Source organism: Aethina tumida, chromosome 1 (assembly GCF_024364675.1).
Source record: "Aethina tumida isolate Nest 87 chromosome 1, icAetTumi1.1, whole genome shotgun sequence".
Taxonomy (NCBI): domain Eukaryota; kingdom Metazoa; phylum Arthropoda; class Insecta; order Coleoptera; family Nitidulidae; genus Aethina; species Aethina tumida.
In genome coordinates, this window is record NC_065435.1 from 79715619 (window position 1) to 79998700 (window position 283082).

Below are 283082 nucleotides of genomic sequence, written 5' to 3' on the forward strand. Positions count from 1 at the left end.
TTTGAGCGACAAGTTTGCGTTATCTTATAAAATTACGTTTGGTCATAGTTTTTTCTGGATTTGATCAGAAATATCATCACATTTCAATAACCAGTAGTAGCCAACCATCATATTCATTCCATTGTCCGCAGTTGTTTCCATAGTTTTGATGTTTTGAAAATTCAAATGTGAACCTAGAAATGAAATGGAGTTTTATACTCTGTATTCCATCCCAATTTTTTCATCTGAAGCTAGTGAAGCTTCTAAATCAGAAGTACTCCTTGTTGTTTCAAATTCTTCTTCGTTCATTCATCAGAATCTTAGATCTGATTTCTAAAAACTCCATATTTATTACGTTAACAAACTGTTTTATGAAACCAATGTAATATGAAGCGAATGTAACAAAATTTTGTTACAATCAATTCAATTTTTACGTAAAATATTTTTAGTTCCAGGTTTAAGCTTATCTCTAAGATTCCAATGGAAAATCATGTTTGCCGGTGTTGCTAGTCTGGTATTGAATTGAAAAATATTTCTTAAAAAAGAAGGATTTTACACCAGTTTTCCAACAGACACAAATAAAAAAAGTCAAATATTAAAAACAATAAATCAATACATAATCATACATAATATAAAAAAAATCCACATTGTATTAACAAAACTCGTTACACTCAAATTGAGGAACAAGAACAATTATAAAATGAAACGTACTACTTTTCTAGACGTGTTGAGTGGAATCTTCAAACATTATTTGTTTGATGTAATGATAATTCGTAATTCATTAAGATTATTCTGTTCAGCGTAAATGAATTTCAAAGGTACCGAGTAGTCATCGATTTAAATTCAAAACCGAATCACTGCAACGCGAATAGAAAGAAATCTACATTGTCCAAAGTAGATATTGAAAGCGCGTTGCGAAGCGCGAATCCCCGAAATTATTGTATCAGTTACAGATTTATCGATTGCACAATTAAATCAAATAAAACACGACCAATACACATGAATAAAGGTGTAAACCGCGTGTTGTAACTGAATTACTAATTCAAATAATAAAACGCACAATGGATGCACAAAACAGTGGAAAAAAAGATCGAAAGTACGAACGAAACGAAACGAAACGAAACGAAACGAAACGAAACGAAACGAAACGAAAATCTCGTCTGTTTTTCCATTGTGTCCCATAATATCATTAGCACGCAACCTCGGTCGCGCGCTTCTGGTCACTTTTTCATTCCGGACGGTTTAAAGATGGTGAAAAAAAATCCGATAACCTTTACCTACTTTTCTAAATTTCTATTATTCCGATCGTAATTCAATCTTTGTGCGGGCACAATGGCACAATTAATAATTTTATTCTAAAATAATACAATGCGAAACGTAAAACACGCTCGCAACAATTTAACGTTGAACTATTAAATTTAATGATGTGTGCATTCCATCGATAATCGATGCAAGGCGGGGAATTTAATCGTTAATCGCCACTGTTATTATTGTTCTTTGCACAATTCACGCTAAATTGGGATTTGATTATCGACGATTTAACAGGATGTTGAACTAGATTTTCATATCATATCATTAGTTTTTTAATTAATATTATTGTACAATGTTTACATTAAACTAATCAATTTCCATCTGGTGAGTTTATGGGTTTAGTTTAATTTATCTTTAATAATACAATTTTGTTATAATGTTATGTGTTTAATTTGTTTGATTTATTTAATCTAATTCATGTTGAATTTCTGTTATCTCTTCAAAATAAATTAACTAATTATTTATATATTTGTAGTAGATAAATTAGCAAGTTTTGTTAGCAGTGTTTTGAACTTATGTTAATTGTATGTTAGAAAACCTTAAACTGGAACACCGTATCGCAAAACCTTATAAAATCGTCGTCTTGAGAGAACAATATATTATGACTGAATATAGAAAATAAGCGTATTAGGAAATGTGACTGTTTAAAGACCTGTAAAGATTCTCGCAAAAGGAAATGTCAACCAGCATATTGATGTATTTATATCTATATTCAATAATACATAAGCATATCGTGAGAATTTATAACAATGTCACTGTTGACGTGCGCTTAAATATATTTTAAGGAATAACTTATTTAATCGCATTTAACCAGGTAAACAATATTCTAATAATCTTCAAAACAAACTAAGATATCTAATGGTTACAGTATAAAGGTCAAGAAACTAGTTGAAACAATTTCAGTTTTGAATCAATCGCCACACAACATGCCCAAAATCACGGAATTTACAAAATATGGAAGCCTCCAATCTCCAATGAAAGCAGTTACATCGCAAGAAAAAAAAGTGAACCGAAGTACTTTAGTGAACATTAGTTATGGAATGAACGGACACGATATAAAGAACAATGATATTCCAACGTTTGTGTTAGTATTGCTGTTTGTTTTGGCGTGTCTTTTGTGTGCTGTGGTTATTCTGATTTATATCAACGAAACTGCACAATTTGTTAATCCAATAACCGTAAATTTGAATAAAACTCTCATGTAATATTGTGTTTTATTTTTATAATAATATAAAATATTATATAATAGTTTTACATTTTTTTTATTTTGGGGGGGGGGCAAAGAGGGGAAACCTCTCCGGGCACCGATCCGAAGATCATGGCCATAGTGTTTAGCATGTGGAACGTATATTTGCGTATATACGGGGTATACTGAACCAGAAGACGTGAGACTGACAAAGATGCCAGCCCCCTGTCAACTGGGTTCGGAAGAACAAGACCAATCTGAGGAAAATCCGAGATCTTCCTGGGGATGGATTGGACTTGCAGGTGTTGGATCCGTTAGCTCCCCACTACCACTGGCTTGTGGAGCGGTACTGAGCCCCAGGACCACGACAAGGTGGAACCATCCTGGGGAAGAGTTTTACAAAAAATGGCGAATGCGCGGGCTAAAACATCGCTTTGTTTTTTATAAAATAGTTTTTTTTTCGTCTTTAGTATTATTTTCCAACCACAACTATATATAAAATATAACTAATAGATCGATCATATTGTGAAACAACAAAATCCAAATTACTTTCCAGTATGTTCATGTACTGGTAAAAATAAATGACGACGGCAATCGACCGTAACAAATCAACGAAAAAAGCTGCCCGGCCGAAAACAGCATGCGACTTATTAATTCCCCACCAACTAATTAATTTCAGATCAATTTTCACTTCATGAAACTCCTCGCTTATAATTTATGCAGCGCCGCTGAACTGCTAAACTGGGGCAAGATATCGACGTTAGTTTTTAATCGATGACGTAATCGATTATCACAATTTATAATAATTCGATGAATTTCTTCTAGGAAGTGCATTTCCAGCAGCTTTTTTGCCTCTCCGATACATATTTTAATTGGGCAGCTGATGTCAAGGAAAAAAATCGATTTATTTATTTGTTCGACTAATTTGGAATAATTGGATTTTTTATTGTTTTTATCCGGGACAAACATGACTTAATTGTTATGCAAGAGAATAAAAAGTCTCGTGTAGTTGCATAATGAAAAAGTCGTCAAAGTTCGTCAATTTGATTGGCATGATTCATTTAAATATTTAATAGCTAATTAGGGATTGTACATATTTTGTCATGAATTAAGACCAAATTCAAAGTGAATAAAGATTGGTCGACGCCGTTTTTCAAAAATGAGGCCGCAATAGCGGCAGCAACAGCAGCAGTAACAGCAGCGGCAACAGCAACAGCAGCAGCGGCAACAGCAACAGCAGCAGCGGCAGTAGCAGCAGCAGCAGCAGCACACCTCTTAATTATCGACGCTCTCCGCGATGAGGCAACACGAAAAAGACAAACATACCACCGATACACAAGACTCGAGGGCAGGGACAATATAATACAACTCCGTCGCGGCCTTTCACACCTACAATGATTTTTTTGCGATAAATTGGTTCGTTAGGTTGCAAAACCCTCATTGTGTCGCTTAATTGACAATCGGGTTTTTTGTAACGGCTCCAGTAACGGCCAACCGATCTATTGTGCAATTGCCAATCAATTAAATTCAGAAAACCAACGGAAAACGGTTTTTCGTATTCGAACAGGAGATCTATATCATAATTATACGCGTTGATAATCATAAATTATAATGGTTCTTGGTTGAGTATCATTCGTGTGATCTAATTACTTAACCACCTTTTGGATGAACTGGTTTTTTATTAGTTTTAGTTGGCCAATCGATAATGCGTTGTCCAAACCCGAGGACAATCATTAATTAGTATCTTTTCTATAATACAATACAATGCTTTTCTAATAACATAACATACATATACATACGTATTTATCGAATTTGATAAACGATTTTTTTCAATTTTGATTGCATGATTTAATTGTCATTCGGTGCGAACGAACTAAACGACAATAATAACTGCATGTGACCTATATTATTAAATTTACATAAATTATCTATTAACACATCGAAAATTGGTCTCGATTATTTAGCCACATTGACTGGTCCAATTTGGTTCGATTTTATGGTAGACCATTAACACAATTGATCGAGTTTGACTTTCGGCGTTTTTTTTACAAAGTGAAAAATAATTCGTAATTATAGAGTGTTGGCATCAGCATCCTTAGCCCGTAACTGATTTAATTCAATTATACCGAAATTTCATAAGCAGTAATTTCGTGTTTGTTTTAGCAATGGAAATATTAACACACAATGCGCTCAGAAATATTTAATAACAGTCCCTCGACGTTCCAATTCTCCAAACTTATCAACTACTTAAGTGCAATTTATTCGCTACCAAAACACCAGTTTTTACGCTTGCAACCGTTGCAAAAACGTAACAAGCATATAAAGGGCCATATATGTGGATACGCATAATAAAAATTTGTGTACAATGGTCACGTGTCGCAATATATTGCATCGGGTTTGCAGGAGTCGCAGGAGCAATAACCGGATCGCTGCGAACCACCCACACGACAACAACACTGACCAAACCCAACATAATCGTTGTGCACTGAAAAGTAAATAAAGGAACGAACAGTTTTCAAATAGAATTTAATTTTTAATAATTTTCTTAAAAAGTAAAATACAAATGCAATCAAGGTTGCAATTGGTTGTGCCAATTCAAGTCCAACATTAAATTTAAAATATCGCAAGAGCAACGCTGGCAAAAAATCAGTCTTCCGCCAGCAGAAGGTTGAACAGTCACACCATCCACCTTCACCTTCGTTGCTATTACCAATATACAAACGAAAATAAACAAAACAAATAGATGATCGTATCAATACTGAAAAACTGACACTTTCAATTTAGCCAAGGTAAAAGTTATTTTACATATATCATATGAAAACACCCATTGTTCCGGGAAAAGTTTTAAAACGTTTAAACAAACGGAGAGAAGACGTGAATTTAATAACTTGTTATCACTTATTAATTTGAAAAGTGCATGTGTTGCAGGGAATACATAAATCAAAAGTTCCAACGTCATGGTTAATAAATAGGAGCAAATTTCAAAATTCCGCACAACTGAATAATTACCGGATCGGATCGTGACTGGAACTGATAGAAGGACCAGTCTTATCGACATTGTGCACAAACCAGTCGTAATAAAGCGTGTTTGTACTGTACAGCGCGCCGATGTGACTTTGATGGTTTTAGGGCTGGGCACACAAACACGTGATGCAACGACACTCTCAAATCCCAATTCTATTTCGATATTTATTGCGACAGTTAATAACATATGCAAATTTGCAAACAATTCCGAACAAGCTGTAACAGTTTGTTGAAGATAAAGGAAAAGGGGGAGAAGAACGTTTGGAAAAGAGCGAGATTTGAGGCAAACAGTAAAGAATGGGAGGCGTGATGCACGAGCAACCGCAGTGAAGGGTCAAAATGTGGGTCAAACGGCTTGGCACGCGAACCACACGAGTCGCGGCCACGCGATATTCCTTACCTTTATTCCGATTGCCGATTGCCGATTGCCGATTACCTTTTACTGTTTCGGCACCAAAAATTTATGTATATCTGTATATGTTTTTAGTAAAATCCTTCGAATTATTCTTGTTCTTAATTTCGATTGGACCAATTAGACAGTGAAGAACAATAAATAAAAACGGATCCGTGCACCAAAAGAGATATCTTATTATTCGTCGGTTCGGTTCGTCGATTATAATTAACTTTCAACGGAATTCTAAACCGACAAGATTGATTATCACATTCCGGAGTGTGTTATTAGATTTTTTGGAGGTCTGTGCTTTTTATTAAGATGTCAATACAAAATGCAACAGTTGTAATTCGCAATTACACACATATAAAATAACATGTTGCACGACAGAATCAAATTATAGGATCAACGTTAATTTGGCTGATTTATGTATTAGTGCTAATTTAAAGACTTTGTGAAAACTGGACTGAAATGATTTGTTGCGAAATTGCTTCTTAAAATTAGTACCACTAAACTAAAATGATCTAATCCTTTGCAATAAATAATAATGAATCTGGACGTGTCACATTCATTTTGTCGAAAACATTGATTGCTTTCTTCAGAAATATAATTAAGAATCTGCAACCGATATCGCAATAAAGACTTGCTTTCGGGCTACTCCTAATTAGATTATGCCATTTCAGTAATAATCATCTCTAGGACATACACGAACTTTTTTTATTTGTCCCAACTAGCCGCTAATTCAATGCCGATTGAAGATCCGAAAAAAGAATTGGGGTCACCTGCAAAAGAGACGGTGAATTTTTTTTTGTTCGGTATTATAATATATGTAACAAATAAAAAAGGTACGCAGATTGATTGGCACACTCGAAATAATAACAAATCACAATGCTAATGAATATGAAATGAATGTTGATAAATCATAAATCAGCACGCTTTGTTGATTTTATTTTTGCGTTTTGCTTTTTTTTATTGCCAAAATTTAGCAATTAAGAAAAATAAATAAGCAAATTATCAATATTATTTACATATGTTGGAATAATTATACAACCGCGTTTAGTTTTATGTTGTCATAAAATTTTTTAAATCGAACCACTTTCGAATAAACCACCATAATAAAAAACAATAAATAAATGAACGAGATAAATTTGATTGAAGATCTGTGTTTCGATAAACGTTAAAAATTCAACACATTTTACAAGCTACGGGTCTTATAATATAAACTTGATGGTAATCGTTCTCGAATTAGAATTGAATTAGCTGGTCAAATTGAAAATGGTTTAATCTGATTTACATATGAACTAATAGTTTAATAAATAATCTTCAGGAATGTTGCAATTATGAAAAACGAATTTTTGTAATCCATCAACATTTGCAAGCGATTCAGTAAGTTATCATTATCGAACCGCAATCCAATCTACGAAAAACACCGATTGCACCATTCACAGTTTCTTCATCTATCGTCACGAAACCGATTCTCCGCAAACCGCTCTGGATTTCAGAAAAAATGGCCCCACTGAATTTTAGAAAAAGCACAAACACAACCAACCATAAACAATTTCACAATGGACGCAGAGATATTATGAGGTCGTGTTTGATTTAAGGTCGATTTTCGGGTCGAAATTTTACTACTTTTTATTGCTAGGCGATCTATCACATTTTTCGTCCGGGTCTGATTTTATCTGTTACTATTGTGTTTAATTTGCGGCCTTGGACGATTTTTTCCATTGCTTCCGAATGTCAAAAATATAGTTCTATCCTTTTAACCGGATAAGCGAGCGTTTATTATTAAACATATTTTGCAATACGGGACGATTTCATTCAACAACTCTTCTGATTTCTTTTGTGTTGGGCAATGCTATTAATTTTATTGTTCGAATTAATTGAGTTGTTTTTAATTGTTATTTTATTTACAATTCCGTAAAACAGATAGATAACAGATGTGGTATATTTATTTAATTATTTATTGTATCTGCTTCACGGTAAAACTTAACAATTATCTAAACAATACTGAATCCTACTTTGGGGAAGGAATACATTTGTATTGTAAGTAAGAGTAAGAGTGGGAAACATTTTTTCTTTAAAACAAACACCAACCAGACTCTTTTTCACAAAGATCCTTTTAAACAAACAATCAATATTATTATTATTATTATTATTATTATTATTATTATCAATTTCCAAAATATATTTTATTTAATAGAAACATTTGATTTTTTCTAATAATTAGAATTTCTATCAAAATGAATAAAAAATCGATAGGTGGGGTGGGTAAAACAAAGTGCACATCAAAGGTTAAAAAAATACATTTAGATTTAGGATTTTTGAACAGCATCACTGTTCTTAATGAAAAGATTTATGAAAAAAATCGAGCACAATTGGGCGTGTTAAGGCACTTGTCCTTGGTGACGCAAGTAGAACTCGAGCACAGCTACCGAGTGAAAGTGACTACACCCACCCCGCCCGCGTGCGTATCTCAAAGCGGTCCCAAAGCGGAGAACAAGACGTTCTCCGCAACACGGTTGACCACTATTTCAATATATCTTTAAGCGAGAGTCGCTTTTTAACGTTGCCCTATCTGTGGACGATCTGGGTGGTGAGTTAACTACGCCAGATTGGGCAACGTTGGAAACTGCATAACTATAGGTACTAACCATACATCATTAAACCAGCGCTACCGATACACTTTTATCATTCGCAAATATGTGACGGGTTACGTAACCGTTTGAAAAATATCACGGTGTTACCTGTTTAAAAAATTCTACAAAGGATGTACAAATTGACAGATAATTAAACGGTGAATTGAATTTGCAAAAAATCATGATTCGGTTTGGCAAATCGTATAATAAGTCAATCAATATGTCTCTTATTGTTACTAGTACATGAAAGACAGATGAAAGACAAGAGTCAATCGGACATTTGAAAGTACACTCAAAGATGTTAGGTATAAATAAACAAAATAAATCTCACAACTACTGTAATAAATTTTATTAATTTGTTTTTACGGTCAGTGTTGTTAATTCTAAATTTATTATGATTCATAGAGTGTAAACTCGAAATGTTAATGAATAAACTATCCTCTAGTACGTTCAACACTACAAACTTAAGACAGACTTTATACAAAATAAAATTTGACAAAATCAAAACTGAAACATAAAAAATTTTGTATAAAAAACATAATTTCTAAAATAAACTTTGGCTGGATCCGAGTTGGAAATAAATCATCCGATTTACGAATTAAAACTCATGCTTGTACCAATTCAACAAATTATTCATCTAATATATACAAATCCTTCCTAAAAATGACCACACGCTTTTTTTTCAAATTTTTAAATATATACATAGACAATTGCGCTTAAGTACATTTGAAAAACTAGTAGCTAAGTTTAAAAACATTGTGCAATATGTAGAGTAAACGTGCGTTGAAATGGATTGGAAAAATTGACAAAACTTGTGTAGGAACTTTACAAAACTTGTAGATAAAACAAGAGAGTATCTATATACAATAAATAGCTATGCCTAATCCTAATTGATATTGAAGAGTAACACAGTGACAACTTCGACCGAAAAATTGCATTTATGAATATCACTAAGTAGTAATTTCTATTGTCTGGTCGTTATTATTTAGAATCTCTTCACGATCCACCTTCAGCTTTTTGGGCGAGAAATCTTCCGGACTCTTCGAAAATCTTTCCTCGTCTTCGTCATCCTTCCCTACAACGTCGATGTCGTGATGTGTCGGAGTGTATAAAGAAGTCTGATTATAAATCTCCTGTCCGCCGTAAGTTACTTTCCCCATAAAACTCCTGATTTCGTCGAAACAGGCATCCTCCCTCTCATTTTCGTTGCTACTCCCCGGCGAGTCCGCAACCGCCACAACTCCGTTGCCATCGTCAGCCTCGTGCTTCTTGAGATGTCTGTCCAAATTGGTTTGCTGTCCGAAACATCGTTCACACAAGGGACACTTGAACGGCTTCTCCTTGTTGTGAATGTTTCGTACGTGCCTCTGCAGATTACTGGAGATGCTGAAGGACCGTTCACAGTACCGACATTTATAAGGTTGCTCTCCGGTGTGAGTCCTTAAATGGCGCGTTAGATTAGCCGACCTGGGAAAAACTTTACCGCAAAACTTACAGGCGTACCTGTCCTTCATTTTGCCCTGGGTCTGCGACGGCAACACGTCCGGAAAACCGCGCACACCCCCCAAATTCTGAAGGCCGGGCCTCAACAAATCGAAATTCCTTTGTGGCGTTATCGGGTTCATGTATTGAAAACGATGGTTGAACGGCGAGAACAACCGATCGTTATTTTGGGTGGGATAGTTTGGAAAGTTTGGTCTGTACATTTCCAACATCATGGGGTGAATTGGTCTCGGGTATGCCATCGGTGGATTCATCGAGATTGTATCGGTAGGAGATTTTTTTTCCTCCTCCACTTCCACCACCTCAATCTTTTCCTCTTTGGGTGTGTTCGGAGGTGTTCTGGACCTCGGTTCTTCGAACTTTGTTGGGGTTTTGTCCTGTACGGGACTTTTTGCCTTTTTCCAACCGCAACTCAAGTCCAAAGGCTGTTCACCTTCTTCACTACTGGACGATTGCGGTCTGTCTTTGGTCAAATCTTTGGGATGCTCTTCTTCATCGGAAGTTTGCAAGTTGATCTCTCTGGGATGTGGTAGAGCGACAGGCCTGGCAGGAGACGGTGTCAAATTCGCCTCCTCAGCTGTCGGGGGACTAATTTTCGTCTGCACGTTCCCCATTCTCGGAGGAGTCAGTCTGTCCTTTACAGGACTGAACCTCTCCGGACTAACAGTTCTAATCTTATTCTGTTGTTCCTGTTGTCCATCCGCTTTGAGCTTCGACAACGTATTAAAATACAACGGATTCAAGAAGGCAGCCGCTGCAGCATTCGAATGCGAGAACATCTGCGGCGGATATTGGAACGCTGAGGGGAAAAAGGGCAGAGGACACGGTGGTCGGTACATCGAGAACGGATTGTTGCTGACCATTTGTTGACAAGGCAACTGCGGCGAGGTCGTCAGCGTTTGAGCTGTGGCCGTCGAATCACAAAAACGTTTGTGTTTCGACAATGACGTGACCGTCGAGAAGGAGTTGGAGCACTTTACACACTTTATCTGCATACGGCAATCGGCGTGCATTCGCTTATGTCTGCATAAATTGGAGAATTGAGTGTAAGCCTGAAATAATAAATATTAATTAATTAATTAATTTATCAATTAATCGGTGGGAAAAAAAGTTACTTACTTTAAAACATACTTCGCATTGAAAGGGCTTCACAGATGAGTGTATGTGAGTGTGCTGCTTCAATCCCGACGAGGTGGCAAAGGTTTTGCCGCACTCAGGACAGGCGTGAGATCTAGCGCCAACGTGGTGCGACCTGATGTGCCTCTGGAGGTTGCTTGGATCGGTGAAGACCTTCGGGCAATTCTCGCAGTGATACTTTCTGGTTTCGCCGTGCTGCACGGCTCTGTGTTTGAGCAAATAGGGTCGAAACGAGTAGGCCTTTGGACACAAATCGCAGCGATATTCGTCCCGTCTATAGTTGTGTTTCGAAATCAAATGTTCGTCGCACCTAAAAGAAATTTACTGTTTAGGAGTGTATGTTTTGGGGTGAGCGAGCGTAGCAATCAGTTGTCGGGTACTTCTATAATCCATCATACTAAATTATGAAGGGCCATGTGAAACGGGTCACCTGACATTAATACATGTATATCGTGTGAAAAATACATAATTTATTAATTGCTTCGCCGACCAAGTGATGATTAATCGAACAACAACGCCTGAAACACTAGAAAATTGTTTTTCCAGTCATCAAATATTCATGGCATCATCGATAGTGGAATACACTAGTATTTTTTCAAATGATACGCCACTGTAACGGCGCGGCGTCGCGGCGCTCGGCTATTTAATTAGTAATAATATACTCTTATCTGATCACTTGATCGGCAAATAAAAAAATATGAAAACGGCGTTTCGAACGAAGGGCTGACGTGATGCTTCCACCGCGTACGGATTTAATATTTATAAAGCTCTGAACGGTAAACATTTCATTTGACCCGCGATGTTTGCTCGACGGAAATTTGTTGTCCGACTCGAAAATTAGTATTTTTTATAATAACGACTTAATGCATATTTGATAGTGGGCGGTTACGTAGCCACTGTGTAGCGTAGCAATTAATAATTAGACATATTTGTTTAGAAAATGAACAACATCAAAATCGATCGATATTAACAATTTTCTACCGTCAAAACAATTATTCAACAAATCAAAATTTCAAAATCAAAAGTAAGAACTCACTTGTCAACATCGGTAAAGGGTTGTTCGCAAACGTTGCACCTTATCTCGTGGTCATCCTCTTCATCCTCCTCTCTTTCATCTACTGTTCCACTATGCTGAGAAGCTGCAACAAGCCAATCATTAATATATCATCCTCCATTTTCAATCGCAAATCAAAAAATTCATCCACCCACAGTTCACAATTTGGATGTTACTCCACAGGTTGGTGGTATAAAACTAAACAATACCGGACTAGTGGATTGCACGTAAACCTCACGACCAAGTGCACCCCCGTGTCGCACACTGGTCTTCCTCCTTCAATTCAGAGGGTGGAAAAGAGAGGGCCAAAGGGCAAACGTCACCCAAACGCGATATGATTTTATTAACCCCATGTGAATTGTGTCCTATTGTGGTGGGGATGACTTCCGCGGAAACGGACACTGTACAACTGATTGATAACTGATTCATGTTTTTTATGTTTTAACGGTTTTCACTGCCACTTTTTAATAGGTTTGTGTGTATTCTCCTCTCATTTACACACAAAAAAAAAGAATATAAATATAACCATTTAGAAAGATTGGTTGGGATGAAAATTCAGGTTTTTCAAAAATATGCGATAAAATTAAATATTAACTGTTTTTTAAAAATATAATATATAACTATTTAGAAAAATTGGTAGAAATGAAAATTCAGGTTTCTCAAAATTATGCGACAAAATTAAATATCAAGTCACACTTAATCAACTTTACCAGAGTTAAGTTGTAAATCATTACAAATAATAATAATAACGAATGCCATAATCTTTACCAACAACTATAATAATAATATTAATAAAAATTCACTAAAATGGATTTTCAAGTCATAACAATAAGATAATTTAAATAATAAAAAATAAACAAACTTTCCATAATTGAATCATCATAAAAAGTACACAGTTTTCACACCCATCAAACCGTGGCTTCTCCATATTAATAACTACCTTTATGGACAATAAAAAAACGGGTTATAATTTCCCACGATGTTTTGGGGCAGTTACAATTGTTCCGGGTAGTTTCAGGTACCTTATGGTGCTCTGATGGTGCTTTACTTGCAAGTAAAACACCTGTGATACGAGCTGAAGCAGAACTGAAGTCGGTCCGCGACTTATGAACAACTGTCGTCGGTTCGAGTCGGCTGAAGTTGCTGTTTGGTTGTGTGAAAATTGTCATATGGTCGAAAACTTTTAATTTTCGCTAATATTCATTTTCGTTCACATCAATGTTTGGCAAAACTTTGGGCAATGTATTGTATCATAATTTTGATTTAGATAGATAATTATACAATTAACAGCACTTCCAGCAAATTCAGAAGAAAACGAGACACTAAAACTGTCTTCCGCTGTGTAAATATTGACATGAAAGATATATATTTCATTTGGAATAGGACGAATATCATTTTTTTAATTTATCAAACTAAAAGACTCTCTCGTGACTTTGTATCTACTCACTAAATTTTAACCATCATATAGTGTTGAATGGAGAATAAAAATATCATTCAAGTGAGATAAATAAAACTACATAGTGTCTCTATGGTACTCGGAAATTTGGTACCATACGTCAACAAAATTTTTTCACATTTTTACAGAATAGGTGGGGTATTTGTGTTTTCTTGTTCATGATTTTATTTAAACTAAAGTCCAATCCAGATAAAAAATATTTCTTTAAATTATGCCACTAGTTTCGAGTTACAGCTAATGAGAGAACGATTTGATAATTTTCGTTTCTATTATTTTTTTTTCTACAACAAACATACATAACATTCGCATTTTAATCTATAGTTTATTCAATTAGAAAGTGTAAAAATATCTGCTTCTAAATCTCATTCACTCTCTTTGGAAATTTAAGTAACGCCATGGAAAATTGAGTATTGTTTTCGTATTTAGTTTACCCAAATTACCCTAAATCCTTCGATTCGTTAATACATTGTTTTGCCTTTTCAACAAAGTCAATTCAATAGTTCGATGTGATTCATTGAGTTAATTGGTCAGTTGACCTGTTCGTCGGTTGCGCACGTTATTTTGATTTCGATGTGTGGACCTACCCTCGTGATCGGTATCCTGTCTATTAAATAAAATCAACCCCCCGAATCGCGTCAATTAACGTGTCAAGTGAAGTTAAAAAGTACAACATCACCAGATGCCGGATACGGTTGTCCGCCACTTCCGGTATTTACGCGGGCAAATCACCAAAAAATCACATACGTGTGCTTGTCCCTCTTCTTCTTCTTCTTCTTTTTCTTCTGTTTATTAATTATTTATCGAGTTGCTGGATTTATTTGTGTGCATTTCATCCAGTTTTATTAGATGGTTTCATTATCAAAAAGTGGCTTGTAATTCCCCTCGATAGGAGTTAAAAGGGTTATGCAGTCATCAATCAGGGTGTTACCGCCCAAACAAAATAATTTAGTCCTGTTTATCTCGTAATGTGACGCAAAAATCCATGACTCCCGCGTGCATCTGTCCCTTCGCCACTACGACAATGGACCATAAATAACCCATGACATCTCCATCGGAGGAAAAAAGGGTTCCAGCAACGAGCGTGTTAATCCCGACACGGATCCGGCCACGTGACCTCCCTATTGTCGCGCGCACCCAATTGTTTATCCACGCGCCCTCCAAATTACTTTTACAAGACAATCGAAACAATCTAGCGTCTTGACGACCCGACGGGAAACCGCCACTTTGCGGTCACTTGAAATTAGTTACGGTGTAGCGTAGGAAAAACCAAATTAGACCGATTTTTTTTCTACTAAATTTACGGGTTGTTAATTTCAAACGTCTCACCGGTTCAACGTAACACTATTTTTTCTTCATTCTAGCCAACTAGAATATTGATTTTTTACACAAATAAATAAAACTACCAAAATGAATATATTACGTGGATTAGTGATTGAGATATCAGATCAACCCTCGCAGAAATCAATTTGTGTTGTTATCGCAGTAGCAGTCCCACCGCACATTAAAAATCGGGGCAATAAAAATCCGCACGCCCAACAGCCCCATTAGGGACGGCGGTGCAAATATGATTTTTTTATTGTCATCGGGTAGGTGACGAATCGAGGTTCCGAACAAATCGGATTTGCGTCCAGCTGCGCGTTCAAGCAAACAAATTTCAGATATCATCTACCCCATTTTACAGTTGTAATACATCTCGTTTTTCGATTCCCAGGACTTGACTTTCGAGATTAATTCGGATGGTTTCGATAACGGAACTGCTGCGGCAGTTAACTCGCTAATACGCCACCGAATTAAATTATTGTGATTTTCATCTGCTTCCGTCTCTTGTGTAGAGATGTTAGCGATATCACGTGCCATATGGCTTTGTTTTTGACTGTCCGATGAATAATTTTATAATTACGGAGGGGTGGATTTGAAGCAGATGGTCTGCAGACACACCTGACCCAGTCGCAACGGATAAAAAATAAACATTATTTGATTTTATTACCTGTTTCTCGGTCAGATCGCTCGTCTGCTGAGTTACAATCGACGAGCATCTCAGGCAAGTTCAGTGGATCTCTGCGCCCCAGTACCAGTTCGGATCCTTGAGGGATGTCCACACACGACTCGTACCATAGCTAAAACGTTGCAAATCAATGAATTCAATGAAATCTTATCACTTTTTATTTTATTTATCGTTGCGCAAACAAACTGACAACTTCTGGGAAGAGTCATTTATTATCTATTGGATTCCGTGTTTATCTTTAACTATTTTTAAAATTTAAATCATTCAATAAATTTAATATTATATTTTAAGAAAGAAAAACAAATTATTTTTTATCAGATTAATTATACATATATATATATATATATATATATATATATATATATATATATATATATATATAGACAAGATTAAACAAAAAATTATTGTCATTTAGTTACATGCTTTATTTACAATCAATAAAAATTGATCGATGAATTGACAGGCAAGTTATCAAAACGTCGAATTGCATTATTTACCAGAGGACGTTAAATTAATGACTTCAAAAAAATACATTATACCAGATTATTGATGATCTGGTCAAACATATAGACCTAATAAAGAATCTAATACATTTCACAGTTGGCTTGCGTGTTCAAACACAAACACTTGATTATTAATTTATGATCGTTGACGATGACGACAAAAGACAGTTTGAATTTTGGTGTACTTTAACTGTGAATTAAATTTAATATTAAAATACTATTTGTTGTATTTACCTTTCCCCCTTCTAAGTAGTATCTCATATTGGGCTTAAATTGACTGGTTTTAATTAGTTTTAGCCAATTTTGGTGGTCCAACGACGCATCAAACCATCCTTTGCATTCCGTACCAGCTATCACCTAAAAAAATCATTTGATTTTGAATTAAGAGAGGCAATCTAATTTTTATTCAATTTTAAATTATGGTTTAATATTGAAAAAATTAAAAACATTTGAGGGGTCACAAGTGTTAATAGATCATTCTCTGCGTCGCAAATTGAGAGGGGCTTCCGACCGCACACCCTTGTTTCCCACCCTCGTAACACGACCCGAATCCTTAATTGATACTTGTATAATTAGACGATTAAACACCCATAAAATATAGGAAAAATTAATTAGAAGGCGCGAAACGTGTCGCGACATCTGTGTAAAAGTAGCTGAAATAGCGGAGACCACCTGCGAACGTCCTATTCTTTGTGTTACTGTTCTACCTTTTTAAAGCAGGTGGCGCTACAACATTGTTGTGCAAATGTTGCGTTACAAATTAAAATACATAAATATATTAATAAAATATATATAAAAAACACGAAAATATTTAAGATAAAATTGAATAATCGGAAGAGTAGTTTTGATGTGTTAATCTGTCCGACAGGGGATTTGTGTCGGATGGCTTTTTCAAAGGACCCTCGTGGGACGAGTGAACATGTCTAAAACCCCCGTTTCGAGGCTTTAGAAGCTTTAACGTGTCCGTGTCACTTTAGATCGCAGCGGGCGGCTCCTCACAGAGGTGTCAACCGCTCCATGATCACTTATTCTCATCCGTCGCACTTTAGACTGTGAAGACGTAAACTGAACTACGTCCCCGATGAACACATTCTAAGGATCGGGTAGGTAAAACGGTAGCATCACAGTGGCCTTTTTAATATTGCCGAAATTTGGTTGTAAAATGTTTTGAATGTCCCAAGGGTATTGTAACTATCGGATGAATGAGCGAGTGAATGAATTATGGGCGGATGACAGGGATGATGTATCTATTCGACTTTCACTGAAACGCTTTAGTGGCGGATTAACACAGAACAAAATCAGAAAAAGTTCTCCTCAGCTTTTCGCATTACTATTCTAAACAAAAAAATAAATAAAATAAATTAAGAAAAACTATGGAATAACGTGAGATTTCATAAAATTGACAAAGGTGGTGTCCAGATGTAGTAATATTCATTCATTGATGTAATTGAAAGTGCCAATCCAATTGTCGAAGATTCCACGAATTGACACCTTCAGAACCGTTTCAATTGATAAGTAGGCCTCTACGCGTTCGAGTGCAAGTAAACCGATTTCGGTTGCGTCTCTATCAAGTTTTTTCGCCACCGCATCGTATTAATTCGGGTTGAGTAAACACTTTTCGAAAGGACCATTGATGATTTAAGAAGGATGTTGAGTGTTTTGGCAACGGGAATTTTTTAAAAAGGTTTATATTGATTTAAAGGGTTGTTCACATATTTGAGACGGTTATTGAATAAATTAGGTGGCAACACACGGGAGCCAAAGGGTGTAAACATCACGCGAAATTACCTCAAGTGTCCAACAATGTAACTTATCACTTTCAGTAATTCGTAAAATGGGATTAAATTTTATTTGAATGATAAATAAGGGAATTTATAATTCGAAAACTGTCAGAATCCGCACACTGATAATAAATACATACATGTGTTGCATCACAAAACATTAACGACAGGGTTCAACATGACGCTGCAGCAATTTTTTATGTTCGCATCGCATCCCTTTTCGACCCTGCAGGGTTAATTGCCCGGACATTTGTCTCCGGGAAGTTTGCTCTGTAATTACTTACGCCGCATGGAAGTTTTTTTAAAGATTGATCCCGCGGGTTCAGTTCCGTATTTGTATTCGGTTTTTCTCAGGAGCGTAACGGCATACAAAATGACTAACTTATTAATTATTTCGAAGTGGAAGTTTTCCCCGGTTCGAGCCAGCGAGACGGGGGAAATTGCGCGGCAAATTTGCCACAGACTTTTCGATTCTCTTCTCGAACATTGATAAGTTATCGCTTTTTATGGGGCCGAATTATCTCGACGAAATCTATCTAATCTATTTATTATTAGGACTGACTAGATACGGTTTACAAATAGGTTATTATGGTTTCTTGGATAAAAGCCAACAAAATCATTCATAAAAAATATTCAGTAACAACATAGGTAAATATTTACTAGAAATAAGCGATACAGATTCTGAGAACCTGTAACCGCTCCATTGATAACGTTATTATCTCGGGACGTTCGAAATTAATGACAATGACACTCGTAGATGTCGAATGTTGGAAAATAAATCGTTTTTGCAGCGGCGGTCAGTCCACAATTGTGGAAACGGTCCCAAACAGGGAGATAATATCTCTCTCAAGGTGTGAAATGTCATGAGTCGATTTGAATACAAGAATCCGACTCAACAACGGAACAATATACAAACTTTTGCCTGTTATTATCTTCTGTTAACGATACTGGAGTTTTTTGTTATCAACTGTCACCGAATTATGCTTTTTCCGAGACACTATTGTTCAAGGTTTATGTGTGCGAAATGGTCAGTCTGTCGAAAAAAATTTGTATGTTTTCTAATTGGGATGATACATGTGAAATCCTTAAGAGAAAGATAACTTTGGCAACAGATTGACATGGTGTTAATTATCGTCGAACTGGGACGAAATTGTAATTGAAGGGGGCGTTGTAGGGGTTAAGATCGTTATTATCAATGTGTCGCTGCAGTTATTACAGTTATTAGCTCGTATATCAGAGAGACAGCTGCCATTGATGGCAGTTTGACCTTTCGTCGTCTCTCCTTCCCGTCCGTCCGCCGTTCCGGAGGGATAAGATCGTTCTCGGAGTCTTATATGATCAATTATCTACCTCTTGTTTTGACATCTAGGAAATAACTTTAAGATAACTTGAGATTGAACGGCTTCCGACCCCCAACATCTCAAACCGGTGAGGTTTTCCTCATGCACAATTTACCCGGATGGAAATTTCGACGGGGGAAAATCGCGTTTATTAATTTTCTACTCCGGAACACGAATCGACTGTGTTAAACGACAATTCAAGCGGAAATGTTCTTTGTGGGAGTATTTTTTTTATGATCATGGTTTCGGATCCCTTTTTATATCGTGTTTTTTTTTTACCGAAATGGTAATTATAAATATATTTTGTGTGTGTGATCAAAAAATTGTCAAATTATCATATCTTATCATATCTCGTTTTATCGCAAATTTACAACTAAGCTCAGGCTAGTGTCGTGAGATTTCAATAATTCTTTAACGTATTGTGAACGATGTCTTTGAAAGATTGAAACATGTAGGGATGCTAAATTTTGATTGACACTTAAGAAAAAAATCTGGCTTCGTAACAAAACAAGATATTTCCCCCGATTGTTACGGTCCGTGACCCGAAATTTGCGAGTGGACACGGCGAGGTCATTACGACAATGGGACAGTTCATATTCGTCCATTCTAGTATAATTGGGACGTACAAAACCTGTCACAAACACGTCACAAGTCAGAATCTGTGCATGAGAATGTACGTAACGATTTTCCCCGACAAAAGTCCGGACAATAAGTGGCCGGTCACGTCCCAGAACTACATTTATTTAATCCCGATATTATCGGCGATCGAATAAATCAGAATGAAACAATATGTTTCTGACCTTTATGGTGGTGCGAACAAATGTTATTGCGCCCCCGAAAACTGCACCATCTGTCCCGATATTTACGTTGGAATTAAGTAAATCTCCTAACAAATAAAACAAATAAAACGAATACACCACCACAAAACCACAAAATTTCTTTTTGAAATGTTCGAAAACTAAGAGTGAAAACTGAGCACAAAGCTCTTAGTAAACCTTATCTAAAAATTTATATAACCACTTAACAATAATACATATTTATACTTTTTATTGATGTCGCCTGTACATCATTCATTAAAAATTTTTATCAATAAACTGCTCGAATTGAAGCTCCTGATAAGACAAGGCTTACAATCTTTATTTGGTAACGTAATAATTTTAGATCAAGATAAATAAAAAGAATTTTGCATCAAACATCCATTAATAATCCCCCCGTCTCTTTGTGCCCGAAAATTTAATGCATTGGGGTTGTTATTGACACCATCAATTCCAGGTGTTGAAATGATTGACACGAAAGCACGAAAACCCCTTTTCTGTGCTTTCACTGCGAATCACTAATCTCGGTTTCGATTCACACAATGCCCGAATCTTCCGTATATTCGGAAATGAAAATGCGGAGGGTTGTCTTATGTATTGTGGCGTTTAATTGAATTTCTGTTTCCCCCGTGCGTGAGAATTCGAATAGATAATCCGCACCGGATGAAAGTGCACGCATCCACTACAAAATAAAACTCACCTCGAACGCGAATCGGCTGTCCTGCGGTACTTCCGCCCATTTCCCCTGGAACGGACCGTACCTCGTGCCTCTGGAGATGTTGAACTTGGCGAAAACTCCCGAATCACGCAGATCAATCTCGGCCGGAACCGCAGCAGTACCTGCCACGATCTCCCGCGCCTTCATATAAATCTTAAGACTGTTAACTTGTTCGGCCATGTTCAGAATTTGCTTCTCGTGAAAATACTTGAAGTTCTCCTCGACCGTTTTCTCCAGCAACTCCCGTTCGGGTTTGAGGCTCAGCTTCGTCGAATTGGGCACGATCGTCTCGTCCCGCTGCGGCAGATTGTTGTTGTACTGTTCCATGGAGGCGTCGAACTGTGGCGGCACCATTTTACCATCCATGGAATCGCCCAAATTCTCTCGGGACACGTCTATTTCATCCTCGCTACCTTCTACAACAAGAAAACAAACACGGATTATTAATCTGGTGTCCAATCTCCGACACAACGCTGTCGCGTTCTAATCCTAGACAAACGCAACTTTCCTCCGATTCTCTTTTCGGTGCCGGCCATCGAACTGTTTTTATCTATCGCATTATCCGTGTCGGTTCGCAAATTGGACGCAGCACAAACACCTGTTCGTCAACAATCTTTTGGGTTTTGGGGCAATTCGCGGATGTGTGAGAAAACGACTTCAAACAGATCGAATGGGATAAAGTCGTTTGTGATGTTTGAGCGACTGTTTATCTGTTTTTGTTTTGTCAATAGGCTCATTTTATTGAGGGGGACGATCGGTGGTCAATAAATACAATTTTGTGTCGGATATTATTTGAAAGACCTTGTGAAAAATTGTAACAAATACGCCAGACATGTTATTATATTAATATCATCACAAAACATCATAGATCTATTATCTATCAATATAAATGATTCCATAAATAATAATTGATAAAATTAAGTTAAAATATTAACAAGATATAAATTTCCAGTAGTAAGTAACATTATATTCTCAATCGTTATCATTGCGAATTATATTTATGTTTATATTTATATATTTTACGAGTCCGATTGTTTTAAACGTATGATTGTCTAATTGTTTGATTGTCTGATTGCCTGATTGTCTGATGGTCCGACTGTCTCGTTTCCTGTCTGTTGGTGGCGCAAAACCGTGTCTAAAACTCCTCTAAATAAATACGACACGAATAATTGTCCGAGAAATTTCCTTGAAGTAAACACAAAAGCGGAGTATCGTCTTTTCGTCAGTGCGGAGACAATGTGTGTGAATCTCGCGACGAATTTACGTATGCGTGTTGAATTTTTCGCCGTGTACGATAGGCACGTATCCTTTTTTCTTTTCCTGGACAAGACAAGAACAAGTCGCGTTCTCGGAACAATTTTCCATCTACCATTAATTGGTATTGGAAGCGTTTAAAAATTACGGAACGCAATAGACATATTCGTATTAGAAATACTAGAAATTGTATACATGTCAGATTAGATAAGAATGGAAAATTGGAAATGTAATTAAATAAAAAAGAATATCGTGCGGTCAGTGCGGTTGGTGGTTGACTGGTTGACTCAAGGTTCAGATAAATAAATTCCTTCCTATTCCGATTGCTAGGATTTCCTGCATCCAATTACGCAAACGAATAAAATCCTCATTTAATCAATCAAATCAATGTTCAAAATTACGTTTCAGAATTATTTCAGAAATGATTATTTATAGATTGAGTAAAGAAGATACGTATAATAATGTACAATAATTACTAAATATAATTTTGGAAATCGTTAATCAATTCAATCAAATAACGAATAAATTCAACAAGTTCAAGAATAATATTATGCTTCAATAATCGAGATTACTATTTTAAATGTGACCAGAGAGATAGAGACAACGATTATTGTTGATCTATTCACAACCGATCGATACAAATACAGATACAAATATTCAATAAATCCCATACCTGTCATTGTTCGTCTGACCATAAAACAATAAAATTCGTCTGTTATTCGAGCCACCACAAGTCCACGAAAAAATATCCAACCGCAATCGTACACAAATTAGCGCTTATCACAAGGCGGAAGTATCACCAAATGAAAAAAGTGTTAATGATCGGGATCCGGTGCGTGCGTGATGGAGCGACGTGCATACACCAAGATCTTCAATTCGAAACTGATCCCAGGATGATCCTGGATGCGGGACTTCCTTCGACGAGAGGCGTGGCATCGGAGGCGGAGCCTTCTAACCCGTCGGCGTTTCCCACAGGAATCCAACAACCCCCACCATACGAACACGGAATCCGAGGAATCTGACTAGATTCGGGGTGTCTGATCTCGGTTTCTCCCTCTCACTCTTTCCCTCTTTTACACCATATCTAAAGGTTTTCAGGTTTTATTTTTTTTTCTACCAAGCTATAATATTAATTAAGGAATAAAGTCCACTTTATTGATTAGTACAGTATTAGTATTAGTCTCTCTTTCAGTTCAGTAAAATTAAAATATTAATTAAGCAAAGATCTCTTTGTTTTAGTGGAGTTTTTTATGTTTTTTTTATATGTATAAAATTTATATAATATTAACCGTGTAATTTTAAAACAGTTTTTATGCGCACATTAATTAGGAAAGGTACGTTATTTAAAAGTTCAATAAAGAAACCATCTCAACGGATGTTTGTAATGTGAGGAGGAATGGGCGTAAAATCAAAGGTTACTTCCAAATCTCGTAGGTAATCTCGACATCTCGACTTCTATCATGACAAACGGAGTACAATTGCACGGTAAGAAAAAGTTCGTTAAACATCAGGACATAATGAGTGGTTGCGCACCCCCCGAGGTCTCGAATTGTAAAATCCTTACAAGCCATCAACATTGTTCGCCGTCGTCCCGGCTCGATCGGATCTGGGTTCCCGTTCCGTTCTCCTTCGGCGGCGAATTGAAAGGACTTCCGCGCACCTTTCGCACAAACGCAGTCCGTGGCTTGGAGGGAGGGCCGCACGGACTCGCTAATAACGCGCCCGATTCCCCGATTCCCCGATCCCTCAAGTGCCCTCACGCTGAGCCACTGCGTTTTCGCTTTTTTTCTCTTCTCCTCTTCCGCTTGCGTCTTGGCTTTTTGTTTGCGGTATTGATGTCTCGTGGAGGAACGCAAGGGCCCATTAGTCAACCGACTTTTCGCATTTTTATCACCATCGAACTCCTTTGTTCGATTCGACCCCATTGACCCCGTTTCAATAATGCACTCGCTTCGTCCATGACGGATCTTCAGAAATGTATGTTGAAATGTTTGAAGGAGAACGTTCGATTTCCAAGTGACATACGTTGGTGTGTCGGTATCAGTTCATTTTTCTTTTCCTCTTTGAATCGCATTTCTCGTTCTCTCGTTCTGTCCGCGGACAATGGGAGAACGCGAAATGGATGGCCATGTCTTATCTAAATGCGCTTTAAAATCGAGGGTCCATTGCATTTAAATTCGGTCATTTTCGAACTGAGAAAACGGTTTTCCAGATCGCAATCGCACGTTTCGACCACTTTCGACGGACGTAAATTATCCGGTGGGGTCGGTTTTAGGATGCATCGTTCTCGTGGTGCATTCAAAAAGCTTTTCGTAATGATCATTTTTTATTCCTTTCCAGAACGACTGTGAATGGATTGACATCATCGGATTTAACGATTTTCTAATCTTTTTTACAGGTTTTATTTAAAAGAAACTGATTTATCTTTATCTTATCGAAACCAATCACTCCAACTTAAATTATCATCAGAATCAAAATATTGCTAAAGAGAAAATTCTACATTTTTTGTACCACAAAATCTTATTTAAATTAAATAATTTAATTTTTAAATTATTTAAAATATCTTAAATATATATATATATATATATATATATATATATATATATATATATATATATATATATATATATATATATAAAATTCATGATGTTTAATAATAACAAATAATAGTTTTATAATAATTTCAACCCCAATAATTCTATATTTTTCTTTTCACATTTTTTACTCCTTTCCAGAACTAGTGAATGGATTGACATCATCGGGTTTAACGATTTTCTAATCTTTTGTACAGGTTTTATTTAAAAGAGACTGATTTATCTTTATCTTGTCGAAATCAATCACTCCAACATGAATTATCATCAGAATCGAAATATTGCTAAAGGGAAAATTCCACATTTTTTTTGTTCCACAAAATCTTATTTAAATTAAATAATTTAATTTTTAAATTATTCAAAATATCTTAAATGTATCAAAAAATTTATGATGTTTAATAATAACTAATAATAATTTTATAATAATTTCAACCCCAATAATTCTATATTTTTCTATATTCTTTTTTGTACAGAACCTAATAATTTTATAATATCAATTTAAAATTTTATTCCTAAACTACCAAAAATGTAAATAAATAAATTTAACAAAAGTGTACCTCGTTAAAATATTCATTTTTTCTACTGCTAACTAATGATTAATTAAATTTTAATTCATATTATTCAATATTTAAATTATCTTTTTTTATTTCTAAGATATTAAATATATTAAATTGTGCAAAGTACAATTATAATACAGTTTAGATTAAGAACAAGTTGTTTTCTCACAACTTCATAGTTCAACCCCAAAAATTCCGAGAGAATTTACATGTAAACGGACATCTTGAAAATATTACCTGATTTCCTTATATGTAGTTGTTACTAAAAAATCTAGTTTTTATTGAAAACTATTATACAATACAATCTTAATTTAACCGTTTCGAGATGACAATTGGTCGGTTTTTGTCGCGAAGGGGTAAAAACGGTAACAAATTTACCTGTAAAATTTCAGTAACTACCTGCTTCCGTAACATCTTCGCAAAGGGTTCCTACTCACCCCTATCCATCCCATTATTGAATTATTCAATTATTTAAAAGCGGTTTCACGGTGGTTGTTTCCGTATTTGTACAATCTTAACGAGGAAAAAAGAGTGAAATGGCAAATTTCAACCCCTTTCGACCTTTGACCGTGTGAAATTCAGATTTAACTAAAAAATGTAAGCGTACGGTACGAGGTACGATTTTAAAAGGATTACCATCTGGAAGGGGTCGAAGAGGCGTGAAGCCGCGATGACTGACAATTATAGGTAGATGAATTTTGAAATGTTGGAAAGAAAAGAAGGTCGATTGGGGTCAATTTCGAACGCATTTATCAATCCGCAACGACGGGACAATTCAGTTGTCGGTTGCGTGAAGAGATTGAAAAACGGAGCGAGCGGTGTCTGTCGTAATTACGAGGGAATAATGCGGGGGCGCGAAAAATCGAGAGACACACAAACACCGGCAAGTGACAGTCAAAGTGGCGCGCTTTTGTATTAGAGCAGGGAAAATTGGAAAGTCGAGTGCGAATATCTCGCAGCCGCCTTCAAAGCTCCCATTTTAATATTAAATTGGATTTATGGCGGGCCATTTTCTCACGTGCCTTCTCCCGTGGCGTCCCGCCGATTTTATAATTATGAAATCTCTGCGGCGACGGCTTCTGCTACTGACGACTGCCCGTCATCTTTTTCCGGGGGCGGAGGTACATCAGAGCTTTTCATTCACGTTTTTTTTCATGAAAATTTCACTATGAACCGAGCGGATGATTTGTTAATGAAACATCTGCACTATTCGTTCGTTTGGCCGATCTGAAACAAAAACGTATGAAACAAATCGGAACTAATTCATCCGACGATTGTTGTAATTCAATGAAACATAAATAGAGATTCGGATTTGAGAACGATACACGCGCAGATGTTTGGAATGTTTTCAGCCTCTGTTTTTTCGTCGTAGTTTCGAGTATCGTACCGAGGGCGATAATGGGCGATAATGGGCGATAATGGCACTTCACGATTCATATCGCTGATTCGAACGATTCTTTGATTGCATTAGGACTTTTCGAGTGATCCTCGCGGACAACGGAAATATTAGTCTGAATTGACGAGTGCACAAGGGACACGCACAACCACGGTTCCCAAACTCGAAAAAAATTATTTTAATTTAAAAACTATCATGTTTCCGTGGATTCCGATTGAAAAAGAGTCAAGGATGCACGTCGAGTTTTTGAAATGTAAATTTTGGATGTAATGAAAACACCTCCTGCACCTCTTGCACCTCTTAAAAAACGATATATAACAATAATGTCGACCTTATTGTACCTGACCCTAAACGTAGTCAGTCCTTGTCCAAACCCTGATTTATCCCCGGGATTTAGGAAACAAAGAAACATCGCCGCAAACACAACGAACGAGACAGGGATAGCGTGAAATTTCTCCCCCTAACCGGGAAAAAAGTAAATGGGGTTATCACTATGTTTTTGCATGTGTTTATTAGAGTCATATGAACGTTTGCATTATTTATGGCCGCATTTAGAATGTGTCATTCTAACATTTTACACATCGGTCCAAAGTGAGATTTATCGCGTCAATTTAAGGCGACGAAATTCAAAATTGTTTTTGTCATTTAATATCATCACACAAAATTTAAAGGGGTTATTTATCCCGCGAATAATTTAAATAAATATTTCCCGTCCCGTCACTTTCGACTTGTAGCGCGGGGGTAAAAGTACCTAATTGAATTGTAAACAAGGTTCGCAACATCCTCAGAGGTGGACGGCATAATAACAGTCCGACAGACATTCCGAACCCCCGAAACGTCAAACGGAGAGACAAATGATACAAATCCATTAGCGCTATCATAATAAGCGATCGCAGTTTTCGCGCGCCCTCCTCCACACTGACAGACACTCGCAAAAAGATAACGAACGGCCCTCCGGGGCCAAATGCGAAAAAGAACACCGACATATGTTTAATAAAATCGCTAAGAGATTTACTTCTTCATGCATTGTTTGCCTTCGACTTTTTCCAAGGGGGGATCAACCAATCAATCTTTAACTGTTTAACTGAAACTCACTCTTAAATCACTCTTCTCCGTGAACTCATATTTAAACGAAACGAATTCGCTGAACGAAAAGTTTTCTAGTGCAGGAAGAAACAGTTATTGTTGCGAAACTGACACAATAACAAAAGTGAGGGGGCGAAAAGGATGGCCGCTTGCATTGTCCTAAAACCGCTTGTGTAGCCCGCGGCCTGTTGACCCGCAACCCCGAACTCAAACAGACAACCGGCCCGAATTTAATTAACGTCGAAATCTGCGTTCCGCACAATATTGAATCGGGAGGCCGCGATACACAAAATCTAATTTGGATCGCATCATTTATTCACGCTGTGCAAACGCGGACCATATTGCCAACGTATCATACTGTGATCTGGCGCCCGAAGGCGCTGCACACACTCCACACACACACAGCCATCACTCTGGCTGTTGCGATAGACTCGCTGCCCTCAAATTTTTCGCACATTTAACTATTATTAATTAGTGTTAGTGATGGAGAAAAAATAACTATTCATTCTATACATTCACATTCACATTCACATTCACATTCACATTCACATTCACATTCACATTCACAGATTGTACATTTAAAATTTATTTATGTTATTGTTTGTTATGCAGTTTGTAATAAAAAATAAAACCAATACAGCAATATAATTGTTTATATAGTGAATTTAATTAGGTATTTATTAATATTTGAAAAAGGGTGAAAAGTAGAGCAACTTTAAAATATAACAACCTTACGTACGTAAGGTACATTTAGTAACTTTTAAACACCTTTTCTTCGTTGAACTTAATAGCTTTTCAATATAATCGTTCGAAATTTCTTTCGAGTGATTTTGAACTTCTTCGTAGATTTCATTCAAATTTTGACAGTCTTTTTGTATGGATTTTTTGATCAATTGTTTCTCAAAGGTTTCCACTGGATTGAGATCAGGGTTTTGTTCTGGCCAAGGCATGGCACGTACTCCTTGAGAAGCGAACCATTCTTTTACTAACTTAGACGTGTGTTTCAGATCGTTGTCGTGCTGGAAAGTTCACCGTAAACTCATGTCACCTTCGGCAAATGGAAGCATAGGATTCTACAGAATGTCACGATAAACAAAACAATCCATTTCACAGTGGGTCACTATGGGTGTACTTGGGAATATACCTTTCATTAATTGGTCCTCTGAGACCAGCTCCTTTTACGCTTCGTTTTCATATCCAAAGCTCTCAAGTCTTTCGTTTTCTACCACGTTTCGGAACTCCTTCAAGTATATTCCTCCCTTTAAATCTACTATCATTTTCCTCTGCTTTTCACCATTACGGAACTTTTCTACAATGTGTTGTTTAATTTGTATCTATAAATGGACACAACACACACACATTTTTAGCTTTAAGGAACGATGTCGGACACAAAAATAAATTATACAATCAATTGTATTGAATGTAATGAATGTTTGGTTGCTTTACTTATGAACCCTGCTCGAAATCAAATGTTGTATAAAAACTATGGAAATAAAGATATCCGCATATAAATTGAGGTACAAAATATTTATGCACTTATTAATTATAAAATTAATTTAAATTAAAAAGAATTGTTCTATTATTAAAATGATTTTTAATTTGTTGACACTTATAAATACAGTTCAGAATAATAATCGTGTTTTTACAGTGTAATGTAACATATTACAGATATAAATCAAGAAAATTTTACAAATGTTAGACAAAGTTCTTCTTTTTAATCCATAAATAAAACGTTTATTAAAGCATATTTTTATAATAAATTACATATACCATTAGAAAAACCATTTCCATTATAATGATGTCACACACACACACATGATGTGATTAGAAAATGTGATTCGATCATAAATTATACGGCGTGAAATTCAAAAACTGTTTCGATGACACCGTGTAAATATGTATATATAAATATAGAATAAAAAAGAATTGTGAATTTAGTTGCGGCCTTGATGGTGTAATTTTTAGCGGTGGGCGTTTGAAAATGAAAAACATATTCTGGTCCATTATCGCCTGTTAAAATTTGGGGTTATCCTATTATTTAACCATTTCCTGTTCTCGGATCAGTTTTAACGGATACACAGATTACATTCATGTCTTGCGGTTTTCTGAACGTTGAAACACAAATTTAATTAAATGTCACAGATAAATCGGTGGTCGTATCAAAAGGAAGAAATGTGTGTGTTGACGGTTTGGCGGGAAACGCTAATTGGCTTCTCCACAAATCCCGGCATTTCCTGATAACTCCTGACTATTTAGTCAGGAACTGAGTTAGGGAGATAACGTGGCCCGGATTATGTTAAAACTAAGAACGGGGATCGGACCTCTTTACGAGTGTTGAGTGTAGGTTTTAGTCGCAAAAACAGAAATACAAACAGTAAAAGCAAGCTCGTTAGAACAACGCAGTGCAAACGTCGCTCTGTCCGAGAATATCGTGAAAGTCACGTTCCACAAATCGAACTGATCAATAGTTATGACCGGACGCGAGATTTACGATCCATTTGCTACCAGAATCGACGCAAAACATTTTGCGAACACTGTCTGGGAGAGAATATTGTCATTATTGTTATTATATTATTATTTCCACATTCGCACAAACTGACCCATCGAAATCAATCAATTAATAATAAATAAATAAATGGCATTATATCCGTTATAGGAACAATTACAAGGAACCGGATTGCACGTACGCCCCCAATTATTAACAATCCACTAGAGTTTAGCAACGAGACGGTTTAGACGCTGAGTGAGTGCCACTCATCAAGTGTCCTTCTGCAAAACGGCGGACAAATGAACGTCGTTTTTGTGCCGGGAAAAACGGGACACGCGGTCCCGGTTTATGTGCAGATGGTCGCACGAGTGGTTTTCGTTTTCGGCTCCCTGCAATATGGGGGTGCAAAACGGTAATTGCGACTTAATTGGTTTCATTCGCGGTTTTCATTCGGGGATTAAGCTCGTACCCTAAATTAATGAATGAGAATGAATTTATTTTACTTACTATCTATCACTCGTACGTCCGTCTTTTTCGCGGCGATTCCTAGACTGTTCACTCCACTATTCGGTGTTCGCGTGACCGAAAACCAAATTAAACTGTCAAACACTGACACGGCGAATCTCGAAGACGCGACATGTGACAAGTGCACCACTCGGTAAATGCGATAAAAGCGCGGCGAACGTTCTTTTTCCCACACTCCGTTATCTAAAAAGCTACACTGCCTTTTGTTTTAATAGCCTTCTTATCATTACTCTTGTGACGATGCTCGTTTGTTCCTATCCCTCGGGAATCACTACTTTTATTATTACTTGACTCGCTTGGCTTGGCTCCGCTTTTAATTATTGTTTATAATCTCGGTTTGTTTATTAATTAGTCATGTTTTATTTAGCCTTATAACTTACGTATGTGGATTACATAACGGGATCGATTCGCACGGTGTTTAGAACCCCGGTATAAATTATACATACATTCACGCCCTTGATTTGGGTCGAACGGTTATCGAAACATTTCTCTATCTGAATTATCGATATTAATATTAATTTATTCATCGATCGTTTTGTTGCGACGTCGTCAAGTCTCATCGCAACGACTTTTTCTCGATGGGGTCGCAATAATATCGGTTTTATTAATTATATATTGGCCGGTTATTCCCAGGGACTGTACCATGGTTCTTTCGACGTTAAGAATGAAAAATTCGTTACTTCGTACTGTTAATGTATTATTAAGTGCGCCGCACGGTTCCTTTTGTGGGGCGAGCGAGGGAACAACTTTGTATTAAGGAATCAAGTGAATCACTGTGACATGTATAAATATTATTATTATCGCTAGAATGAAACTTTCTATAAAGAACTTGGAGAGAGACACGTTTGTTTCTTTTCTTAACTGACAAATTTTTATTTGTCTAATAATAATCATAATAATAATGAACATATTGTTGTATGTTCGTCAGTGAAATAAATAATCATCCCAATCAGATTGGATTAAGTTGGCTCAAACAACTTGACGACCACAAAGTGTTTTCTCGCCCTCGAAAAACCGATATTTCCTTCCCTCCTCCATCACACGGACCGTGATACCTTTTAAGTCGCTTTCTGTGTTCGTCCGCCCGTCGCCTCTCGATTTTTCACGGAGGATGTGGGATAATTTGGACGCGGCGGTAATTTGGGATGGAGCGCCACGCGACCTCCCGTCCACCCCGGACTTTGTTTCCCGTCATTTCACACACACATTTCGGAATTGTTTGATGGATATTCGTTCGGGAAGCAGAACACACCCTCGACATTCCGTGTCGCGGGATCGGTCACGACTTTAAAGCACTTTGTGGGGGATTAAGGGGGCTATTAAGGCGCGTAAGGCGCGTTTCGGTCAGGAGCGTCGGACAATCGCTGGCTTTTTAATGGGAGACGTTTGAATTAGCCCCATTATTCGACATGTCGTTTGCGTTTGCGTTTTCAAATTGATGATATGATATGATATGATATGATATGATATAATGGTGAGATGAAAAATTCTAGTTACATGAAAAAAATGACCGGTCTTTGTATGCAGTAGCACAATAATTTATTCTATTTCTCTATATAATCTCGTTCACGCTGCATTCATTGATAATTTGCCGTGTAATCTTCCCATTTACTCATTGGTACCTTCAACTTAATTTAAAGTGTACCACATGAAAAACCATCTGGTCGATCATCCCCTATATAATGGTAACCTTAATAGACATCGTTTAAGGGCAGCACGCGTCATTTCGGCACATGTGACATCTGCCCATGAGGCACAGAGGAACCGTAACAGAGACAGAAATATGATTTTAGGAGGGTTGAAATGGGAAGGATTAAGTTGTTGTCTGTATGTAGGCTCAGATTAGGATAGGGTGTTTGGTGCTAGACCCTGTATAAATATTGATGTGTTGTCAGAAATGTTTTTTTGCTTTTAAAATGAAGCAGATTTTAGTAGTTTACGTATAAGACAGTAGAAGGGTATAATAATGTGGATAATGTGGTAGTATACGTATGAAAATATGAGTGTTAATGTCTGGTTCTCGTGTTGGGCGGTTCCCGTCCCACGAAAATCGATCCCGTCCCGACTATAGATAAAACAACTCTGCAATCGTCCCGAATTAGCAATTGACGTTTCGTGATGGGAAGTGTCTAACAACCCGTAACTGCTGATTACCGTTGGAGTGGCTCGATTCTCCCTCACGGATCGTTCGTTTACTAACTACCCCCTGCACCCCCCACATAACAATCCACTTTGATCTAGTCTTTATTGTGTGTGGAATAATTCATTTGAATAACGGCAAAGGTGATCGTCTTTAGAAGCATATGCCATTCGTAATACGATTCCGCACAAAAAGTTATTTCCCATTCATTGTCTGAAATGTTGGCACGCGTGCACGTCGACGAGCAGCGATTTCCGCCAAGTCTTCCGGTATCCTGGCAGTCCCATTTCCGGCACTGTTCTTATCCTCTCCTGTCTGTCTCGGTGTTTCCCTCCAAATCAACTGTAAACGATGCTTTACTCTTTTACCTTCAACCCTATGCTCGACGATCCACTGACATTTTAATTGAATCCGTTCAAATCGTTTTTCTTCTCTTTCTTTCTTTTTTTTTTTTTTTACTCACCACTATTAGTGGTTCTGGAACGGTCCAACAGTCCAACGGTCCAACGGTCCAACGGACCAAATTATGTCCCATTAACATCTCGAAACCCGAACTTTTTATTGATCCAAAACTAATTAATTTTCGAGTTCCGTAAAATGCGATCCAAGACACCGCGCTTGGCCCGATCTTGAGAGAACGTTTCACGGAATATAACTCAACGTCCATGACAAATTTCGGCGCAACTTGTGTAAACACATCGGTCGCAATAAAAATCGATGTTTACGATCAGTTCGAATTCTCGTGTTACAAAAATCATTTCTAGGTGGGATTCACACGTGTTTTTGTTCCTTTAACACAACTATCGTGTTACCTTTTAAAAACTCGCGGCCGCCACATTTCCACAAACGTTAATCTGTTGTTTTCTTTGCAAATATAATAATAAATTAAAAGTTAACACGTACGGTGAAGGGTGGCACAAAGAGGAGGACACGAGGGTGCGAGAGGATGATCCCATTTTATCTAACATCTCTATTAGGGTTTTCGTGTACACCTGGCCTGTGAAGTACACAATAGAAATCGCTACCCAAACACAAACCGATGACTTTACACGCGTCAACGGAACTCTGATTCGATTTTACCCCGTATATTCATCGTTAATGACCCTCCGAATTACGTGATTCCACGCCGTTTTGTTGGATAATTCGATGTTTTTTATAGGGGGTGACGATGGTCGTATCATCGTCGTCGTTTTGATGAGTTTATTAGTTTGATGAGTTTATTGTCATTTGTAACGTGACGTTGAATTAAAGTTTAATCGTCGAGTTCACATTAAGCTCCATTAAGCACTCGATACCCCCAATAATATAAAGCCAACAATAAACAAGCCCGAACCGAAAGATATTAAATTAGCGGGGATTGCCAAGTTCGTAATTAGTTCTTCAAGACGGCAACGAGACTTGGACACGCCATCACGTGACGGGGACAATATTCTTATTGCGCCACGCTGCCAAATCGCGCATAATTTTGATGTTATTAATATGTTAAGAAGGGAGATGGAGGGGGATGGAGAGGGATGAGGCCATGTGTTCGTGAAGTTCATTTATCAGAAACACATGCGATGATCAGCTATTAAACATCTTATTGAGGATGTGCAGCGTTGCGCGAACACTTTTGGGGTGGTTTTACAACCCCTACACATATTGTCGATGTCAACTATAATTGTCTGACTCTTTTACACGGGACACAAGTGCAATGGATAGAATCAGTAAACATGCGAGACGTCTCGGACGTCAAACGATCGGTCAATCAGCAGATGTTTTTCTCAGCCGGAACTTTCATAAACTGGCCACTTCGTTAACACTTTCACTATCGCCCATATGAAGAGCAACAAATTAAAAAACATAATCATTTTATTAATTTAAATTATTTTAATTTTATAATTATTAGGTACCTCAATTTATATACGGACATCTTTCCTTAAAGCTAAAAATGCTTAGAAATTGTAAAAAAGTTCCGGAATGGTGAAAAGCGATTTACAATTTTTACAGAAGGAATTCAGAATAGAAGGAGTTTCCAATTATTCAAATCTGATGACATTTCGTAGGCGAGAGGGCCAATTAATGAAAAGTATAATTCCAAGTACACTAGACCCACTGTAAAGCATGGTGCAGGAGGTATTATGGTTTGGGGATGTTTTTCTGTGTTCGACATGGGCCCACTGATTAAGTTAGACGAGATAACGGATCGTTTTGTTTAACGTGACAATCTGTAGAATCATATGCTTCCACTTGCCCAAGATAACATGAGTTTAAGGTGAACCTTCCAGCACGACAACGATCCGAAACACAAGTCTAAGTTAGTTAAAAAATAGTCCGCTTCTCAAGGAGTACGCGTAATGTCTTGGCCAGCACAAAGCCCAGACCTCAATCCTGTTGAAATCCTTTGAAACCGGTAAAATTTGAATGAACTTTACGAAGAAGTTCAAAATCAGTTACAAGTTATTAAAAATAATGGATATGCTACTAGATACTAAATGTCTGCTATTGACCCTTAAATATTTTTCAAATATTACTACTTTTATCAAACATACTGCATAACTGACAATCATATGGATGTTTAAACGTACACTTTTTTCAAGATAAATGAGCGTTACGACGCCTTAATATTGACACACAAATTATTAACTTGATATTATATTTTTGAAAATTTTCAATGGAGAAGCAGAATCACATGCATATTTTAATAATACACGCACATAAATTATGAAAATTGATCGCTGGGGAGAATCGACGGCAGCGAAGAGGGAAAAAATTCAAGAGTTTTACAAAACTTACTTTGACAAGTTGGAAAGTTTTGCGTCGAGACAAATGTCCCTCAATAAAGGTTCCGATTGTTCTGGTTTCCGTGACAACCGCGCGAAACAGATGAATAATACCCCTCGTCTCCGGTCTGATAAGAGAGGCGGCAATTTTCACGGGATGTCTGATGGTTAATTTATGTGGCTTTGCCTGAGATAATTGAATTTTACATGACGAAACGTGACTTGTGCCAACAGCAACAGCTATCGAGAGTTTTTACAAAATCATTCATATAATCTGCCGAGAGGTACGTAATTAAGGAACGAAAAGACGGAGAAAAGGATGGAGCAATTAGTACGTCTTGTGCCAGCCCCCGCATTCGAAGTGACGGAATTAAGACGATTCAGTGATTAAAACAATCGACGTCTCGTATTGTGACAAGCTGGCGTCGTCGCTAATTAAAATCGGGTCGGAAGATACGGCCAATTATGTGTCTCGTATTTTAATGCAGAGTTTTGAGTGTTTCTTAATTTTATCGGCACGCAACGCCCTGTTCTTTTTATTAACTTGCGTAAGTTATGACGTTCAAGGGTGGCGGTGGTGGCAATGAATAAAGTGGGCATAATGACAAAAATTAAAGGCGCGAGTTGAAGGAAAATTAAATTTTAATGTTTATGTCTTTGCTAATTGTTCGGCAGTCAGTTTAGGGAACGCATTTTGTCAAACGGCGTCACTGATCGTCGGCGCAGTTGCCGAGATATTCAGAGATAATCGTTAATTGCTGAAAACTGAAATTATGGCATTCTTTAATTGGGCTTTGGATTTTTTATGTGTTTAATAAACACGCACAAGTAACAAATTAATTATTTTAAGTTTCAAAATAAATAATAAGTAAACCTACGAACGGAAAATTGGATCGAACCGTGTACCTTTGGGTAGCGTGAATCACTTGCAATTTCCATTAAGCAATTAATGTTCCACAATGGAATCAATGAACAGCTTTGAAACGAAGGAAACCTTAGACGTCGGAAACTGTTTACAATGAGATGCAAACTCGTTTATCAACACGTTTAATTAGTCGATTGTCATTGCGGTCTTCCCTCTTGGTTACGAGAATTAACAGAGGAAAAAGAAGACTTTGAAATTTGGCTCATTTTTACGTTTATGTTAATAATTAGTGGTAGGATTAAATATTAAGTGGTTCAATAATGTGGTGCAGCCGCTGACAACATTTATCAATATCTGGCAATGCATAAAATCAAATTGTCGGTTCGAGTTTAACAATGGCGAAATATGAAAATCGGAGCTTGCGATTTTCGGATGAATTTGAACTGGAGTGCGAGAGAAATAGAGAATATCGAACATGTAACATTGTTAGTGGCCGTATAAAGTTGAAAGCGTTGCGGTCAAATTCGCTTCTGTCACAAACAGCGAACCGGACACAGGAACGGGACACAAAGCGCAACTTCGGGTCCCACATGCACATTGAAACATTGAACTGTCTCTCCCCCGCAACGTTTGCCGTTTCGCCCGTCCTCGGGATCGACGAGGCGGCGGTCACTTTATAAACTTTGTATTGACTGTTGGATTGGCGGAGTTTTATTCAAAAACCGAGACACGCGAAGCGGGACAAATTGGGTCCATGGTCTGTTGCTGACGCCCCGACGTATCCACTCTCTCTCTGCATCTGTGTGTTGGCACGATCTTTTTTATTAGTTCGATCGAAAACGCAACTTGAAATTGCGATTCGCCGCCATCAACAACGTGACGGACACGGACACTTTAAAGCCATTCTGGTTACGAGTAAACATAAACATACATTATTATTATTCTCTTTGATTCCTTTACATTCTTTTACCGATTTACCGATTTATTGTAATTTTCTAAAAGTAATTCAATCAAACTCTATACTGTATTTTTAATGATAATGAATAAAACAATTTCTTTGTTAAAATTCTATTTTCACGAAACAATAACTCAAATTTGTTTGTTGTTTCACCTGAAAAATAAAATTTTTCTCGAAAATAAATTTCAATTATTTATTATTAAAAGAATATGAGACAATAAGAATACCGAATCGGTCCCGCAAAGGTTTCGGGCACATAATTTCAGGAAATGTCGGTACTCATAAGATACTTCGATGCTGCAAGTGTCAAATCTTTATCTGTTACCGTTTCGAAATAAATCAAGAAATACCTCAAAATCAGTAAAAATTGTTACTCTCAGCACCTTGTGAATCGATTGATCTAAATAACTATATCTGTTCATAAGAACTTTAAAAAAACGAAGTTATTTTCTTAATTTTGAATTTTAACCATGTTACGTTAACGATAAAAATACGAAACTATTCCTTTTTTTAATTCCTCAATTAATTTTCGATGACATTATGAGCTTTGGGAATTTTTTAAAACGGTACGTCACATTGAAAAAAAAATAAAAATCTATTTCTTTTTATGATTGAACTCTTGAAATGATAAAATTGAAATGATATTTCTGTACTAATGAAAACAACAGAATAAAATAGTATATATATATATATATATACATACTATATATATATATATATATATATATATATACATACTATATATATATATATATATATATATATATATATATATATCATATAAAAGTAATTGTTTTTCATATAATGAATTCTAATCATTATTATAAAATACAGAATTTTTGCGATTACTGTACTAGTGAAAACAACAAAATGAAATAGGAACACTTATATAAAAATAATTGTTTTTCATATAATGAACTGTAATCATTCCTATAAACTTTATTTCTAACCATACTGATTAAAGAAGTATAAAATATTATTGTTTAAATAATTCAACTACGTTTTAGAGAAATTAAACTTTCTGTATTTTATCATTTTAAGTGTTAAACCATAAAAAGAAATCAATTTTTGAGCAAAAAATAGATTTTTAATTTTTTGTGTGTGATATGCCGTTTTAAAAAATTTCCTAAGCTCATAATTTCATCGAAATATCATCGTATGAGAAATTTAAACAAAAATAATTTCATATTTTTATCGTTATCCTAACATACAAAATTAAGAAAATAATTTCGTTTATTTAAGGTTCTTATGAACGGATATAGCTATTATTTTTTTCCTAGAAGCTACCATCATGCCCCAAAACATATCCAGTATTTAACACAGATCAATCGATTCACAAGGTGTTGAAAATAACAATTTTTACTGATTTTCAGTATTTTTTGATTTATTCAGAAACGGTAACAGATAAAAGTCTGAAATTTACAGCATCGAAGTATCTTATGGGTACCAACATTTCCTGAAATTATGAGCCCGATATCTTTCTGGGACTGATTTATTATTCTTATCGTCCCATGGCCTTTTTATTCAAGTTTATTTCACTTCAATGTATACTTAAAAAATATACAAGAGTTTAAGGGCTTATTTTAAATTTAATTATTATATTTTTTAATATTGATAATAACGTAGTTTTTCAATATTTGCGCATATACGCATCCACCATTTTTAAAAGTAAAATTTAAGTGGTTTACATTTACATTATTCCATTAGTTGAAGTTAATTAAAGTGGATAATATATCTGTCTGTGGCACTTGTGATGATATGACCGCGGCTTACCGAAAACACAAGAACGCAGTGTTCGGTGTGCGTTCATTTACCGCTTCCACATCAGTTTTACGACCCTTCGAGCGTGCACTTGAAAAATTACGTAAGACAAACAATTTCTGTTGTAAATTCGAAGGCACGGATTGATAGTTTTATCATGCAACGTTCGAGCTAAATGAGCGGTCAATTCGAAGTTATCGCGACTCATGATTTGCGAATGCATCGATTTTCGAGTAATTAAGCATGTCTGTGCGGATGATAAAACAGTGTCATGTGTCTTAAATGGGCATCGATTGCAGTTTCAGATTCGAGCTTAGCTAAAGGTTGGTTGTGTGACCTCTGGTTTCAGTGACCCCGTCGAAGGAATCTGCGATCGATCCGGTTACAACGGTCGCTGTTCGGAGAAGACGCTGTTTCAGCTTGTCCAGGAAAACACCCTAATGGACGATCACGATCATAATTCGTTAACCCCGAAAATGAATGGCCCCATAAACGAATGTACCGATAATGTCTGTCATTAAACCGCAATCAAGACCTCTGTCTCTCTAGATGTTTAATGGTGTCGAGACAAGTGCATCTGTTTAGGGTGTTATCGGGCTAGTTATCATTTATCCCATTTTGATTCGCGGCGGGATGCTGAGTGCCGCTCTTGTCTGATCGATGTGAGCTCTCACGGCTCGACACTAAAATACTATAATACTCTAATACTGTTTTGCTCTAGCTTCTAGCTTTAATATTTTCTCGAAAAAATGCGTTATAAATGATCTGTTCAATTTGTGAATAATAAAAATTAGAATTTATGGTTGTGACGCAATAAAAAAACTTATTCAGAAATGATGTTTTTCTCATGATAATTAGTTTATTGTTCATTGTTCTGTTGTTGGAATCAATAAATAGGATGTTTTATTGAGGAGAAATGATTGGCAACAAAACCTCGTAAATCTAGTGATAACATCAACGGACAATTGATCATAAACCGATCGCAGAAACGCGAAACTCAAGATTTTCAACAGCACGCTCCGTAAACTGGTCTAATGTTATTTTGTCTGGCGATTCGTGATCTATTTCCAGTACCGACATCGTAAATCATCGTTTTGTTTGGTTTCGCGATGTCGTCATTAAGACTCGGATTCTGTGTGTGTGTGTGTGTGTGTGTGTGTGTGTGTGTGTGTGTGTTTCTCGTCTCGGGATTCAAAACACGAGAGAAACTCGAGTGACGGACTGATTTGTTACATTTTATGGGCGCAACAACATTATGTTCCCCTTTTTTCTCTCGCTAGCAACGGCAAAAGAACCTCTTCACATCGTTCTTAAACAGCACAAACTTAACTTACAATTAGTTAAATCCGTAACGGACAAACCGTATTGTAAGATCAAGAGTTCCTGCCTCTTTGTCTTATTGATTTTGAACACTCAAAGAATTAATGCGAGTCGTCGATTTCAACGGAATTTCCCACAAGAATATCCCAGATAAACGTAACCCTAATGATTGCAATCGAACGCACTACAAACAAAAATCAACCCTCACGCTTATTATAATTATATGACACGTGTCAAAACCGACCCCATGTTTAAAATACACAATTAAATAAACTACGTTACGACGATGAATAATTTTATTTTGAATTAATTTCTTACAGCTGTTGTCTAGTCTTGCTCGTTGATTATAGAATATGTTACATTGATATGACTGTAAGCAGAGCTTTAAAAGTGTTTTGTTGGTTTCATTCGTTTCACCAAAATAGAAATAAAATAAAAAAATAAATTTATATGTTGATAATATTAATTATTCTGAGTTTAGAAATATTTTCGTTGATATGTTAATGGATACATAACATATGTGGTATAATACATCTAGTATTGATCATTCTATATAAAAAGTTAAATGTCATAGTCATTTTTTAATAAATCCGTCACAACTTTAGATTTTTGTTTGGGATCCTCGTTTATTTTTTATTAAATTAAATTTTGACTAATTACTAAATATTTCCATTTTTAGCAGAATGTACGGTTTTTTTTCAAGTCTACAATCCTTTCTCTCCATGTTGTACTAACCCTTCAATATAGCTATAAAAAGTAGCTACCATTGACTTATTAAGCAGTTGATTCAGCTGTAAATTTGACTAATCACTAAATATTTCCGTTATACTAAGCAAATAGAAATTGGGTTTTTACATTTTTAACAGACTGCACGTATGTTTTTCAGGTCTACAATCCTTTCTCTCCACGTTGTACGAACCTCGTTCAATATAGCTATGAAAAGTAATCACCATTGACTTATTAAGCAGTTGATTCAGCAGTAAATTCGACTAATCACTAAGTATTTCCGTTATATTAAGCAAATCGAAATTGGGCTTTCACATTTTTAGCAGAATGCACGGTTTTTTTCAGGTCTTCAATTCATTCTCTCCACGTTGTTCGAATCTCGTTCAATATAGCTATGAAAAGTAGCCACCATTGACTTATTAAGCAGTTGATCCAGCAGTAAATTCAACATGTAAATATTTATAATAAGCAAGAGATCGCCAATAAATAATCGACTAAAATTTATACGAACCAATGAAATACTCTAATATAAAATGTTACTGTAATTTTGCTCAACGAAATAAAACATTTATTTAAAAAGTAAAATTATATTAACCAATTGCATAGTGGCCTCTAATTCAAATAGTACACCTCAATTATTTTTAATAAGCTACATAAGAAGTATAATAACGATCACTAAATTCACTCAATTCCTGATGTAAAATTAAATATTGTACAATAACACTTTTTTAAAAGTGTACTTTAATATTATTATTATTATATTATATTAAAGTAATTGTTCTAAATAATGTAGATTTCGAAAGATAGTAGCCATTCTTTTTGATCACTGTTAGACAAAAAATCATATATATGAGTTCTCGTAACATTTATAGGAGAATTTTAGGTTTTATTTATAGGTTAATTTTGAATGGCGACTTAGTATTTTGGAGAAGGTACGATTTTTTACACCTTTATCTAAGATCCTAAGATCTAGTAATATCTGCAATGCTTGTTTCATTTTATACTCAACACTCTCAGTGGCATTTAGGTCAAGTCTTAGAGGTCCAAGAAAGAACAATTACATCAATTTGATTTTGTAACAGGCTATCTCAGACTGTTCTGAAGAAATTGTTGGTATTTGACTGCGTTTACAGTACCGTCATAAATCCGATACACCCAAATGCTAAAGCTGCCATACAATCCCAAATTATAACGTCTTAGGGAAATTTCATCGTGCGTTTTAAGCAATATTTATGAACAGTGTGTGTGAAGTGTGAATCACTTGTTTACAATAATTACCAACGACAAATTTTTTGATTGGTCATTAAAAATTACCCTGGATCAACTCTTTGTAGTTCAAGACACTTTCACACTACTGTATGCTGACTAACGACTTAAAGTTCTTTCTTTCTTATTTCTTCTTGCCTTTTTGCATATTTGACCGACCAATACATTTACCCTTTTTTGCAAATTTTTTTCCTTTTTTCTATATTACATTTCTATATTATATTCGAAGTCGTTGACTTAATATATATTTTTTTACAAGAGTTACTTTACACATACAGTTTTTGTATTGATGATTTCAATGAACCTATTTTAGCAGAAGACAAAAGCATTTTAGATTAAATGCCGTCAAAATCCGATCCGAAAGTGACAATTGTCTGTTGTAAAATGGGAAAGAGAAGAATAATTGTAAGAGCAGGATGTCTATTCACCGTTCGAATAAAACAAACGGTTCGGAGGATGCGTATCTGTCTACGTATCAATGCGAAGGATAGATAGAAATAAGCAATCGGACAGGAAATCTGTGTGGGCGGATTGTTTTCGGATTCTTTCTTCACGATTGTTCGTACCGGATGAGCCCAGGGATTCTTTTCAAACGGACGTTCTCAACAAAAATCAACGTCGTGAAAATAAACAATACGCCTCGAGTGGCCCCAAAATCAAAACGCAAATAATAAACCGGCCCAGTTTTTACAACAGACCGATAATAAAGTAGCAGTAGCGAAACGGTGCGGCGCCACTGGTACGTTGCGGAGAGCATTTTCTTGGGCGGCGAAATGAGCCGGGGACGGCAAGGCGGGGGGGCGGTAAATCAGCGGACATGCGAGCGGACAATCTTATCGCGAGTCGCGACACCGCACAAAGGACAACAATATGGCCGGTCGGTTACGTGCCGTGCGATGACCAGATTGCGTGTTCGCGGGATTTTCTTTCTGCCTCCTCGACGCCTCCAAATCCTCCGGTTCAATCGATGTTTCCTCCGAATCCGAATTTGTAAAATCTCTACTTATTATAAAGTGTATTTGAAACTATTCGTAAAACAAAAGGTTTGATAAACCACGTTTTTGGATCGTTATGTTATCTTTTAATTATTGTTGTGTTCTTTGTTGAAAAATTTACGATTCAGTATGTCAATTAGCAGTTTTCCATGAAACGCAACGACACGTACGTGTACAACGTACATTGTACATTTCCATAAATAACAAACAAACAAATAACAAATACATGGGTAATTTTTCGTATCCAATTAGTTACAAAACTTCCGTCCGTTGTCTGTAAAATTAGCTCAAACTCAAAAATAGACAAAACGTATGAAAAATGTGTTTCCAGTACAATCCGGGTCATAAATCATAATTTATCGACTCCATAAACTGAAAAGAGCAACGATCTTATAAAGATTAATTTGTAAATGTTTTTAGTCTCCGTGTTTCAATTGTTACGCAACTGTTGGTTGAGTTGTAAAATTGTTTCAACAAAATTTCATTTTCATTAGTTTATTTTTGGATTTTTTGAGCAGTGACGAAAACAACGAAACGGATGCGGTATGCGGTTGGCGAGGAAGGTTACGTTCCTGCACTGCAGGAATCCGTCGCGATAGGCTCAGGATGAGCAGCGGAAGACACACCCTCTATCTATCCCCACTGTCGGACAGATAAAACGATGCGACGCGCATTTCGAGGCGTGGCCTATCGCAGGAACGCATCCAATACAACACATTTATTTTACTATAACTTTATTCACATTCTTCTTCACAGTCGAAATTAATCGGTTATTTTATTTAGTGTGTTTGTTTTGTTTAACTTTTTAACTGTTAAACTGTTAAATTGTTAACAATTTGTTTTGATGAAAAATAAATAAAAACAATTACATTAATATTATAATTTATTAAAAAACATATAAATCAATAAAATTTAAACTTGAAACAATGTGATGAAAAATTTGAAATTGTGGGTTTATCTGTCTAAAGCTATAAAATATAAATGACAATTTATAGTTAGCATGGAATATTAAATTTTAAATTTGTCTGTCCGTTCAATTCGACAATTAAATTGAAATTTATTAAACAAAAACGAAAAGAAGAAAAAGAAAAGATTAATTAAATTAAAATTAAAAATTAAATTAATTCATTTGGAAATAATTTGAATAAAAAGTATGAATACATACATACCTTGAGCAGTGACACGTCTCGCAATTGATTTCGATCTCATCGTACCTGTCGCCTGTCGTGGTTCCGTATCGGGATGAATCGTGATGAGCCGTGATCAGCTCGATCAGCGTGAAGATCACCCACCAGTACGTAGTACGTAGCCGAGTTCGTCGGTGTCGTGTCAGTGTGGTAGCGTGGAAGGCGCGTCACCCGTCCCCATGATAGCGTCGACTGACAATCCGACAATCCCGCGACAAACGTGCACAATCGCGACGCGACGCGACGTCTTTCGTCCTTTTTTTTCAGGCGACGCCGCGACCAATCAGAGAGCCGCTCGCGCTGTCATGTTTTATCAGTTGGCCGCGAAGCGACTGTGCCGTAATTTTTCGCGGTGTCCGGTGTCCCGCAGTCCGTCTCTGTCGCGAGGCGGCGCCCCCGGGCAACGCGCATCGACGCCGCCCACCGCGCCAACCGAGGAACGCCACCAGATAAGAGTAAGGGGGTCGGGGTCGATATTCCGGGACGATCCGGGATCCACCGTCCCGGGACAAAATCCCACCTCCCCCTACCACCCACGCGCCACCCCCTTTGGCCATACAGAATATATATATATATATATATATATACAGTGTGTATCCCACCATATATCTCTCGTACTCGTACTCTTTCACTCGTACTCGATTAGTAGAGTGGAGTACATATATAATTTGTGGAAGAGAAAATCACGCGACCAATATCCACAACAACTCCTTAAGCCCGTGTCGGAATAAATAATTTTTCGTGCGGCTTCGATCACTGTGTGTCGTGAGTTTTGTCACGGCAGAGGGCGTGGAAGGCGGTCATCAGTCATAACCGGCGGTCACCAATGTTATCTGGAGGTTCGCGTGACCGCGCGCCTCTATCTCACCAAATTATACCCGGTGTTTACGGGTCAACCGTTATTTGTCACATATCCGTGATTTCATAACGCATTATGCCGCCCAGCCGTCCCTGCCGCCCCTCGCGTCCCTCCCGCCCCCTTCGTTCAAGTTGCCGCAGCGAAAAACGCTTTTATACATAAAGATAAATTTATAGATATTGCGCGGCCGTATTGTGTAGTGCACGCGCTGCCATGCATACTTTTATGGTTTAATTAGGGCTAATGCCGCGTAATAACCGCTCTTAAGATTCATTGCCAACAACCGTACTTTGTAGACGTATTGCGAGGAAACGTCTGTAAATTTAAATCTAATACGACTTCTTATGGTATTGTATGTGAGATTATCATACTGCCATTTATTTGTCTCCGCTTCCTCTTGTCTTCCTGCCATTTAACATGTCTAAGTTCCTGCGGAAACGTCGCATCCTGCGATTTGTCTTGTTTGTGCTTTGTGTTGTGGCGTCGCGACGCGTCGGCCTCCGGTCTCGTTACCATGTTAATGGCAATCGCTTTCAGCCACGAGGGGTTTATTATATTGAGGTAACCACCATTAACCAATCGATACGCGGTCCTTGAAATTACGATTAATTGATTGAGAAGCGAGACTGGAGTAGAATCAAATTCTACCTGGATTAAAAAATATTTTTTATATGAAATATCAGTGTTGATTTACATTTACATTTACATTTACATTTGAACGCCGTCACTGGGTTATCGTATTTTCGGATACAACTGGACACACAGCTATTCGCATTTCGCGTGCCCCTGTCACTTATACTCGTACACAGATTTCCACAAACCGATTAGATACACTCGACGTCAAGAAAATAACAAAATTGCTCTTTATTCCTTGTCTTGGCGAAGTGAAATAAATGATGCGATTGGACAGGGAACCAAAGTCCTCCGCCAAACACCTGTCATTGACCGCAGAGTAAAAAGTACGGTTGAAACAATGGACAGAAGATCGCCGATGGGTGTAGCGAAAGAGTCGAGAAAGAGAGAGAACCCGCTAAACGAGACGACAACGGAACACCTACATTGTACATTGTCGTGGAGAATGAACATAAATGAAGTACGTGCTTCGAAGACCATCGTCAAAACCAGACCGTAACCAACAGAAACCCGAGATCTGCACAATGGGACGTTGTCAGGATTTTACGACAGATCGACCGGTCCAGTTTCTGATCACTGTGCGACGCGTTTCTTTAGTTCTGTCTCCAGAAAATGTACGGGCGCAGTTCTAATTATACACATGCCGGTTTTATGAGTGTCCGCAGATTGGAGTCGCTCCATATTTTTTTTTCTTTTCGATTGGCAGGGACTCTAATCGCAATCAGAGCCCGGGGAAAATAACGAGTTGTCGTGACGCGTTTTTCCATTTCCATATTATACAACAGACAATTTACTTTTTTATTGTGTCCGTTTCGTGTCCCGGCTTTCAGCCAATTACGCAAGGAAAAAAGGGACACTTCAAACCACACACGACACACTCCCTTATCGTCTGTCTTCGCAATCGCAAACAGAATTTAATTTTTTCACATTTTCACCTTTCCTCTCTACGAACTATTAAATAAAACTAATTAGTCTAATTCAATTGACAAAGTATAAAAGAGCAAAATATTTCGCAATTCACTTTGATGATTGATATTGATATATTGTTTTAGTAGAGATGCAAATAACATTAAAGATATATCATATGATTATACAACATCATACAGGGCGTTAAAAGATGATCAGAATTAATCGACTTTAGTGGTGTGCGGATAGTATTTAATCGATATTTAATACACACAACAGTGTGGCTGATATTCACGCGGATCCGGAGTAATCGAATCTTTTACTCGAATCTCATATCAAGTATTCCAGAATTCGCATTTTGTTTAATATACTTTTATTATATTTTGTTGTTATCTTGTTTTTCTATATAATACATTATGTTAGTTAGTTATTAATTTTAATTATGGTCAAATGGTTACATTTGTTTTTTTCCTACCATAAGAGTAATCTCTTATACGTTATTTTTGTTTTATTTTTAAAAATTACCACTTTTATTTTTGTAATTAAATCTTTTTGGGACCTACTATATAATCTAAATTCTACATATTTAATAAACACCATATTATTAAATTACGAATACTCGGACGTAAATTATCAGTACCTACACTATTGTTCATATGTAGAGCAACAAATTAAAAAATAATTATTTTATTAAAAGAACAATTCTAACATTTCGTACCTTAATTTATATATTTATTTACATAGTTTTTATGCAACATTTTATTTCGAGAATGGTTCATAAATAAAGCAACCAAACCCTATAGTCAATACAATTGTAGAAAAGTTCCGGAATGGTGAAAAGCAGAGTAAAATTGCAGTAGATTTAAATTTAAACAAATCAATCATTTCGAAGACGATTTTCAAGACTAACAGAGCTTTGGACAGGAAAACAAAAACGCTTGTTGTTCGCGACACTTTTCTCAGCGCATCCCGCATAAATCCAAAAATGAACGGACTCTGTGTGTCAATGTGTACCATAAAACGAGGACTAAAAGAAGCTGGTATCTATGGTAGAAAACCAGCAAAGATTCCCTTAATTTCTGCAAATTATAAATCAGCGAGACTACTTTTTTCAAGAGAACATGTGAACTGGACAGATGGGCAAAATTGTTTTCTATTAATTTTGTTTTCCGATGAAAGGAGGACCAATTAATGAAAGGTATAATCCTAATCGTGACATTTTGTAGAATCATATGATTCCATTTGTCGAAGGTAACATGAGTTTATGGTGAACTTTCCAGTTAATTAAAGAATGGTTCGCTTCTCAAGGAGTACGTGTCGTGCCTTATCCAGCACAATACCCAGACCGCAATCCAATGGAAAACCTATGAGAAGAAATTGATCGGAAAATCCTTGCAAAAAGACTGTCAAATATGAATGAACTCTACGAAGAAATTCAAAATCATTCCAAAAAAATGAAGAAAACGTGTTTAGAAGTTATTAAAAATAATGAGTATGATACTAGATACTAAATAAAAGAAAGCTAAATGTACGTAAGATTGTTTTATTATAAAGTTGCTCTACTTTTGACCCTTGAATATTTTTCAAATATTAATAAATACCTAACTAGACCCACTAAACAATTATATTGGTGTATTGTTTTTATTAAACATACTGCATAACTGACAATAATATGGATATTATCAAGACAAATGAAAATTTCTAAAGTTGCTCTACATATGAGCGATAGTAGATGTATTCTTTAAAGTGTTTACCAAATATTTTGTGATACCAGTTCAGTTTTTGCTGCTAGTTTCTTCACAGAAACGCTGAAGACTCTCGTTTCCCTTCCAAAATTGAGTCCGTTAATTTTCATCGTTGTTTTGGCCGACAAAAATGGAATGATGGACATCGGGCATGTCTCCTAAGTTCTGTTATTTTATTAAATCGGTTAATGGGTGATCTTTTGAGTGATATTCCTTTATACCAACAACATCAAATATTGTTCCAACATTATACCTTTAGAGAGCATTTCCACGTAAATAGATAGGAAGACCAGATCCGTACTATGTCTTCCAAGATCGCCTAGGTTGGATTTACACCCCTTAAATTTATTTTTAGGAGATATTTAAAAAATGTGGTCTATGGCTATCTGCGGCTTTTGGTCCAAGCTATTACCTTCCTAAATATTATGCTTATTTCTCTAAACACTGTATACCATTTGTTGAAATGAATATTAAATTTATAGAGGATAAAAGAAAACATCAATCTGAAATTTTGTTTGCTATCACGTGATACGTAAAATTCTTGTCTTCTTGTGAATTTAATTTTTGATATATACCTTATTTTTGTTTGGTATCTTCATTATTGTTTATCCCATTTTAAATGAAATGACCCGCGCACTCAGCATCATCTATTTCAAAGCAATGAACATAAAATCTTTTAAACATAAGGAAATTTACAAAAATTTATTTAAAATTAAGACGCAACACATTATGTAAATCATAGTTGTGACAATACAGTCACAATATAATCAAATAAGGATTTTTCCATCATGTATGAACATTTTTTATATCTCAAAATCAAATAAAAGATATATAAAAAAGGGACAACGGTTCAGAATACAACAGATACAGAATTATTAGAATTTTTATAATACATATATATATATATATATATATATATATATATATGTATTATAAAAATATATATATATATATATATATATATATATATATATATATATATTATATTATTTATTGACCAGAAAATTAAAAATTCTTATCGTGACAAAATTAGAGCGACTCTTCATAAAAATTAAAAAAAAATAAGTAAATCCAACATAAATGGTCTAATATTTAGTATTTTGTCCAGTATCTCTTATTGGCCTATAACATCCTCACATATTTTTGGTATAGACAAGATTAGATTAGAAATTATTTCCTCGTTTAAATTATTCCAAACATTTTTGATTTGTTCAAACAAATTTGCTTTGTTTGTAAGGCAATTTGCTCTAATCTTTTTATCCACAATTTCCCACAAGTTTTCTATTGGACTAAGATCGGGAGATTGAGCGTTCATGTTTAATAGTTGTTGTAAGATATTTTGAATGAATTCGACTGTTTTTGGGGCGATAAACAAACTGTCCACGATCACTTCCGAAAATATTAAACTTTGATTCGTCCGAAAATAATATTTTTTCCAATCTCTTGCTGTTCAGTTCCGATGCCGATGAGCTAAAAGAAGTTTTGCTTCTCGATTCTTTTTTGAAAGACAAGGTTATTTGCTGGACGTCTTCCCGGCGGCCCAGCCTCCTCTAACCTACGCTGAAATGGAATTGTGAAAAAAAATTTATTGATTTTTTTATGTATTTTAAAACTTTATTATTAATTACAATGATATTTACTGCAAAAAACTAAAAAAAAATTTCAATTAATTATAAACACTTAAAAATTGATAAAATTAAAAAAAAAATTTCGTGACTGTGAACGTGCCACGATTGGTTACCATACTGTAGCATCATAATGTTAAAGCAATTTCATTGCAGTACAGCGTTTACGACTATTACATGTTACTTGACAAAAATGTTGCAAATTTACTGCTAAAAAACGATTTGTTAAAGTTAATTCCGATTAGCTATGTGTGATAAGGGATTATTTATAAAGGCAAATTCTGATAATATTCCTGATGTTGATAACCAATTTTTTAAAAAATGACGTTCGGTTTAATTCTCCTGATGGTCGAGATGCAAGGTAAGTCTGTTAAAAAATAATATTATAAATCAAAATATCTAAGTATTCATTCTCTATTGAATATAATTATTTATTTCATCAATCATTTTTAATATTGTATGCACAAGTGGTTGCAAACATGCATTAGCATTACTTATGTAGATCCATCGCAGAAGTAAAGATCCGACATCTACGGAAGTTGCTTGCTACTGCAAAAAGTCTCGGTTATAGATCGGTTATTATAACCGTTCCAGGTTATAAAATATGTTGAAGCTGAAAAACTGACAAAAAAAAAACTCTGCTACTCCATAGTACATTTTTACAAGAAATGATTCAATTTGCCAAAAATCAACAAATAAATTCTCAAATTGTGTATGTTGAATCCAAACAAGTTTATAATTTATCGTTACATAGACTTATTTTTTATTTAAATCAGAGTGCTGATTTGCTAATTGAAAAATTTTTAGAGTTTACTAAAGATCAAATAAAAGAAAAGTTGTATGTGAAGAAGCTGAACAATCATCCACAGAGCAAAGTGAACGTGCAATTTGGCATGAACTTCGCTATGGACGTATTACTGCATCAAAGTTTTATGAAGCTGCTGATTGTTCACTAGTTAAATAAATCATTGATGCGAGTAAAGTTTATGAGACTATGACAGTGCTATGACACGGGGAAAAGAATTAGAAAAAGACGTAATCGAAGTTCTAGAAAAAGAATTAAGAGTACGAATTACGCGTCCCGGAGATTTATCTTGCACCTAGTCATTCAGTTATTGTAGCATCTCCTGATGGAATGACTAGTAATGCGATTATTGAAGTAAAATGTTCCTCCAGTCAAAAATCCTTGGACACTTTTTTACCAAAAGGTAAAATAAGCTAGAAGTGTAATGCTCAAATACAATTACAGATGTTAATGACTGATAAAGAAGAAGGTATCTTTTGAGTTGCTGATCCAAATTTCGAAGAAATTTATTTATTTAATTAAAAATTATTTTATAATTAATTTATATTAAAAAATTAAAATATGATGATGCACATACACAAGCTCTCATTAAAAAAAGTTTACTATTTTGGTCCAAAAATATATTTCCAAAACTATTAAAATCTGTACAAACTTAAGCATACAGTCTTATTAATTATTATTCATTATATTTTATTATTATATTTCATTATATTTATTATTTATATTACAAATACAATAAAGAACAATATTACTTTAGATAAAACATACACTCAGTAATTTATTTTATAATAAAAATACTCGTAAATTTAAATAGAAATATAAACTTTCCATTTTTCACAAATAATTTTTTTTCAAAAACCCAGTTGTCCTCGAATTAATTAATTTATCATTGTTAAAATTTGTGTTTCGGATACCTTTGGACTATTTATAATAAGCACTTTTTTGGGGAAATCTAACGCTCTGGATGTTTTTCTGTTTCGGCCATCTCGTTTTCGATTCTCCACATTTCCATGAACTCGATACCTTTTAATTGTTTTTGATACCACTTGTTTCGATACAAAAAACTGGTTGCTTATAACTTTTTGAATTATAGGTCACAATATTTTTTTAAATCCGCCGACAAATGTTGACCACGAGGCATTGTTCTCAATGTAAACACAATATTCGCTTTAATTTTGTCGCGTAATTTTTTTTTTTTTTTTTTTGGTTTTTATAAATAATTGAATAAAAACAGTTTATGATTTAATTTTTAAATAATTTATTTAATATTTAAGATAGGCGCTCTAATTTTGTCCGATATTGTATATGGTAAAATTTATGCGTAATTTTTACTCGAATTTCGATTACTTGAATATCTTGATAACTGGAACTAAATATTTGGCACAACCTTCGATAATTCGACAATTTATTTAATGGTGTTTACATTATTACAACATCCTAATTTCTAAATGGAAGTACATTTTATCTAATTCCAATTGTATTAATTGTAAAAATTAAATGTCTTAATGACAAACCCCAGTCTTCGTGTGACGATGTTTTCTTTAAATGAAAATGTCGATAAAACTATTCTGAAATATATACCAATCGAAAAACGTTTCATTCGATTGTATTTTGAGAGTGGCATCATGCACGACAGAGACAATAAAATTCTACAAATTTGCTCCGTAGTGGGAATATTTTGCTGTCTCTGTCATGCATGATGTCTCTCTTAAAATCTAGTAGGATCTTTAGTAGGACTTTCCAATCGGTATAACAACTGATTTTTGTATTAAAATATATAATAATATATTGATTGTATTATATATTACATATTTTATAGGTTTGAAAATGTTATTTTTGAGAGTGTAGTGTACACTGAAGTACTTCAGCAGTACTCGCACTCTTTTTTTGGCTTTTTTCATGGTTCGAGTTATCGAAGTTAAGTTATGAAATGGATGTTGGAAATGAAAAGAATTTTTATTGTGAATATAGCTGAAATATGAATATAAATGTCGTCCCCAAAACTACACCTAACTATGTAAATCTGGGCAATTAAAAACCACGACACGTAGAAAAAAATATGACACACGACAAGAGTTATCAGTTAGCCACAATCTACCCCAATCGAAGCGGCAGATGCAGTTGCCGATAGTCGTGATGGCGTTCGCCCCGGGGCGCCCGACCACTGACTTATGACACACGTCGTAAGTCAGTGGTCGTAAGTGTACGCCGCTAAGGCCACGGCGCGACGAAACGTGAGATTTTATTGCGGACCGCTTCGATCGCCATTTTCTTTGGCGTGGGCGTGGCACCGTTTATCTCTGATCATCGCGGGCGCATCTTCACGCGGCGAATCACAGACAACCGCACATCCCCAAACCTACTCATCTCCGGGATCAAGGACGTTTCCGATTGAAATGAGCCCGTCCACTGCAAAGACAAAGACAAAGACGAAGACGTGGACAGACAATGACTTCGAGTAAGATTGAATGTGTTACCTAGTTGTACATCGTACACCGTACATCGTACATCGTACATCGATTGTACGTATGTACGTATGTACGTATGTATGTGTTCGTGTGTTTCACCAAACGATAAGGCGTTCGGAATTAACGCGAACCGACAGAAGCTTTAAGGAAATAGGTCCGTTATCTCACGACTTTATATCGTGCACAACACAACAGAAAAAAAAATATACAATGCAATGCTCATTTCGACTCCTTCGACTTCCTGCCGTTTTTATTGCATTCCTACACGGTTTTATCTCGCCCTCGTTCTCCACTCGCTCTTTCACTTTAAATCGATTCGAATCGAAATCAAACATTTCCTCTTCATTCCATCAACGTTCATAACATGTCTTTTGTTTTATATCTGATCAATATTGGACGAGAGAGGTGGAGAGTACGAAGAACGATCTTTGGTCCAGATGTTGTCGGTTGTTGGCGATAAATAGCCGGCAGAAAAGTGTCCCGGGAGCGTTTGAGTTACGACTCGCATTCGGTGGACGTTGCGGCCTCATAAAAAATATTATCGAGCGTGTCACACGTAAGACACTCGGTCACGTTCGAGTGTCTTACGCTTTTATTCCTTCACATTTTTTACTTGACCGGTGCGAGCTAATTTTAAATAGTGAATCGACTTTTTTAGACTTTTAATAGTGAACGTAGAGCGGAGACAACTTTCGTCGCGACGCCGCTCGGCAAAAACATCGAAATCGATGCCGGGATGACGTCACCAGACCGAAGACCGAACGAGAGCTGGTTGCCATGGCGACTGGTTCACGCGGAGCTCTCCGAGAAGAGTTCGACGGGATGTCGTCTCTCCCGGCGATCCTGTGACGGGCTCTGAACACTTTACGCCAGATTATCCGGGAATTACATCCCACTACCCCGCTCCCGTGTACAGTGTACACCTTGCCGGGATTTCGCATTTATGCCCCGCTAGTCGGTTGGAGAGAACGTGGGGAATCTTGAGTGTTTCTGCCGGTGGACGTGAAGCTCCTTTCTCCGGCCGTAAACGGAGTTCACGCTGCAGCTGTCCTCCGTTTCCGTTTCACGGTTCGAGATTTAATTGAACATTTGACGGAAACCAATCGGAGATATATTGTTTACTTCCCTCTATTAATTATTTAAAAAAGCCACTCCCTTTAGAAGAAGGGCAATTCGAAGTCGAGAAAATGTGTGTCGTTTCACGATCGAGGTATACTGTGTTGAAAAAAAAGTCTGTGTTCGCGTGATGGCATGGTTATTCGATGTTGAGCGAGCAGCTTGCCCCACGTCCTGATTGATCTCGTTCGGCCATCACGAAACACGGGAATTATTGCGAATATATTTTATGCCACAATCTCCAACATGTCATTTCGCATGAATAATAAGGTCATGCCGTCGAAGTATTACACGCGGGGTTCAGTTCATGCACTAAAATCCTCGCGTCCCGCTTCCACCACGATTTTTCCTTACCTATAGGATTCCCGGATTTATATTGGACGTGTGTTTTTCAGTGGCGGTAATTCGTGTGCGTGGGGACGACGGAAAACATTACAAAGGCTCAATCTGCATAAACAATAACATCTCTTTGCGGCCTGATTGGCTTGTAAATTGCTTTGGCGGTGATTACAGGCTTTTTTATTATTTCTTTTTTATTTTTACCTCGCTAAACTAGGTTAATAACGAATCACTTTAAATTGTTGTTTACAACAAAATAAGAAAAACAAGTCGCTGCGGACAGGATTCGAACCTGTGCGGGTAGAACCCAATGGATTTCAAGTCCATCTCCTTAACCACTCGGACACCGCAGCTTATGTGAAACGTTCACTAAACTTAGTTATGTTTTCAACATTTTATTTTCAATTGAAATGATATTACTCGTATGATTGAATCTAGATGTACCTCAACACTAATCCATTAGAAAGGAACATTTGAAACATTTGACGTGTGAAAACAAATCGTCGCACGTTAAAAATTGGATTGTTTCACCCCCGATTATCGAATGCCGAAAAACTTATATAACCAATATAAAAATGGACAGAACGAAATGTTAAATGGTCTGTGCGACCGACAAAGGCGCATTCGGAACAGATGTTCTCAAAAACACTGATCCACTTCACACCCCAATTTGAAAATTACGTAAATTACGTTTAGTGTGTCTGGATGTTGACCGATCTAGAAACGTAAATAATCAATCCAGTCAATTAGTGGGGAAGATCTGTCTTGCTAACAACGAAACAATATAAATAAGGTCTCTGTCTCTGTATAATCGAAACCGATTAAGCCGCCAATTAATCTTCTTCCAACCCCATGAGTATAAAAATTGAACGCGGGGCGCGAATAAAAACGGCGTCGCTCAACAAATAAGACACGCGTCATGTTTACCGAACCAATTAAAAGGCGATCAATGAATTATGCACGATCGCCTTTGTGTGTCACAGAACCCGGGGATCATCATTAGTTTAACCTCCAATTTAATTGGCACCTCCGTTTGTTCTGTTTGTTATCGGCGTCTGTTTCCATTGGAAATCGATTGTTAAACGATTGTCTCATACTTAATAAATAACACTAGAGAAAAACGATGAATTTAATTCAATTAAACGATGAAAACAAGTGAAGGAAGGGGTCTTTTGGCGTGATATGAGCAAAAATCTGAACAGAACAGATATGAGCCAAGATTACGGTGCTAAGGTTTTGTCACGCAACGGCCGGAAGATTAACACTGTCCCTTTGTCACAGTGTCACGCACTTCCGGTGTCCGACGAATGAATTCACGACGTTTTATCGGGTGGGTCACATGGAATTAATCGCAGTTATGCGGCAAAAATTACTAGAAAAACAAAATCCCCGCTTCGTGATTTTTACGGTACGACACTGTGTCCAGACAAGCCAGTAATAAAACGAAACCTTTTGACATCATAACTCAGCCATCATAAAACATGACATTAAAAATATGCTCTAATATTTCAGTCCCTTCTTCCAAACGTCCAAGTGATTCTCTTCGTTCTCGGAACATTTTCCGGGGGGAAAACCTCGCAGGACCGCTGTCTTTTCTTTGTAGATACGAACGAGATTCATCGGAGCGCGTAGTGCATTTTAACCACTTATCCACTTACAGATACGCCTCCGTTTCAACCCCCCCGTTCGACCCCGCCCGGACCCCCTTTTTGCAGAAGCGACGGCACATGCGGAGACGCGTTTTTCCACCGTTGCTTTTCCTCCTTTTTTACGTGGTTAAGTCATTAGTGGCAGGGATTCAGGATTAATTTTTTTTAATGAGGATCACGACGGGATCTAGTGCACACAGATGGGGGATAAGGGAGGAGATAATTAAGGAGGCGGTTGGTTTTTATATTCAACTTTATTAAATATGAAATTTGAGGTTTGGAAACTTTTACTTGAGATTGTCAATCATTTCATGAAACTTTATGTTGATTTTCATATTTCAAGCTTATTTAAGTCCATAGTAAAAATATCAATACTTTCATTAATTAAAAAAAAATTAAAAACATATTAGAAACAAATAATTCAATAATATTTAAAAAATATGATAAAATAATAAAAATCATTATTAAAATGTGTTATACAAAATAATATGTACGTCACTGGAAAGAAATAAAAAGCAGGAACGAATTTAGCATCGTGTTCCCTCTAATATCATATCACATAAAACGTTGTTTATATTCGTGAATAACTCTTTTAATGTATTTTCATTATAACTTCTACTTATGAAACATTCGATCGTCACTGGTTCAACTTTAAATGATTATAATTGAAACAAAACAGAAACAAATACAGTTTTATTTAAATTATCTAATTCCAAAATTAGTTATTGTTAGAAATAAGATTTTATAATTTTTGTTCGAATTACTAATAATTAACATAATAATTATATGTAACGACGTGAGTTCAAAAATTAATTTAATAAATTATAAATTAAAGTGACATCTAGGCACATAAAATCGAACTAATAGCCGTCCACTGTAGTTTCCTGTATCTGAAATGATTAATTCAACATTTATTTACTCGATGGCTTATACTTATTTTATGAAATAACTGTCTAATTAATTAAAAATATTAGGCAAACTAAAAATGAATTAAAGAAATTTCGGTTACTTTTATACTTATTTCGTCAAACAAAATCGTGTAAATGCGAAATAAATAAAGCTTCTGATGTCTCAAATTGTCACCGCAACTTCCTATTTGCCCTCATTCACATGTTTTCTATATTTTGTGTTTGGATGGTGACATCATCGGGATCCACAAAATTCATGTCATGTATTATTGTATCATGAATATAGGTCCCATCCCTTTAATCACAGGTTAAACTCGTTTTTTTTTGTTGTTTTTCACTATCCGCCATTAGAATATATGTCGAAAAGTGTACAAAAATGTGACAATGAAAACAATTGTTCGCAGATATCATATTTTTGCACCTTTTTCGACTTCAAATCATAGACACTTAATTTTCAATGTCATATTTTTTCAGAAGAAAAAGAAATAATTTTAGCCAGTTAAGCGAATAGAGGTAAAATAGTGGGCCTGTATGAAGTAGAAATTTTGTTTCGAGAAATAGCGCGGCGTTTGAACAGAAATGTGAGTATTGTAATTCAATGTTAGCAATCATGGTGTGAAGAAGGCAAAAGAGGTAGAGCAAAAGGTTCCGGAAGACCCAGAGCTACTACAGAGCCACAAGGCCGTAGTCTTAGATTATTGGCCCTAAATGACAGGAGATGATTGCTGATGAATTTTTTGCCGATGAGGGTAAGCCAATTGGTATTCGATCCGTTTACCTTCGTACAAGGTCTTTTGGCTTACAGATTTATTGCCCATTATTGCACTTACTTCTACCAGCAAACCATAGGCGCCAACGTACTGACTGGTGTATGGAACGTCAACAGTGGGATAAAGAAAGGAATCACATTGTGTTTAGTGACGAATCACGCGATGCTCTTGTGTTAGAAAGACGGCGACGTGGAAAAAGACGTTATCCTCGTTTGGCTGTGGAGAGTTATATTCATAACACTATGGGTTTAATGTAATGGAGTGCTATTATTTATGATAGCAGATTACTCTTACTTTTCATTAGTAGCAATATGACGCCCCAATGATATGTGGATGACGTTTTGGAGCCTTATTTTCATTTCTATATGAGAAGAGATCTTGGACAAATTTTTTCGCAAGATAATGCCAGTCCACATATGGCCAGAAATACATTAAACTTCCTAGAAGTCTCCCATGTGAATTTACTGCTTTGACCACCCAATCGAACATGTGTGGAATATGATTTGGCGACGCTTAAGAAATTTACAGCGCTCTCCACGGACTCTTGATGAGTTAAGGAGTTAAGATGTCTGATTCAGTTCGTGTGGGATGAGATACCAAAAGAAAATGTCGATAATCTCATTAGATCGTCAAGAGGGCGCGTCAACGCGTCAATGAGGGCCTTAATCAAAGAGGGGTCCGGCCCATTATTAGCTTCTAACAATTAATGCTTTAAGATTTTTATTTAATTTTTTAATCAATTATTATTCTGTAATGGATTAATATTTTTTTTTGTAGCCAGACTTACATGGAATTACCTAGTAATTACAAGAAACGGTGTTTCATTGTAAAAAAAGTATTTTTAAAATAAAAAGCTGTTTATCCAAACCAAATTGACTACAAAACTATAGACAAAATCATTAAAACAAATTTTTGTATAAAGCAAATAACTAAAATGTGAATTTATCAGAAAATAAACTTTAAGGTAAATTAGATTTTAAGAAAAAAAATGTTTTGCTAATATAATAAACACTGTTGCCATCTCTAGCAGCAACGCAAGCACGAATTTGACGGGTCTTGCTCTCTGTTAAATTATTAAGGACTTCTTGGGAAATATTTCCCCATTTTTCTAAAGCTGTCTGAATAAGTTGTTCTGTGTTGCTAGGGATATTTTGACATGCCCTAATTCTTCTTTTAAGTAAGGGTTCAATGAGATTAAGATCCGGCGAACAAGAAAGCCACTCTAATGCGGTTACACCTTCCATTTCCAAATAATTTTTGGCGACTCTGCTAGTATGTATGTAGAGGAGTATGTATACTGCATGAATAGGAAAGAATCCCCGAAAGCACCTCTCCAAAGGCTTGGAATTGTACCAACTAGGGTATCATTACATTTGCATTATCGGGTAATGATCGAATTGAAAAAATATGACGACTTCGTAGGTATCGAGAATTTAAATTCAAAATTCGGACCACTACAGACTTACTACAAGTTGTAGCACTAAATCCACATACATTTGACCGATTAGTAGTCAAATGGAAATCAAAGGAAACTTTCCACCAAATATAATGCCACCCTAAAACATTACACTACTTCCTTTATTTGGGGACAGATCCAGCAGCCGGAGCCTAGCTTGTCACCCACGACCGCCTAAAACACGAATCCGCCGATCGACTGATTGAAGGCCAATTCTGGTCTCATCCAAAATTAATACATTTCGCCAATCTTCAATTGTTCAGTTTTTATTTGTTTATTTAATTTCAGTGCTCTATTGATGAATGTGATGCTCTGATAATATTAAATTGATTCAATTTTATTATAAATTACCTAATCTGACTTCTAAATATCCCACGTTTCTTTTAGAATCACTTTTAAAAATACTTATGCATACCTATTCGCTCACTACTATCTGAGATAATGTATATAACCACTAAAAATTCGCCGGAAAAGACAAAGTTGAAATTAGAATATACATTAATTTTTAAATGATGATTATTTCAATGTTTTAATATTTTATAAAATTCCATTATTTATCATACATTTAAAAATTGGAATACTGAAGGCATAACTAATATGGTTGTTGTTGAAATCAAAATGTCATATTTTGATTATAAAATTTAAACATACTTTTATAAGCATAGAACTAAGTATGAAAAATTGTTTTAGATCAATTTTATTTATAAATCAAAAAAATTAAAATACATCTAATTCTCTTTTTATACGATAGATACCTTCCCAAAAAATTCGTGTATAACATTATAATTTGTCAGTAATAAAAACCTTTTATTTGGTCCCTCCATGTCTGAGAATTAGAACAAAACATAAATATATAAAATAAGTGAGAATTTTAAACTACAAATAGATCCAGAATTTTAAGTAGAATTCAAAAATGCAATAATATTTATAGAATTTTATTTGAAAAGTTAAGTTCCAGTTGAACCAGAAAATGTAGCACATTGAAGGTATTTTAGAAATATGATGCTATAACTGCAACCCAAGTATCAAATTTATGTCTATTTTAACATAGTTCTTTATAAACCTCTAATGAATCGTAGAGGTGAATCACCCTGTACATGCCTGACGTGTCATAAGAAGATTAAATTAATAATAATAATAATTTTTATTTTTATTGACTTTAGCAATGACGGAATTGAGTAAACCACTTCACAGGAATTCTTAAGTAAAAAATAAATTTACGGCCTGACGTCAATAGTACCTCAGTGGGTACATACAAGAATGATACGAATCGTCTGAAATCACAAAACATTGTAGGTAGATACTTACCTACATCTACATCCATTTTACTTAGAACATCTTTTGTTTGTCTTTTATTTAAGTAAATTACTATTCCTAGAGTACACGCACAAATTGCTTCACAGTAGAAGAGATTTTTTTAAGTTACTCTAGTAAGTTTTACCGCAACTTGCCCGTGTAAACTTACATACCCGATGAACCATTTTTATATCTTTGATACAATAGTGGAAAAAAATATGGAAACTTTTAAGTTTTATGATTTATTAGAATAATAATAAAGACTTCTACCAAATGCAAATATAGGTATATTTCTTTATTTTGGACGTATTATTTTATAAATTTTATTTAAAAATGTATTTTCTGAAAAAAGTTCTCCACTTATTCCGAATTTTTTTCATTTATTTGACAAGAAGTTTGTAATGGTATCAATCGGGGTATAATTAAAAATCAAATGTGATTTATTTTCATCTTTGGTATCAACATATCTGTATTTGTTTTAAATATAAGACAATCCCCTCGGATAATACTTCAAATAATTAAAGTTAAACATTCAACGAATGAAAAATGAGATAGAAAACAATATAACAATTCTCACATAATAATTTTAAAATAGTGATCTAAAATTATGACGCAATATTACTAAAAACACTGCTCTCACCTAGGTCTCCAGAAATCTATACATGAGAAAAACTGTTTTACGAGATCATATTGTTTCTAAATAAACAAGAATGATAATAAAATGATTGTAAAAATTATGATACAATAGAAATTCAAGATGGCGGATCAAATTAACAAAGAAACGCGAACCCGTGCAAATTTAACAAATTATATTAACAAAGATCCTAAATATTCAAAACTAAAAAGAAAAACTCGACATTTTAACAAATTCGCACACGGAAATAAAAGGAAATAACATGTTATAATTAATTGTACATAATTTATTGCTTTATTATAAAACTGTAACACTAGTAGAAAGAAAAATAAAAAGAAAGTCCATCGACCATGCATAATACTGCCCCAAAACATTTCAGTCCTTCCCTAAAATGGGGCTACTTCTCTGGGAAATGCCAATCGTGTAGAGTGCCCTGGTTACCTCCAATCCCTCAAACGGTGGCTGACACTCGTCAAACCAAACCTGGATTTGTCTCAAAAAAAGGACATTTCCCCACTGCGGTAAAAGCCAATTTATATGCTTTTGAGCCAATTCTAGACAAGTGGCAATATGTTATCTAGTAAATTCAAGCACTCTTAATGATCGTCTAGATCTTAAATTAGTATGTGCAGGAATCAGTCTACCGTAGGTTGTTCTAAACGGTGTTCTTACAGCTGGACAGTAACGTTACGGTTGCGTCGTACGAATTTGGCCATGTAACGATTCTCCCTTGCATTTGTTACTCTTATACGTCCACTACCTGGTCTTCTATGCACATTTCCACTTTCTTGGAATAATCGCACTATTCAAGTGGCAAGTGTCATTGAAATTCGGTTATTTGACCAGCCTTGTTGATGTAAGTCGATTATCGTTGCTCCATCAAAATCAGAAATTTGATTTCCAGCCATTTTTTCACAAGTAGATACAAATTATATACGCCAGACTGTGAAATTATAATCAATGCCATGTTAAAAGTAAACGAAAAAATTGCAATTTGCATGCACTCATTTCTGTAAAAACGTTATATTCATATTGTTTCTATTTTACGAGGGAGGTCCAAGAGTTTTGACGTTGTATGTAGAACAAATACAGATGTTATCAAAATGGAATATTTTTTTAACAATAAATATAATAAATATAAATTTTCATACCAAGAATTTATTACTCTTCTGGACGTCTGATCTGTTCAACAGATCCCTAAACAATATACAACAATAAACATTTTAATATAATAATGCATGTTTAAATATACAGCTACGTGTAAAATAATAGCAGTGGCCATATATAGATAAATAAATCTATTCATTTCATAAAATTATAGCAATAAATAAATTATAACCATGAAAATACATTAGACATACCCTCCTGTATTTAAAAGAAACAAAACCATTTCTTGTATCGAATAAAAACTTGTGTTTTTAAATACATATTATTTTACTCGACTTTTTTAGTTGACCAAAATAATAGCAGTGTGTGAGTTGTAATTGGTAAATTTCCTTGAATATTTGTAAATCATAAAAAGTAAGTGAATTTATTTATGTTAATTGAAAAATTTAATCAATCTGATGGGTTTTAATAATGAAAGGCCGTGGTAAAAATTGTACCGCAGAAAACTGAGAACAAATTAAAAAATGTTTCCGATGGAAAAACATAAGCTTATTCAGGAAACCTTGTAATTTTCTTCTAAGATTAGAAATGCCTTGATATGGAACAAACAGAAGAGACCCGTGGAAGAATGCAAGAACTACGGAAGCGCAAAATTGGCAAATAATCAGGCAATTTAAAGTTGATCCTTTTACCTCAGCAAGCCAAATTCAAAAGAATTTATCACTTTCTGTTAGCGCTAGTACAATTAATCGACGCCTTCTGAGTGCAAAACTTCATGCCAGAACACCAATATAAGGTCCACTACTTCAGAAAAGACATTCGTAAAAGGCTTCCGTTTGTCAGAGATCATTTATGTAAAATAAAATTATATGGTTCCCCTTGCCCAGAAAGTATGTAAGGCGACTACAAAATATGGAGTTTCGACCCCAACATGGTGGACTCAGCTTTACGATTTGGGCATGTTTTTCCTATCCCAAAAATTTTGGAGGATATTGAAATACTTTATGCTGAAGAAGAAATGCCTCTGCGTCTAGTCGTAGAGCAAAACAGTATTTTCATGACCAGACAATTAATTTGTTGGTGTGGTCTGCTCAATCTTCCGACCTTAACCCGATAGAAAATCTGTGGACGGACATTAAAAAGGCAGTATACCGTACGAAAAATGCTCTTCGTGTCTGGACGTTGTAAGAGATGGATGCACGACAAAGAGAGAAAAGTTTTGCCCGGTAGTAAGAATCCCTACTCTCAGAGACAATGCGCCGTGCTGGTGCGCGCCGGCGCACAATGTAAATTAATCTTTGCGAATGCATTTAGTAACTCTCCGTATGTGTAGGGATGTAGTTCGAGTTCTTCGGATGCTCCATTTAAATTCCGTAACTTTGTATAATTTTCAATCTGTAAAATGAAATATTTTTTGAGGGTATATCGAAAACAAAAATAAGTATTCTAAAAATAAACTACTTTTTTCAAAATAAAAATGTATCCCAAAAATTAAATAAAATATACTAAAAACAACGTCTGCGGAGACGAACCGCATGCTAAACGCAGCAAAACCAAATGATCCCCTCCAGTCAGTTCGGCCCGCCCACATAATTGCATGTATATCTTTCCTTTTTGTTTACAAAGGGGTATTGATGTTCCGTCTCAATATGCGAGTAGACACACTCATCATTTTTGATACGGTATGCCGAAAAACCAATAAATTAAGACCAACTGTGGAATGTAGTCGAGCGAACATGGTTATGAATTCCAAAAGAACGTTGTCAAAAATTACTTGTGCTGATGTTATACAAAATAAAGGTTATGTAACAAAATATTGATTATATTATACCGTTTTATAGGTTTATATTATACCATAGGTATTATATGACTGCTATTCTTGGACCATCAAAGTAAATATTGTTAATATATTTTTCTATTTAGTTAGTAGTTTGTTTGTTACACAATTAAATATTTATTAAAATGTATTCTTATGATATTTACAAGATTTATATGCGTTTGTTAAAAAAATTCATATTTTCTTATTTAAATGTCTGCTTCTAAATAAATCTGGGTCTAATAAGTTTCATCTATACCTAATCTGAGATGTTTCTATAATATTTCTGAGATGTTAGATTAATGTCTCACAAACTATATAAATATATAAAATAGCTATCAAAAATAATAAACAGAAATAAATAAAATGCGTATGTACATATGATAAAAAAATTAGTCCTCTTTACATATGGTCTTGTCCTCATTTTAAAATATTGCGTTCGTTAAGTAATAATTATAATAACATAATATATAATAAAATGAATATAAAATCACTGATATGTTACAAAAAAATTGATTGAAAATATATGGATTGTTTAAAAAAAACATTTAGTCAGGTAATTTGTAAAATGTTTCTTTTACGTTTAATTAATGTTTGAATTAAGACATACAACAGACACTGTTTAAGTGTCGACAACGTTTAAATATAAATATAAAACAAAAATATTTAAAAGGTGTTACGGAATGTATGTTACAAAATTATTTACCACCTATGTGCATATTGTTTATAAACTAAAAACATGTGCTATATATATTTCACATACGTTCTAATTTTACTAAATTGTGATTTCTTCGAAATGTTTCATGCACATAATGGTATTCATTTTCAACTTACATTCTGAATTAAATGTTTATGCAAAAGCTTACTCTAAGTAAATATTTAAAAATAAATAATGATTGAAAGAAACGAATTAATGAAAAGAAAGAATGAAGTTCTCAGAGCTTTGGGCGATAACCGTTACGTGGCGTCACATTGATCGCCGAAAGACTATAATTCAACAACTAGCTGCGATGATGGCGCCACCATTTAAAGAAAAGCTAAAGTTAAGTTGGTAAGATTTCCTTAACTATATAAGTAGTAATCTGTAATCTATTATAGGTCGAAACAACTCGAAACGTCAGAAAGACAAAAAGTGACAGACACAAACGTCGAGGCGACTCAAATCGGTGTGTGTTTACGTAGTTTTTCGGTGCGGCGGTTCACAGTTGTCCTGGTGCGAATTGTGAATCGGTGTAACGCGCGACTCAACCTCCCCTGGTAATATAGTTCTTATTGAGTTTGAGGTTCGTTCCAACCGCAGAGCAAAACCAAAAGAAAAAACGTAAGTAAGATTGTTTTGAGGCCGACAAAAAAGGCACTAGGAAATTAGTTGTGTGTTCTGTTAGTGGTTTATGTTTCGGGTGGTTTTGTGATGGTTGCAAGGTGATTCGTGACGAACAGACACAATGGGGTAGGTCAATGTTTACACGCCTGTTGGGGTAGTTTGGTCGACTTCAACCGGTTTGTGTTCGTGCCTCATCCGCACTATCAAAACAATTATTTATATTTTACGACCATTTTACCTAAAACTACAATTTTGTTATTATCTGAAAATTTATTTGACTCATTATTATTGTATTACGTTCTATTTATGGTATTATCACAAAACTCATTACTTATTTTGTACTTTATTATCGCTGTTTTATGGAAGGCTTCTTTTGTTTTAAAATTTTTTGTTATCGTCAACGAATTTAGTGTTAAACAATGTTCAATTATTATTAACAATTTTACATGTTACATGTATGCATTTAAAAAAGAGGGAATGCATTATTTTTTTCTTTTCCAATATTTTCAAAAAAGAGTCATTGTCAAAATATGGTAGTAGTTATTAATAATGAAATAAATAGAAGAATGATTTTGCCTTAACCTTACACTTTCTTTCCGTCCGGTTTTATCGAGTAACCTTGTTGATTTCGAATAAATAAACCGTGAGCAAAGAGTCGGATTTTTGGGGGCCCCTTTATCAATTGACGTCGGTTCGTTCTCCTCTTTATTTTTATTGTCCGACGATAACGATAAAACGGCGTTTGAACCTTTCCAAAATTTTCCCTGCAATGTTATTTTTGTTGTGCTGCTATGTTTTCTTGCCGAATTTTGATGTGGTGATATTTGGCATTTGTAAGTTTTTTAAATGCCAAGGCAAGCTACGTGAAAAACTGTCGCGCTGAGTAACGAACTGTTGCACTACACTGTGTCACTGAAAATTGCTTCTTTCTTCAAATCCTACATTTCCGGATCGAGTTCTATTAAAACAACTCAAATCAAATTTCAAAATTTTCCCAAGGATATTTAAATTTAATCTAATTTTCTTGGTATTGTTTAATTTTTTCATGACAGGACAAGATTTTTGTGTGTTTTAAAGATTAGAATGATTAAAAATGGTTTAAACGATATTTGTTATTATATGTTGAGTAAATTTCGAACTGTTTTAAATTGTTAACGTAAATAAGACTTTGATGTATCTAACTGTAAAAAAGAGAGAAAAAGAGAAAATAGGAGAAGAAAACAAAAAAAATTTCTACCCATTTTTAAGCACATTTAAATATTTAAAATCATCTAAATATAATTTAAAATAAAATATAATTTAAAATTAAAATTACTGTTTTAACATCTAATGTTAAACCTAAGTGTAGTGTGAAATGTTAATTATATGCGTGTGCGTGAAGATAATATTATAAATATTTAAGTGTTAACACCATAAATAGATAAACCGAAAAGTCGTTAACCTGCGACGATAGAGCGAACAGTTTGGGGGGTCAACGAATATTACAATATGTCGATAGATTCGTGTCCCAATCGTCGTAACTTTGACCCATGCACGAAAGGAGGTTTCCAGCTCAAGTTCAAGATTTACAAAATTAACATAATTTTGTGAATCCTTGACGATTCACGATTGATTGTCGATAAGGTGTTAAATATGTTAACAGAGTTTGAAATAAAAATAAATGTTAAATGTGTAATATAATCGACAATGTTCAATGTTGTTCATTGACCTTGAATAATAATTGAAATCGACATGTACGATCATCCTCTCAATCAAACCGAATTAATTACCGTCCCCGTCCACCGTCCATTGTTTTTCGATTTTCAGGACCGATCTGGGAGAACTGGAGGGTGTGTCACTTATTAACGGAGCCACTTATTGCAGATTCATAAATATTATTGTTGAAAAAACGAGAAGAAAGGAAGAAGAAATGTGGTGTAAGAATTCAGGTGTAAATATTATTGGTTCAAGGCTCATCACTCAACGATCATTATGCATGGCAACTTATCAATTAACCTCCCCCAAAAGGGGGCCAAGGCGAAAACGGTGGAGAAGAAGTTCTTTGAACGTGTCGTGATAACTCGAAAATACGACAACGGAAAAATAATCACATCATCATAATGATTAATTTTTTAAGGTTTCAGAATGAAATGACTAATTTTTTTTTGTGGAAAATGGAAAGATCATATATAAGTTTTAAAACAAACCATTTTTTTTTTTGTTTTTCTCGCAATAATGTAAAAGTTATATATCAAAATCAAATTTAATTTTTGAATCCAGTACCGAAGACCCGCCGACAGCTCCAGAACAAACGCGAGAGCGTGTCACGTCATGATATTTTATAATAATAAAATATAATGAATAATAATTAATAAGATGCTTAAGTCTGTACAGATTTTAATAGTTTTGGAAATATATTTTTGGACCAAAATATTAAACTTTTTTTAATGTGACCTTGTGTATGTGCATCATCATATTTTAATTTTTTAATATAAATCTTTTCATTTTCTTCGAAATTTGGATCAGCAGCACATAAGATAACTTCTTCTTTTTTACCAGTCATTAACATCTGTAATTGCATTTGAGCATTACACTTTAAGCTTAGTTTACCTTTTATTAAAAAAGTGTTCAATGATTTATAGAACTAGTGAACCATTATCAGTTTTACAATGAGCAGCTTCAAAAACTTTGATGCAATAATACGTCCATAACGGAAGTTCATGCCAAATTGCACATTCACTTTGCTGTTTGGATAGTTGTAGTAGCTTCTTCACATACAACTTCTTTCATTTGATCTTTAGTAAACTCTAAAAAAATTTCAACTAGCAAATCAGCACTTTTATTTAAATAAAAAATAAGTCGATGTAACGATAAATTATAAACTTTTTTGGATTCTACATCAAAATTTAATTTCCCAATTTGAGAATTTATTTGTTGATTTTTGGCAAATTGAATCACTTGCAAAAATGTACTATTATCCGGAAAATTGTCAACTGGAGTAACAGAGGATTTTTTGTCAGCTTTTCAGCTATATTTTATAACCGTTCCAATGTCTGATAACCGAGACTTTCACTTCTGCGATGGGTCCACATAAGTAATGGTAATGCATGTTTGTAACCACCTGTGCATACAATATTAAAAATTATTGATGAAATAAATAATTATATTCAATAGAGAATGAATACTTAGCTATTTTGATTTATAATATTATTTTTAACAGATTTAACTTGATGCCTTGGCACCTCGAACTTCAGCAGAATTAAACCGAACGTCATTTTTTAAAAAAATGATTATAAATATATCAATATCAACAATATTATCAGAATTTGCCTTTATATATCCTTTATTACACATAGCTAATCGGAATTAACAGTAAATTTGCAATATTTTTGTCAAGTAACGCTATACTGTAATGAAATTGCTTTAACATTATGACGTCACAAGTATAGTGACCAATCGTGGCAGGTTCATAGTCACGATTGATGATTTTTTTTAAATTTTATCAATTTTTGATTGTTTATAATTAATTGAAAAAAAAAATTATTTTAGTTTTTCGCATTAAATGATTATATTGATTAATAAATTAATAATAAAGTTTTAAAATACATAAAAAAAAATCAATAATTTTTTTTTTTTCAAAATCCCAATTGCTTTTTTATTGATTTTGATGTAAATGAAACATGCATTCTTGCATTCATGCATTCATGCATTCGTGCATTCGTGCATTCATCGCATGTTTACATGTTTACGCATAAAACACATTTGTAAATGGACACAACGGTGTTCTTTCTCCCTTCGTTATTTTAAAATGTCGACACGACGGCAACAATCGCTTGACAATTTATTTGTTCGTTAACGTTTTCAATCCTTGAGTGTGGTTATGGCTTCGACCTTATTTTGGATCTAATTGTTGCGACATTAATCTCAAATCATTCAGTGTTTTCGCAACGTTCGTTTTTGTGGAGAAAATGGCAAGCAAGAGTTCGCGCGGTTGTAGCGCTTTTGAATGGTACACGTTATACAAATCAAGGAAGTACCATTCGATTACGTTCGATCGCCTCTGGTACCGTTGTACCGTTTCACTTCGATCGATGGTGCACCGCGGTGATTCGGTGATCGAACAAAGCTGATCTGAACTTTGTTTTGTCTGATGTTAACAACACGAACGATAATCGCTGACTAATCGAACTGCAATGCAAACAAAAACATCCACCAATTTTTCCTCCTAACAATCGATTGTTCCCCGTTAAAAATAAACGCGAAACGTTGTTTATGGGTGGTGGACGGTGTCCTTGGATCGCGCGTGTTAAAATCAGATCGCGGCCGTGATTTTTACCAACTCGGCAATTTGCAAGACTAAAAATAAATTATTAGTAAATGTTCCTTAGCACATTGTTATCTTGATTTATTAAAATTTTAACTTTTCAAAGTTCAAAGTATTTCTACTTTCCGAGTCACTGAGTGTAGAAATTATCTCCTACGGCCAATTAAGGTCAATTGGTAGTGGCAGAATTTCCGAGTCCATCCATTTCTATGCAACGACTTAATAATAATAATAATGCTAGACATTCGAAAGGAGAGAGAGAGAAAGAGATAACCTGTTCATCTCTAATAATAAACATTCGAGATATGCAAGATAGGATACTGTTTGAAATAACGGTTGCATGTTTTTCGTGGTTATCATTGACGAAAAGTGTATGTGTGTCTAACCCCAGATAATGGATTGGTGTGATTAACATACACACATATTTTTATATATATATTTTTTTTCGGTTAACTAATGGTTTATTTTGGTTTTCAGGTTTTTATTAACACATCGATAGAAACGATTTTGGAAGGCACCTTTTACCGCACTCGATTAAACAAGGTGGGTGTCTCAATAGCACGATTAATTTGCCTGCCATACTTTTCAACAAACAATAAACAATCGCGGTTTTTAAATTTAATTTTTGCTCCGTAACGTTTCGATGTGCAACAATTGCGAAAAAGTGCGGTTGCTTAAAAAATAAACGAGCGAATGGGAGGAGTGTTGCCAAACATATTGGGATAAACGATTTGATTATTGCGTACATTGAACAATGTTTGGTCTCGGTTTTTTCGAGGTTCACTTGCCGCAATCACACAATTTATCATTTCAGTCATCCACTTGATAATTAAATTAATTAGCAAATGTATAGTTCAGTTTTGATGTGATGACACGATGACATTTCGAGCCTTTATTGAATTTCTAGCACACCTTGACAAAAAAAATAATGAATCTGTTGTGCGTCCCAGTCGAGTTTCGTGAGGCTGTGTAAAGTAAGAGCAAGGTCACAGTCTAGCAGTCTCACACGGATTCAGTGTCTCTTGCATAACTGAGATTGACCCACTGTTTTCTTCATCTTTTAATTCGATTTAAATTTAACGTATAATTGTCATTTTTCTATTTTTAACACTTGAAAAGAGCTGGAATCGGAAGTATCTTTAAAAGGTGTGATTTATAAATATTAAAATCGATATATATATATATATATATATATATATATATATATGTATATTCACAAGAAGTGGGCGAATAAGTTTTTTATGCTACTATTACTTTCTTAATGATTGACAGTGGTCAAATAGTTGGCATAGACTTCCTCGGAGATTATTAATCAAAAGGTCGCGGTTACATTGTAAAACGTTCGACCTTGTCTACACCACAATTTTTAAGGTCGATTCTTGTGCTGTTCCGTGCATGTTACATGTTACATGCGCGGAACAGCACCAAACATGTGAGTACGTCATGAAATTTTGCACCTGATTTTATATTACCTATCTATATGATACGAATTTAATTGGTCCGACACGTTTAGTTTATCGCCTTGCAAAATTGCACCGCAGGCTTGATTTATCGGATTATTCGCGCTGCGAATAAATCATAGTAACCCACACTACTTTTACACTTGATTCGAATAAATAGGCGCGCTTGCACGGTGATCGAATTTTTTTAAATCGTCCAATCAGGCATGGGCGACATCTGTCTTCTGAGCAACGAATTATATGGAGGCAGGAATCTAACTGGTGTTAGTGACGGTTAACGCAACCGATAACAGATGGCGCCACTATATATTTTTTATGTAAGTGACAAAATAAACAGTAGTTGTTTTATTAATTTGTGTTTAGATTTTTAATTATTATTTGTTATATAATAATAATAATGAGTATTTCAAGAAAAAACTGTACATACGTTTTAATTACTAGAAGTGTATTTTAAAAATTACATTTATTACCCCCATATGCACGGGTCCTTCGTCAACGAGTCGAAAGTAATTTACGACTGCATTATGCATTATTTTCGACGGTCCCTTCGTCTATTGAACCTTCGCCCCTTTCTGTCCCTCTTTCTTGCTGCCCCTTCATTCGACAAAGTGTATGTGTGTGTGTGTGTGTGTGTGTGTGTGTGTGTGTGTGTGTGTTTGTGCACATTCGGGACAAATTTATCCCCCCGTCTCGTAAATATATTTCTTGTCGCGTATCAGCTGTTCGGAAGAATGCAGAACATATAAATGGGTCAGTGGCGGATCCAAGATTCCTTTTCTGTTCCGGCCATATAATGATTTTGCTAGGTTGAAGATGTTAATTGGATCCGGGAAGAAAATAAATCTACCAGATGATTTGAAAATTGGTGAATGTAAAGAACATAGTTAGTCAAGTTATGAACTTGTTCATTAAAATTGTATCGTATACACATTTCGAATGTAACCTAATATAACACATCGATGAATAAGTCCCGAGACTAACCCAGAAGTGGTACTAGTAGTACCAAACTGGTCACATTTCCCTAAAGTACGAACCTTTACATGAAACGTGTAAAAATTTCACGTCGATCGGACCACAAACAGCAGAATTATCGAGGTTAGAGTAAAGTCACTTTGTAATTTGTTTGAAAAATGGAAAAAAGTGAGTTTTGCGTGTTGATAAAACATTGTTTTTTAATGGGTAAAAACACCGTAGAATCCCAGCAATGGCTTGAAAAACATTACCCGGACTACTCTCCATCCAAACCAACGATTTGTCGGTGGTATGCTGAGTTTAAACGTGGTCGTACGGACACAAACAATGCGGAACGTTCGGGTAGGCCATTGGAAGCTGTTACAACGGAAAATGTGAGTGAAATGTTAAAAATCTTAATGAAAAATCGCAAAGTGAAGGTCCGTGAGACTGCTGAAATGACACAGATATCATCTGGAAGCGTATTTACAATCCTTCATGAAAAATTGAGCATGAAAAAGGTTTTTTCCAAGTGGGTGCCGCGACTGCTTTCAGTGAAACAAAACAGCAAGCCACAAGTCCATGAAAACTAAGGCAAAATTGAACGAGTTGGGCTTTGATTTGCATCCCCACCCCCCGTATTGGCAGATTTAGCCCCCAGCGACTACTGGCTATTTGCTGATCTTAAAAAAATTCTCCAGAGAAAAAAATTTGGCTCGAATGAGGAGGTCATTGCCGAAACTGAATCCTATTTTGAAGCATAGGATAAATCCTTTTATAAACATGGTATAAAAACGTTGGATCGATTGTATCACTCTAAAAGGAGATTATTATATTGATGAATAAAAATGATTTTTGAAAAAAAAAATTTTGTTTTCGTTGTTAGTCTCGGGACTTATTGATCGATGTGTTAAGTATATACAGATTATTGCAAACTATCATATATGACACGCATATACAGATATTTGTATTTTTCATTTTTATGAAAAAGGAACTCTAAAAATAAAATTATATGTCTAAATAAAATACATGTGATTCTGTTATTATTAAAATATCGGTAAAATCGTTTGAAAAAAATTCTACGTAACCTATTCAGAAAATTGTCGTGTGGTACACGCGGTTTTCTTGATGATGTAAAACATGTATGTTTATTTAGAGAATTAAAAATTCCATGGCAAATCCTGTATGCATATGCATATCCTTTTGCGTAAAGGCACAGAATAAATATCAGTAGTTATAAAAATAACTTCAGAGTCGTTGCGAATTTGGAAAACCTTGTGTACCATTTGGCAACCTCCAGCGAGAGCGTATCGATTACCGCCGGGAGTGCACGGGGTGTTCCTGCCCTCCCGGTCGAACGACCCTCCGCACCCTCGTTGCTCCATTACCTCTGTCCTTCTTCCTCTACTCTTTCGACCGATTGCCCATCTCACTCCGTCCATGTGTATGTGTTTGCTAGTTGCAACGATCGCCCCCGCCCCCCAGGAAGCAGCGGCGTGCATGCTATGGATTTCTCGTTTTTCGATTTTTTGAGCGACGCCGTAGCGACGTAAAAGATTGAAAACGGACCGCTCGAACGAGAAAAAGAAATCACACCGGTTCCAGTGTAAACAGTCGCATCCGTTCGGCCATGCGAACGCCCTGAACTCGACTGGCGCGTCGACAAACAGGAAAAAAAAAAAAAAGAAAACGCAGCGGATGAAAAAATAACACTCTTGGACTCTTGGAAAGGAAAACTGGTGTATGTTGAACTCTGTCGTTCGTATCATTACATATTTGTCATACTATACGTGTATTTGTTCGGTTTATTGCCAATTGCGAGTTCTCTAAACTGATTCGATTTGCAATTCAGAACGAAACGAAACGGAACGGAATCGCCGGATTGTTTTTGATTTTTTCTCACCAGAATATTAATTGGAAAATTTGACAAACTTTCTATTGCATTGTTGAGTTCGGCTTAAGTTTACAAATCGACGAATGATTTCTAATCTAAATGCGTTTCCTCCGATCGTACAGAAACAGGATAAAGTCTTTTTGATCTTGTTTTTAATTGAAATGTCTCACTGATAAGCCACGGATACAGTTAATCCGTTCATGGCTGACGACATGGTAATTAGAATCAGTAAATTATAACCGTTTCCTGGTTTTGAAGTTTTTCGCGAGCCGGGGAACACGTGAGAGAGCGTTCTAGCCCGAAAACTGGTCGTATAGTTTTAACCCTGAAATGGTCGTTACCATTTCGTGCCGCAGTTTGACCTTTGCGGAATAAGTGAAAGGCCGGGCGCAACAAAAATCGTCCAGACACAATCATACACGCACACACACACACACACACACACACACACACACACACACACACACACACACACACAATTTTGCGGCTTTAAATTTACGTTCGATAAGGGAAACAAGGTTTGTTGTTAAATTAAGTTCGTTTTTAGGTATGCTTAATGCGGGTATTGACACCGCGTGGAACGATAAACGGGCAGATGGTGTGGAATATGGGAAACACGCTCCGATGAACGAACGATGAATGTTTATTCGAAAATTGACGCACGTAAATAACCAAAATACATGAAATCGTGTCAGGGACGGGGATTTTTTCTTAAATTTTTCTTCGCTTGTTTTCTCACTTTTCGGTTTCGTTTTTCATTTCTTTAGTTGGGGTTCTTTGTCTGGCCGTGTCCGACCCTGGGTTCGGTTCAGGTACCGGGGAACCGTGACCGATGACCGCTTTCAAGGCTGATTTTACCTGAGCGCCTCCTCCTGCCCGGCGCGGTTACTTTTCACCGCGTTTGTGGCGGCTGTACCGCAAAACTAACGGAAACTTTCACACAAATTTAAACAACTTTACCAACTTACCAACTTCGAATTGTCCGAATTTCAATTATTTTACTGAATATATTTTTAATTGTAACTGTGTTTAATTTTAATAAATGAACGTTTGTTAAATATTAAAAAATGGTGGATGCGCATGTACGAAAAAATTATATTATAATTTTTTCTAGAGTGATTTTCAAATATCCGTCAAAAAAACTCTTGCAAACGATGTTTAAGAATTTTACGGAAATATTATTTGCCCAAATTGTTGATTAATGAATTCATAAGTTTGTTGTGTACGATTTGAAACTGTGTCAAATCCATAAGGAAGTCGTCGCCAAATATCCATAAACATACGCACTCAACAACGACGAAGGCCAATCTGAAATACATAATTTGTTATATGTTAATGCATTAATTAAATCAACCAGCACCAATTAATTTGGACATGTCACCGTCAAATCTCTCGAATGGAATAGATGTATGTTTGTTTAATTAAAAAAAAAAAAAAAAACAAACAAATTCGAGTTCTGTTATTGATCAGCTGGCAGAGAGCAAAGGCCCCCTTCGATTTGAAAGCCGCAAATTTGTCGCACGCACGAAATCGGTCCCGGTCGCCACGTCGGGACCGCTTGATGCAGGACTCTGTGCGATCAATAAAACCGCTCTCCCTCCTGTGTGAGTACCACAGGGAGGCGTTTCAGAACTCCGCTCTCGACGGACCGAGCACAATCATCAAATGAATGATGATGAAATGTATCTACGATCGTTATGTTGTATCATGATTTTTATGTAAAAGAGTGGTGGTATAAACGATTGTCGAGCGTTGTTCGACCATCAGCGTTATGTACCATCGAACCGGCTCCTTTCCCGAAGACAAAGGGAAAAAAAGGAGAAAATCTCCAAGATCCGGTTGTGAGTGGCTGCAAAGTTGAAGGTCGGCCGATATTGTCTTTTATCCCGCCGTCTGTCTATTTGTCTATCCTTCATCTTTTTTTAGATCTAAAAAAGTTTTTAGTTTATAGTTAGTTTAGTTTAACATGGCAACATGGCAACAAACATTGTATTTTCTGCCCAAATTAATCATGGCCGACGGTAGATTTGGCTAGAAACACCATCCGATTGATGGAAAATGTAACAAATATCCTTTTTACATGTCAAGGCTCGAAAATTTAATAACTGCGAACTCATACAATGGAAGCAATTAAAATGCGATTTAAAAACAATAGTTGAGGAAGGTAAAATGTTATACCAAGGCAATGTATTATTTACAAGTGTGGCTTCTGAAACTGAAGGGCCTTTAGTTATTTTAGTGAAATGATGATAAATCCATTCATCATTCAAATTATTATTAACAGTAAAATAAAAAATGTGCGTATCTTAATTACGTATGTTACAATATTAAGTCATATAATTTATTTTTGATAAAAAATTGCCAACCAGACATTTTGGCAAACATTCTAATTGTATCTCCTTGAACCTGTTCGAGTGATTCGTAGATAAGAAAAAAAAAAAGATTTGTTTCGTACTATGTTCCTGTCGTTTGACTGTGCTAATTATTGTTTGTTGTTCGGCACAATGGATTATTAATAAACGTTATTCAACACCTCGCGCGTTTTGTGCTAACGTCGACAAGGTCGCGAGTTTCCACCGTTTTTGGACTGTCAAACCGCGACGTTATCTCAAATCTACAATTGACGCAAAAGGAACATTGTAATTTAAAGTCGTCAATTTTTTTGTTTTTCTTCCTGTTGAATCATCATAAGATATGAGAAATAAAATATTAGGATAATTATTGGAATTGAAATGAAATGAAAGCTCAAATTTAGTTTTTGGTAATGAATTGCATCGATTGTGCGCAGATTCGAGGAAAGGATGTGAGAACACGTAATTTAATAATAATAATGCGTTTGCAATAAGGAAGCGACCAATTTTTTCCATGGCCATATCCATATGCAACGTTCTTACATGTTGGCGTTACGTGAACCGACTTTCAACTTGGAAGTTTCAACTAACGAATCGATTCAATTTGATGGTTGATTGTATTTCTTTATTTTTTCTGTGTTGATCAAACGATTAAGTGGTTTTAAACTTGAATTTAATTCAATGAACCCACGACCGATCGAAAAATTATAATGCTTATTATAATAATCTTTGATTGTTGCAGGATGGGATTTAAAATGGAAGTCTTATTCGTTGGGATACGATAGGTAAGATCATTGTTTATACCGGTACTCGTGCCCAATTACACACTTCATCAATATTAATATATATATATAAAGTTTAAAAATACTTTGTTTATTTAATAGGGCTAGTTTCTCGATTTTAGATTATTCAATATAAACCGTTAAATTATCACAGATTACTAGGTGGGGTGAAAAGTAACGACATTGGGAATGACACAATTTTTTTTTTTCATTTTTTTTTCCATTTTGTTCAATGTAGTCCCCTTTTAAATCGATACACTTATTCCAGCAATTTTCCAACTTTTTGATTCCGTCCGAAAAGTAATTTTCCGTGGGCTGAATTTTTTATTGATGAGCCATCTTTTGAGGTATGGGGAGAGATAATAGTCCGATGGAGCCAAATCTGGCAAATAAGGTGGATGGAGAAGCAATTAATTGAGCCTTAAATCGATGCTCTTGGTGCTGGCGCATTGTCTTACAAAAACATTTTTTTTTTCGCTTCATATGAGGCCGTTTCACAACGATTTCGGCCTTCAATCGCTCCAATAATGCGCACTAATACTCGCTGTTGAGCGCGAGCCCACGAAGAGTATGCCACGACAATCCTATCGGAGGGCCTGGCGCTACGCTATGCTATCCAATATTATCCATAATATTTATCCAACATTTGTTTTCCGTTCCGTTTGCATCACAAAAAGTAATGTTTTATGAGAGAAAGAAAATCATGATGCCAAACACGTAACCAAAAATCTGCTGTCAAAACAAAACTAAGGGCTGTATCGCGCACAATTTTGACACATAGGCCTAAATATGAATGTACTATAAGGCATTTTGGTGGTCAAGGAGGTCACTTTTCACCCCACCCACATGTAAAAATGTACAAGTTCTTGTTTAATCTTATATATTGATGGTTAATCAACTTGTTCAATTCAAATTAATTATATAGGTTATGTGTTGTCGAATTATTATTGTTATTATTATATCAATATTCAATTTTCTTGAAGTAGGGTAGTGGATTTTAGTGTATTAAAAATCTCGAATGACGAATTGAATTGAATGTGTGCAGCTCGATTTTGGGGCGCACCTACGGTTTATCGACGCCGTGAAACAGGAACTGTCCGAACGTTTTAATAAGGGGTCCAATTTCTCCCTAAAAAGATTCAACATATTTTCCTTCTCAGTTATTTTTGTTTCTTGTTTTTCTTTTACATCGTTTCCAATTTGATATGTATGATATGGGACATGAAATTCCTGTTCAAAATTTAATACGGTCTCTGAGCGACTGTTGTTGCGTCAGTTCTTCGCATCAGAAAAATAAAGGGCTTACTCGAATAATTCATGAACGAAAGAGAAAGGGAAAGGGAGGGTACCGCAACATTTTAGGGTATTTACCCCCACGAGACATTTATATGTGGGTTAATGCCGTGAGGGGGGGTTCGATGAACTCTGCACTTTTCAGGAGCCTAATAGACCAAAGATGAGTTTCACTAGTTGTGGGAAATTTACTTTATTTTTTATGAGTTATATTTATTTTAGAATGAGAGAGACGGACCTGATTTAGCCCAATTATATGCGTGACGACGTCGGTAATGGATTAGGGTGAGGTGCCCGGATCAATAGACGGTTTGCGGAGGCGACAGACTGATTAAATTCCACGAGAAATCACTCAAAAATTCACTAATCAAAAGAGTCAATGCCATGAATAATAATGCATTATTTTGTTCTTATTTACAACAACATTCCACCTATATCTAATTTATGAAACCAATATCGGATTACACAAGATAAACTTTATGCAAACGTTGTTCATTGTTATTATGTTATTTTTCTGGTTTTATCGTGTCGCATTAAAATTGTTGTCGGTGCTGCTATCGCTTTTTTCTGCTTTTTGCGTCCAGTTTATCGCCCCGTATCGAAAATTGCGAATTATCCGAACGTGTGGGGAGACAGAACGAAATAATCCACAATCGAGTTACTGGCCTGACAACCCCAACTGTTTTAAGAGTTTTTGTTTTAATTTAAATAAATGCAGCGAGTAACAGAGCGTAATGGAAATCAATTTATGGACACTGAATGCCGACACTCGGATAATTATTTACGCCGAATTATGAATTTTTTGGGAAATGTCGGAAGGTTATTAATAACCGGGTGTTGATAACCACGACCAATCTCCGATTCTGATAAATTGCGAACGCCTCAAGGCGAACGATAAACCATCAGAATAACGGACAGTCCGGATGCATTGAGCTAAAATAGTGATTTCCTGGTCGTCGGGAACAACGCGTATCCCGACATAATGTGGGGCGCACTCTCCCACATACATGTACACATCGATGTAAATTAATGCGACGGATTGGTGTCGGGGGAGGAGAACGGTCGGGACTCCCTTAATTACATGAGGCCGATTTGAATTGCAACCGACGGGAATCCTCCGGATTTGAACGCTGGAACGGTTGGATTGGTTGAGTTTCGTGGAAATTAATATTTCATTAATTTTTTAACAGATTTTAGTCGTAAAAACACAATTTCTATTGTATTGTGGACGATATTTCCCCATTAAATCCGTGAACATAATGCAGTCATAAAATTATTCGTAAATGCAGGTATTTATGGTTTTAACAATTGATCACCCCGAGCGAAGCACGTCCATGGAAGCCATGGTTCAAAAGCACTTTGTTCCCAAGTCCTCTCTTCTCGGTCGGTCGGTCGGTCGGTCGGTCGGTCGGTGTGTGTCGAAGTGTGAGTGAAAAAGTTCCGACCTGACTGTACCGACAAATAATTTTTTTACGACTTTCTCCGTTTTTGTATGTACGAGTATATGGTATGTGTGTGTTTTCAATCATTCAGGCACGTGCGCCACAACGAAATATTCTTCATATATCAACTAGAAAAGCCAAAGAAAAATATTAAATATTTTCAACGGTATCTTTTAATAAACTTTTGTTCCCCGTAGTTTAAATCGGCAACAAACAGAACGTTACATTTTTCATCGATGCCAGCTCAAACACGATCATATGATTCGAAACGGCCCCCGACATCGAAAACAGCACACACACGCGAATCGGACGCAAAAAAAACGGCGAGTCGCGAGGGCGGCACGACGAGGGGGCGAGCTCGACGCTCTCCGCCATTGGTCGTCGGCTTCAGTAATGACCAAAACCAATAGTGCAGAGTATTGATCGACGCCGCGTCGCTTTCGAACGAACCTCGCCTCTAAACTGGAAGATCGGAGGAAGCAGGATCGTGTGCAACGATAGCCGAAGGATACAGAGGCGCGCGCGACGGCGGAACAAAATCCTGCGGGAAAAATGCGTTCGTGATGCACCGATCGTCAATTTTTGTGTCTCGTACAGAAATTATGATTTTTTGCTAATTTCTAGATCAGAAATGAGAAAAGAGCAAAACATTTCGTGAGAGAAATGTTTTTTCTTGCTCTCTATAAATAAATGAATTACTGTTGTGAAAAAGCAGGCAGACCACAGATTCAAACCAATATCCAGCAAAAAGATTCAAAACGTCACAATAAAATGAATTACATTGTCTCGGATTCACGACTGTCTCTCTCTCGATTGTCCGGACACGGCTTCACTGGATGGACTTTTTTAAACGTCTTGCACAACTTAAAAGGATAGATCTAGTCATCATGAGTCTCTGTGTGTGTGTGTGTGTGTGTGTTTCCGACCTTGAAACGACCAGTGCAATTATCGTCGCAAGCAGGCCATTGTGCCCCGACGATTTGTGTTTGTTTGGCTTCGAATGCGACACTGAAAAACTAGATGTCGTCCAATAAACTCGAATCTTGACACTATTGAGGCTGATTTAAAAATTAATGTGTCTAAACTTAAAAAAAAAAAAAATTAAAAAACCAGGATTCCCCGGTGTGTCACGAAATCTCATGCTACGGTAAAAATATCTATGATCCCGCAGGTGTGACCATGGTTAACCTTGAAGTCTTAAAAGGGAATCGCTATTTTATATTACAGATTCACATTTTACGGCTAAAATAGTATAGACTTCGTGTGAAAAAATGTATTAAACATACTGTACATATTTTTAACCACAAAATTTGTATCTACAGTAACATTCTAAGAAGTACTAGTATACTAGGTGGGGTGAAAAATAAGCTCCTTGACCACCAAAATGCGCTGCTGTCGCGAAAAAGATTATGATGCCTTCATATTTAGGCCGACGTATCAAATTTCAGCGCGATACAGCCCTTAGTTTTGTTTTGACAACTGATTTTTGATTACGTTTTGCCATCATGATTTTCGTTCTCTCATAAAAAATTACTTTTTGAAAGGCAAAACGGCAACGGAAACAAAAGAAAAGTTGGATACATTTTATGGGGCTAATGCTTCTTCAGATTACACCGTGAACTATTAGTTTAGAGAGTTTCATGGTGGCCGAAACTCCACTGCCGATGAAGTCCGTAGCGCCAGGCCCTCCGATGGGATTGTCGTGGCATACTTTTCGTGGACTACCTCGAAAAAGGAAGGCCGGCTCCAAGTGCATTCCCATCCACCTTATTTGCCAGATTTAGCTCCACCGGATCAGTAAAAAATTCAGCTCGCGGAGGAGTATGTGAGTTGTAATGTTGTATTTTTCAACGGACCATTGATTGTCAAGGCGGCGCGAAGACCAGAAACGCAGAAAAGCAGAAAAGCAGAAAACCGGGCGAGTGCGCAAACATTGCCGTACGCAACGCAACGCAACGCAATAAATAAATTATTTATTGCGTTTCGGATGAAATATTTAACGGAAACGTTTCCGCGTGTGCCGTACCACTCGCACATTCGATATGTTATAAAATGTCGAATAAAGTTAACAAAGTCGGATTGGATTCAGTTTGTCATAAATCCTATTAATTAAAAATTTCACAGCCGCCGTCCGGCCGTCGATGGTACGGCGCGAAGGCGGTTTTGAAGGTTCCCGCCGGTCGGGGTGGGACCGGCATTGGCGCAAGAGAGCGGCACTGGCGGCGGCGACGGCCAATCGGCTGCCGTGACACAGTATCGCGGAACCATGGCGCTGCGACGTTGGGCAGTCAGTGTCTGCTGCCATCGGACATGTTAACGTCGCCCCATCTCGGCCTATGTTGGTTGCCCCACAGTAGTGTCGTGCACGGAGTGAACAGCCAGCCGGCGAACGGTTCGCATTCCACCACCCACAACAGCCACCACCGACACGGGAGCGGCAGCGCGAGTGGCAACCACCCGCCCAAACTGTACGGTCGTCTACTCTTCAATCAGCAGCGGTGCTATTTCGCGTTCGCCCAGGGACATTCTGTGGCTCCGTATGTCGGATTTTGGAATAGTGTCGCTATCTTTCAGCCCTCGTCGCATCCCTTCGCAATGGAGACAAGGTATACAACGTCCGACCAAACTCTATGTTGAGTTAGTTCGTTCTGTTAATTTGAACGTTTCGGCGGCGAGGACGAGGCCGAAATGAAACTCTTACTTGTCCTATCGACCAGCCAGCCACCGCCGCCGCCGCCTCCGCCTCCGTCGTCGTCGTCGTCGTCGTCGTCGTCGTCGTCGTCGTCGTCGTCGTCGTCGTCGTCGTCGTCCTCGTCGTCGTCCTCGTCCTCGTCGTCGTCTTCGTTTAAAGGGTGTGTCGAGCCCCGTTTTTTCTTTACGGTTCGGTTCCTGGGGGGTAGCGAATGTTTCGCAAGAACAGCTGGTCGTATGGTAATTTTCGCCAACGCCTAGTCTCCTCACTGTGATTCATTCCCGTGCCTCACAATTCATTTATTCATTTCATTTATTTATGATTTTAATTTGCTTTGTGCAATTGGTGTTTTTTGATGTTTTTGACACACACATTACCAAAGTAAATTTACGCTATATTTGGCGACTTCAGTTCAGTTGATTTGCAGGAATTTAATTTTGTCGTGTCGCGCGCCGTTTGTAAATAGCATTAATCACGAGAACTCATTACTTCTTTTGCCCTCGACTATATTTGTAATAATATTTTGGTCGTGTCAACATGTGTGTGTTTCTCCTCTCATTCATTACCAGAATGACAACGCGGACTTTCCCTTTTAATTTCAACGATCGATCGGCTATCAAACTAACAAACTTTATATGTTTATGGCTATTACACATAAACAACCACCAACCCACGCTTCATTTCGCCGCAATTAATTTAATTGTTCTATTTTGTTTCAGGTGAGCACGACCACGAATTAACTGCGTCCAATGCGTAAGTCCCTCTTCGGCAGGAGCGTAACACAATCGTTCCTGCAACGAATCAGTTACGCGACCAGTGCAAAAAACTGCGATTATTTCGATTATTTCAATTATTTCGATTATTTCGCCTAGTAATTGCCGAGTTTTACGTAACCACGCCGCACAAACGCACAAACATGCTCCACTCTCTCTCCGCTCTGGAGATGATCGTAATTCGTGAAGGGGGGAAACAGCCGTAATTTCCGGCCTGCAATTTACAACGGCAAAAAGCGAATCGGGGCGGATAATTCTGGGGCGACCGACTCCTTTATCATTACGATGCGGTTCCTTCTGTTCGGGTGTTGTTTGGAAGATCGTAACGAACGTTTCCTAGATCCTCGATGTGTGTTTCTTTGTTATTATGTAGTTCGTTCTCTTCCTTAATTTAAGGTCGTCAATTTCAATTTTTCTCGCATCGCGGCAAACATACCAATAAACTCCGGATTTGGATCCGGTAAACACGGAGCAGCGTCAGAAATTATGAGCTTTATGAGCCATAAACAATTCGGGGCGAACACACGTCGCGACGCCAGTGTATGGACGTCGCCCGCCACGCATGTTTGTCATAGTTAAGACCTAATTCGGAATTATGGTCGAAACGACCGAACGTTTGTCAAATGTTGTGTTTGTCGTTTGAATATATGTGTGTTTGTATATATCCCACAGATTGATGGTCGTTGTGGTTTCGGCTTCGCTCTAAATGACAATTCTGAACTGAATAATAAAAAATATTTTATTTAATCCAATATAAAATTTATTGATGTCATAAATAATTATATAATAATAATTATCAAGGGGGACTTTTTTATAAATATATATTTCTTATTTAAATCAAATGGTTAAATAATAGAACGTGATCCTTTGAGGCGGATTGGAACATCGGCAACGTGGCACTGGTGGTTTCGGTCTCTCGCACGCAGAGTCGACTATGACTCTTTTCTTCTCTTTTTTCGTTCGGAATCCGGTTCGGGGGGCCCCACTTGGAGTGAAAGAGAGAAAAAGAGAGAAGAGACGACGACCGGGGTTCTCTACTCTCTTGTGTGTATGTATACACATGTTGTTTGTTTACCAGTTATAAATTTAACCGGCGCGCAACGATCCGATCGTCGGGGTCCTTGTCTGCATTCTATATTAAGACCTACAGACCCACAAGGTACCTGACCAGACCACATCGCACTCTTCCAGCCTTCGTCTTCGTCTTCGTCTTCGCCTTCGTTTTCGTCTTCGTTTTCGTTTTCGTCCACGTCAAACACTCGATATGGTTGGAATAAAAGAAATTCCTTATCGTTGGTCATTCGACGCGGTCGACGACGCGTTGGCGGCGATATATTCCTGAAAATGCGAGACGATAAACCGATGTTTATCGGTCGGGTTCCAACTGGAAACATTCTATCCGTACGGTTCTTGGAAAAAAATGCACTGATGCAGCTGGCAGGTTGAATTCATGGCCGACTCTAAATTTACCATTTCGGTCCTTCGAACGAGCGAGATTCTAACCGAGAATTGCGAACGACCGACGTTGCCGTTGCCGTTGTCATTGCCGTTGCCGTCGTCGTCGTCGTCGTCGTCGTCGTCGTCGTCGTTTCCGACGAGACACAATGCGATTGTGTTGTTCATTGTTCGAGGAACAGGGGAGAGACCGACCACGTGTCAAGACGTTAATACATCGATCGTTGCGAAACATTGCATTGGATTTTTATTCTCAAATAAAACGTGGCGGTACTGAGAGAAAACAGATACGATCGGTATGCAACGTACAAGTGTACAGACATAAAAGTGAGAGAATTCGAACGGCGATAGATGAATGATAATGGGGATCCGTCCTTGGAACGAAAACGCACACGCGAGAGGAAAGAGCGAAAGATGCAGACGAAGAGAGAGGGAATCATTAGATGCGAGAACGGGGGAGATGTCGATCAGCTGATCACGCTGTCGACGACAACGCGTCTCTCGCCTTATTTTCCTCATTCTTCCGATCTTCGATCGATCGAAATTCGTCTACGAAATCCAATCGAAAATTTATTGGGATTGTTGTTATGCGGTACGAAATAAAATCCTGTCTGAACATTGAAGAAAAATGTTACAACAAACATTTGTCTTGAATTGCTGTTACCTTCGAGCAATTACCGCTTTGGTAATCGACCACCGACAAGGTAAAACGGTGTTTAATATCAATTTTATTCAAATTAAATCCTCATTACGCGATATTTACACAACAACAATTTTTATTAGTGTTTCAATGGAGGTGTGTGTGTGGATCACTTTTGTTTTTGTAACGAAACAACAAAACAAAGAATAACGCGGAATAACGAAATAACGATCGGAACAGAAGATTACTTGTGTGTTTCTTTAACGACGCAGGCAATTAAGAAAACATGTGAGTTATTTTATATTATGTTATTTTAAATTTCTCGTTGATTTACGATGATCCGATCGGATAAAGCCCAGATACACGCGCGCGCACACACACACACACACACACACACACACACACACACACACACACACACACACACACACACACACACACACACACACACACAACACTGCGTTTTTCTCAGAGCGGAAATCAATTCCGGTCTCGGACCGAATTATTCAATTAAGCCGATACACGTGTACGACATCGAGTCCAATTATCCCCGTTTTTTGCGCAACTTTCTTTGTCGGCCTCGCCGTTCTATGCATAAATTAGTGTCTTCGTAAAAAATCACACACATGTATGTACGAAGTGTGGCCTACGCAATCCCTGTTATTGCAAACCTTGACACAATAAGGTGAGCGAAAAACGCTGGCGCGTTCGTGTTTTAGAAATCGTTATCGAGATCGATCCCTTGCGTAGACAAAAACGATACCACATGTTCCTGAAAAAAATCCAGAGTCGAAGGGGTAAACTTTTAAACTGATAAAAAACGGGCAGATGTTCTGAAAAAGGGACAGAAAGAGGGATATAAAGTAAGAAAGGGAGAGAGCGAGAGCGAGAGAGAAAGAGAGAATGGGTCAATCGAAACTGGAGACAATGGACTCGTGGCAATTAATTTAAATTGATGACGCTCGCCTTGGTCCGCCTCCCCGCGTCAACAAAAGTAAATGTGTGGCAGTTCTTGAAACAAAAAAAATGTTGATTCCTCCATCCAGTGCATAGGTATCCGAACAGATGTGGTACTGTCGGATTTTGGAGGCTTGCGGGACACCTGCCCGTTTAATTCGGGTATACCATGCGTCCCCCGGGCGTCATTTCTCGCCGCGGCGGAGGTCGCATATGCCGTTCTGACGTGCAATGGTCGTTGACCTTATTTTCCGGGGCTATTTTAGAAGCCGGGGCCCTCTCCGTGTCTACGAGCATGTTTTGACCTGGTGGTGTCTCGGAACGACAGACAGACACTCCCCCACTGGGCGCGCACACAAAGAGAACGACGATCGATCTACCGATAAATACCTAGAATTGAAGAGGGATTCTTTTTTTGGAAATTTTTAACGATGGATACTGTTAATATAAAATTTGTCGTTTTATATATTTTTTTTTTATATCAATCGATATTTCCTTCCGATGTAACAAAAAGACGATACGGTATCTTTATTGTAAAGGTTATCTGATCCACGACATTTTGTTCCACATTATCTATCGTTCTCCCTCGAACAACAAAGGAGACTACAAACAAAAATTCGATACGTCGAATCCACCGTCATTTCCTGTGCTCCACCAAAATAGCGATTCGGAACGGTCGATGGGAACGGCAATTCGAGCCTTCCTGCTTCGAAAACCGTGCACCGTGCATCGTACATCGTACATCGTCCATCGTCCCTTTTATGAAAAAAACTATATGTTTTTTTGTCTAACTTCTTGGGAAAGTATCTTGTCGTTGACCATAACCTCGTGGACCTATTTAAACAGGTCGAAAAAATTGTTTCGGCCGTGGCCCGATTGACTAACGTCGCGGAAACCGTTTTCCATCTGCGAGTCCGACGTTTTCCGCGACATTGAAACACACAAACCGCACGAAACTGTTACGAAACTGTGGAATATTTAGAAAGAATTTTGTGATCAAATTCATGCCATACGGTGTCTGGTTTTGAGCTTATCTCTCGAATAGTTTTCGGTCCGAACTTGTCCAAACAAAAGCCTGAGCTGATGGGATGGACCCCGAAAAGGATATTTCTGCCTTCGGGGGGAGCCGACCCGAAATTCACCAGACCCATTGGCGTGCCAAATTTCGTTTTTGACCATCTGAACGTTCAGGAAGGATAATCGTTCCAACACCTGGTCAATTCCGAAACGATTGTCAATCGAAGGTCGGACGACAGCAATGTCCGCTGACGTAAGTGTCTTCTTGCACAAACACTCGCCTAAGGACAGAAGACGGTATACAGGTAGCTAGTGGGCTTAAAATAGACCGGGTGAGAGAACGAACAAGTGTTCCTCGGATTCCACCCTCCGGGATCTTTCGATGGCAACTTGTCGCGTCGCAACCACCCTCTTATCACGATTCTCCGTTCGATACTTGGCAACCAAGCTGAGAACTTAACAGAATCGAATTTTATGGGGCAGAAGGCAGATGTAGGCATACACATACATCATCATTGTGCACCGTACACACTGGTGGAGGGAATGGAGAATGAAAAAAAAAAAACCAAGACCTTCGTACGTTCGATTGACATTGAATGTTTGTAAGGTGTTTGTTTTGCAACTCGGTTCAACAGTTATAATATCATTTTACACAGACGTACAAATACATTCGTAAGTGTAATGGAAGGAAAGGTCAAAAAAATGTTTGGGAATTTTAAAAATTACATACAAATGGTTTTATTACGCCATTTTATATAGATGGATTTTGCCAGTTGTTATGGTACCATTTGTTGATTAACACATTTTTTGATTTACTTACTTACTCTTTGAGTTTATAACGGTTGGAAATTTTAACTGTATAATTAATTCTCTGGAAACTTACTCGAATAAGAAAAATTGTATATTTACCGAACACAGACGCAAACACCAATCAGTCTCTAAACTTTAGGTCGTATAATTGAGCTGTGCATTTTTCCAAAAGCAAGTCCACACTCGTAAACACATCAAGACCATTTCGAATCGGCATCATTATTACCCATTAACACACATCGTTTCTTCGTGGTTCTTTTTTTTTTTCTTGAGCATTTCTCAAGACCCGAAGAGGCAGGTATCTTTCCTTCTTAACCCTTTAGTTCCCATGGAATTTTTACCACGGAAAACCGGTTTCTGAAGCGAGGAATCCTTCCCGAGAGCCCGTTACGTCGCATTTATTATACTGTGTATTTCTGTGTTCGCCGATGGGGCCGTTTTTTTCATGTTATCAGCGGTGATTTTTAACGAGTCAAATTAACGGGAAATCGTAACAATAACAATATATATTTTTTTTGCGGATTTTGATCCATTTCGGATTCAATATTGATTGAATGTGAATATGAAATCAAACATTTTTTTATGACATAGACAGGCTAGAATTTTACCTGGAGAAGCACCGGGGCATCTGCTTCGTACAAAAGCAATGAAATTTATGCCCTTTCTTCATCAGGCAGATGCCGAATGTACATTCACAGACAACATAAAAATCTTCTATCTCATTTTAAATTTACCATCGACATCGACATAAGAAGTTATTTTTTTCTTATTTTTAAAAAGTCTAAGAGGCAAAAATTAAAGCCTTACAATTGCCACTTATACAATTTTTTGGTTAACCAATTTACTTCAATATTCGCATCTATGTAATAATTTTAATATGCGATACATTCCTTCGTTTTATTTTAATTGAAAAACGACTAGAACAAACAATCGTGTGAAAACCAACAAACCAAGAGTAATTGGTCAAATTTTCTCGCCGTTGCACACGATGTGAATTTTGTTTGATAACAATTGTTAATTTTTTTTATGTGCCAAGGCGACCCTTTTTAATAATTTAACTTAAATTCAGACGTAACATGATTCGGTTTTTTAATAGTCTACCAGTCATCTATACATATAAATAAAATACATTAAGTTGTATGTTATAAATGCAAACGAGAAATGTGAAAAAGAGTCGCGAGTCGCGACAGAGCGAGTCCGAATCATTATAATTTCGTTATAGGCCAAGGCGTAACCGTAAGGTTAAGTTTCGTAATGTGGATTGTGAAAATGTGAGTAAAACTTACACCGTTTTATTTTTACCTTTATTTACTTTTCGTTGCTCGATATGTAAAGCTCGTAAATTAGCTACAAAATATCATATTATAAATGAAAGATATTTAATTTAATTTTATTACATTACATTATCGTTAGAGGGTATAAAAAAGTGAAATATCGCTAAATAAAATTATTATTACATGAACGTTCGTATAAAAAAATGAACAATGAAAAAATACGAAACACTTAAAACTATATATGATTTTTGTTAGTTCCAAATGTTCATGTGTTTTTAATAGATGCGTGTAGATTAGAGATAGTCGTATTTTCTTCTATACGTTGTCACAAGCAACTGTATTATTAGTTTTATGTATTGATTTTTCTTTTTTTTTATTTATTTCTGACAGAATGACAGAAATTCGAATTCGATAAAGAAATGTGGACGATTTTCGAATTATCTGAAATAATATCTTACGAATTGATAGGACTGATTGTCTGATTTGTCGGTGGGCCACACAGTCAGCGTGTCCGTGCAATTGCATCCGCGCGAGCACGCCACTGAGGCGTCGGGAGGCGCGCGCATCCCGCACTGGGGAGAGGGACAAACGCGCGCCTCGACCGGGCGCCCCTCGTCTCAGTCGGGACGACGCCGTCTCCGGGACAACGTACGTATACGCGAACACACACCACACACCACACACCACACACCACACACCATCACACACACAAACACACATTCCTACACACGCACATACATTTCGAATTACTTTTACGTTACGCGATTTTGTGTGGTGTGTTTTTCGGGCAGTGTTCCGGACTGCGGACTGTGTGGGGGTTACATAAAGTTTTCGGATTTCGGAGTGCACGCCACGGACGAAGGAATGAATCGTATAATGGATGTGGAGAATGTGGCCAAAGTGGATTACAACTAAAACCACTAACGATCAGTTGTTCTCGATTTTGCAAGTGATTTTTTTGAACAGGCGTCTGAGGAAGAGTTCGTATTTCGGGAAACTGTGGAATAAGATGAAAATTTGTCCTGACAAAGACACGTAAGTATCCAATACATCCAATTAACCGACGACAAAACAACTATTTGCATTTACGTGCGCAAAACAAACCTCTAATTTATACTGTGATCGTGTATTAGTCAATGAGTCACACGCGTTGACGCGGTGATTCATGCGGTTATCCCTCTGGAAGTGTCATTTATTTTTGGCTCGATTAGATTGAGGGAACAAAGAACGGTGAAATATCGTCAGTTTACCAGCCAGTTACCAGTTAGGAGTTACCTAATTGTGTCTCGACGCATCGAGTTGAGAAAATTGAAAGACACAGGCACACACTCGGTCTCGGACCCTCGCCAGGTAGAAGGATTTCGGGGGTCTTTGTTCCTTCTACGGTCGCCTCGGTTTTCTACCTAGAAGACCCGTCCGTCCGATACCGTCGTCCGCTTTTTTCCTCTCTCCGGCCTCCAATTAGGGTTTCTTTCCATCGGCTGCAACAATAAATAATGGTTGTGATGGTTGGCACGGTTGCGACACAGACTCGCACGAAGAAAGGAAGAAAAGCTTAGATCTCTCGATGGGGTCTAACCAAACAAAAATGGTGGAGATACTCAACATATAATAACGTATTATTCAATTAATTAATTAAGTGTTGTTAATTATTTTCGTCTTGAGTCATTCAATGTCAATGAAAATTGTTCGTTTCAGTCCTCCAGTTCATTTTTCTATGATGGATGCTATGCTATGCTATGCTATGCTATGTGCTCCGATGAGAAAGTAAAATATTCAGAATTTTGAACGGTCTGCCATTTCACAACAGCCACAACAACAACAACAACAAAACGAAACCAATCGCACAGAAGTAAAAGTACAAAACATCCTTGAACAGGTGAAAAACTTGTTAGCCTCACTCGAGCGCTGTTTTGAAAAGGGTTCATCATACCGACTTTCGTAGTAAATCACATAAAATTGGCCGAACGAGAACAAAAAAATACCACTGCCACATACCTTGACCATGAAATTGTCCATATTCATTTTATGTTTTCGCTTACGTAACTGGAATGCAAAAAAATCCGATGCCAATTAACCAGATGTCGAAATCTTTTGAAACATGAAAAAATTGCTTTTGTTTTCAACTGATTAAGAATGTAATATCTGTGTAGATGTAGATTTTGTCGAGGGAAACCATGAAATAAAATAGAAATGAAAGAGGGTACGGATGATATCCCTGAGGCCCGCCCGATTTCATTTCCATCGTGAATTAACCGGGGGGTAGCGGTATGTTCACGACCGTTACTCTTTGGTCTTTGTTCCGACCCGGTGGAAAGGCCGTGTGACGAAAAAGAATCCAGAAAGTCGGCGAAAAAGGTTCGTCGTCCTCTGAAAGTTTGATTTTGAAAAATTTCGACTTCGAAACCCATCTTTTCAACTGTCTCTATCTCCTTTAAGTCCCCGCATGGCAACGGGAAGAAAGTTTCGATGTGTGGCTACGGATGCGATGTTGTCGCTTTTGCGCCCCTTTTTAATGTTGTCAGATTTATGTGACCGGGAGAGTTTCGAAGGAGTAAACGAATCGTTCCAGCCCGTTCTGTGAGTGAGTGTTTGTATCTAAACAGTGTTATGGAAAACGTTGATTACGATTTTAAAGGATCGTTGTGGTTGCCATAAATGAATGAATCTATGAAAATTATCGTTAAAAAAGCGTCACAAAAAACACAATTAAAATAATAGAATTCGATCAAACAAAACGTGATTTCGCGTTAATTTGTCATTTATTGCGTCTGTATACCAATACCTGAAATGCAATTCAATTAAATAACTGTTCAAGAATATTGCTGAGTTATATTGCTTTACATTTCCCTGAATCCTCTTTGTCCACCTGGTTGTTTTGTACCTGTATAAAAGTAATAATAGGTGTAACCTAACCTAGGAACCAACATTTCCAACATTATATATATATATATATATATATATATATCTACCTGCATTGAAAACGTGGACGAGTCAGTTAGTCGTGCATTGTTGATTGAAACAGATTTTTCTTTCGGTGGTGACAATAGTATCGTTGAGGGTTATTTTGGCATTGACATAGGCAGCGCAGCGACAGCGGCAGCGGCAGCGGCAACGGCAACAGCAACAGCAGCGGTTTTTGTCTCCAGTGAGTACTAGTGAATTAAATTAATTTTTGTTCGCAAAACCATTCTCGAAACGTTCATCTGTCGGTTCCGAACGCATATTCACATATTAATAACGATAATTCCCGCTGGATAATTGTGGACAGGTGGTGATTTTTTTTATCGGATCACCCGGACATATGCTCGTGACGGTTGCTCCAAAACAAACCGTTTAATTCATGATAAGAGTTCAAAACGGAAGGTCGTCGGTCTGATCTGTTGCGGCCTTGACCGTGGGTCTTCGTCTCTTCGATCTCCTATGTATTTTGTTATCTTCCATTATTATTGTTATTATTATTTTTACAAAAACTCAGCAGCACGGTCCAAAAGAGTCAAACAAATGGAGTTTATCGGTGATGAATGGAAACGAAAAGTTTCGTCGGACACACATACACTCTACGAGGCAATTTCTCAATTGAAATAGAAAGTACGTGCGCGCGTGTGTGTACACTAGTGCGTTTTCGTCAGTTTCGATTGGGGGAGTTTTCACTTCTAAATTTCGGTGCGGAGGAACGTTATATCGTTGCGCTCCGTCCGATTTTTCAAAGGCCGTTCCTGTATTGTTTCGATTATGCACATTTATCGTGCTTGTGTTATTTACTGATTCGAATTTACTTTGTTACAGGTAAGTTTGAAAAAGATGCCGTAAGGTGTATGCGGTAAGTTTTCTATGTTGGAAAACTACTGGGTATTTAGCATTTTGAATTATATATTCAATAATATTATAAATAATTACACTACAACTACAACATTAAAAAAATCTTTGTGTAAAATGAATCGCAATGTACATAAATGATTTATTTGATCTTTTTTCGATAAGTCGATAAGGAATATTTAAAATGTGTCCACGTATTTTAAATAATATAATTTGTTAAATCTTGCATATTCTCTTTGTATTTAAAAAGGTCTGTATCCGTAAATACTTCATATATCATAAGTACTACAATTTCGTAAATAATTATAATAAGAACCCATTTAATCTTTAATCTTGCATTACATTGTAAAATTATCTCTGTACATCTCATTCACTTATACATGAAAACTAACAAGAAATTGTTACTCCATTCTATCGTTTTCTATGTGTAAAATCAGCTGTTAGATAAGTAAATGGTTTGATTGTTCAGTTTGTCGACGATCGGTCGGACGGTCGAACGGTCGAACGTTCCTCCCTAGACCAGTTCCAGGCAACGGCGAGGCACACGTGCTTGAACGGTTGCCAGTCTCAGTTTGACGCGGCTGTGGTGCCGCCGGTTCGATCATTCCGCACGTTGTTTTTTTTTTGACGGATATTTATTAAATTTCGGTTAGGTGTATTGGTGTGCGGTGGGTTGTTTGTTGCGCGGATATTAAGAATTATGGACCGCGAACGTAGAAAGTAAGTTTGTCCCATGATTTGTCATCAGAAAAATGTATCATAGGGTTGGCTGACTGATCGATTGATCGAACAGTTTGTAGGAAGGTTTCTCAACGGTTGCCACACGGTCCGGTCCGTGTGTTTCGAAATATGTGCGACGCACGATCGTTCACATCACACGTTCTTCTGGAAAACCTCGTTTGAATTGATCTCGTTTCGGATCGGATGGATCGGATGGATCGGTTCCGAATGGGTTTCTGCTGACTAATCGATCATGAGTTGATCTGAGATTTTGCTATTTATAAAATGTTCTTTTTGAGTTCAGGAATTTTTACCGTTTCCTGTTCAAATTTTTATCCTGAACGAAAGTGAACAACAAAACAATATTTATAACTTAATATTAATGGCAACGATTTTATTGCTCGACATTTTAATCTTGATTAAAGTGCTTTCTAAGGCAAACAAAAAACACTAGTGTTGCAAATAAGTTTTTATTTATTTTGTAACTAACTCGAATAACTGCAAACTGCTTATTAAACTGCACATTTCAATATTTACTATTTTCAAATACCTGATATATGTAACTGTATATTAAAAAAACTTTATTGACGTGAGTAATTTTCTCGGAATTTAATTTCTACTGATTTCATCGGTTTACGATATATGTATGCAAATCGTTTATGCAAATATCACATACTCAATTCTAACTGTTTCTAGTTTTGCACCACGGGATAAAAAATTGCTATAAATATCTGTCATATGGTCTCTCGATTCGGATAATGGAAAACCAGTTTGCGTTTGTTCGATTTACGATTACGATTCGGAAACTGCGTCTCAGTTTACTTACTCCTTTCAATAGTGTAATCTAATGTATGCTGTCGAAACTTAAACGTCAAAAAGGGTTAATTTTTCCTATTAAAAGTTAGTTTACATTTGAAAAGATAATTAATTTTCGTAACGCAATAAAATCAAGATTATTGGCCCAGAGCATAGGTTTATTTCTGTCTCGTCAACATTCCCACCGGTTGCAATTTCTAGCCGGTTATTGAAGAAATTTTACACACGTAATTTTAACGCAACGCGCGCTCCTCCTTTATTCCTCCCGCTTTGACTGTTCATTACAAATAGCCTCGCCGCGATTTGGTAACTAAACCGACCGAAGATTTCGCTCACCTTTCGGCGTCGCGGATAAAAACCATTCACACAGAGAGATGGAAAGACAGACAAAGACAAACGGGGTGTTTCAAAAGCCTTCTGCAGACTCTCATTCCGAATGCGGAGGCCTTGAAACTCAGCCAGAGAAAGCCAGCACTTTTCTCTCTTCGCCATACACCGAAGGACCTTTCGAATATGTGTTGTGTGGATATATATTTTTTATGCCTCCCCACGTCTCTTTCGATAATGCGTTTTGGTTGCGCAACAAAAAGCGGAGCCCGGATCAATACCGCGCTTTTGTCTCGGTGCAACACACTAACGGCGAGCTCCGAAACGGCGGAGCCACGCTGCTCGAAAAGTGCGAAACCGTTGAATCCGGTTATCCAATCGGTGTGGCGCAAGAACGCTTTCTATGGGCGTGCTAAGGCACCACTCCGAACGAAAATGTATCATTGTCTTTTGGCCGATGAAAGTTGCCCGTGTTACGTCGTCGCGTCCACGTTCCACGTTTTCTTTTCTTCTGATCACACCTGTCCCTCCTCCTTTTCCTTCTTCGATTACGTAAGACGACACTCCAGTGAGTGTGTGTGTGTGTGTGTGTGTGTGTGTGTGTGTACGAACGAACGAACGTACGTACGTACGTACAAGTTGGAATAGAAAGAGAACGGACCGTGATCTTGACCTTGGCGTCGTATGTGCATGATCTAATCATGTCGATGAAGAGGAGGGAGGGATTCCTGAGAAATGTCTTGTCCGCACTACCTGAGTTGTTTGATAAAAATGCCTTTTACCTACGGGGCTCTCCGTTCTGGCCTCTGTTGTGTGTGTGTGAGTCAGATTCGTTGGAAATGCGCGCAGCTGGTTGAGGGTTCACAATTAGAGCCTTTGGGTGCCGTCATTTTTGGCTCGGTTCATTGTGTTCGGATAAATAAATGTCCGATGAGGTCGTTAAAGTTGCATCCATTCGTGGACACGACTGTGGAGAAATGTTTTGTGGACATATGGTCTGCTCATCTAACCTTTTCATAGAAAATTGGAGGATTTGTATGACCATTTAATCGGCAGTCGTAAATATCGTGATACTTGTTGAATAAATCAAAATATCGGATATTTATTTACTATATTTAGTGTTAATATTATGTATAAAAATGAATAAACACAAACAAACTACCAATTAAATCTATATAAAATGAAAAAATGATATCGATATATCGATATTTTGGAGTTTTTTAAAATAGTAAATGTGAGAGCCCATGGCCAATGGCCAAACACAATATTATCGAAGCTCCATTACATATATCAAGAATTTTATATTGATTTTGATATGAATAACTACATGCATGTACAGTAAGGTCGTAAAAAGTCTGCCCTATGAACACTGTTTTTAATATTAGAAATGTCAATAGGTCGATTTTATTATTTCAATCATCATTTCATTTGATTTCGTGGCAAAAAGTTGTCGGTAATCAGGGTCATGTTTTGTAACAGGTGGCGAAATTTGAGGATTCACTTTCAACAGTTACAGTAACCAGCGAAATTGAATCGATAAGCACAATCTGTAAATAAGAATAAAATAGAAAAATAATGTGGTGACCGGAAAATACCACGATTATATCACCATGTAATCACCGGATTTCACGGTAACAGACGTAAAACCAAAACATTTTATTAGAAAACGATTTTTTCCCGCAGAATCCTTTCATGTCTACACAGAAATGTGTATAGTAATCATTTTCAAGTACGTTCGTTTTACGTAGGTTTTTCTATAACACACTTCGTAATCAGCACAACAAAATGCTGTGATAATTCACACGAAAAAACAAACAGGCGATTAAAATATAAGGTGGAACTATTTCGTTTGATGATGGCGGTTGCGAAAATAAAAAACTTAACCCGGAAGAGAAGCCAAAAACAAGAATGCGACCCGCAAAAGTGAATAACCTGACAATAACCCACACTATGAACGGTTCACATTTTTTTTAAGTCTCTTATTATTGCCCCCATGACAAGTCAAGAAAAACCACCACCACGTAATTGAGAAAAGCGAATCCGACGACATGTGAACGGGGGGGACGCTTTGTTGTATCATCGTATCTTTGTCTGTTCACTTTTACTTTGTGTTCGGCTTGCGCTTTTGTTCTCTTTTTTCCGGATCATCATCATCATCATCATCGTCATCGTCATCACGGCCGTCGAAGTCGGTTCTAATGGTGCCATTGACATCTGACGGTCGCGCGTGGCCTTGGAACATTCTAAAATCGTTTCCTCGCAGTGAGTTACTTATTACGTGAGTTTTATATTGTACTATCGTTGCGTTCGGTTGTTATCATGCCGGCTGTTGTTGTGCGACGCAGACTGACTGTTGAAAAATCAACGACCCGGTTGTTGTTGCTCAAGAAGAGATCCAGGTACCTTGTACGATATATATTTGTGTAAACAGTGACGATCGATTTAATACTCTGAACTGATGAATTGTCCAGATATCGCATTCTGTCGCTTGTAAATCGGGAAACACACGAATATGTGCAGTAAAAAATTGTTCTCACGAAAAAAGGATTCAACGAACGTCGTACACTGTCCGTGTCGACAGCAAAAGCCAGTTACAAAACAAATGTCGATTGAATACAAACTCGAGGATGATTTCCTGGCATTGTTTTCGACACAGGCGTTTTTTTCCTTGACGCTATTGACTCCATTATATTTTTGGCGATAATGACACATACACACACACAATACGCCCTTGAATATGAAAAAAAAAAAAAATGCACCGGACTGTTGGCAATAATAACGAGAAAGTATGTACGTACAAGTTTCGACATATTTCGACGAAGTAACAATGTAATTATAGTCCAAGTTCGAAATTGGGCAAGATTTACGAGTATTAGGACACTCGCTGCGTTTGGAAATGTGTTTTTGTTTCACCAATACACCAATACCATTTGACGATGTTGCTAATATTGTTATTTTTGTCTTCTGTGCAGGTACAAGAGCGGCACCCGCGGAGGCTCAGTGAGGAGTGGCGGCGGAGGCGCAGTGGGCGCGGCGGGTCTGGGCGGCAGTGCGGCGGCCGGCGCCGGGGCGCAGCAGCGAGGCGGCGGCGGTGGCGACGGCGGCGGCGGACGTGTGTGCGAGGCGAGGCGCGCCTACAAGGCGGCCGTGGTGCCGTGCAAGGCGGGCCGACGCAGGCTCCGGGGCATGAGCATGGGCCAGAAGGTGTCAGGAGGAGTCAAGGCGGTCAACAGGGACGCCTCGGCGCCCTACAAACCTGTCATACCCAGGGAATTGGCACAGGTACTTTGAGCCTTCCTTCTATTCGTTCGATCTGCCGCTAGTTTTTGTCATATTTTGTTGGTATGTGCTCACGCTCAAACATCCCGGACAATCATTTATTTATGTAATACCGAAAAAGAGCACTTGGTTATGGTACTCACTTTCGATCACTTGTCAAAATTAGTCACATAATTGGAATTTGTCCGGGTTGTTTTGGTTTTCATTTCGCTTGGCGCTGCATTTCTCTTTTGTTGTTGCTATTGCTATTGCTATTGCCACCGCTATTTCTACTATTTCTGCTGCTACATTAAACCACTCATTTCTTATCCAAAACAGACGGAAGATAATATTTACACGAGCTGCCTGACCATTGTGCTTAAAACGCGACAAAAAAAAATTAAAAGAATGATTGTAAGTTGCTTGCCACTATATAATTTTGTTTTGTGCATGTTTTAGTGCATGAACTCCCATCTCTCAATAAGTAGTATTATTAGTCGTAGTTCAATTTATTTTGAACACGCTGTAGACACGTTTAATGGCGCGATAAATACACAAAAAATGTGAGAAAAAATACAGTTAGTGAGCACGCCGCGTAGTATCTCAGTTTTTAAAGTAACTTTGAAGAAAAATGGTGAGAAGACAAGTCTGGAATATTAATTTTCCGGTTACGAACGAACCGCGAACTTCGTAATCAAGTCAATCGTGTGTGTTTTTTTATCGACTTAATTTGTCACGTCAATTTTCTCGCGGTTTCACAGTTATAGTTCCGCAACCCTGTTCAAAGTTAAGAGATTCAATCTGGCCACGATGCGTCTGTACCGACGCAAATTGCGCTGCTGGAAGCTGAAACTGAAAGCGCGAAGACTTAAAGTAAGCTTGAATAAAATTCATCATGCATTTTCTAATAGATCGGCGTGTAAGACAAGTTTTTTTTCACAGTCGCCATTTTGTCAAACTCACAAACATGCTGCAAGGCAATTGGAAATGCACTTCAGTTTGTGTGTGTGTGTGTATATGTGTGTGTATGTGTGTATGTACGTATGTGTGTGTGGTGTGTGTATGTGTGTGTGCGTGTGTGTGTGTGTGAATCAATCGATTATTTTATTGATAGAATTGTAAAATTGTAGAGTTGAAAAATGGACGAAAAATCCTTTGGCAACCGACTAATGCGTATATTTTTGTCGTGATCAGGATTTTGCGCGGCCGCAGAGGCTGGACATGCTGCTGGATATGCCGGCGGCGGTGCGTGACACACAATTGAAATACGGCTGGAACCAGGATGACCGCTCCCTCAACATATTCGTTAAGGAGGACGACAAACTGACTTTCCACCGCCATCCGGTCGCCCAGAGCACGGACTGCATCCGCGGCAAGGTCGGCTTCACCAAGGGCCTCCACTGTTGGGAGGTGTGCTGGTCGACGCGACAGCGAGGGACGCACGCCGTTGTCGGTGTCGCCACCGCGGACGCACCACTCCACACCGTCGGTTACCAAAGCCTCGTCGGCAGCACCGACACCTCTTGGGGATGGGACCTAGGTAAGACACTGCTCACATTTATTTATCTGTGGTTTCTTCAATAATGTCATATTGAATGTATGTAGGAAGGAACAAGTTGTATCACGACTCGAAAAATTGTCCGGGCGTGACGTATCCGGCTCTCTTGAAACCGGACCAGACCTTTATCGTGCCCGATAAATTCCTCGTGGTGCTGGACATGGACGAGGGCACGCTCAGCTTCGTCGTTGACGGCCAGTATTTGGGAGTGGCGTTTCGCGGTCTCAAGGGTCGCAAACTCTATCCGATCGTCAGCGCCGTGTGGGGTCACTGCGAGATCACGATGCGATACATCGGTGGACTCGATCGTAAGTATTATTTTTCATTTGAAACGTATTTTATTAATGTGTACCACTAATGTTTTCTTCGTTGTGTAGCTGAACCTTTACCGTTGATGGACCTATGCAGACGGGTGATACGACAGAGACTGGGCAAGCAGCTGCTCGAGGACAAGGTGATGAATCTCCAGTTGCCGCAGGCGCTACAGACCTACCTGCTGTACAAGGACCGGAGATAATATAGTCTGCGAGGTCGCGGCGCGCGTGCGAGTTGAAACCCAAAAGACACAGTGTCGGAATTAACCAAATATCTCTATCGTTTGTATTTGTTTATCTATTATTATTATTATTATTATTATTTTTAATTTAAATTTCCCGCATTTTATACACTTGTTCCGTTCGTTGTCGATCCATCGATTGACTCGGGAAGTGCGACGACGTTGGTTTCAGATTTGTTTTCGTATACAGACACACAGAAAAGTCCGAAGTGCTGTGATCATGACGTGGAGAATCTCTCGAGTTAGTGCGTAATTTCTTGGACTTGATCTCGCTAAGACGATTGATTTGATTGAGGGAATTGCGCATTTTCGCTCCCTGAATAATAAAAAAAATATATTGATGAAAGCCATACAAGGTGTATATAATTGTGTTACTCAGTCTTCTAAAACTTGTACTCTATCAGCACAGCTTCCTGATTATAGCTTTACAAGAGGATAGTTTTTAAAAGAAAATTTTTTTTTTAACGATGTGTATCGATTACAAGAAATGCTATGTTTGTAATATAGATTTGTATATAAAAATGTTATCTAGTTCTTGTTTTTATTATTGATTATTTTTTTTTTTTTTGTGTATGTGGACATGCCGAAACGTTGCAGGGACTCGATTTTGGTGTCTGCGATTCGTACCAAAACTTAATTATACATGTGATATTAGTAGGGATATTTTTAAAATACGGACGACGACCGGAAAACAGGCTTGATATTTTAAAAATGCTTGCTAACCATCAAATTACATTCGTGTCTGTGGCAGGCCACACATTTTCACTGCAAGTTTCGGTGTCGACAAATTTTAAATAAAAAAAAAACAAGTATACAAAATGATTTAATTGTTTTCCTGTCGTTTCTTTCACCATTATTAATTTGTTTGCCATCAGTTGACATTTTGACAGGGACGATAAAAACATTTTGTATAAAAGACACGTCTTCTAATTATAATTAAAATTATTGAAATATTTGTAAATGCTCAGGCAGTTTACACCAACGTAAAAGAAATGTATTTAAGAATATTAGACTTATTTTTGTAAATAATTTTTAAGTTAAGTGCCAGTTAAGCGGTCGATGTGTCGTTCATCCCTTGCACAAGTGATTGAAGAACATAAATTTGACTACATTTTATTTTGTTGCCTGGTTAAAAACCCGCAACAACTTTGACGGTACTTGAAACTAAGAGCTTGGTGCGGTGTTCAAACATCCCTTCAACTTCTTCGTTTCAAGTACCATCAAAAGTTGTTGTTGGTGTCGTTTTCATAATGTGCAAGTAAAAAACACCATCGGCGGCACAAAATATGTCTGCGACTGTTCTGTTCCATGAGATTATCGATTTAACTAATTTTTTAACTAAGGATTCCGTAGATAAATGTTTCGTTTCGTTGTACATTGGATTCATTCAGTGATGATGGCCATTAAATGGTCAAAAACCCCTCCTCCTCCCCGAAACGCGAATTTTTAGAGAATGAGTGTATGTAAATGTATGTGTTGTGTTAGTTTTTAGACTTGTTTCATACGAATTTTAAAATTTTTAACGACTTTTTGCATACCGAGTGTTCATTCATAAAATTTTCACTGTTTTTAAACAATTTGTATTTGTTCAGTTTTATTTTTTTAATAAACTTTCCAATTTTTAAATGATACAAATTGTATTTTATTGCCGCATCTACATTTAATGGAATAAAATGGTTTAGTTCTCGAATGATATTGTAAAGCTGCAGCTGCGGATCGAAACAATCCGTGGTCTGTTTTGTAGTTTATTAAAAATGAAAAAAAAAATTGCAATCTGTAGCGGCCTGGACAACTTTACTAATGATAAGTAGGATGTTTTATTGTATTTCTAAGTTTTGCTGTGACTGTCCAGGTTTATTTTAAGTTATTCGATGTACGATTATAATAAAATACTGTAAGTAAAATCTTTAAACAATCGAAATTGTTTTATTTTCACAACCTATTGTCAAACTCTATCATTAAAATTCAAAAGATACAAAAATTCATTATTTTTTTAAATTATATGAGTGTTTAAAAAAATCTTGAAACGTTATCGATTTTTCAAAAGTTCACATAACTGTAATTAATAATATAATGTAATAATTAAAACATCAAAAAGCAACCCCTGTTTATTCGATAATTGTGTACCCTGGCCTGGCCGAAACGTACACGACCGGCATAAATTAATAGGATTGAATGTGGAAGGGGCGAACGTTTATATGAGTTCCGAAGGGTTGTCGAATGCCTTTGCATTATAATTTATTAAACGCGCAGAATCGACTACTGACGTCCTCAAAATATGGAGAAATTTTCAGAAACGAATAATATAATAATAAACAAGACAACAATGAGAAAACTTGTTCATATTACTAATAATATTTTAAAAACATACATTATGATCGATATAATTTATTCATTTTATTATTAAGGAGATCTTACTGTTAGCAACAAGAATTAAATGTAAATTATAAAAATATTATAATATTAATTAAATGGAAATTATATATGTATATATGGACAGTTACTCGATAAATAAACAAATAAAAAAAACGCCTAATATATTAACTGGGGTTTGAAATTATCTGAACGGTGCGCTGGGGGTGGCTTGGTTATTGATCTCGAGCAGTGACGCCATGTGGGGCGGTTGCCTGGAGACGAGAACGCCGGCGCCTGGCGCCCTCAACCAGATCGACCCCCAGGAGCCGCACTCGAGCCGCGGTCCCCGCACATTGCGAACCAAAACGCGAAAATGTCCAACTGAAGGGGGTCAAGTTAGTTGGTGCACCAGCCCAAACAATAAAGTGTGTGCGTGATCCAGTTCTATTTTTTTCCTGAATAGATCGGGTGAGATGGGTACCGTATTGAGTTTTTCGCCTAGAGAGAGGCGACCAGTTTACACTACTGGTTCGACTGCGGATTTCACATTGAACAATTTCTCCTACGAACAGTTAAACAATGCGAAGAACAGGGAAACAAAAATCAACATCACCAACTCGAACAACCACAATTTGAACAACATCAACAACAATGACAACGCCAAGATTATTTCGGAGAAAAACGCGCTGGAAAAGAACCTGAAGAAGCATTCGTTGTTCATTAATGCATTATCTTGGAAGCGATTCTCGACAACCAACAACAATAAGAAGAAACTCGACAACAAAAATAAAAACATCACTGTTTTCCGACAACCGTTGGTGGATAATATTCATCCAGTCGTCGACAAAAACAAGAACATTCAACAATCGAAATCCACCTACTACCCCAATTCGAAATCAACATCAGCGTTGGCTTTGGACATTGTTCGGGTTAACAACGCCAATAACAACGCCAATCATCACGTACACTGTGACAAAGTTATCAACAAACAGACTCTGCTCAGCCAAAATTCCATAGGTTCGCAGAACCAGAACCAAGTGGTGCCAGTTGCGGGTCCCACGAAGAAGACGATCATTCAAGCTTCCACCTCTGAACTGCTCAAGTGTTTGGGCATCTTTTTGCACTCCAAATGCTACAAACTAAGAGATTTTCAGGCTGGCGACGCCGTCATGTGGCTAAGAACGGTCGATCGAAGTCTACTTCTACAAGGCTGGCAGGTACTTGAAATTTAATTTCATTTTTTTCAATTTAAACAATTCTCTGGAGCAAAACGTTTGTGTTTTGTACTTTCTCTGCTAACAAAGATGGCCGCGCTATGATCTGAGTTATGTAGACGGTGATGACAAGATGACAAGTGGCAAAAAAATATGTTTGTGCTTTGTTCTTGCATGTTGTAAACTATGTTGATCGATTATAAGTTGTTGAACTATTGATAAATTGTTGAAATTACCTTTCGTTATGATTTATTAATTAGTCTCAAATGTCTGAAGTCATCATACTAATAATACAAAATATGATTTAATTATTAGATAGGTACATTTTAAATATAAACAAGATAAAATTTCAAATGTGTATATATAATGTATTTGTGTAAAGTTTAGGTTAGAGGCTTGTTTATTTTAAAATAAACTCTATTCTTCATTCCTATAATGACATATTTAGCCCATCAAAGAAGAATGTTTGTTATATTTATTTTATTATGCATATATTTGCACCCACAAAAGTCATTAAAGTAACTACCCAAAACCTTTTCTATGTGTCCAATTTAAAAGGTTTTGCGTTCGATGAAATCTGCATTTTTACGATCTTGTTGCATGCGAGAGGGTCAAAGCTTCAAGGTTTATGCATAATGATTGTATTAAATGAACTTTACGTATTCGTATGAGACGTTTACCGTTCGCCAAATATTGAACAATAATAACTGGCACCAAAGTGTTATGTGCTGTTTTCTATCGATTTTCCTTATGCCCCCTTTTACAATCTGGGTCGAGAATAATCAGTAATGACATATTTGTTGTTAAAGTGGTTCCTTTATTGCGTGCCAGACGTAAAAATGATTTTGTTGTTTTCACATAACACATGCATTAATCATAATTTGGGAACAAACTTGTTGTTGATGTTCGTAATTAACATACGAAATTGATTGTGTGAGTTTCAATTAAACAAATGTAGTGTGTAATCGGTTAATGCTTGTGTTACATCTAACGTAATGCTGACATTTATTGACCAATTAACCAGCATAGTGGAATTTATCTTTACCGTTTCAGTATTTGTTCGCCACCCACTTGAAAATTCATTCCACGTTCATAATAGTTGATACTTTGTAGCCAGTCATAAAACTTTGTTAAATTAAATCACCTTCCGAAGTCGATGCGAAATGCAATTTATTTTATCCGTAAAATAGTTGAAAGGGTCTTTTATGTTTCTATCGGCATAAATCGCAAAAAAATAGTTGAAATAGCTGAATTTAAATGAAACTAGAAAAAGATTTCGATTAAAAATAAACAAGTTAAACGGATGCGGCAGCGACTTGATCCATTGATCAATTATTTACGGTTGCGAAGCACTTTGATATCGAATCCAGGTCTCGATTAAATCGAATTAGATCATAATCGGTCCACCGGACTCACGATCGGACAACGACGCGCTAAAACCGTAACCGCACGGTCTCGTTGCAACGCTGCAAATGCTGAAAATAAAAAAAAAATTATATAGGAGGAGGTCAATAAATTTGATCGTGTTGTCATGTATGTTATACGATGTTTGTAGATCTCCAACTAAATGTGAGGGTTTAGTTATTTTTAAAAATGGCGGATGCGCCGACATCAGTGAAACTGAGAAGACTTAATAGATAAAAGAAAATCGAATATTACTTGAACGTTTTGTTTAAGACACGCACTTACGTACATCGCGTGTACGGACCTTCTCAAAGCAGACATCAAATCAGGTGTGCTGACCAAACTTGCGTCATACTGTTCGATAATTTACGCATCCGAGGAGACAACAGGTTAAAACTACATCGACAACGTCGGTTGTAGTCTGCAAACTCGGTTCTCGGTTCTGTGATCCTGGACGGCGATCAAGTTCAAAAACGAATTGGGTCGTTGCGACATTCGATCGATGCACTGCACAGCGTCCAAGAGCGTGCAACGTCGCCCGCAACAGGATCATGTATTATTCAAGATTGAGACACTTTGATATAATTGAAGAACCCTTATTCAAAAAGGGGCAAAATACTAAAATCGCATTAATTTTAATAAAAGTTATATCATGGTCGAACGTTTTATCGAATTTCAATAAGGATTCAATTTGTTTTAGGATGTCGCTTTCATAAACCCAGCAAACGTGGTATTTGTCTACATGTTGGTGCGCGAACTGGTGGACGAAGACATAGACTGCGAACAAGATCTGCAGGCGGTGGTGCTGACATGTCTTTACCTCAGTTATTCCTACATGGGCAACGAGATTTCCTACCCTCTGAAACCGTTCCTCGTCGAGGACTCCAAGGACAAGTTCTGGGACAGGTGTCTCGAAATCGTGAACCGATTGTCCTCAAACATGCTCCGAATAAATGCCGAACCTTCCTATTTCACCGAGATCTTCACCGAACTGAAGACATGTGGTGTTGGTAGCATAGTAGGTATGGCGTCAATCGCAACTCGCAACTCGCAACTCGAAACCCGCCTAACAATTGTCGTTTTTGTTATGTAGGAAACAACGTCGCAGCGATGGGATGTCAAACAGTTCCGGTGGCCGCTTGCAACACAGGATCCGCGACCGCTTGACATAAAGAGCTAACCGTGGTTAAGCTCAAGCTGACCGAGACGCCGACCGTTCCCTGCGAAGTGTAACTGCCACCCTCTCCTAAAAAAAAAAAAAAAAACATCCCCGTCGTATCGGATTAGCGACTACTACTTAAAAGATATGTTAAATTGAATACACGGTTTGTGAAAAGGATCAAACGATTTTAAAAATATGGCTTGTGAAGAACGAATCATTAAGATTATTTCAGTATTGAAATTGAGATCGTTGACATTGAAAACTTTTCTCGTCGAACATTTCAAATATTTAAATTATGTAAATATTATTTGATAATATCCAATGGACGTTTGTCCCACCTTATGTAACGTTAATATTTGAAATGTTTATCACTTTGGTCGATCGTTCTTTCCAAAACTCCTTATGAAAAAATCTAACATAGAAAAAATGTAGCAAATTCTTAAAAATATAGGAAAAACAGAAAAAAAAGAAAAAATGACCGCAGCTCGATGATTTTCATCGTCACCAGATAATCGGGCATCAAAAATTTAATTTTTTTAAGGCGTGACTGTTGAAACGGTAGAACTATAAAATTATTTAATTGGATTTGTTTTCACGTTTGTGACTCCGTCGACGAGGAAAAAATTCTAATCCGACTGAGTTGTATATATAATATAAACATTATCTAGGATAGTTTTGTGAGAATTTCGTACGGGGTGGTATTAAAAAAATTTAACTGTGTTCATAGTCGTTTAACTGTGGATTTTAGTTCGATAAAAATGGATCGGGAAAAATGATTATTATTGATATTATTGCATTGTAAATTAATATCGTGAGACGCGTTAAGTTTTCAGTTTGGGACTCGGATTACTTGAAACCATTGAGGACTGGATATTGTGGCACAGGCGCTTTTTTTCTTAAATTAACTTACAGAAATTCTACTTTCTACGGATTTTCACTTTATCATAAAAGACTGTAAATAAATTTGTTAACACCTCAAAAATAAAGCGCGATATTGTTTGTTTAGAGTAATTTGAGGCCGTTGTTTTCGTTCTCTATCCAATCAAATTGGGATTTATTTAATTGATGATTTTCTTTCGAAAATCCAGTATTAGTGAAAAATTTATAGAAAGTTTTGTAGACATAAATAAATTTAGTAGGAGTTATAAAATGGTCGGGAGTTGTGCAATTACTTTGTAGGGTAGTTAACCCTAAAAAACAATGGATAAATACCCGTTTTAGTAAATAAGAACTTAGAACAAAAAATAAAAACGAAACGTTTGGGTTTACGAAAAAAACTTAACTACAAATTTCGGTGACACGAAACCGTGACGTATAGTTAAGAATTTTCTAAATGAATTTACATAAAATTAACTAATCTAACTAACAATTATTCGATAGTGTAACCTTTTCTTACAAGCTAACTAGGACGAATGTTATATGTATGGAGTGAAATCGGATTATGTGGTATTAAAATAATGTGCTCTAAAAATCCGTCTGTTTTTGTTTATTATGTTTTCCATGTTATGTTATGTTAGATTTTGTAAATTTGTAAGTAATTGATTTTTCAAATAAAATTTGTAGTAGCACGGTGATAAATACGAATCGACGATTCGGAAGTTTTTCATTAATTTTTAACGATTTATGTTCTGGATATTGTTGTGAGTGATATTGTCAAGTGATTTTGAAAGATTATCGTCGGATAAATAAATGTAGGTATAAACAAATATGTGTTTTATTTCTCATTTTGCTAAATTTTTTACAACTAATCAAAATCATTTTATTGCAATATTGTTTATTTTTAGTCCAATTTGAAAAATCTCGATAAAACAGTTCAACGTTCAACAACAATCTAAACCTGCGTAAACATTGATCCCAGTTTACTGTCGACCACTGTGTCAACCTGGTGTTTGTTTTTTGCTTGGTATTAACCTATTGAGAATATCGAAAAATGGCTGATGTAGATGGAAATACTGTTTTGGCGCAAGCTTTAAAAGATCAGGTATGTCATAAAATAGTTTTTGAGATATTTAGATGCCATTTTATTATTAGAAGTAAATAGATTATGCGACGATATGCAGATAGGTGTCTGTATTTTGATTAAACGTTTATAACACCTTTGCATATGTTTCATCTATTATCTAACAGATGTCGCGTGACATTACAGGAATAATTTGAATTTATAAATTTAGGGAATTGAATATGTGTTCGGAATCGTTGGAATTCCAGTTATTGAGCTCAGTATGGCATTGCAACAAGTTGGAATTCATTACGTAGGAATGAGGAACGAGCAAGCAGCTTGTTACTCAGCCCAAGCGATTGGTTATTTAACAGGCACACCTGGAGCAGTTCTGGTTGTCTCAGGACCTGGTCTTTTGCACGTCTTCGGTGGCATGGCCAACGCTCAAGTTAACTGTTGGCCACTGCTAGTGATCGGTGGTTCTGCTCCCCAAGACCACGAAGGTACATCTAATAAAAATTGTTTCAAATTTCAAAATTACAGATGTTCAAATTTTTAGGTATCGGAGGTTTCCAGGAATGTAACCAGGTAGAGTTGGCACGTCCCTATTCTAAATATTCGGCTCGTCCTCCAAGTGTCCAACTGATCCCACAACACGTTGAGAATGCGATCAGATACGCAAAATCTGGACGTCCTGGTGTTGCGTATCTAGATTTTCCGGCCAATCTACTCGGCGCACGAACTTCTGAAGATACTATCCCCTCTATCGTACAACCTGCTCCCGTTCCACTGATCTATCCCGATCCTCAGCAAATAGAAAAGGCTGTCCAATTGTTGACAACGGCTCAAAGACCGTTAGTGATTGTCGGCAAAGGTGCTGCCTACTCCAGAGCCGAAAAACAAATCAGACAGCTAATAGAAAAGACCAATCTGCCATTTTTACCTACACCAATGGGTAAAGGAGTGGTCCCGGATGAATCCCCTAAAAGCGTTTCCTCTGCCAGATCCACAGCTCTACTCAAAGCCGATGTTGTACTGCTTTTAGGCGCGAGACTCAACTGGATTTTGCATTTCGGCAGACCTCCACGTTACGCACCCGACACCAAATTTATACAAATTGATTTGTGCCCAGAGGAAATTCATAATAGTGTTAGAGCTGCTGTAGGTATCCAGAGCGATGTGAAGACTGCTGTTGAGCAGATCTCTGCAGGACTAGAGAAAAAGGGATACAATTTTAGCAGTAGCAGCGACTGGTGGAAGATGTTATGCAGAAAAAGTGATGAAAACAAGAAAGTTGTTGAAGCTATGGCAACTGATGTGTCCAGTCCATTGAATTACTATGCTGTTTTCAAACACTTATATGAACTTTTACCCAAGGACTGTATTATTGTCAGCGAAGGTGCCAACACTATGGATATTGGAAGATCTATGTTGCCTAATAATTTACCAAGACACAGATTGGATGCTGGAACTTTCGGAACAATGGGTGTATGTTTTTATACAATTTCATCTCTTCCTTTCTCTTATCTTTATCAGTAAACTTTATTTACAGGTTGGACCAGGATTTGCGATCGCAGCAGCTCTCTATTGCAGACATTATGAACCAACAAAAAGAGTGATTTGTGTGGAAGGAGATTCAGCATTTGGTTTTTCTGGCATGGAAGTTGAGACCATGGTGCGTTACAAATTACCCATTATAATCGTGATCGTTAACAATTCCGGCATCTACAGCGGAATGGACGGTGATTCTTACAAAGAAATTCAAGAATCATCGGGTGTCAAGGACATAACGAAGATGTACGTTTGTCAAATGACGATTTGATATTTTTTAATACCTATTATTTTCAGGACTCCCCCCACGAGTTTGTCATACAGTACAAGATACGAAAACATATTAAATTTGTTCGACAGAAATGGATTCTTGTGTAAAACAATTCCAGAGCTTCAAAACGCTGTCAGAGAATCATTGAAAATTGCAGATGGTCCGAGTGTTATCAATGTTATAATCAGTCCGGCAGCTGACAGAAAACCACAAGCTTTCAATTGGTTAACAGAATCTAAATTGTGATTGTTTCATGCCATTGTTCATGTTACTTTTGTATTCCTGTTAAATTAAAAATTAATTAAAAGTTGTTACAAATACATATGTTGATATTATTGATATAAAGCGTCCAGTATAGGAAGAATTATTAGTGCACTATTTCAGAACAAAAATTATAACATAAGCAATAAGCAATAAACAAAAATGTTTTATAATGTTGTTTCCTTAGGTTCATTCCAAGGCTGCTTTTCACTTGATCCCATAAAAATAAAAGCTAGACCTCCAACCAGGAAAATGGAACCCGCCAAGACAAATACCCATCTCCATTCGTCCATTGTATTCTAAAAGACAATTATATAAGAAAGAGAAAAACTTTAATGGACACTTACTCCTCCCTCAGTAATGGCAGCAGTAGTAACCGGTACTAAAAATTGTGATATTCCTCCAATTGTACTGATAATGCCAAAAATGGTTCCTGCAAAGTTCGGTGCCAAATCTTGCGGATTATAAATTGTAGTGCAAACTACCGCTGCGTTGAAAAACAGAGTCATACAGAGTAGCACTGTGTCCACATATGCATTACATCCTATGAACATCATGGCAAACATACATAAACTGGGCAACAAATGAGCTTAAAATAATTAACGAAGTAAAAAAAAAAATGTGAAAAATTTAGTACAACTTACAAAATACCACAAAACCTTTCCTTTGTATGGTCATGGAACAATATGCTCGTTTGGTGAAAAAGTCCTTTACACATCCACACAGGAATCCGGCTAAAAGACGTACAATATGGGAAGTTGCTGAAAGAGCGCCAGATTCTTTTAAAGAAAAATCCAAATAATCATTAAAAAATTTTGGAACTGAAGTCAAAAGGACAAACAATCCCCATAAATTAGCTAAATGACAAATTGCCAATCCTCAAAATGGTCGCGAGGTCAAAATATCCCCATACCCAATTTGCGACGTCAGAAATTGCTCCAACCACAGCAAAAGTCATGACAGTTCCCATTGTGTTACCAAACATCGCACTCATAAACTTGCCCTTTTCCTTCGGAGGTGACCAATGAGATATTACATTTTGCATGGCAGGATAATGAACTCCCTACAAAATAATGTATTATATATATATATATATATATATATATATATATATATAAATATATACGCTTAGCATTCCTATAAGAACCCTGACAAGCATCACCGCCGACCAATGGACCAGGTTTGCGGGACGCAAAGAAGAGTTGCAAAGATGGACCCCAATGTGGAGAGTATTCGGCGAAGAAGCCTCCGGGAATTGAAAAGATCATATAACCGTAACCGTAACCCGCCAAAACCTGTCCTTGCTGGGTTTCAGTCCATTCTGCTCTTGGAAATATGTCCGACTAATTAAAAGGAAACAGACTAAGCTTTACAACTGTTTAACAGAAAATCTTACTTCGTGGTATTGTTTTTTGGTTCGCTCTTTTTTTTCTACGATGCAAATGGATTTTTTGACTTCCGTTTTGTTCTGTGCATTCCCACTCTCTTTAGGAGTCATCATTGCTAAAGCGCTGATCGATATGTTCACTCTCATAACGTAATTAGTGTAGGTCGTCATGAAGATGATAACTCCAATCCAAAATCGAAACGGCATATCTGATTATAATATACATTACCATAATTCAGACTTTGGAGGAGACAGATAACTTACGCATAACTTTTGCGAGTAAAAATAAAGTTCGAAACTATCAAAAAAATGTGTATATAACGTTAGACTAAATTTTAGCAAATTGGTAACCTTGGAGATTTTTTTTATTCGTATAATGTCAATTTAATTTTACTAAACTCAAACTCCTTCATCTGATGTGACTTCCAATATTGTCTAAAATGGGTAAACAGCTAATTTCTTATAACATTTTCATCAAAACATTGATTTCCAGCTTTCAAACTACCATTTAGAGTATGGATTGGTGTGGTAATCTTCATGACGACTTTCACCAATTATGTACTGAGAGTGAATATATCGATTAGCGCTTTGGCAATGTCTACACCACGACAAGTCACTGAATCCGATGATAGACCTACAGTGGCGCCTTCCGAATGTCTCCCCGACACCACCAAAACTACCAAAACAAGAGAAGCGGGGGACGAAGTAAGTTTTCAATTGTATATGTATCAATAAGATGTAATATTTTTTGCATTTTTATTAAGGGTTTTTTCGCAAAGGCGGAATGGTCCGAAACAGAGCAGGGGCAGGTTTTAGCTGGTTACGGATACGGTTACATTATATCATCGATACCTGGGGGGTTTTTCGCAGAGTATTTTGGTCCATGGAAGACTATAGTGTGGTCCATGTTGATCTCGATTATCGCCACATTTCTGTGTATACCAGCAAATTTAGTTCATTGGTCGGTTGTTATGGTAATGCGGGTTATTCTTGGATTGATGGGGGTAAGACTACATTTTTCATCCTTTCATTTTCATTTCTGGTCGATTTACTTTATCGGTTTTTAGGGATTGCACTATCCGGCTTTGCAGAACTTGATAGCCCGTTGGGCGCCGCCAAAGGAAAAAGGCAAATTCATGAGTGCGATGTTTGGCAACACAATGGGAACGGTTATGACTTTTGCTGTCGTTGGTGCTATTTCCGATGTGGCAAATTGGGCTTGGGGATTCGTTTTCGTCGGTGGATTCACCATATTTTATTTGATATTTGTCGCCATCGTATTAGCCGATAGTCCAGACCAAAGTCGTTGGTGTTCCGATGAGGAGAAGGAGTTTCTTCGATCTGAAATTCCTCCACCCCGTGCAAAGGTACTGCTTATATTTCATTCAGTAAAGATATTAAAGAAAAAACTAAACTATGGTTTGGTTTTTAGTTGGTCGCTCCTTATAAAAAGATATTTACTTCGATTCCCTTTTGGGGTTTGGCGATTTGCCATTTCGCTAATCTTTGGGGATTATTCATATTATTAATAACTGTGCCGAAGTTCTTCAAGGATTATTTAGACTTTTCTCTAAAAGAGTCAGGAGCACTTTCGGCTATGCCACACATTTGCAGATTGTTCGCTGGATTTTTGTACGGAAGCATCAATGATTTTTTCACGAAAAGAGCATTTTGTTCCATGACCATACAAAGAAAATGTTTTGTCATAGTGTGTTAGTATATAATAATACTAACTGATTCGATATAAAAAAATCATCTTTTAGCTCACGTAATGCCTGGATTATGCCTAATAATGATGATGTTCCTAAACTGCGATTCTAGAATTGGCACAGCCCTTCTTTGCATGACATTATTCTTCAACGCGGCCGTTATTTGCACTACAATCTATAATCCTCAAGATTTGGCGCCCAATTTCGCTGCTACTGTTTATGGAATTATCAGTACCATTGGGGGTATATCTCAATTTTTGGTTCCAGTTTCTTCTGCTGTTATGACAAAATCTGGAGTTAGTATGATGTATGTGACTTCAAATATGTTCAATTATTATTATTATTCTTTTTTAGAATACAATGGATCAGTGGAGATGGGTTTTCGTATTGGCCGGAGCTATTTTTATGGTTGGGGCGACGGCTTTCATTATTCTTGGCTCAACTAATAGACAGTCTTGGAACGAACCAGAACAAAAGGATGCTTAAAGCAAAATTAACAGTTTTTTGAATGGAAATAATTTATTATATGATCACATTTACAATATTATTGAAATATACATATATATATATATATATATATATATATATATATATGTAAAAAATTATATGTGAGAAATATGTACACTCCCTTCTGATTATGCAATAAAATGTACATATTACACTTTAGTGTTTTCATTATCTATTGTCTCTTCGTCTTCAGTAATGTAAGCAGCATTTTCTGTACCCGTTTTATGCGTAGTTGTTTCTTCGAAATTCCAAGGTTGAATGTCTCCAGTTCCAAAGAGGATGAAGAAAAATGCACACGCGATGTAAACAGAGGAACCAATGTAGAAAATTATGTGCCATTCGTCTAAACCGTTCTACAAAATATAATATAAATTAATGTGCTATTATCACATTTTTAAATTCAACACTTACTTTTTTTGTAGTCAAATATCCAACGATTAGAGGAGAAATAAACCCTGTAGTGCTGCCAATGCAATTAGCAATTCCATACAAAGTGGCAGCAAAATTGGGCGCCAAATCTTGAGAATTTTGCAGGTTGGTCAAAGTTGAAGCGCCATTCAAACCCAGAGATAGTGTTATAAGAACTATTGCCCAATTTGCGTCGCAACCCGTAAATGTCTGCATCAACAATAAAAATCCAGGAAGAATATGAGCTAAAAAAACATGAACAGGTAATAGGTACAATCATATCGATAACGGTTTTTGTTCACAATAAACTTACAAAATAGGACAAAGCTCTTTCGTGTCGTAGTAGTCGTCATCCAGTTCTTTTTTCTAATTTGATCGCCGATTGATCCAAAAACGAATCCAAAAATCAGCCTAGCTAAATAGGGAAGAGCCGCCAGAATTCCAGTATGACCCAAATCAAAACCTAGTACAGAAGACATGAAATTGGGTCCAGCTGTCATCAGAAAGAACAATCCCCACAGGTTACCAAAGTGTAACACGATCAAAGCCAAAAATGGTACCGATCGAAATATAAGTCCGTAAGGTGCCAACCTCTACAAAATCATTATGGATTAATTTTCAGTAAAATATATTATAATTTTGTAGATACAGTACTTTTTTATTATTGACGTTTCCTCCAAGCCCATCTTCAATATATTGTTTTTCAGATTGGCTAATCCAAGGATGATCTGATGGGGTGTCTCTAACAAGACACACCCAAGCGACTGTCCATAAAAGAACGATAATACCATTTGAAAAGAAACCCCAATTCCATCCATACCTTTCTATAACAGCACCCAAATATGGCCATGTGGCGACCGTTCCCATAGCACCCCCTAACAATGCACCCATGAATTTACCCTTTTCTTGAGCTGGTACCCATTTTGCTACCAAATTGTGTAAACATGGGTACACTACTCCCTTAAAATAAACTCGTTTATTTTGATTAATTGTTCATTGTCTTTTCAGAGATTACCCCGAAGAGTCCAATGAGAAATCTGGACACGATCAGAGCCATAGGATGCCAGGAAGCGGTAAGGGGACCCAAAAGTGTCAATCCTCCTGCTACTAGGAAGGAAATCATAATGATTTTCGATGGGCCGAATTTTTCCGCCAAGGCACCACCTGGAATTCCTGTAATAGTGAATCCCCAAAAGTACGAGCCCAAAATCAATCCCTGAAGCTTTTTGTTCCATTCATATCTCGGTCCATACTGAAAAAAAAATATTCTATTATATATATATATCTTTTTTATAGAAAAATCATTTTACATTTGGAAGTGATGTGAATTTGTCTGGAACTGGTGAAATCATTATGGATTCGTTGGTAATGTTTGAAATTCTGGCACATTCCGGTACAAAAATTTTTGATTCAGACGTCTTTCCTGGTTCCACCATTGCGATTATAAGTATGGACATGTTCACTCTGATCATGTACAGGATAAAAGTGCATGTAAACAACATTATCCATATTATGGATCTTGTTGGTATTAAATCTAAAACATGACATAAAAAGTGTTAATCATCACATAAAACTGGTTTACAAAACAATAAAACAAGTTTATTGTGACTTACCTTTTCCTAATTTAAAAACCATATTATCAATCTAAAATTTGCAACGTATCACAGTGCTGTTATTAATATTTTCAAATTCAGTTTTTCCCCATTTTCTCTAAAAAATTCCAAAACTCAAATACCAATAACAGTCTATCCCAAGATTTTGTTAAACGAACAGTAAACATTAAATTATTGCATCGTGTTCGGATATTAATTATATAAATTACTGTTATTATGTTACAACTATGTTTATGGTTTGAAATTGCTCATTTCCTCTTTGTTGCGATTTCTGTGAATCAATTGACATTGAAATCAGATTTTGTTCGTAATTAAATCTTTATCGGTTCTATAAAAACGTCATGTAAGGTAATAATTGAAGTTTATCTGATTTATTTGTTGTCCTAGCCCAACAAGTAGATATTTTTTTTGAGAAATGTACAAATTAGTATCAAAATAGTGTTTTAATTTAATTTAAACCTAAATTGAGATAATCTAAATATCACTACAGTAATTCTGTATTATTTACAATTGTTACAAGTATTACACAAGTTTTTAACAGCAATAAATTTAATACTCTTTGAACAAATGTTGATTCCATTGTTAAAACTACTTAATTACATAAAAAATAAATATTTTTGCATTAAAATGTATTTAAAGTGTATATTGTTTCTTTTTATAAAGATTCTGATGGTGTTTATTGACACATGATTCGAGGAATGGAAATTTGGCACCTAGTAAAATAAGTGCCCGTGTAATATTTACTTGCCTTAATTAAATTAACATATACAGATTCTTCTTGTTCAAACTCTCGTAACAAGTGGGACATATCAATATATACACGTTTTAATGATTTAAACGACGTCGATAATATTAGTTGCACTTTAATTGTGTTTTGACTTCGATTCGCACAGAGTGTAGAAATAATTACCTTATATTTACGTTGTAAAATAATAGAAAATTATTTCTTATGCAAATTTACGAGTTGATCGTAAAGAATTCAACGTACTATCCTAAAATTCTACTTTCACTTTAATTCGATGTCAACGATGTATTAAATAGAATGGGAATTAAATGTAATTTTCACGTTTTTGCATACCAAATTATCACATTTAACGAACAGGACACGAAACGATTGCGCTAAAACCGAAACTCGAACTACCTCCGCTATCAAACCGTATGTCTGAATACCTTCTAGATTTACCACCACCATCACCACTACCAGAACTGAATACCTCATTATAAATAACAAAGTGACTGGATTCGAGAAGTTTATTATTTCAGTCTTCTTTTACCGTAATACTTTTTGTTCCCCGGTTAATTATCGACATGCTGAACAGTTTGATTGACATAATAATAAATTTCTGTTTATTGTAATAAACAGGTTTGTTTTATAAAAGAATTTTTCCAGTTGTTTGAATTAACACAGCAAAACGTTAGTAATTTTATATTTTGGGATAACAACAAAAAAATTATTTTTAAATTTCACTTTAAGAAAATTAACAATTAAATGTCTTTTTATATAACAATAATTTATGAAAAACACACGTGTAATAATTTATAATGTATATATTGTATGTAATGTACAAATAAATAAGCAGATAAAATCAATCTTGGAGAACAATAATTCTCCTGCAACATTTTCTACCAAATAACTTGATAAAGTTGGCATATTCATCTCCATATTCCTTGGCTAACTCAAAATAAGTAAGCATATGTTTATGCAAAATCCAAATAATAGATTTATTTATATCTTCATCTCTACAACAGTCTGAATCTGTGTCATTAGTATCGTCGTTCAGTCTGGAGTATTTGTTGACGTCCAATTTCGGTATGCAGGTTTCTAGTGGTGACCATTTATAAGTTTCAGGACATAAAAGATAGGATGGCGATAATTTGCCCTTGTAAAGCATTTTTGGGCAGGTATGAATATAATAACCCATATAATATTGATTTATTTCCGGTACTGTTTTACTTAATGATCTTGTAAAGTACAGTTCCCTAAAAGATCAGTTTTGATAAGGAAATTACTTGAAAGAAAATAATAGGTTTATTCGAATTTTAATTCTTTTAATTCAAAGGCATATCAATTTTAACAAACAAAATCGTTTTTAAATATATAATTACGCATATCCGACAAAGCAGTTCCAAATTAGAATTGATTTTTACTATGTATGCACTTGATAGTAATCTCGTAAACTCGAATAAACCCAACAAGGCTAATAAGTACCGAAGGGATCCGTATGTTCCAAGAGTGAGTCCCCTAAAATCCGGATCATAGAAGAAATATACAGAACTAACACATTTAGGTAAAATATCGATGACACCAACAGCGATCAGTTTGTCATCTATCCAGTACTGTTGATGAAAAGATCCGTAACCCGGACCTTTTTTATTATCCGGAAATGGTTCGGGCTAAAAAAATTCTGTTATACTAATTTATAAATAAATAACGTTTTTATAATTACATTTAGAGGTGAATCAACTAAGAAGCGGACGAAGCTTCTCCTTGCTTTTTCTGCGGGATCGTTATGGACGATTGTCTGGTACTTCGTATACAAATCCTCTTCAATCTTTTGAGTTTTAGTCCAATCGTCGTCGTTTTTCCGTTTATTCGGCTGAACCAATTTAATCTAAAAAATGTGTTTCCTGTTAAATAGGTAGATCTGAAAACAATATTCTAATAAACCCACAATTAGTTTGTGTAAAACATCCTTAGGAACATCCTCAATGAATTGCTCAAGACTCTTTTGTTCGTCGTTTGCACAGAGTTTTTCTAAACTCATTCCGTGGCTAAGAAGTTTCTCTTTTTTACGCTCTAATCGCAGCAACTTTGCTTTTTTGCAGGGCGGTCGCGTAGAATCCGCCCCCAGACCTTTCTTTATCGGTTTCGGTTTTTCCACTTTGGTGGAGGCTATAATTTTATTAGCGCTCTTTTTCGATGTCGACGCAACTTCTATAAAATGTAGGTTTTTATTTCAATATTACAATGTTTTCATCAATTTATCACTTTGAACTTCAAGGCAATTTTATTCAAGGTTAAGATTATATTATTTAAGTACTCAGATAGTAGTATTTAATTACACTATAGATAAAAGGTAATACAATAAAAAATAAAATAAAATTACCAGTTTGCACATCAGGGATTTCAAAAGGCTTCTCATTAACAACTTTGTTAGTGAAAATCCCATTCATCTCCACATCTTTTACAACATCTTCATTTACACCTTCACTCTCATCTTTTGAATTTGTGACTGGTAAAGCTCCATCAGTCAAATACTTATTAAACTTTTTAATCACTTTTTTTTGGGATTTGCTCATAATTAAATTTAAAGCATCACACCTGTAATATAAAAAATTAATACTCATTTGATCAGTTTTTTAAGTTTTAAACCTTATTGTATATTGTGGACAACAGGTTTCATGCATCACAGGCTTATAGCAGTACTTGCCCGAACGTCTCCAACCTCTGTCAATTAAGTCCTGATAGTCAACCACAGTCATGTTAAGTGCTGACATGCCTAAAATCATTGCTTTAACAAAGAATGACAAACGTTGTTGTGTATATTTACCGTAAGTTGTGCTTCCATTTTCACTTTTGCAGTATCCGCATTTATGCTGGTCCTTTTCGGGATAGATTTGCACTATGGTTTCTTCATCGACACGTAACCGCGACATCGTCTTTTGGTGTCGAGGACGATATGAGAAGTTTGTTCAATGTTATTTTAGAATTTTGTTCGTAAAACATTCATGGAATTATTAAATTGACATTTGGTATTTCGGGTATACGCAACACAAGGTTCTCTATACTAAATAAAATGAAATATTAAAGTAATGTAATTTCTGCATTACAGGTTTCTGTTACCAATATAAACTGTTATTTAATAGCAAACGCGTAACGTAAAGAGGTCGACACAGAACACACAGAGGTCGATAGTGTCTATTCACAATCTAATAATTCAAAATTATTTTTTTTAGTACCTTGAGAGAACATTGATTTTTTAAATACTGTTAATTATGTATCACTGTAATGTTTTTTAATGTTTAATATTATATTAAAATAATGTATATTTTTTTATTCTATAAAAATAGCAACATTAATTATGAAAAAAAAATTTATTGACTATATCAGTAATATTGAATTTAACATTAAGCCATATTAAGTAATCTTGCAGAATCCGCGACTTTAAGGAACATTTTCTAGCGCATGCGTTCTTGAACGTTATGCGTTTACAGTGCGATGTTGTCGCTTTGTAACGGTGAAAATATTCGAATTGTTCTTTGTGAATGTTTTGTGTTCATTGGGGTTACATTATTGTTAAATTAGTGTTATTACTTTTTTTATTTTTCTTTCTTATAATTTGATTATTAAGGCTCATTAATTAAAATATTTTACGTTATATATTTATGGTAATTACATTCTTAATTTATTGGTAAGCTCATTTAATATATTTTATTTTACGATTATGTTCATGTTTAAAACATTATATTTTTATTTCTTTGGTAAGAACATTTTTAATATGTTGGTAGTTATTTTACATTATATATTATTTGGGTGCTGTATTTCTAAAACATTACATTTTTATTTACAATATTAATTTATTGGTATGGCTTATTAATTAATTAATTATATTTTACTATATAGATAATTGTATTGTATTTAATTAAAAATGTATTTTTATTCTTTTTTAACTTATTTCAAATTTATTGATAAATTTCATTTATTTATATGGAGAAATAAATATAAAAATCGCAATGTGTTTATGAGCATTTTAAATTGTATCAGGGAACAATATCCACTGTAATAAATTTGTTTCTGTTTTAATTTATTATGTTTTTTTATAATATATAATAAAAATTATTCCCTTTTGTAAATTTAACTAATTATTAAATATTTTCTAAAATTATTTAATAATGAAATAATTAATTATATATTAAACTATCAAAGAAATTTAGAGTAAATAAAAAAATATTTAATATACTATGATTAGCCGAATTATATTTTAAGAATTCAACCACATAAATGACAAAAGTCATCCTTGAAAAACAAAATAAATTACATATGGATTTTTTAATAACATTTTTCTCTACATATTTTGTTAAAACTGAAATCTGGCAACTATGCAGTCTAAAATCTTTCAAACAGATGATTTCAAATTAAATTGACGCATGTGCTAAAAATATTCCTCATTGTCGCGGATTCTGCAATATTACCCCATATTGATAATTTCGGTTAAATGTTAACACATACGCAACATACATATGGGCAATTCATTCTACAGCTAAGTTGTGTGTTATTTTCTATTATACTCACTTTTCATATATCATTTCAGATTCAGATTATAAATTGTGCGTCAGTAATTTAAAAACTGTTCTATCCGGGGTTGCATAGCACGAATGTTAAGTGAGACACAAAATAACTATATATATGAATAGTTAGTATAAATGGTAGGTCTGAGTAGTTCGAGGGTCGATTCTGTTCTGGCTTGTGTGGGTGAGGGTGACCGTGACCTGAGCCTCAAGGGTTTGGCTTTTCTTGGAGGTTCGAGCGGTCACATGGCTTATCATGTGTACAGCTGCATTCACGGTACGGTTGTACACAGCAAAAATTAATAGAAAAAATTGGTAAAGTTGCAGAATCGGTCACTCTAAGGAATATTTTCTAGCGCATGCGTCGTGAGTCGCAGGTTTCGCGCTTCTTGAACAATTTGTAGTGCTGTGTTGTCGCTTTGCAACGGTCAAAATATTCGAATTGTTCTTTGTGAAAGTTTTGTGTTCTTTGAGACTATTATTGTGAATTACATTTTTTATTTCTTTGGTAAGTAAATTCTTTCTTCTAATTTGATCATTATTGCTCATTAATTAAACTATTTTACTTTACAGGTTATATTTCCGTGGTGTTTTTAAAACAATATATTTTCCTTACTCTTCTGGTAATTACATTCTTAATTTATTGATGGGTATGCTCATTTAATATATTTTACTTTACAGATTATTTCCATTATTAACACAGATTACAGATTATTAACATTATATTTGTACTCCTTTGGTAAGATCATTTTTAATTTATTTGTAGTAATTTTTTAAGTTATTTTACTTTATAGATTATTTGGGTGCTATATTTTTATAATATTACATTTATATTATTATTATATTTATATTTTTTGGTAAGTACAATCTTTATTTATTGATATAGATCATTAATTAGTTAATATATTTTACTATATTTATAATTGTATTGTATTTAATTAAAAATGTATTTTTATTATTTTTTAACTTATTCCCAATTTACTATATTTTAAATTCACTAGTATTTAATTTTTTTAGAGTTAGTTTAGTGCAATAGACTATGGCTGTTCAGAGAAGGTCAAAGGCTCTTACTAGTATTGTTGTGGCTAATGAAGTAGTTGGTATAGATTTGAATGAATCCTACAATTTGGCTGGATTAAGTTTTGGCAATCCATTGCTTGCAATACAGTGGTGTGTTAGACGCGGAATACTTAAGAATAGGAGTATATGTGCCAACTGCAATCTAGCCATGTCATTCATAAAAAAAAAGTGTACAGATGGATACATATGGCGTTGCAAAGGGTGTGGAAAATCATCATCAATTAGGAGCGGATTATTTTTTTCCAACAGCAACTTATCAGTAGAAAAAATGTTAAAAATAATTTATTGTTGGGCGTGTGATATGCCACATGAAGTGGTTAAACGAGAAGTGGGGCTAGGGATGGCGGCTACCCACACAATGGTAGACTGGTCTATGTTCTGTCGGGAACTCTGCGAGCAACACCTGGTAGGAAATCCTGAGGTTTTAGGTGGATGGGATGAAGACGCTCAAGAGCCTAAGATAGTAGAAATCGATGAATCGAAATTTTTTCATCGAAAATATCATCGTGGACGGTGGTTGCCTGGTGCATGGGTTTTCGGTGGTATTGAGCGTGGCTCTGGGCGTTGCTTCTTGGTGGAAGTTCCTGACAGAACTGCAGAAACCTTATCTGCTATAATTCAAAGGTTGGTTGGAGAGGCGTATTTAGGAAAGTAGAAGCATGTATTTGATGGATGCTAGGTAAAAAATATTTTTGAACTGTTAGAATTTAGTATAAATTGTGCATGTTATTTTAGAAAGTAAGAGCATGTACATGTTAGAAATAATATTTACATTTTTTCCAGAATTTCGAATTGAATTATTTTTTTTTTTTTGTTTATAAGTATAAAAATATAACTTTATTTAATGGAATAGGTACATCTTACCAGGAACAATAATTATGTCCGATGGGTGGAGGAATATATCACCATGAAGTGATTATTCACGAACATAATTTTGTGAACCCTGAAAATCGTGTAATTCACACGCAGAACGTGGAAAATATGTGGATGAGGGCGAAAAGGAAACTCCGTCGCCAATTTGGTACCTCACAAACCTTATTTCCATCGTACCTCCACGAGTTTATTTGGAGGAACAAATTTAGGTATTAGGGAGCAATATCCTTTAGAATAATTTTATTTTTATTTTAATTAATTTTGTTTTTTTATTATAAAGTATATAAATATATTTTTTTGTTATATTAATGTATTATTTTTTATAAAAAGTATTCCCTTTTGCAAATTTACCTATAAACTATTAAATATTTTCTGAATATATTTAATTAGACATTAAACTATCAAAGAAATATAGAGTAAATAAAAAATTAATATAGTAATTAATAAACTATGATTAATAGAATTTTATCTTTTTTAGAATTCAACTACATAAATGACATAAGTCTTACACGAAAAACAAAATAAATTACGTAGAGATTTTTCTAATAACATTTTTCTCTAGTTATTTTGTTAAAACTGAAATCTGGCAACTATGCTGTCTAAAATCTCCGAAACAGATGATTTCAAATCAAGTTGACGCATGCGCTAAAGATATTCCTTAGAGTGACTGATTCTGCAACTTTACCAAAAAATTTTCATAAATGATTTTAATAAAATCAAAATGGATAATCAAAATCAAATTAATATAGATAAGAATATAAACAACCATAATAAAGTACAAGGAGAAAATGTATGCTACTCAAACTGTTGGAGTACGGAAAAGAGCTACTAAAGGTGAAAAGAGTTTGCGTCCACTCTAAGCATCAAAAACTTTGCGGCAAGTGAAGGTTGGCTTACAAATTTCAAAAAGAAAAATGGAGTTGTATTTAAAAAAGTTTGTGGGGAACGTGGAAGTGTTAATGATGTAGTTTGCTTAGATTGGCATGGTGATTTGAAGACATTGATTGAAAACTATGATGTCTGAGACATTTTTAATACTGATGAAACTGGCCTGTTTTTCAAATGTTTACCGGGCAAGATGCTTACTTTTAAAGATGAAAAATGTCATGGGGGAATGCATATTAAAGAGACGTTGACAGTTTTACTTGCAGTAAATATGGACCCTTAGTGATAGAAAAAGCAATGAAACCGCGATGTTTCAATGGAGTGAAATCGTTTCCTTCTGATTATCGTGCTAACAAAAAAGCTTGGATGAGACAGAAAAGATCAGGAAACTTTGTTCAAGTGGATAAAGATGTTGCTGTCTCAGGTTCACTAACCGATGGCGAAACCGACAGACAAATGAAAAAAACAACGATGAAGATGAAAACGATACATTAGAACCTTTGGCAGAGGTGTTAAGGAACCAAGAGCCTGCCTCATTCGATACCTTACAAAGCTTCTGTCTACAAAACGAAAATGATGAACAAATATTTCAAGCACTTTTTCTCTTATGTAACATATCTATCTTAACTTTTATCTTTCTTAAAGAATAGCATTTAATAAATAATAATTGATTATCAACACTCATTTAATATTTCAAACACTCGATAATTAATTTTCTGGAGTTTCGAATTAACGAGAGTTGACTGTACCTTAATTTTAGACTTGTTCCATCAGCAAACTTATGGTCAGTCATTGACCACAAAATATGCAAATACGTCGTAATTTTTACACGTTGTACCGACAAATAAATTTATTAGTTAGTTATGGAGGTCGACAGTAACAAAACGCGATAAAAATAAAAAAATGCGATAAGCAACCGGCATTTTCAACGCGCGCGTCCGAACCAAGTTTTCCCCCGTTCTCAGCGCGATCAATACGCCTAGTAGGCCATGGGGGCGGTTTGTGCGTTGATCGTTCTTTCTTATATGTAGTATTTTGTTTTTCGGTCGTCGTCTCAGATGTGACATCACTTTTTGGGAATACAATGCTGCAGTGTTAATCTGTAAGTTAAATAATCGTTAGTTTTTGTTTTATGCTCTGTGAAACGAAATCGTTTCAAATAAATTTGCAGTGTTATTTTGTTGTGGGTAATACAAATGATTTATCCATGTTTGTCGGTGTCCTTACAACATATGCTCATGGAAGTGAATTAACTGTTAATAACCAAAAAAGCAGGTCAACAAGCAAATTAGAAATTTAGAAATTGACTTAAAATTAGACGTTTTTATACACTTGATTTTATATAAATTGTCCTTTATAGCGTTTGACTCTATAATATTTAGTTTTTTAGATTGAATCGATTACACAATTTTAGATGGAGGGAAAGTCTTTTTTAAAATCATATTTTGCAATTGAATTAGTGGTATAAAAAATGTAATTATCTAAAAATTTCATCTTATTTTATATATTGGTATGTGTACTAAAACAAATAGATAAAACCACAATCAACGGAAATTGTAATTAGAATTGTTTACAGAGTGGAAATATGCCTTTAACGGACATTTTCCGTCGCGCCTCTACATACATCCTCCGTACGGAGGAGGAAATGTCCAAAGATGAACCGTACGAAGATAACGAGATTCTCTTCTGCAAGAACAACGTGTGCGTTCATCCTCCTGCTACAGCACGACAGGAAACAGACATTTTGCACAATCCTGGCTACTTAACAATCACGACCAAAGTGTTCGTTGATCAGTACACTGAAACTAAACGCCCCACCTTGTTTCTAACTTGGTTACCTAATAGCAGTTTGTCGAAGTTCCCGGCTGGACTTCAGCATAATATGAATAATTATAAGCACAACAGCATGGAGAGTTTGGCGTCGAATGACTCCAGTAGTAGTTGCTACGAGAGACCGACGAATATTGAATTAAAAAGCACTAATCCCTTTTTGAACTACGACGAAAAATTGGATACGAGTGATTCGATCAGTTCGGAAGAAGGCGACAAACCAGGCACCATCATTAACATCAATGTAGACATCTCGAACCCAGAAATTGAGATCATAACAACACCGGATTCGGTGAAAGACTTGCACGACGGATTCGAGTTTTCTCGATCTGAATCTGTGACTTCAAACGACAGTCATTTTCATTGGGTTACAACACCTGAATATTTAGCACAAAGGCATAACCTAACGTTTCCGGACAGCGCAAGTTCCTCACCAATTTTGCCGATGAAAAGAGGTGCACATATTTGTAGAAGATTCAGTGTTGATTTGAGTCAAATGAGATCTTTGAGATTGTTTTTTAATGACAACAGTTGTACGTGTGGACAGTTAGTCGTGGCGTCCAGGGAGAGTCAGTACAAAATTTTACACTTTCATCATGGCGGCTTGGATCATTTGGCTCAAGTTCTACATCAATGGCACTCATTGCTCCACAACATCAAATTGGCTAAAGGTAACAAAAATAAAAATCGGAAATAATAATGTTATCTTTAAGAATTTATAACGTTTATTTACACTTTACTCGAAACGATACACTTTTTAATTTTGTATTAATAATTAATTGTCAATAATAATATCGACAAAACTAAAATGAGTCTGTGATATCTTCGTTTTGCTTAGTTTCTTTATTATTTGTCTTAATGCTAATTAGTGGGTTTAGTTAGGTATATATTAATATTTGAAAAAAAATATCAAGGGTCAAAAGTAGAGCAACTATAAAATAAAACAACCTTACGTACATTTAGCCTTCCTTTATTTAGTATCTATTAGCATATCAATTATCCTCAATAACTTCTAACACGATTTTTTCATTGATTTCACTAGCTTTTCAATATAATCGTTCGATATTTCTCTATTTTTTGCAGAAATGATGGGTTTCTTTGCTGATTTTCTACCATAGAAATCAGCTTCTTTTAGTCTTCGTTTTATGGTACCTACCGACACACTGACTTCGTTTATTTCTTATTTTTATTTTCCAGTTCACGGATCTCTTAATCGCGTTTCCTACCACTTTTGGGAACTTCTTCCAGTGTATTCCTTCTGTTCAAATTGGAAATCGTCCTCGAAATGATCGATTTTCTTCAATTTGTGTTTATAAATGAACACCTCTAGACATTTTTTTGAAACCAAATTTGAGTTGCTCCAGAAGACAATCCAAAGACGGCAATAACAACTCCGTTCGGATTGTTTGAATTTCCAGAAATAAATTGTAAAATCAACTGTATTGAATATATAGTTTTATTGCTTTACTTATGAACCCTGATCGAAACAAAAAGTTATACAGTGCCAAAAATGCTCTTCGTGTCTGGATGTTGTAAGAGATGGATGTACGACAAAGAGAGAAAAATTTTGCCCGGTAGTAGGAATCCCTACTCTCAGAGACAATGCGCCGTGCCGTGCTTGCGCACAATATAAATTAATCTTTGCGAATGCATTTTGTAACTCTCCATATGCGATATTAAAAACAAAAATAAGTATTCTAAAAATAAAGTTCTTTTTTCAAAATAAAAATGTATCCCAAAAATTAAATAAAATAAATAAATGCATAAGTAAAAAAAAACTAAAAATAATTAAATAAAGTGTTCAAAGACACCGACTCGTCTGCGGAGACGAACCGCATGCTAAACGCAGCAAAACCAAATGATCCCCTCCAGTCAGTCCGGCCCGCCCATATAATTGCATGTATATCTTTCTTTTTTGTTTACAAAGGGGTATTGATGTTCCGTCTCAATACGCGAGTAGACACGTTCATCATTTTTGATACTGTATAGAAACAATATAAATAAAGATATACGTATGTATATAAAGGGAGGTACGAAAGGTTAAGACACTTAATTACTAGTTATTAAATTTATTTAAATTTAAAAATAATAAATAATGGTAATAATAAAATGATTATATTTTTTAATTTGTTGCTCTACATATGAACGATAATGTATACATAGAATTTCTTTTAGGTTGCGAGGAAAACCTTCCTTACAGACATTTTATGGTGTGTAGACCTGAAGTTTCTGATTTAGAACTTCACCCGGAAGAAGGACAAGTGCCTAAATTGACAGAAGATATATTTAGAAGCCTCTTCAATGATTGCGGACAACTAGAGGATGATTTAACGTTAAGAAAATTGGTATTTTTCTCTGGAATGGATAGGAATATCCGAAAAGAAGTTTGGCCTTTTTTGTTGCACGTTTATCCTTATCAGAGCACTTTTGAAGAGCGCAACCAAATTGTGGAAGTCAGACGTCAGGTGATTTATCTTGGAATTTTTCGTTATTATTAATGGAGGTAGTTCTGAATTAATAACGACGATTTTATCCTTGAAGTTAATCGATTGACGGAGTTATTAGTGTTGTTCCTGTTGCAGGAATATGAGGAGATAACGAGACGCCGATTGGACTTAAATGAGAATCAGCAGAATCAGTTCAGACGGAAAGTACAAAGTGTTGTGGAAAAGGATGTTGTTAGAACAGATAGAGGAAATCCTTTTTTCGCTGGCGATAACAATCCTAATTTAGTCATTATGAAAAATATCTTGTTAAACTACGCAATTTACAATTCGGGATTAGGGTAAGAACTTCAAAACCAAAATTATGTTAGTACGTATAAAGTTTTTCCATAACAGATACACACAGGGTATGAGCGACTTGTTAGCGCCAGTCTTGTGCGAATTGAAAGATGAAGTGGCTGCCTTCTGGTGTTTCGTAGGGTTAATGCAGAGGGCAGTTTTTGTTGCCACCCCCACAGATAGAGATATGGACCGCTCCCTCAGATATCTGCGTGAACTTATCCGCCTGATGGTACCCAGATTTTACGAGCATTTGGAAAAACATAAAGACGCCATGGAGTTGCTGTTTTGTCACAGATGGATCTTGCTGTGAGTTATCGGGTAGGGGATTTGGTGAATTAGAAAATATATAAGAGTGTGTTTGCAGATGTTTCAAGAGAGAATTCACTGAAGGTGTTGCTTTGAGGATGTGGGAGGCGTGCTGGGCTAATTATCTGACCGATTATTTCCATTTATTCTTGTGCCTCGCGATTATATGCGTGTATGCTGACGATGTTATTGCTCAAGATTTGAGAGCCGATGAGATGTTACTGCACTTTAGTTCCTTAGGTAACCCTCACTCACTCGCTCACTAACTCACTCACTCACTCACTCACTCACTCACTCACTCACTCTCTCACTCAATTGTTACGTCAACAAAATATATTTACTAAAAATAACGGTTTTTCAGCAATGTATATGGATGGGGTTGTTATTGCGAGAAAAGCTCGTGGTTTATTGCACCAGTTTCGACAACTTCGTGAAATTCCTTGTACCTTGAGTGGACTGTGCACAAGATGCGGTCCAGGAATTTGGGATAGTTCACACAGTCCACGTGTCTATTGTGAAGGACACGACAATCAAGGATATTGCAGCAATTGCGTTAAATAAATCCATGTATGCAAAACTTGTTCGTTATCTTGATCCTATACGTAATATGTTAAGTTGTGTATGTTTGAATCAAAATAATAATAATAATTTTGTGAAAGTATCTTTTGTTGTTTATACATAAATGAAAACTTTATCGTGTATCCTGTTGAAAATTTGATAATAAGTTCTTCGTGCACTCGAAGACAGAATCTATAGGTAGTTATTATTTTTGTAAAAGTGAATTTCCAAATGTACATACAAAATTGTAATATTATCATATCAATATTCTCAACATTTCGTACCTATTTATCTCACAATCAGTATTGTTAGTTGGCCAATGCCATAGAAATATCATCATCGACATCAGATTGTTAAATATTTAAAGTATGTTTAGGAATAAATACGCTTCGAATCAGAATTAGACTTTCATTTATTTCATTATGTTTTTAGTATTCTCATTCATAGACTGACAAATTTGAATAAAAGTGATTTGGACTGATTGATTGTTCTAGTTAATTATCCATTAGGTATTCAATCAGGAAATCGTTCTGTCTTTGGTTAGCAATAAATCATAAGCTTGTGTGTGAGAAGACTTTTAATATATCATTATTATAATTTATAATTAATATTCATTGAGAGTTTGCCAAAAAATATTTTGAAAGTACAAATAAGCAGGTCAGTTTTAAATACAAAAACAAGTGATATTAAGAATTTTTCTACAATTAAAAAACAAACAGACTAAAATCACATAAAAAACCGTTTTTGCGGACAAATATGTGTTTCGTTGTTGGTGCTGGTGTTAATTGCTTACCATATTTGTATTGAATTAGGAGCTGCATATGCTTTTTTATTATTAATGTTACATGGTAACTAGTGCGTACTTAATTCGTAGCTAATATTTAAAAAAATAATTAAATAAAAAATGTTGTATTATATTTTGTTTTTTTTTTTTAATTTAATTAATAAAAATGCGTTTATTTATATCTGTTTAAGTGTCTGCCATATTTATATCTTTATTTTAGTAGGTATATTTTTACATTTTGGCAAACAAATTTTATTACAAATTTCCTTATTTACCGAACACATTTACGTAGTAGCTAGAGTATACTATAAGCAAATCAATAGACTCTAACTAATATTGATCATGGGCAAACAATAAAAAACCTTCGGCAGCAAATAAACGATCCGAATAAAATTCTAGTAATTAAAGCATAATAACATTGATAGTGGATTACCATTGGGTTACCCACTCTACCACGGTCACCCACCGTTTCGAAGTTCGAACTGATAGTTATGGTAGTCGGAGGTTTTCGAGACGGACGTAACGTGCGACGGTGACGCAAAAATATATTCAGACCTTCGACGCGCAGATCCGCGAATCGCGTTTCAGTTTCCCGTGCGACTCTCATCTAGAAACTCTCCCTGAAAAATTCCCATTTGCAGCCAGGATCATTTTCCGCTTCGTGGCGAAGAGGTGGTTTTATATCACGGACTATTTGCTTATTCTTATTGTTGTAAAGGTGAGATTTATTTTTAGTGTGTGATCTAATATTTTAACGGTAACCTTTTTACCAGTGCCAAGTGCTGTTCTCTCGCCTGAATGTCGCGATGTGATTTGTTAATATATATTTGGTGACTTAAGGAACATGTGGCACCTGTCAAATCACCCAAATCCTGCATGATAAATTTACATTTACATTTGTTAATTAGTTATCAAGATAATTGTTATGCGTGAAAATGTTCGTATGTTTATTATTCGTGTTCGCATGAAAACTGTAACAAAAGAAAATTTCATTCATTCTCGAATAATAAAGCTGGGAAAAATTCGTACACTGAACTTGTCTGTTTATTAGAAGGAGTATTGATAAACACATCAAATTTATAATTTGTTTACACAATTTTTAATATTTATCAGAGTGCGCAACATTAATTACCGCACATGCTTAATTTCTAAACATCATTTTCCTGAAATAATAAAAGACATTGCACAATTTGGGAGATACATATTCCAGAAACGTTTATAAGTGTTTATGAAATACTTGATTTTTTTATATTATTAAATTAACCAATTTAAACTTTCCTGTTTATAAATAGCCCGGCATCAAAGTATTTTTCGACGATAAACAATATTCAAATTAAGAAACGCTGATCTCATTCCTTGTTTTAGTTTATGTTTACGTCCTTGACATCAAAATTGAATCATTCAAATTTTTTTGACGATAAAAAGGAAATTGCAAGGTGGAGGGAACGGTGAAGGTTCCTCCCTTCATCGATTTATTTGTAGCAGTCTGTTAATGTTATTACGTATTTCCTCGTTAAATGTAGAATCAATAAATAAATAATAAACGTCACATAATTATAATAAACCTTGAGACGACATTAAAACAACAGAACCCATTCATAAATTAGCAGATGCTTCAATCGTAATTTTTTTTATAATTACCAGCGCTAAAATTACGGAATCTGTCAAGCTGAATTAATAAGTGCATTAAGAAAACACATCTGTGAGAAAACGAACGGAAGAAACGGGTCTAGGCCGAAGTAAATCTATTCAATTGGCATTTTTCCAAAAGAAATATCGTAACACACTCACATACACACACATACACAATGTTCTAACGGGGATTCGCAAACGGAATTCGAACCTAACTAGAAATTGGTTTTGTATGAAAGAAATTAATTAGTTAATTATATTATATTTATAAAATTTATAAATAAAATAAATAAATGTGAATCGACTATCGATCGACACCTACCTGCATTTGAAATTGAATGCTTGACCTTCGACATAAAGTTCGCACGTGCTGGTTGTCACATATTGTGTGTGTGTGTGTGTGTATGTGTGTGTGTGTGTGTGTGTGTGTGTGTGTGTGTGTGTGTGTGTGTGTGTTGTGTTTCATATTATTAAATGAAGGAACAAGAAATAATAATATAATAATAATAAAAGGACGACATTTCCAGCAAATAAATCGATTTTAGAGGTGAACTGTTTGTTGCTGTTTCGAACTTGACCTGTTTTGGTGGCCTTTTAGTCAACAAGTTTATGATCGCGACGTAAAGTCAAACAATCGTCTTCGGCTTGATTATTCGCGTGGGTTTGCGCAATCCATTACTAAGGAAGATTACTCTAACTTATAAATCTGCTACAACTTTTCTACTTGTCTTTTCTAATTGTCGCGACGTGTTCGTACAAAAATATTGATCCTGACCAGAAATCCGATCCGTATTTAGTAATTCCAGTCGCTGGAATCGATGACAAACTCATACGAGTATAAATGTACCAACTAAGAGACGTTTCGATGAAGAAAACACCCGTGAGTCACATAACTGTTGGCATGTACCTCAAAAAGTACAACCAGTTGATGCGACTGCCCGTTTTCTAAAACATGTATGTTTTTCTGTTACAGGATAAACAGGATGGCTTGCAAATGTGTTTTGAACAAATTCTGTTGCTGCGGATCACTCAGACTTGGCACGTTAGTTGCCGCAATTTCTGCAATTGTATGTATTTTGGTTGAATTAAATTATAAATTATAACAATTAAAAAACAAATTTATAGGTTTTTTCAATAATCGGAATCATTGCCATTCCATTATTGAAAGTAAAATTATCCACAATCGTTTTAGATTGGTTACCGCCTTTAGTTGGTAAGTTTTTTCTCATTCGATCTATTAATTAACGTATTAATTGTTGAGTAATTTTCCAGTTAAAATCATCATTATCATCAATTTAATCATGACAATTATTATTTCAATTCTCATGATTGTTGGCGTCATAAAAGTAAGTAAAATGCTTATATTTAGTTTATTTTCAGTAACTCCTTACATAAGATAAGATATATAAACTTGTTTAAATTAAAATTAATTATTAATATTAATTATTTACTTAGTGATTCTATAATATGGCACAATTTTTGTCCCCAATTATAGAATCACGTACGATTTGAACTTGACAAACTGAAAACTTAACAGTCCGATAACGTATAACGTATAAACAACAACCATCAGCAACAAACGAGCATTCGTAAACATTGCTACTACCAAACATGCACATACATTACTTCAGTTCTTTCCTCCATTCATAACCGATAACAAATCAAACAATTACTCAATTAATTTAATCATCAAACGCAATGAAGTGCAAATTGTTTTTTGTCGTTTTTGTCGGTTGTTTTCATTTCTTGTTTGTGAGTTTTTATCGAGTTTTCTGTTTTTTAATGTTGCATTTAACAGATAAATGTTTGTTTTTTAGAGAAATATGTATTTGATGGCACCGTGGGTGATTTTGGGATTCATGTTGGCGATCGGACTTCTCGTTTCTATTTTAATGACATCCATTAATTTTTACATAGAGGACGATACATTAAACGGTTCCCTGTGGTTGGGATTAGGGCTTGTGGCTTTTGGTATGTCGAAAATCTATTTTTAAGTAAGTATTTATTATTAACGCACTCCTGTTTCTTTTTAGTTGTCTATTGTTACATGTGGTTGGTAGCCTTCAGTTTCTTCTATGTGATTTACCAGGAAAGCGGAAGAGGTGCTTATACCAAAGATCCTTTCAGAAGGCAGTACTGAAAAACAAGACTGAGTGAGAGATGAAATCAGTCTCGAAACATAACAGTCTGCCTACTATTTGACAACAGCTTTATTTTATATATATATATATATATATATATATATATATATATATATATATATATATATATATATATATACATCAATGATCATAACAGATTCAAAATACTCATTGTTAATTTTAGGGATATTTTTTAATACTCGACTGTACAGTTTATTTAATTGTATCTAGGATGTTACTAAAGTACTTATTCATGCAAAGTATATTTTTGTAACAGTTTAAATAGCGGTTAAGTTTTTGTTACTAATTTATTTATGTTGTTTATTGTATTAAAATTATATTTTATTGAGTTTATTTATTCGTAAGTTTTTATGCATCAAAGTTATGATATGGTACGGACAAAAATACCTTTTACATATTTTTTTAACAGAATTCAAAATTAAAAATTATAATTAAGTCTTGGTCATAATTAATATAAACTAGATGGGGTGATGTAGATGGATATACTTATTCCAGCGATTTTCCAACATTTTAATCCCGTCCAGAAAGTAATTTTCCAGAAAGTCTGCAAAATGCTCTTGTGTGCCAGCGCATAGTCTTGTAAAAACAAATTTTTTGTCGCTTCATGTGAGGCCGTTTTGCAGCTATTTCGGCATTCAATCGTTTCAATATTACGCAGTAATACTCGCTGTTGTTTTTTCCTTTTTCGAGGTAGTCCACGAAGAGTATGCCATGAAACTTCATCGGCAGTGGAGTTTCGGCCACCATGGAACTCTCGAAACCAATATTTCACGGTATAATCTGAAGGAGCATTAGCCAATATTTATCCTTTCCTTTTGTTTCCTTCACTAAAGGCTGTATCGCGCTGAAATTTGACACGTCGACCTAAATATGAATCATAACCTTTTTCGCGATAGCAACGCATTTTGGTGGTCAAGGAGGTTACTTTTCACCCCACCTAGTATGTATAATATAGGGTAAAGAACGGGTACAAATCATATACGGAAATGTTGAGAGTGCGATAGAAACTAGAACACTAAACACTGTAATTGTAGAAATTCTATACGTGAATCATTAGACATTATTATATTGTACAATATTTGAAGATTAGCCTGGAACGTTAGATGCACTGCTTACCAATATGATCGCAGCCCATGTCTAGGATTTTAAAGTGATTGGAGGATGTGGAAGAACTAGACGGCAAAGATTTATAAATAATGGATCGAGCATGTTTTTGAACAAAACATACATAAGACAACCAAACCTGTTGGATTTCTGAGATAAGTTGTTTTATTACGAATATTTTTGGTTTGGAGGTTTTTATTTTATTATTGAGAGAGGGAGAGACAAATTTAATAATAACAATAAGTTGATGATATTATTAATAAGAAACACATTCTTTTATTAACACACTATAAGCGGGTCGGGTAAAAATACCCGTCTCGAGAACTGTTAATTGTTAGCGGGCCGGGTAATTTTTACCTTTTTGAATGTACTTACTTTAAAAGCGGAGTGAGATAATTTTACTCTATTGGTTTACATACGGAACTGAAAGAATTATCTCTTATTTTTTGTTATCATTCAACAACTTAGTTTGAACTATTTTGCTACCCGCCTATAGTGTGTTAATTTAAAATCATTTTAAGATCAAATACTAATCAAATGGATACGGATAAATTGAGAAGTTTATATGGATAAGAAAAATGGGTTTAATACTTCATTGACTTCATAAAAGAAAGCAAGTTAAGTCAAGTCAGTTGAAGGGACAAAATGAGAACAATAAAGAACACGAAAATAAATTATGTGTAGAAAAACAATACAATAATGAATCAATACATTTAGGGGAACACGAAAAAGTTATTAAATAAGACGAAGTAAAATCAGTCAATAGTAACTGAACTCTATGACTTGAGTAAAACTATTGACCATGCGACAAAAATTTAAAAGAACCAGCGAAAATTATTAAAATAAGCAAGAGTTAATTAAATAGTATATTTTATTTAAATATATTGAATAATAAAATGTAGGCAATTTATTGTTAGGTTCTTTGATAATAATAATATTTCAACAGTATACACAATTTTATTTATTATTCACAACAAATATAAATATATAAACTTGACTTAGTTCAGTAACAATCTTCTTCTTCGTATTCGATGAACGAAGTCGAGAAACCGACTGCAGGGTCGCAAATTGTCCCGTTTATCGACTCGTCGACGAACGCTGACAAAATTCTAAAATTAATTTTGTGTTCATCTAGCCCTCTGTACAAATAATATGGAAGTCCATTGGTGATAATCCAAACGCTTTGTCTTTTCTCCATGTCAATCTTTAAATCGTTAGGAAAAACTAACGTACGATGGTCCTGTGCAACGACTCCTAAATTTTGACGTTTGTACGCTTTCCTAGTATCCCAGCATCCTATTGTATCTCTAGTAACCAAATTGTAAAACATGATACCGTTTCTGTCAATGGCGGAAGCAGAAACGTGTCCACTGGGTCCTCTGCTTTGTCCGATTACTTTGAATGCGTTCTTCGCGTCCATCCAACCAGTTTCGTTGCAAATTACAGATGTCTTGACATAGAATTCACGAAAACTGGACATCGGATGGAAGTATAACAGTCTCTCTTCTGTTAGTTTGCTGTAAGGACTCAAAGCGAGACCGAAAATACCGTCAGTCCAATCGAATTCGATATCGTGCAGTTTGTATCTCGCAGCCAAAGGATCGGGATAGAACAAATGATCAGTTATTCTCCAGGCCCTGTCTTTGGACCAACTATAAACGACGAGTCCAAACCTCCAAACGTCCACGATATAAGCGTGTGCATTTTCGCAATCTTCTTCTCGAATATCCACGAGAATGTTTGAGTAGAGGCTATCCTGTTTAACGAACTCGGCTGGAAACTCGTACTTAAGGAGGAGCTGATCAGTTTCGAGGTCGAAGACCAAAACTTTCGGATGACATATTTGTTTCGGTTCTATCGTTATGTGTATCTGACCAGAATCGAGGACCCACAATCGTCCGCAGGTGTCCGCCTGCACTCTAAACACCGATACTATGCCATCACATGTATCTGATATTAACATAAATATTATTATGGTATTTATTTGAGGAGAGGAGCAAAGATAATCAATACTTACTGTGCTTGTGCCATTTCCAGCTTGGATAAGGTTTGAGTTTGGGTGACGGTTCCTTGGGTGTGCGAGGTAAAACGGCAAGAGTGCAAGGAACTCCAGGTTTCCATTTAGGCATCGTTATAAACAGTCTATCCCTATAAACTTCCACTCCAAGAGGCAGATTGTTTTTAGGTATGAATTCATCGTAAACAATCGCCTTACTCTTTTCGCCCGCTGGATACTCAAAATCCAGAACGTTCCAGTGGTACCAAGTTTTGAAAGGTCCCGTGGTTTCTAAAGGTTTAACAGGAGAATGAGTTGTCTTTTTTATCGTGCGTTCTGGTTTGAGAAGACCCAAGGACAGTAGATAAGGTAACACTTTGTCTGGTCTCGGTAGTTTGTCTGCAATTTGATAATTATATAATGGAGTAATGTAATATCGAATAACCAGTGCGAAAAGTATGTTAATCAAATGTAAATTGTGTGTTTTTTTTTTTTTTTTTTTCATTTGTTGTGCTCAGTTATGAATGCTTTCACTACCAACTCGCATAGATACAACAAATTTTACTACTAATCCAGTGAATCTTGGGTGCAATTAAATACTTTTGATACGTGGCTCAGTTTTTTTTTTTAAATAAAATGAAAACGCAAACGGTAACAGTCTTGCGGTCGCGATGAGCGATGAATTGAAACAACAAGTGTCAAACGAACCGTGATTTAAATGTAAATGTTTAAAAAAACGATTACCGATTGTTTTGTTGGTGAGGGAGTCGAAGGGCGAAGGGAATGGTTCGTAATGGGTTAGTTCGCTCGGCGGTATCCAACTTTGAAGCCAACTGTCCAGGGCCATTTCCAATTCGTTCTCACTTCCATTTACATTATTTTAATCGTTCTGAAAAATATTACAACTAGGTTACTAATATGGCAAGTGACAATTACTTAAATTAATGTGTAATTTTAGGTTTCTTAGAATGTGATCAATTACAACACAGCAAATTTGAAAGACAAAGTTAATCCAGGTTATCACATGGAATAATTAACTCGATGAATATTTCGAAAATTAGAATTAAAATATTACACAAGTATTTTAAAATTGTTAAATTAAAGTGCATATTCGATTTTGCACTTTTTTAGACTTAAATGCAAAAACCACAATTCTAAACAAAGAAAATTACGTGAAACGTTATGTTTACTAAGACGAAGTAAACATTCTTCGAACTTACTGAATCAATTGACAGGTTTTAAATCGATTCCACACAAAACTTAGGTGTGTCTGTGGTAACTTCAAACCCATAATATTTGCAATGAGGGATTGTAAATGTATCAAATAAGTACAGGTTTGGTTCATTCCTTACACAACCATTGCAATTGAATGTTTTATTCGTTTTAATTGGCAGGCTTAACGATCGATCGATAAAAACTATTAGTGTTACTAAACTTTTGGAATTTTTTGCAATTTATACTTCAGAAAGCATGAGTATGTAATGTAATTTTTTATTATCTATTATCAGTTAGAAAACGTATCAATATTGTTATTAGTATCATAATACTTCCTCAAAAGCAGGAACGATTAAACATTTTACGTGCCTACTTTTTTCAAAATAAATAGTATCTAAATTGTTTAAGAATATATTAAGAGGCTAATTATCGTTAACTTATTCTTATTAATGAAAGTTGCAGTATAGGAACTGTATGTACTGGAATGTTTCAATTTCAGCTAAATTTATTTAAACGGTATTAATTTCATTAATGTAATATAAAACTTACATACAATTATAATGCACAATAATAATAATAATAATAATAATAATAATAATAATACATTTTTTAACTCACATAATTATGTTTTTTTTCATCACCCGTATCACGAACGCACAAGTAAATTATGTTGTTCCTTTCGGACTTAAGTAGATGATGTGAAAAAAGTGGGGGAATATACACCCTGGAATTAAAGAAGGGGCAAAAATAGTTTATTCTATTATCTAATGTTGCATACAATTAAAAATCGTGATCCAATTATTGTTAATAATTATAGAAAAATCATTGTTTGTTCCCTTTCAACAACCTTGTGTATTATATAAGTTTTCTAACCATCCAGTGTGAGATAATCAAGGTAAAGTTCTTGGAAATCAATCGGATGTAAATTCAGATAGATAGAAATCCATGGACTGGATGATCCATGGATTTCTATCTACATTTGACAAACGACAAACTTTTACTTGCCTTATTGAAAGATGCACATTTTGCTGTGTAATTTGTTGCTAATCCGTAAAAGGGCACTTTTCACTCTTTTTATCGAAACCAGACTGGACGTAAAATAGCTGCGGTCTACAGGACCAGGACAGTTGCCGCAAGTGACTGACTAAACGTGAAAGCGCAACACGCACCTACTTACTTTTTTACGCGTCTAATTCACTTTCAATTAAGTCCCTTTTGAAATAAACACCGTAACGCACACAATTGATAATCGATTAGCATGTTAAAAGTTTTGTTCAACGTCGAAGGTTCAAATATCGTACTAGCCGTGAGTGAGTGTGGAATTTCACTTGGAAATTGGGAAAAGAACAGTTGGTTCTTGTACGTCTGGGGGACGTAATTATCGATTGTATTCACTCAGGCTTAAATAATTGCCTTATTAGCAAATTCTAAGTATTCCACAAACATTAATCGAAGAGGGGGATTTAACGAAATCAAAGATTTAATTAAATTTACTTTCGATATTTTAATTTATAATTTTACGTGTTGCATGAAACATATTTTTATCTGCCTTTTTTAAATTTAAATACAAGTAAAATAATAGTCTACTTGTATAAACAGATGGTGTCTAGAAAAAAGCAATGATAGTCGTTTCCACATTATTAGCTTTCATTTTGCTGCATCGTGACGTGTGGAGGTAATTACAAGGAGAACGAATTACAAACATGAAACAGTGATTTATCTTTCAAGTCGTGTATGTATTGGAAAGTATCAATAATAAAACGACATTTTCCAATTATGGCATAGAATTGTACTTTATTTTAGTTATTTAACCAAACGGTCTTAAATCTAATATACTAAAAATAAATACTAGTCATGCATCTAATACAATTAAACCTGAGATTCGTTGACGCACAGTAATATTCTAAGCGTGGGGGTTCTTAATAAGTCCGTAACCTCCACTGCGTCTCTTACATTTCGTGCCAAACAACACGTCTTCCACTTTTCCAACCAGAATTCGGAAATTTTTATCTTGTACATTTATGGAACTGTCCGCAACTCTTTGGAACCTGGAGGTTAAAACCCACAGCTCTTGGAAGTTTTTCCTGTGATTGGAAACCACCTACGATTACATTATTAATTATATTAATGAATACCAATTTGGTTTTTGATTTTATAGCTACTTTGATTCCACTGGCGAACTGTAAGGCTTCTTTATTGTTGCCTACAACTTCCCAATATCTTGGACCGTAATCGTCTGAAGCTGTGTTCCAGCAATATAATTGCACCTCACTCATCAATCCGGAATATAAAACTCCATCTTTATCGATCGTCATTGCAGCACTTTGAGTATTTCTTGTGCCTCGGTAAGTCTAAATAAAACAAATTAATTAATGGAAGGAAATGCTAGTTAGTTGTTTAATTAGTTGGTCAGAACTTACAAAGAAAATCTCTGGAGAGGAACTTGGATCAGAGCTGAATCTCGAGTGATTACGTAAATGAGATGTTAGAACCCAGTGTTCTGTCGGACTGGACATTGCATGGTAGAATAGTCTTCTGTCTCCTCTTTGATTCAGAGGTTCTAAAGCCATTCCCAAAACTCCGTCCATTAAATCGAAATGATGACCTACATAAGAAATATCAAATAAATAATAATAAACAAAGGCGACAAACTTCGTAACTACCTAGGATTCTGTAGGTACCGTAAGTTGGGAACGGATACATTGTTTTATCGGTAACTTTCCAGGATGTTCCTTGATTGTAATCGTAAACAACGATTGAATAAGTTTGACAGTCAGCTGCGTAAACAAAAGTATCTTGACACTCGTTTCGGACATCGACAATTGGTGTTACGAAAATTGATCTTTCCTCGTACTGACTTCTTGGAATTTCGTATCTCTTTATTAAGGTATCCTGGAATGTTTAAACTGTATTAGAATGCGAGGTTTAATTTATAACAGAAACGGACAAGTTACCGTTTTCAAGTCGAAGACCAAGATTTGCGGAGGACAAATAATGGTGTTGATGAGTCTTCCAGTATCCATCACCCAAAGTCTGTTACACTCGTCAATCTACAATAACCAATTCAAATCTAAAAATTATCAATTAATCATATTGAAAATATACATACCATGATTCTATACACAGACACAATCCTATGTTCATTACACTGGTTCGAATTAATATGCCAACTCCAATCAGGATAAGGTGCAATTATCGGGTTACCTTCAGGAGTTGTCTTATTAGTAACTGTCGCCAATCCAATCGGTATTCCAGGTTGGAATCGCGGTATAGTCACAAAGATTTTGTTCTTCTCGCTTCCATCAGCTACGAAATACCAATCACATACATAAAACATTGAAACATTTAATTTTATCTCTTACGAGAATAGTAAACGTCAGCGTCGATTGGAGCAGGGACGCCAGGAACGAAGTCGCCGCTGGCAATGAAGGCTTCCCTAGTATGTTCCGGTGTCCACTCGAATTCCAGTTGTCCCCAGGAATATTGGACGTGAAGGTTCGGTTTTTCCGAACGACCTGGATCTAGATTCGAGGCACAAATGCCAAGCACCAAACAGAACCATTGTAACGCTGTAAAAATTCCAACAATTAGATTCGTTTCGTTTACCTGATTTATCCCAACACACATTTCAGCTCATGTTCCCGATGTGTTAGATCGTCCATTTCGACGCTCGATACTAAATTATGGACTGCGAGGAACTGTTTATTTTTCAAATACTATTTATACTATGTTGAATAATATAGTGTTATTGTTAAGAACAGATTAAAAATTAATTTATTGTCACTTACGATGATTGTTTTGTTCCACGAAACTTAACGCGTTAACGAGATTATTTTGCGGTCCCATGTTTCAAAATGAAGTAAATTTATTATAAACTTATCTATATATATATATATGTATATATATATATATATATATATATATAAGTTTTTTTCGAAGCAGCTTGTCCAGTTTTGCATGATTCCCAAATTAATATGGGTATTATAAAAATGTCAGTGATTTAAACATTTATTGTTTGTATCAGCAGAAACGTAATTAATGTGTTGTTATGAATTGTGTTTATCATGCAAATAAGTGTAATTAGTTAATAACACGTTCAACGATTAACATATAATTCTAAGCATCTAAATATTATTCAAAATATTGTAGATAATAGAAAATAGCACAATACATTTGCAAATGTACTATAAAAAAGAAACAAAACAAGGAACAACAGAATATATTTTATAAAAAAATTAAATTAATAGATCTATTTCTGTCAATAATAATAAATCTCATATAAAAATGGAGGTAACTAAAGAACATACCTGATTCATACAAACTAATTAATTTCCTAAAAAAAAATACATTACATACTAGTACAATAGGTAAGTAAAGGATGACTTATTATATCAATAATTCGAATTCGAATTCGAAAGTATCGAATTTTCTATGATGAAAAAAATTAATGATAATAACCTCTCGAAGTTTCCACATTTTGTCTAATTCCGTATCGAGTTCCCGGATGAAACCAAGACCAAACTAGAACTGGAAAAACGCACAGCACAATAATCTTCTTCATTCTCACGATTCGTTTAAACAATTAAATCGCACTTTGCGACATTGTTTTATTTATGCTAATTCTATAATCATTATCCCTTTTTTTCTACGTACGTTTGTTGATTGCACGGCTTAATTTACATCTTCTATATATTGTTAATATCCTCACCTTGATTGTCTCTGTTTATAATGTTTATTTCCAGTTTTAATCACGCCACAGAAATTAGAAAATGATCATTACTTAAAAATAATACAAAAGACAATTGAAGATGTTATGTATCAAAAAGAGAAAATTGAATCGAGTAATTTGTTTGTTTATCTGTTTAAAATGCGATAAAATATATTTTTGCATATACAATAATATTTTAAGTATATTAAATATAATAATTTTACACAATTTAAATTTACAAATTCTCTGAATATGTTTACATAAATATTCTCATCTTAACTTAATATATGTAATAAAAACTGAACAGTTGTTTCACTCGGATTATGATTAGCATAATTTGCGGTATTTTTTATAGTGGATCTTATAGTTGTGTTTTTTTGTTTTCATCTTTCTAACCATGCACAAAGAAAACTTATGTTGAGAACGGACATTCGTTGTTACAGATGTTTAAATCAAAATACAACGTAATTCTAGTCATCGGAAATCCCCAGTGAACAAATTCACGTCTGGGGTTTTTTCTTATTTTTTCGAAACAAACATTCAAATTTTGACCTCAGAATCCAAAAATTCAATAACATTTTCCTAGAATTTGATAACTTCTGTGACCGTCAATGTGAATGAAAGCTAGTCATTATTTAAATTGATATTTTGTATCCGTTTAATTGTTTATCTGCTTTAGATTATGCTGTCACACTATGTGATGTTAATTGATGAAACTGTACGACGAAAAAATATAAATATATTTAAAAAATTATAAATTAAATTTCTAAATAAATAAAATAAAAACCAATTCAATTTTCTGTATATAAATCTAGAACTTAAAATATTTTTCTTAATTTGTCGGCATATTTTTATTATTTTTAATTGTTTTTAGGGCTTTAATGTTTTAAGAATTCTAGTTTGTGACATTTAGACTAGCGTTGAATCTTCTGAATTTCATTTCATTTTCACGTTAGTGCCTTAGTAAACCAAATTTCTTAAGACAATGGGAATGCTAAACAAAAATATTACTCATAAATAACTGATATAAGTACTTAAATAAAAAAGAAGTATTTTTATTTTTTTAATTTGTCAGCATATTTTTATTATTTATAATTGTTAATTCATAAAAAAATGAGTAGTGTTTAGTGTATTTAGGACTTATGTTGTTTTAAGAATTCTAGTTTGTAACGAACGCTTCGACTAGCGTTGAATCTTTTGAATCAGTAATTTTCATGTTAATGCAACAAACCAAATTTCTTAAGACAGTGTATGCTAAACAAAAATACTACTCATAAATAACTGATATAATTACTTAAGTAACAAAAAGAAATACATAAATAAAATTTTGAAAACATATATGTGTTGTTTTAATAATTATATACAATCAAAACACATGACAAAATAATAAGTAAAATAACAATTACAATTATATACTTACATATTTTCATAATTATTAATTTCAAACGAGAATAGTTGGAACAAACACAAACAGATAATCGACGACGAATCGATAACTCAAACAGGTAAAGCACAAATGAGCTTAAAGTGCGGATAACTCGACCTTATAACTCGACGAAAATTTCACACGCACGACGAATAATAAAACGTTTTGCTCAAGGGTTCGTAAACAGGACTGGTTTAACGATGGACCAACAACTCAAATAGATATTTTATCTCTTCTGCTCTTGTCTTCTGCATTTGTTAACACAAGTTCGTTGTGGAAGCGGCGCGAAAATTCAATTGTGATCTGTGAAAAATTCTCTTTTATTCATTGGACAAACAAGTTTTTTTATTAAAAAAAAAAAAGAAAAAAGCAACGAACTACAGCTTTTTTTAATTGAATAATTTATCATTTTTTTATGAATATCAACGAGATGAAAATGTTGTCGTTGAATTTTGACCTTTTGCTGGGAATTCGTCGAGGTCTCATGTTTTGATGACCCGTTGATTTACACGTATCACATAGAAGTTTTTAAAATTATTATAAACAGAAAATAATAGTTAGTTATATAAACCGCATTAAAGATATATAATAATTAACTCATTATAAATGATTATCTTAAAAATGCGTATCAATTTGCAATTAATTTTAATTGCACTATTTAAATGTAGAAAATAGAAATGTTATGGTAATGCATGAATTGTTTGCTTTTATCTTTGGATAAAAATTGAACTCATTTACTACTTGTATATATTTTCATTATTAATTCTGAATTCATTATTAATTTAATGTTAAACCTACAAAACCAAACATGTAAAATTTATAGTCATTTTTAGAAATTTTCTATGAAATTACTGTCTATTTAATATTATTCTATTCTCTTTAGATAATTACCACAAATGTTTCAAACAATAGCGAAGTAAACAACTTTTATTGCATAATTTTGCAACATAAAATTATACATTAATTGTGAAATAACAAAAAACTCGTTTTATTTATTTCAGACAAATAAAAGTCTTCTTTTGCAGGTGTATTAAAATACGTATATGTACATATTTAATCATTTATTTACAGTAAAAAATAAATATAGAGGTTACATATGAAAAATTTCTTGAGACAAGCGTTAAACATTGTTTTCTATTCAAATTATGTGAATAAGTTTTAATCCGTTTTAGTTTTGAAACACTTTTATTAAAGCAAATGCAATTAGTTTATCAAACTGTTACAATCGGAATGAGTTCGAATAAGTAAAATAAATAATGGCACTCTCAATAATGGACTAAGAAAAATCTAATTGCAAATTGCTTCTGATATATTACTAAGTAAAATTAACATTTGGTATTCTCTTTAAATTATTTATAATAGAGTGAATTTTCGAAGTTGAATCCAGACGACAAGGTTCTGTTCCTGGGAATCGGAATTCTGATTATCCTGAGATTAATTTCGTTACCGCTAACAGTTCTGAGGAAGAACTTCTGAAATCTCGTACTCAGCAGCCATAAACTGTGGTCGCTTGGCACCCATCTCAATTCTGCCGGAAATTGAAGTGCCACAGGATCATAAGCGAGAAATCTAATAATAATAAAAAAGACACATTATTGGGCCAATGTCGAATGGACAAAATTAATATAATTAACGCATGAAGAACGATGATATATCCCGTTTTATTGACAATGACCGTGAGTCACAACCATTAAATGAGCCATGTCAGGTTGTCAATCCAGTTGCTAAACTTACTTTTGATCATTTGTTACTGCATTCCAGGAAGCTACCGATGTTTCAGCAACAGGACTGAAGAAGAGAGTATCGTCCTCAGGGTTTAGTGCTAAACCTAATCCTTGCGATGACTTTTTACCAGCCAAAGAAATCGGCAGTGACTGAAATTCGACTGGGGGTCCTTTAATCAGTTCCGACGTCGGCACGCTGAAAATCCTGCAAAACATCCGTCAATCATTATTTCGCTGTTAATACAATTTTTTATAATTTTAAATTGTTGTTGTTTGAATGTTTTTATACCTGTTTGTTGCCAAAGGTTGGAAGAACAATGTTTGGAGCTGTGGAGAATGCGTCAGTCCAACAACCCCATCCATGAGAGTGAACGTTTCGCCGGCAACGTTGTAATCGGAAAAATCAGGATCTGGGTACATGGAAGGATGTTGGAACCTCCAGAAATTACTGTTCACAGAATCCAAGACGACGATTCCTGGGGCAGCGGTGTCGGTCATGTAAACATAGGCGGAATCACATGGCCCTCGGATGGTTTCATCGATCACCAAGTTTGTGAAAAGAGAAGCTGGTCTTAGAACGTTGCGCGGGAATTGGATCGTGCGAACTGGAAGATCGGTCGACAAGTCAAATATTACGAGTTTAGGATTGCAAATCCTTTGGAAATCGTCGATCGATGTCATCACTCCCGAGTCCAGAACCTACGGAAAACTCAAGTCTCAACATTTTTCAGTAAAATCATCAATAAAAGAATGTTTACCCAAAGCCTGTTGCAAGAATCTGTTCTCATTCTATAGACAGAAGTTAGTCCGGCGCAAGTATCGTTTATTCCTTGGCCGATCGCGTGGAAATCCCAGTTTGGATAAGCATTTAATGGTTCACCGATTACCCCGTTTCTTCGGATGTAGGCAAGAGTTGCTGGCACACCTGCCCTTAGTCTCGGCATCGCTAAAAAAATTCTATCCTCTGTTACTTCTAGGCCGGTGAAAACCGTATTTTCAGGCCTGAAACGATAATATAAATTGAGAAAAGAAAACGTTTTTCTGAATTAATTTTTACCTATAGGTGTAGTAATAGTTAGAGTTAGGTGGAAAGTTGAATGTGAGAAGGCCCCATTCGTTGATGATTTGGTTTTTGGCAGCCGATGTAAATAGAACACAGGCCAAGAAAATTAATAAACCCGTTTGCCCCATTTTCACTGTAACAACAAAAATTTTATATTAAATTGTATATTGGATAATATGCAAGTTGTTATTCAATTTTAAAATTCCTGTAGAGACTACTAAATTTACATTTGTAAATATACCTGGTTGCATAACATTAGTTGTTACTTACTACTCTAATACAACGGTTATTATATTATGCGTACTAAATATTATTTTTAGATTAACCAGTTAATTAAAAAGTAATACATATGATATGTTTAATTAATTTAGATTAAAATATTATAACAGATATTACAACTTTTATGAAAATATTTCAAAAATATATTTATTCAAATTTAATTAATTAATTAATTAATACTGCCGGTTGAACTGGAAGAACAGTGTATTGAAAATGTTTTAAACTAATTTTAGTTATTATAAATTCACAGTTTAATCATAAAAACAATATACAATAATTAAGTCAGCACTTTCAATTAATTCAAACAATTCAAATCACTCAAACAATTTATTATCTCGATTCTATATATCTATTTAATTGACCATTAATAATATTATTCCAATGGGTCTCGTAATGAAAGATACGTCTAAAAACTTACTGAAGTGTTGGCACAAGTTCGTGAACTTGTTAACCAAATAATGTATATTTCTAAGGTCATGCCGTATTGCTCGTCTCAAGATTTGTTTACAAAGATTTGAACAAAGTTTCAGGTTATTTCATTCATTTTTATCAGTATAAAATCGTGAACGACCGACAAAACAACAATAATACAATTCTAGATCGTGATCGATCGATTTCACGAGTTATTAATCATTTTCTTGTGCTTAATTATGTACATTATCAATTCTTCAAGCGTTTTGTTTAAGGTTAAACAGTTTAAAGATGTTAGATAAAGTTTTGAAATATTTAGGTCACGTTTCTTCCGTTTAATTTTTCATAAGTGGATCAGTGAGGAAATAGAAATTATATGAATTATGTTAAAAACGCGTTCATATGCGTTCATATACGTGCACATAAGTATAATTAGTTTATGATCTAGCTCATTGCCAGGTTTTCGTAACAATAATCAATTAATTTATTACCCTTAAACTGTTGCCACTACACTTTTTTACTTTTGAGTTTCACTGTCAACTGATTTCAATTTTCGAATATATGAGTTATATCTTTTATTTAGTTAGTTAGGTGGGGGTGTATAGGTAAATGACATTTTGAAAAATTAATGAAATCAAATTTAAATAATTCTAATTTATAAATTGATACATTTTTTATGTAAATTAATATTGGAAACAATCAAATATCAGAGGAAAAAAACTCATTATTCATTATATTCATAAATAGAGTTGATTTATTGGTATTGTAAGCTGTAAAAATATAAAATTAAATGTCACTTACACTATACAATATAATCCAATAACGTTTCTTTTGTTCTGCATTGAAATATTGAAAGAAATATGCACAACAATTAAGTAATAGTTTAATGGTACGATAATTTCTAGAGTGGTAATAACCAATTTCAAAAGTATTTCAAAAATATCAGAGTGGTTCATCCTGATGTGGAGTTGACTAAGTAGACAGGATGTGGATGTGCGTGAAAATGGGTCCGTAAAAGTTCAATAGCATAAAATCTGGTGAGAGCAAGGTCATATAACCGCCAGCAAGAACCATAACGAAGAAGTGGGCATAAGAATAATTGTGTGTGTGTGTGCCGCATAGAAAGTGCCAGCAAGGACGAACTCTTAACAACAAGGTGTGACAGACACAACAGAAGAATGCGGGAGCTCAGTTTTTCTAAGAAAATTTCTTCACAAAAGACACAAATTATTTTCCCAGTCAAATACAAATTGTTACTATATTGCGTGTTCGGACAATGAAGTTTTACCCGCTTGTGTGATACACAAACACGATTGTCACACAATCCCATCGTAATTGCTACATGTGTTTTATATGTAAAGTTATTACGAGTATATGTAAATATTTATATAGAATTGCAAAATTATTTTTTATTATTATTTGCACAACTATTGCGTAATAACTGTATTGTTGAGTGTCGTCTGAAAATTTATGAAAACTTTGACAAGACTTCAAAAATTTAATGATGCATTTTCCTAATGCAATAAATTTCATGTAACTGGTTAAAATTAATTAACGTTTATTGAATGAAAAATATCCATTACATTTCAATATTTCCATGGCAAACAGGACTGGCGGATATGCGTTGAACTACAAAGGCATAAAAGAAAGTTCTGATCTTGCGTAAAAATATACCCAAAACCAGATCTTTCTGTATGGCTATTAATATCAAAGAAAAATGCGGATATGAAAGTTTGATATTGATTATTAAACAGTTTGCGCGTTAAAACAATAATAAATCGGTTGTTTGTCGTACACATTAACGAAATTAATAATTATTTTAGTAAAAGTATCATGTTAATTGGTGTTTTACGAAATTAAGACATGTGAAGGTCGATAAAAATCGCTCTACTCCGGTTTTAAATGGTTGTACTGTGTGTGGAAGTCATTATTCTTATAACAACTGACCATAAATCTGCACGACAATTTACTCATGCGGTATTTCCACTCGATTAACTATTTACGATGTAAAATATTAATTGCAAGTCATTACAAAAAAAAATTCACGCCAAATCTGATGAACAATTAAAATGATATCGAAGAATGTGCTTTTATTTTTATATGGTTCATTAACTTATGAACCGTAAATTATATTTCAATTCAGTAGTCGTTGATTATTCACATTAAACAAATACATTTTTTTACTTAATCGTTAATTAGCAAATCACGGATGATCATTTGATCATCGAAAGTATAAATGGGGCAGTTTTTAAGAAAGAAGCAAGCAGTTAAACGGTTAAGCTTTAGATGTCGAGAATCAATGTACGTTTGTTGTAATAAAGCGTATTTACTGTTTTAATCATACTAAAAAGACAGATTAACAGTCGTTACTGTATCATATATAAACGTTATCGTTGATAATTTAAAAACAATTGCCGAACATAATTAAATAATATTATGTTTCCGTGTTTCCGTAACATCGCTAATCATTATTTTGCGTAACGAGACTCAGTTTTACTCAGGTGTTGTTAATACCGTACTACAGCGGTCGGCAACGAGCGACCCGCGGCCCTTTATCAAAATTATGAACAAGTGTGGTCCGCCTTCACTTCAATTTGCTACTAAGAGGCCCTTGCCAACCAACAACCAAAAGGCTGCCGACGCCTGCCCCGCTGTATTTGTTAATCGTTAACAAATTCGTGATATACGAGTACTTTCTTTTTTTAGTGAATAAATGGTGGTAGCAATTAAAACGATTTTTTGAGCGATACGAAACGTGGCAGATGTAAAAAACACTTTCACTCTGTCAAGATCACCGTTTGCATTTATTTATATTCGGTATGTAAAGTATTCCGTTTAGCCTTGTTGGTAATTAGATTTTCGACCGGTCGACTAAAATCAATTTTTTAATTTAATTTTTTGTCCCAACGTAGTGAATTAACATTAATGATTATGTCAATTTCAAAACGTATTTTTTAAAAATGTTTTTTTTTTTTTTGAGTATTTATTAAATTTAGCACTTACTAAGACAATGTAACCATTACGAAATTCTGTTCCAAATTGAGCGTTGGTTAACGTAAATTGAGTGAAAAAATTTAAGTAATTGCGGAACAGTAACATATAACAACACTAAATAATATAGTGTCTTGCAAAATCCACTTTAACTAACCGTATTTAATTGTATCGTATAAATGACCTGAACATTTATTTGTATTTCTACAATGTCATCCAGGAAATTCAGTCAAACAAATCGTGAGCCGAATTGATCGGTGATGGAATTGAATTGATAGAATAATTAATTGGATCACAAAACCGTATGTTAATGCGAACAACCTCACTTTATGCACTATTCGCATGTTTCATTCAGAGTGAAAAGTTTACTTTATGACTTGAATAAAGAATGGTTCAATTTTATACTTTCCATCCCAATTTTGTTAATGACATTTATCAGTCAGTAGGTTTTAGACATATATGTAAGTACACGTACGTAATATGTGTATTATGGCGGATGCGAGGTAATACTTCAGGCAGTTTTAATAAATGTGCAATTATTATATAAACGCAATAGTGCGTTACTATCGCATAACGATCTTGAAAAAACATGTTTTGATTTTAATCTATTAATTATCTTGATTAGTCGATAAAAAAATATCTAAGTGTTTTCTTTATTAACAAATTCATTAGTTAATTTTTATAATTATTATTTCATATTTAAAATGATTTTTAAGGCTAAAATTTAGTTATTTATTTATTTCCTTAGTTATATTTTATAATACACATTACCTGTAAAGATTTGTGACATAAATCAGTGACGCATTTTTTCAATTAAAAATTACACAACACAAAAGATAATGATAATGATTTCACTCGGATCACGCAGTGGAAATAAACTTTTTATCTACTTTCGTTGGTCCGGACTCGATTATTTAGTTTTCACTTTCTTTCAGACGTTCTGACACACATTACTCAATTTATGTGTTTGTATCCTTTTGCAGTATGCCAAACCGACCGTAAACTGATTTTTTCCTCTGCATCTAGAACTTTACAACTTTTCCGGCGTTTACCGAATCGATTGGTAAACAATTCTTGTGGTAAAACATTATGAGCAAGGTTTTCAGTTTCCCGCGGCACGTTCACTTAACTAATTCTAGCTTGTTGTTATTAAACAATCACGCACTTGAATATTATTAATTGTAGCATACCAGTAGATGTCAGGTACGATCCCACATTTTTCGGCAATGCGTTCCAAGATGTGAAGAAACTCATCAAATTAAAAACTCACAAATTCATAATCACTGCGAAATGATCGATCCGTGGCGAAGATCAAAAGGAACTGAAGACGTGGATGGATCTCGAAACTTTCGCCTATGATTTTTAGCACGTACAACGATGATACGACTGCTCTAGGAAACGTACTCGAATTATTTTATGGTCAATGAATCATTGTTTTGCAATCAGCTATCTAATTCTTCTTAATCTCATTAACGGGAATTTTGATAGATTCTCACAGAAGTTAATTGGAATTAAACCTCATAAATCATAATGAAGAAAAGTGAATCAACTCATTTGGGACAGTACAACTTGAGTTTCTAACGAAGCAATTTCACTGTCAAGGTTGCAAATTATTCAATACCTTTTACATAACATTACAAAACCACTTTTGGCATATAATTTCTTCTAAATATTGTTGCTGGCTTGTTTACAGTAATGATAGTAAAATGCGTATTAAATGCAAAACGAGGCCGAAAATTGCATAAATTTTATATTAGGTAATTTCTGCAAAGTGAAATTTTTTTATTATGCACATTTTAACATTTAACCTCTTCAGTTTTTTATAAATGTTAAAGGGGAATATTAATTTTATTTGAATTAATTTCTATACGATTTTACAATATAACAGTTAATCAGTAAATCGGAGGTAGATTAATCAGCAAATTGGATCCAGATGGAATACTATGTTTTGGTAGCAAAACAAATTGAAGACAATTGATGACCAAGCAAAACCAGAGAACACAAAATGACACAGTCCAAGGTCGATTCATTCACAGCTCGCAATTATAAATCACTCGCAATTATAAATCACTTGTAATTTTCTCAAAAAAAAAAACAAACTTCCATAAAAAGATGTAATTCTGATAAATGTTCAAATTTTTGTGGTGTAAAATGAACGCATTGTTTTAACTTAGCAGTTATTATGTGGGTCAAAATTTTACGAAATCACTTTCATATTTTAGTGATCGAACCTGCGAATGTCTGCGACATGTTTTCTACGATGAAGGTTGAACGATTTCAAACTTTATTGTTGTGCCATGAAATAGTTAGTTAGATGAATTAAGTTCAAGTTTAGAATGAAATTGACCTAACAAATCAAATTATTATTTAGTCGAACAAACAACCTTCAAAAGCGTAAGTGAACTATCATATACATACACGTATGTCTATAATAAGATAGATAAAAAATTATTAAGTTTCTATTCCGCGAAGTAAACAATGAACATTATGAAATACAAGTATATTGAATAAATGTAATGTAAATTTTTAAATTTTTGATTATTTTTCAGGTTAGAAATTTTGAAATTGATTAATTATTAAATTAGCTCGGTAATGAGGGATCAAATATTTTTATAAAAACACTAAAACTTATTAAATTGCTTTTTATTTGGAAAATAAATAAATTAATATAATAAAGACAAGATCGAAATATTGTTTTAATAAAAATTCGATAATTTAATTGAAAAATGACATTTTTACATATGCAGATGTAAAATATTAACGTAACTTATCTGCTTGCTTATTTCTTTAATGCACCAAATTTTGGTTTTGGATTTAAGTCGTGATTAATAAATATTTTTAGATCGAATCTTCAGACAGAACCAGTTATATAACTCTAAGTAAAGTCATAAAAAAATAAAATAAAAGTACTTGCACTCACCGTGAAATAATAAGAAATAATTTTTAAACGACTCCGAAAAAATAAGCACGGAATTGTCACCACCGCGCCAAAAATCACTTACGATAGTCGAAATTCGTATCGGAAAATCGCGTGTCTGAATGTCTGTCGGAACGGGGTCTATTTGTCCGTAAGTCTGAACTGGTAGGAACTTATGATAGACTTTCGCTGCGACTGGTTCCCTCCATTTGCCACGACCTCGAGGTGTCGAGCCCCCAGAACACTAGAACACCTATTTCGTAGCCACACCCAACCCAATTTTGACCTTAACCACCGACTATTTTTGCCCCCAAGACTAAATTCTCACTTTTAACCAACATTTTACAAAACTTTATTGAAAATGTTCCACATCAATATACATTAAATGTTTACAATCAATTTCGATGTCAAAATCAATATCGGTATCGGTATCGGTATCGGTATCGGTATCGGTATCGGTATCGGTATCGGTATCGGTATCGGTATCGGTATCGGTATCGGTATCGGTATCGGTATCGGTATCGGTATCGGTATCGGTATCGGTATCGGTATCGGTATCGGTATCGGTATCGGTATCGGTATCGGTATCGGTATCGGTATCGGTATCGGTATCGGTATCGGTATCGGTATCGGTATCGGTATCGGTATCGGTATCGGTATCGGTATCGGTATCGGTATCGGTATCGGTATCGGTATCGGTATCGCCTTTTGTGCTTTTGAAAAAAATAAACTTGCTCCTGAATGATTTATTGTATAAAATAAAAATTCTCAACATTCTTTGATTTATTTAAATTTAATGTCTCTTAATTTATGTAACACAATTATCGCCTACTTTTCCGGTTGTATATTAAAAATCTCATGGTCGATACACAGATTTTTGTCATTTAAAAAATAATTTACCAATAAGAATGAAATTAAATTAACATATTTTAATACTATAGCAAAACGTGCCAAATGCAGAGTCTTAAACTACCCAAAACATTAGTTTCTACATAAAAAAAATAAAAAAAAACTTTAGGTTACTTTACCTACATTTAAATTTCTCTTTTATATAATATATTAAAATTTATGAATTATTTTATTGATTTATAATGCAGATATTAATAATATAAATAACAAAATTATGGCGTTAAAATAAGTTACGTATATTCCAACTGTACACGATTAAATATAAAAATTTTAATTTGTATAATATAAATATCAATATCAAGAACAATATAACTTAAATGTTGAAAACATTATATGCTTTAATTAATTAACCATTATTAAACTTGCATTTAAACATAACAGGCTGTTTCAGTTTTAACGCTTCTTAGTATAATTTACAAGTTATGACCCACTCTAATTTATACTTTGTAAACAGAGCTTACCTCTTCTATTAATTTACCTTTCTATAACAAAAAATAGTCTTGAACATTTATACACGAGTCGCAAATCATTCAAAGAAGTTACTTTCTAAACATAAAAAATTAACTGGATCAATCTTATGAGTTGAATAAAATAACAATTGATGCATGTTTTTTAATTGTTTTTGAATTTAATGTGAATAAAGAAGAGTTGAATAAGCTTGTTTTGTGGGAATTCCATTAACCTTTTGGTTCATCTTTTATTAATCTTTTTTTTTTATTATTGTCTGAAAAATATATTTTTATGCGACTGGATTTGATAAAATTGTATTTTGTTTAATATATTTTTAAGAGTGAGCAATTTAAAGTCTACATGCATTTTAAACATAGGTTTATGCAAGTCAATTAAACAATTTAAATCGTTAAGCAACGCGTATGAACTTTATGTTTAATTATATATAAATTATCCTGTGAAAATCATCATAAATTGCAATTAATCTTTTTAGTATTAAGAAATGATGTTGCACTTTAAATATGACTAACTAAACTGATAATCTAAACTGAAGCAATCAATATTTTATTAATATTTGTTACGTTAATCATATGCTAATTACATGTGTTTAGTGTGTAAAAAATCAAGGTTCAACATTCACAAATTTTTGACATAAATATCGTTACTCACCTCTTAATTTTGTGGTTTGGAAAAACTAATGTGGGATTTTTTCGTGAATCAAAAAATATTTCCTTAACTTAGTTGAATATAGTTTAAGTAAATAAAACAATCGTGTATAACAATAATTTATATATTTATGTGTACAACATAAATAGATCACAGACTTTCTGTTCAACATTAATCAGACCATTTAGTCACTGGTTTTGATGAGAGGGTGTACAGCGATGGAAGCTCCCAAACAGCCGACCGTGTTCTGAACAAAGTCGTGGAAGTTACTCTCGATGGCCCACATGAGCCTCTTGTAACCGGGCACCACCTGGGTCGGAAGTCTGCACGGTCCACCGTTCTGGACCAACAAGAAGTTTTCAGATTTGAAGGGAGTGGCGCTGTTCCAGATGTAAATGTCCGACTCGCTCTTGTATCTGAAGAAGATGGCTGCTCCGTTGTCAGTTCCAAGGAGAACGATCTTTTGGCCGAGTGGTTTAGGTCCCACATCAATTATGGAACCAGAAGCTTTTCCGGTTTGGAGAAGTTCACTCTTGATGGAGTATAGGTGTTTGGAGGAGAGGTATGTGAAGTAGAGGATGTTGCCGCAGGGTTGTCTGGCAAGAGCCATGTATAAAACGTCCATTGCTTCACAGGAGCTGAGGACAGCCTTGGGCAGGACTACACGATAACCGCTGTTACCGACGATGTCGTAGACTACGATGGATCCGGTGCCACCATCGGAAACATAGGCAAAGGCACGACCGTCAGGTGCGTAGTCAATCACTAGGTATTGGAGACGGCTCTCGGCTGTTGCGAATGGAGTCAAATCGACCTTCCCGATGATGTTGCCGTCAGCTAAGTTAACGGCCACGATTTTTGGACCGCATCTACGTACGGGTTGTTCCAAGGTGTTGGTAATGCCGGTGTCCAGGATCCACAGAACGTTGTTTCCATCAACGAAGATGTCTACTACGTTTTGTAAAGCGTTGCAGTTGCCCTCTTCTTGGAGTGCCCAACATGGGAACGGCTCCAAATCAGCCTTACATCCCTTTGTCTTCAATGAAAATTTGCCAAGGGTAAATGGCACACCGTGTTTGTACCTTGGGAGAGCTACGATGGCGTTGTCCTTGTAGATCTGGATCCTGGTAGCGATGACATTTTGGGGTACGTAACGACCGGATGTAGTGTAAATGTTTTTGGTGCTTTCACATGGGAAAACCAACTGGTTTCCTGATAGTTTGAAGCTAAGATCTGGGATCAAATTTCTGTTGCATTGTGCGTAGGCTCCGATGATCATGCAGGCGGCCATCAAAACTACCGAATATACTCCCATTTTTTATCCAATATCTGGAACAGCAACAATAATAAAACGAGTTCTTTAAAAAAAGTTCTATTTAAAACATACCTGAAGTGTGTCAAATAATCGTCAAGGGAGAATATGCATTCTATCTGGTTCACGATCAATATATATCGGTTGTAGAATTTTGTTTGTATAAACAATTAAACAATATTTGAACACATATGAGGACTCACAACCTTGAGGTTCGAATATCGAACATTTATTATTATTATTATTATTTGCTACAATAATCAAGTATTTTTCTTGCACATTATTTTATAGAAGATAAATAATGCAATTGTTCGAGATTTTTGTTATTTCTGTAGGTAATTCCGTTTAAGGCCATATAAAATTTTTGTGTTACACTGTTTATCAACAGCATGTTGTGTTTAATAACTTGGTCAGCATTTATTTTATAAACAAAACAATTTAACAAATATATAACAACAATATTACATTGATATAATTTGAAAAAAAAAAAGAATCATGAAATATTAAACAAATATTTTTTTTATCTTAATATTTTGATATTTTTAAGGTTTTACCTGTAACGTAACCCACTTATTTTATATTATATGTGTTACATATAACGAATTAAAATATTTTAAATGATGGTTCAAGTTATTTAAGTTTTTATTTTGAAAAACAGATTGTTATGATTACTTTTCAGAAAGTTTTGTAATAAATATTATTATACATATAATAGTAATAAAAGTATCAAAAATCCAATAAATAACATATATAAAATTTTTAATAATATTTCCAAATTATTAAATTGTTTAAACAATAGTAAGAAAAGAGTATTAAAAAACAAGCCAGATTTTTATGTGATCTTTCATACGTGCTAATACTACAGATTATAAACTAAACCATAATCATTATTTTAATTAGTCTAGATTCATGATGCATGACAAAAATTTAATTGAACATATTTATAAATTGATACACAACTTTAAATTTTCTCTTTTATAAAATCACTCACAATATGTATCAGAAGTCGACGCTCAGTATGTTTTTATATTCAGTCAATCTCCTTGAACGTACGACAAAGAAGTAATTAAATAAGTCGTGACAAGACACAAACAAAATATAAAAACAGGTTGTTTTTTACAAGGGCTAATTAAATTATTGATAATACTTGAATTATAGGGTTATTATAAATGAATTTAAATATTCAAATAAAATTTGTGTATTTTATTCCCCGGTCATTCATACTAACGAAACAATAATAAATCAATATACATAGTTACTAACATCACGTCTACAAAATGTTCGACCTTATTTTTATTAAAACAAATCGAACAAATATATATAAGCAGAAAAAGCTTCAACACACCAGGCACACATCATTTTATTCTTGTATCACTAACAAGGTAAGAAAAACTTGATTAAATCGTGGTCAGTTTCTTAATTTTATTGGTGTTGTTTCCTTGCAGAAAAATGATCACCAAGGGCCTAGTTCTTTTGACCTTTGCAGTTCTCTATGCATACGCCGCGTGCAAGAGCGATACCGCTCTAGTTGAATGGACTGGAGGAATGTTCCAATGGCCTTCTGTTACAACTGAAGCTATCTACAAGTCCTCTGGCCGTTATATCCCCAAGAATATCATCGCAACCAGGGGCCAAATCCACGGCGACGATGTCATCTTGGCTCTTCCCAGATACAAACCTGGAGTGCCGGTAACATTGGCGAAAGTTAGCTTGAAGACTAGAGGTTGCGAAGCTGTTTTGACTCCGTTCCCTTGTTGGTCGACCCAAGAAGAAGGATCCTGCGAGGCATTGCAGTCCGTAGTTGATTTGGTCATCGATCCAAATCAAATCCTGTGGGTATTGGACGTCGGTGTCGTTAACACCCTGGGTACTCCGATCAGACACTGTCCACCCAAAGTGATCGCCATCAACTTGCAAACCGGAAAGAAAGTCAAAACCCTGGACTTGTCTGGCTTGGTCGTTCCAGCTTCGAGACTCCAATACATCGCCGTCGAATACGCACCAGACGGTCGACCATTCGCGTACGTCAGCGACGCCGCCACCCGTTCCATCCTCGTCTTCGACATCGCAGGTAACAAAGGTTACCGTGTCGTTCTTCCAAAGGCCATTGCAGGATGCCGTCGCGACGTCCTCTACATCGCTCTCGTCACCAAGGGATGCGGCAACAACTTCCTCATTTTCACCTACTTGTCCGGAAGCCGCGTTTTCTCCATTCGTACCGATTACCTCAGAGCCGGATGTGCCGCTGGTAAAATCACTGACTTGGGAGTCAAGCCCAAGAAGATGGTAATCCTGGGTACCGATCTTGGATCTGCCCTCTTCTTCAGATACGAAGGTGAAAACGGAGTTTACAGATGGGACTCCAACACCCCCTTGTGTCCAGCCAATTTGGCTCTTGTTTATCAGAGTCCAGCCTGCTACTTGGCCACCTCTGTACTTCCAGACTTGAAGAGGCAGCGCATCCGTGTCTTGGAAAGCAACTTCCCAGATTTTGTTGCCGATACCGTCGGATGTGGAGCTTCCCAAAGAGTTAGTCTCATGTCCAGCTGTCTCGAATAAGTCCTTTTTGACTGTGATCTCGAATATAAGAAACTGAATAAATAAAAGTATTATTAATACTGCATAGTTTTTATTTTGAGCCATTAAATGTTTACTATTTCAAAAACGAATTGTACCTACATAAATATTTATTATAGAATAATAGAACTCTTCCCTTTAAATAATAATAATAATGCTAATGTTAATTTCAATATTAACGTTGATCAAAACGACAAGTGCAACGTTCTAATCTTAATTAATTAGCATTAACTTGAATTTGATTAGGTGACACCAACTGATGAAATTCAATACCCAATATAAAATATCACATATAATTGGTATAAAAAAAGTAGCGACGAAACTTGTACATTTTTAATTGCCCTGTGGCAACAAGAAATGTGATTTACAAGGATAAAAATTCAACGCGTGAGAGTAGTAACCAAATACCCAAAGTAGAATGGGAACAAAGTAAAAGTAAAGGATCAAATACGAGTTTCGAATTCCTGGCATTCAATCCGGGTTATGAAGGAAACGTTTTAATTCTGACATCAACAAAATTCTAATCCTTGAACGATTTATTAAAAATAATATGTGGTATTGTTTATTAAATAAAACTGTTGTTATCTGTCGCATACTTTGCTTAAAACAATTATGTAAACATTAACGTTCAATCAATCTACAAGGTTAAAATTTTGACTTTATTTGTTCTAATTCTTATGCATTTATTCTTTTTGACATAGGTAATCACTACCATAAAAGCATTAATAGTCAAATTACAGAATGTGGAGATCATATGAGCATGTGATCTTATTTCAAAAAGTTAAAATGGAACAGATTTTTAAATAGGAGAGTCAAATTGTTTCTTCATTTTCTCATGTCTCCAACATTAACAGTGGTAACAGTACATGTAGTAATATGGTAACAAAGATTATGAACGTTATTAACAAAACCGCACCCGCTTCGATTTTTTATCGTGTTATGCCTTTAAAGGTTAATAATACTCCCAACAATAAAAAGAGATTAGAATGCAAGTATATAATAGTTGTCGTTGTGCCGGATCAGTTACTAGTCCAAATTATATATAATAAATATTTCACAACTTTTACTTTTTCGCTAAATGCATAATATTTTTAAGGAAGTCGAAGTGAAAATCGTATTTAATTATGTAAAAAATACCTTTTTTACTATATATATATATATATATATATATTCACGTTTTGGATTATTCTAAAATACCTATATGTTAATGAAATAAAAATATGTTTGAAATGATTAATTGATATATTTCTGAAGTTTGTTAAGCACGTGATATAATCGGCAACTTAAGAATTAAGAATTCTACTCCACCATTGATTATTGATTAATAGTTATTTTTTTAATTCTCTTCAATTTGTTCCTAGAAATGCAAATATTTTCATTTACAAATGAATGATTTTATGAAAAACTTGTTAATTAATTAACGGTGGTAAATCGTACGTAAAAGAATACAAAAGACGAAGTGGTACACATCGCATCTTTATTGACAATGGGAAAATAATACAGTTGAGCAATTCTGTAATGTATGTTTAACTGTTTAAATGTCAACTCATTCAAGTACCTACACTTAACAACGACTCTTAAGAGATCGTAATTTATTTATATTATAATAATTATTTAATTCATATTATAATTCCAGTAACAGATAGTTCTGCCCTCAAGATATCCAATCAAATTTATGACACGAAACCACAAAAATCCAACCTTGATCATAACAAAAATTTATTGTATCTAACTAATTTAACAATTCTTGCGGTTACGTTTCCAAAATCTTCCGCGTCAAAATCAGAGCCACACAAATCTGGATCGATTGGATTTACTAGGGCCCAAATTCCCTGTTGATCGTTAAAAATTTGCGACACATACGGAAGCTTCTCGAATGATTGCAATAGAATATTATGATTTTCTGCGATCATCGCTTTGCTAAAAATACGTTCAGTAGATTGTGAAGGTGTTTCTAAATACTAACTACTACATACTAAACTTACTTGATGTTCCATTGTGCAACAGCAAAATCACGCAATAAATAATAGTTTAAACCATTTTTTTGGTCCGTCTCTAATCCTCTAGATACTCCCAACTTATTTCCCATATATGTTACATAATATTCTGTAACAGTTGTCTGAAATAAATAATAATTACAATTTACATTGGTGTTAAACTTGGTGAAAATTACTCTCGATTCGATAATTAAAGGCCCTTCATCTTTCCTCAACTGATCCAGATCTAAAGCGAAAACTTCAGTGCTATTCCAACCTGTCATAAATAAGACTGGAGATGATTTAGAAATTGCTAAAAATGAACTTGAAACAAGCATATAAGGTTCAGACTTCTCTAATAAATTTAACCTCCACCATTTAAATTCCTGTAATGACACAACTAACAAAATATTATTTCCTGCATCTCCAATATACGCTTTAACACCTTCTGTTGTTTGGGGATCTATTGTTATTGTATTGAGATTATTTCTTGCTACTCCTGAAATATTCAATAATTGTTGACTGTTTTTATTTAAACATAATATGTACCTGTTAAAACACAAGTTTGTTGAACTGAATTGAGAAATAGATTATAGTATACTAATTTGGCGGGACACATATCATTTCCTTTATCCAAAACCCACAGATTTGGTTTCTTCGGTTCAACATCTAAAGAAATGGCGTCCTGTAATTGCTTACAATTTCCCCAGTTCTGACCCACAATGTCTAATTTCTTTCTAATGTTTAATATTTATAATTAAAAAACAAACACGCATAAATGTTTGGTAAATATTTTAAATTATAGTAAACAAACCTGAGCACGAATGGACTTAATAAGTTTGTGATGACATCTTCTGTCCACGGTACCTCTACTAAGGTGGGTAGGCTACGGTTTAGGTTGCAAATGGTTCTAGGTAAAGTTAAAAAGGCTCGATTTCTGTATATTGCTATTGATGACGTGTAGTAATTGTTGTCGAAGCCGTGTTCTGATAAATCCCACAATTTTACAACAGTTAAAAATGTTGTTAATATCAAACTTTTCCGAAACATTGTGGAACGCGAACTGAGTTAGTTGCTAGTTTCGCAAAATAAGTAATTCTTAAGTGCGTTGCACCTTTTTTTATAATGTAAGAGTTGCAATTTATATTTATATTTATATTTAACATAATATATAAATTTAAAATATGTTACTTAAAAATATGTTTGTGAGACAACTTTCTCTAATAAATTGCATATTTAAAAACAACTTTTATTAATTTTTGTTAATACAAAATAAATTTTCAGAAATATGATTTCACTTTTTGATGCAATTTAAAACTTATTAAAAGTATTATTATTTTATCATTTTACAAAAGATATATGGTATTTTAAAAAACAAAAAAATAAATATTTATTGTAAAACGGGAAGCTATGAAAATATAAATTATATTTCCCAACAAGAGTGCCAAGTATGAATATTGGACCGTTGCTGGGAAATGTCGTTGGGCGTACACTCTTAAGCTGTGTCCTCACTAAGTCGATTGTGTCGATGCTATTGTAAATGTCTGTTGCACCACTGTCAGATTTATGGCCCTTCTACATACTTCTATAAACTCAATCTCCTTATCCTTTTCCCATTCTATGTTAATAAAACTTACACTCGCGACAACAATGACTGACTTAATGGTTAAAAGACTGTCAAATTTGAATGAGTCTACGAAGAAGTTCAAAATTAATCGAAATAAATTTCGAGCGATTATATTAAAAAGCTGAATATGCTACTAGATACTAAATAAAAGAAGGCTGAATGTATGTAAGGTTGTTCTATTTTATAGTTGTTCTACTTTTGACGTTTGAATATTTTTCAAATATTAATAAATACCCAACTAAACTTTATCAAGACAAATGAAAATTTCTAAAGTTGTTCTAGACATGAGCGATAGCGTATATGGTATATACTATAAAAATAGAATCCGTCTTATTCTCCGTATAAGATTCAGACTGCATGGGAATTAGCATCCAAGACTATCTGGACCATTTGAAATTTTGTCTTACGTCGCCACATATCACACTGCATGGAAATATTTGCAGGTTCTCTGCTGACGGTTGTCGGTTTTGCGATAGAATTCGTTTAGGATGTAAGTAAACGACATAGTAACTGATATCTCTTCAAGCATTAAAAAAATTAATTCGAATTTATTTCATTTATAATTTAAATAAAAATTTATTTTTATTACATACTAAACACGCGTACTTACATTTACGTGAGGTCGTAAAAATGTACAATGTTGTTATTCTATCAAATATTTTTTTAAATCAAATCAAAATCGAGTGAATAGTAAAGTAGTAGGTTTTTCATTTTTCTCTTGTGTTTAACAGAAATTTACTATTTACTACTAAATTAATTTTGTTGTAATATGTGCTGCTTTAAAATTAGATTCAACCATATCTGGTTATAATGTATAAACGGTTGCCGATAACGAGATAGCACGATGAAAGATAAAAACATATTTGAATGTAGAGATGTCGCCACTGTTGCAATGATTCACACACCTAATTCCAGATTGCATTAACAGTAGGTCGCGACTGTTTTGACAAATGGCTGACGTCGGACAATAATCCAGTGTTTTTCCAATTCGAAAAACAATAGGGCGCGTGTGATGTGACATTCTTCGGCACCGCGACGCCAACAATGACGCTGATCCCCGACCAGAACGGCCTGAAGCGCACCTTCACGCTGCCCCGCAACCCGTTACGGATGTCCAAACGCAAACCGAAAAAAGAACCTTCAGAAGATACGGATGAGAAGAACAAACGCGTCTTCCGTCGTCCTTCGATAAGGAAAATCATCAGCAAGATCACCCAGCACATTACGGTACCAGGCTTCAATCAGAACCTGGACAATCGCGTTCCTCCAGTTGGACTACAAACGTGGGCCCCGGACGAAACGCCAGGCGTTACGGGGTTGAAGAACCAGGGTAACACTTGTTTCATAAACGCAGTGGTGCAGTGCATTTCGCATACGGACGTTCTGGCCGAGTATTTCGTGTTGGACAGGTACAAAGTCGATCTGTCCCGCAGGAACAAGTTGAATTCGAAAAAGTTCGGAACGAAAGGAGAAGTTACTGAACAATTGGCGCAACTATTGAAGGCCTTATGGTCTTGTCAATATACTCCAGAACTGAGCTGTTCCTTCAAACAGGCCGTGGAAAGACACGGTTCCCAGTATAAGGGTACTCAGCAGCACGACGCTTTGGAGTTTTTGCAGTGGCTTTTGGACAAAGTGCACGAGGATTTGAATACCGCTTCGAAAAAGAAGTACAAAAGTATTAAGGTTTGTTGCAGACAATTTAATTGAACCATAGCGTCATACAGCGACGCATGCTACGTGTGCAATTATAGTGTTGAAAAAGTCTTATTTGATTGTTATTTGACTTCTGTCAATTTTGACAACCTGGTTGAGGTTATTTTTGTACAACTGATGTAATGGACTGTGGAAAGAAATGATGTAGCTCGACAGCCACATCAGTTGAACCACAACAAATTTGAAAAATACTACTTTTGCACATTCATTTACAACATATTCAAATTGGAATCATATGGAATAATCGGGTTTTATTGTAAATGTTGTGAACGAACATTTCAGAGGAGTGAGTCAAAAGGGAAACGAAATCAATTGATCAATTGAAATTGTAACTGAAACGACAGGAAATCCGGTTTTCAATAATTTAATGGATTCAAATTAAAAATCGTGCTGTGCCATTCATTACTTATCGAGAGTAGAAACAGTTGTTTCTTTCTTATTCTTCTTTAACGTTAATTGACAGACATTCAAGGTTTAATTGTTTTTATTGACCATGCGAAATAACGAAATATAATTCGATTTATTGTTAAACGAACGGACGTTCGTACACACGTGCTTATTGCAAACTTTGTGTAACTCGGTGGTGTAGCATATAATCCAAAAATTGGCAACGTTCAGTTGAAAAATTGCGCAGCCGATCTAATTTAGGGAATCATGACGATTAGATTTTGTCCAACGTCATAAATTTTACATCGAAGTTTTCCATTCCACATTATTTTCTGCAATATGTTTTCTATATGTAATGTGTTTAATTCGTATTTATGTCAAATATTTTTCGGTTTCGTAAACCGAACAAAAATGTAAATAATGAACAGTTCATCAACCTCAAAAGTGCAACAGAATAGAAATTTTTCATCCACTTTCATTTATAATAATTCATTTTTTTTTTTTCTAAAAACTTTAAGTTAACGTGGAACGACGACATGAATTCGTCGTTGTTAATTAAATATTAAATCGAAAAGAGAATGACGTGCGAACGGCACGCGCTCATTGTTTTCTGCTGTTTGATCGTTCGAATGGCAAATATTTACCTCGCACGATAAACAAACAGTTCAGAAAAACCAAACAAAACCGCTTTTATTAAACAACTTAACATAATTTTAATTTCTCTTTTTATTCGGTTCTTTCCTGAATGACACACTCTGTTTTATTGTTATTTCTTATTTTTATTTCTAATTTTAAGGAGGAAGGGGAATTATTTTCATTTAAGACAAACAATTCGAGGTCGTTTTGGTAAAGAAGATTTGGCACAAGGTTAAATAGTGCTGCGATCTTTCAATTTTTCCCTGATTAGTGTGTTGAGAACATTATCCTGACCTGCCCTGTTCTGCCCTTGCAAGAAATAGTATAACATCAATGTATAATCTCGCCCACGATAAACATTGTTTATTACGATATATTTATCGTGACGAATATGTTTAAGATACCGTACAATTCTCAGAACCTGTGTCCAGCTGATTAAAAGTGGTGATCTAACTTCCCAATTTTAATTATTTCATTGTCAAATCGAATTGATGAAAACATTTTCACAGCGGATAGTGTTGGTTGCGTGTCGCGCATTCCATATCGTTGACTCACGCATCGTTTTACACATTCAATTATCCGGTTCAAGTGTCTTGTTCTACTTTACGTTCACTCCGACTCTTTTTATAAGGCAGATGCGTTCTTTCTGTCGTGTCTATGTTTTGGGAACGTGCCCCGTAAAATAATCGCTTAAATTTAGAACGGGGTGAGTTCCAGATGTTCGAGATCTAAGCCGTCAAACAAACCGGATACCGATGTATTGGGTATTATAACCCATTAATTTTCAGATTATTCCACTCCCAATTGTTAAATTAAATTAATGAAAGCTTTCGTGCGGCAACAGCACTAAAATACTAGGTGGGGTGAAAAGTAACTTCCTTGACCACCAAAATGCGTGGTTAGGCCGACGTGTCAAATTTCAGCGATCCAGCGAGATGGAATAAAATGAGGTTACTTTTCACTCACTATTCCCTTCCCTATCCTCTATTTTATTTATTTATATTAATAAAATTTGAAATATTTGACTTTTTAGACCTCGGGACGTCCTGACGAGGTGATAGCTGCGGAAACGTTGGAGAATTACAAACGGTGCAACAACTCGTTCATCCAGGGCATATTCCAGGCGCAGTACCGATCGTCCCTCAGTTGTTCCAGATGTCGGACGCAATCGAACACCTTCGATCCGTTTCAGTGCATCTCCGTTCAGCTGCCCCAGTTCCACAAACAATCCATTTACGTCACGGTCAGTGCATGTTTGTTTATTAATTAAAATCATGTCGATATCGATTTAACTCGTTTCAGGTTTTGTACACGTCGCAGCAGCCGCGTCAGGTTCAAATCGGGTTGAGCGTCGCGTCGGGCGCCACCGTGTCCGAATTAAGGGACATCCTGCAATCGGACACGTCGATAGATCGTGCCAATATGCTGTTGACGGAGATCGGCGATCAGGGTTTTTTGCGCACCTTCACCGACGCCCAATCGGTCGGTATAATCAGCGAAATCGATCCCGTTTACTGCGTGGAAGTCGCCCAGCTCAAGGACATGGAAGAGGAGGATGCGACGAGTGCTTATGTGCTCTTGTGTTGGATTAACGTTGCGGTCGGGGAAAAAGACTCGCAACGATTTGGTGAGCGATTTAATTTATAATTTACATTTCCATTCATACCGACAATAAACATATCTATTGTAAATATTCGGGTCGTTTACCTTTTCCGTGTTGTTGTTGTTGTTGTGGTTGTTGTTGCCCATTAATTATTAATTATAGATTATTAATGAGAATATTTTGTGATGTCACAGGGAGCCCTTATACGATGCAAGTGTCCCGTGTAACTTCGTACGACGACCTACAAAAACTCATACTAAAAGAAATGGCGCCGATTCTGCACGACGACATCCTCACCTCTTCTCAACCGCGGGGCGTAAGTATTAACCGGTTTACCGGTTGGTCAATTCGTTCCGACATTCTGACTCAAAACACTATTGTTGTACCAATAGATTTTCAAAATGCGGATATCGGATCCAGCATGCAACGACAACGAACCGCCCTGTTACTTGGACGCCGACTTGGAGCATCCCTTGTTTATGGAGGCGGTGGACCAAGCGCTCGCCTTGTGTAGCGAGGAAGGAGGCCCGGCCCATGTCAAGCTCGTGCTCGAATGGATGGAACAACACAAGCGAGAAATCATCGCTGACGATCAGGATCTCATCGAAGAACACTCGAGTGTGAAGATGTTGCGGGCGCAGGCTTTGCAAGGCGGAGCTCCCTTAACGTTAGAGGAATGTCTCAGGGACTACACAGAAGCGGAAACGCTGACGGACGCGTGGCGATGTCCACACTGTCAGCAGTATCAGCCGGTGGTGAAAACGTTGGACGTTTGGTCATTACCCGACATTCTTATTGTTCATTTTAAGCGGTTCAGGCAACAGACGTTACGCGGCTGTAACAGTACCAAACTGACGTCGATGGTGGACTTTCCCGTTCACGGTTTGGACATGTCTCCGCATCTGGCGAACAAACGTAACCTAAACCAAAACCAACAAGCGGAAGACGCTAATCCGATTATAATCAACAACCATTCGGGTACGGGGACGTGGTCGCCGTGGAAACGCGCCCGCAAACAATCCTCCGCTGACGACAACACGTATGATCTGTACGCAGTTTGTTACCACCATGGAACTGATCTTGAGACGGGTCACTATACAGCTGCGTGCCGGAACACCTTCGACAACAAATGGTATCTGTACGACGACGCCAAAGTGGAGTGTTTGAACGGGGACGGAGCAGATGTAAGTGCTGAATTGGTGAACAACAGTGCCTATATTTTGTTCTACCAGAAGAGAAGCGGAGTCTATGTGGGCGGTAGTACGAGCAGTGCGGCCAGTACCAGTTCGGTTGGTAGTTTGGACCATTGGGTGGGACGGATGCCTAAATTTGTGCCGCCCAAAACCGTCAAACCTTCAGATAGAAAACCCGTCAATACGAGCGATAATCATCAAACGTAATTTTTACCCATATTGTTTGTATTAAGTTATTTGTAATATGTATGATAATTCGTAGGAAAGAATCAACAAAACCGTCCGAAACTGAAGTGGAACTTCGACACTCGCGCAAGTCATTAAATGATGAGAAAACTGCGTCGACGCAAACTATAGATCCCCAAGACAATTCTCTAGACTCCAATCCTGAAAACAACAAAGAAGAAGCCTCTACACAGGAAAGCATTACAAAATCCTCCTCGAAGCCCATTTACACGACCAGCATATACATAAATGCCCGTAGTCCGGTTTTGAGTATGCACCGAATTGATGGAATGGGCGAAGATGGTGAGAACGTTGAAGTGCGTACGAATGGCGATAAAGAGACGTATACGACTACGGCGTCTGTACACAGACATTCCGATATGAGTCCGAGAATCAATGGCAGGGTCTCCCAGACGCAGCTCAATTGGGTAAATATGAAATTCATCTTTCTAAACCTAACCCAACCTAAAAATTATATTTATTGTTTTTCATATCTTCATATCTTTATCTTACAGATGTCTCCGCAACCAGTGAGAAAACTGAACACATCTCAACAGTCAGTGTAGTATTGTAAATAACTGAAAGTTTTCTTTTCTTAAAACTACCATGTATATAATTTATTAGGCACATTCATTAGTTTCGTTTGTTCTTAGAGAGAAATCAAACGTTTTGTTATCGATTCCCGTTCTTAACTAATGTATTTATGTATATAATACAGTAAAACGCAATGTTCAGTTGAATGTATTTGTTATCTTATTATGCATATTTTTAAGAAACCCTGTTTTCGTTTCTCATGTATTTATGTAAATAATTTTTTTAGCCAACTGACTTTAAGAAAACAGACAGTTGTTTTTAATGTATTTTAAGGGAAAATTGTTTTTGTTAAAATTATATATATATATATATATATATATATATATATATATATATATATATATATAATTTTTTTTTGTGTGTAAATTTTTATTTTGAAAACTCGTTTTAATCAAGAACTTTGATACTGTGGTGATATAGTTTTATATACAGTCAATTAATACACTGAAAGTGATTGTAATTAATTATTTTAATTACTTAGGGCTGCTAAGTATTAGAGAATATTGTTTACATTGCCAGATTTTGTTGCTTTTTTGTGTTGTTAAGAACAGCTTAGTTCAGCAAATGAATATATTGTGCAATTCAAGCTGAATTCGACTGTTAATTGTAATTGTAAAAAGTATTTATCACAATTTTTATTAGAGAAATAGTTACAGCGTTGCCAGGGGTGTTGGGAAAGAAAGACGGAATGAGTGAGTGAGAAAGGATAAGAGTCTGTTATTAATATATGGCCTGCAGGGCCTTTATTCTTCTTTTAATGTGTCTAATAACGTTCTAACGATCGGTATAATTCTTTGTGATAACCACATTTTACAATTAAACAATCTAAGTTTTATATGTTGCAGAATGTATTTTTCTTTAAAAGAAATAATATGGACTTTGAATTAATTATACAAAATGTAAAACTAGTCATAAAGCATTACTTCAGTAATGTGAAATTTATATATATATATATATATATATATATATATATATATATATATATATATATATTAATCTTACATTATTAAATATATATAATTCTCGTATTTTATTAAGCCGTAATTATTAATGTAGATTTTGGTATAACGTAACATGTAAAACGTGCCTTAAAAATTTGAGTATCATTTACTACATCACCAAATTAATAAATATTATGTATAAAAGGTTGCTTTTTATTAATTTAATATAAAATCAATTATACTGATGAATAACGATCTTAAAGTATAAATAAAACCATATTTATTGTCTTAGTTTAGCGACAAATCCATCCAAGTGATATTAAATATACTTACAAATTCGCAATGATCTTACAAAAATAACTTGAATGTTACTGATCTACATTGATTTATATTATTGTATCTGAAAACCAGTTTCCAAATACATACAAAAGTACAAGATAATCTAACTAATTAAATACATCCAATAAATTAAATTATTGCGCAGCCAGTTCCTTCATCCTGTTTAAAGCACTTCCGGCCTTGAACCAACTGATCTGCAAGTCGTTCATTGTGTGGTTGAGCATAATCTTTTCGACTTTTCCATCGGCATGTTTGATGTGACATTCGACTTGTTTTCCAGGTGCCAAATTGGCCAATCCCTTCAAACTAATCTTGTCGTTTGGCTGAATCTTGTCGTAATCTGCGGGATTGGCGAAAGTTAAAGGTAGCATTCCCTGTTTTTTCAAATTGGTTTCGTGAATACGGGCAAAGGACTTGACAATGATCGCTCTACCTCCCAGATGGCGAGGTTCGAGAGCGGCATGTTCTCTAGAACTGCCTTCACCGTAATTCTCGTCTCCGATCGCTACCCATCTGATGCCTTTGGCTTTGTAGGCGCGTGCGACATCTGGAACTCCACCCCACTCGCCAGTTACTTGGTTCTTGATTTTGTTCAACTCTCCATTCTCTGCGTTCGTAGCACTAAAACAAAATCAACCATTGATTTTAAGTTTCCTATGTGTCCGACATTACTCACGTGATAAACATGTTGTTAGAGATGTTATCCAAGTGACCTCTATACTTAAGCCATGGCCCGGCAGCGGAAATGTGGTCGGTCGTACATTTACCCTTGACCTTAATCAAAATGGTCATGTCTTCCAAATCTTTGCCATCCCATTTATCGAACGGCTCCAACAACTGAAGACGCTGTGACTTGGGATCGACGTCAACTTGGACGTTAGAGCCGTCCGCCACGGGCTGCACGAAAGTGTCTAGACCGGGATCGAAACCCTTGTTAGGCAATTCGTCTCCGAATGGAGAGCTCAGTTTGAATTTCTTACCGTCAGAACCTGAAGAAAAAACAATTTAAATGTATGTCTTCATTAGACTTGGAAAACATTGTAAATACCGGTAAGTTCGTCGGTAATAGGGTTAAAGTCAAGACGTCCTGCGATGCTGAGCGCGGTCACTAGTTCGGGCGAAGTTACAAAACCGTGCGTGGCTGGATTGGCGTCATTACGTCCGGTGAAGTTACGATTGTACGAGGTGACTATCGTATTTTTCTCTCCCTTTTTAACATCTCTTCTGTCCCATTGACCGATGCAAGGACCGCAGGCATTAGCCAAAACCTTACCAAAAATAAAATTATTAGTTTCTTTCATAACCCGAAAACATTTTCAAATAGCTTACGGTCCCTCCGAATTCGGTGAGGGTTTGCGAAATGCCATCTCTTTCGATTGTGGCACGAATCTGTTCCGATCCGGGTGTGACGTTGAAAGGAATCTTAGACTTGAGTCCGTGCTTCATCGCTTCCTTGGCAATACTTGCGCATCTGCCCATGTCTTCGTAAGAACTGTTAGTGCAAGAACCAATCAAACCGACTTTAATGTCGACCGGCCACCCGTTTTTCTTCGCGTTGTCGCCCAATTTGCTGATAGGCGATGCCAAATCGGGTGTAAATGGACCGTTCACGTGTGGTTCGAGGGTATCGAGATTGATTTCGATGACCTTGTCGTACTTACAACCCTCGTCAGGATTCAGCAGAACTTTTTTGACTTTTTCGGCTTCTTGGGCGATGGGAGCGCGCTTTGTGGCCACGAGATAATCGGCCATGCGCTTATTGAACGGAAAAACGGAGGTGGTGGCTCCGATTTCGGCGCCCATGTTGCAAATAGTAGCCATACCGGTGCAAGAGATGGAATCTACACCGGGTCCGAAATATTCTACAATGGCTCCGGTACCACCTTTAACGGTTAGGATATCAGCCACTTTTAGGATGACGTCTTTCGGTGAGGTCCATCCGGAAATTTTGCCAGTCAGTTTGACGCCGATAACTTTCGGACACTTAAGTTCCCATGGGATGTTAGCCATGACATCGACGGCGTCGGCACCACCCACTCCGATACAAAGACCACCCAATCCACCGCCGTTTGGTGTGTGAGAATCCGTACCGATCATCAGCAAACCAGGGAAGGCGTAGTTTTCCAGAATAATCTGATGTATGATGCCAGAACCCGGTTTCCAGAAACCGACACCATATTTATTACCAGCCGAAGCTAAGAAATTGTACACCTATGAGAACAGAATATCAGCACAAAATCAAAATCGGTGCAATCAAACAGATATACCTCTTTGTTAAGGTCTTTGGCACGGGCAAGATCCTTTTCTCCGCCAATTTGGGCTTCGATCAAATGGTCACAGTGGATGGTCGAAGGAACTGCAACTTTCTTCAAACCGGACGAGATGAATTGCAACATGGCCATTTGAGCGGTAGCATCTTGCATAGCCACACGATCCGGACGCAGTCTCAAGTAGGAAGTTCCACGTTCGATTTCCTATAAGAAACGCCATTTTTGGGTTATGCTCAATAATTTTGTAGATTTTAACATAAATTCAATCAATTTTTTAAAGATATTTTATTTTCAAATTAAGATTTTTTTACATAAGTATACCACTCCAATGGACAGTATCTGTTCAATCAATCAATGTACTCAAAATGCCGTACAAACATTACATTTCAATAAATAATAAATTTCGATCATTTTGATTTTTTTTTCGTAGAGTGATTGTAATTAGAAATTATCGAGTAACAAATTGGTGACAATATCGATAGTACATTGATAGTACCCGATCACTAACTTGAGCCAACATCGTTGATTGCGAAAACATGTTGGAAGCAATTTTGCCAATCTTATCTCTTCCCTTTAACAAAACATTCTTGTTTTGGTTGTTGCATTTATAATTGAGATTCAATATTCAAAACAATAACACAAAAAAAAAAATTGATATTTAGAATTAGAACTTTGGAATTTGGAGCGACGCATGAACTGAAATGTTTATGTTTTAAGCGCCGACCCAGAAATAAACTAATATGATATAAATAACAGTGTATATTTTTTTCATTGCAAGGCGCAACCGAAAAATTTAACCATATTTTCAATTAATTTATCCAGAATAATAAGATATTTTAAATATAATTAATTGTAATTAAAACGTAAGTAAATATGAAATTGTTATCTAATCTATGTACAACGCATTATACATTGTTAAATATGAAATAGCAGAAATATATATTTTTTCTATTTTTAAATTGAATGGTTTAGTTATTTATTATGACCTTAATTATATAATAATAATTTTATACCAAAAATATTTAATATTGGGTTATTGTCTAAGAGATTGCATCTAAAAATATCTTTTATATTTATAACACTTGTTGATAAAATAATAAAGTTAAATTATTGCATAATTGAAACCTCAATTATAAACAATGTACTACTGGATAGTCCAAATGATCAATGAGCAAATAACATGATCTGGGCCATTTTATTATTTCTGCAGTTTATGTTTAAAAATGTCATAAATATATAACGGCAATAAATTTAATGTAATTAGAAATGATAAATTCTTTTTATTCTACATCAAAGTCAAAAGTACAAAACTTAACCTAACTTTCCACCAGTGATTATGTAACATAAAATAGGAAAAATAAAAAGTAAAAAAAAATCCGAATTTAATAATTAATTACACCCAAACAACTAGATCCAAAGTCTGACCAAAATAAAAAATAATGAATAATAAATTGCCGTTTATCAAAAAGGTCGCATAAAGTTCAAATACAAAACACATAACATCTGTATGCCTGATTTTTCCCAGTCAAAACATTCAATTTAAGAACAACTTACTTGAGTTTGAGGTTGATCAATATGCGAGTAAAGCACTTTTTCGGAAAGGGTCAGCGGTCTGTTGAGCCGTTTCTTGACCACCTCGAGATTTTTGACGAGCTTTTCGTAGGGCAATGGATCCTGGTCTAAATTGCTCATTGCCACCTTCGAGGAGGCCGCAGCCAAGGGCGACACGTGGAAGCATCTCTGTTGGACTTCTCTCAGGGCCAAGTTGCCGGCTTTGCTACCCTAAAATCGACAAGTTTTCGATGAGGTTATGTAATAAAACATGAATTATTTGAAATAAATAATATTTGCGTATTGATTTACTCACCTGGCGATGCAAAACTCGCGTACAGTACGCCATGGTCAGCAAATTGACGGAGTAAAGTTTTGGTGTGGAACGGTCAGTATGTGTTTGTTACTGCTGCAAACACGCAAGATTTGCACTGAGGTTGAGTCTCTCGACGGAGAGCTGTTCTGGAATGCGCACGCACGTCACGACGTTTCGGTTTTTTTCCAATTATAGATTTTGTTTGTCCGTCTGTGGAAAAATTCTCTTATCAGTTTCATGCGAATTTGTTGTTTGTTGCTTTAACGAATTGTATATGTAAAGTTAGGCTTGAGTCTTTGTGGTAATGTAGAAATGGTTAAAATGTTATATGACAATTATTCAAAATTGTCATGTGACATTATGTCATGTGGCAGAATATTATTGTGTTTTTTAAATTATCATTGTTATTTTTTAATTTTAATGGACTTTTGAAATAAGTACAATATATTTTACATTACATTTCTTTTAAAATTTAATTCTGTTAGATAAACGTGGCAATTATTAAATTGCGAATTCCTACAATTAAAATTTGGAAGAATCGTTGGAACAGATATAGATGTCGCACTATTAACTTAAATTATACATACTCTTTTTAAGGTAAAAGTGGGTTGCCTAATCGATCAGAGGTTTGTGGTTCCATCTGCCGTTAGAATCGACGATGTCCTGGACAAAATCCAGTCCAGTGAACGGATAGCGAATGTGCGGGCGTGTTTTTGTCGTTCTATATACACTTTGTTGCAACAAAATCAACAAAATTCCACTTTTATTTGGATTATTGCTTTCTTAGAGCAACACGACTTGCAGGTTTGTACAAACATATTTCATAATTTTTGCCATTTTATTCGAAAATAATGCGTTTTTGGTTTTAAGGGTTGCATTTATGCTTTCATGCACTCATTCTCATTTATTTTGTTGTATCAAACAATTTTCATTTATACTAATACAACTGCATACCCAACATTAGTGCTGATCAAATATGACAAATTCACTATTTGAATTTGAACAATAAAACAGATCGATAATTTTATACAAGGTGAATCAAAAATGATGCATTTTACAACAATGTGATTCATCAATTCCTACAAATGGTATTTATCAACTAATGTAAACATGCAAATGATCATCAACGAGAATATTAAACTATCACTTGTTTAGAAACTGATTAACTGTCGATGTTTATATAAACTTAAACGTAGTTATTCACTTGTAGGAATAGGTTTTTAAGTTTAAAGTATACTAATATTGATTAAAATTATATTAAAATGTCTCCACATTTCATAATCCACAATCTACATTAATTTACACAATATAATACAATGTAAATATTAGTGGTTTTTATGTATGCGAGTCGAAAAATCGCTGTCAATTTCAATTCGTTCGTGATTCTTTAATTAGGATGAGCTTAATTCGCTTAATTCCGTTTAGTTGCTGTACTATTTAATAGAATATAATCTAATTGTTTCTAGCTGAATTGCGTACAATTGAAAGAGCTTTAAATAAATTAAAAACTAAGTAATTAACCTAATAAAAATGGAAAATTTACTATTTATTTATTTGTATTTACATCGCAATAAAAGCACGTGAGATTTGAATTATCATCAGGATAATATTTTTTAAATTTTAAAAATTATTCAAAGCACACACACATCTAAAAGTACATAGGACAAGACAAGGATGTGATTGTACGTACTATCGTCAGTTTTATTAGACCCTAAAAACTAACATCAAATTTATTTATTTGGTTGATAGTGGTGATATTTTAATGGATCTGATCTAAATTTAAATATAAATGGGCACTGAGCAACTAAATGGATTAGGGATAAGAACAGTGAACACACGAACTCGAATAACATGATGTATGAATCTTGACAGGAAGTGTACTCGAGATTGGTTTGTCTATTACCTTTTTTTACTTGTGTGGATGTGGAGATTTGCTTAATGTATTTTTAAATCATAAAAAATTATTCACTTTATTCACACAATTTTTTAATTAAATAACGTTACGTTATAACTGTTAAAAATAATTTAAAAGAAAATCAATAGATTTATGAGGCGGAATATTCGCACCATAAATCCATCATAAATTAAAATAAAGTTGACAGTTTTTTGGAAAGTAAATCGATGCATCTTGACTAAACAAACATCTGGTTAGCAGTTCGACACGAAAATTCTTAAAACACGTGTTGTTTGCAGAACAAAGATGAAGAAAATATAAATCGACAAAGGAATTGGTATTTGTATGTTCGGTATTTAAATAATGTAAAAGTAAAAGTTTACTTGTCGAGATCCATCCTAAAAACCATGAATGGAACACAAACACACCCTTCCATAATGTTGTCTTGCAGTGTTGCCGAAACCAATCGAATATCTAGTCAAGCCCTATCGAATTATTAAACGACATCTTAAACTCTCTTTTAGCTGTCGTTTGATAACAAAGTAAACGAATTTTAGAAAAAATACTTTATGAACAGAATGTTTTTTTTTTTTCAATTTTCACGTGTGATTTTTTGATGATGGCAACATGGTGCACGAGACCGAGTTGTTGGGGTTGTTTGAGGGGTGGGCGGTTTGGAGTGAACCGAGGATCGATGAACGTGGGAGCCACGCCCTTCGGCCGGGCGATTTATATTTTGCCCCGAACTCGGACCGTTTCCCAAACATAAATCACAAGTATCTCTCTCGTTGCACCGAACGAAATGGAAAAACAGGAAATGGACAAATTAAAGACAAATCATAGAGAAAGTTTTATAATCATAACAAAAAATATTAATGTAATATCTAAATTTCTGGCAAATCCTGATAAAACATGACGTATCCCGTGCTTTTTTGTGGACGGTTTTAATGATAAATATGATAAATTAATCAGCAAAATTTCCCCACGCACATTTCGGCTGAAAGTGATGCAATAAGCATGATTTTTTATAATTTTATAATATATCATTTCGTCGATTCAAAGGAGGAATTGGACCTAATAATACCTAGAATAAAAACAATGAGACATAGAGCGAATAAAATTGTGTTGCGATTAGCATAATAATGGGATAAGAGAGATAAGGGAGACAGAGAATCGCTTGTCCTGCCAATCCCAATTATTATTCGTTCATTATGGAAATTTCGCTCGACATCGTTTTATTTCTCGATTGTGCAATGCGGAATTCGTATTAGTAAATCACACATGATCTAAATCGCATAATCTAATGAACAATCATTTTCCCCTTCGTACGTTACATAAATTAATGAATGTTTAAACCCTTCCATCAGTCCTTCCTATTCTTTAATTACATTTCAATTAGAATTAATGGAAAGTTAATCGTTAACCATTGACTGTACTGACGTACAATAAAACGAATACTAATTGAATAAAATTTATCACGAGAAATATAATGTAAAATTTATTACTTTCCATAAAAGACAAAAGTAAATAGGACCGATGTCGTTTTCCATGGAAAATGTCCGTTTTTATTGTCCTGAAACGATATTCTCATAATATGTCCATAAAATTGTCCTGATTTGTAAACCGCGAATATAACTCAAACACAGAATTTAATAAACAAATTAACACACACGTTGTATATTTCAATGAATAGTGATTAAAAGGCCGAGAAAAATCGATCGTTTTGCTGCCTCGATTATTTGCATAGTAATGTTTTTATGGTAATATATGGATTTTTTCTGAATACGGGAAACAATGCAGGAAAAGAAGGAATTCAACGTCAAACTCACTGTTCACAGTTTCAAATTAATTGTTAAAGTTGTAGTAATGGCCGAATTTAATTAATGCGTTGTAAACTGTTAGTTTCGAATTACAAAACAATTCATAATTTCAGTGAAATTACTTGTTGTAAATTCATGTTTTATTGTTATGATTGGCAAATTGTAAGAATTATGTCATAACAATCATAACAACACAACTTAAAATTAAATATTTTTCTAAATTTGGTGAGCAATTAAAAATTACAACGTCACTGAAACACAAATCAACCGGAATTGTATTTATTCTAGTGTCGGACGTTCTACGATCGTTGCATTTAAATTTGTATAATATCCTGTATAAAAATAACTAATGATACTATTGCAAATTTTCATTGATCTTAATCTTACTGAGTAAGTTTTGATTGAAGAAAGATCAAAAGAAGAAAAAGAAGAGAAATTGGTTGTTGGTGTGACATGAGTAAGAACAATTGACATTATTAAATTGAAAATTACGTTGCAAATGAATCTATCGTGATGTCGTCAAATAGTTTTTTAATCTTTGAATCGTGATAATAAAAAAGTATGTGTATAAATAAACAAAAGTTCAATTGTTACCATAACAAACGGTTTTTATATTTTGTTGTACCAATACAAAAATACTTCGTATTTACATATAATAATAATAATTTAAAGTTTAGTAATAGTAATTTTTAGAAATTTCGCACAACATAACATATGTTAATTGAAATTATTTGAATTATCGAACTGCGTATTGAAGCACAAACAAATTACGTGTTTGTTTAAATAAATCGATTGCTAATGACAATAAGTATAAATAAAATTTATTGTTATTTAAATGTATATATGTATGTAACATTTCCAATTGAATACTTTTTATTTTCGACTTTCCTTTGATAATATAAAATAAATGTTTACCTCCTGACTATCTAGATTGCCATAGACAAACATTTTTATCGTTGGTTCCGTTAGTAGTCGCTCTCGTTTAATCTAAAGTCTATTAAAACCCGAAACAAACTAAAAGACACAAGAAAATTAATCAGAGTAAATGAATTTAAATCTTAAAAGACACTTTAGGAAGTGGGATTTCCGAGTTTGTATGAATGGTTGTTATACATCCTTTAAGCTCGAACTATTTTAGAACACGATGCACAGATGTTACTTTTCAATTATAATTTTACTCTTCAGAATAAAAACGACGAATAAATAAATAAATAAATAAATAAATAAAACGACGTTTTTATTAGCGTTTAATATAATTTAATCTGGTTAAATGAATTAAAATACATTTTAAATAATATACAGTACATAAATATTTTTGAGTTTTTTTTAAAATTATTATTATTATTTAACTCATTCCATCCACATTTTATTTTATTTGCATAATAACACCAGAAACGGAAATCGTTAAAACCACATGGCCCTTTCTGGTTATCGTGTACCTTTGACCTCTCGTATAGAAAAAATCCCGTTCGACAACATTCAAACCAAACAATACGGTTACGAAACGGACGAACCAGCCAACAAACGAACGAGGAAGAGGTTACAATGGAGGCTGCTATTTTCTGATCTGATGCATTCGTGACGTCGAAATTGAATAGAATAAAGATATTTAACAGACGCAATTGATTTGATTTTTTACAGTGGGAGGAAAAAAAGGGGGAAGAGGGAAAGTGTAGTGATGGTGTGAGGGTGAAGACGGGAAGAAAGACGCGATGGGCGTCCCGGGACAGACGGACGACGCATACAGCATACCGTTCTTAGCCAGGCTGCTCCACTCGCTGCCCCATTACAATGTCAATTTCCACCAGGTCAACAGCTCCTTCGATCCCGATTCCACCATCTATCTCGAGGTTTGTAACTGACCTTTCGTCTTATTTTCTATTAATTAATTAATAATTACAGATGAATTGTGTTATTTACTTTCGAGATCCGATTTGAATTGTGGTCAGTATTTGGGTTAAAGGGTGAAAAATGCAATATGAGATAATGAAGAGGAGATGCATTTCGGTGCGTTTTCATTCCCGTTAATTATAATTATTATTATTATTATTATTATTACATTAATATATTCATTTCAATTTATTCGCGGAGCGGACACTCTCATTTCATTTGGGTTCCTTTAATTTAGTTTTAACTATGAAACCGTTTGAAAATGACACAGGGGGGTTGTGTGTGAAGCACGACTATAAATAACTCCCCCTATTATTTTTGAAAGTGTCAAATAAAACTGTGAATGTTTAGAGCATGAAATCAACGCTTGAATGTGATTCGAGGAAGAATAAATAAACTGTCGATATTGAATAAACTCTTTGGGAACAGCGTGGTAAATTCGTTAAAAGCGGTTATTTCGTAAGAAACATTGATCGATGTGTTCCTAACGTACATGTGTAATTTATTGTAATTTGTGACACAAATTTTTATACCACTAAATCGTTTAACGTGTACTTTTTACCGGCAAATAAAAATTTAAAAAAAAAAATTCTACGATAAAGGTGATCTTGACTGGATCAACGTTGCAATGGCATGAATTTTACCATGTACACTTTACAATCAAAGATTCTGTTCTGTCTTGTTTTACGATGACTATTTCTGTTTCTACATTCAATAAAAAGGACAGAGTTTTATTTATTTTATTATTCGAAACAATATTTTACTCAAATTTCGTTACCCAGACAACATTTACGGATCCAATGACACAATCACTGAGTCACTGATTGAAACCATTCTACCTTCAACTATTAATTCTATAAATAGAATCGAAGTATATAGTGTCCAACCCAACGTGACAAAGGTCCCCTAATATACACGCAAATAAATCGGGACTAATGTGTAATTTCGTCGCTAGAATTCTGTGAAGACTTTGTGTTCATTTACGTGATAATTATATGCAGATTTAAGCAATGTTCCTAGAATATTGGATGCGATACAAAAGGGATCGAAATTATTTCACCGCCACCATCGTTGTTTTACACATTTCCAAATGCATTTCCACTACATATAATAAAGTAATTTAATTAAACAAAGCGACCATGAGTATATTAAACATTAAACGGTTTCGTATCAGTGACAGGAAGAAGTAAGTTTGTTTCCTGTGCAGCTGCTTCGCATACAGATTACGGGTTCACATTCTTACGTGTTGCATATATATGTTTTCTTCGGATTTCATAAATAGTTAATTAAGTTACAAGGGAAATGACTTCAGAATTTAAATGAATATACATATAATATTAAAATTAAATTTTCTCCTCTTTTATTTTAGAGTTTGGGCATTTTGGGCTCAATACCAGCGGCATGGCTGATCTTTACACTCCTAGTTTTGCTGATATATCTTCTGACAAGATGCTGCGACCGAAAACCACGCCCTTCCAAATCAATTTCCGCATTAAAAGTGACCCTCGCCATCACCTCCGTGTTGTGTTGCGCCGCTGTGGGTTTAGGTCTTTACGGCAACGACGATCTCCACAACGGTGTTGTACAACTTCTTCAACAAGGCAAACAAGTTGATCTTCTGGTCTCCAAAATCAGAAACCAAACGCAGTCGATTGAGACGCAATTAAGGTTGCAGGCCGGAAGTCAGTTAACGAATCTGCAGAACATCTTCGACGAGCCTGTCAAAAACATAACCATCTACAAACAGGCGGAGATGTATTTAAATTTTTTGATTAAAAACAACTCGATGGCTGCGAACGCGGCGGCGGACATTCGTCAACCTCTCGTCGGCTTGGATCTGTCACCGAAAATTGACTTTTTCCAGAAGATCGAGGTAATAAGATGGCCTTTTACCATGGCAGTTTTGAGCGTCCTACTCGTTCTGTGCGTCGTTTTGCTGGTCGGTGTAGCAAGGCACAATCGTTGCGCTTTAATTGCCTTCTCCGTCTGTGGATTGTTGGCTGTTATTGCTTCCTATTTGATGGCCAGCGTATACATCGCATCCAGCGTTGCGCTAGGTTTGTTATTCGTATTTTATTATTTATTATTTATTATTAATATTATAACATAATATTTTTTAGGTGATTTATGCATGGCTCCCGACAAATTTATCGAAGATCAGGCCTCGACAGATCTTTCGAAAGAAATTCTCCGTTATTACACGAATTGTGAACGCGCACGCGCCAACCCATTCACTCTACGGCTGCGCGAAGCGAAAATGACGATAGATTTTATGCGCAACAATTTGAACAACCTGAAATCTCCCGCCACTACTCTATTCCCACGTAAAAATCTAGAAACAAGATTCAACGCTCTGAGAAACGAAATAAACTCTGCAGACAGCACCATTACCAGTTTGACAGCATTGGTCGATTGCAGGGCGTTGCATACACATTATTTGAGGGGCGCGAGGGCCCTTTGCAACGTAGGCTTGTTGGGATTGACTCTGATGCTGGTCTCTGCTGTTTTGGCCGGACTGCTTTTGACTGCCTTGGTTTGGGTCGATAGTCACACTTGGATCTATATCAGGAAGAAGTAAATCGCTTACAATTTGTCTCTACTTTTCATAATCGAATCGAATCGAATGTTTGCAGGAAAGATTACCAGCAAGTGAACGAGACGGACCCGTATCTCCCTCCACCGGCAGCGAGTCAAGCGATTGCGGCAAGGACGCTGCAAAGGAGTCAAGGGTCAGCGAGCGTTTATCCGCCAGATACTCCCCCGCCCAGCTATACGTCCGCCCTATTGCACCAGGGCGGTGGAGCGAAGCCGCTTGGCTCGTCGCCCCAGCCCTCCGCGCCCGTTCCCCCTGTACCGCATGAGGCCCACGACACCCTGCTATTGTACACCTTTTTTATTTTTTATTTTTACTGCTACTCACATTTTGATTTCGGAACTCCCCGTAACTTTTTTTATTCGCAATTCAATTTTCAAAAGTCCTTTACTGTCCATATTTTGAGCTATTGTTGATTAAAATTGAATTATAAATAAAAAGGTTGCAGGAAAGTATTGAGATTGATTAAGTAAACGGCAAGTCTCGGGCATGATTGTATGGTTATTGCATATTGAATCGATTTTATTTCTGATAGTCAACATATTTTTATTAATTTTTGCATTTCCCGCTTGCAGCAAAAACCAGTTCAATGTGTGTATGACAATTCAGCATGATCCACCCAACAAACAAACCTTTCAAACACAAATAAATAAATGAAAAATATACTTTTGAACAAATAATTATAATAATATAATTTTGTTATCTGAAGTTCCCGTTATGCGTTTATAGGGACGGATGCGATATGAGACCGAGCGAACACCATAGAGGTGCACACATGTCCCATTTGAGGGGCCACACGTTGGGACGATTACCGTCCCACCATCACGAACCCACGTACGCTGGTCCCAACAACGGCAAGTACGCCACACTCAGCAAACAATGCAAGACGTTAGAAAGCTCGGACTTTTACTGAGACAGGTACAAATTAGACTATTTATACGTTGTTCACTTTTAAGTAATGCTTTCGTTATTATTCTTGACTTAGGTCTGCCTGCAAGGAATTCCCAAACTTCAAAGGTTTCAAGTTCGATCCTCGCCAATCGGAGCAGCAACGCGCCGATGCGAACGCACAACGCACCGCCACCTTGGGTAAATACGCTTCGTTGGGGCGCCGCCCCTTGCCCCAGACACCGGACGAGAAAGCTCGTAAACAGCCCCCGGTACCGAAAGTGCCCGCCACCATTTCGCAGACGGTGGAGACGCCCCTCAACCCCGCTAACTTCAGGTCGCTGCAGCGCGGCGCCTGGCAGGAGGGCGTCAGCAGCACTTTCCATCCCGGTACGCAATTCAGGAGCTTGCAGCGGAGCGCCGTGAACACGGGACCGGGACAACAGTTCCGACCCGCCAAGATCCAGGATCAGGCGCACGAGGCGATGTACGCGAACAGCGAGAGCGAACGGCAGCTTTATGCTGTAACCGAATTGTAAATTTGAATATTATTTTTAGTTTATATTTGGGAAATGCAGGCAGGACCGCCATAGGATGGTACTTTTTGTTTTTTTTTAGAATATTTCTCTTTTATTTTGATTTGTTAGACGGAGTCACAGTACTTCGTCCATGTTTAGGTTATCGTTGGAGGAACTAATCATTGCGAAAACTGTACACATGTGTGGGGCATCTTCTACTAGTTTGTTTATGTTTAGGAAGATTCAGAATTTCCACGGCGACACACTCCAGGAATGACACGAGTGTGGCTCTGTTTTAATCTGTGATCAAGTTTATTTGATGGACGTTGCCCGATGTAGTGTATATCTAATTTATATATTTGAGCACTTTTATAGAGCAATTTTCTACTCCATAACTTGACCATACCAGTTTTCCTTGTTAAAAGAGCACATTCCAAAAAGAAAAAGGACGAACGAATACTCAAAAATCACCGACTGATTGTGATCTGAATTTTTCGTGTTTGTGCCAAAACATGTTTAGAACAAACAGATTTATTAAAACGACTGAAAATGTAAATTATAAAGTAATCTCTCTGGATTAGGCACAAATTTCATAACACAAGGGAACAAGAGAATTTAGATTTTTTTCAAAAAAAAAAAAAAAAATATTGCTCACAATGTTCCGTGTCAAGTAACTTTTGATATGCTGCCAAGTGAGGGTGGTTGAAAGTACAATTTCACAATAATATGCATTTACATATATTTAAAAACATTATTTGAGACTTTTATTATATTCGTATTTTTAATAATATCATCTTCGTAACATACATATATACATATACACATATATATATATATATATATATATATATATATATATATATATATATGTGCATATGCATTTTTATAGTGTACTCTAGTGTAATTTCAAATTTCGAAACAGTCTGTGAAACCCAAATTTTGTGCCATAAATTAACAAAAAACGAACGGATTGTTTCGGAAATAAAAGAAAAATATTCGGTGTTCTGATATCGTTTAAGGAACTCCGACCGTTTTACAAAATAGGAAAAAAAGTAATTTTTGTAGGGCCATCCTCAAAAATTACGCGATTTAGACTCTGTTTTATATATATGACTAGTAACAAATTTTTAGCAGTGTTTTTTGAGCTGGCCCAATTAAGTGTATTTTTCATCATCCACAAACCAGTTTTTTACAATACACTTTACGAAATTTTAATTTTTCGTATGCGATTTGAAGTCGTCGTAATATATATTGTACATTATTATTATTATTATTATTATTATTATAACTAAATTTTAAAGGATAACTGCCAAAGACTTGATTGAATTGATGCTTGAGTTTGTGTGAAAGCATGGTTGATTGGTTGACTGATTCTATGCAGAACTACAGAAATTCAAACAATAAAAATTCTTCTGTTCACCGTGTAGATATTACTGTGTATCTTTACGATAAATAAATGTTTAAATAAATCAGATAAGTACGTTTTTCGATTTTAATTTTGGTTTGTGAACCATTTTATTTTGTAGTATTTCGTACATCGATTGTTTCAGGCCTGTGAAATGAGAAATATTTTTTTATTTTTTATTAAACTGTTATTTGAATATGTATTATGCTTTAAAACAATATTTGTATATTACGGTTTCGTGTATTATATACGAAATAAATACCACACCATATTTATTTGTACTGTTTAGGTTTATGAAAGAAAATATGTTGTCATTGTATTATAGTAAGTTTATGTAATGAAATATTCTTTCTCAAATAAAAGCGATTATTTGTCAAATTGTTTTTCTATTCTTTCCTTTTTAATTTTCAAAATAATTAAATTAATAATATATATATATATATATATATATATATATATATATATATATATATATACGAATTTAGTTCAACGACGAATAGGGCAGAGGGCGTAAAATTAGTATAAAATTTTATACGAATACGCTATTAGACCCAGACTTTGGAATCAACGTTAAGAGACCCAAAATTTGACAACTATGTATAGGCATGCCAAGCCACTAATTTTACAACATTCCGTTTAGACATCTCCTTTATTTAAAATACTATATTATATATAAATATTTTACAATATTTGTAACTTAAATTTTTTCCGTTCTGTTGATGATAATGATAATGATGATGACATAATATTATTATTATTGTTATATATTCTTTATCATACATTTAAATATTAAAATATGTAGTCCACAACATGAGAAAATATTACAAATTTAAAATACTATAAATCCCAAGTTATTTGAACAAAAATAATGTTTGAAATATTACGAGCTGTCTTATAGTGAAGTTGGTCTCACCATTCAAAACATGAAATCCGATTGTTTACCTATCTACATATTAATAGAGTATTTTTTTAAATATTTTCAGATATGTTTAGCTTTAAGTTGTCTGTTTAATAGAATAATTTGATTTTGACAAATGCGTGCTGATCTCCAAGAAATTTTAAACAATTTTACTCTAGATGATTGTCAAATGTTAGTTGCCACTATGTAGAGACATATACAGGCAGCAAGGTAACTTGCTATAAATTGTATCAGCACCTTTTATGTTTGCCCCATGTATATTATTTAATTTATATCAAATTAATTAATTAATAATATTAAGATTATTTTTTTTAGATAAATTCTTTGATATTTTCAAAATAAATATTAGAAGATTTGTGGAAATTAGGTAATTTCATATTTAATAAATATTGCATAGAACACCAATTAATGGTAGTAGTACTTGTTTTCAAGTCAAAATAAAACAGTATTTTTTAAATTAAAAAACCCTAGAATAAACGAGTAAGTGCAATGGTACAAATTATAATATCTTTGAATCAAACATTTTATTTGTATGCAATAAGTGCAATACAGTAAGTACAATATTTTTTCTACAAAAAATTTTATGTTGTTAAAATAAAATTTTGTCAAGTACAGTTAGTTCAGAACAAGGCCTAAAAATTAGATTAAAATATAATAGGTTAGATAAAAAAGCTCGTGAAAAAAATTTATTGAAAAACATCTCTTAAAATAAATATTCAAGTGTCATATAAAAATAATAGTCACTACTGTTGTAAAAAACAAAAATAAAATATTTAATTAAAAACAAAGTATAAAAATGAAATTTTTTCTTATTCTAAAATAATTCTCTTTTCTCGATATGTATAAATAAATATTTTAACTCTAACCCAGTCAAATACTTCAAATAAAATGTCTACCGCATACGACCTGATGACTGGGGTACTTTGTTTGCTAAAATTACAAGATAATCAAATTTCATTATTAATATGTATTCTATATCTTTACCATTCAGTATTTCATTTTCACTCTTCTTATTGTTTTGTAATTCATGTTCTTGGGAATGTTTTTCGATTCACCTCCAGCCGTTCAACGATAGATAATTTAATCAAAGAAAAATAAAGATAATAAGTCGTCTTTGTATGTCCTATAAATCTTGCTACCTACTCCATTTCATGCTGTAATTTCATGTCAATTGCAATATTGTTGCTATTTACTTTCTAAATCTGGTACTAGTCCAAAGTTCTGGATTTTTAGCTACAGATTTATGTGCCAACTTTCCAATAATTGCAGATCCGTTCATCCCTTTCTAATTTCAAGTAATAGATCAATATAGGATTGCATTGGTTTTGAGAATAAAATCGGCATGGATTTACTGCCATTTCCAAAGGCAACTGTTTAATATGTATGCTCATAGTTTTTTTAAATTCTGAAAGTGTACTTAAACATTCTTTCTGGTTAATAATGATATTTCGTCTTTCATAAGTTAAAATATCCAAAATTTTGGCTTTTCGTTTTTGTTTTCTTTCAAAAACTTACTTGCAAGACTTGCAATATCATAGCACCAATGATTAGTTATTAGCTCTCGCACTTGAAAAATGCAAGTTATCAATTTTTCGTGATTTAAAATTTGAAATAATATATTTTTGGTTAAAAGATAACTTACAACAGGCTTTGCTGCATTGTTAAATTCTTCGAAAGTGTCATAAGCATCATTTTTGATTGAACAAAAATATAAATATAACAACTTTTACATTTGGGAAGTACAAAGGATGAAAATATATATTAATAATTAAAATTAAACCAACAAATTAGACAATTAAAATATTTAAAACATTTTTTTTTTGTTTAAATACAAAATGTAGCGTTACTTTTTCCTGTTTTTTTCGCGAGAGCGACAAGACGATGCCCCCGACGTTGATGTTTAAATTCTCTATAAGACATTTAAAAATAAAAATTTTTATATGCAACCAATCCTGAAAGAGGCAACGTTGTCGGGATTGGTAGCGTCGGTAAAGTACCTAGGTTTTATACAACGGGCTTGAAAAGTATGTTTACTAGTCTGGGTCTCCTAGCGATTATTTATATATTATATATATATATATATATATATATATATATATATATATATATATATATATATTAAAAAAGTTGTATATCCTATGTACACAACCATTTACGCATAATAAATATCATCACGTATCACTTACGCAAAATTAAATGCGTATTATAATAAATATCTATTTTATCTACCAATGAAATAACCACGCGCACCTATAAATTTACATCGATTAAGTTTTACTTTTTACTAATGGTGAATTGTGATTATGCGATTATTAAAATTGCACAAAGGATTTACATAATGTTTGAATTATTAATTTAATTAGAGCATTTTCACAGCCAAAAAATAAATTTATTTATTGAATTAGTCACAAGTTTGTAATGAAATACAAATTAGTCGGTCAAATTAAATATAAATTTATGTACGATTCATTGATTAAACGAAGTATGTGTTGTTTGTATCAATACATAAAACGTAACTATGGCAATACAAACATTAAAATTGTAAAAAATGTCAGACGGAACGTTTTTAATTTCGGTGTCAGGTCAAATTGAGTATATTGAAACTTTAGCACCGGCTGGATCATCTTGGCATTGTAGATACGAGTTCGTAACTGGTCCAGATTGGAAGATAATTGGTGGAAACGAAGCTGGCGTGACGCAAATAGCAAACATCGTCAATAACGGCGACAAAATCGTACTCAATTTTCCAATTGATATACAATTCAAGTCTACTAATCCACATGGATGTAATGAACATGTCCTTGGGTTACGTTTGTCGTGTTTTACTCATTTGTTTTTTCAGGGCCTCAATTAGTTTTGAGCGTTTACAGAGGAATACAACTGGAGGGTTACGGAAGAGCTCACATACCGCTGAAACCGGGTCATTATAACATGGAGATCTGTTTGTCGAAACCACAGGCTTCATCTTTGTTGGGCTACATTGGATCGTTTTTCGGTTACCAGCCCGAATTGTTGCAACCTAAAATGTTGGCCACAACTGCTGGAAACAATCGTAAGTTGGCATACATCGATGGTCAGGTAAAAATTCGTCATATTTGTGTTTTTTAGTAATAAGGATGGAGTCGAACGGCTCTGTATTGTTATCGATTAATTTGATCAGCCAAGGATTACAAACTTTAGGCTACGATGTTGGTAAAAAAGCCTGATTGTGGAAAATAGATAATAAATTTAGAAATTTAAATCTGTGTATTATTTTTTCAATTAATGTAGACCAAATGCTTGATTGAAATTACTTGCGTCGCAGTCTTTGGCCTAAACTGTACATTAAGACATTGTTGTTGTGAATTGATTCGTGTTTTTTTATTAATGAATTAGAACGGGACTCGAAAGAAGAAAGAAGAAATTACATAATTCTAATAATAAAGGTATTTGAATGTTTTGAGTCCAACGAAGCGTGTAGAGCACGGTCAAGCTTGTTAATAGGGTTAAGTTCAAGGTTTTGAACTCTAATTTGTCTCGATACAAAAATAGTGTTTCGGTTTTGGAGGACGTGTTTTTGCTACTTTGGGAAAAGTGATTCAATTCGGATGAAAGTGGGGGTGGTGTTACGGTTAATCTAATAATGAATTGCGATTCTTTATCTTTGAGATAATTGATGAAAACGAAGCTGGCGTGACACAAATAGCAAACATCGTCAATAACGGCGACAAAATCGTACTCAATTTTCCAATTGATGTACAATTCAAGTCTACTAACCCACATGGATATAATGATCATGTTCTTGGGTTAGGTTTGACTTGTTTCACTCATTTGTTTTTTCAGGGCCTCAATTAGTTTTGAGCGTTTACAGAGGAATTCAGCTGGAGGGTTACTGAAGAGCTCATATACCACTGAAACTGGGTCATTATAACATGAAGATCTGTTTGTCGAAACCGCAGGCTTCATCTTTGTCGGGCTACATTGGATCGTTTTTCGATTACCAGCCTGAATTGTTGCAACCTAAAATATTGGCCACAACTGCTGAAAACAACCGTAAGTTGGCTTACATCGATGTACATATTTGTGTTTTTTAGTAATAAGGATGGAGTCGAACGGCTCTGTATTGTTATCCATTAATTTGATCAACCAAGGATTACAAACTTTAGGCTACGATGTTGGTAAAAAAGCCTGATTGCGGAAAATAGATAATAAATTTAGAAATTTAAATCTGTGTATTATTTTTTCAATTAATGTAGACCAAATGTTTGATTGAAATTACTTGTGTCGCAGTCCTTGGCCTAAACTGTACATTAAGACATTGTTGTTGTGAGTTAATTCGTGTTTTTTTATTAATGGATTAGAACGGGACTCCAAAGAAGAAAAAAGAAATTACATAATTCTAATAATAAAGATATTTGAATGTTTTGAGTCCAACGAAGCATGTAGAACACGGTCAAGCCTGTTAATAGGGTTAAGTTCAAAGTTTTGAACTCTAATCTGTCTCAATACAATAATAGTGTTTCAGTTTTGGAGGACGTGTTTTGTCTGCTTTGGGAAAAGTGATTCAATTCGGATGAAAGTGAGGGTGGTGTTAAGGTTAATGGAACTAATAATGAATTGCAATTCTTTATCTTTGAGATCTGTATTCAAAGTATGTAGGTTAAATATCTAATTACAATCAATTGTGATTAGTTATTAAAACTAATGAAATAGAAATAACAGAAAACCAAACCAGAGCGATATGAGAAAAACTGAAACAGAATTGGCTTAGGTTTTCAAGTTAATAACCGAAATCTGCCATCCTTGACATTATCAAATTACATTCTTAACGATATATCAACGTTTCATTAAACAACAATAATAAATAGATCATTTTCCGAGGCCTTTTAAAAAAATGTATTAGCATATGAATGATTTCTATTCGGTATTTGAGAAAAACAACTAATCCTTGATCCAATTCTGACATTTACATGATACTTTTTCAATTAATTAACAAGTAATTAAAATGCACCGACACCTCAAATAATCATTATAAATTTTTATAGGGCACAATAAAAAATCGAATGAGCAATTATTTTAATCGCTCTGTAATCATGCTAAGCAAATTGGGTGGTTCAATTAGATTTAATAATAATTCTAATTCTAACTTTATCGTGTCGCACCAATCAAGATTATGCCGTATCCGTTTTGTCCGCTTTGCAACTACAATTATTTAGTACGATTTATTGTAATTATCTTAATTAAATATTTTTTAAATATTTTCATAGTTTTAAGCTGAACGTAAGTTTTATATGTAAATTTGAATGTAAGAAAATTACATAACGATACATAATAATGAAACGTTGATCTAATTTTTTTATTAGAGTTCGTTTGTTATGTAATAAATATTCAAATAGTTTCGACAGTCGTTCCGGATTTAGGAAACTTATTAATCAGCAGTCAGAATTTGATGACGCCTCGAGCTTGTTCACCAACCAGACTGGGTTGAGTTTAGATAATCCTATGTAAATAATATGCAAATTGCTAGAAGAAATCAATTAGAATTGATTTATTATAATTTTTGACGAGATGAGACAATTATATGAATTATGTTTATGTTTCGTTAAGTTGTTCGTTGGGTAAAAGACCGTCGTATGCGAATATTAATGCAATTAAAGTAGTTTATCGTTAAATGAAAATTACTATTCGGTAGTCGAAAACTTTCAGGTTGGCGTGTTGATAAATTTTGAAATGTGTGTCAAGTACGCGAATCATTATTTGGATCAAGTAAATTTTGGATTTTAAAAAGAAAAATTAAAATAAAAATCAATGAGACAAATTCGAAATGGTTCGAAATGGTTTGAAATGTTGTTTACATACACGTAATTATCAAATTAGTGGATTTGAATAATTTATACGAGTCACATTAAATGTGCGTAAATCAGACGAATGGGATCAATTACAGTTAGTTAAACGCATAATTAATTGATTGTAATGTTGTTTTGAAACAATTACAAGGTTGAGAAAATCCGTCTATTTCGAATGTGTCAACAATCCAATATCTTATTAATTAACACAATCGGGTCACAGTTTTTTTCCAAAATACATATTAATATAATTACAATCCGGTTTCGATGACTAATAGATACATACAAATTGCGCCAGGCCAAATTCATAGGAGGCAAAAATCGATCGGAATAAGTACGACCCCGATTATTTCAGTCACGAAAAAAAAAAAAATTCTATTGTTCCTTATATAGGTTTTTTAAGCGATTACAATTCAAGCTAACACTGCTTATTGTTACATTGTGTTTTTATAAACCTACCTACGCCTGTTTTGTAATCTTCAATAATAATAATAATATCAACCACTTTTTACACAATGTAAGTGGTAGAGTTAAGTTAAACTGCGGTAATGGTTATTCAAATTTTATTGAACGATAATAAAATAGTTGTCTTGATTTGTCTTGTGCAAATATGATCATTTTTATTATCGAATATGTTAGTTCTAATTTGTTTCCTTTTGTAGCGATATGTGGGTGTACAACTTGCCAGTGTAACTGGGTCACTTATGTTCCAGTGCTAATGAAAAATTGCTTTTTAAACATTTTGTGTATATTGAAATGAAAGGAATATGAAAAAGTGTCAAAAAAAGCAATTGATCAGAAAGGAATGTGTAAAGTGAGGTTTGTCCTTTTATGCTGTACCGAAAGTGAAATGGAAACGGTATTAAAATAAGAATATGAAAGCAGTTACACAATGGTCGGTTGTGTAATTATTTAATGCCCTGCCCAAAAATTATTAATATTAATTACAATTGATATGGGGAAAAAAGAGCATTTTTATAAAAATTATTGTTAAAATAATGGAATTTAAACAATACACGCTTTATTAAAACATTTATTTTATCAAAAAGTATTTAAATAAATTGTTTAAATTTTTATAATACCTACTTGCAATTATATTTATTTAACAAAATGTCCTACCCAAAAATTAACAATATTAATTACAATTGATATGGTGAAGAATGAGAATTTTTATGGAAATTGTTGTTAAATTAGTAGAATTTAAACAATATACGCTTAATTAAAACATTTATTTTATCAAAAATACCTTGCAATTATATTTATTTTAAAAAATGTTGATTACACACATCTTACACTTCACTAGAGTAATTTATTACTTAGAATCATTAATATATTACAAATTGGTTTTTTCTTTGATTAAAATAAAAAAATTATTGTTATGCAATTGTTGGTCATTGAGAATGTTATTTCAGAAGCGGACATGAATTTATTTGGACCGGTTAACCGGTTGTGCAAATCGTTGTGCCCTAACAAAATGACATAACCGAACCAGTTTCAAAAATCCGTCTACTGTCCATATGTTCATGATCTTTCCATTTCTTCTTTTTTATTTTTTTTTTGTTCTTTATGTGTACCAAATTCATCGATTTTTTCGTAAGCATTTTTTTACTGGGTGTTGATAATTCAGTATTACAAATATTATTTGTAAACATAGTATTAAAATTAGGTAATTAAAAAATTTACTAAACTCCTTGGAGATTTCAACGTCGGTCAGAAGAGAAACATCAAAACTGAATAAAATTTTCTTTTCCACATGTGGAAACATTTGTATTGGTTTGACCATTCATAGTTCATAATAAATGTGAATAATAAATTATAGTGTCCTCGTTACTAAAAACAGGACGAAGTAAATCAGAATGAAACAAATAAACTAGTACTCGTACAATTGAATTAATCGTTTCAAAGCGATGGCTAATAAATTTAATACTCACTACATTAAATCAATTTATTTTTACCCTTTGCGCAACTTACCAAACACTTTAAGACAATGATTAAGTCCGCGAGAAAACTGGTTAATATGACATTTTCGAATTGATTTTCCTACATTTTTACCAAGTTTTGATTAAAGTTCATTGGAAAGTTGAATTAACGAAATTAAAATTAACAAAATTTTAGGAAAATAAAACAGAAAGTGTTGTCGTTTAGGCGCCACTTTCATGCAAGCCCCCCTCCGCCACACATTGCACCAAAAATGATGTAAAGCTCCATACCGGCGACTCCCGTTTGAGTTTTGCTTTTGGTTTTCGGGGGGCGGAGTCTTAAGAACACCCCGACAATTATCCAGTCTGATCGGATACAAATCGGTTGATCAGTCGATCTTTAGACGTCGAATCGATAGCTTTCAGTTTCATTTTCAGTGATTCAATTTTGTGAACGGCTTGTGAATTCAGGAACGAATAAAATGATAAACTGAAGACATAAACATGAATTTCAAAATATTGAGTGCATTTATTTCGGTGGTTTTCACCATAGTTTGGGCGAAGGACAATTGTCTTTCTCAGAAATCGAACTCCAAACTGTTCTGTTATTACAGTAAATTGACGGATGTCGAAGGTTGTGGTTGTAGTCATGTAATTTTACCATCGGACACTGACGTGAAATCGATTGAAAGGTTTAGGGATGTAATGAAAGGTGTCAAAGTTCTAATCAACGTCAACGAATTTAACCAGGTAAATATGAAAATTAAACAATAATAATTATTAAATTTCAATTTTTACAATTACTTTTGTTTGTTAAAATTGTATTTGCATATGTTTTAAAAAATGTTTAGCTATTAGAAAATTGTGTTTTACTTATATTTTTTAACGATACACATGTTTCTCATGAACTTTTTACCTTGAAAAATATGTGTAGTGTTTTTTTTTCAATTATTTTGACGGTTATGCTGCAAATGATTAAAACAAAAAAATCAACATTCATAGTTCACAAACAAAGGAAATTATTCAAATCTGGACAAAATAACTCGTGTTATACATTCTAACAAGTCGTTAAATTTACAATGTGAGTCAGAATATATAAATAATTTACCACCTGCCAATTTTTAACGTGATACAATTTTGAATATTAACAAAGTGAAAACTTTTTTATCGACTTTTTGTTTGATTGAACTTGATATGATTATTATGTAGGAAGTGTCGTAGATTTTAAGACGAGAGAAATTTTTTCACTAATTTTAAAGAGGCTGGATTTTAGAATACTTATTTATTTCACCAGCCATTTTTGTAATCTATTTTCTTAACTAATAACTGTTGAATAATCAAATAACTTTCGTGCATTTTCAACGAGTATATGTAAGCCACCTTTTTAAAATACTTAAGAAACCAGTTCCTCGGACTATTTTCGCTATAAAAGTACAATTTAAATGTCATAAGACTCAATGAAATTTACACGAGTTGCGCAAGTTCCAATTACTCTGCACGAGCAAAACGGTCATTCTTTCGATGATGAGTCAAGGTTTAAAAAAATTACAATCATGTAAATGGAACACATTCATAAAATCTACCTCAAATGGGTTCATAATTATTGGAATAGTCGAATTCTTACAAAAGTACTACATAAATGATGATAGTTTCTATTCAATACTCGACCTGATATCAAATGCGTAACAAAATTTAATTCAAATCTGTGCCAAGAATTTAATTAAGATGTCTAATTAAGTGACTGTTTTTAAGCATTTTAATTTTCGTATGTTTAATTCTTTTCAGGGATTGGTGGATTTGTTAAAGACTAGCAAAGTGGATGGTTTAGAGATAAGCTTAAGGAAACTGGATTCGAAGAACGACATAAGCGATTTCATATCGACTGTACGAACAAAACTTGGGTCGGATTTGCAAATCGTACTTTCCGTACCTCCGAAAAATGAAATCTTAGCCAAATATTTCGATTTCAAAACACTGAGCAAAAATACTGATCATTTCATCCTTCAAACTTCATTTTTGGGGGCCAACAAAAACACCACTTTTCATCCGAGCCGTTTGTCTGGATTATGGGACATGCAAAACACTGTGAGTTTTACGTTTTCACACATATTAATTAATTAATCTTTTATTGAAGCTTAAATACCGTAAAGAATTTGTGTAAATTCATTTTTTATTTGACAATAATTCAAGGTTAAGGTTAAGGTTAATTTTAGGATTTACATTAACATTAAATATTAAAAAATTAAATGCTTCAATGTGGGTTCAATTAATAGAACCCATCCCAACAATAAACAACAACCTTGATATACGAAAAAGGCAATGTCCGCCCCAACTTGATTTTTTCCCCATCTGTTCATATTATCTATAAGACAAAGAGGCTGCACTCTCGTTAGATCATCTCTAGAACTGACAATGAGATGAATCAATCAGTAGACGAAAGCAAGAGCGAGGAAAGTGTCCTTGACTTATTTTACTCTCGATTTTATGCAACAAACCACGGCGGCCTTTTCAAACTGGTAATTTTGCCGAAACCGTTCAGATGATTAACGAGAGAGTGCAGAACGGTTAGGAAGATAGATATTTATCTTTAACGCCCACGCATAAGTCTCAATGGTATAACTGCAACTATGGCGATTATTTGCATTATCTACGTGATTAATCGGGTTTCCCTAAATGACAATTCGAAGGGGCGTCACCAAGAACGATTGAGTAATAGAATCCGGCTCGCAAACAAAACAAGATTATCTCTCTTCTTGACCGATCATTCAAAACGAACAGAAATGTTTTGTTTTTAAAAAGCCTTTTGTTAGATAAAATATGACAAAAATAATTTATGGTCCAATAAAAAGGAAACCCTTCGAAATAATATTGAATATATGTTTTCCTTAGGATTCCGTGGTCGATTTGGTAACTGGTTTGGGAGCTCCTCTTTCCAAACTGGTCATAACCCTTCCCGTACAAGGCTTCCATTTTAAACTCCAAAATTCTAAATTCACAACACCAGGAAGTCCCGCTTTAGAAGTCAAATCCATCACCAGAGATGAATTATGCGGACTCATGAAGAACGGTAAAAACTGGACCTTGGAAAGAGATGAAGATCAAGCTGGGCCATACATTTTCAGGTAATTAAGTTGTAAAAGAATCCATCAATATTTCAATATAGATGAAATTACAGCACGCCCTATTTTTTATAAGACATTGATAAATAAGTAATTACCAACGGTTAAAATGAATTATCGATAACATCGTCGGTCTTTATTGGTCACAAGGCAAACTGGACAAACTTTTATTACTATATATATATATATATATATATGTGTGTGAGTGTGTGTGTGTGTGTGTATAAAAATCATAGTTTAAAATGAAGTTGTGCAACTAAACGTAAGATTTCCAAATGATCTAAATATTACCGTATCAAAATCACATAAACAAACATTTCGCAGGTGTGTCTACAAAAAAGCAAACATTGTTCATAATTTTACGCAACGGAATCTAAATAAGGCAGATAGAACAGGCCCGTACTGTAGTGAAAAACGGGACAGGTGGAGCCGATTCGATCTAATTTATTAATAGATTTACATAAACGCGTTTTCACTTTCATATCGGCCTGCCTGCTTATTATACAACAACGGCGAGACCCCGAATCGAGACAACGTTCACTTCGAATTTAGATTACGGCCACTGTCACGGACCCAACCGTATATAATTAATGGGTTCAATCCCATAACTTTACGATTACATTGGCACGGCGGGCAATGTCGAAAGATTGATTGTCGAAGATTAACTTCTATATTTTTAGATAAATTATAATTTAATATTTATTGCCATCGTTCAAAATTTAAGGTATCATTGAATTTTTCTTTCATAGTGAAAATGATTGGGTGGCGTTTGAAGATGCGACAAGTGTGAATATAAAAGCAAAATATTCGAGAATCCGTGGATTGGCTGGTATTGCCTTGAAGGACGTCTCCCAAGATGGGGGATCGAAATGCGAGTCTACGATTCTGGAAGCCGCCTACAATGGACTTTCAAAACAGGCTCGTGCTCCCAGAGGCGCTGTCCTTCATTCCTTAGAAAGAGAGATCATCGAGAGTCCCGCTCGTTCATTAGACAACATACAAATATCTCCGTACAGGATTTCCAGAGTTGTGGACGTTGAGGGACATGTTCACATCGTCAAAAAGGTAACTTAATATAGAATAAAAAACATCTTATGCGATGGCCGGGAATCGAACCCGGATCAACTGCTTGGAAGGCAACTATGCTGACCATTACACCACCATCGCACGTATTTCTTCCATCTCAATCGTACGTCGTATCGTAAAGTCGAATCGAATGACCCAGATTAATTTCATCGACTGTAGTTTATTAAATTCACAGTTGCATATCTCCTATTGATAATCTATGTCTTAGGATACGAGAACGGAGTTTGAGTGTTCTCGACAAGGTTACTTCGTACATCCACGTTCCTGTAACAGATTCTACAGGTGCGTAAAGTTCGATCAATATTCGGACGAGTTCAGCGTCTTTGAATTCGACTGTCCCGCTGGCTTAGCCTTCGACGAACATGTCGAGGTTTGCGTGTGGCCCGGAAGTCTTCCTCATGCTTCTGCTTGTTCGGGAAGTAGTGAAATTGCTCCAGTGCCAAAGAACCGGTTTGTTTGCCCAGAACAACCAGGTATCGTATTACATACAAACTTTCGTATTTGCTTCTAGCTTATTCTTATATTTTATTGTAGGATATTATGCAGACCTTGAAAATTGTCGGTGGTTCTTTGCCTGTTTAGACCATGGAAACTCTCCTCTAACAGCCTACGAATTCAGATGTCCCTTCGGATTGGTTTTTGATCAAGACCGTTTGATTTGCGAATGGCCATGGTTCGTTCCCAAATGTGCAAATGGTGAAGGTTTCAGTCGCAACATTGTTACTCAAGATTTCTACGGTTCCGGATACGTCTTAGATCAATATGATGGTTTGAGCAGTCTTGGACCCGTTAAACTTGGAGGTCTAAGTGGAACCATCACCCAACCTGTTGCTAAAGTTTACAGTAATGTTGAAGGCTCTACTTTAGAACTCGGCTTGTCGAAGAATGCACGCTTGTCTTTAGTTAACGCCGGACTGCTTAAAACTGTGTCTGCAGGTTTCGCTTTGAATAGTTTTCCGAAGGATTCATTCGGACAATTCAATTCTAAGAGCTATGGTAACGGTGCAGAAGTTGCGGGAGTTGGTTCTGATAAATATTACTCGTCTGGTTCTCAAATTTCTGGATTTAGTAATGAAGGTTTTGCCGAATTAAATGGTGTTGTTGGAAGTTCCTCGGGTCAATATTATTATCAAAATGGAGGAAAACTCATTGGAGAAGCTGGTATTGGTAACGAGGGTTCTGTCGGCTTAAAACTTGCTGATAGAGGAGGTTCTTCCAGCCAATATTTCAACCAACGCGCTGGAGTAGCTGGAGGTGATGACCAAAGTTCCGCCCAATTAATTGGTAAACTTGTTGGAGTTACTCTTGGAAACTCTTATCAAGGTGCTGCTGAAAATTCTGCTCAGTATTATAATCAAGAACATGGCAACAATTTTGCTGAGAGTTATCTAGGAACTGCAAGAGTTAATGTTTCTACAGAAATCATTGATTACAACGCTGGTAATAATGTTCCTACGATGATCGATTCTGGCGAACATTATTCATCAGATTTTATAAATGGATTACAAGGATCGGCAGGACTTTCTAATCAGTATAGAAACCATCAACAACAGGAAAATAACCAATATTACTCTGCAGGCAGTCAAATAGTTTATGGACAACAAGAAGGAAACTTGGCGGAACTCGAAAATTCTGCAAAGTATGGAGCGAAATCCCATCAAACATTTTTACAGTATCAAGAAAAAACTACAAATGAAGCTCGGTATCTCAACGAAATGGGACTTGGAACATTTGGAAGCGGCACTATTGGAAATATTAATATTGTTGGTGGAGGATACTCTGCTGTTGGAGTTAGTGATGGAGTACAAATTTCCAATAATGGAGGAAATATTAATTTGGTGTCCGTTACTCCTTCGCCCATTCCTATATCAACTGATCCATCAATTCCCATCGTCAGTTCTGTACCAATACCAACGATTAAATCAGATACAACTTTCCAAAGCAAGGGGGGAGTTGTAGCCAACGTTCCACAGTTACAGTACAAGGTACGAACAACAGCTACTCCATCTTCTCAGTACATAATTAAAGAGAAATTGAATCCGACTTTAATTCTGCAATCTGCCAAATTACAACCTAAACCAATTTCTATTATACAATCTGCTCAACAACAATTAGGCGGATATGTTTATGAAAAACCAACAATCACGTTTGGAGAAAAAACTGTAGGTCAACTTGCTGTTTCCCCTGTTAATTTCCAAAAACAAGATTCATCTGGTGGATATATTTATGAAAAACCGTTAGTTGCCTTTGAAGAAAAACCTGAGGTATATATTTTTTCAACTCCAAGAACAGTTGTCAAACAAAAAGTTATTTCCTCTACACCAAAACCTTTCGCAGTATCTGGTGGATATATTTATGAAAAACCGTTAGTTGCCTTTGAAGAAAAACCTGAGGTATATATTTCTTCAACTCCAAGAACAGTTGTCAAACAAAAAGTGATTTCCTCTACACCAAAACCTTTCGCAGTATCTGGTGGATATATTTATGAAAAACCGTTAGTTGCCTTTGAAGAAAAACCTGAGGTATATATTTCTTCAACTCCAAGAACAGTTTTCAAACAAAAAGTGATTTCCTATACACCAAAACCTTTCGCAGTATCTTCAACTGTCAAGCCAATTGCTAATCAACAACCTGTTCTAACATTCTCTACTCCAAGACCGTTCACCCTTTCCACTAATTACGATTATAGAAATATCGCACAAACAGTAAGTTACAGTTACCCTAAATCTGTTCTTCCATTTGTGGAAAAGACTGATGTCAAAATAGAACCTACAGTTCAAACTTATCAATCCATATTTGATCAAAAGAATGTTGAGCAAAAACAATCTGCCATATTTTACAATTACAAACAGCAAGAGCAAAAACTAGAACCTGTTGTACAAACTTACAAAGTGAAACAACAAGGATACATCTATGAAAAACCTAGTGTTGAATTTGAAGAGAAGCCTACTGCGACTTATCAACAAATCGATCTTAGTGTCGATAAGGTTAAGCCTATTGTTGTTCAACCGGTACAATCCGTTCAGCCAGCTGTTGTGCAAACGTTCCACCACCAACAGCCTACTGTACAGAAAGCAGTAATTGAAAAGCTGGGGATCCAATATGAGAAACCTGATATTGTGTTCCAGGAAAGACCAAAATCTACAGTAATTTCTTCGTTTCATATTCAACAACCTACTGCACAGACCGTACAAGCTCAAGAGAATGTCCAAACAGTGGATATTAAAGAGGGGCCTACAATTGCACAAACGTTGCATATCGAACAACCTACCGTAGAAACTGTCAAATCTGTAAGCTATGGATATGCTAAACCGGCTATTAAATTCGGAGATAAGCATTTATCTTTACAAACGGCACATATTCAACAACCTGCGGAAACTTTAGGTTATTACAAGTATCCAGCTACACAGAAAACAGTTTATCAAAACATCGTTCCTTTGGTTCAGCAGCAACCTGATGTGTTCACAACCTACTCCTATCAAAAACCTGCAGTTACTAAATACACTTATAAAGATGTAGTGCAACAAACGTATATCGCACCAACTTCCACCACATTAAGACCTGTCGTAGCTTATGTTTCAAGTACAGTTATACCTGTTGTTGACGGATATCATTATCCTAAACCTAGCACAACCTTCGTAGAAGAGCCGAGACCGATCGTAACAGAGGCCAAGAAACCTGTTTTTTCCACCTATAATTACGTACATCCAACAACTTCGAAACCACTTGTCGAGGAACAATCTGTCGTCACTGAGTTCAAGAAACCTACTGTGGTAACACAATACAGTTACGTAGCTCGACAACCTAAACCAGTTGCCATACAACCCATTGTGAATGAATACAAGAAACCTGTAATTGTCTCCCATTATAGTTTCGTTGCTCCACAACCTAAGCCAATTACTGTACCGTCTGTGCAGCCTGTGGAGTATAAAAAACCTGCGATTGTAACACAGTACAATTATGAAACGCCCCAGGTGCAATCAGTTGTTGCACAACCGGTGCCTTCTGTCGCAATAGAGCGCGAAAAACCTGCTGATATATCTAGTTACAATTATGTTTATCCTTCAACGCCAAAACCTCAAGTTTTGGAGGAACAGTCGGTAGAAGCCGTTAATTACGTCACAACATCGACACAAAAACCGTTTGTGTACGAAAATAAAATCGAATTCCGAGGATACGAGTATCCAAAGCCTGAAGATCAGTTGGAAACGATTCAACCAGTGCAAGAAGTACCGTTTGTTAAAAAGAAGGTTTACGTAACCGGTTCGAGAAAATTCCAAGGATACACATATGAGAAACCTAGAATTAAATTTGAGGAACAACCTATCGTTGTCGAAAATTATGCAGTACCAAAAATCAAACAATTTAGTTCTTCCGTCGACACTTCGAACTTTTATTTCATCAACAGAGCTAAAGGTATAAGATATAGCACTACACCTGTTTATCAAGAGGAATATATTCAGTCGACACCAAGACCCACATTTAGTTCTACGATTAATGCTATCGTTGCAGCTAAACTTCCCGCTGTTACGCCGAAGCCAGTAATATTATACGGAAGCTCAGAACAAGCTGTGGAAACAGTTACCACCAGTAGACCGATTGTGAGGTATTCCTTCAGCAGTTTGGACGAAATGTATCAACCTAATAATAAATTAGAGTATTTGCCTGTTAAAACTAAAGTGAGAGTTAGCACGATTCCTAAATATGGGGAGACTTATATACCAGAAGTTAGCAGCCCGACAATTGATTATTTACCTGTCAGTACTACCCCTAATTATGTAAAAGTACCAGAAGTTACAAGTTCAAAAATTAACTACGTACCTGGCAAAACAAATGTCAGAGTCAGTACTACTCCAAAATACGTGGAAGTTGTTCCTGATTTTACCAGGGAATACTTACCGGTAAAAACTAGAATAGGAGTTACTACACCAAAGTACGTCGAGATTACAAGTACGGAGGCGACAATCCTTGCACCTACAAAGGAATATTTGCCAATAGAACCAACAAAAGAATACCTTCCAGTTACAACAACCAGACCTAAAACAGTTGTGGTACCAACCAAAGAATATCTTCCGGTTACCACTAAAGTACCCAACAGGCAATATTTACCAGTCAGATCTAGAGTAAGAGTTTCAACTACTACCACTGAAAATTATGATGACGGAGAGACGATTGAAGTGACATCCAGAAGACCTGTTAAGGTTGTGAAGGTGATACGACCGAAGGTTAAAACTATTATCAAACAGAACGACATGCATCCACTTTTGTCTGCCAAATTGGGAGCACAGTGCACTTGCGTTTCAAACACCTTGAGACTGAGAAAAAAGAAACCACAAAAGATAATAATTGTTGAAGAAGAAGATGATGACAGCAACGACGATGATGATGATGATCAGAATACTGACGAATATCTCGTGAAGGATGATGCTGATGACAACGAAGACAATTCCGCAGGTATTATCGTAGAAGATTACAAATACGAACCTAAGAAGTTAGTGACATCGACTCCCGAGGTAAATGTTTCCAGCACTTCTGCAACTGTTGTCTCTTCGAGCCCCGAGTACAAAGTTAGAAAACGTGTACGTGTTAGACCCGTAAGCACCACACAAGCTTCCGAGGTTTTCATCAAAAGTACCCTAACTCCTGTCGTAAAAATCATAAAGACTGTTGAATCAAAATCCAATGAATCTTCAGAAAAAGAGATAGTAAAAGGGATACGCACCGGTCTTAAATTGGTAAAACAAGCTGCTAAGGAAGGTGTCAAAGAAGGCATAGAAGAAACTATAAGCAAAAACTTTGATAGATACGGTCCTGGGGGACTCAGGAGCAGATCTGAGACTCTTCAGGGTACGATCGATTGTCAAAGAGCGGGTCTTTTCAGACATCCGACCCAATGTAACAAATTCTACACGTGCAGGTGGGATTGTACAAAGAAGAAATTCACTTTGCACGTATTCAATTGTCCGGTACATTTAACCTTCGATAGTAGTTTGGGGGCGTGCAATTGGCCAAGTCAAGGGCCAGCTTGTTTGGAGAACACTCTTTTGCCCAGTGAATAATTTGGCTGGGGTCGTTCTCCAATTTAGTTATTTATAGTTTATTGAACATGTTCATTGATGTTTGTTTTTATTTATTGCGCCACTTCATCCCTGGTAGTTATCATTTGTAGGTCTTATTTATTGGTTTTACGTTTTAAGCACATTATATAGCCTTGCCATTTTTATTTATATTGTATATTAAAAATTGTATTATAAGATGTATAAACATTATATTTAATAATAAACGATTTAAACATACCTAGTTTTTTCTTGTTTATCCTATCTGATAACGAACATTGTTTGCTTTGACTCAACCCAATTAACAGATAACCATTAATCTTATCTGAACATATTCTGTGCTCGTAGTCTCGTAGTTTGTATGAGCGTTCTCGTTGTGCTTTATAAAAAAACTAGCCTTCCAATAACCATGGTTTTAATCACGATAGGAATTCTTGTGCTGGGCATAGTCAAAGTGGTAAGTACGACAAAGAAAATTAAGAAATCCAAAATAAATGACAACCATATTTTGTTACACAGGTGATAAATCTAATTGTATTGATAATGTATAGAGTGGGTAATCAAACAAAACAGGACAACTTTTTGGGCGTTGGTGGTTCTTGGAACCTATATGATGAAAAGTACCCAGATGCCGAGATCTTAGCTTCCGGAGTACTTGTTGGATACATGATATACACCATCGTGTCAGTTATTAACACCCTATTAGCTGACGAAGAATTTAAAACGTAATGGTGGTTTACGCACGATGATTTATTTAATTCTTAAAGTTGTTGTGTTCCAGTTCTTTTACGGATATTTTGATGAAGGTTGTCGGAGTGTTTTTGTGGTTCGCCGTTGCTGGTACTGCAATTCACTATTGGAAGAGCTACAGTAACGATAACAAAGCTCTAGAAGGAAATGAGAAACAGGTGTGAAATTAAAAATATGAAATAGAACGACATTTGTTTATTTTTAATGGTTTTTCTACAGATTGGCCTGGCGATGGGTTCTCTGTGTGTTATAAATGGAGTGGTCTACTTCGGTGATGCTGCCCTTTCCATCTTGTTCTTTTTTAATACAAAAATGGGAAGTACGGCTTAATTTGCTGATTTTCAAATAACTGATCACTTACTGTTACTTACAATTTTACATATAAAAATAATAATAATGTCTTTTAATGTAAATGTACAATATTATTATTAAAACTTTTATAATAATAAAATGTCTAAGTATTAGTTTAATTAATAAATTTTCTAGAAAAATAATGAAATTTTATTTAAGTAAAAATGTGTGTGGAAACAAATTCAATAATTTATTATAATTAAAAATAAATTAATAGTCAATTAATTAATTTCCAACACTGACAAATTGGTTCCTAGGTCTCCAAAAGGTCTTAATTTTGATAGGAAAGTCCTCCTCATCTCAGTATTCCATTTTTTCTTCAATCCCAATGGCATAATCCATATCTCGCCATTACTTGATCGTACAGAAAATTTATATTTACATTTTTTGTAGGAAATTGAACGCTCTACAATTTTTTCATAACTCTTACCGTTTAGGACCTCTTTACAAAAAGGTCTCTTGTGGGTACTGATTTTAATAGCTTTTAATAAATATTTTAAATTTATCCATTTAAGTTATGAATTTTTATTAATATTTTCAAAATTCATTAGGTGCAAACTATGGTGATTTTATATATATATATATATATATATATATATATATATATATATATATATATATATATCAATTCTAGATCTCAGTCATATATTTTCGTCATATTTATATTTTATTACTCAACGAATTTCACCGAACGCGCCTTATTTACCACTTGATCAAACATTGAGCAACACATCATAGACAATAAGATAAGGTATATGTTATCTGTAGTTATCTATTGGATAGCGTACTTTTTCAGTTCATGTTGAACAGGTGGAAACGTTTTTCTTTACCCTGCATGCATACGTGTATATTTAATATACCAAATAAAAACTATTTATAAGTGTTAAAAAATAAGGAAAATGACGAGTCCATTAACAGTTGGTACCTTGTTTATAAGGCTGTTCAGTGGGGTGAGTAAATTTATTTATTGTTTTCTTATCTATAATATGGCGATTTGAATGTGTAATGTGTAATATCTGTTGTGTATATTATGGGTGGGTCCAAATGATTTTGTTTAGGTTCTGAAATATGTATGTTCAATAAATGATAGATTTATGCAGAGTTTAAAATATATAACTTATGTATGTATTTAAACGCAATAATGATTAAATGCAAAAGATTGGATGATAATCAATTAAAATTAATCTAACAACGGTAAGGCATTTATTTGTAAAACATTTATTTGTAACTACAAAATTCTTCCTTGGAGTAGTTACAAAAGCTTCTTAATCAAGGTGTTTAAAAAAATTATCAATTTAGGTCAGATAAAATCGTACGGAATGTGCGTAATATTTAAACGACAATTGCGCCCTCCACAAATATCATAATAAATTTGCTACTTCATATCCAAAACCGAACGTATTAATTAATTTCGTTTTGTTTTTCAGGTGATCAATCTGATTGTTTTGATTTTGTACAGAGTCGGATTCCAAGGAGAATTTTTGGGAGTGGGAGGAACGTGGAATTTGAACGAAGCTAAAAATCCGGATGCAGAAATTGTTGCTTCCGGTATTTTCGTTGGCTACTTCATTTATACGATTATCAGTTTGATAGCTTTCTGTTTCTCTGTTGGAGATCACAAAACGTAACTAACTCATTATCTTCTTACTGTAATGTTGTAACTATTTTGTACAACTTTCAGAACATACACTGATGTTTTAATGAACCTGATCGGCGTATTTATGTGGGTGGCAATCGGTGCAACAGCTCTACATTATTGGAACGGTTACATGGCAGAACACAAATATGTATCCATGAATTCAGAAAGAATGGTAAGAACTAAAATAATTAAAAATGATTTACTAGGTCGGAGACTTTTTTTCAGATTGGTTTGACACTTGGGGCATTGTGTCTCATCAATGGAGCCTCGTATCTTATAAACACCGCAGTTGGAGGCATATTCATTGCGAGATACAAGTCCCAGCAATAATAATGCACAACGATAACAACAAAATAATATCGACTTATTGAGAAACATTAATTAGTTTTAATTTATAATTTATTTTTTATGTTCATAAAATTAATAATACGTACATTTATTTTGATCTCCAACAAGTTCAGTTTCTAATAAAACAATCGTAAATTATGATGTAGAAGTAAATAGCAAGTAAATATATGATGGTGTTTTGATTAGCGTATTTTATTTCTGAAACTTACGAATTATCCTAAATAAAAAATTAGCATTTCGTTATTAAACGTCAGAGAAAAACAAACAAAGGTCACATAATGACACTAATCAACATTTTCACCGGCTGATCATGCGCCACACGGTTTTCCATGCAGCGTTCTGTTGTTTGCGCGTCGCGCATTACATTTTTTACTACCTAATAAACTTAAACTACTAAACCAAGAGATCTGAATGAATCAACTCATTATTCACCCACATGCACTAACAACTGAAACTCCCAGACGGACACTTGTGTGTGAATCAGTGGGCGTAGCTGGTCAATTAACTAAAGTCAAGGGGGTTAATTTCTGTGACAATTAGCGGCTCGGGTCCGCTTTGGTCAGTTCGATGTCGATTGTAGTCGAGAGTCAGCGTCAAAGTGGAGCAGTATAGTGAGTCTCTGTACGACGTGCCGAGAAAGATTATCATGATGAGCGGCGAGTTGGAGAAGGACGGGGATCAGAAGGAGGAGGAGGTCAAAGTGTTGCCCAAGAAGACGCTCACGGAACGATTTAAGGAACAATGGCAGGTTGTCATCAAGATATTGGAGTTGGTAAGTCATACAAATTTTCAGGTCATAGTTTAATTTAAACAAAGTTTAAAGTTAGGAATATGAATTGCATTATCTTTGTATAAATGTAACTAGTTGATGGAACATGTAACCAAATGCAATTATGCTAAACCTTGTACATCTACATCAACAACAATTAAAATACATTCGGTCAATTTTTCTTGTACTCATTTAAGTAGATAATTTGTAATTCTTGTCAGGACATTCAAAACACGTGTATTAAAATTAAAATAGCGTTAATCATCTAGAATAAAACTTGGGGGGAATTAAATTACTCAATTTACATTTGTTGCTTGTTAATTTATATGTGTCTGTCTTATTATCTAATGCATATTTCGAATGAGTAATGGATTTGAATTTTCTTTCAGATAATCTGTGCAATATGTATGGGTTTTATTTATGATCCAGCAAAAACAACGGGTTTGGGACAGACTCACATGGACCACGTTGGAGTAATGTATACAGCCTACACAGGTTTCATGTTAATCAACACGATCTTGTTGATCAGCAGATGCCTGAAGGACAGAATCCCTTACAAGACAGCCACCATGTTTTCCGTATCCGGGTCCTGTATATTTATAATAACGGGCATATTGTTGCTGGTAGGCAGAGCGCAATTGTTCAGGCATTACTTCTATCATCCTCAAATGTATTTGCTGACGATGATGACGACCAGTATTATTTTTGCATTTGTTAACGCTGCCGTTTTCGCTGTCGACGCTGTTTTTACTTTCAGAAGGCAGGAGGATTTTTGATTAGTACAAAGCTTATGTGTTTTATGTGTTCAGTTAGGTTAGAAATAGTTTTACTTTTTGTATTGTATATTTCGATTCGCTATCAACTTCCGTCCACTAGATATGATATTTAATAATGTTAAAATTAGTTTTGTTTCAATTAAATTAATAATCTTTTAACTTGATTGATGTATAGTTATCACATAATAATGGTTTCGTATTTAACTATATTTTTATAATAAACAATTTAATAATAAATAATATTTGTTGTTGACTTTTGTTTATATCCTTTATAATTATAACTATTTAATAATAAACAATAAATGACAGTTATAAACATGTCAGACTAACAATTTTGAACGTTTGTTATTTTATGTTAGAAATGGACCTTTTAATATTTACATGTTGAATGGAGAATATAAGATTATATAATATAGAGCAAAATGTGTTCTCAGACCTTTATGAGAATAGTACAAACTGTAAGTAAATTTTCGAATATACAATTATTAATTACACATTATGAAAAACGTTTGTGAGTTTTCATTTTTAGACTCAAATCAACTTACCCATTATTTTATTGTAGATCCTCGTGACAGGGTGCTTAAGCGCTGCCCTAGCAATGTTCTTCATAATCGGTTTTTCGATCACCGTCGTCCTGGTGGTCTGCACAAGCGTCATCTTTCTGCTCGTGCTTTTTTCGGACCTGATACTGCGATGTCGTTCTTGCTTCATTGGCGAGCACGTTTGGGGCTATTTTGCCTGCGGTGCCTTCTTGGAGTTCATGACTTGTGCATGTTTGGCGTTCGCCAGTTTAAACTTAAACGAGGCGTACGTCGAGGAACACAAAGATCACTTCGACAAGGAAGACACAGATAACGGCCATCATCACCATTACAATCTGTTTGTTGTCATTTTAAGCCTCGGCATCTTCTGTTTGGCCACCGCCATTTGTTTCTTTTACGATATATTTGCGTGAGTTCCACTCACAATCGAGAAGATTCAAACGAAATGTTTCATTTCAGGTTACTACTCAAAATGTGGGTGGTTTGTCGATACAGAGTTGATTGTCTTTGCGATAGTAAGTGTTTAAAAACAATGTCGTCATGAAATAACCCGCTAATGTTTGGTCCTGTTCTAGATTCTTCGAGAGCAACATATAGTGTTGGTTCACCGTAAGTGAAGATGAAACATGTTCTCGTTTAGATTGTTTAAAATTATTTTTAAACCGTTATTTTTTTAATTTTTTTTAGAGGCGTTTGTAGTAACAGATCTGTGAACAGAATTTATCCGCAACATCCACCACTGTAACGAAACCAATTGAAAATTTCAATATTACTGTTAATTGACTTTCATTTTTTAATTTCTAGGAAACCTTGTCAACCACCCCAACTTTGTACAGCTTTCGACTCAAAGTAATTTTTATTATTAATTTTATAAATATTTATTTATTCTTGAAATTGTCTCATTTAGGAATAGAAAAGAACAATCGATTCCAGCGGTGTGTTCGAGACCAGACAGTTCAAAAACGAAAGTTTCGTAAGTCAAACCATGTTTCAACGATTCCCATTGATAATGGGTACAATAATATCTAATCATATTTTCTGTTTATGTCCATTCATTTTTTCAGAATATCTAAATGATCTCCGAACCTAGTTTTGTAATATGAATATGAAGATGTGTATGTATTTTTAATTATTTCGTTTATTTTTTATTATTAAATATTCTACTTATTTTATTTCAGGAATGAACCAAATGGAAGTAAAAAACTGGTAATCTGTTGTTTCACCATTAAAAAAAAGAGTCCGTTAAGAAATTTATAAGTAAGTTTTTTTTGTTTAATTTTAGTTGATTATGAAAAATATATTTATATTGTTTCAGGTAATTTCGTTCAAAGGTTAACAAAAATGGCATTATGTAATAATAATTCCGTTTATATAACTGTTATGTAATAGACTGTATAATAAAATGTTGTGCAAAGTTGCCTCTTCTTATTTTATTTCAATTTTATGTATAAATTGTTTTCATGTTGGTGGCCTGAGAAATTTGACAAAATGATTGGTTGACATTTTTTAGCTTTGTTGTTCAATCATAATTTAGTAATCACATTTCGGAGCCATGAGAAAAACCAAGAAATTCTAGTCAAAAACACATTTTATCAGAAATGTTTGAAATTCATTATTTTTAATAGGAGAACATTTTTCATAAATGTCGATTTATAAGTAAGTCCAAATAAAAATCGAAATGTAAAATGGAACACACTTTTTGACAAGCGGTTTCGATTTCAGTACAAGAACTGTTTATTGCCAATGCGATGAGTGAGTAAGGTACATACGTTTTTCCGAGTTCGAAATTTAAATGTAACGAAAACTTTCAGGGTCGACGAACCAAAAGCTGATTCAAAGATATGCGAGTAAGTTTACAATATAAAAGTGACATTTTGCAAAAAAAAAAAAACATTTAACATTAATTTTTTTAGTTGTAAATCAAAGGAAGATAGGTGAGTGGTTTATTTGTTATGATGCACGTTTTTCACTAAATAGTCGAATATCGTTCAGTAAGGAAAACGAAACAGGAAAGGGGAAAATTTGTGAATGCAATCCACAGAAAAAAGTCATTTGTAAATCGCCGAAAACTGAGTAAATTTATTTTCTAGAAAAATCGCAACGAAATTAAATATAATAGTTTCTTGAATTTAATTTGCAGAGTACAACCAAGTGAAACGTACATCCCTCCACCAACACCACTGACATACGCCGCGTATGTATATCTAGGATAGACAAATGCAATTTATTTATATTTACGATATTTTAGACCACCACCGCCTCCTCCACCAATTCAGTGAGTATTCAGTGTTCAGTATCAGTATCAGTATCAGTATCAGTATCAGTATCAGTATCAGTATCAGTATCAATATCAGTATCTGTATGAGTATATCTTTTGAAACGCTTTTCATGACAGGAAGCCACCGGAACATAAAGAAATGAAAGAGTGAGTAACCACCACATTTTTAAACTCCATTTTTCAATGAGATTAATCAATCCGTTTCAGTTGTTGCAGCTGCGAAGCCAGCGCCAAGTGAGTAAAAAATATCAACGTAAATTGTTTTATAAATGCCGAATCCCAATTTTCAATTGAAGACAAAAAGAAAAAGAAAGAGAAGACCGCGAAATGGCGGAAAAAGATAAAAAGGAACGAATGAAATATGAAAAAGAACAAAGACAAAGGATGCTAAAAGAGCAACACAGACGAGAGAAGAGAGAGAGACAAGATAGAGAAAGATTGGCCAAGGAGCAAAGGTATCTACTATATTGTGTTTAAACCATGACTTTTTGTTGAGGCGTTAATGTTTATTTTCAGACAGAGAGAAAAAAGAGAAAGGAAAGAAAAGGAGAAACGGGAGAAGGAATTGAAAAAGGCGCGGAGGTGCACGTATTATGCGTATGTATTTGTGTATTTTACGTTTAAGTTTTAATATCATATTTCTTAAATTTTTTCTATATATTTTAGTCTAAACCCGACTTTTAGTAGAATAGCTTGTGGGTAAGTATACGAAACGAGCCCGAAATTCTTACATTTAAATTAATTAATTAAAAAATTAATTTCCAACAGTCAGTCTCAAGCTTGCAATCCTTGTGGGTAAGTTTTACCATTAAGCATTTTACAAATGTTTATTTTTATAAAATAAACTTTCAGATCTAGTTTTCCTCCTTGTGGGTAAGTTGATTAATAAAAAAATACTTAATTAAGTAGATTCTAACAAATCAGAATTCTTAAATGTTTAAATTTTAGTTCTCCAACAGTCATGTCTTGTGTGTAAGTTATGTGTTATAATTTCCTAAAGTCAAACAAAAATTATAAAGTAAATTTCAGACCTACGAATCCGTGCCAGAACATGTCTAGGGCGTGTCTCGCGTAAGTTTCATTTAATATTTTCACTTTGAACACTATTTAATTAATCACTGAATTAAATTGCAGTAGGGAAATTTTGTCACCCTTTCAGTAAGTTGAATAAGTTTTTATAAAATATTTCACATTAGATTGTTTAATAAAAAAAATTACAGAAAGGAATTATGTGCAGCAGCTCCGTAAGTTTGACCATTTCACGATAATTACATTTTTCTAATGAAGTATTAAAATTACAGGACAGATGTCTGTATGAAGTGAGTTCTTTGACATCACATGCAATTTAGTACTTTCTTAATACTTAATACGAAATTGTTGCAGTCGAGAAGTTCCTTCAAATTTCCAGTAAGTATAAAACTACCAGAATCGAGTACTTCTAAGAATCAGGCAGCACTAAATTCTTATACTCGATTTCGTCAATCAATCATATTCATATGAATAATAATAATAAAATTACAGAAGACAGCCTTGTTTACCACCACCGTAAGTATAATTTTTACATTTTATCTTATTTATCTATAAAAAAAATTGAAGGCCACCTTGTATACCTGCTCAGTAAGTTATGATATTTTTAAGTATAAATTATATATAAATATATACGTATTTACAGAAGAGAACCCTGTCAACCGATTCCGTAAGTTTTGCAATTTCAATTTAATACAATTTTACGTTCACGTTTACATAACGATATTCACAGAAGAAAAAATATATATCCACAGCTTCAGTAAGTTATATTATTGGTTGACTTATTTATAATAATTAAAACAAATACTAAAAATGCGTTGTAAAATTGCAGGATGGAGCTTTGTCCAGCAGCAGAGTAAGTTGTTTGATTTATTTATATTTTTCGTCTATAATTTGAATTTTTCAGTGAAACAACGAGGTAAAACAAATTTCGTTATTACAAATATTTTAACTTGTAATTTTAAGGGACGAAAACATCGATTGTCCATATATTCCAAAAAGGTAAAAATAAAGAAAAAATTAAAGCAAGAATTTAATTAACGTTTATCCCGTCTCCCTTTAGGAACGTTGTCACACAGGCTTACACAGAGTAAGTTGAAAGTCAAAGTCGTTTTTGACATAACCCTAAAGTTAATTGACAGTCTTTAAATTTTGTTGTCGCATTTTTTTGTTTGCAGAGTGGCGGAAACAAGCACGACCACTGGATCGTAAGTTAATATTTTTCGCAATTTTTTTTTGAGTAAGTGAATTACGAATATGCTTCTAGGAGAAAACCATCGAGCGCCGGGAAACAGAAATAGGTAAAAAAACCAGAGTGAAAATCTGTCAATTAACAATGAAAGTACTTACAACATAATGTAAGTGTATTTTAGTTTTGTTGCCGGAGAAATGAGTCATTATGAACAAGACAAAGATAATGACAATGTGGGAAAGAAACAAAGGTTAATAATTACAATAGTTTGATTATTGTTTTAACAATAATATACATTTTTTTAAGTAATCCCGTATCTGAAAGGGTTTCGTTTATAATGTAAGAGTAATTTAAAAAGTCTGTTTATTGATTATAATTAAGCATGAATCTACTTATTAATTTTAGGAAGGAAAAAGTCAATGACAAAACATTCAGGTATTTGTAACGAAATTACATATATATATATATATATATATATATATATATATATATATATATATAAATATTATAACTTATAAGAGCTGTTTCATAGAACTTCCGCAACATCTCTCAAATCAGAGTAAGTTTAAAAAAAAATATTTATTTAATATTATTGTAATTAAAAAACAGGAATGGCGACGTTAATTACGAAATAAAAAAGAGAAAGAAAAAAATGTAAGCAAAATGTTGATGTTGATCTCGTCATTATAGGTTTATTAAAATGGTTTTATTTTTAGGTCACTTATTTTCAACGACGATATCGAATTTGAGTAATTAGATCCTATTGAAGACACACTTATTTCTATGTTTCTATTCTGGATGATGTTTCAGTGACAATTTGGATACAATATATAAAAGTGATGAAAACCTTTATACCGAAGATGCCAGTGTTATGCATTACGCAGAAGTTTCTCAAGAAAAATTCTACTTAGATGATGATTCCCATAAAAATTTAAACCAAAAAGAATATTTTGATATTTTTAGGGAGAATGTTTCGAATGCGAATGTTACTTTTAACGGTCATAATAATCGGGCGAATTTATGTAAAAATGAAATTTGTAAGGTGAAGACTAGCTGTCGCAAGTCCAACAGTTGTGGAAGAAGAAGTTGCAGTTTTAAAGACGCAAATAATTTCTTGATTAAGTAAGTAATTAATATCTGTCAATTCATAAAACAGCATTTGATATAAACCTGTTTAAGGGAGACTGTAGAGAACACAAGTCAAACTGGACACTCCGATACTACAAAGTATAACTTTATTATATTTTTGTATTTCGATTTATGTCTTCCAATGCATTGTTTTTCCAGGAAACATTGTGCCAAAGCATCGGATAATACCTGTCTCAAATATTTTCCGAAAGAGTAAATAATTTTCCTAAAGAGTACAAAACTTAGTTATTACTTATTTAAGATTTCAGGTTGAAGCACATTGGCGATTCCAGCGTACAGACGTTGTAATAATTTTTTTTTTGTTCGTTTTTGATTCTTTACTCGTTTGAATTTTTCAGGCCATTTCGCGAGGATAAAGGCATAAGCCCAATTGAAGATATGACAGAAATGTATGGATCACAATATTTTTAATATTGCTCTTATTAACTAATTATGTTTAGGATTAAAAAACAAATTATAGATACAGACATTTTGATTGAATCTGAAAAATCTAAAAAAGATCGAAATACTATATATTTTCACGAATTGTTCCCAAAGTAAGATAATCGATTTTTTTGTTGGTTATGAATATTTAGATTAGGTTGTCAATAATATAAAAATTTTAGTGATAAGAAAAGCGTCACGGACAACGAAACATCAACTGAATATGAAAAGTAATTTATTATCTTACAATTTTGTTTTATTTTTAATTGCTATTGTTTATTAATTACTTTACGTTATTTTATTTGTAGACCTTATAAAATTAATTTAGCCTCAAGATCTATCGATGACTTGACAATAAGGTAAGAACAAATAAATGTTGTTACCACTCTGTATAACATTATAACTTTCAGGATTTGTAAACAATATGTAGATTATGACACATTATCTAAATTTGTTGAATTCAAAGGGTAATTATTATTATTGCGTTAATCAATTATTATTGTTTTTAATCATTTGACCAGATTGAAAAGACATAAAGGCACAAATTCTACTGAAAAAATAGGACGAAAGTAAGAATATACGTATATATTTCATTGGTTGATCAATAATTTTCAGGATTTGCCAGTGCTTTAAGAAAAACGCAAATCCAACAGAATCTGCTACCTCAACTTCAATTGAAGCTACAACTGAAACTTCGGTTGAGGTTACAACTGAGACTGAGTAATAAATTTGATTATATCATACGTTCGTTATTTCTAATCATTTTTTATTATTCAGAACATTTGAAAAAGATGAAGGCACAGCAATGTATTGGAAGAATAAATAACTGATATTTCAAGTAATTTTAATAAATAATTTTCAGCATTTGTGAAGATGTTCCTAAGCCTGAAGAGATTATCGAAGACGATGAAGAGTAAGATATCTTAGTAACGTTAACATGATTTCCTTATACTTTCCTTATTAATTTAGAACACTTGAAGAAGAAAAAAAAGAGGAAGAAGACGTGCCTCAGGAGTAATTAAATTATTATCTTGTATACCGCCAGTGATAAATAATTTTTAGAGTCGAGCAAAGCTATACTACTACCGTAACTTGCCCAGTATCTGGAAAGTCATGTGAAATAACTAAGAAGTAAGAATAATAAACATTTAATTAACATATTCACAATTTGGTTTCCATTTAAACAGTACAAATTCAGATTTTCTATCACGGTAAGTATTACTCTTTATTATTTATTATGATTTGTTATTAACTAATGAAAAAAATTTAGGGATACTCGTATTATAACTTGTCATTTAACCGGAAAGACATTTGAAATAGATGAAAAGTAAGAAAAAAAACAATGATTTTATTATATGTTGGTTATGACGGTAACACTGAGTGATTTTAGAATGTATGAAGAAAAATATCAATCCGAAATTGCAATTGACGACATCCGCTTAAAGTAAGAAAAAATATTTTACAACGTCTCAATTGAAAGTAAAATAAATTTTAGAGGTAACGAAAAGGCTACAAACACACGTGAAATAAATCGGAAGTAAGATAGTGATAACTTAATAATACAACATTTTCTCAATTTAAACTACCATTTAAACAGGACATTTGAAGGTCAAGTTATAAAGTCAGATTCTCCATCCCAGTAAGAAAAAGACAGTTTATAATTATTGTAAGCAACCATTAATGAAAAATTTTTAGGGCTTCTCGCATGATAGCTGAACAGAAATTTGATATAACTCGAGAGTAAGAATTATAAGTTGATTATTCACTGTAACACCGACTTATTTTAGAACATATGAAGTAAAAGATCAGATCACAAATGTTATTGACGATTTATATGTGGAGTAAGAAAAATTATTTTACATATCTCAAGTTAATGTTGATTAATTATTAGGGATAATCAAAAGTCTACAATCACCGTAACTAGTCCAGTTTCTGGAAAATTTTGTCAAACGTATGTCAAAATAATGTATTTAAAACGATTGATTTCCTTGTCGTTTACCAGATTCTATTCTTTCAGGTCTTCAGGTAGAATGGATCAAGGTACAGAAGTAATAGACGACGGCTTATCAAAAAAGTAAAACATTATTTCTTCACTAAGTTCTTTTTTAACAAACAATTTATTACAGGAATAATCGATGGCCTTGTTCTATTTATCGAAGGACATTTCAAATGAAGCAAAAGTAATTAGTTAAAAAATAATTTTTTCTTTTCATTTATTTGAATTAATTAGTAAACTCTTGGCGAATGAAAAAACAAGAATCACAAATATCATACAAGATTTTCCTCCACAGTAAAAAAAATCATATTCAAACATTTATTAAACAATAATTTTTAGGAAGGGTGAAGTATCCAGCAACATAGAAACTTCAACTGAAATTGAAATGTAATTGTATTTTTTCCTTTCTGTGTTTTCCTGTTAAATATTGAATGTTTTAGACTGCCTAAAAAAGATAAGTGCACGATGTACTATGGCAAAAGATTACAGGAGTATGCAAATCAGCACATTTTCTAAACATATTTTATAATATTTTTGTTACAGAAATTTCGGAATGCAAACATCCTTGGTGTAATATATAAATTTGCTTAGTATATTATTATTATTTTTATCATTGTTCATGCGTCTTTCTTTCACAGCATAAAAAATAATATCGGCATTAATTGTATCAACGATTGGAAGCCGAAGTAATTACTCTCGTTTCTTTTACTTGCATGATAATTATGACTGTTTTAAAATTTCTAGAAGTCGCCAATGCATTTTGAACCTCACGGGCTCTCTTCAGTCGGCCGTTGCACAGTAATGATCAAAATATTTTTATTAACTTGTTTTATTTGTTTAATTTTTCATCATTTCAGGAGGGATTTGATGGATCGAAGTTCGAAAATGTGCCATCCGCATAAAAATTGTTTGTAAGTTCCAAAAATTTTTATTCATATGAAAATAACAACTGGAATTACGAATGATTTTAATCATTTTTCCATTTTTAACAGATATCGTCAACATTGTTCGATTTATTCAAGTCAACTACGCCTGTAAATATATTTTTTGTAATTTATGTTTCATTTCATTCACTTATATTGTTTCAGATCGAAGAAATATTAATTGGGACAACTAAAACAAAGTAATTTGTTCGATCGCTTTTATTTGTTGTTTATTCATTTAATTTTTCAGATATGCAGTGAAACTAGCCTAACAACTAACAATGGAATGTCAATTAAACGTCAGATCAAATAAAAACACTGTCATTACCTTTGAATTTATGTTACTCATTATGTTAAGTAAGAAAATTCTCAAGTGCAATTGAACGATTATTAATTTACAATCTGCAGTTCAAAATTAAGTAATGAAGTCGCATTTGGATATCGAACATTCGCACGAGATAAATTATATTCGAATTCAAATCACCCAATAACCACCAAAAAATTAAATAATGAATTACGAGTAAGTAGTTTCAAGAAGGAAAATAAGTTCTGTGTTTTCTTTTCAGTAGTGAAATTGACCAACCGATAAAATTAAAATCGTGTTTCTCGCGGAAAAAGTGCAACAAATCGATCAACTGCGGCCCGACGCGATGCAGATTTTCACGGGATTACCAGTACGTTGATTTTTAATAACGGAAACGATTTAATTGATACAAACAAACAAACAAACAAACAAACAAACAAACAAACAAACAAACAAACAAACAAACAAACAAACAAACAAACAAACAAACAAACAAACAAACAAACAATAAATAATCGATTCTATTGATTCGTTTCAGAGAGGAGGAAGACTTTGTCGAGGATTTCGGGTGTGTATTTCATTTAATCGTACACGTAAGTACGTAGTTATGCATGCATTTTCAAGTCGCATATATGTCTTTCAGGATGCCAAGGTCCGTTTCTTATGTGCGAAGTGAAAAAGGTTCACAAACGAGGTGAACTCATTTTTATGGGGCAATGTCCACTATTTTTTGTACTTGTTTGTGTTGCAGAGACTTGCAAAATGATAAGAGCACAATTTTTCCTGGTGGTTCGCAAAGGTACCCATTTACTTTCTATTCATTTTTCTCACATCCAACCGAGTTTGTTTTATGTTTAGATCAATCAGAGATAACAGAAGAAGTACGATGAGCATTTCCCAAAAGTAATTTATTTCCTTTGTGTCGTCATTGTATTCTATTTTATTTATTTATTTTTTAATTTATAGGCGACAAAGACAAAGTATTGTTGCCAATGATCCGTAAGAACTTTCTTTCTTTATTTATCATATTTTGATGTCAAATGAATGACCAAATCAATTTTTTTCCAGACGAAGAGAAAGGAGCATCGTTTATGACGATTTTCCACAAGAGTAAAAATTATCAATGGCAATTGCTATATGATTTCATGTTTTTTATTATAGACCTAAAGAAAGCATTATCGACGACGAATTTCCCGATGAGTAAGATTTTCTTTTTGTATATTATTTTCCATATTGAAGTAACTATTTTAACAGTCCACGAAAGTGTACCGTTTATGACGATTACCCACCAGAGTAAATACCACCAAAAATATTTTCAATCATTCTAGTTGCCAAAAAGTTGTGTAAAATATAAAATTTCCAGAAATACAGAAAGACATTCGATGAGAAAATCTGAAATCAGCGTTCAAACTCGGTAATTCCTTATTTTTTGTTAACTCTTAATTATGATTGATGAAATCTTTATAGGGGTTCAAAAAGGGGCACAAATGCGTTCAAAGATAATTTTCAAGAGTAACGACAACGTTTTCATTATCATGGAGAAACAACTGATTTATTTTTTTAGAAACGTTTTAGCCGTTTACGACGCTGATTCCGCACAAGACATTTTCTCTGAGTATGTTTAATTAATTTATTTCTCTTCATGTGATTTGTGTTTGTGGTTCTCAGCATCGAGGAAGAGGACAGACCACCCCCCGTTTCGAACATTAAAAATTACAAGAGGGCGAGACCGTGCCATCCGCATAAAAAATGCGTGTTAGTATAAATTTTATACAACACATGGGCTAAAAAGTCCCGGACCCAACAAAGAAAACACGGTTTTTTGTGCAAAATTAGCTTTATTCATCAACGTAATCTCCATCAAGAGCAACGCAATCATTCCAGCGCCACTCTAACATTTCAATACCACTTTTGTAGAACGATTTATCTTTTGCCTCAAGATAGGCCTCAGTTTCAGCGATAATATCTTCGTTCGTGCGAAATTTCTTACCGGCGAGCATTTTATATTTTAGATCTTCAAATGCTCCAATAACGCTATATAATATTCACTGTTGATGGTATTTCCCTTTCAAGATATTACACCACGCACCGAGGCCATAAACTTTCCAGCCGATTGTTGTGGTTTCGGGCGCTTTGGACGAGTTTCACCAGTTGCTGACCATTCAGATGACGATAGTTTTGATTCCAGAGTGAAGTGATGTATCTATGCTTCATCCTTTGTCACATGTCGACACAAAAATCCCAGTTTGTTACGTTGAAACATGTCCAAACATTGCTCAGAATCATCAACATGTTCTTGTTTTTTGTCAACAGAGCTTTTTCATAGTCAAATGCTCATGCAATATAAAGCCAACACATTCTTTTGATATCTTTACGATGTCACATGTACATAGCTAACTCACGCAACTTCACTTTTCGATCATTCAAAACGATTTTGTGGATTTTTGTTGATGTTTCCTGGTGTCACCGCCTCATTTGGACGTCCACTGCGTTTTGCATCATCGGTGTCTCTACGACCACATTTGAAGTCAGTAAACCAACGTTTTATTGTTGTTTCTTATGGGGCGGAGTCCTCATAACACTTTTCAAGTCACTGCTTCGCTTGAACGGTATTTCTTCCCATCAAGAAGCAGTGTAAAACTAAAACACGAAATTGTTTTTGATCCATTGTTAACTAACAGGTTTGAAGGTTAGTACTAACTAAAAAAGAGATGAATGCAATAAAACTAGCACCATTTATGAGTTAGGCCCGGGACTTTTCAGTCTATGTGTTATGTTTAGTAGAACGTATCAATGTAATAAAAAATAATGTTTTCTTTAAAGGTATCGTGACAGCTGTCCGAATGTGAAGCCTCCGTCTTGTGGGTAAGTTTGATTTTCGAATGTCTAAAAGGTAAGTTAACGTGGAATAATTGAAGGTGTTTTTCAGGTTCGACACGAAAATGTAAGGATCAATAAATTATGAAGTATATTTGATACAACATAATTTTTCAGGGAACTTAATGTTCAGTACGATACACGGAAAAAGTACGTCAGTTTTATATTTAACGGCATTTATTGAAGACGTTCGTTTCCTTTCAGGTCGGTGCAACCTTATTTAATGGCGGAAATCGTATCGTAAATTATTATTACTACATATTTTATCTAGCTATTATTATATTCTTTTTCCAGAGAAAATGACAAATCACGAGTGTACAAAACAAAAGAAATAGAAGGAGGAAGGTCTGGTTTTTTATGTGTGCTTTTTCTCTCACGATCAATTTATAAGTATTCCGATGTAATAGATGTGAGTGATAATTTTATTTTTTAGGCAGTCCATTAACAACTCAAAAACGAATCCTTCAACTAAAACTCTCCAATTTGCGTATGTTCATTGTTTACAAAAATCAATATAACCATCGTCATCATCAACAATAACAGTTTGAATTTTTAGCGAGATTTTAAGTCAAGCCATTGCTAATCAGTATGTTTTTTTTTTATTACTCACACTAATATAGTTTACAGTTACTTGTTTTTACAGAGATTCATTTGAAATCGAAGACGATGAAACGTAAAATTTCTTAATCGTCTTTCAATATTCTAACCTTACATGTTTTTACTTGTAGCAGCGGAGATCGTCTTTATCTACTAACCGAAATTATATCGTGAGTTTGTACAATGCATTACGCTTTTAAAAACATTTAATTTGATAATTTTTAGGGAGGAATCTGAAGAGTACGTTATATTTTTCAATGGATTTTTCCACACGCGTTTAAATTAAAGTAGAAAGATTTTGAACTTGTGTTATTCATACCGATTTGTTGAAATGTCGTGAAATAATAATAATCATGAAAACAAAGTCCAAGAATTTTCTAGGCTAACAAACACATTGCGCGATTAAATTAATTATTTTTAGGGACGGACCATCCAACATTTTCAAATTTAAGTTTTCGTATGTTTGATACAATCCAATTTGGACGAACTTAAGTTTTATTTTTTTCAAGGGGTATCCGAGATTCGATTTTGATTAAGCCACAAAAAAAGTATGGTTACGGTCCAGGAGGGTATGTTTCCATATTTTATAAAAATTACCATTTCGTTCATTTCATTGTTGTTATTATTAATATCATTATTATTATTATTATTATTATTACAGCAAAGATGATATAATAAGTTTATCGACAATTAGGTAAGTTGTTATGCATTTTATACGAAATTTTCCTTGAACTGATTTTATTTTTACAGCGAGAGCTTAAGTGAATCACTTCTCGAGTATGTCTAATTTTTTTAATTCATTTTTTATCACAAGACACGTTTACGTTCATGTTTCAGAGACAGACAAAGTATTTCTGTTATGAAGTACGTGAAGTATATTTCAAGAATGCTTTAGCATTTTTTATGAAATTTGTTCAATTTTTCAGCGAAAGGAGCAGTATAGCACCACTAACGTACGCTGTTTTTGTTACTGTTATTGTTTGTACAAGACACTTAATTTTCGTTTATACTTTAGAGACAGGAGAAGTGTATCATCGACACGGTAAAAGTTTTTAAGTTTGGTTTAAACATTCATATTTCTTCGTTTTGCAGCGATGGAAGAAGTATATCACCTGCTGCGTAAGTGGTGTCAGCTTTATTTCAAGCAATAAATGTCGATTGTTTGTCATTTTCAGTGAAAGAAAAAGTATTACACCTGGATCGTAAATTCGTTAATATAATTTCCACCAAAATATATTACAAATTGTATTTATTTTTAGCAACCGTCGAAGTAATGTATTTCCTGCGGCGTAAGCGTTCGCTTATGTTTAAATTTGTAATGGATAATGAATTATTTATTTTTCAGAGATAGAAGAAGTATATCACCTGGGTATGAGGTTTAGATGCTTGTTTCGCTCAAGACAATAAAATAATTATTTTTAAGAGATGGAAGAAGTAGTATTTCACCTGCAGCGTAGGTTTTATGTTATATTCATTTGTATGTAATCTCATTTATATAATGATTACTTGTTAATGTATTTTATGTAAAATATTGAATATTGAGTGTTTAATTTTCAGTGAAAAGAAAAATATAATACCTGGATAGTACGTTTACATATCCACTTTCTATTAATCAGTAAATAATTGATTATTTTTAGTGAAAGTAGAAGTAGTATATCACCTATAGGGTATGCTTATAAAATTTTTAAATAATGGTTTGAAAATTGTTTATTTTTCAGTGAAAGAAATAGTATAGCCCCTGGAGAGTATGTTCACATATTTACTTTCTTTTGAACAATACGTTATTGATTATTTTTTAGTGCTAGTAGAAGTAGTATATCTCCTGGAGCGTATGTTAGCCTAATTTTATAAATTATAGTAAGTTAATTTTTTTTTTCAGAGATAGAAGAAGTATATCACCGGGATAGTATGTTTGTTTATACATTTGCTAGGTACCAGCCAATAAAATATGTATTACATATTTTCAGTGAAGGGAGACCTAGTGTTTCAGCTGCTGCGTATGTTGATATATTTGTCTATCTAATCTATCGAATGTTAATTATTTATTTTTCAGTGAAAGGAAAAGTATAACGCCTGGATAGTATGTTTGCATTTTTGTTTTTACTGATCAATACATTATTGATTACTTTTCTAGTGATAGTAGAAGTAGTATATCTCCTGGAGCGTATGTCATGATGTTTTTCTTTAGTAATAGTCTATGCTTATTGTTTTCTTCTTCAGAGACAGAAAAAGTATATCTCCTGGCTAGTATGTTTACATATTTACAAAGTATCAGACACTATAATATTTATTACACATTTTCAGTGATGGCAGAGCTACTGTTTCAGCTGCTGCGTATGTTGATGTATTTGTTATAATCTATCGAATGTTAATTATTTATTTTTCAGTGAAAGGAAAAGTATAACGCCTGGATAGTATGTTTGCATTTTTGTTTTTACTGACCAATACCTTATTGATTACTTTTTTAGTGATAGCAGAAGTAGTATATCTCCTGGAGCGTATGTCATGATGTTTTTTTAGTAATAGTCTATGCTTATTGTATTCTTCTTCAGAGACAGAAGAAGTATATCTCCTGGCTAGTATGTTTACATATTTACAAGGTATCAGACACTATAATATTTATTACACATTTTCAGTGATGGCAGAGCTAGTGTTTCAGCTGCTGCGTATGTTGATGTATTTGTTATAATATATCGAATGTTAATTATTTATTTTTCAGTGAAAGGAAAAGTATAACACCTGGATAGTATGTTTACATTTCTGCTCTTACTGGCCAATACACTATTGATTATTTTTCTAGTGATAGTAGAAGTAGTATATCTCCTGGAGCGTATGTCATGATGTTTTTTTTTAATAATAGTCTATGCTTATTATTTTCTTCTTCAGAGACAGAAGAAGTATATCTCCTGGCTAGTATGTTTACATATTTACAAAGTATCAGACACTATAATATTTATTACATATTTTCAGTGATGGCAGAGCTAGTGTTTCAGCTGCTGCGTATGTTAATGTATTTGTTATAATCTATGGAATGTTAATTATTTATTTTTCAGTGAAAGGAAAAGTATAACACCTGGATAGTATGTTTGCATTTTTTCTTTTACTGGCCAATATACTATTGATTATTTTTCTAGTGATAGTAGAAGTAGTATATCTCCTGGAGCGTATGTCATGATGTTTTTTTTTAATAATAGTCTATGCTTATTGTTTTCTTCTTCAGAGACAGAAGAAGTATATCTCCTGGCTAGTATGTTTACATATTTACTAGGTATCAGACACTATAATATTTATTATACATTTTCAGTGATGGTAGAGCTAGTGTTTCAGCTGCTTCGTACGTTGATGTATTTGTTATAATCTATCGAATGTTAATTATTTATTTTTCAGTGAAAGGAAAAGTACAACGCCTGGATAGTATGTTTACATATTTACTAGACTACTACTACTACTAGACACTATAATATTTATTATACATTTTCAGTGATGGCAGAGTTAGTGTTTCAGCTGCTGCGTATGTTGATATATTTTTTCTAAAGTGTTGCTTATTAATTATTTATTTTTCAGTGAAAGAAAAAGTATCACACCTGGACTGTATGTGAATAAATTTATTTTCCATAGAATATAATTATTGATTATTTTTAGCGATAGTAGAAGTAGTATATCTCCTGGAAAGTATGTGTACATTTTTTCTCGTACAATATAGAATTTCAATTGTTTATCTTGCAGAGACAGAAGAAGTATATCACCTGGATAGTATGTTTTATATATTTGCTATGTACGAAAAAACAAATTATTAACTACTTGCCTTCAGTGATGGTAGGAGTAGTGTATCACCCGCAGCGTATGCTTATTAGAGTTTAAATTATTCAATTTTAATAGTTTATTTTTCAGTGAAAGAAGAAGTATATCACCTGGATTGTATGTTTTATATATTTGCTATGTAGCAGGTAATAAAAATATTTACTACACATTTTCAGTGATGGCAGAAGTAGCATATTACATGCAGCGTATGTTTGTAATTTTTTAATGAAACATTCAGTATGTAATGTAGAGATTTACTTTTCAGAGAAAGGAAGAGTGTTTCAGCTGGATAGTATGTTTTTAATTTAATTTTGGATAAAACAAAAATTACTGCTTCTTTTTCTGTCAGTCGAAGTAGCGTGATTCCAGGAACGTACGGTTTTACCTAACAATATTAGAAAATAAATTATTAATTACCATATTTTAGTGATAGAAGCAGTATATCACCTGTAGCAGCGTAAATTTTCAAATTTTCCGGGTGCGCTATAACATCATCATCTCCAGTGTTTTAATTTTCAGCGAGAGGAAAAGTATTACGCCTGAATAGTAAATTTACATTCTTCACCATATGATTATCAATAACCATTTACTTTCTAGCGACAACAGCAGAATGAGTGTGTCCCCTGAAACGTATGTTTGTATATTTGTTTATGTATTAACTATTAAAATGGAACCGTTTTTTAGAGATAGGAGAAGTTTATCACCGGGATTGTATATCTAACACATATTAAGCAGAGAACATTGTAAATTAATTATTTTTTAGTGATGGAAGAAGCAGCGTGTTACCTGGGACGTATGTTTTTTTTTTTAATTTGTGTGCATATTCTCCTACATTACACACATTAACTGCATCACTTTTAGCGAAAGAGCAAGTATGTTATTGGAAGAGTACGTTTACCTGTTTGTTTCTCAATGAACTACAAACTGCTAAATAATTTTTTTAGTGAAGATATAGCAACAATCTCCTGTGGTATTTCTACATGTGAATGGAAAAATAAAACTGTTTAGTGAGTTTGCATGTTTGTTTATTAGATGATAAATTAGACGGAATATTATTTTTCAGCGATAGAAAAAGCGTAGCAGCTGGAATGTATGTTTGCACGTTCATTTTTTTTTGCAATAGATAATAAATCATTTTTCAGCGGCAGTAGAATGAGCATGTCTCCTACAACGTACGTTGTTGCATCGTGAGCATTTCAATGATTATTAATCAATTTACTATTATTTTCAGTGACAGAAGAAGTATATCACCCGGGTAGTACGTTTATGTTTATGGTTTACGATGCATTATTAATTGTTTAAATTTAGCGACGGAAGAAATAGCATATCAGCTACAATGTATGTTTGTTTTTCATAAAATGTTTTAAATATCGACTGGTTGTTTTGCAGCGACAGAAGAAGTATCTCAGCTGGATAGTAAGTGTAAATGTTTTTATGTGCTTGATAATAAAATAATTATTCATCAGTGACAGTAGAAGTAGTATATCTCCTGGAAAGTATGTGTACGTTTTTTCTTGTACAATATAGAATAGAAAATTAAGTAATTTTCTTTTCAGCGAAAGGAAAAGTATTACACCTGGATAGTAAATTTGCATAATTACGTTATTCGAGACATTGATTTATTATTTATTTTTCAGTAATAGTAGAAGTAGTGTATCACCGGTGGCGTATGTTAAACTTTATTATTAATTACTAAATGTCAACTATTATTAATTTTTTAGCGATAGGAAAAGTATTATACAAGAATCGTATGTTCTCGCCGTTTTTAATGTGATATAAATTACCGTTATTTTTTTAGTGAGAGTAGAAGTAGCGACAGTGTATCCCCTTCAGAGTAAACCTCTCTGTATGCTGCTTTATATTAAATAAAAATTCGTTTTTTTAGTGAAAGAAGAAGCATTTTACCTGAATAGTGTGCTTACTAGTTTTCCATACTAAGTGACAATAAATTATTATTTATTTTCAGCGATGGAGTAAATAATATTTCTCCAACGTATATTTTATTAACTTCCTTCTAAAATATAATTAATCAGATATTGATTTGTAGTGAAAGAAAAAGTATAACACCTGGCTAGTATGTTCACAAATTTATCTTCCATTGGGTAGCAACTTATTAATTGTTTTTTCAGTGATAGCAGAAGTAGTATATCACCTGGAGCGTATGTTTATATGATTTTGTAAAACACTGAATGCTGACAGTTCCGTCTTTCAGAGATAGAAGAAGTATTTCACAGACGGTGTATGTTTCATTTTCTTATTTTTTTTTTCAGAAAAACATTGAATAGCTAATTTTCAGTGAAAGAAGAAGTATATCCCCCGGATAGTATGTTTATAAATTTATTTTCTAGTGGACAATAATTTATTAATTGCCTTTTAGCGAAAGTAGAAATAGTATATCACCTGGAGTGTAGGTTGGCATGATTTTATAGAGATTGAATGATGATCGTTTTATTTTTTAGAGATAGAAGAAGTATTTCACCCACTACGTATGCTTTATTCTCTTCTTTATAGGACTGCATTGATTAAACATTATTTTCCAGTGAAAGGAAAAGTATATCTATACCTGGGGCGTATGTTTTTAAATTTGTAGAAAAAATTGAATGCTGGTTCTTTGTTTTTAGCGAAAGGAAAAGTATAGCACCTGGATAGTATGATTATAAATTTACTTTCTATTGGGCAGCAACTTATTCATTGTATTTCAGCGACAGTAGAAGTAGTATATCACCTGGGACGTATGAATGTTTTTTCTTATAAAAAATTAATTGTTAATTGTTCGTTTTTCAGTGAAAGAAAAAGTGTAACACCTGGATAGTATGTTAATTTATAAACTTTTCGTTCCGCAGCAATTAATTAATGCTTTTTTAGCGATAGTAGAAGTAGTATATCACCTGGAACGTATAATTGTTTTTTTTTTTTTTCTAAAAAACGACTACTGATTGTCTGTTTTTCAGTGAAAGAAAAAGTATAGCACCTGGGTAGTATGTTTATAAATGATTAAAATTTCTGATGAATATTATGTATATTGTTAATGTCTTTTCAGCGATAGCAGGAGTAGTATATCACCTGGAGCGTATGTTTGTATTTTTTATAAATCATTAGATGTTGATTATTTATTTTTTAGTGAAAGAAAAAGTATACCAGCTGGATAGTATGTTTAAAATTTTCTTTCTATTTCGTAGCAACTTATTATTTTTTTAGCGATAGTCGAAGTAGTATGTCACCTGGAACGTATGTTGTTATGTTCTTTAGAAATTATATAATGGTAACCGTTTTGTTTTTCAGAGATAGGAGAAGTATTTCACCAGCTATGTATGTTTTATTCTCCTCTTTCTGGACCATTGACTAGTTATTATTTTTCAGAGAAAGAAAAAGTACAACACTTGGATAGTATGTTTACAAATTTACTTTTTATTAGATCTCAACTTATTTTTTTTTTTTTCAGTGATAATAGAAGTGGCATGTCAGCTGAAGCGTATATTTGTATGTTTTTATAAAGCATTGAATACTGATTTTTTGTCTTGTAGTGAACGAAAAAGTATAGTGCCTGGATAGTACGTTTAATTTAAAATATATATATATATATATATATATATATATTTTGTTGGGTTATTAAATTAATTGTTTTTAGCAATAGCAGGAGTAGTATATCACCTGGAGCGTATGATTCCGTTTTCTAGATAAATAACAAAAAAATGATATTTATTTTTCAGCGATAGAAGAAGTATTTCACCCAGAGTGTATATTTTATTTTATTTATTTATTTAAAACTTAATACTATCTATAAATTTTTCAGTGAAAGGAATAGTGTAGCACCTGGATAGTATGTTTACAAATTTATTTTCTATTGGACAATAAATTCTTAATTATTCCTTATGCAGCGACACCAGAAGTAGCTTTTCACCTGCAGTGTATGTTTTTATATAAAATACTGAATGTATAAAGTAATGAATTGTGTGTTTTTAGAGATAGAAGGAGTATATCACCGGAATTGTATGTCTACATGTTCGTTTTGTGAAAAGAAATAATAAATTGTATATTGATTATTTTCCAGCGATGGTAGAAAAAGTACATCAGCTGCGGTGTACGTTTTATTATTTTCTATTTTGCATTAAATATATGATATAATATTTCAGCGAAAGAAGAAGTCTTGGACCTGGATAGTAAATTTACCATATGTTTGATTTGCATGGGATGATGCGTTACTGACATCATATTTTTCAGCGAAAGAAGAAGCTTATCACCTATAACGTACGCTTCCTTATTGTTGTCTTTATTATCCAAAAGAAATAATGTTTAAATGATTATTTCAGAGAATCGAAAAGTGTTGTGTCTTTAAAGTTGGTAACATTCATTATTACATATAAAAATTATTCAATGTAAAATGTTGTAGCAACAGGCAAAGTGCGGTGACATTAAAGTATGTTTATACACATATGTCACATCATATATCGTATAGTATAAAATCTATAATTGATTTATTTATTTTTAGTACAAAACAGAGCATCCCAGTATTAAAGTATGTTATTATTAATTTCGTATAAACGTAAATATTAAATTGATTTGTAAATTTTTCAGCGAGAGAAAAAGTGTGATGTCACCGTACGTTTGTTTTTGATTTAAATGAGGTATATTAATTTATGACTTTTTAGCCCTGACTACACTGTGCCAACAGATCGGTAAGGATTTTTAATTTAGTATTCATAAAAAGTTTTCATTTCATTCATTTTTAGTCAATCTATGAGGTATGTTATTAAATTAGCTCTTATAAAGATAGAAAAGTTATACGATATACATATTCCAGGAAATCAAGAAGTATAATGATTTCGGAGTATGTTTTTAATATCATTACCATATTAGTAACAACTTTAATTTTTAATTTGACTTTTAGCAATGTAAAAAGCAGCACTATTATAGAGTATGTTGTTTCACGAATGATAAAACACCAATTTAAAAATTATTTTATTTAACTCCTAGCGATAGAAAAAGTGGTATGTCTCTACGGTAGGAAATGTTTTTATGATTGTGCCCACACTAATTTAAACATCTTTCAATGACAGGCAAAGTGTATCGTCGATGTCGTATGAATGTTACTGGTGCGTTTCTAGTCGGTGCCATGCAGAGTAGATTTATAGCTAATTAAACATAAAATTCTACTTTTCTATATATAGAATTATAGACTATATTTTTTGTTTTTTAGTGAGCCGGACATCGGACCACCTAGGTAATTCACATACGGCCCATCTGGCCCATCTGGCCCTTTCGGCTTTCTTTACCTAAATAATATACGTATTGTTCCATACGATTTATAGCGAGAGGAAAAGTATAGCACCTAAGTATATTTGTTTCTAATAATATTACATATTAAAGTTTATATTATTATTAAATAATTTTTAGCGAAAGGAGAAGTATATCGGCAAGGTACATATTTATTTAAATCCACCTAAAAACATATTCAACCAAATGAATGCGTATAATTTAAAGCGACAGGAAAAGCGTTGCAACTTTGGGGTATATTATATTTATATTTTATGCATTCGCATTCATTTATAATTTCATTTTCTAGGGAAAGAAAAAGTTTAATATCAAGGTATACTTTTACATTTTTTTTATATTCAAAGTTTATAGATTAAGATAATTTTTAGCAAAAGTGTAGCAACCATGGGGTATGTTTTATTTAAATTTTTCTTTCTTTAAAAATATTCATAGATCTATTTTTCAGAGAAAGAATGAGCATTACACCAAGGTAAGTTTTTCTGTTTTATTTAATATATACATATTGTGTATAAAATGCAAATTTCAGCCAGAAGAAAAGTGTAGCATCCATGAGGTATGTGCCACTTTGTTCGTTTTTATTTCATCAGAAGTAATCAAGACCTAGTTTTTTGCAGCGAGAGAAAAAGTATATCACCAAGGTAAATATTTTTTTGATATTTTCTATTAATGCATCATTACAATAATCGATCATCAATCAATTATTTGATAGATTTTTTAATTAGAGTATAAAAATATCATATGTCATATCATGTTTTATGATTTACGCGTTTATTGTATTAAATTAATTTTCAGCGAGAGGAAGAGTGTCTCCACTTTAAAGTAAACGTCACACAGTTTCCATAAAACCATTATGATTTGTTTGTTTTCAGTGAAAGGAAAAGTATCGCGAGTTTAGGGTACTTATGTTTGAAATGCCCGTAACAAAAGCATTAATTTGATTTTGTTTTTAGCCAGAGAAAATCAGTTTTGGCATCACCAACGTATGATTTTAAATTCATTCTCAAGTACAATTATTAGGTGTTTAATTCATATTTCAGTGACAAGCAGAAATGTGCAAGGCAACCGTAAGATTTGTCATGCTTACTACGTTGGGAAATTAAATTTCCATTAATTTTCCTTTACAGCTTTAAACAAAGTATATCCACTGGAGAGTACGTGCTGTTTATTTGTTGTTGTTGTATAAATAATTAATTTATTCATTTTAGCGATAGAAAAAGCATCTCGGCTTCGAAGTATATCTTTTAAAATGTTTAAATGAATTATACACATTGAAAAATGCACGTTTCAGGAAAAGTTCCGTTTTTGGTGAAACAAAATCAAAGTATGTTTTTAATTTATATTATTTTATGACTACTATTTTTAATTACAGACCTAGCAGCAAAAGATCTGGAGGTTTAGTTAAGCGAGAGTAAGTTTTATCATTGTATTTGTTGTATAATATAGGTGCATGTATCAATAACAACCATTGTTGCCAGCAATTCAATAAATAATAGCGCTGGAAGAGACTCTGTGTAAGTTGTAATTTTTCAGCAGAATACAAAAAATTAATAATGATTAATTTTTAGTGGTTTCCAAAGAGCTTTGATGGAAAAATTGTAAGGATTTGATTGATGTTATTAAATTTATTTTATATTTATATTTCATTTTCATGTCTTCAGAGAACGTAAAAAAACAGAAAAGTTATGCAAGTATGTTTTATTGTGATCTTGTAAGTTTCTAAGAATTTAATAAAATATTTTGATTGTTTTCCAGTTGTCGTAATGCCCCCTATTGGTAAATATTCAATTCTTTAATCAGTTTCTTTTATTTAATTAAAACATAAATATTTTTAGCCGTTGTTATTGGAAAGTAGTAAGGATTTACACATATTATTTTTTTTTTTTCAATTTTTTCATTCATTAAATATTCCTTATTCTCAGATTTGGAATCCAATTTGGTACTGAAGAACAATGAAACGAAAATACACATTTTAATAAGCGACACAATTTCAATGATCAATAATAAAATTAAATACGTTATAATTTTATTTTGTTTAATTGAATTGAATCATTTGTAATCTTGTGAATTTTCGAAGTTATCTCTAAAATATAATCACAACGGGAACATCCTAAAAATACCTTGAAACAACGCAATAAACACAAGCCAAATATCACCGTTGGTAAAATGTGTTTACATTAAATGTAAACATTAACAGAGTTTTCGGTGCAAAAATAAATCACTCGTTCGCAAAACTCAGGTGAGAAACGATGGAGTCCGGACAAAGCGAGGATCAAAAACGAAATTATCGCGTCGGCCTTCTCAAGTTTTTTAGCATGGATTCCGACTGGAATTTAAACTACGATGCGCCCGTCTTTCCGAAGAGTGTCTGGGGCAAACAGCTCATGTTCAAGATAGTGGAATTGGTAAATTAGTTAATTAATTATATATAGATATTCATATAGATATGAAATTGTTTGTTGTTGTTTCAGATTGTTTCCTGTGTGGGCGCCGGATTGTACTCGGAAGGATCGAAAATAACGCAGCAGGATTCGATAAGTGCCCTAACGTTTCCGTACGTCGTTTTCGGCAGCTTCTTCATCATAACGAGCATCGTCATTTTGAGTTACATGCTGGGCTACGCGATGCCGGACGTACTCGTCAGGATTTTCAATTCTTTGGCGACGATTTTGTACTTTATATCCGGTACAGTGAATCTCTATATTTGGGTAGCGAAAAGAAACTCCGCTGACAATGGAGATTCAATGAAATTTTTACTGGCTGTTTCGATGGTTCATTATTTTGTTGCCTTCATTTATGGTATCGATGCATTTATTAGTTATAGGAAGGCTATTATTTTTGAGGAGTTAAGTTGAATTGCAGATTTTATTGAATTGAGAAATGTGAGCTTGTTTGTTATTGATATATAGGCCATGTAATAATGGAATTGATTACTGAACTTAAGAAATCATGTAGCAACAAGCGCGTACGTACTGATGTTTGTCTTTGCAATTACGAAATAGGTGATAACCGCTTTATCACAAATTACGAAAACAAAAAACGTAAAAATTAACGATTTAATTACGTAAAATTTCTCATAAAATGTTAAGTTGCGTTGTGAAATAAATTATTAATCTTGTGTACGAATTTCAATCACAAATTTCCCAGTATATCTTAATCTACGCCCATGTTGTAACCAGTGTGGCCGGCCATTCGGTAAACCGACTTTCTTGGGTCTAAGACGATTTTGGAGTGCTCGTTTTCGTTCACTACGTTCGGCACGGATCGGTTTCCGAATCGAAACACGTATTAAATAAGATTTGCGATCGGTATTACTTGACGACCTGCGTTATTAGGATAAAATTTTGAAGTCGGTGTGAATATAGAACATTTTTGTTTCAATTTAATTATCTGAAATTAATAATATAAATAATAAATATTTATTTATGTTTAAATTAATTGTAAAAATATATTATATAATTATTAAAATAATCTAAATACAATAAAATAATTCTGAGAGAAATGCTATGATTTTAATTTCAAACACAATTTTATTAATTAACTAAGCGTCTTCTGAATATCAATATTGTTCACCGTACAAATTGTTCATTAAATTGTAAATTATTTAAAACAAATGTGCATATTGCAAATACATAATATATTTAATCTAATTATTAGAAATAATTATATAGTTACAGAATAAGTAAATGTTAAAAATTAATAATATATTTGTAGAAACATTATTGTAGATATCATATTAAGCATTTTGATTGGACAATAAAATAAGAATACACATTTATTTTGTATCTAAAGTGTGAAAAATAATATTCAATTATAAAATTACTGGTAAAGGTTAAACATTAGTATTTTTTAGAATAAATTTGGTATTAAATATCCATTAATACCACAGCACGACTGGTTCAATAATATTAATAATAATAAGAAGAAGAATTTAGCTCAAGTTAGTGAAAACCAAAAGAGAAAATTTCTTTTATATTGGAAGAACTTTTTCAAATTTTTTACAGAATTATTAAGAATTTATTTAATTGAACTGATTTCAAATGTTAAAATTAAATAAATATATTGATTAAATTAATTTAATAAAGAAACATTTTATAAATTGAAATAATTTACTTTTATATATTATAGAAATAGAATACATGAAAAATAATTAATAAAATATGTCAGTATTAGTTTGATATCTACATAAAACAAGTGAAAAATTCCAGAATTTATATTTAATTTATTAATAAAATAGTTTATTATTAATAATAATAATTATAATAATAACAGCAATTTAGTTCAGATTAATAATATTTCTGGTAAATGTTAAACATTTGTTCTTGACCTCTAATTTTAGACGTTGCACATCTATTTGGTATAGAGTTTATTAATTTTACATTACGACTGGTTTAATAATAATAATAACAATTTAGTTCAGGTTAATAAAAATTTAAAGAGAAAAAAAAAACTTCTTTTATATTAGAAAGACTTTTTCAAATTATTTACGGAAACATTTTTATTATATTATATTTTTTACGAACTACTTACTGCTCCACAATTTGAGCTCTGTATTTTGGATAATTATTCTTCTATTATTTCTTTAAAGGCAAATTCATCTTGGCATAGTAAACATAACTATTTTCAATATTTCCTTATAACTCTCCTTTTTTATTCAGTATAATGTACACACCAGAATATGAAAAAAAAGCCCCATATTTTGGTGTTTCCACCGTCATGCTCCATAGTATCTATTGTGTTTTCAGAATTATATATACACACAATATATACATCATTTTTTCCTCGCCTAACATAATGTTTTCCAACAGATTCATAAACATTTATTTTTATTTCATCACTAAACAAGATAATGAAGATAACTTCATTTGTTAAGTGTTGTTTCCTTAAAATTGTGACAATGACATATTTAGAATGATTTAATGCATTTGAAATGAATGAGTAATTCTTTTGATTTCGCTATTTAAGTATGAGAATTTCTTCTGGAACGAAATGTTTCGCACGACCCATGTTTACTCCGTTAAATTTTAAAGTAATTCATTATGAATATGTATCACAAATAAAATAACTGAGACAACAACATAAATAAAGACACTATTAATTGTGCGTTTATCAAATTTTCATAATCGGCTGAAACCATTAACGTATTAAAATATAATAATTAATTGAAATGCCTATATTATATTAAATTTGTTAAGAATGCATTATATGTTTAATAAAAATAGATAATTTTATAATATATACAATATTTTATTTTAATCAGTCAAATAAAATTCACATGCAACTTTTTTGTCTGTGTGATTTTTTTTAACTTCTGACACAGAAAAATTGGTTTCTATGCATTCCAAAGATGATCTTTTAATTTTAATAAGAAGATTCTGTTCGCAAAATCCATATCTCGCCATTACTTAACCATACAGAAAATTTCTTTTTACACTCTACAAAAAAGGTATCTTACAATTTTTTCATAGCTCTTGCCGTTTAGAAGATATCGGAGGTCAAAGTTTAACAATTTAACAAAAATTTCCTTTTTACTTCTAAATTTTATAACTCCTAGATAAGTAAATATTATAAAAGGCCCAACATATATTTTCGTAGGAAATTAAACGGTTTCCTGTAGTTGGTGAATCGAATCATTTAGAAGATATTCGGATTCGAATCTCGATGTGTACTGTTTTTAATAATTTTTTAATAAATATTTTAAATTTATCGATTTAAGTCATAAATTTTGAAAATGATCTTAAAAATTTGAGTTATTTTAATAGAAAAACAGTTTCTAAGTTATGTCGTATCTTTTGTTTTGGAATATATTTCCTTCTATTCAATTTTTTTATTTCTTTTCATAATTTTGCTCTTATTACAGTTTACTATTGTGATTTAATATTTTTCAACGTATTTATTTACAAATAAAAAACTTTATTTTTTCTGAAATAGATAATCAATTATCTCAAAATTCATGACTTAAAACGAAATTTTTAGAGTTATTAACCGTAAGAGAAAGACGTTTTTTATAGAGCGTTTTTATTTCCTACAAAGATATATGTTGTGCATTTTATAATATTTATGTACGAGTTATAAACTTTAGAAGTAAAAAAGAAATTTTTGTTAATTCCTTCAAACTTTGACATTCAATATCTTTTAAAGGGTAAAAGTTATAAAAAAAATTGTAAGATACCCTTTTTGTAGAGCATTCAATTTCCTACAAGAAATGTAAATAGAAATTTTTTGTACGATCAACTAATGACGAGATATGGATTTTTCCATATGGAAAACTAAGATGAAGAGGAGCTTGCTATTAAAATTATGACCAATTTAGTCCACCCTATAATAATAATAATAATTTAATACTTTCTATGTTGTGGGATTCGCACCGAGTTTCACATTCCCAAGTTTATGTAATGCACGTGGCACATGGCTCCACGGCAGTTGCGTTTCGATTCAGAAATCGAACCGTGCCGAATTCAAAGGTGTCGAACGTGTCTAACGAAAATAACCAGTTCAAAGAAAGTCTGCTGAATGGCCACACTCGTTGTAACCCCTTATACGCGTGCGCAATTTTATTTCTGTCAAAACCTCAGTCGACTTGTTCTGTCTTAACTTCAAAGCGCAGAGGTTAGTTTGGCGAGTGACAGAGCTGTTATTTAAGAGATAGTACATTTTCGTTTAAAAAATGTGTGAAAACGTGGATTACTCGAGTCCGTATGCGAATTATAGATCGCCGCTGAGCACGAGATATGCCAGCAAAGAAATGCAATACAATTTTAGCGATCAAAAGAAATTTTCAACGTGGAGAAAACTGTGGATCAACTTGGCGAAAGCCGAAAAGGTATGTTGTTGTTTTGCGTAAAACTATATTTCCTCATAAAGGAGATAGGGTTGGTTTCATATAAATTAAATTTCCATTATCTCATGTCTTCTAAAAACTAAATTAAATATAATCTGAAAATAGCTCTAGTTGGTTTTCAACTTAGTCTATTTATTATTATCATTTATTATTGATGTTCAATAAGCTTGTATTGTGGTTTATCGACACATGAATTGAACTCGCTAATTATTTACATCATGTTGAGGAACCTATTTGTCTTAAAAATATTTTCGATGTTTAATCTCAACAGAACTTTTTAGTTGAATGAATGTTGAAAACAAGAACAATAATTTAATTCAAATTTCGATTCCAAATTGTAAATTATAAAATAGTCACAATTAAAATGCTTTTAGGAATTGGGTTTAGATATAACCGATGAGCAAATCAAGGAAATGGAATTTCACATCCACAACATAGATTTCACGGCAGCGGCCGAAGAGGAAAAATTAACGAGACATGACGTGATGGCTCACGTGCATGTTTTTGCCAAACAGTGCCCCAAGGCTGCGCCCATCATTCATTTAGGCGCAACCTCTTGCTTCGTCGGAGATAATACGGATCTTATTATTTTACGGGACGGTTTAGATTTACTTTTGCCCAGAGTTGCTGCCGTCATCAGTAATTTGAGCAATTTTTGCAAAGAGTACAAGTGAGTGTTGACCTACTCCATACATAAATGCATTATCATCGTTATTTTACACATATTATATTTTAGATCTGTCCCTGCTTTGGGATTTACCCACTTACAACCGGCCCAATTGACTACAGTAGGAAAACGAGCTACATTATGGCTATTCGATTTCCTGATGGACGAACGCGCCATAAGGAGAGCAAGAGATGATTTGCGTTTCAGAGGTGCGAAAGGAACAACCGGAACTCAGGCTTCCTTCATGGCCCTTCTCGATGGCGACAGTCAGAAAGTGAGGAAATTGGATAAAAGAGTTTCAGAGCTTTGCGGCTTCGACAAAACGTATCCGGTTACGGGTCAAACGTACACTCGCAAAGTTGATGTTGAAATAGTCGGATGTTTGTCCTCGTTAGGTTCTACCATTCATAAAATGTGCTCGGACCTTAGACTCTTGGCGAATATGAAAGAGATCGAGGAGCCGTTCGAAACAAGTCAAATTGGAAGCTCGGCAATGCCCTACAAAAGGAACCCAATGAGATCCGAGAGGTGTTGCGCTTTAGCTAGACATTTAATGGCCCTTTATTCAAATGCCACCAACACGCATTCAGTTCAATGGTTGGAAAGAACATTAGACGATTCGGCAAATAAACGTTTAACTTTATCCGAAGCGTTTTTGGGCGCTGATGCCGCGCTTATGGTTCTCACAAATATCACTCAAGGTTTAGTTGTTTATCCTAAAGTTATCGAAAGGCGAATCAATCAGGAATTACCGTTCATGTCGGCCGAAAATTTAATTATGGCCATGGTGAAAAAAGGTGGAGACCGTCAAGTCTGCCACGAAAAAATTCGTGTGTTATCTCAGGAAGCTGGAGCACAAGTTAAACAATATGGAAAAGACAATGATTTTTTGGATAGAGTTAGGGCTGATGAATATTTCAGGCCAATTTTGGGCGAGATTGATACTCTTTTAAATCCTTCAACCTATATCGGACGGGCTGTTGAACAAGTCGACGAATTTCTAGAGGAGGAAGTAGAACCTGTTTTGAAATTATACAAAACCATATTGGAATCTCAAAATAAACCTGTTACCTTAAATATATAAATGAAAATTGTTTAATTGTTTGTATGTAATAAAGTTTTATACTGTTATCAAATTTGTTTTTATTATTATTAAAACATATACATATATTTAAAAATGTGAATAAATGGTTTTTAAACTTCAGTAGGGCTGTGTCTGGGTGTTTTCTGATTGGATTTGGAATCCCAATGTTGTGCCAAATATTGAACGTAACCGGGATCTCCGGGACCACTTGGAGGACGTTCATACCTCGTCCTATACTGCAGATATGATGGAGTTGGCTCGATTTCCACTTTTCCATATTGTCCTAAATGTTTATTAAAATATTTATTGCGTATTATTTTTATGAATTCATTAAACAGAAACACGATTCCAGACAGTTTTATTCTCTCTTCATTTTATTAAAACTTCTATTGTTAATCGTGTTAGTGTTATAAAATTATGTTATGAACATGATTGTAATAATGTTAATATGTGTTAATGAATGTTTAAACTTAGAATCTGTGTCCGAATGAGGAAAATGTTCTACCCTTTCTGATTTGACTCCAAACGGGCGAATGAGTTTCCATTCTTGGAGGTATGTCGTCGACTTCATCGGTTCCAGAATCCGCCGAATCAGCGTCTTTACCGTAAATTCCGAAACGTTTTGGCACATCATCGGACATCCTTTTATATCCTGAAACGACAAATTAAATAGTATGTATCAAACATAACACACATAATTGCAGATACACTGACATCATCAAATGTTATTAAAGATGAATCACTGTTTTGATTCATATATGAAAAAAATTGATGTGTATAAGATATTAAAACAAAAACCTTCTTCCTTTCGATGGCTCTCATCGTGCTTTTTCAAATGTTGACTTCCATTATTCTTTATATCTTCTTTCTTTTTTTTTTCGATGTCCAACATTCCTTCATTTCTCTCAACTTCTTTTTCGATTTCCAAGACCTGTTCTTTAATATTTATAGGTTCTCTTGTGGTGATAATAATTTTTTCTCTTTTGTCTTTCTCTTTTTTTGCTCTGGGTCCGCCTAAATCCAACAGGAACAACAGACCTTCTAAAAGAGTCAAGGTACCTATAACCGCTGCATTGTCTACCAAATCTGGAGGCACCTGATCTAATGCCGCGAATTCTAAACTGCCTGTAATAATTGTGACACATTAAATTAATTAAAACTAATTACTAGATAGATTAAAGGTCGTATCCTCGACCTGTGAAAAGATATAAACATTTACCGATTATTATAAACAAAATCGCACCGACTCCAAGCAACAAACACTCCGTGATTCTTCTTCGGGTGGGTAGTTCTTTAAAGAGACGACCGAAAAATAATGCAGCAGTTATGATGACGTAACCACCGTACGTTGCGTCTGCAACTGCAGCCCCGACACGATCCCAAGTTACGTTGTTGAGAAGACTCCATTCTCTTGAAAGTCTCTGAAGGTAGAGGAAAAGTCTTGAAGCTTCGTCGTCAGTAATTCGTTTATAGATTAAACATGCTACTGAAAGTACCTAAAAATTAATATTTTAGTTTGTTATTGAACATACCATTAAGTTGTTCGTTGACCGTTAAAAAAATTGCAGCGGTTAAGAATGTGTGAAATGAAAAAACAATAGTCTTAAGGATGGACGTTCTCATACATTGTTTAACATAAATTTTAAACAATACGTCGACTTTTCACTTGCCTTTTAAAATTAATAAACATTAATATCTCTTACCAATTCCACCAGTTTTAGCAATGTCCATCTGTCGAAGTTCACCCCCATTTTATTTATTAATTTTTAAAATGCAGATGCCCTTTAGTTACCACACATTCTTCTGTAAATTTAAAATACAATAAATAGAGTGGCTTAATTTAATTCTGTGAATTCAGTTTCACTTCACCTTGAAACAAAATAAATTATGCAATGTAACAAAAACCATTATCTCATTGAAAATATGTGAGTTTACACTTTGTATGAATTTTTATAAATACACAACCCCGTCTGGTGAACTTAATTTAGTTCGTGTAATTAATATAATTAAAATTATTAAATCACACCTATGTATTGTTTCCAGAATATTTATAATAATAAAAGTTAATAATATCTATAGTTTATAATAACAGAATAAAACAAGACCAAAAAAGACAATATGATTGAATTAGAAAAAGAAAATAATAATAAATATAAATAAAACACAATCAGTGCAGTTTATAAAACAAACTAATAATACACGGGCACAAGTCGAAAAGCAGAACTCAATAATAAACGCACCGCACAAACATCATCTTTAAATTAGTTCGTGTAATTATTATAATTAAAATGATTAAATCACACCACCTATGTATTTATAATAGTAACAGTTATAATATCTTTAGTTTATAATAATACAATAAAACAACACCAAAAAAAAAAAAACAATGTATTTAAATTAGAAAAAGAAAATAATTAAAAACTTCTGTTTTAATATTGAAATTGATTAATAAATGAATTTATTTACCTTGTGTTAATGAATAAATAAAACACAAGCAGTGCAGTTTATAAAACAAACTAATAATACACGGGCACAAGTCGAAAAGTAGAACTCAATGATAAACGCACCGCACAAACATTATCTTGTTCATATGTTGGTATCTAAACGATAAATGGACAAGGTAGGAAACGTCCATGGGTTTATGGTTACCACTATTCTTGAGTCATGGACAAATTTCCTATGCAACTTTCGACCTGTACAATTAATGGTTATGTTACACTCCATCAAGTAGTCTTAATTGGATGAAATCTTCAATTGGAATGGAACTGAATCGTGTCTGGATTATTAAAAATAATTCTATTTATAATCATCCTTTTCGGATCTTTAAATCCATCAATTGCTGTTGTTGTTGTTGTCGGTTCCCTTTATTTTATTCGTACATACATAAAACAATGAAGACGTAATGACATATACGAATAAAGTGAGGTCGTATATTATTATGTAACATATCATAATCCTTGTTATGATCTCACGTTCTTATTTACAAAGATTCGAATTTAATTTGGAACATTTACGTGTCGTGCTTTTCGTGGCGAATTAAAACAATTAAAATGTTGGAAATCATCATTTTGTACTTGAACTGTTTCAATGAATGTCACCTTTGTTGCGTCGATGTGTTAAAAATGGTGCAAGTAAAATTAGTACAAAAGTGTAAAAAGTTATTATTGACGAAATATGATTTTAAATAAACGCTTTGTTTTTAAGTGGAGAAAATAACATCGTCGTTAATACTACGAAAACATATTGTTTTCGTAGTATTAACAACGTTTTATATCCAATATCGATATATGTATTAGTCTCAATGCTTTTGTAAATTAAACAGGTCCTTACTATTCCTTTACCATATTCAATAAAAAATTGTTCCTTGAAAATAGTTAATTTTATTGATGTGACGAATAAATGGGTCTTCTAAGTTCAAGATATTCAACAAAATATTGTTGTGCTTTTACAATTCAACATATAACAAAATATTTTATATTATACCAAATGCTTTAAAATTCATCTAAGAAATACCGATTTAGAGAAATTTTTATAAACTTTTCCTGTTAATTTAACATTTGAGGAGAATAGAATAAATAAATTAATATTTATTAATTCTGAAACAAAATAAAATAATATTAAATAATTAAAATGTGTACAAATTATAATTACAAAGCATAAGTCTAAGTTAACTTTAGATGTAATTAGACATCAATAAATAATTTTTATTGAATCTTATATTTGAATTTTAAAGAGAATAAAATAATATTTACTAAGTTTGTAATATAAAATAATATAGTTAAATGAGTGTAACAAATTTTAATTAAAAAATAATATATTATATTTCTAACTAAATATAATTCTGTTATCAACTTACCTCAAAATGGTCTTCACAGTGATATCTAGCGCTCGTTGATGAAACTTGAATATTTTTTCGTAACTTCGCATTCTTTGAAACACACAAATGTTTTTGTTGATGTAGTAAGTTTCACAAAACATTACCTCTATGTATTATAGAGTTCTTTTAATATTTATTTTGAATACACACAAAGATGACGTCAGTAATTTGATACACGCTTCCAAGATCGTCGTCTATTTTGTTAAATTTATTGGCATTCTCTTCGTTTTCATTAAGAAAAAAATCAAACATTTGTTAATTCAAACCTTCGACAATTCGAATCCCTCTATCACTAGAAAATCTCTTTACATTTCGAACTAAATCAATACATTTTTATGCACTTGGTAATTCGAATGAAAAAATCATCGCAAAGTAAAAAAACGACAAGTTAATTCGAAGTTGCAGAGAGAAAGAGAGAGACAAGTTCAAACTTGTGTCATCGTGCACGAGCTTTTGTTTTTGTAATGATTAGTTTAACACAGACTTCTTCACGAATTGGTTTGTTTAATTAAGTTTCAGTTACTGTTACCCTTTCGTTGGTTGTATACTGACTAAATAAAAGTTTGTGTTAGTTATTAGTCCTAAAAAATATAAATGCTTGACGATTGCTGAAAAGAAGAAGGAGGTGAGAAGAAAAGTGATGTAGTAAAAGAATTTAAGATTCCTCTGAGAACTCTCACAACAATAATAAAGCACAAAGAGAAAATTTATGCTACTCATACTGCTGGAGTACGGAAAGAAATTACTAAAGGTGAATTTCCTCGTTTGGTAGTGTTCATTAGCGGAAACTTGTTAAAGGAAAAAGCAAAAGAGTTCGCGTCTACTCTAGCCATAAAAAAATTTGCGGCAAGTGAAGGATGACTTGCAAATTTCAAAAAGAGAAATGGAGATGTGTTTAAAAAAGTTTGTGGGGAAAGTGGAAGTGTTAATGATGCAGTTTGCTTAGATTGGCATGGTAAATTGAAGACTTTGATTGAAAACTATGATGCCCGAGAGTAAATATGTACGGATCGGAAAAACTTCAACACTCCGCGTTTCCTTCTGATTATCGTGCTAACAAAAAAGCTTAGATGACGACAAAACTTTTTAACAATTTGTTTTTAACAGTCAATGGAGACATGAAACGACAAAAGCGGAAAATTTTACTTTTTTTAGACAATTGCTCTGTCAACAACAGTCCTCCTACATTGTCCAACGTAGAATTCTACTTCTTTCCGCCGAATACAACTTCCAAATTGCCACCATTGGACCAAGGGATCATCCATAATTTTAAGACGGTGTAAGTTTTTTTGACTTTGTTCCGATGGATGAAGATGTTGCTGTTTCAGGTTCGCTAACCGATGGCGAAATTTTATCTGCGACAGATTCAAATGAAAAAAACAACCAAGAAGCAAGATGAGGACGATACATCAGAACCTTTGGCAGAGATGTCAGTTAAGGAAGCAAGAGCCTCATTCGACACCTTACAAAGCTTCTGTCTACAAAACGAAAGTGATGAATAAGCATTTCAGGCACTTTTTCTCTTCAAAAAAGTTATTGAGCAGTCTGAGCAGCAGCAATGTGCTTTGAAGCAACCATTATGAATATGTACATGTATGTATATACCTCTTAGCTTTTGTCATTCAAAAGTAAGTTTTATATCTTTTCGTACAGTTAATATAAAAATAACAATTTTTTTTTTAATTTTTTATTTACTATAAACAACATACACCAATTTTACGTACACATAAATGGGTAGACCGATTCAATATATTTATTTATTTGTTTCGAACAGATTCGGTTTAAAGTTACTCTTTAATCAGAATCTATCTCGTAATCAAATCTGGTCTTCATACATATATAATATAAATCATATAAATTAATAATAATTACTATTATCATATAATAATATATAAAAATTGCAAATCTTATTATTTCGATTTACAATACAAACTATAAAAATAATGGACGGATTATTGTTGGGTCTATAGTACTATAGTACAATGCATACATATATAAAATACAATTTTCTTTTTAATACATGATGATAAATACTCTATAACTATACTTGTGTCAACATTTTTGAATTGTCTTCAAAAGTGCACAATCTCACTGAAATATAAGTGAGCAATTTACGAGTCTTATTACTGGTTTCTATTACTGTGAGCCTGTTCTAAATTAATATACTGCCTAACAAGCCTGGAAATTTCATGGGCCTGTTCAGTCTGTAATCTTGTAACCCTCTGCTGCAACAAATTGCCGCACTTCATATCCAAAAAGAGTGCTCCATCTTCGGAACGGACCTTCCTAGTTGAAATTACTTCGGCAAAAGGCCAGTGTTGGAGAGTTTCGTGATTTACCATGTCCAAGAAATGGACACCGCCACGATTCAGGGCGAGAATATGTTCTTGCCAGTTCTCAATTTCACCTAAGACACGCTTGACGGCAAAGAATGAGCTGCCGAACAAGGGCCAATTGCTAAGAACTTGCAGGACTCTGTGCTTGGCTCTGGAGACCGGAAGACCTACAGCTTGTCCCCAGGAGGTTTGCACCAAGGCCAACCACTGCGGGGGACGGGGTTCTCGGAGTCCCAATACCGGTTTGGGAAGTAGAAATTTAACTTCTTTAATACTCGGAGCGTGAGTCAAGTCGGCAGCTCGATGAAGAAGGGCCGCAATCAACGCCATGTCTCTGACTACACTTGGAGGCAAGTTCGGATTGCCGAGTCTCAACAGCAGACCTTCCAAATAATCGGGGGCGACTTGATTGAATAACACTTCAGTGTAAAGCGGACTAGCATCGTGTTTCAAGGGATGGTACCAAACCGACCTGCAAAATATCAAATAAAAGGGTTGCGCCGCCTTATGCAGCTCCGTCGTCACATCCAAAATATATTCGTCTGCCGCCAAAGGCATAGTGAAAGCATCCCCTTGAACTATACAATAAAGACTGAATTCTTGTTGTTCGGCTTCTGTGGCGACGCCGATAAGGCCGCAGAGTTCTTGGATGACATCCGCGACCACCGTACTACACCTCGTGTTTACAACGCGTTCGGCGCCACCGGGCAAACGGTAAATCTGCCTTCTGGCGCTTCTACCTGCACTGACTGCTGTAACCTCTTCGACGGAGGGTACGTTTTTACGACCTCCACATCTTTGGGTCTTTCTCAGGTTGCTGAGACAAACGGCGGCGGTTCCGTGGCATATTCTTCGACGATCCGAGGCTGCGCTAGATAAATGTTCGCTCAGGAAGGGTAGTAGGTTTTCGGAACACGCGAAATAGGCTGCGACTATCGATAACAGTCTCCAGACTCTTTGACAAGATTCAGGTGATTCGGACTTGTTACTGGTAGTTTGTTTCATCAGTTGACAGTAAACTTCGTCCCTTAATTGGGCATATTTGTGACAATGCTAGAAAAAAAGATTGAGCATTAATTACGAAAGTGGAAAGAGGATTGCCAGGCTTACCATCAATACCGTGTAGACACACTTAACTTCGCTCATGTCCGGCGTGAGAGGTAAATCTCCACAGTAACGAAGGATGCACTCGAAGCACTCGATGGCGAGGGGTATCAGTTCTGGCTCTTCTAATCTCAGTAACGGACCGTCGATTGGTACTCCTTGCCATTTTATCAAATCCGTTTGCTGTTTCCATGTCCATTCTTTGCGTTTCTCCTTCGACTTCATCGAGGAGTCCATTTTCAACAACTCCAAACTGAAGCAAACAAACAAAAACATTTTGGTCAAATTTTTACTATACTTATTTCACCAATAATTATAATAATTATTTGCGGACCCTTCGATTTTCCGCAACAATCACTCGATGCGAAGCCAATTATTTCACGTGAAAACCAACAATTAACCGTATCATAACTCCATTATTATTAACAACATGTTCGTTCCACTTGTTCATCTTCTGAATAAATAACTGTACCGCACTCATAAAATTCAAATTTGAATCGCGGTCTCTCGACCGCAGAAAATTTATTTCCCCGATGAGAAAATTCGAACTCACCAACTGCATAATATCCGAGTGAAGACCAGTTTTTCCGTCCGCCACAAGCACAAAACTAAACAGAAAAAGAGAAAGAACGAAGAGGAATGATCGTGAACATCATGCTTTCTAATTTTTCATAATGCTCAGTGCGATCCTGTGTTTCAGTCCGTTGCCACAATTAAACCACCACCGTCTTAATTAATGCAATTAACGCTCGGGCCACGCATTTTTAAACAGAGAAATCGTCACGAACCTTTTTAATTAAGTTGTATCTTCCACAACCTTGACTTTGGCATTACACGTGAAATACTTACTCGGAGCTTTGCCTGAAGTTTTGCATTGCGTACTGCATCAGAGAGTATTTACCGCTGGGCGGCACCGGACTACTGGGCGATTGAGCGCCGTCACCCCTGTTATGGGATCGCGACGATTCGACTCGATGTTCTCTGTGCTCCCTCGATTCCCGAGGCTCCCTGGCTTCCTGGACGCCGTTCGAAACGTGGCCGTTCATCACCGGCATGTCGCCGGCGATCCTTTCCACTGGTGGAACTCGCGGCGGTGGCGACGTCTTCATTTGCATCTGAAACAAATTAATTTATTTATTTTCGATCGAGAAATTCAAACACCAAAACAGACACCAAACAGTTAATTGACCGATTCGTTAACCCATGGATAACAATAATATACAACAATAAAAAATATTAATGATAATGATAATGCTGAGATAAACCACCACGGACCGTGAATCGTTTACAGTTAGTTAATCGTATAGTATGTTAAAATTAAAATTGAACGATTATTAAGGCCCATGCTGTATAAACATATGGAGTACAGTAAACTGACTGAGTTTATGTACGTACACACCTCAAACACCGCAATCTGTTAAAACGTTAATTATTTTGTTTTGAGATTTGCAAGGTTGAATTTATTTATACGGTTATTAAATATATTATATATATATATATATATATATATATATATATATATATGCGATTTAGATATTTTGTATGCAACCATATGTAATATATGCAAAATAGCTTGAATAATGTTTAATGTATAATTTTTTAATTAATAAAATTTTCAATTTGAACATTAATTTAAATATTGTAGTATAAATACAATACTACAATATTTAATATACTAATTCTTGTTTATGGTTTATGTTTTTTTAAATATATTATTTTGCAGATGAAATTTATGAAAATAATTCATCTTATATTTTTTCAAGTCGCATATGGCACAATTTTGTTGTCGTTTCGTCAACATCTCTACGTACAGATTGATTTAAATTTAGTAAATATGAAATTAAGAAAGAGATTGGGATTGAGAGAAAGTTCAAAAGATAAGATAGATACAGATATAAATTGTACATTACACATTGTAGACACCGAGTGAAATCCGTTCGTCCTTAATTCAACTAAATGGCAAACATAATTGGTTATTGACGAAACACGAAAACACGAATTTTTCAACTCATCATCATTTTTTTTAATACACATTTCAATAACCGCCGATCTAAATTGGAAAATTTAAAAACGTTTAATCAGAAGAACGGAGACTTGTTTTCATAAAAGGCGTGTTTTCTATCCGTACCTGATAACATTCCGATTGATCGTAAAAATTTCACAACTGCTCAAGCTTTCATCAATAAAACTGTTTACTCTTTAAATTTCCCGGAAAAATTACATAAATGACTTGTTTATTTGTTTGAACATTATAATAGGACTGAACTGACAGACAGACACTGCAGTTTTTAAAATTGGATGGACACTTTTCGTCAATTAAAAATAGTTTATTTACTTTGCTGAAACTACTATTCAACTGAGGAATGGCAGTTTATCAGTGAATTTCTACACATTATATTAATTAAAAGTCATTTGTGTTTGGTACTTTCTAGCCAATTTCTACCAATAATTCTGTCATTTTTTCGTTGTGAAAATCCCTAGGAAATCCATTAATCCATTCTACATCCACTGTAGAACCTAACCGGTCAACAATTTGATCCATAAACCCACTTATTTACACAATACTCGTAAAAAATGGAGGAAAGTGATCGGTTCATGTGTGTCACTGTCGCTTATATTCAACCGATTCCAGACAAAGCAAGAGAGCGATAAAACCGGACAAAAGTAATATTATACAACCGTCGGTTGTAGCCGATTTACAGTTAACGAAAAACGGATGATTTTTCGTTCGAACAGATGGCGAATTAACGCCAGATCATTCATTCTGGTTATAATTGAAGATGCAACATTTGTGACTTTTTTTTCATAGAGTTACTTCAGGTTTGCTTCTTACTCTTTCGTTAACCTCTTTTATGTTGGAGAAAAGAACTAATAAACATTTAAAATATCCTAGTGAAAATGTTATTTAAAAACATAAATCACAGGAAAAAAGGCAGGAAACATAAACATAAATAATTATCGAGTCCAAACTTCCGGTCCGGTCAATATTTAACAATTGTCCTACAAACAATAAAAACACATGTCCGTGAATATATAGGAATTTTCTTCAAAATATTTTTGTCATTGTTTCAAGGTTAATTATTCAATCGATCAATCAATCACCTGCTGAAAACCGGTAGTCTGAATCGATATGGTCATTCGGTTTAGGAAACTATTAATTTGTGACCCACATTTGCACCCGAAAGATGCGAACGAGTAAGAAATTTAATGAAACAGATCTGTTGAAAAATTAGTAGGGGATAATTACGGTGTTAATTAATTTAATCGCGTTCCGCATTTTAGGATGCATTTTTCGCCTTGTAATTCGGACAAAAAGCTGTTGTTTCGTACGGTAATGGTTATTTTTAGTATTTTGCGTTGTACATTTTATTATTGCTTGTGAACAAATTAAATTGTTTTACGTAATGTTTATTAATGTTCTATTGCATAGTTCGATAGTTGGATATTTGTTGGAAATTTGTCTAGGTTATTATTAGTTTTATGTTATGTAAATTGTATGAGAATTGTAAAAATTATAAAACCATCGGTTAATTAAATAATTTGGAATTTAATGAAATTTTCACATAATGTGTAGATTATGTTGATATATACTTATAGAAAACAAACAACTGAGCTTCTGATCGAATATTGCAGTCGCAATAATTATAACGAGTAGAAATCTTCAGTGCGGAGATCGCAAACCTTGTGAAGGTTGACAAAATTGTGTTACCTACATACGCAAAAGGAATTCCACAAAAATATATTTGTTTATTTAAACGTGACGTTGCATTTTACCTCGTTGCTTGTGGTACTGCAACCAGAAGTACTAGAGTTGGAGGATATTTCCTTGAGTTTTAAGTCTTTAAACTCGTCCTTTGGTAGATCTTTCTGATTCTCTTTCAACTTCATCGATTGTTTATCCTTGTGCTTAACACATTTATCTTTGGTAGTGCCCGAGTCCTTGCCGGATTTCTCCTTCAGATTCTCAAACCGCTTCAGTATCTCTTTGACGGAAATCTTAGGTTCGTTTTCTTCGGGTATCGTCTCCATACGCGCCATGACCAAATCCAAACGTTTCTCCCCATTATTATTTGCCGTCGCCTTTTTGTCCGCGCTCTCGTTGGTGATGTACTCGTAGGAGTTCTCCGAGTTCCCGGTCTCGGATCTGGTCCACGATTTGATGCTGCCGCACGCATTCTGCGAATACACTTCACACTTAACAGCGAACGAATTCTTCGATTTCGTGTCCGCCCCCGAGTCCGAATCGTGCGACTCGTCACTCAAGCTCTCCGATGGATTCGACGAATTCGCCAAACTGTCCAGGGAAGTGGACAGTTTGTGGAAATTTTCGACCAGGCCGACGTCCTGTCGCTTGTTGAAACCTTCCCACTTGGACTTGTGCATTTTGTATGTGCGTCTTACAGCACCATCGTGTCGGACGCGCCGCGAACGACTGTGATGGTACGAATGTACGATGGATGGTACGTATGCCAGCAACACAGACGAGCTCTAATAGTGATGACCCACTACTGACCAGATTGTGCCTTCTACAATCCAAACTCGGAGCCACCACAACTCCGCTTTCAATTATCTCCATCCTCTTTTTTCTCCACCGATTGTTCATTTGGAGGATGGATAGATAAGTTTTTCTCGTGTACGTATGAATGTTTATGATCAGATTGTTTGTTTTCTTTTATTTATTTATTTATTTATTTATTTATTTTATTATACTACACTTAATGTCATTATTTTAATATGATTATTTCGATGTTTTTAAATCACAAGAAGAATTATTATTATTATATTATTACTATATGAACTATAGGAATTATTATTATAATATTAATTCATCAACCTAGCCCAAACTAGGGCTAATAACTTGTCATTTATTAGTATCCTGTATTTACTGTATTTCATTAGTAGCACAGAAAAATGATATTTTTTTATTTTTATTTCAATTTTTTATTTTTTCATACTTCATTCCACATGATTATTTTAATTTATTAAGTTTTACAAACAACTAAAAAATTACACAATCGTCTATCTATATTATTACGTGCCATCAAAAGATTACTTGTTTTCTTTTATTTATTTTTTATGATATTTCATTCGAAATGATTATTGCGGTTAGTTTAATTCTCCAGAAGAACTATTTAAAATCTTTACAACAATTGCAAACAGCTGAAGAATGAATGACTGATAATTATCAGTCTTATATTCTACATGATTCTACATGATTATTTAAGTATATTAATAGTGATTTCAAAAAGAATTATTTAAAACATTCCCAACAATGATTAGCAACTAAAGAATTATACGTCGAGTTGTTAAGTTCCTTTGAAATGTAGGCCATATAATTACGAAGAGCTACGATAACAGGTGGCATATCGAATAAATCTCTCATTTTTGGCACAACAACTATCGACAAACTAATTGATAAACAAACATTTTTCCATCTACATAACCTATCCAATGGAAAAAAACTGAACTGAGACTTGAAAATTACATATATTACCGGTTGAATATTGAATTCAATAAACGATGGACACACGCACGACTTTCAAATCGTAATTACATTTACAGATGTACAAGTTCAACAATGTTCAAAAATTTCCCCATTTTAATCGGCGATAAATAATTCATAATAATAATAATAATAATAATAATAATAATTCAATGCACTAATTACATTTGCGTTGCACTATAAAAACAGTGAGCATGTGCATGTATATTGTGCGCTACACGGAATCTTCATTAGGTAGATGAAAGTGCCACGAGATTAATAAAAATATCGGATATCGGGGTCGTTACAACGATCGCAAATAAACGAAAAATGATTTCCTCATCGATTTTTCTTCCAGTGAAAGTGTCGCCAAATTTGGTTATTACAACTACATAGTTTAATCATTTACTTTCACTGTAAAATAACGATAACGAAACTAACGCGAAATACAATACAAACAGTGTTTCGATAAGTTCGTTCGTTCAAAGAAGAACATGAATCGCAATTAAACCGATTCAAAACGAAACGAAAAACGTGGAAATCGTGAGAAAAAATTGTATTATATAACGAATTCGATATTTTCCCATTGTGATTATTTTAGGATGTAGAATTACGGAAACGGTCACTCATTGTTTCGCTTGTCGCGCGATTAAATATTCATATCTTCGAGACACGGCACGGCGATTCGTTTCTTCACGGCCATTCAACTCACTCTTTTTTATCTTCATAATATCATAATATTCTGCACATTTATTTTATTTTTCAATTTATAGGAAATATAGATTTTTTAAAATAATACGGATATAGGTATACGAAACTGCACCATATACAAAACCATCATTTCACATGGTGGCATTGTTAAAAATCGAATTAAGTACATCTCAAACTCGAGTGAAAGTGAAAATCGAGCTGCAGTCTCACGATCTTTATGACCACGGTGAACTCGGTGTCAACTATTGTTGTATGTGTATTTTGTCCATCTCGTATCGAAAGTAAATTATCAAATTAATAATGGATCAATTAACTTTCAATCGGTGTTAATTTTAATGGTTGCGTGTAATTATGAGTGATGGCCTCCTTCAGCCTCTTAAGACCGTCACAACCTGATTGTTGAGGTAGATTTACATACTTTTCACGATGGTATGTGTTGTCTCCCAATTAAGGAAGATATTGGTGCACAAAGTTGTCAATACAACAAATTAAATTATTTCACCTATAACCATAAGAAGGAACGTTTCTTACCTTTCTGTTTTCGGTGCAGAACTTTGTAACCATTTCGGAGATTTGCTGCGCTCTCGGCGTGTGTAGACTCAATCTTCCTTGTGAACCGTCAATACTAATGCTCGTCGGTCTTGGAGCTGTACACGATCCGATATCACTCAAAGCAAAAGATTTGATTACTTGAAGATGATTGTGTTCCCTTCGAACCAGGTGAACTCCCCAATGCGAAACAGCAATTAGTTGAACTTCTGAAAGTTGTGCCGCCCCAGAAACGGGAAACAGTCTTGCAAAGTAGAGGGGCCAAGTTCTGGCTAATTCTATCACGTTCCTTTTAATGTTAGCCCTGTGAGACTGGTTGTAATTATCTGCTGTGACTCCATAACCAGACAACATATTGACTCCAGCCCGTTTCTCGCTTTGAGTCAACCTCAGACAAGGTGTTAACCCATAAACATCGGCGACGATCTGACAAAAGATCAAATGGAGACCGTTTGGAGCACCCAAAGATTCAGACGGTGAGAAAAACTCTTTTCTCACTCTCAACAACCAAGATACTCTGTTATAAGTAACACAAGCAGCAGAACCTAAGGGCAACAGCCTTCCCATCGTTTTTGGGGCGGTGATTTCCTCCTGTTCTTCAACAGCTGGAGGTACTGGACTCTTCGGAGGTGGAGTTTGAATTGGTCGCATGAACTCGGGCCATTCTTGTATTTCGTTACGTTCAGTTCTATCGGTCATTTGTGTAGACGCCACCGAATGTTTCTTTTCTCTTTCCATGGCACTTTTACTGAACTGATGAGTTCTGAATGTCGGACGTTCCGTTGGCTCTTTGATCATTTTGTTGTTGTTCTTTTCGTAGTGTTTTCTTTCAATCTCCCATTTGTCGCTCATCCTTCTTCCTGGTTGGTCTATAGATGTTATTGTGGTTGAATCTGCCTGATCCCAACTATCTCTGGATGCTCTGCCATCTGATTTGTCCACCTCTATACCTTCTTTGGCCCAACTGACACCATCGTCTTGTGTTTCCTGCGTAATGCTGCTCTGAACTTCCCAGTTGGCGCTAAAGGAATTCCTCTTCGAATTGTTATGCACGACACGATTCTGATGAACGCCGAATGTATCCCGATCTTGTCGTTGTGCCATGAAAGAGTCCCGAACTGGTTCAACAGGAGGTGGAGGCTGGTTCGGTCTTACAACCGGTGGTGGTGGTGCAGGACCTGCTGGAGCTGGAGGTAGGGAATTAGGACCGATAGGTGGCGGTGGAGGACCCGGCTTCCAGTTAGAACTCGACCAACTTTGCTGCGTTGGGGACTTCGTGCCATTGTGCATTGTCTAAAGCAATAACAAATGTTTCTATTATGCAAAAATAAATGAGAAAGGTATAAAATAACTTACGTGTGGCGGAGTTTCTGGGCTGGATTTTCCGCTAAGAGTTCCCTGAGACTCGTCCCCCCATCTTCCTGCTAGTTGTTGTTCAAGCATCATCTTCCTTGTGTCCTCCAGCTTGTTAACAGTTCTAGCTGGTTTGTCGACTTTGCTGCTCGTAGATCTAACGGAATGATTGGCTGTGACTTGTTCTAATCTTTGTCTCATTTCAGAACTCAGTTTTAACTTGCCGACACTTCCTGGTGACGGTCTAGAAGCTCCGATATCGAAGGCGCGTTTCGACGAGACTTTACTAACCCTCTGTTCACTTTCCCTTATCATAGGTTCGAATTCAATTTCTTCCCATTCAGCACTGCTCTGATTATTATGACCGTTAGTTAAAGATTGATCTTTGTTTGGGGTCACTTTTCTTTGATTTTGTCTCAGTTTAAATTGCATAAAATCTTCACCATTCTCAACACTTTTGTCCTCCTTCGGAGGGGGCCATCTCCATTTTCCAATTCTGACTGTTTTGGCCCTTCCATACGGATCCAAGAACGGTCTGACTTCACTAGGATCCGACGGATCGATCGGTGGAGGCATCGGTGGTGGTGGTGGAATACCATTTCTCGTCATCATCGTAATACTATTGGTTGAATCTGAAGAACTAGCTTTCCTCGACTTGTATTCGATTGAAGAGGTCACACTTGGAGAACTACTCTTCCTAGTAATAATACCAGACTTAAAACTGGATTTTCTGTTTGGGCTTGACGACTGATGAATTTGAGCTTTAATTGTCGTAGTTTGAACAGTTTCGGTTTTCACATCTGTAGTAGCAGTGCTTTGTTGAGTCAACAGTTGTTGTAACGCCTGGTTTTGAGCCAAGAGTTGTTGTTGAATCTGTATATTTTGTGCCATAGCTGACTGTAAAAATGCCCTTTGCAAATTCTGTTGATATGCAGCAATGTCTGTACCATTTGAAGGCATACCGACTCCTGGCATATTGAAGACAGGCATGAAACCTTCTTGTGTCGGGCTCAAAAGTGGCATCATCAAAGGAGCTGGACTCAGCATCGGTGCTGGAATTGTTGCCAAGTTGTAATTTGATGAACCAGATGCGTTTTGTTGGTGGGTTGTTCCTCCGCCTTTGATGCTGTCTACAAGATTGTGTTTCTTAGTTAAATTTTTCAAACTGTCATTAATAAATATAGGTTTGAACAGATCACTGATGTAATCATCCACATTTGCGTTGTTAGACCTGGGTGTACCGGATGTAAGACTTTCAACTTCCTGATCGAGTACCGAACTTCCTTGACTGTTGCTTCGATCTCTATGTCCTCCACCTTTGATTTTACCGGCAATTTCTACAGCATCCAACATAAAAACGTTTGCCATTGTTACATTGCCCATCATTTCATCCAAATAATCATCTAATCCATCAATATAATCGTCACTATTAGCACCGCCTTTTATACTGGCAGCTAGAGACCTAGCATCACTCAACTCATCCAGATTTCCATCTAAAACGGGACTAAAAAGTTCATCCAAGAACTGATCGACATCTGAAGCTTGACTTGGTACTCTGACTCTTCTAACATGACTTGCAAGACTCGGAGCTTCGCTTGTGTCCGACATCGCTGAACTTCTAACTCCAAACTCAGACTTTTCAATGTGCGCTCGACTAGAATGAGAACCTGGTGGTGCTTTTTTACCCATGTACTGGGATTTAACATATCTTGGACCTCCTCTGTGTGATGTGCTGACGCTTGAAACATCCGGATATTCGAAATCTATCTCTTGTTTAGAAATGTAATTTTGATGGGCGATTACGGGTTTTATTGGAGCCAGTTGTTCGACGGAATGGTACCGCTCGTTCAATTTTGAGGACTGACTTAAACCTAAATCTGCCAAAGGTGTTGGTTCCGGTTCGCTAAGTAAATTGTCTAAACTTCTGGATCTGACTTTTTCAATATCGAAATATCGTTCGTTTAGTGCAGAACTTCTTGAAAGAGCCTCATGTGATGATTTCCTAGCAGGCGTGCTAGTGACTGGTGACTCTCTAGTAGGAGTGTATTCAATTGGATCATGATGTTCAATGTTTCTCGATGATTTTCTAGAGTTGTGCATCTGAATTTGAGCAGAAGGTGATTGTCTTAGAATTTCTCTGGATACTTTCCTCGAAATGTTAATAGGAGGTTCTGGAGGAGGCACTTGTGGTCTAGTTGGTGAAGACAAAGTATGGTGGTCCGTTTCTGTCGGAGTATGTTTTCTAGTACCAGTTTTTAATAATGTTGACTTGGAAACTGGGAATGCCGGACACAATTCTAATTCAGACACCAAATCCATGATGTAATCCAAACCGTTGCCTTCTGAAATCACCCCGGCATCATCCATAATGACGCTCCAACCATCTGAGTTAATGCCAAGAGCAGAAACCGCCAAAGCTGCAGCCTGAAAAAATAATTAAGGTCAATTCGATTGGATTGGAAAAATTATTCCAAAACAATTACCTCTTCGCATGTGGTCCAAGAATCAACATATACAGTAGAAACAACATTGTCTGGAAGGGTTAAAGGTAATGCTGTATTACATTTTTGTCTAACACTCCTCCATTCTAATAATGTCGGAGGTAACGCTCGGGAGTGTGGTGCTTTTTGTATGCCACGTGTTATTTTTCTCTGCAACATTTCTTTGTGGGCTGGCCCTGCATGGTCCGTTACAAATTTTAATAAATATTTACTTAAAGGAGGACTCGGTTGGAAACAACTTAAACAATGCCCCATCAATTGCCAAACTCTATCAGCGTTGTCGTTCTTCCATGTTTGATTACACAATTGAATGAGTAACTCATCTCTTAGTCCCCTAGAACTTAAGCCTTTATGGATCATATAATCGGCCAAAGCTCGTTCTCTAGTGCCAGTCAGTTGCTGGTCATTGGTCCAACGCAAAATTAATTTAAAAATTGCCACTGCATCTTGAAAGTCTTGATCTCTTGCTGCCGCTTTTGAAAGAAACGGAGCAGTTATTGGTTCTTTCTTCATATGTAAATCAGCACCTTTAAAGTATACGGAAGAAAACTTCGAAAACTCGAATTGGTTTAAATCGTGGGGAAGGGTTAGCTGTGGAGGATTTCCGTTAACGCCACCTAAAACCTTCACCAAATTTCTCTCGATATGTGGTGGATTATAACCGTCTAGTTTGGAAAAGATGAAGGCCAATTCAGCAGGTATTTCTAAATGATGAATAGACATTTTTGCTGGAGTAGATCTTTGAGCTTGAGCTTGAAGCTGAGCGTCTCTCGCCGCTCTCTGTTTAGCTCTTTCCTGCGCCACTTTTTCAGCTTCCACTCTTCTCCTGTACTCCGCCTTTCTTTGTCCGAATCTTTTGCGTTCTTTCCTTCCTCTGTATAAAGCCTGGACTTTAATGACGCCTCTTTTGATTTTCTCATAGTCTCTGCGTTGCTTATAACCGCGCCAGTATTTTTGGATGGTGATCGCATTTCTTCTATGATTCTTGTACTTCTTTCTGGCCAAATAACCTCGCACGTTCTTTTGTATAGTTGTAGCTGCTCCTTTCAAGGAATCTTGCCTAGTTACTTCTAACTGGCGTTCGAGGTTTTCCCTCAGGAAAACCCTTGTTGCTCCCAGTTGGTAGTCGGGTCCATCTGTGAAGACGAAATTATGTTTCACTTATTTATCGATTTCATTCATCATTCATTTCAATGAAATAACAAAACCATTTATCACCAAAGACCAAGTATCCACATTCATTGAGAAGACACTTTTAAATTGGAAAAAAGTACTTACCCAATTTTAAAAACATTTTAGATAAAGCACTTACACAAACTAATACTTGTATGTAGTTGAAAATATTTACCTGTACCAGTTGCTGGCATCTGTTCTAAAATGGCCCTGCACAGATCTCTGTACGGCGCACCTCTGGGCAACACTCCCGCCAACAAATACCTACAAACAAGAAACAATAATTCCTTATGAATTATTCTACACAATTGACCCAAATGTGCAGATTTAATTTTTATATTTTCGTTACAATTTGATTTTTAGATGCGCAGTGAAAGTAAATCAAAACACGTTCAATTAGTTGCATAAAAGATGAGATTATTATATTTCATACCATTTAATTATAGTGTGATGTGATTTTTTTTTTTTAATTTATGTAAGTCGAAAGTGTGTAAAAATACAAGGTTAATTTTGTTTTACACTAATTCTTTGACCACCTACTCGGCCGTTGTTCAGCACTAGTTAAATATATTTACATAATTAATAATCACCTCAGCTTGTAATACAAATTTTAATTTAATAATCATTACAATCACGCGGGATAAGATTACATATAAACACAAACATAAAATAAAAAAACAAACATAAAATATAAAAAAAATAAATGACCAAAATTTTCACCTGTATCTCTCAACGAACTGTTGGAACTTCATCCTCAAAGGATAACCGGACTGTCTTATCTTGATTGTGTCCAACATTCCAGCGTATCTTAATTGTTCCAAAACAACAGGCATATCAAATCTCATCGGTGTTTTATCTGTGTTTGGTTTAATACATCGTACAAACCATGGATGACATTTACTCATCGATTCCAACAGTTGCTGCAAACTATCACTGAATCTAAAAAAACACAGACACACAATTTAATTTAAAAATGGACCGTTTGTATCATTCCATTTTACCTTGCTGCAACAGTTGGTGTTCTTGGCTTCATAGTGACGAATCGTCCGTTCGTTCCTCTGGGTAAGGTTCTGGTTTGTGCCTGCGTAAGTAATGGTTTGGCAAATGCGGTAACCAAAGGTTCTTTACTGGATGCCAATAATTCGACAACATCTGGACGTAGGGCGTCCCTGTTTTTGTCTAGAAATCCGTCAACGGAGTACCATACTTGTCCGGCAAAGTGGCGGATCTATCGACAAAATAAAAGATTATTCAAGAATTTGTAGATTCCAAGGAACAAGGGTACTTACCCCAAATTCCCTTCCGCCCACTCTTGGTCTGCAGTAATTTTCATTCAAAGCGTGATTGTAATGGCATTTTTCTAAGAAAGAAGCATCCGAAGCTTTCGGAAAGTTACTTTCATCATCCAATAAATGCAATATCCCAACAGGTTTTTTCCCTAATAGTTGAATTACGGGGGTATTATCGGTCCATGTCAAATTGGTCCACTCCAATCTTTCTTTAGCATATTCTTGTTGCTCCAGTTTGAACACGTGTTTATTGAAGTACAACTGAAGTGATTCAGATGCAAAGTTTATGCACAGTTGTTCGAACGAATTTTCATTCAAGTTTTCAAAACCAAAAATATCCAACAATGAAATTCTTGCTGCATCGTGGAGTCCACCACGTTGTACTATAGAGTTCACACGACTCACCAACCTAAGTTAAGTTACAAGTTATGTATTTGCTTCTATCTTGTCGATCGATTTGTCGAGTTATTTAACTTACCAGTTGAACAACGCAGAATAGAGAGCTTTTGCAAATGCGTCTCTTGCATCCAGAGCTTGATCGATACTTAACGGTGAAAACACTCTTTCCGCCCGCGCTTCCGTGATCCTCGAGGTGAGCGCCCTTTGCAAGCCACCCGCGGAAATTTGCAACAGATGCGCCGCCCATTTGATCTCAACGTCCGAACCGACCTCAACTCCTTCTTGGCCGTGTCGCAACTGTCTGCGGTGAAAGTATACGTTGCCCAAATGGAGAACTGAGGCGAGAACTTTGACGATGCCCTCTTGTTCAGATTCGCCGACGCCGAGAACTTGCATGGCTCGTGTTAAGGCGCCCCAATCGGCCCCGGAGCCAGAATGTCCCGGTGCACAATCGCCACCCCCTATATGAACATTTCATTTAACAATTAAATATTAAACAATTGTATATAGTTATTGATTGTTTTAAAATTTTATATAGGATAGAGATACAGGAAAGAAATTGAAAAGAAACGGATAATAATACGGAAAGACGGACACAATGGACGTCGGTTACAAAGAGTTTTTACAGTTACCTTTCCATATACGAAATGAAACAGCATTAACATTCAATGGTTCAACATTATTCCATCGTTTATGTTTCTTTGATATGTTATAAATTTTACAATTAGTCGTTAAATTTTTACAGCTTTTTTGAGGAACAGTAACAAACTAAAGTTTACTCAATATATGAACATGTATTTTTGTTTACCTTCACTCAATCCATTTTTTTTCACAAAAACAAAGTACAATTCTCTGAGCCTCACTCATTTTAGTACACAATAATTATTTTTACTAAAACGTCACTCCATCATGTTTGATTCCAAATTTGGAATTGAAGTAGTAAGTTAATTAACCGCCGAAAGAGTTTGGTGGGCGTTTAAGGGATTTGTTAATGCAGTTTATGATCATTATTTCTACTTAAAAGGATTTATCTGTCTGAAACTAATTACATTTTAATTTTGATTTGATTTTAACGTGAAATTTAAGACTCAGGTAAATATTTCTTAAATTTCATTCAGGGTTGTTTAACAATTAATTTTTGAGGGTATTTTTGTCTTGAATTTATAATAAAAAAAAAATGTATTTACCTTGATTCAAGTAAAAATACTTGTCAGCATCAACGAGTCCGTATTTTTGCTTCTCTGCATGGGTCAATCCTCCCAGCAACTCGTAAAAAACGTGATAATTCCTTTCACCGGGAGCCTGAGTGATGATCCTGCTTTTCTCCAACAAATACTGCGTCACTTTGGCCCCAATGATGGCTCCATTTTTGAAATAGACCTCAAGGTATTTGCCGAATCGTGAACTGTTGTCATTTCGGGCCGTCCTGGCGTTGCCGAAAGCTTCCAGAAGGGGCGCCGCTTCTAGTATTTGTTCGGTGACCAAAGCTTGACCTCTAGGTGCCGAAGGGGCGACGGCAGCTAAATATTGCATCACCAGTTTCGTGGATTCAGTCTTTCCAGAGCCGCTTTCTCCACTTATAACGACCACCTGCGGATATGGAAGGGCGGAATAGGCGGCCGCCCCCAAAGCGAACAGATGCGGGGGCAACGCTCCGATCATCTTCCCCTTGTACTTTTGGGCGGATTCGATGCCGTAACTCCCATCGAACATCCTGTAAGGGTTTACTGCTACCAAAATGCTTCCGGCATATGTGTAGATTAAATTTCGATCGTAGCGCAGTTTCAAGTTCCACAATAGCGAGGCTTCGCATAAATCTGACAGTTGGATCATGTCTTCGACGCCTCCGACGCCCAAGTCTTGGCGCCGGCGCACCTGTCCTTCGCCATTCGTAAGGGCGAAAGTCTGGGGCTGCAACAACGATAAAAATTTTAAATAAGTACCATCTCTACAAGTAGAACTAGAAAAGGATAAATGAAAATAAAAATACGCAATAAAACAGTTTCGTTGGAGAAGACGTGGGTTAATGGTCTGCGAGTACGCGGCATATGGTCTGATGGGCCGAACCGTTTAGCATGTCTGTTATTTACAAGATCTCGAAAAAAGAGTAAAAGTGATATACCACTCGCTAGAAGAATTTTGTAACAGGTGAAATTTTACTCACGTGTCTAATTAATTTTTTACGAAATTAAACAATGTGTGTTATGTTAGTTGAAATTAGTTTTACTTATTTATATTCATTATAAAATAAATTGTGGATTAAAATGTACAGTGGGGGATTTTCAATAACGATTAGTTAATATAGCTACTTGGATTGTAACTTTCTAAATAGTGATTTTAATTTCAGATTAGTTACTGCAATGTTCAATATCAAATTAACAAACCATAATATTATTATCATTTTTTAATTGAATGAATTCTTATCCAGTCTTTTTGGTTCAATTTTTATTTATTTATCATTAACAAACTCAAAAAGTAACTGCAAAAAGTTAAGTAAAACTAATGAATTTAATGTGCTTATTTATTAAACTGTAGTCAGTTAAACACAAATAAGAGAGATAATCTGCGTATGACGTACGGTTAATGCATAACAGTTACAACATGCCATTGTGCACTTTCACTGATCTATTTTTGATAAAATTCTTTTGTGCTTTTTTCGCGGCTTTATATTACTTTCGTTGACATTGGTAAAAAAGACTAATTTATTAGTATTGAGAAAATTGCCAAAGACTCACCAGTGTAGTTAAGAATGATTTGATTGATTTGTGCATCTCAGAAATAATAATAATAATAATAATAATAATAATAATAATAATGCCAATTGTTTGATATTATTGTAATATGTGACCCAGATAAGTTTTATTTTATTGATCGTCGCAAAAATTTGTTGTTTGCATGTAACAAATACGATTATTATAGTGAAGACAATGGGCGTGATTCCATTAACTTTCTAACTTTGCTAGTACATATGATCTCCTTTACATTTGACACACAAATTTATATTGCTAGGAGCAGAAAATAGTTACTTTTTTCAACCGGGACTGATGTACTTAAATTTGTTTATGACCGTTCACTTCTATTGTAGTACGAAAACAATAGTTTTTCCTTGTTACGTGAATCCGAATTTCTCGATACTCGTTTGTATTGTTCCGTAAAAGCAGAAGATGAATTTTGATGGTACAAAATATCAAAAATAATAAATTATACATTAAAGTGTATGAGAGAGAGAATGTACATTCTCTAGTTGTATGTATTGTGCGTGCTTTAGACCAGTGAAAGTGCGCGTATACGCAAACTATATGGAAAATATTATCTTATATTCAAAATTGAATATACTGGGGAATTTATTTTTGAAATATTGCAATGTTTCGGAATTCAAGTCGTGTCGTTTTTTGGAGGTCACATGTAAAATGTATTTATCTCGCTTATGACTACGATAGAATGTTGAAAAACGAGTTTTCTTCCATTACAAAACCGTATGAAACTCGCATTTTATTTGTGTGAGCATGTGAACTTGATACAGTCAAAGAGAAAATTTTCACTGAAATTAATCAGTCGTGTAATATAATTATGGGTTAATTATAATTATGACATCCCGGAGTAAAAAGATTTTTTTCATTTAATTCGTGTAATTAAAGCGGGCATTAAATGCCAGTACTTTCTACGGTGGCTGACTTAACTGAGTGACGATAAAAAGAAATCAAAACCCGTTCCAGGTGCAATCCTTTCAATCGTTTCCTTATTTATGAAACCGAGAGTGACAATTGCACTTGTCAACGTTTTGTTTACACCGATAATTACATAAAAACCGGATAGAAAGCATAAATTCAATTCAAAATGCGATCAACAAAAAATTCTTAGGAAAAAAATGAAATTGTTGCGCAATTTATTTTCTTCGGCGGTCAGATATAATCCAGGTCATTCTCGATCTCGGGCGTGTCTTATAAATGTATTGATGTTATTTCTTTTCAATTTTAAGTACGGAACAAATGGGTTTTCGGGTTGAAGTGTCCCCGATCATTTTTAATCAAACAGAAACGTTTCTCGAATAATCTTTTTTACCTTTCCACTGATAACGGCCTGGACGGTCAGCACGTTGGCACTCCTGTGACATTCCAGCACTTCCCCCGGTAGCCAGTGGCCAACACCGGGGTCGAACCATATCAAGTCTCCCGTACTCCATTCCATCAGTGGTACCACCACGTCACTCATTTTTCTTTGCTGATTATTTTCATTCACTTTTATCACTGTCTACGCTTTCATTGTTGCTGTTGAATTTTTTCGTGTGTGTATGGTCCTGAAACAAGGCGAAGACACAAATGAATGAACAACGGTTGCACCACCCAAGTGCCATTAACGATGTTGGAATGTGTGCAATGCAGTCAAGTACGTGAAAACCAAAAGAAAATCATTGTTTTCATGAACGTAAACAATAATGACAAACGCATTATTGGAATAATTGACTTTCAAGGTTGTGGCTGGACATTCCTTTTCTAATCCAAGATGTCTAAGTAATTTTTGCATTTTTCCTACGGATTAGTTTTATGATTGACTGGAGGTGTATTAATAACTGTTGATTTCATAATATCTTTCATTATGCCGGGAATTTTAATTAAGCGTTAACCAATATGGACTGTTTATTCTTCATTAATCAATACGTATGTTTAAACAATTTTTACAAAAACGAATAAAATTGAAAAAAAGACATGAAATAATTTAATTTTTTAATAATTTTTTCTCTATTCTGTACACATTTATATTCGGTGTTAAACAAATTTGCAGTTATAGAAAGCTCAAACACGCCAATCGATTCGTACCGAATCGAATAACAAATACTTTACTTTCCCTTACCTTCAAATTGACTAATTACCACTTATTTAACACACTTTTAACGTCTTTAATTTGTAGAATTTGAGTATTAGAACATATTTTAAATTTTTCAAAGACAGGTCGAAAACGTGTATGCCGTGTTGGAAACAGAATCGAAACTGACACGAAAATTTGGACGTTTCCCAGACAGGTAAAATAAGTAAACAATATTGTATACCTGATTTTGACCTTTTGTCAGGTTACTACCTTAACAGGTGGCTAACACAAAAGAGGAAGAATGTTTATAAGTTTTCGAAGTACTTCCATTTTGATACTTACACTTCAGAGCATTAGTTATTTAAGATTCTTCCAAGTTCACAAAGTACAGTTACACGCACATCCTTAAACTAATTTAGGTGTCGACATGAATACCGGACGTCGCGTCGCAAATTAGCATTACAAACAGGCGACCAAACTCAAACTGTATCTTTTTATTTTCATGTTTTTGATTACAAAATCATTTCAAATTGATGACTGGAGACTAAATGAAAGAATGAGTTTTTTTAAAGGTTCCTTGTTGAAAAGAAGAGAAATCAGAGAGTCGACTCTCGGCATACTTTTATGGATAGAATAGGGTTATTACGGTTTGATTTTTGGACTTGAAGTTCGGCATTTAAGCGAACGAGTCACGTGCGACTCTCTGGGTCAAATAGCAACACGTTTGATGACCTGCGGCTCCCAAAACAATCCACACACTTTACACACACACACACACACACACACACACACACACACACACACACACACACACACATACACACAATTCCACGATTTTATAAGAGTCATTATTGTTTATCGCACAACATAATAAAACGAACCAATTTATTTTTACACATAAATAATACTGATAATGATAATAAATACAACCATGAAGTTTTCATTGTTTTAATGTGTCATTGTTCCAAAATAAAAATTCTCATGGGTTTCTTGAATTTTATAATCGTACGAGTGTTCGGTTCAGTTTTAAAACCTTGAAACAACTAACTGTACAACATGTATGAATTTGCAAACATAATTTGAATTTATGCAATGCATTTCTGCTTTAATTAATTTGGTTCTTTAAATTTACAAATCTCACATAAAGATATATTTACACAAGGAAGTCCACCATTAAATTCTTATTTTTTTATTTATAATAATAATCCCGAGAACCCATTGTTTATCGATTCAGTAACGTCATATGGCATTCTATTGATTGATTTTGTGTCTGCAAGGTTGAATTCGTACCGTTAATAATAATACTAATAATTATATATGCAATAATGCATCTCAAAAATTTTGGAGAAGACCAACTTTATATTTAACTTAACATTTCATGTTCGTGATATTGTTTTCAAATTTTTTGATTGGAAAAAGTTGATGAAGTCAGTTATAAAAAGGTCACCATTGCAATATTCTATGTGTCATGAATCACACTAGAGATGTGAGTACCGGTTTTACAAAAATCGCGCGCTCCAAGCGACAGCTCCAAAAAAAATCGCAACAAAATAACGTTATTCTGTGGAACGTTATTTTTATAACGATACAACGTAAACGTTGTTTCGTTCCTCGATATCCCATGTACAGATTTGGGAAATCATTTTCCCCCCTTGAAACATAAATAATGAATGGCCTCCAAGGGTGTGACGAGATTTATTTGTATAATATAAATAAAACCCTATTAAAAGATTTTAGACCTAGTTATTTTTAAGATGTGATTTTTAATTTAGTTTAATAAATTGGTGTATGCAAAGTATGAAACGGAATGGCGTGGAACAAGAATAGCAATACTGAGACGATAATGAAGTGAAGCTTTCGCGATTTGACTGTACTCATCGGTGACAGCGATAGTTATTATTAGTATTAGTTATTCCGTCGTTCAGAACGCGACTAAACCGCTCCATAAAAATACCGCTCCAAAATCGCAGCAGTATTAATATACCGCGATACATACACATCTCTAGATCACACTGTTGATTAATTATTTTTTAGGATTTTGCTAATAACAAGTATTCGACATTAACATAATAAATAATTTTAGAATAGCTTGAATGGAAAAATTCGCAAAAGAATTTTGCAATAAACAATCCTTCTTTACGACCCGTTCTCATTTTACCAAGGACCATCAAATCAGTGACCTTTTTTACGATTTTAAAATACCAATCAATCAAATCAATCAATTCTCCCTCAATTGTATTGTTTTATTTGCTAATCCTTGCAATTAACACCCACAAGTTGCAAGGAATGTTGGTAAATGGGTTGGCCCAAAAGAATCGATAAATCTTTGACACAAACACACACACACACACACACACACACACACACACAAACAACAATTAATTCGAGTGTTTTGATTTAATTTTTACTAGTGACCGATACAAATGATAAATGGAATTTGGCAAAGTTTCGCTCTCGACCGAGCATTGAAATCACGTCACACGCTAAAGAATGCGATTACAGGAACGTAATCCTGCTACAAGCAGGAACCACTCACATTTTCTTAGCATTATTCCATTTCCACTGGTTGCACTGTAACCACAATAGGTTTTTTCACAAACTGAAGGAATATGTAATCACAAAAGAAAACAGTGGAAAAACAAACGCAAACGGTGGATCTAGAAATACGCATTGGTCTCGCCGCTGAGAACTGAGAACTGGTCGTACTGGTGAGAGGCGAGGCAAGGTGCGTCCCGTTAGGTTGGTACGACGCAAGGCGGCCCAAACTGACACGTCGTACCGTAGACTCCAATGCTGATGGTGGTACCGAGGTCAACGCGAAACTTTACCAGACACTTTTTTGACTATTCATGGAAATCATACTCACATTCCAAACATATTTTATATATTGCACTCGGAAACTGCCATGCTAAATCCAATATAAACTGCCTACTATACTTTTTTATTTTAATATTGAAAATTATTTTAGGAAGATTTAAGAAGAAACAACAAAACTACTCCTCACCAACAATGTACGAAGTTCTCAATGAACAAAGTTCTCAGTTAGTAAGGCAAATTAACAGGATAAATCAATGCGAAAACAAGAGAAAACTATAATCGATGTCATTATACCAAATACGCGCTATAGATAATGATTAAATTTGCAATCAAACATAAAAACTAAAATTACAAAACAAAATTACGAAGGACATGATGTAAATAGGAAATTATTGAAGGTAATAAATTGATAATTTGATTTTACTAATTATTTATCTAGGAAGCAGTCCAATTGTCCTGACAGTTATTTAATTCCATATCCGGTGCATACTGCAAAACAAATTTATTGTTGACTTTGTTTTGTTTCGTTTATCGAAATAAGACGGACAATTTCACGAATGATTTCATTGATAGTACAGGAATCTGGTTTTCGGACACTTGTCATCAGCACTAATGATGAAACTTTTATGACTTAGCGGTAGATAGAACTAGCTGTTTCACTTAAACTTTCATTACTCTCTACCAGATGGAAATAGTAACAAAACTAGTTGAAAATTTACCCGTCTTGTTAACAGATGGCGCTAATAAGAAGTTTGACTCTACTTTTCGTATTTCATAACAGAGGGACCAAGCATGAAATTTTCTCAATAGTTTCGTAAGTGGTCAACAGATGGCGCCATCACCACATTGTTTGAAACCATCATTTTCGATATGCACTAAATTATTTTAAAAATTTCATTAATTATCGTCTATTTATAGTCGTACCATACAATTTTTACTTAATTATTGTAAATTTTTATCAAAAATAGTTAAACTAACTTATTCCTTTATTAAATAAAATATAGAATTTAATAAGGAAACGTATTAATTAGTAAGCCTAACCGATATCTAATTGTAATAAAAAAATTGAATATCCATTAGCATTTACATTATTATTATTTTGATAATCAACCTGTGGTACGCAAAAATCAGTAGAAATAAGTATAAGTAAGAAACGAAATGAAAAGAAGATAAAGAAAAGACGAAAGAATTAGTGCGAATGCGCTGTCGGCGCGATGCCTAAAACCGGATGATTAATGACGGATTATTAGGTAACGATATAAGCCTAATAACCCGGGCTACGCACACAAGACACTCTCCCGCTCACCCGACCGCTACCCCACCAACAACCGCCGCACGTGGGCCGTCGCCACCCGTTGCTAAGATACCGAGGGTGAAGGGGCGGGGCCTACCACCACCACCGCCACCGCTTCGTGTCCCCACCACAGGAGAGAGGAGCATATTAAGTTGTCAGTTTGCCGGTGATGCTAGGAATTGTGTTCGGGAGGCGGCGATCTTTACGCTGGATTCGACTGAGTTCTGTCCGGTCGGTCCTTTTTACATTATTATTATCATTATTATTATTGCCAAACGATATTTATAATTTTCATATGAATTGACACAATTAATTCAATACTATATGAATAGAAAATCAATTGATTAATAAATCAATCCAAGAACGTTCGACAAGCAATCAATAACTCTCAGTCAAAATATTATTTGACAGTGAAAGCAAAACCAAATTGGAATAATAGACTCTAATTTCTTTTGATTTTAATGACACAATATTCGAGGTATGTTTTCCACTCAAAATGGTACACCATTTGATTAATGATTTCTTCTATATTGTTGTTAACAACCCCTAAAAAACTACAACAAATGTTTATCTTCGACTTATCTCGTGATTGGGTGAAAACGATTCGACTTTAATTTAATTTTGAATGACGTGTGATTTCGTAATTATATTCGGCATCAATTACGGTCTCGTTCAAAAAGTTAATTAACTCGCTATTAATATTAATAAAACGGAATTTTGGTGCAAGTTCACACGATGGAAATTACAAATCAAACAAATGGCTCCTTTAATCCATCAATCATCGTGTTAATTAGATTTTGTTTCTTTTTTTCGGTGATTATTAGAAAATAATCTGATTGTTTTGTTGTTAATTGGATTGTAATGTGCATGTTAAAAATATAGTGCAAAGGTGAAATAAAATGTTGTTTGAGAAAGTTACAAATTCGCTGCTTTTAACTAAATACTTTGTTAAAACCCGATAAATCTGAGAAAGATCCTATTTAGTTACGTATATCGGTTGATCCTGTTGCTTGTAGTAGTTTTCCATCGGGTTAATCGACAGTTTTGTAAGCGAGCATCAGTAGCACCATTGCCATTATCGTCATTTCGGCGGCGAAGATTCGAGTGGTTTCCATAACGATTTTAGACCGGGACGATTTCATTTAAATTGTCACACACACAGAACACGAGATAAACAAGAGCTAGCGGCAAACTTTTCGGAGGTGGAAGCTAAACGTGAAGCTACGTGTCGGCGAAGTGCCGCACAGTTGCTATGGTGGTGGTAACTCATGGCAATTCACTAGGATTTAATTTAAATTAGTTTTCGGGACGTCGTGTCGTTAAAATTGTTACTGGGTACTAGAACGCACTTTGTCTGTCGATGATACTAATTCGTTTTAATGTACTTAACTTATTTTTAAGTTTTTCGTGTGTCTCCAATGGTTAGATTTTGATAAATGACAAAGAAAAAACATTATCTCAAAATATCTAGTATTCAATTTTTTAAAAATCTAGTTTATGAAAAATCTACGAAAACTTATAATTAGCAGATTTTGAAACATTGTAATAAGCCTTTTATTTAGTTTTTTGTCAGCACGTTTTACGAATCTTGTGAATAAATAATTTAATTTTTAAAAATATAAATAAAATGTTGATTACCCTGCGTATGTTTCATAGATAACATTATCAATTATCTCGAAATTTACCATTAATAATTTACCAAGATCAAATATACATGACCATGTAGAAATTCTAAAAAATAGAATCAGAAAATTATGAAATTTATAATGTAAAAATTTTTATAGTAACTTTAAAAAAAGTGTTTTTATTTAATAATCTTATAAAAAATATTTAAATTTTGAAAATTTCAAATGTTTATTTAGAACTTAAAAATCTATTAAAATGTAAAATTAATATGTATAAATATACATGTAAAAAATAATTTCATTTTGAAAATTAAGGAATTTATCGTACATAACTTTGTACTAATTTGTATTTGTATAATTTATAAAAAATATTATATATATTATATATCAATATATATAATAACATATAAAATATTGTCGTAAAAAGCTCCCCTTTACAACTAAGCACAGCCAACAGAAGTTCAAAAATAAGCAAGATATTATATATATATATATATATATATATATATATATATATATATATATATATATATATATATATATATATATATGTATATATATATATATTTCTGTTCTGTTTTTTTTTAAATTCTATCAAACACATTAAATGAATCATAATCTATTTTAATAAGTGGATCGTCATTGAATATGTAATAAAAACATCTTTCAAATGAGTCACAAGATCACCTTTTCTATAAAAATAGTTGATAGTACTCCTAAGGTACTAGATGAATTGTCAGATATCAATTTTATGGTAAAAATCATTTAGACTGGTGACATTTTTTATGATCTTTTTTTGAAGTCGATATCTTGAGAAGATATCAAATGGACTTTTTACGATCTCACTATATATTTATCTGTTGAGAAGTTAACTTTCCAAAACTATTTGTTGAGTCTTTGATGAGTTATATATCTATTAAATCATATTTCACATAGATAACTAACTTGTACATGACTGGTTACTATAAAAATTAAAAAAAAATGTATATAAAATTAACTAAAATATATTCCACAATCTAACAGAAATATCGTTTTATCAAGCCAGTGAAATAAAAAAATTGCATAAAAATATTGACATATATTAAGGAGATACATTTTGTATCATACATATTATATATAAGTTTTTGCCGTTTACAAAAAAAAAAAAAAAAAACAAAAAATCTATTAACTATCTACATTACCAATTTATGAGGATATTTCAGAAGCGGTCAGATATATGCATGGATGAATGGATTAAAAAAGAATGAACAGTTTGGGTCACACTAAAGTGTTTGAAACAGGAAATATATTTTTCGTTTAAATATAAATTGAACATTATATAATATTAATTATTTATTCCGTCCCAATGTGCGTCGAGGATAAATAAAAGAGAGTTGAGAGTGGTGAGTGGAGAGTGGAGAGTTCAGGAGAGAGAAGTAACAGAGCCCAAGCGGAATCCCGTGGCCGCATTAATGCGCCTTTGATACATATTTTCTTAATTAATATAGTAATTAAAGTGTCTTTGATGTGTTTACACTAATACACTAACCGAAATTAGAATTTCCATTCGCACCTTTTCCACCCTATCTCTCTCTTTCACGTTTCGCCATTCCGATGATGGCGGCAGAGAATAAATTTCCAATTTTCCACAAACACACATCCACTCCATCTTGATCATTTAATTTTCCGCCATTTTCCAGCAGGAATTGAAAGATGAGTGAGTGGGTGAAAGGGGTGGACGCGGGAGGGGTGGTCTGTCTCACGTTTCCGCAGTTATTTCTCGTTTAGTTTGCGATGGAAGAAAAAGCGGGCGCTCGCTCGCCTGCCTCCCGCGATAACGCTGATTTACTTCCGCGGCTCATATATAGATAATGTAATGAAAAACTATTGCCGAAACGTGACGGTCTTAACCGCCGTTTCCGCGAGAAATCAACCCCAACACACCACCCATAAAAATCCCACACCGTCTTTGAAAAACGACCGAATGTTCCTGTAGTTTTTGTAACCGAGCTAAACGTTGTGTACCGTTGTGTTATTCTGTTTGTTCTTTCTCAATTATCGAGACAGTTTTATGGTCGAGTTCCAGTGGCAAAAGGGAAAAGGGAAAAGAAAAAATGAAAAAAAAGAGGGCCACAGAAATAGGAAAAAAGGGAGAGATAGATAAATAAATAGAGTTTGTGGAATGGCTGGAGGCGCGTTAGTTATGTTGGTCAGAGTGTGTCCGGGGACAGTTCTACGGGGAATTGAGCGTGTGGCGTGCCGTGTTTTATATGATACGGCGCGAGCCAATAGTTTACGCCAAATTTATATATCTATTTCGATGATCTATTATTCGGGACCGAGACTTTACACGAATTATCTCCGTTCTGTTGCAGCTATTGCTGTCCCGGACGTCCGGGATTTATGGCTTCGGGCCAATACGATCCTGCTGCACTTCCTGCTGCCGTTGCTGGTGCTCCTGTTGCCGCTGCCGCTGCCGCCGCCGGTGCTTCGGTTCGTTTTGAAAAAAACGAAATGCGCAAAAAATTCCGGATTAACGGTCGATAAGCTGGAATTTATTAGCGATATGGACGGTTAAATTACCATGTACGAGAAACTGGCCAAACTGTACCATACCATACCAATCATAATAGTTTTCCAAATGAATTAGGAAATGAATGAGATCAAATTGAACATGTTTTCCTATTAGACGGAGAATTAATTAATAAATACATCTGTTGTTCCCCGGAGTTTTAGCGCCTCCCTGTCGACCTCGACGCAGACCCTTTGATGATTTTTAAATCACGACCCACTAGGGATGTCACACCGATTTGCGGACACCTCATTGATTTTTATTTTCTCTCCCGCATACCCAATCCACGGGGATTGTAATAATAATAACAGTAATAATAATAATAATAATAATAATAATAATAATAATGAGAGAGATTTGGTGGTTTTATGAATTTGAAATCGACTCCGACAGATCTGTAGATCTGTAAAATTGATTAAATTTCAATAATCGCCGAAAGAAAGTAAGCGGGTCGTGTTTTCGCATTAATAAAAACGAGTGCCGAGTGACGTTAACGATGCTAATTAATATGAAAAAGTTAAGGTTAATTAATTGGGAGGTCGTAAAAGAGAGCGATGAGTGGTGGTGTGGAGGGTATGGGTGGTAAAAATGGTGGAACACGCATCAAAAATTTAAAAACCGTGTTCGGTGTCAGCGCTAACAAAAATGCTTTTAGTAGAAAATTAGCGTCGACCATTAATATCAAACGTGGAGTGTCGACGTTTGTAAACCGCTCATTTATATAATTTATGATGTTTGACGCGCTATTTTGTATTTTTGAGTACGAATTAATGTTGTCATTTTTTAGTCGGAAATGAAAATGGATTATTTTTGCATTTCGCAGGTGAAAAAGCCAAATGAACGCTTTTCCGACCGCTTTAACCGTTATTTATAACCACAGAATTTTATATGACTTTATAAGTATTTTCCATCCGGTTCATTCTTTTTGATTAAAACTCCCCAAAAACGTCCGTCCGTTTAAATTAAACAAAGTGAGACCGTTTTAACATATTTGTACAAATTTAATGAGCGAATTTATCAAATTTATTTTTCACAAGCACAACCACAATCACATCTACCCCTATCCCGCTCTTTTATAATTTATAACTTGCGCGCACGTGTGTGTGTACACACGATAAACAGATTTTAATTTCTACCTTTATAATATTTATAATATACCATAAAACTTGTCCGGTGACTGTTCTTATTATGCAAAATATCCAATAGGTGATTTTTCATATTTAACAATAACACTAAACAGCATCATTAGTCTTTATTAACTCGCGTTGTACATACATAAATTAGATTTATAAAAACGTGTGGCAATTCGACAATAAATTAGCCGCTAATGTTCGGTTATTTGTTTTTGGTCGTGGCTAATTAATATTATTAATTAGGGTTTTTCGCCTCCGATATTATTTAGTCTGTCTGTCACCCGAAATCCAATATTCATTATGTTCATTCGGTTCAATTTCAGAATTGTTTCGTACTGTAACGGCGTCGGCGTCGGCGTCGGCGTCGGCGTCGGCGTCGAGATCGAGATCGAAAATAGAAAATCGAAAAGACAGTTACGAAAGGAAAAAACTCAATTAACGAGTCACAAAAGAGTCGTGCTGTCAATCGAGTTATTAATTTATTTGACGCGCGCACATCCGAATTAATTGGAAACTCGGAACGGGGACGAAACACGCCCCAAAGGAAACCGACGTTCCCAATTTTTTTATTTTATACTTCGCATCGAATCCCATTTCAATTCGAAGAACAATCAATCAGTTCGTCATTAATCGATGTTTGGATTAATTAATTATACAAGTGAATGTGTTGTGAGAGATATATAATTATAATTATTAAAAATTAAAAAACAAATACGTTTACATGAGTACACGTATTTGTTCTGGTTGAGGCGGCGAGGGGGTTAAAAGGAAAAAGGGATGAAGATTCAAACAAACATATGGGGTGGCACGTGACTTATGACACTCGCGAGGATTACAATATTTATTACACATAAACCACCATTAGTCTCTGTTATTTTTCAAGTGCGTTTGTGTCCCGTGTCTTTTATTATAGAAAGGGGGTATGTATTTATTAACAATTAATTAGGAGCCATCTGCTCTTTTATAAATAAATTAAACAATTATATATTTTTTGTCTTTCGGTTAAATCGGTTAATCGCGTTTGTGGAACCACCTGTCGATATTACGTAAATACACGTACTGGGAAAACACGAAAAATCACTTAAAACGGATAATTGAAAAAAGGAAAAGTGTGTAGCGTTCGGTGTTGACCATATGTCGCTGTTGTTTCGTATCGTTTCGAATTTGAATGATCGTGTAAATGTTCTGTTGTTCGATTAAGTCGACACCTTCGACGTACAACGCACAACGCACAACGCACAACGCACAACACACAACGCACAACGCACAACGCACAACGCACAACGCACAACAAAAATTCAACGCTCCCCGAATAATCGACTCATTATCCGCTATTATTACGATAATTAACCGTGATTTACAAAGTATATTAAGGCATTAATCTCACTCACATTTACTTGAAAAACACTAGTACTAAGAAATATTGCAAAGTAACAAAGAAAACACTTCGGGCCACTGATGACATGCAAGTACATATTTGTATTGTAATTGTTCCCTTAATAATGTAATTGGGGCAGTAACTAGACACGCGTCGCTTTGGGTGCTGTTTAAAATATTTTTCCATATGCCAAATGTTCCTAATATTTTAGAATTTATTAATTATTGTGATTACATCGTCAAACAGTGGTCTAGTTGAATTCGGATGTGGTCAGAGAGTTTGAAATAATTAATGGGTCGCATAATGCCAACATTTCGGCACAGGTGGACTAACACTAAAAAAAGACTAACTGACCTTTTTTAGGAGTTGACTAAATTCTGTCTGTGTTAACTGGCTATAAGATAATAATAATAATAATAATTAGCTAATTAGCAATTGTTCAATTTCCTCTTTTTCAGATGTCTAATTAACAATTAATAATTATTAAATTATTCGAAAAAAGTCTTGGATTCATACAGCATGTGTGTATATATATGTGTGTGTGTGTGTGTGTGTGTGTGTGTGTGTGTGTTAGTGCGGTTCGAAAGAGGTTTTCGGCTGAAAGAATTCACAGCATGATACCTTAATAATAATGGCTTTATTAAGTTATTAACGGCGATCTGCGATCGTCGATTCGTCGATCGACCCCACTAAAACATTTAAGCCTTAAATTACACACGAGGAAATTACCTAGTTAGAAATTATGTTCGATCCAATTATGTATTATGTTCCTGTTACTAATATTTTTTCACTCATTTTCACACATGTTACACATAATTCAATGACCCAAAATTGTTTCATTAAATAATTAAATAATGACGTTAATAACAATAAAAACGGTTCGTTCGTTCATAATGCGAATAGAATGGAAGAAAGAGAAGACATTGAAAGAGCATACACACCATACACACGTTCATAGAGTAGTTGGTAATTTAAATTCGATTGTCCACAATTAACTGTAAATAAATAACATTTGATTTGCGTCCATTATGAAAAGTGATCTTGTTTCGTCACGTAACAAATGTTGTTCGACTTGTGTATCAAAGATTGAATGAACGAAATATTAAAAATGCATTATTCTTTATTCTCCACCTTTTGTATTTGTAACACTGAATTAGGTTCGCGTTCGATTATTGTCCAACCGGAATAGTTTCCTATTCACATTCGAAGAATTCATAACAGAAAATGTATTCGATGGATTGTTTATTGGCTTTTAATTTAATAACACAATGTTCGGTGAAACAATAACCAAAGGGAAATTGGAATATGTACGTGAAATTTGCGGTTTATTTATTATTGTTTCGTTATAGAATTTTGCATTTTTTTAATGTGATTTCGGTTTTGTCTACTATTAGCAGTTGTTTATTTGTTAGACATCAACAACCAACATCAAGGATGGAAAAAGATTAAGGTAAATTGTACTAAAAACCTGATATCGGAAATTGGGATATGGGACACCTGTTCTTGGAGGATTTCGATCCGGTCCTGTCGCTGGTGACCGGTAAACATAGTGGAAAACAATTGAGTTGCCATAACACCGGCAAAGAGAGGCAACTAAACGGACCCAGACATGTAATTAGGTGATTAAAGCGCCATTGTTCCTCGCGGAGCTGACAGCTCAATCAACCAGGCCCTTTTTGTTCCCGCTCCGACTCTCCACTCTGGGCCGAATTGAAAAATAGGCGAGGGCATTTCGAAAACAATCTACGAACGGCGGCTACAGGTAAAAATAAGCCAACCGAACCCAAATTCATTTTTTTACAAAGTGATTTTCGACCCATTTCTCATCCAAACTTAATTGATTTATCACGATTATTATAATCTTGTTTCTTCTTTTATGGATTTTCATATTCTTCAGATTAAAATTTAAATTCAATTTTGTTCATATGTAACTCTACATTGTAACCAATTAAAAAACATAATCATTTTATTAAAAGAACAATTCTTTTTAATTTAAATTAATTTTATGATTAATAAGTGCCTAAACATTTTGTACCTCAATTTATATACGGAGATCTTTATTTATATAGTCTTTATGCAACATTTTATTTCGGGCAGGGTTCATAAGTAAAACAACCAAACCCAATATTTTTACTGATTGCTGATTGATTTTATAATTTATTTTTGTGTCCGACATTGTTCCTTAAAGCTAAAAATGCCTAGACGTGTCCATTTATAGATACAAATTAAACAACAAATTGTAGAAAAGTTTCGGAATGGTGAAAAGCAGAGTAAAATTGCAGTAGATTTAAAGTTAAACAAACCGATCTTTTCGAAAATGATTTCCAATTTTAACAGAATCAGGAATATACTGGAACGAGTTCCGAAAAGTGGTAGAAAACGAAAGACTAGCAGACCTTTGGAGAGAAAAACAAAAACGCATAAATCAAAAAATAAACGAACTCAGTGTGTTGGTGAGTACTAACTACACTTTGCCGAAGGTAACATAACATGAGTTTATGGTGAACCTTCCAGCACGAAAACGATCCGGAACACACGTCTAAGTTAGTTAAAGAATGGTTCGCCTGTCAAGGAGTACGTGTCATGCTTTAACCAGCTCAAATCCAGACCTCAATCCAATGGGAAGAAATTGATCGGAAAATCCATGCAAAAAGACTGTCAAATATAAATGAACTCTACGAAGAAGTTCAAAATCACTCACAATCACAAGAAATTTCGAACGATTATATTGAAAAGCTACTAAACTCAATGAAGAAAAGGTGTTTATAAGTTGCTACTAGATACTAAATAAAAGAAGGGTAAATGTACGTAAGGTTGTTTTATTTTATAGTTGCTCTACTTTGACCCTTGTATTTTCTTCAAATATTAACACACTATAGGCGGGTAGCAAAATAGTCCAAACTAAGTTGTTGAATGATAACAAAAAATTATCTCACCCGGCTTTTAAAGTAAATACATTCAAAAAGGTAAAAATTACCCGGCCTGCTAACAATCAACAGTTCTCGAGACAGTTATTTATACCCGACCCGCTTATAGTGTGTTAATAAACACCCAACTAAACCCACTAATAAACAATTATATGGATATTTAAACGTACACAAAAGTGATAAAAATAAAGACAAATGAAAATTTCTAAATCAATAATCAAATGACTACAATTCGTTAGAGTAACACACCACTATTAAGAAAATATTTAGGGTTTAAAACCTGCAATTTAACTAACAAAAAATAGGTAAATCTATTTTAAATTATATAACTTGAGATGATTAAAAAACAATTTTCTAAAAGCACAAAACGGGTAATCAAAAAAATTTCAAATATAAAGAAACCTTTTTTAATGAAGAATAATTACAAATATAAATGAGATAATTAAAGAGTCGAATGTCACATGAAACGTTGAAAACAAACAATTTCAAAATGTGAATTTATTTGTGGTCGCACCGACCGGAAATGTAACAAATAATTAATTAACGAAGACAATTGTTAAGTATAATAAATCAGCGTTTGTTCTATTGAAAGTCGGCGTCTTTATCGTTTGTTACTTTTGACCCCCGATATGTGTGTGTAATTTACGAGGAAAAATCATGACCCCACTTCCTTTCTGTTCAGAACACTTTATTGACTGATAATTTACGCGAGATTTTTACTTCAAATCAGTACATTCATTGTGCTGTTCCTATAAAAACAGCAGGACATCGGAATTAATGCGATTCCGATTCACTTCAAAAGAACTAATATGCATGAGAATGATCGTGATAAATTATGGGAATGGATGAAAACAAGTCTTCGTCCACCAAATTATTTTTCTAATTAATCAAAATTTTAAAAATAAACTACACCCTCATACGTAAATTGTATCTCTTAATTAAAATTCTAATTTCTGTTAAAGAATGATTTTTTAAAGCAACCAATTGAAATATGTTTAAACAAGTTAATAAACTAATATAAATTAAATTAAACTTTTTTGAAGGTTTATAGGTTTGTTAAAATCTTAAAAGCGTCTTTTTATCGCGTATTGCGTAGCAAAATTAAACAAACAAGAAATCATGTTTGTAATTTAATTACAAGATAGTGTTAGTGTGCCGCCAAAGGAACGAGACGTAATTAAAAATTGTTTATAAAAAATTAATAAATAATATAATTATGTGGGCCTGGCGTTATCATAAATCGGCAATAACTTATAATTAACAGATCAATAATAATTAGAATCATGAATAATCGGTTGTAGGAAACTTTAAACATCTGTTTGTTGTCTTATCTATTTCTATAAATATAACTAATATCGTTCGTTTTTCATTCATGATCTATAAAGTCGGACGCTGATTAAATATTTTTCAAGTCATAAATAAATAAATAAATAAGCAATTGCAACACGGTCGATATCAATTAATTCTTGTAAAAATCGGTCCGTTAATTAATTTTCCTGAAATCAGAATCGAGTCAATCAATTTGGGATCGAAGGTAAAAAAATCTATTATCGATTTCGTGGTCCATTGTGATCGTTATTGGATTTCGGACGGTGGTAGAGAAGAGACGAACCGATCCGTTGCTTAAAAATGCCCTGTAATTATGTCCTGATTGATATGTTATTATATACCTGCCCGTAATTATATCCTTACTGTTATCCCAACATTTCATTTCTCAATTGTCAAGATAGTTGTGATCGGTGTGTTATTATAGGTCGGCCCTTTTTTATTATATCTCGATTATCTCTTTTTCTTGTTCCTTCGTTTACTATTCATTTACAACTCCTTTCT

At 34.6% G+C, this 283082-nt stretch overlaps 31 protein-coding genes, 2 long non-coding RNA genes, 2 other non-coding genes and 1 pseudogene across 89 annotated transcripts; 22 read left to right on the forward strand and 14 right to left on the reverse strand.

Annotated features, from left to right (window-relative positions):
* Positions 1-8864: 8864 nt before the first annotated feature.
* LOC109598666 (histone-lysine N-methyltransferase MECOM-like) lies at positions 8865-44847 on the reverse strand. The gene is made up of 7 exons (XM_049961279.1): positions 44702-44847; positions 20825-21258; positions 16423-16545; positions 15668-15797; positions 12207-12309; positions 11153-11480; positions 8865-11085 (listed from the first exon to the last, which is right to left on the reverse strand). The coding sequence occupies exons 1-7, from the start codon at positions 44739-44741 to the stop codon at positions 9481-9483; spliced, it is 2763 nt and encodes a 920-aa protein (XP_049817236.1). The 5' UTR covers positions 44742-44847; the 3' UTR covers positions 8865-9480.
* Positions 44848-55486: 10639 nt separating this feature from the next.
* Trnas-uga (transfer RNA serine (anticodon UGA)) lies at positions 55487-55568 on the reverse strand. Its single transcript has one exon. It is a non-coding gene; the product is annotated as a tRNA-Ser (tRNA).
* Positions 55569-58054: 2486 nt separating this feature from the next.
* On the forward strand, positions 58055-58742 carry LOC126264255 (uncharacterized). Its single transcript, XR_007547010.1, has 3 exons — positions 58055-58079; positions 58247-58521; positions 58578-58742. It is a non-coding gene; the product is annotated as an uncharacterized LOC126264255 (long non-coding RNA).
* Positions 58743-65991: 7249 nt separating this feature from the next.
* On the forward strand, positions 65992-103238 carry LOC109596962 (protein gustavus). Of its 4 annotated transcripts, XM_020012571.2 has the most exons (7): positions 65992-66172; positions 70956-71021; positions 77877-77919; positions 98924-99233; positions 100404-100749; positions 100815-101075; positions 101145-102469. In XM_020012571.2, exons 4-7 carry the CDS (start codon positions 99138-99140, stop codon positions 101282-101284), a joined length of 843 nt encoding a protein of 280 aa, XP_019868130.1. In that variant the 5' UTR covers positions 65992-66172; positions 70956-71021; positions 77877-77919; positions 98924-99137; the 3' UTR covers positions 101285-102469. The 4 variants fall into 4 exon arrangements, with proteins under 4 accessions (XP_019868130.1, XP_019868125.1, XP_019868126.1 ...); XM_020012566.2 differs by lacking the exons at positions 65992-66172; positions 70956-71021; positions 77877-77919 and adding an exon at positions 82947-83257 and having other exon boundaries at positions 101145-103238; XM_020012567.2 differs by lacking the exons at positions 65992-66172; positions 70956-71021; positions 77877-77919 and adding an exon at positions 90915-91304.
* A 754-nt stretch (positions 103239-103992) lies between these two features.
* Positions 103993-108248, forward strand: LOC109596933 (cyclin-dependent kinase 5 activator 1). Its single transcript, XM_020012533.2, has 3 exons — positions 103993-104895; positions 106997-107318; positions 107390-108248. Exons 1-3 carry the CDS (start codon positions 104152-104154, stop codon positions 107461-107463), a joined length of 1140 nt encoding a protein of 379 aa, XP_019868092.1. The 5' UTR covers positions 103993-104151; the 3' UTR covers positions 107464-108248.
* Positions 108249-109296: 1048 nt separating this feature from the next.
* On the forward strand, positions 109297-111539 carry LOC109596968 (2-hydroxyacyl-CoA lyase 1). Its single transcript, XM_020012578.2, has 5 exons — positions 109297-109439; positions 109630-109900; positions 109957-110885; positions 110950-111194; positions 111246-111539. The coding sequence occupies exons 1-5, from the start codon at positions 109389-109391 to the stop codon at positions 111463-111465; spliced, it is 1716 nt and encodes a 571-aa protein (XP_019868137.1). The 5' UTR covers positions 109297-109388; the 3' UTR covers positions 111466-111539.
* Positions 111540-111633: 94 nt separating this feature from the next.
* LOC126264140 (vesicular glutamate transporter 1-like) lies at positions 111634-112208 on the reverse strand. Its single transcript, XM_049961298.1, has 3 exons — positions 112125-112208; positions 111828-112069; positions 111634-111779 (listed from the first exon to the last, which is right to left on the reverse strand). The coding sequence occupies exons 1-3, from the start codon at positions 112156-112158 to the stop codon at positions 111648-111650; spliced, it is 408 nt and encodes a 135-aa protein (XP_049817255.1). The 5' UTR covers positions 112159-112208; the 3' UTR covers positions 111634-111647.
* Positions 112191-113178, reverse strand: LOC126264235 (uncharacterized; annotated as a pseudogene).
* A 49-nt stretch (positions 113179-113227) lies between these two features.
* On the forward strand, positions 113228-115139 carry LOC109596970 (sialin). Of its 2 annotated transcripts, XM_020012580.2 has the most exons (7): positions 113228-113311; positions 113361-113572; positions 113632-113871; positions 113935-114234; positions 114300-114579; positions 114631-114872; positions 114931-115139. In XM_020012580.2, the coding sequence occupies exons 1-7, from the start codon at positions 113308-113310 to the stop codon at positions 115060-115062; spliced, it is 1410 nt and encodes a 469-aa protein (XP_019868139.1). In that variant the 5' UTR covers positions 113228-113307; the 3' UTR covers positions 115063-115139. The 2 variants fall into 2 exon arrangements, with proteins under 2 accessions (XP_019868139.1, XP_019868141.1); XM_020012582.2 differs by lacking the exon at positions 114931-115139 and having other exon boundaries at positions 114300-114575; positions 114631-114715.
* A 16-nt stretch (positions 115140-115155) lies between these two features.
* Positions 115156-118250, reverse strand: LOC109596969 (sialin). Of its 3 annotated transcripts, none has more exons than XM_020012579.2 (8): positions 118015-118250; positions 117105-117201; positions 116802-117025; positions 116507-116743; positions 116146-116451; positions 115805-116084; positions 115495-115736; positions 115156-115436 (listed from the first exon to the last, which is right to left on the reverse strand). In XM_020012579.2, exons 2-8 carry the CDS (start codon positions 117124-117126, stop codon positions 115233-115235), a joined length of 1515 nt encoding a protein of 504 aa, XP_019868138.2. In that variant the 5' UTR covers positions 117127-117201; positions 118015-118250; the 3' UTR covers positions 115156-115232. The 3 variants fall into 3 exon arrangements, with proteins under 3 accessions (XP_019868138.2, XP_049826832.1, XP_049826833.1); XM_049970875.1 differs by having other exon boundaries at positions 118183-118235; XM_049970876.1 differs by lacking the exon at positions 117105-117201 and having other exon boundaries at positions 118183-118224.
* A 387-nt stretch (positions 118251-118637) lies between these two features.
* Positions 118638-120899, reverse strand: LOC109596944 (arginyl-tRNA--protein transferase 1). Its single transcript, XM_020012550.2, has 7 exons — positions 120656-120899; positions 120478-120604; positions 120212-120426; positions 119777-120039; positions 119552-119716; positions 119314-119498; positions 118638-119084 (listed from the first exon to the last, which is right to left on the reverse strand). The coding sequence occupies exons 1-7, from the start codon at positions 120759-120761 to the stop codon at positions 118691-118693; spliced, it is 1455 nt and encodes a 484-aa protein (XP_019868109.1). The 5' UTR covers positions 120762-120899; the 3' UTR covers positions 118638-118690.
* A 1524-nt stretch (positions 120900-122423) lies between these two features.
* On the forward strand, positions 122424-124558 carry LOC126264282 (uncharacterized). Its single transcript, XR_007547042.1, has 5 exons — positions 122424-122901; positions 122967-123016; positions 123075-123132; positions 123188-123250; positions 123411-124558. It is a non-coding gene; the product is annotated as an uncharacterized LOC126264282 (long non-coding RNA).
* A 1475-nt stretch (positions 124559-126033) lies between these two features.
* LOC109596938 (TBC1 domain family member 16) lies at positions 126034-131111 on the forward strand. The gene is made up of 7 exons (XM_020012539.2): positions 126034-126333; positions 126808-127732; positions 129237-129526; positions 129644-129846; positions 129902-130153; positions 130212-130393; positions 130515-131111. The coding sequence occupies exons 2-7, from the start codon at positions 126817-126819 to the stop codon at positions 130712-130714; spliced, it is 2043 nt and encodes a 680-aa protein (XP_019868098.2). The 5' UTR covers positions 126034-126333; positions 126808-126816; the 3' UTR covers positions 130715-131111.
* Positions 131112-132005: 894 nt separating this feature from the next.
* LOC109596943 (uncharacterized) lies at positions 132006-135622 on the forward strand. 2 transcript variants are annotated; one of them, XM_020012548.2, is made up of 6 exons: positions 132006-132213; positions 134101-134194; positions 134253-134340; positions 134400-134473; positions 134945-135098; positions 135161-135622. In XM_020012548.2, exons 2-6 carry the CDS (start codon positions 134111-134113, stop codon positions 135265-135267), a joined length of 507 nt encoding a protein of 168 aa, XP_019868107.1. In that variant the 5' UTR covers positions 132006-132213; positions 134101-134110; the 3' UTR covers positions 135268-135622. The 2 variants fall into 2 exon arrangements, with proteins under 2 accessions (XP_019868107.1, XP_019868108.1); XM_020012549.2 differs by lacking the exon at positions 132006-132213 and adding an exon at positions 133837-134007.
* A 1718-nt stretch (positions 135623-137340) lies between these two features.
* On the reverse strand, positions 137341-144464 carry LOC109596906 (uncharacterized). Its single transcript, XM_049961107.1, has 11 exons — positions 144063-144464; positions 142967-143173; positions 142714-142910; positions 142559-142654; positions 142268-142496; positions 142025-142209; positions 141767-141955; positions 141514-141705; positions 139134-139266; positions 138411-138788; positions 137341-138343 (listed from the first exon to the last, which is right to left on the reverse strand). Exons 1-11 carry the CDS (start codon positions 144163-144165, stop codon positions 137397-137399), a joined length of 2856 nt encoding a protein of 951 aa, XP_049817064.1. The 5' UTR covers positions 144166-144464; the 3' UTR covers positions 137341-137396.
* A 2318-nt stretch (positions 144465-146782) lies between these two features.
* LOC109596963 (protein yellow) lies at positions 146783-155357 on the reverse strand. 3 transcript variants are annotated; one of them, XM_020012573.2, is made up of 6 exons: positions 155127-155357; positions 148520-148658; positions 148221-148464; positions 147752-148161; positions 147473-147667; positions 146783-147307 (listed from the first exon to the last, which is right to left on the reverse strand). In XM_020012573.2, exons 2-6 carry the CDS (start codon positions 148651-148653, stop codon positions 147088-147090), a joined length of 1203 nt encoding a protein of 400 aa, XP_019868132.1. In that variant the 5' UTR covers positions 148654-148658; positions 155127-155357; the 3' UTR covers positions 146783-147087. The 3 variants fall into 3 exon arrangements, with proteins under 3 accessions (XP_019868132.1, XP_019868131.1, XP_049818018.1); XM_020012572.2 differs by lacking the exon at positions 155127-155357 and adding an exon at positions 153397-153545; XM_049962061.1 differs by lacking the exon at positions 155127-155357 and adding an exon at positions 149707-149752.
* A 1899-nt stretch (positions 155358-157256) lies between these two features.
* Positions 157257-158697, reverse strand: LOC109596909 (major royal jelly protein 5). Its single transcript, XM_020012512.2, has 2 exons — positions 158536-158697; positions 157257-158477 (listed from the first exon to the last, which is right to left on the reverse strand). Exon 2 carries the CDS (start codon positions 158461-158463, stop codon positions 157333-157335), a length of 1131 nt encoding a protein of 376 aa, XP_019868071.1. The 5' UTR covers positions 158464-158477; positions 158536-158697; the 3' UTR covers positions 157257-157332.
* LOC109596945 (protein yellow) lies at positions 158168-161078 on the forward strand. 2 transcript variants are annotated; one of them, XM_020012551.2, is made up of 2 exons: positions 158168-158294; positions 159906-161078. In XM_020012551.2, exon 2 carries the CDS (start codon positions 159910-159912, stop codon positions 161017-161019), a length of 1110 nt encoding a protein of 369 aa, XP_019868110.1. In that variant the 5' UTR covers positions 158168-158294; positions 159906-159909; the 3' UTR covers positions 161020-161078. The 2 variants fall into 2 exon arrangements, with proteins under 2 accessions (XP_019868110.1, XP_049817265.1); XM_049961308.1 differs by lacking the exon at positions 158168-158294 and adding an exon at positions 159635-159842.
* Positions 161079-162500: 1422 nt separating this feature from the next.
* On the reverse strand, positions 162501-164147 carry LOC109596953 (uncharacterized). Of its 2 annotated transcripts, XM_049970551.1 has the most exons (6): positions 163828-164147; positions 163563-163750; positions 163389-163512; positions 163211-163337; positions 163023-163156; positions 162501-162957 (listed from the first exon to the last, which is right to left on the reverse strand). In XM_049970551.1, exons 1-6 carry the CDS (start codon positions 164061-164063, stop codon positions 162744-162746), a joined length of 1023 nt encoding a protein of 340 aa, XP_049826508.1. In that variant the 5' UTR covers positions 164064-164147; the 3' UTR covers positions 162501-162743. The 2 variants fall into 2 exon arrangements, with proteins under 2 accessions (XP_049826508.1, XP_019868117.2); XM_020012558.2 differs by having other exon boundaries at positions 163211-163512; positions 163828-164145.
* A 1424-nt stretch (positions 164148-165571) lies between these two features.
* On the forward strand, positions 165572-171140 carry LOC109596981 (ubiquitin carboxyl-terminal hydrolase 31). Its single transcript, XM_020012600.2, has 7 exons — positions 165572-166326; positions 168413-168622; positions 168682-169006; positions 169177-169298; positions 169375-170378; positions 170438-170828; positions 170916-171140. Exons 1-7 carry the CDS (start codon positions 165685-165687, stop codon positions 170964-170966), a joined length of 2745 nt encoding a protein of 914 aa, XP_019868159.2. The 5' UTR covers positions 165572-165684; the 3' UTR covers positions 170967-171140.
* A 1058-nt stretch (positions 171141-172198) lies between these two features.
* Positions 172199-176570, reverse strand: LOC109596974 (probable aconitate hydratase, mitochondrial). The gene is made up of 7 exons (XM_020012587.2): positions 176412-176570; positions 176099-176326; positions 174542-174748; positions 173604-174485; positions 173323-173542; positions 172951-173263; positions 172199-172895 (listed from the first exon to the last, which is right to left on the reverse strand). The coding sequence occupies exons 1-7, from the start codon at positions 176442-176444 to the stop codon at positions 172409-172411; spliced, it is 2370 nt and encodes a 789-aa protein (XP_019868146.1). The 5' UTR covers positions 176445-176570; the 3' UTR covers positions 172199-172408.
* Positions 176571-177056: 486 nt separating this feature from the next.
* On the forward strand, positions 177057-187797 carry LOC109596973 (protein tweety). 2 transcript variants are annotated; one of them, XM_020012586.2, is made up of 7 exons: positions 177057-177215; positions 181767-181975; positions 183385-184072; positions 184136-184589; positions 184649-184744; positions 185338-185526; positions 185594-187797. In XM_020012586.2, the coding sequence occupies exons 2-6, from the start codon at positions 181838-181840 to the stop codon at positions 185519-185521; spliced, it is 1560 nt and encodes a 519-aa protein (XP_019868145.1). In that variant the 5' UTR covers positions 177057-177215; positions 181767-181837; the 3' UTR covers positions 185522-185526; positions 185594-187797. The 2 variants fall into 2 exon arrangements, with proteins under 2 accessions (XP_019868145.1, XP_019868144.1); XM_020012585.2 differs by having other exon boundaries at positions 177062-177215; positions 184649-184897.
* A 3081-nt stretch (positions 187798-190878) lies between these two features.
* LOC109596910 (B9 domain-containing protein 1) lies at positions 190879-191579 on the forward strand. The gene is made up of 3 exons (XM_020012513.2): positions 190879-191124; positions 191181-191390; positions 191447-191579. Exons 1-3 carry the CDS (start codon positions 190887-190889, stop codon positions 191542-191544), a joined length of 546 nt encoding a protein of 181 aa, XP_019868072.1. The 5' UTR covers positions 190879-190886; the 3' UTR covers positions 191545-191579.
* A 4954-nt stretch (positions 191580-196533) lies between these two features.
* Positions 196534-206583, forward strand: LOC109596912 (uncharacterized). The gene is made up of 6 exons (XM_020012516.2): positions 196534-196832; positions 197868-198167; positions 198972-199204; positions 199951-200266; positions 200496-200760; positions 200822-206583. The coding sequence occupies exons 1-6, from the start codon at positions 196587-196589 to the stop codon at positions 206344-206346; spliced, it is 6885 nt and encodes a 2294-aa protein (XP_019868075.2). The 5' UTR covers positions 196534-196586; the 3' UTR covers positions 206347-206583.
* Positions 200297-200368, reverse strand: Trnag-ucc (transfer RNA glycine (anticodon UCC)). The gene has a single exon. It is a non-coding gene; the product is annotated as a tRNA-Gly (tRNA).
* A 91-nt stretch (positions 206584-206674) lies between the features above and the next one.
* Positions 206675-207462, forward strand: LOC109596951 (protein snakeskin). Its single transcript, XM_020012556.2, has 4 exons — positions 206675-206800; positions 206863-207068; positions 207125-207251; positions 207313-207462. The coding sequence occupies exons 1-4, from the start codon at positions 206705-206707 to the stop codon at positions 207421-207423; spliced, it is 540 nt and encodes a 179-aa protein (XP_019868115.2). The 5' UTR covers positions 206675-206704; the 3' UTR covers positions 207424-207462.
* A 775-nt stretch (positions 207463-208237) lies between these two features.
* Positions 208238-209563, forward strand: LOC109596950 (protein snakeskin). The gene is made up of 4 exons (XM_020012555.2): positions 208238-208394; positions 208872-209068; positions 209126-209255; positions 209309-209563. The coding sequence occupies exons 1-4, from the start codon at positions 208344-208346 to the stop codon at positions 209411-209413; spliced, it is 483 nt and encodes a 160-aa protein (XP_019868114.1). The 5' UTR covers positions 208238-208343; the 3' UTR covers positions 209414-209563.
* A 204-nt stretch (positions 209564-209767) lies between these two features.
* Positions 209768-211229, forward strand: LOC109596948 (uncharacterized). Its single transcript, XM_020012554.2, has 2 exons — positions 209768-210203; positions 210590-211229. The coding sequence occupies exons 1-2, from the start codon at positions 210078-210080 to the stop codon at positions 210974-210976; spliced, it is 513 nt and encodes a 170-aa protein (XP_019868113.1). The 5' UTR covers positions 209768-210077; the 3' UTR covers positions 210977-211229.
* A 101-nt stretch (positions 211230-211330) lies between these two features.
* On the forward strand, positions 211331-212936 carry LOC109596913 (uncharacterized). Of its 2 annotated transcripts, none has more exons than XM_020012517.2 (10): positions 211331-211434; positions 211539-211927; positions 211978-212033; positions 212094-212127; positions 212206-212259; positions 212323-212367; positions 212426-212531; positions 212583-212633; positions 212697-212775; positions 212834-212936. In XM_020012517.2, the coding sequence occupies exons 1-7, from the start codon at positions 211399-211401 to the stop codon at positions 212493-212495; spliced, it is 684 nt and encodes a 227-aa protein (XP_019868076.2). In that variant the 5' UTR covers positions 211331-211398; the 3' UTR covers positions 212496-212531; positions 212583-212633; positions 212697-212775; positions 212834-212936. The 2 variants fall into 2 exon arrangements, with proteins under 2 accessions (XP_019868076.2, XP_049823014.1); XM_049967057.1 differs by having other exon boundaries at positions 212426-212491.
* Positions 212937-213034: 98 nt separating this feature from the next.
* Positions 213035-215360, forward strand: LOC109596922 (DNA ligase 1-like). Its single transcript, XM_049962202.1, has 21 exons — positions 213035-213174; positions 213241-213270; positions 213330-213365; positions 213432-213452; positions 213511-213591; positions 213659-213712; positions 213767-213793; positions 213914-213943; positions 214004-214030; positions 214093-214251; positions 214313-214393; positions 214463-214495; positions 214565-214591; positions 214649-214669; positions 214745-214768; positions 214826-214867; positions 214931-214954; positions 215017-215040; positions 215098-215115; positions 215180-215203; positions 215318-215360. Exons 1-21 carry the CDS (start codon positions 213161-213163, stop codon positions 215343-215345), a joined length of 825 nt encoding a protein of 274 aa, XP_049818159.1. The 5' UTR covers positions 213035-213160; the 3' UTR covers positions 215346-215360.
* Positions 215329-220840, forward strand: LOC109596978 (uncharacterized). The gene is made up of 49 exons (XM_049962201.1): positions 215329-215341; positions 215393-215413; positions 215469-215492; positions 215655-215678; positions 215730-215741; positions 215789-215824; positions 215886-215912; positions 216001-216030; positions 216090-216123; positions 216196-216264; positions 216321-216353; positions 216420-216449; positions 216547-216573; positions 216624-216668; positions 216731-216763; positions 216825-217136; positions 217194-217241; positions 217302-217355; positions 217412-217447; positions 217502-217552; positions 217604-217699; positions 217769-217816; positions 217895-217945; positions 217997-218053; positions 218108-218155; positions 218202-218306; positions 218364-218393; positions 218449-218499; positions 218556-218600; positions 218649-218717; positions 218774-218797; positions 218857-218913; positions 218977-219030; positions 219082-219123; positions 219184-219225; positions 219282-219326; positions 219374-219427; positions 219478-219537; positions 219604-219660; positions 219713-219766; positions 219922-219969; positions 220023-220073; positions 220126-220152; positions 220221-220268; positions 220327-220380; positions 220440-220493; positions 220575-220616; positions 220671-220705; positions 220756-220840. Coding segments are annotated over exons 4-48 (2307 nt in total). The 5' UTR covers positions 215329-215341; positions 215393-215413; positions 215469-215492; positions 215655-215677; the 3' UTR covers positions 220687-220705; positions 220756-220840.
* LOC109596914 (mucin-19) lies at positions 220756-235382 on the forward strand. 42 transcript variants are annotated; one of them, XM_049962165.1, is made up of 148 exons: positions 220756-220862; positions 220914-221025; positions 221072-221179; positions 221348-221377; positions 221453-221503; positions 221561-221608; positions 221668-221712; positions 221776-221808; positions 221878-221919; positions 221971-222009; positions 222064-222102; positions 222173-222223; positions 222277-222321; positions 222374-222424; positions 222478-222564; positions 223633-223674; positions 223739-223753; positions 223804-223836; positions 223891-223926; positions 223981-224031; positions 224120-224173; positions 224243-224272; positions 224330-224359; positions 224415-224453; positions 224509-224523; positions 224705-224740; positions 224793-224852; positions 224945-224977; positions 225034-225060; positions 225121-225147; positions 225210-225236; positions 225299-225325; positions 225376-225402; positions 225459-225485; positions 225543-225572; positions 225629-225652; positions 225707-225736; positions 225841-225867; positions 225921-225950; positions 226002-226028; positions 226083-226112; positions 226163-226189; positions 226251-226280; positions 226337-226363; positions 226418-226447; positions 226504-226530; positions 226588-226617; positions 226671-226697; positions 226752-226781; positions 226836-226862; positions 226920-226949; positions 227003-227029; positions 227084-227113; positions 227170-227196; positions 227254-227283; positions 227337-227363; positions 227418-227447; positions 227504-227530; positions 227588-227617; positions 227671-227697; positions 227765-227794; positions 227848-227874; positions 227926-227955; positions 228010-228036; positions 228095-228124; positions 228175-228201; positions 228261-228290; positions 228350-228376; positions 228434-228457; positions 228512-228541; positions 228589-228630; positions 228682-228714; positions 228769-228795; positions 228848-228877; positions 228946-228972; positions 229029-229091; positions 229148-229174; positions 229227-229256; positions 229316-229342; positions 229393-229422; positions 229474-229500; positions 229551-229586; positions 229641-229667; positions 229722-229751; positions 229806-229832; positions 229883-229918; positions 229970-229996; positions 230051-230077; positions 230132-230158; positions 230214-230243; positions 230297-230323; positions 230381-230407; positions 230462-230491; positions 230544-230570; positions 230625-230654; positions 230706-230732; positions 230787-230816; positions 230869-230895; positions 230950-230979; positions 231036-231062; positions 231125-231154; positions 231206-231232; positions 231283-231312; positions 231367-231393; positions 231445-231471; positions 231527-231556; positions 231609-231635; positions 231713-231742; positions 231795-231821; positions 231878-231904; positions 231963-231992; positions 232048-232074; positions 232136-232165; positions 232218-232244; positions 232306-232332; positions 232395-232421; positions 232475-232501; positions 232574-232600; positions 232660-232683; positions 232734-232760; positions 232815-232826; positions 232886-232912; positions 232973-232999; positions 233059-233085; positions 233142-233177; positions 233282-233305; positions 233394-233417; positions 233479-233502; positions 233566-233592; positions 233648-233671; positions 233727-233747; positions 233804-233827; positions 233885-233911; positions 233973-233996; positions 234151-234177; positions 234228-234254; positions 234309-234338; positions 234396-234422; positions 234483-234509; positions 234564-234590; positions 234647-234679; positions 234728-234766; positions 234834-234869; positions 234924-234953; positions 235017-235046; positions 235111-235131; positions 235191-235209; positions 235278-235382. In XM_049962165.1, exons 2-148 carry the CDS (start codon positions 221015-221017, stop codon positions 235299-235301), a joined length of 4548 nt encoding a protein of 1515 aa, XP_049818122.1. In that variant the 5' UTR covers positions 220756-220862; positions 220914-221014; the 3' UTR covers positions 235302-235382. The 42 variants fall into 42 exon arrangements, 34 of the variants coding, with proteins under 34 accessions (XP_049818122.1, XP_049818127.1, XP_049818125.1 ...); XM_049962170.1 differs by having other exon boundaries at positions 220842-221025; positions 231801-231821; XM_049962168.1 differs by having other exon boundaries at positions 220842-221025; positions 231036-231059.
* A 76-nt stretch (positions 235383-235458) lies between these two features.
* LOC109596980 (uncharacterized) lies at positions 235459-236473 on the forward strand. Its single transcript, XM_020012599.2, has 2 exons — positions 235459-235760; positions 235827-236473. The coding sequence occupies exons 1-2, from the start codon at positions 235605-235607 to the stop codon at positions 236208-236210; spliced, it is 540 nt and encodes a 179-aa protein (XP_019868158.1). The 5' UTR covers positions 235459-235604; the 3' UTR covers positions 236211-236473.
* Positions 236474-239933: 3460 nt separating this feature from the next.
* On the forward strand, positions 239934-241999 carry LOC109596931 (adenylosuccinate lyase). Its single transcript, XM_020012531.2, has 3 exons — positions 239934-240178; positions 240571-240866; positions 240933-241999. Exons 1-3 carry the CDS (start codon positions 240023-240025, stop codon positions 241945-241947), a joined length of 1467 nt encoding a protein of 488 aa, XP_019868090.1. The 5' UTR covers positions 239934-240022; the 3' UTR covers positions 241948-241999.
* Positions 241990-244556, reverse strand: LOC109596932 (uncharacterized). Its single transcript, XM_020012532.2, has 6 exons — positions 244414-244556; positions 243651-243750; positions 243167-243443; positions 242746-243072; positions 242453-242599; positions 241990-242230 (listed from the first exon to the last, which is right to left on the reverse strand). Exons 2-6 carry the CDS (start codon positions 243696-243698, stop codon positions 242058-242060), a joined length of 972 nt encoding a protein of 323 aa, XP_019868091.1. The 5' UTR covers positions 243699-243750; positions 244414-244556; the 3' UTR covers positions 241990-242057.
* Positions 244557-247495: 2939 nt separating this feature from the next.
* LOC109596964 (unconventional myosin-XV) lies at positions 247496-270202 on the reverse strand. The gene is made up of 14 exons (XM_020012574.2): positions 270064-270202; positions 266784-267018; positions 263909-264632; positions 262801-263182; positions 262323-262731; positions 262035-262261; positions 261754-261972; positions 261209-261297; positions 259843-260996; positions 257363-259783; positions 255989-257299; positions 250114-250379; positions 249271-249517; positions 247496-249213 (listed from the first exon to the last, which is right to left on the reverse strand). The coding sequence occupies exons 2-14, from the start codon at positions 266931-266933 to the stop codon at positions 247948-247950; spliced, it is 8865 nt and encodes a 2954-aa protein (XP_019868133.2). The 5' UTR covers positions 266934-267018; positions 270064-270202; the 3' UTR covers positions 247496-247947.
* Positions 270203-283082: the final 12880 nt, after the last annotated feature.

Excerpts from the sequence above, each read along its gene's own strand:
- LOC109596969 (XM_020012579.2), bottom strand. The coding sequence starts at position 117,126 with ATGGTTTTTAAATTAGGAAAAG. Across the intron at positions 116,452-116,506 it reads TTCTCATTGGACTCTTCGGG|GGAGTAGTGTACCCATGTTT; the intron begins GTAATCTCTGAA and ends GTTTATTTTAAG. Across the intron at positions 116,085-116,145 it reads GAAACGTCAATAATAAAAAA|AGGTTGGCACCTTACGGACT; the intron begins GTACTGTATCTA and ends ATGATTTTGTAG.
- LOC109596945 (XM_020012551.2), top strand. The coding sequence starts at position 159,910 with ATGATCACCAAGGGCCTAGTTCTTTTGACCTTTGCAGTTCTCTATGCA.
- LOC109596962 (XM_020012566.2), top strand. The coding sequence starts at position 82,962 with ATGTTAACGTCGCCCCATCTCGGCCTATGTTGGTTGCCCCACAGTAGT. Across the intron at positions 83,258-98,923 it reads CCCTTCGCAATGGAGACAAG|GTACAAGAGCGGCACCCGCG; the intron begins GTATACAACGTC and ends TCTTCTGTGCAG. Across the intron at positions 99,234-100,403 it reads TACCCAGGGAATTGGCACAG|GATTTTGCGCGGCCGCAGAG; the intron begins GTACTTTGAGCC and ends TGTCGTGATCAG.
- LOC109596980 (XM_020012599.2), top strand. The coding sequence starts at position 235,605 with ATGGAGTCCGGACAAAGCGAGGATCAAAAACGAAATTATCGCGTCGGC. Across the intron at positions 235,761-235,826 it reads TGTTCAAGATAGTGGAATTG|ATTGTTTCCTGTGTGGGCGC; the intron begins GTAAATTAGTTA and ends TTGTTGTTTCAG.
- LOC109596968 (XM_020012578.2), top strand. The coding sequence starts at position 109,389 with ATGGCTGATGTAGATGGAAATACTGTTTTGGCGCAAGCTTTAAAAGAT. Across the intron at positions 109,901-109,956 it reads TGCTCCCCAAGACCACGAAG|GTATCGGAGGTTTCCAGGAA; the intron begins GTACATCTAATA and ends TCAAATTTTTAG. Across the intron at positions 111,195-111,245 it reads GTCAAGGACATAACGAAGAT|GACTCCCCCCACGAGTTTGT; the intron begins GTACGTTTGTCA and ends TATTATTTTCAG.
- LOC109596922 (XM_049962202.1), top strand. Across the intron at positions 213,713-213,766 it reads ACACCACTGACATACGCCGC|ACCACCACCGCCTCCTCCAC; the intron begins GTATGTATATCT and ends ACGATATTTTAG. Across the intron at positions 214,592-214,648 it reads CAAGCTTGCAATCCTTGTGG|ATCTAGTTTTCCTCCTTGTG; the intron begins GTAAGTTTTACC and ends ATAAACTTTCAG.
- LOC109596951 (XM_020012556.2), top strand. The coding sequence starts at position 206,705 with ATGAGCGTTCTCGTTGTGCTTTATAAAAAAACTAGCCTTCCAATAACC. Across the intron at positions 207,069-207,124 it reads GCTGACGAAGAATTTAAAAC|TTCTTTTACGGATATTTTGA; the intron begins GTAATGGTGGTT and ends GTTGTGTTCCAG. Across the intron at positions 207,252-207,312 it reads TAGAAGGAAATGAGAAACAG|ATTGGCCTGGCGATGGGTTC; the intron begins GTGTGAAATTAA and ends GTTTTTCTACAG.
- LOC109596910 (XM_020012513.2), top strand. The coding sequence starts at position 190,887 with ATGTCAGACGGAACGTTTTTAATTTCGGTGTCAGGTCAAATTGAGTAT. Across the intron at positions 191,125-191,180 it reads GTCTACTAATCCACATGGAT|GGCCTCAATTAGTTTTGAGC; the intron begins GTAATGAACATG and ends TTGTTTTTTCAG. Across the intron at positions 191,391-191,446 it reads CACAACTGCTGGAAACAATC|TAATAAGGATGGAGTCGAAC; the intron begins GTAAGTTGGCAT and ends TGTGTTTTTTAG.
- LOC109596931 (XM_020012531.2), top strand. The coding sequence starts at position 240,023 with ATGTGTGAAAACGTGGATTACTCGAGTCCGTATGCGAATTATAGATCG. Across the intron at positions 240,179-240,570 it reads ACTTGGCGAAAGCCGAAAAG|GAATTGGGTTTAGATATAAC; the intron begins GTATGTTGTTGT and ends AAATGCTTTTAG. Across the intron at positions 240,867-240,932 it reads AATTTTTGCAAAGAGTACAA|ATCTGTCCCTGCTTTGGGAT; the intron begins GTGAGTGTTGAC and ends ATTATATTTTAG.
- LOC109596970 (XM_020012580.2), top strand. Across the intron at positions 113,872-113,934 it reads TTATTCTTGGATTGATGGGG|GGATTGCACTATCCGGCTTT; the intron begins GTAAGACTACAT and ends ATCGGTTTTTAG. Across the intron at positions 114,235-114,299 it reads TTCCTCCACCCCGTGCAAAG|TTGGTCGCTCCTTATAAAAA; the intron begins GTACTGCTTATA and ends TTTGGTTTTTAG.
- LOC109596953 (XM_020012558.2), bottom strand. The coding sequence starts at position 164,063 with ATGTTTCGGAAAAGTTTGATATTAACAACATTTTTAACTGTTGTAAAA. Across the intron at positions 163,751-163,827 it reads TTAAGTCCATTCGTGCTCAG|AAAGAAATTAGACATTGTGG; the intron begins GTTTGTTTACTA and ends ATTAAACATTAG. Across the intron at positions 163,157-163,210 it reads CTTTAATTATCGAATCGAGA|ACAACTGTTACAGAATATTA; the intron begins GTAATTTTCACC and ends TATTTATTTCAG.
- LOC109596906 (XM_049961107.1), bottom strand. The coding sequence starts at position 144,165 with ATGAAGAAGATTATTGTGCTGTGCGTTTTTCCAGTTCTAGTTTGGTCT. Across the intron at positions 142,497-142,558 it reads TGGTCTTCGACTTGAAAACG|GATACCTTAATAAAGAGATA; the intron begins GTAACTTGTCCG and ends TAAACATTCCAG. Across the intron at positions 138,789-139,133 it reads CCTCACCAACAAAACAATCG|ACAAACTACCGAGACCAGAC; the intron begins GTAATCGTTTTT and ends ATCAAATTGCAG.
- LOC109596974 (XM_020012587.2), bottom strand. The coding sequence starts at position 176,444 with ATGGCGTACTGTACGCGAGTTTTGCATCGCCAG. Across the intron at positions 173,264-173,322 it reads TATTACCGACGAACTTACCG|GTTCTGACGGTAAGAAATTC; the intron begins GTATTTACAATG and ends TTTTTTCTTCAG. Across the intron at positions 172,896-172,950 it reads TCTAACAACATGTTTATCAC|TGCTACGAACGCAGAGAATG; the intron begins GTGAGTAATGTC and ends ATTTTGTTTTAG.
- LOC126264140 (XM_049961298.1), bottom strand. The coding sequence starts at position 112,158 with ATGACCATACAAAGGAAAGGTTTTGTGGTATTTT. Across the intron at positions 112,070-112,124 it reads GAAAGGTTTTGTGGTATTTT|CTCATTTGTTGCCCAGTTTA; the intron begins GTAAGTTGTACT and ends AATTATTTTAAG. Across the intron at positions 111,780-111,827 it reads CTGCCATTACTGAGGGAGGA|AATACAATGGACGAATGGAG; the intron begins GTAAGTGTCCAT and ends ATTGTCTTTTAG.
- LOC109598666 (XM_049961279.1), bottom strand. The coding sequence starts at position 44,741 with ATGAGATCGAAATCAATTGCGAGACGTGTCACTGCTCAAG. Across the intron at positions 16,546-20,824 it reads ACAGCCGATTCGCGTTCGAG|GTGATAGCTGGTACGGAATG; the intron begins GTGAGTTTTATT and ends TGATTTTTTTAG. Across the intron at positions 11,481-12,206 it reads CCCTTTACCGATGTTGACAA|GTGCGACGAACATTTGATTT; the intron begins GTGAGTTCTTAC and ends AATTTCTTTTAG.
- LOC109596932 (XM_020012532.2), bottom strand. The coding sequence starts at position 243,698 with ATGGGGGTGAACTTCGACAGATGGACATTGCTAAAACTGGTGGAATTG. Across the intron at positions 243,073-243,166 it reads GATTTTGTTTATAATAATCG|GCAGTTTAGAATTCGCGGCA; the intron begins GTAAATGTTTAT and ends CAATTATTACAG. Across the intron at positions 242,231-242,452 it reads TTGGAGTCAAATCAGAAAGG|GACAATATGGAAAAGTGGAA; the intron begins GTAGAACATTTT and ends ATAAACATTTAG.
- LOC109596913 (XM_049967057.1), top strand. The coding sequence starts at position 211,399 with ATGTGTTCTCAGACCTTTATGAGAATAGTACAAACT. Across the intron at positions 212,128-212,205 it reads ACATATAGTGTTGGTTCACC|AGGCGTTTGTAGTAACAGAT; the intron begins GTAAGTGAAGAT and ends AATTTTTTTTAG. Across the intron at positions 212,260-212,322 it reads TATCCGCAACATCCACCACT|GAAACCTTGTCAACCACCCC; the intron begins GTAACGAAACCA and ends TTTAATTTCTAG.
- LOC109596938 (XM_020012539.2), top strand. The coding sequence starts at position 126,817 with ATGCCTTTAACGGACATTTTCCGTCGCGCCTCTACATACATCCTCCGT. Across the intron at positions 129,527-129,643 it reads TTGTGGAAGTCAGACGTCAG|GAATATGAGGAGATAACGAG; the intron begins GTGATTTATCTT and ends TTCCTGTTGCAG. Across the intron at positions 130,394-130,514 it reads ACTGCACTTTAGTTCCTTAG|CAATGTATATGGATGGGGTT; the intron begins GTAACCCTCACT and ends ACGGTTTTTCAG.
- LOC109596950 (XM_020012555.2), top strand. The coding sequence starts at position 208,344 with ATGACGAGTCCATTAACAGTTGGTACCTTGTTTATAAGGCTGTTCAGT. Across the intron at positions 208,395-208,871 it reads TTATAAGGCTGTTCAGTGGG|GTGATCAATCTGATTGTTTT; the intron begins GTGAGTAAATTT and ends TTTGTTTTTCAG. Across the intron at positions 209,069-209,125 it reads TCTGTTGGAGATCACAAAAC|AACATACACTGATGTTTTAA; the intron begins GTAACTAACTCA and ends TACAACTTTCAG.
- LOC109596948 (XM_020012554.2), top strand. The coding sequence starts at position 210,078 with ATGATGAGCGGCGAGTTGGAGAAGGACGGGGATCAGAAGGAGGAGGAG. Across the intron at positions 210,204-210,589 it reads TCATCAAGATATTGGAGTTG|ATAATCTGTGCAATATGTAT; the intron begins GTAAGTCATACA and ends ATTTTCTTTCAG.
- LOC109596973 (XM_020012585.2), top strand. The coding sequence starts at position 181,838 with ATGGGCGTCCCGGGACAGACGGACGACGCATACAGCATACCGTTCTTA. Across the intron at positions 184,073-184,135 it reads CGCATCCAGCGTTGCGCTAG|GTGATTTATGCATGGCTCCC; the intron begins GTTTGTTATTCG and ends AATATTTTTTAG. Across the intron at positions 184,898-185,337 it reads GCCCACGACACCCTGCTATT|GGACGGATGCGATATGAGAC; the intron begins GTACACCTTTTT and ends ATGCGTTTATAG.
- LOC109596943 (XM_020012548.2), top strand. The coding sequence starts at position 134,111 with ATGGCTTGCAAATGTGTTTTGAACAAATTCTGTTGCTGCGGATCACTC. Across the intron at positions 134,474-134,944 it reads TGATTGTTGGCGTCATAAAA|AGAAATATGTATTTGATGGC; the intron begins GTAAGTAAAATG and ends TTTGTTTTTTAG. Across the intron at positions 135,099-135,160 it reads ATTAGGGCTTGTGGCTTTTG|TTGTCTATTGTTACATGTGG; the intron begins GTATGTCGAAAA and ends GTTTCTTTTTAG.
- LOC109596963 (XM_020012572.2), bottom strand. The coding sequence starts at position 153,460 with ATGAGTTTCTTCACATCTTGGAACGCATTGCCGAAAAATGTGGGATCG. Across the intron at positions 148,659-153,396 it reads ATCGTACCTGACATCTACTG|TGAAAATGGGGCAAACGGGT; the intron begins GTATGCTACAAT and ends TTGTTGTTACAG. Across the intron at positions 148,465-148,519 it reads AACTATTACTACACCTATAG|GCCTGAAAATACGGTTTTCA; the intron begins GTAAAAATTAAT and ends TTATCGTTTCAG.
- LOC109596978 (XM_049962201.1), top strand. Across the intron at positions 218,500-218,555 it reads ATTATCGAAGACGATGAAGA|AACACTTGAAGAAGAAAAAA; the intron begins GTAAGATATCTT and ends TTATTAATTTAG. Across the intron at positions 219,970-220,022 it reads ACTTCAACTGAAATTGAAAT|ACTGCCTAAAAAAGATAAGT; the intron begins GTAATTGTATTT and ends TGAATGTTTTAG.
- LOC109596964 (XM_020012574.2), bottom strand. The coding sequence starts at position 266,933 with ATGAGTGACGTGGTGGTACCACTGATGGAATGGAGTACGGGAGACTTG. Across the intron at positions 259,784-259,842 it reads CTTGGACCACATGCGAAGAG|GCTGCAGCTTTGGCGGTTTC; the intron begins GTAATTGTTTTG and ends TTATTTTTTCAG. Across the intron at positions 257,300-257,362 it reads GCCCAGAAACTCCGCCACAC|ACAATGCACAATGGCACGAA; the intron begins GTAAGTTATTTT and ends TTATTGCTTTAG.
- LOC109596933 (XM_020012533.2), top strand. The coding sequence starts at position 104,152 with ATGGGTACCGTATTGAGTTTTTCGCCTAGAGAGAGGCGACCAGTTTAC. Across the intron at positions 104,896-106,996 it reads TACTTCTACAAGGCTGGCAG|GATGTCGCTTTCATAAACCC; the intron begins GTACTTGAAATT and ends AATTTGTTTTAG. Across the intron at positions 107,319-107,389 it reads TGGTGTTGGTAGCATAGTAG|GAAACAACGTCGCAGCGATG; the intron begins GTATGGCGTCAA and ends TTTGTTATGTAG.
- LOC109596914 (XM_049962165.1), top strand. Across the intron at positions 230,159-230,213 it reads AAAAGTATAACACCTGGCTA|TGATAGCAGAAGTAGTATAT; the intron begins GTATGTTCACAA and ends TTGTTTTTTCAG. Across the intron at positions 234,510-234,563 it reads CAAAGTATATCCACTGGAGA|CGATAGAAAAAGCATCTCGG; the intron begins GTACGTGCTGTT and ends TATTCATTTTAG.
- LOC109596912 (XM_020012516.2), top strand. The coding sequence starts at position 196,587 with ATGAATTTCAAAATATTGAGTGCATTTATTTCGGTGGTTTTCACCATA. Across the intron at positions 196,833-197,867 it reads ACGTCAACGAATTTAACCAG|GGATTGGTGGATTTGTTAAA; the intron begins GTAAATATGAAA and ends AATTCTTTTCAG. Across the intron at positions 198,168-198,971 it reads TATGGGACATGCAAAACACT|GATTCCGTGGTCGATTTGGT; the intron begins GTGAGTTTTACG and ends TGTTTTCCTTAG.
- LOC109596981 (XM_020012600.2), top strand. The coding sequence starts at position 165,685 with ATGACGCTGATCCCCGACCAGAACGGCCTGAAGCGCACCTTCACGCTG. Across the intron at positions 166,327-168,412 it reads AGAAGTACAAAAGTATTAAG|ACCTCGGGACGTCCTGACGA; the intron begins GTTTGTTGCAGA and ends TTGACTTTTTAG. Across the intron at positions 170,379-170,437 it reads ACGAGCGATAATCATCAAAC|GAAAGAATCAACAAAACCGT; the intron begins GTAATTTTTACC and ends GATAATTCGTAG.
- LOC109596909 (XM_020012512.2), bottom strand. The coding sequence starts at position 158,463 with ATGGGAGTATATTCGGTAGTTTTGATGGCCGCCTGCATGATCATCGGA.
- LOC109596944 (XM_020012550.2), bottom strand. The coding sequence starts at position 120,761 with ATGTCGCGGTTACGTGTCGATGAAGAAACCATAGTGCAAATCTATCCC. Across the intron at positions 119,717-119,776 it reads ATGTTTTACACAAACTAATT|ATTAAATTGGTTCAGCCGAA; the intron begins GTGGGTTTATTA and ends CACATTTTTTAG. Across the intron at positions 119,499-119,551 it reads TAGTTGATTCACCTCTAAAT|CCCGAACCATTTCCGGATAA; the intron begins GTAATTATAAAA and ends GAATTTTTTTAG.